The sequence below is a fragment of the Anopheles coustani genome, chromosome 2 (genome assembly GCF_943734705.1).
Source record: "Anopheles coustani chromosome 2, idAnoCousDA_361_x.2, whole genome shotgun sequence".
Lineage (NCBI taxonomy): Eukaryota > Metazoa > Arthropoda > Insecta > Diptera > Culicidae > Anopheles > Anopheles coustani.
This window is the reverse complement of record NC_071289.1, coordinates 7,710,485-7,923,801: the sequence shown is the minus strand read 5'-3', so window position 1 is coordinate 7,923,801 and position 213,317 is coordinate 7,710,485. Positions and strand designations below refer to the sequence as shown.

Here is a 213,317-nt window from a genome sequence, read left to right as displayed (position 1 = left end):
TTAATAATGAAACTGCTGCGCAGGAAATATTGTTCATGAACAGAAGTAATCTACAAAATGTGTTTGACACAACCTCGACAACCAAATCTTGGACTATTCTCGACGAACGTCAGGTTGATCGAAATGACTCAACCTATCTCCTGACCCAGTTGTGGGAAAGGGGATTTTCAACCGCTTTTATTCAAATTGAATTTCACAACACGTGCAACACTTAATTTTACACCTGCAGAAAAATGGATCGATTCGAAAAGCAAAGAAGGAACTAAAATAAGAGTCAACAACCACGACGCATGTTGATTTGTTTTTAATTTTTATTCATAAAAAATATTTGTTGAATCCTATCGTTTCGGTTGCGTGTAGTGTGTTCAATTATGGTGTGTCTGGCTGTGTTTGCTGTCTTCTTTTAACTTTCCATGCCCGTTTTGCATTCCGCTGTAGTTTGCTTCATTAACTTTTCCGGGGTTTGTCTTTAGCAAATATATAATGTGTTTGGTAATATAATGTTTTGCATCTCTCACTAACTTATGCCTTCCTACTAATCGGCTTGCGCTTAACTTTGTATCACTAGTTGTAAGTAGTTTTCTGTTTGGTTTTTGTGTGTGGCTTTTATTCTTTCTGTTTATCTTGGAACGTGCTTTTAGCATTTTACTGTTTTAAACAACCCTTCCCATACCTTTCGGCGGCACGATAAATAAAAGGGTTTGCCATTATGTGTGCCATTTCGCAGCGGATTTCTTTTAACTCTCCATGCGCGAAACTCTAAACCTATAGCATTCTACTTTGTAAAACTGTGTTTTGCTTGTTTTTACTTATCACCCAACGGGTTTACCGGTGTTTGTAACTCATTTTTGGGGAGAGAGAACCACGGACTATCGCTTTACAAACGATTTCAAACTGTTCGAAAGTAATAAACATCAGGCAATGGGAACTAAAACAATCCAGCCGGCATTAACAAATTCGCCAGACGTCCGTTCTGATAAGGATTCAGAATCCTTCCGAGGTGAACAGTTTGATTGGGGGTTTTTGTTTTGTTCGCAAAGATATACATTTTGCGAGTGAAATGGATAATTTCCAAGAAACAAATTAAAACTTTCGATAGAGATTGAACAAAGCTTTCCTCTACAATGCAAAATCTGAAAACTTCTACACTATTGGTGCATTAGATTTCCCATCACGGACAGTGCTCTAAAAAGGCTTTTCTCGATTTTTCCTTCCGATGCGAGAGGGGTTTTGGAAAATGGAGCGATTGGAGGGTGGGCCAAAAAACATGCTACGCTATAGTATCGTACTCTATTTTCCTTCGCTCTACGTCGCTCTAATATGCGCAGCAAGAATTGTGAATCTCTCTTATTGTTCTATGGTTTGTTGTATGATTTCTACTCCTCTATGTGTAGTGTAATCGTCGATTATCGTCTTTCATCTCTATTGAGTTTTGATCACACCAAAACCGTATTGTTGAAGATTTACTTTAAATATCTTTTTGTTTTTCTTTTTCTTTCTATATTTACAATTTAAGGCATTCGTGCAAAAATTGAAGCATTTTTTCATTTGTTTGAAAATTTGTGAGATTCCTATACGATTTTGACTCCCATCGTTTTTTTTTAATGTGTCGTGAAAGTAACCATTTTTGACCATTTTCCACGTGCTCCTCGCAACTAGAATCAACGGAAAAGTGTGGCAAGATTTTGAAAATCCCGCTCATCTACAATCTGATTTGTTTTCGATTTTGCTTTGCTCTGATATTATTGTATAAATATAATACGATTCGCTTCCGATAGTTAGCTTCTTCTCTTCCTCTGTTTAACCCCTCTCCTTCCGCCTCATCAATACCGTTTAAGTTGCTTAGCAGATTAATATAATTTGTAATTTTAAAAATATCAATAACCCTACGCTATCTCTATATCTTACCTCCCACTTCCTGTACCATATGTCCTTAAGAGCAAGTAGTTGTGTGATTGTTTAATTTTCTCAAAGATGCACCAGGGGCCCCGCCGTATCCTTCCCTCCCCCTTCGTGTTTCGCACCGTTTTCACTGCCTTCGTGGTGAGACCGGGAGTGGTGTTTCGGGTCCATCCCCTAGGCGGAATGGGCCAGGTTTTGTTTGCCGGTTGGTCGGTCGCCCGGCCTCTTCATCAATCAGTCAATCGCAAAAGCCGCTTGGATCACATGTTTAATTTCTTTTCTTTTTTCTCTTATTCTCCTGTAGCTTCAACTGCAGGCTAAAAACAAAATGTTTCCAATGTTTTCAATTTTCATAAACACGAAGAAAAATCATAAAAGCACTTTAACAACAGTTATTGAAACAACTTTTCACAAAAAAAAACAACCAAGGAAAAGCTTCTTTTAACTTAAGTTAAAACAGAAAAAAAAACACGCACAGATATAAAGACAAAACAAAATAAAACAATATGCTTCAATTAAAAACTTGTTTATATTTTTTGCAAAAAATACTTTTCTTACTAAAAACGATAAAAAATAATATTAATAAAATAATCCATAATAGTTACACTAACGAGTAAGTTCAGAAAGTAATAGTAAAGTAGTGAAGAATTATCGAAAGGATGGGCGAAACGAATCGCTTCTGGATGGGGATGGTTCGCGGGATGGTAGCATTAAGAATTAATGTTCTTACATTTTAAATCGTAACTTCCTCGTAGTAACGTGTCAATTCTTTGCTCGCATATGCTGCGAATGGATTCATTCGGGGTATTCCCAACCAGCCAATATCTCGCCTTTTTAAATCCTTCCGCTTGCCGTGTGTTGTTTCACTAATAATAGTACATCGTACGCTAAAAAGTTTGTTTGCGCCGCATCCTTACTGGATCAGGCCCGCCTGAAGCTGGCTCTTTACCGCTCGTTTTCCCGCTGACGGAGGACGACTGTTATGTACTGTTCATTTTCCCCACTTCTTTGTCATTTCCTAATGCAAAACTGTTCGAAACAATATACGTACAAAACTGAACAGCACGCGCACGTTAAAGATATAATTGCTTTGAGTATGTTTCGTGTCGGAGAGCGATTTTTTGAGTTTTGTTACAACGTATTTAACCTAGGCATCAATAATGGGTGTTTAAAAAAGTCATCACCACTTTAGCTATGCCTTTTTTGTTGTTTCCTTGCTTCCTATTGCTCTCAATGCGCCAACGATGGTGGGCTTTTATCTTGCCACCATGATTTAGCAGCAAAACGTCGACACGCCTTCGCTAGGGTTAGTTTAATACAGAGCGCTTGCGCTTACAAACAAAACTAAACGAAATCTGTCTTGCCGATTGCGTAGACGGCGCGTAAATCAAACTGCTGATGCTATAAACAAAAATCATGCTGCCTATGTTGCTGGTTTAGTAAAGCCTTAAAACCGATTCTAGTATTTGGGGAATACTTTACTACTTATGGTGCTAGTGGTTTAAAAACATAAATTCTGTTCCATTGGGCTCGTTACACATTTTCTTCGTTCCTTTCCTCCTTTTTTACAGAGTACGCCACACCACGTGTTCCAGGGAAATAGATTGAAACCAAAAACTGTGGCCGACAAACACCAGAAAATGGTATGCTGTGTGGAAGCGATGTAATCTCGCCACCTTTTCACGGGCTTCACTTAGGGAGGAAAAAGTAAAATAATGCCACCGTTATGGGAGAACTGGTACATTCCCGGTATGTTCCTAAACTTACATTAAAACGAGCGCGCTCCGCTCCATGGAAAACTCTTTTCCCCGGGGCCGCGATCGATGGGGGGGCGGTGTAATGGTGTCGGGTGGAAATGGTATGTGGTTTTAAAATATCTACGAATAAATACATGTACATGATCGCGCGCGCACGCGATCACCTCAGAACGTGAATGATGAAAAATGACGATGCAAAGGGGAAGCTATTACCGCTTACAATTACGCTTAAGATTAAATAAAAGTTACTGTTTCCTCCGGTCCATTTCTTTGAGGCCTAATCGAGCACGGAGTGATGACGATCAAAGAGACATAAAAATATCGTATATACAATAAAAAAGGTTAGAGTGGCTTAGTCATGCCTTAAAATCGTACAATCAAAATTTTACGCTGCACCGTTTCTACTGCTTTGAAAAATAACCGACTCTTTTGGGATTGTTTTCCATTGCCGATTACTTCGAAAGAGCGATGAAATTATAAATAACATACTTTCAATTCCTTGTAAAACTTTCAACACAAACTCGAACTGAAACGCATGAAACCTAGAGTTTGAAGAACTTGTTCTGCACACTGGCATATAAGTGAGTTTTGTTGGATTTATCTACTCCAATTCGTCCAATCTATGCTACACTCTTCTAAATAAATCATCTTACTCGAAGCTCCCTGTTTGAGTTTTCCTTGTCATTTTGTTTTGTTAAATAAGCATTAATGTGTTTTAAGTATGATGATGGTGGTGGTGGTGGTGAGTGTGGGACTTTTTTTTAAGCTCAAGCTCAAAGCAATACTGTCTTGTTACAAATTATCTTAATTGTTTGCATTTTTGCGCGACTATTTAAGGGTCTTGCAGGGTGACCCTTTGTGTCGAACTATCCAACGCTCGGAGCAAAAGCTCCGCACGTAACGATGTACGTAATAATTTAAAGGTGAAAAAGATTTTTTAAATGAAGTATTCAAATTGCGCCATGAGAAAAAAAAAACTATGAAATACGTTTCGATCGCAAAATAAAAATATTAAACTAAAATAATATGGGATGGACGAAGAAGGGGAAACGAATGAATGAATCGTGAAACCGTACGCGAAGAACGTGGAGATCTCTGGCGAATGTGGCATAAAACTGCTGACCCGGCACTGTGGCCCATTGTGGCCGGGTGGTGCAAACATTCCGGTGGCCAGTAAACAGTCTGTAGCAAGCGGTTGAGAGAGTGAGAGAGAGTCGGGAAAACTAATTACAATAGCTATCACGACATCCGAAATCGAAGGGGCCCTTTTGTCCTGCTTTATGATCACCGTTTGTTTAGTATTAGTGAACCAAATTTTCAAATTTCTGTTACATCCGATTTGCATACAAAGGACTGTAATAAAACCGATGCATTTTCCGGTCAACGGGAGCAAAATAAAAAATTACAATCAACTGCAAGAATAAAATTGAATGTTCAATAAAACACCTAAAAACTACACTCTTGCTTTCCCAGGAAAAGAATACGACACAACAACCGAAAGTACGAAGCAAGACTTCGGTTCCAACGACATCTAAACTACTTCGTAACACTAATGACACTCTTATGCAAATACGAGATGATCGCTGATCTCAACTTAAACGCTACATCCTATCAGCAAGTTCAGGAAATACAATATCGCATTAATAAAAAAAAAAAAAACTGGTAAACAACTGGTTATACGCATTCTTTACGGCATTTTCTTCCCATTCGATCGTTCATTTGGCGTGTCTCTGTTGCGTGTTTACATTAATCCGTAATCCAACCTCGCCCCAGCTTAGTTCGCTCATCAATGACCACATATCAACATGCTTGTAGTTGGGGTTTGTTTTTGGATCGGGTTCTAGTAACTGGCCCTTCGGTTTTGTCCTATGGTTTGTTCTACGATCGTTTGAGAGCATTGTATCGGTGCGTGTACTTAAGTGGTATGTTGCTGGCTGTTTGTCTGATTGAATTTATTCTAATGCTGCCTATATCTGTGCCATTGTACGCAGGAATCTACGTCACGTCACGTTCCTTGAACTCAATGCATAACTGTGTTAAAGCTAACGATTTATTACGGGGATTGTTTGCTCACTTGCGGGGGGAGATGATGGTTGAGTGAAACAAAAAAAAAAGTCTTTAAAATTAGCTGCCTTGGGTGTGTTTGTTGTGCGTACAGCCGATCCCATTCCAACTTATGTAAAATTATGTGTCTGACTAAATGTAAAGCTGAAGCGAAATGAAATGGATCTTAAGTATTGGTAACTATGGGTAAAACAAAAAAAAAAACTAAAAATGGCTTAACTGTTTGTTTGTAAGTTCACTCGCTTCTTAACGCCAGGGATTGTACAAAATTTTCTTCGCTCGAAGCCATATATAAGTACGCAACCGTGCGGGTTTGGATGTTTGTGGCAAAGTTGGAAAAATCTCAATTGATACGTCCTCGAAGGATGCCCGGAAACGGAAGGCACAAGCAACGTAACGCAACTGAACTGCATCATGCATTCTCTTCCTCGTCGGTCGCTCGCATCGTGAAATGGTTTGACTAGACTTTTCCGCGACAGCTAGAATCCTCATTGACACGGCTCTAGAATGAATGCACGGCGAGTAATGGTAGATGTAAAAACCTGGTGAACAACTTTTCAACAATCTATCTAGTTAAGTGATAACGTGCCAGCAAAAAGTTTATAATTAAAAAATACACGTGAGATTTCGAGCATGCGGACGGATCGTTGCCGTAAAGTGGCCGTGTTGGTGTTGGTGTTGAAAATTTATATTTGCTTTGATCCTTTTTTGCAAAAAATACTGATCTTCCTTTATCTTCTGGATGCGCTTCCTTCTGGGCCCCTTCAAGTACGGTAAGCGTTGGTGAAATTAAATTCCTAATGAAAGAGAATGGTACGTAAGCATTTCGCCACCATTTGTGTAATCTAAACGCTTGACGAAGAAGAGAAAACTAGAAATCTAATTAAGTCCATTGTTGTGCCCTACTCATTTGAATCGTAGAATCTTAAAAGCACAGAAGAAACATTATTAAAACTTCATAACCAAGCAAATAAACAAGAATTGTGGGTTCGATTTGAGATTCCTTGTGTCGTGTAATATCGTTTCAGTGTAATATCAAAATCTTGATTGCTTGTATGATTGATTTTATACGTTTTTTTTTGGAGAGAATCATTTTATGACTATCGATAACTGTGTTTTTTTTTTGTAGCTTTGGAAAAGCTATATTTCTACCCTCCTGTCTGTGTGTGTGTGTAATGCCATTGCGCGTAATTTACTGCTGAGCTTCTGTAATGCGCTCTTACTAAATTTTGATTTTTAGATACCTTCTCAACCCGGTCGCTCCGTTGCGCCAGGGATGTAAGTTTACATTTGCCTTCTTTCACTCTCTCTTTCTTTCTGCTCTATCTTTCCACGTCGCACAACAAGTATCGTATCACAATTGGTTTGCTTTTATTCGTTTGTTCCTTTCCCATTTGAAGTAAGGGTAAAATGGTACCGCGTGTTGGATTGCATTACGAGAAAATTTGAAAAAAAAGACGAGTTCTACGGGTATTCTCTCACGAAACAAATAAAGGGAAATAAGTGAAATTAAAACAATATGTTAAAATATTTTCAATCACGCACACTCCGATTCTCCCACTTTCGGTTTAACATTCTTTCTTTTCCATCTTCCTTGACGGAGACACTTTCCGATACTAAACTTCTCGACAAACTTTCCCCACTGCGTTTGCTTACACGCTAATGCCTAAAGTGAGGGCTTTAAAAAGGATGATAAAATGAAACTAATATCTAAATGTAATTATTTATCATGCAAATAGGATACCGGGTGTGCTTTGCAGCAGTACGCAATCGTTACAAATTATGTAAAAGAACTTACGCATCCTACAATCTTACGCATCTATACATGTGCTCGTTCGGGGGCGGAGACGAACCTCCGCCGCCGACGAGCGGATCAATTATTATTGCTTATATGATTCGATTTGTTTGCATCCCACCATGGGCGGAAGGGCGCTTCCATGGTCGCTTCGTTTCCGGCCGGAAGGAACGACCTGCACAACGTGTTTCCTTTTAGCAAAGCGGCACGTGAGCGAATGCATGCGGCTTTTTGTTTTACTGCTGCTGCTGCTGCTGCTTGTGAGTTAGTCTCTTTGTTATCGCGTGTAATTGCGCGTGTGTGTGTAAGTAGAAGTGATTCCTTCTCCAGCTCGATCCGTTAAGTTGTATCAATAATATTGTCCTCTGCTAGGATTTGTTTCATTAAAAGGTAATAAATACTGTCCTCTAGTGTAATAACTAGTGATCTCTGTTGAATCATCAATCCGTCCAATATCGTTTACCGTGCGGTTCGCCTTTTCTAATCATAAGGACGTCTCTAAATGGAGTATTACAGTTGCTTGCGTCGAATTTGTTCGCTCCCGTTTGTCCGGGATTGCTTTTCGCTTGTCATAAATTAAAAAAAAAAAAGATCAATCTCCGATTCACATCACACCATTCACGAGATTCATTGGCCCTGGATCCGGACCCTCCAGCACCGATCCTACTTTTCTGCTGCACAAGTGTGCTCGAGTATTAACGGATAATTTTGTTCTGTGTTACGATAGATTCTAGTAATTAAGTTCCTTGCATGTAAGTAGTATTAACGGGGTTTGCAAGTAGTGTAGATGATGTAATATAAGTGGCTGGTACTAGGATAGTGGATGCAGTAGTCGGCGTAAAAGAAACACGCCAAATTTGCGTTTCTTCCCGTCTCACTTTTTGGGCGCCCCGCCGCCTCGTACCCCCTTCTTGGTGGTGGACCCGTTCAGCCGCCGATGCAAGGATTTAGAATTTGTTTGGACGCACGTTTCCGACGGACGCTGCGCCACCGTCGAAGGCTTCCGTCAGTGCTGCGACGAATCGCTGCCGAGCTGCGTCGCTACCAGGTTCAGCGGTAGGTTGCACGAATCGAGATCGTTCTCGGGCCCACTGTCGTCGCCTGCGTCACCACCCACCAGCAGCTCCCCGCTGCCGTTCGGGTCGAAATTTTGCGCCGCACGTAGGTAGTTGTGGAAGGCCTAGAAGATATGGAAGGTGATTAGATGGTTTGTTCGTTGCAAACGTTAAGGGAATTACTTACAGGTACGGTAAAGTTGGTTGGTGTACCGCGGGATGCGTCACGAAGGGCTAATAGTTGCGTCTGCAACGCCTGCAGATCGACGGCCGTTTCGACACCATTGTCCACAATATCGGCACTGTCCTGCTTGACGGTTTCTGTAAAGACAAGGCACACAGCGTTAGTGGTTCGTCCATACTCTCCCTTCCTCCGGTCACTTACTCCTGCGCGTACTCTTATCCCCCTTCGGGCGTCGTCTTCGCGTGTGGATCGTATCACGACGCATCGTGTGCGGCCGGTTAACACCGTGCAGCTTGAAGTATAAACCGCACGCGTTGCACACCATTTCGCCGCGCATGTTCCGCCGCCAGATGGTGGTCGTCGTGGTACCACAGTTCGTGCAGGACATGTCCTTCTGCTGGGCGTTCTGCTGCTGCTGCTGCTGCTGCGCGGGAGCGGATTTTGGGAGTAATAGCCGTGGACTGCTGTTGCCCGACGCGGTACTGTTCGCTTCCGACTGGGCCGCATCACTCTGCTGGGCCGCCGTTGCCTTCGTTGTGGTGAACAACACGTTGCCGCCGGAAGAAACGCCCTTGCCTGTGGTATGCTTCAGCGCACTGATGCCACCGCCACCGCCGCCAGCTGGTCCGATACCATTGTTGTCCAGCGCAGCATTCGGCGAGTTGCCTTCCACTGGCGTCCGGCTCGGACACGACTGTTTCCGTCGGCCACTCTGACCGGTTTGATTGTGGCGACTGATGTCATTTTGCTATAAACAAAAACATTTGGAAGAGCATTAATAAAAAAGGACTTTCCAAAGGAAAAAGGTCTGGCGTTTCAAAGCTTTTTTTAAGCTTTCGATCAACACATTTTTTTTAAAGTTCCCTATTTTTCCCTGCTATGGCCTGTTCGTGCGTGCATTGTTAGCTCCGTTAGTTGCGTGCACCCATCCTTATTGCTGGTGCCGGAGTGTGAGGCAAACTTGACCACCAAAGATATATATCTACCTTGAGTAACGCTAATCCTGTACTAACCGGTAAGGACGGGGGAAACTGGATGCCGAGACTCCGGGCGTTGATCATCTTCCTCAGCAACGCCGTCGCCTCGTTTCCTTCACCATTCACAATGAGATCTAAAACAAAAGAGGGAAAATTGATAAGTGACGAGGGGTTCGTTTGTTACTAGTTGATCGAAAATCTTACTTGTATTTTGTGTCAACGCCTGCCACAGCTGCACCACCGCCGGATCCGCACCATCGCCCAGCCCACCGAAGGGCATCTGACGAACGGCAGCCGCAACTGCTGCGGCGGCCGCCACCTGCTGCTGCTGCTCCTCGATGGAGTTCATACTGTCCGGAGTTTCGCGCCCGAGATGATCCAACGATCCACTTCCCGGGTGTTGCTGCTGCTGGTGATGGTGGTGATGGGGGTGGTTGTGGTGGTGGTGGTTGTTGTTGTTATTGTTGAGGTGATGATGATGGTGGTGGATGCTATTCCGAAGCTTCAGCTCGTCGGCGGTACACTCCGAGTGTGCGTCCTGCGAGGATATGTCCATCTGGAGCCGGCCGGAATCGCTGCTGTCCACGCTGTCACTGTGTTGGCTCGCTTGGTCGTCGGCTACCGCCGCCGCCAGGTGCTCGATCGTTTCCCGCTTGATGAGGTTCTTCTTCACCAGCGTGGAGGCGGCCACCGTGGGCGAGAGGACCACGTGCGGCTCCACCTTGACGCGCTTCATCGTCAGATCCATCTCTTCGCTGCTCGGCGTACGTTTGAGATTGTTCAGAAGGTATTCGTGAGGCTGGCGAAAGGGAAGAGAGAGAGAGAGAGGGAAATGCCATTAGTTTACACTGCGTTTAGTACAAATTTAGTACAACAAATTAGTAATGAGAATAGCAACTCTTTGAAGAAATTCAGACAGAACGATCTCAGTTATAAGTCGCTTCAGGCATTATAATCCTTAACAGGGATTCAAATTCCAAACGAGTTGCTAGTCGCCACAGGGATGAATCCCGAGAAGTGATTCGAATCCCAAGTATAGATTTCAAGAGCAAATAAAAGAGTTACGAGCCGTCATAGATATTTGAATCTGTAAACAGGAGTGAATTTCCAACCAGATTGGGTTTCGATTCCTTGTACTCGATCAAATCTCTGTGGCGACTACTAACTCTTTTACTCACTCTTGGGATTCGAATCCTTTATTAAGGTTTTGAATGGCTGTGACAACGACCAAATTTTTTTTATGTTAAGGAGACGATTCAAATCACTCAATTCAACAGTAAGATTCTACTCACTCACTAATTCTACAACAAAACCCACCTTTATCACAGAAGATTTAATACTTTGCGGTTGCTGCTGCTTATTCTGATTGTTATTGTTAATTATTTGATACTGTTGCGATTGTTGCTGCTGCTGCTGCTGCTTCTGCTCGGCGAGCAGACTGGGCGACTGTGGGTTCGAGCTTGGCGGTGAGATGATGGCCTTCTTGCTGATGTCCATCAACACCGCGGCCGTCTCGAGATGCTCCTTCTGCAGCTGCGTTAGGTTGCGCACCTGAATCAGTGGCTGCCTCGGTTGGGTGCTACTCTGCTGCTGCTGCTGCTGCTGCTGCTGGAACCCAATCGGAACCGTGGGCGGTGGCTGCTGCTGTTGCTGTTGATGATGGATGATCGTCGTCGTTGTCGTGGTGGTCGCTGCTGTCGGCTGCTGGTGGCTGGTGTGCACGCCGGTGGAAGTAAGTTTCATACTCTCGATAGGGATCACAGATACGGCGTTCGCTTCCAGGTTTTGCAGGTGCGTTTTACTAAGTACTGAGGTAACTGATTTTGTATGATTGTTATTGTTGCGCAGGGCCTGCAGGGCTGCGATCGCGTCCTGCTCGGCCGACGCCTTCAGCGCGAGCGTCGCCGGCGACGATGCAATCAAGTTTTCCAACTTCTCGGAAGATTCTGTGAGTATATCCTGGGAGGGAGAAAGGGTAAAGAAAAGAAAGCTTAGTACCATGTACTCGGTTGCCTAAAAAACAGTTACGAAAGGGTATTGCTTATTAACTACACATGGATTGACATCGACAACGACGGTGATCTTAATTATTTTTCGTTAAGATCGCTCCTCCTAAACGGTGCTTGTCAGCGGATAAACACTGCCACGATTCAACGGTAATTATAATTATCTACTGCCTCATTATAAAATCCATTCATTACAACGATCTTACGGAGTTGTACGCCATTTCCGTACGCGGCGCGTGATCTTGCGCGTCCATTCATTCATTTCAACGAAACGCAGCTTGTCCTTTGAACTTTCCGCACTGCAAAAAGCCGTCTACCCATTTAGTCAAACGTCAACGTCGGCCGGCGAGTGGCGCTTCCCGAAAGGGACGATCTCGTTTGATCTTTTCCCGAAACTCCATTGCTTGTGCATCCTTTCCTCTGTCATCCGAAAACATCAAAGACAGTTCGGGGGTGGGGGAGAAACAAAACCGATTTTATTTTCCCTCCCTCTGGGGGTTGTGCATAAATGAATCACGCACCATAATCCCATGCCGACCGTCCCCCCATGCTCTAACCTTGGGTCGAAAATGAATGCACCGACCAAACCGGGTCTCGTGAAACACCATGCGCTTGTGGTTGCGGAATCAAACCCGGTGGTGGTGATGATGGTGGAACGTACATGTTTTGACAATCTCTCAATCAAAAACTCCCGGGCGGAAATATCTTCTCCCGATGCAGCGGAGAAAAATAGCAACCCCCGAATCCCTCCCTTCCGACGCGATCCGAGAAGGATGTCGAGAGTGCAGACCACATTAAAGTGTAGTGTCGTTCCGGACTTGAGACCCGATCGGCGAACGAGGCTGTTGAATGGATGAAAAATAATCAAATAAATAGAGAAGCGAACTCCCACCAGCCAGCCAGCCAGCCCCGGCGGGGATCGCTAGTTCCGTTTTTCCCGTTCGGCTTAATGAGCCGCACCGACGGCGAAGGATGTTATGCTATATAGATGTATTTTTTTAAGCTTTGAAAATCGGTTCTTCAGGAAGGAAAGAGAAAACCCCCGCCCTGCGCTTTCCTTCCGTAATTGATCGTAAAGCGGTAGAAAAACGGCAACACACGATTCCGATCCGGCACACGGAGTTCGCCCACTCTCGCTCGCCCAGACCGAATGCAATTAAATGTTTAATTAATGCAAATAATATTTACCAATAAATATGTTCGTTTCGTAAACAAGCCTCTTTAGCACTCGCCGGACGCCGGAGCGCAGAAAAGCGGCGTTCGAGAGGAAGCGAAGGAGATGACTACCAGCAAATCAGCAAAGAAAAGCCGATCCGTGTACATTACACTTTTATTATTAGGGCTAGTCCATAAGCGTTGATGAGACGCGTCTATGAGGTTCGGCCGGCTCGAAAGATTGGATCGAAACCGAAACCGGCGGGGGCTTAGGGGTCGATGGTTTTATGATTTCTTTTCTCTTTACCTCACTTATCAGTGTGTTGGATATGTTTTTCCTGTTTGTTTTTGCACGGCGATCGGGAAATGATCACTTCGGCACCTTCGTTTGGAGTTTATTTTTAATTCTCTGCTGCGTTGCTTTTGCACAACTCGGTTGCTGGATTTTTATTAGACACCCTTCTTTAGCGATGTATTGGTTAACATTATAACATGTGTTTATGTAGGGACTTTTGCCTTTTTTTTATTTTACTTCCAATCCATTTTTTTTACCGTCAGCCTTGTCCCATTGTTAATGTTTGCCTCCAGGGGATGGTTTGGTTATTTTTATTCATTGCCTTTTGTACCGAACTCCAAGACTTTGAGCCTGAGTTATTAGATTTTGTTTTCGAATGTGGCATAATGTTTACCCCCGACCAGTTTCTGACGCAATTGTATTTTTCATCAGATTTAGTTTTTTCTTTCCACGTGTGGATGAAATAGTTCGAATTCGAGCTCGCAGCGAAACGAGGAAATCATAAACACGTAAAGCACACGCCGCTCACAAGTCATCAAAGTTTATCGATTCGTCGCGTTTGTTGGAAAGGAAAAGTTGCATTTTTTTTCCCCCAACCAACTGCACGGAGGAAAACGTAATGAAACCCACGAGTGAGTTGTAGCGTAAGAGCGCCATTGGTCAAGCAAACTGGCGAAGGGTTTTCCATACCCAACCCAAACTCGACTGTCGATGTGAGCATAATCGATTGAATTTTCGAACCGACTCCGAGGTAGTTCGACGTCGTCATCGTCGTGGGTTGTAAAACCCGTGGTAATGGGAAGGAAAATGGCGATCAAAAACTGACGATAATCAGCTAATTAAGGCCGGGTTCGGACTCGCGTGGAGCGTTTTTCGATAGTGGCCCGGGCTGGGAACCCCCTCTGGCGGGCGATCCGGAACACCCGCTCTCCACCCGGTGGTGGTCGTGAAGGTGGGGGGGGGGGGGGGGGGGGGGGAGGCGAACTGTTAATTAACACGAACACGGTGATTGATGTGCAGCCGGCGGTGATTCGCCGTTCTGTACCTATTTTTTCTTCTCGTTTGTTCACTTTGGCTTTCTTAATTTCAAAAAAAATAAACGGGAGGTAATAGTTTGACTGCTAGAGAGCACCAGCCCTATCGAAACGGGCTGAATTTTGGCATAAAGATCACGTGATTACGGCGACTACTGCGAGCTCTATCGATCGATCATGTGCGGGTTGGGGGTGTGAGCTTGTGTGTGTGCGTGTACGTGTGCATGTACCACGATCGAGCATGAAACTTACATAAAAATAATGATTAATTCAGCACCGAACCCCCCCGAGAACCCGATCGACATTTCGAATGTGGGACGACGCTCGGTTGGAACGGGTTTAGTTTTTGTGTATGTGCTGCTGCTCACCCGTCTCACCACCAACTCCCCCCGTCCCTAAAGCTGGTACGAAATATCATATCCATCGCCATTCGATCGATTGGTTGGAATTTGAATTTTAAACTTTCAAAAAAATGTAATTGCCCGATGCCCGGATAGCATTCCGAGGGCGTTCGAGTTGCATGCTGCCAAGGAAAGGAAACAAGAATGTTCACCACTACCGGGTATGTTTAGGTTTGCCGATTCCAAACTCAACTGTGAACCCCATCGCCTCTTCCGTGGCAACAAATTCTGCAGCCCGCGGGGGTTAAAGGCCACCGAAAGCCACCCGCCGCGTTGGCATTACACAGGAACGTTGTGCAAAATGTCACCGCCGGTGTGGATGATTAATTCGGCATCGGAAAATAGACAAACAGGACGAAAGCGAACCGTTGCGAGGGTCTGACTGTTTTGACAGATCATGACATCGCAAACCGCGGGTGGTCGATCTTCCTCGAACAGCGAATGCAGCTGCAGTTGCAATCGAGATTGTCGTGATGTTGTCCCCTGAGGCTGGGAGTTGAGATAAGTAAACAGTGTCTCTAATCCTCATCTCGGTTGTTGGTGAATATTTTGGAAAAACCTTTGAAAGAGCATCAGTAGACGAAAACATTGGGCAATCCGGGTAGGGTAGGCATCAAAGGTAGGAGAAGTTAAAATTCGCAACAAAACCTTGAAATGAAAACAATTTCTACCGGTTTTTAACGAGGAAGAGGATGAATTAAGTGTAGCAGAAATACATTTGAATGTAGCACCATTGAATTGAATTTCCAATGAATGAATCCTGTTAAGTGAAGCAATCTCACACAGACTTCCAAGGAGAGCGAAAGTGGTATTAAGTTCTTTCATTCATTCATTTAGCCAATTCATTCATTCCGTGCAATCTAGGGAAAGAAAATTACGAAAACAGCAGAGGACCCACCGTTCGCCCGACTGCCTGCATAGGATGCATTTCTGAACGGTTATTCATCCGTGAGCATAAAAGAACGCCGGCATAAAGAAGTCAATGGAAATAAAAACCCCGCAAAACCCTTTTTGCATGAATCAACAACGGAATATGCTTCTCCGGCAGCAGCAGCGGAATGGGGGAAAATGGTGTTTTGAACGGAAATCTCCAAAGCAGCAAGCATGCAGAGCTCCTACCGCAGCACGACGGGAAGAACATGCTTGAAACGCGAGAAACTGCGGCGATAAAAACTCCGTTCGCGTGGAAACTCCAAGGCGTCTGGGGGCGGCTGTGGGCACCCGCAACAGCATAACGAATGACTAAACTATCGTCCGCCGTAGCCCGGGCCCCGGGCCAGCGCAACGGAAGTCCCGATGCTTAGGAGTGAGCATAAGAAACGGCCGCATGCTGGACGAAAATGATGAGAACGGTGCGATAGCGAGAAGGAGCGAATAAGAGAAGCGGAAAAGGAGTGGAAAAGCCTCCCCCCGCCCCCAAAGCAGCTGGGTCCGACCAGCGTGGGAAAAAGTGGTGAGCATAGGACTTTTGTTCCGTGTTTATGTTCGTCAAGTCGAGCGCTCGCCGCTTATCATCGATATGTTGACCATCGGATTGTGGACCGATGGCGTCACTTTTGTGCACAGTTTCAGTTCGTGCTGCCCATGGAAAAGTGGACTGCGCACCCGAGCGAGTTTTCACTTTTATTTTCCTTCACAAATTCCCCCGTACCCCCTCCCGAAAGGGAACAGGGACCGTCGAAGTTCTGCCGTCTTGGGCTGGGAAAATCGGTGGCGGCCAAATCGATTGCCAGCTTTTAAGGGCCCCGGGAACCGGCGGGCCGCTAACAAGGGCATTTGAATATTTGCCTATGATTTATGCTCCCACAGCTGGTGGGGGGCGCGATGGTGCGGGCACGATCGAACATAATATGCGTACGAGGTGAAAGGATTTCGGTTGCGTTGTAAAAAAACGCTGGCTCCCCCTGCGTGTCGCGTGATTATTATTTTCCGTGCCGTCGAAACACCATCGGAGCGTTTCGCAGGAGATGGTAGATGGTGTAAGTGCGTGTGAAGTGTACCGAACCGGCATCAATATGCATCGATGCAAAGAATTATATCAATTCTTATGCCATGCCACGCATGCTCATATTGTTAAAGGTAATGCACCCTCCGTAATGACAAATATTTTATCTTAAGGGAACCATCATATTACAAAATTAATGTAACAAATCGGTAACGATTAGTAACCTTTGTGTGCTTTGGATAAAACTACGAGATTATTTTTATCGAACTAATTCCAATAGTTCACCAGCACCAGGAAAAAGGCTAATGGGTGAAATAAAACATGACACATCCAAAATTAATGATAACACAATTGTCAAGCTTTCCCATTGTCCTTGCAAAAGCCCGAAAATACCTTCATCATCGTCGGTACCACCTCACAAATTATCCCAACCAACCTCTGTGCTGCAACAACGCCGACGAGAGAGGACGAGAGCTCTAAAGAAATAGAAACTAATGCACAACAATGCGCAGCATCAGTCTCCTATCAATCTCCTATCAATCCCGGAGGCCCACGGCGGATCCGAAAATAATCAACGAAATTCCTTCTCCCGGAAAATGAATGGTTGCTTTTCGGGTGGCGATGGCGACCGGAGCCGGACCTCAGGAAAAATCTCACGCCAACCAATTGGGACGATGCTAGCGAAAGGTGGTAAGGGAGATGAATCAATTAATCATGCCCGACGGAATTCACTTCCTGTGAAGGCCGGAGGCCCGAAAAAAAACGGACCCACACAAACACACATGGTAGGGCTTGGAGGCTGCCCCCTACCTTTGTTCCGTACACCTTGGCACATCGATGACCGTGTTGACAAGGAGAAAGAGAGACGTATTAAAAATCTGTCGACTCACCATCGACGGAACATCCCAGACCTAAGGGTCGGGAGACTATGTCGTCCCTCGGGTGGAAGCCTTTATTTATGTGCGGAGTTCGTCGCCTCGCGTCCGCCTGTTTTGTTTCCGGAGCATGGGACGGTGCGGAAGACAGGTTGAATCTAGAATTCCCAGCCATCCCAAGCCTCCCCAGCTTCCAACCACCCGGTGGATAAGATCTATCAGAATAAATCCTGACGCGCGGAAGGGATGGACAACAATTTGTCGCACAACGAACCCCCCGTGGGAGGGAGGCGAGCCGAAAAGTCCTCCTCCTGCTGCCTCTGGAGGAATCTGGAGTCGAGGCAGTTCGCAGACGAAAAACGGATGTTACTCTGCCACTATCATCGGTACGACTCCGCCGCAGCATTATTCACCATGATTAGGCATCTTCCGTTAACGAACGGAGTCGAGGGTCGCTAGCCCCGGGGATCGGGTGATTCTACATCCGACATACCAGAGCCTACGCCCGGGTTGTGTCTATGGGATGGTGGGCCTGGTTCCCCGAAACTGATGAGATAGCATGCGTAATTCTAGGTGCCCTCTTGGTTGGAATACCTTACAGAGCTTATCGAATATGGTGAGAGGGGAAGAGCGCACAAACAAAGAGGTGTATAACCCAACCCAACCCAGCTCGGATAAGAGGTGTAGCTCGTCGCATCCATCCGGATGCGGAAAGACGAATTGTCTGGATGGATTGGAGAACGTGATGCCGAGCCGCTCGAAACGCTTCCACGGCCACTTTTCAATCAGCTACGGCAATGATTGCTGCTATAGCTACTTATCTTCCAACTCCCAAATCGATAGCCCGATCGTTCGTTCTGAATGGGTATTTTCTGTACGTGTTCGGAAATTTGTCGACCATCGAGAAACCCTCCCGGGCTCGGGAGGCAATCCGTCAAGTCCACCACCGTCGTTGTCGTCTTCGATTCACCAGATTCAGGTGCAGCTCGAGTGGAACCGAATGCCTTCCGTCCCAAGTGGGCATACACCACTTTACGCACCGTATCTACCTGAACAACGGACGGACGGACGGACGGATGGCTTGAAAAATCGGGCCAAGACCTCTACGCACACGGACGAAACGCAGGAAGGATTGTGGCTGTTCCAGCAAAACGGGCCACCGAGATTGGGCCGAGTGGAACGAACGAGGGAAGCCTAATCTACATACAACGCAGCATCAAACCCATCTGTTTGTTGTGGTGGGTGATTTGTGGCTCGTCACTGTCGCTGGCATTCGATTTTCCATCCATCTACCTCTAGCTGAGCCTTCAAATCCGTGCGAGTCCAATTGTGGCGAATGGTGAGCTTTATCGTTAAGGAAGTATTACAACATGAAGCACGATAAGTAGATTATCGAACATTGGAGTTGGTGTTTCTATTTCATTGCGATTGTATTGTTCAGAGAGTTTCTTTCGATTATTCCAAAGTTCTTTGTTTTTCATCCAAGAGAAATAGAATAAACTAAACTTTGCAAATGTGTAATCATTAACGGAATAGTTTCATTTTTCCCGTTGAAAGATCATAAGGCTCGAAAAACGACGCTCGAAACCTCCAATTCGTGGGCTCGAAAAGCAGGAAATGAACGTTAAATGATAATGCGCACCGGATGAAAAAAGCGATCAAAAGTGAGAAGAACGAACGACGAATGGTCTCGATTTGATACGAAGCGATTCCGAAGCCATCTTCTGGAGGAGGAAACAAAGCAGGGGGGCTTAAAATATCGCCCGTCTGGTAAATGAATGAACTAAGAGAGCAAGACAAGAGAGCCCAAGCAACAAGTGTAAGAATTATAATGCACCATAGAACCGAAGGTAAACGAAGTGACTTAAAGGAAAAGCTTAGAGGGTAATGCTACTTTTCCGCTGGATTTGGCTGTTTCGACTTCGGCAAAAATGATCCTTGCGCTCCATCCTCCCCTGTTCGTCAATGATCAGGTGATCATCGTCCGGGAAGGGTTTTCTACAATTTGTGTACCCCCCTTCCTTTCCATCCCTTCCCTTTTCCCCCCATCGCTTCACGAACGAGATTTGGTTCGCTCGTTTTGATAAATGAGATTCAAGCCGTATGCGATGATAGAACCCTCCCCTCCGGGGGCTCGGGCTCCTCCATAAATCGGTATGATTTGGTTTCCAGCTTATTTTGCCTTCTCCCTCCTTCTTCCTCTCCTTCCCATCGTTCGGAGCAGGAAATGATCTTTGAATAGCCGCACCGCAGCTTAGGGACACGGAGCTGACCGGGAAGCGTAATGAGATATGCCTTGAAATGATGTGGTGTGTACACGCCGCGAACCGCTGATATCGCTGTGATGAGGATTTTTGGGGTGCCCGGCCATCGAGTAAACCCTTGCCGGCACAAATATGTATATGCTCATTAAATTCTGATTGAATCGGCAACGGAATGGTACCGACGGTCAAAAGAAGGTTGATCTTGGGAGAGGAAAAAGAAAATGGAACGAATGAGAATCCCAAACGCATCTGGATGTTTCAAATGGTCTTCTCTAACAGTTGTTGAACAATTATATATTTTAACACAAATTTAAAATGTCGTAACTTTCCCACATGGAAAGCATATGTTTTTTCGCACATCCCATTAACAGTTACTCAGCGAGCACAAAAAGAAACGCTAAATCAAACCCGATTGCGTCACAAACATTGAGATCAACATCTGCGCGCAACCATTAAAATGGCGTGGCACGGTGTAATTGTTGTTCTTCCATTTCGAACCGCGAGCCTTTAGAGGACTTAGTCTAGGGCGAAGCAACCGCGGTAGACAAAAAAGGCTTAACCCAGCCAAGCATGAATCGATGATGGGCCGGGGCTGATATATATTTCTAAAAGCCCTCCAATCCAACCAGAGCCAGCGCGTGGTGGTGACTGAAATAGTTACGCTTTGCAATAGCATATAATTAAAATCGATAAAAATAAGTGCCCTCCTTGGCCACGGCTGGGTCCGGAATGGTGGAACATTTCCCAACACACACGATTACGCGATTAGGATGGAATCGGGGCACACAATGTGCTTCGAAATGGGCGCGCGGAAAGGGTAGATTGTCCTGTATTTGGCAAAAGAAAGGTAAACCGAACATAAAACAATAAAGTCCTATGAAACGCAAGAAATTAAGGGCTACATCAAACCTTTCACGACCAAGGGAAACATTTAACCAAGGGAAACAAATAAAAGAAATTCCTATATCATAACTATACTTGTAATTTATTTACTTTTATGGTTCATAGGGAAAAAATATTTCCCAGGAAATTATAAAAAACCTACACAGACTGCTAGGTTTTTCTGGTGATATTCTCTTATTTTACACACCAAATAGCCAAAATTTATGTTGTATTGCCAATTTTAATCTTGAATAGCTTATGGTCCTGAAATGGTTAAGGTAGGATTACTTAAAGTTTTTATTCGCAATCATGCGTTCATATTTTGTTTACTCAAGAGAAAAACAAATCAACAGTATTTAAAAGCAAGTCCACTTTAATCTTTGCCATGATATCACACATTCTACCACGAACAAGATGCTCCCAAGTGTTTGGAAGAAACAGATACGTCGCAAACCAACGGTTGGTGGTATGCGCAAAACAAGGACAGAACCGCCGCGAATTAATTACCCATATAAATTGTTATCAAACCGAATCTTCCAACCACTAGCGTGAATCGACCGAGTTTGTTGCCGACGTTAGTTTTCCTCCCCCCTCCCGACTCGCGATGCGCCAATCTAAATCAAACTGCGTTCTTCCAGAGCAGAAGTGGCGTTACAAAATCCAGCGCCATTTTACATGGCATTTAGTTGTCTTGCAACACGCGTGTGTACACTCGCGAGCACTCGGGTGGTAAGATTTTATCGGTTTGTAGTTTGCAAAAAACACAACACACATATACACACGATAGAAAAAGCTTCCGTGTCGGAAAAGCTTAGGGTTTGGCGTTTGTTTACCTAACTCGCTTGTTTCACAGTCTGTTCCACCACTTACGCAAATGTTTTGAAATGTCCAACAGTGACGGGCAAGATTAGAACGAAATCAAATCGATTCGAGGGGACTAATCGAGAGGAGCAAATGAGTTATTTTTTTATGTTTTGGTTGTGTTGATGGATTTCACTCGATTAACATCAAGGATACCGGACACGCTTGAGCCATTAATCGCCACACTTAACCTTGGACGTTGTTATTATGTGTGTCAAAAATCAATAATTGCATGTTATTGTTTTTATTTCCTCGATTGTAATTACGTCTACTGTTAATTGATATAATTTTTCTAGAGAAGTTTTCTTCATCTCCTTGTAACTTGTTCTGATAACTTATCAAACCGACATCATTCTAACCTCATTCTTCTGTGCGCTCCGCTATCAGCTCCGGACAATCGGTTGCTATCCGCGCGTCGCCTTCTGGTCAACGACAAAACACAAAAACTGCAAAGCCACCCCCCCATCCGGATGCACATCCTCCACCCTCCAAGGGGGTGGGTTCTCGGTCGGTCGATGGACGTGCATCGAACAAACAGATAAACATCGGTCGCTGGCAAATGGGAAAAACTCGACTACGCCGCCGCGGGGACTTCAATGTCTACCAACTAAAGCGGAGGGTGGAACAGTGTGTGGGTGGTCAAATGGGGGTGAGGAAACCCTTTTCCAGCCCGTTGCTTCCCTCTCTGGTGGACGTTTTAACGTGCGGTAATGGCGTTGCCGGTTCGCTCCACAATGAGTGAAATAAACGACGTTCATCGGGATTCGCATTCGTGACACGGGCGAATGACTCATGACGCGCACGGTGTATGGGTGTTCCGAGGGGTGCATATGTGCACCTTAGATCCCCCTTTTTTCGCGTAGGAAGATGCAGGCCATCAAATGTAAGACAAAAACCCCCCGTTTACTTTCATCTCTCGGCTTTCCAAGAAACACCATCGCGAACTCACGCCTAGCCTCGCTTCTAATCTAATTACGATTTCAATAAACAACGAGGCGTCCGGTTCGAGGGTTTGCAGCAGTGCGCCATATCCCGTTTGAGGTTGTCCAATGCCGTCCAATCGGAATCGTTGCTCGGAGTAAGGAAGATAAATTGCACCTGGGGTTACTCATCATTCTCGAGGAGAGATCTTTCAGGTTCGGCTTTATTTATTTTCCTATGTGTGAAGTCCGCTTATGTGTGGCGAACATGTGTGTTGCTATGCCTGTTAGCGATTAACGCAAGCTCTGTCACAAATATAAAATACTTTAAAGTTTTCGCTAGTACTTACATTACTTTGCATAAATCATACAGAATCTGATTAAAATAACATCAAACTTCTCTTGTGCAGCGAAATTACATTCGGCGACCAAGCGAAACACTCCTCCCACGGCACACAAACGGCCCGAATTAGGCCACCGAAGCGATATAAATCATTCGCCATCGCCATCGTCGTCGTTTTGCTCGCTCGTGTCGCGTGTTGCAAAAGAATGCAATCCTGTGCAAATGACGATCCCGTTGCGCTCGTCTCCCCTCGTTCTTGCCGACCTTACAAGACGTCGCCGCTTCTGCTTCTGACCTCGTCCAAACAGTGCATAACCAAAATATTCTGATACACCAGCCCCTATCATCACCCTCCCTCTCACCTTCCTCCCTCCCGGTTGATCGTTTAACATATTTCGCCACCGGAATATTATATTCTACGCGACGAAAAGACAAAGAACCGTCCGGTGCAAAGGAATCTTGTCTTTGTTCGCCGGCAAACGCAAGCAAACCGGGCTAGTAACGCACCAGGGGAGGGTTTTATTTTTCTCATTTTCTCCAGGACGAATCCCGAGGGGGAGGGAAGAAAAAACTGCGACGCTGAGAAAAGCTGTGAGCCGGGGGTCTTAGCGTTGGAAGATTAATTGAAAGAGGTTATTTTTAGCCCACCCTCCGATCGTTCGTTCGGTCGCTCTCGCATGGTCCCCCGCCACTATGGAGGGAAATGAGTTTTCCTGCCGCCCGGGAAATGCATCCCCCCAAGGAGGAGCGGGCCCGTCGAGCAGCCGAGAGAATCGCCGGGACGATGATAAGTGCGTCTTGATGAAGGAGCAAATGGTAAGACATTACTTACGGGCGAAAAAGGGATTGTTGTAGCGAGCTGAGATGCTGCTTCTTTTTGGATGCGGAGAATTTCTCCGAGCAATCAAACAATGGAGGATGGTGTAGGGTGTTTGATCAATTTGTGTGTGTTTGGTTCGTTTTTCTCAAAAAGGTATCAGAAGATTATCCATGATTTTCCGATTGGAGTCAAGCAAATGCCTTCGAACAAAGAATACTTCACTGTCAGTCGAGCAAAAAGATGGATGGGATTCGCTGAGGATTGATTACAGACATTGACTTCACACTTCCTGACGTTGGAGAGAATAAATAAATTCTTGCGGATTGTGAACTTCTCACTACACGGCTTCGTTTTTGTAGGTATTTCTTTGCTTTTTAGACGTAATTTTTACCAGAGCCCAACTGTACCATATGTTCGAATTTCGACAACATCAGTACATTTTCTTCACACATTCGGGTTGAAGTCTCGCAGCATCTCACATTGTGCACTTATTCATAAATGTGTAAAACATTTTTTTCAAGCATACATGTACACTTTTCACTGTTTAAAAAAACTTCTCCCCTCACACACACACCCTATCTCGCTCACAAACCGATGCACAAGCACGTTGTTGCAGCTGCTAACGCTATCACTTCCGCTCGATGCACCTTTTCCGTGTTGCATTTCAGCATCCACGACCCGTCACCGCTGCTGCTGCCCGTTGTTTGAGTCGCTCTCGAGCGGACTCCGGAAACACTTTCAATCAATAAACGACCCAATTAAATGCACACAGCACAGACGAACGCACACAAAACCTGACAATCACAACGAACCGAGAGAAGATGGCGATGCATGCGAAGGTGATCTATCGGGAGATGGAAATTCGATCGCCGAACAGCGGAACGAGGGACGGGGGTGCACAGCGAGGGTGCGGCAGCCAACAATGGGAGCGGAAATGCACCGCCGGGGGGTGCTGCGCTGCGCTTTTACGCTGCTGGTGTTGGTGCGAGCGAGTTGGTGTGTGATTTGGAATCCGGCCCGGTCCCTTGGGTTTTCGTGACCGATTGGCTTTGTATTTTCCTGGCCTTTTTTTTTCCTCTTTTATACGCTTGCCATTTCCGGTGGAAATTGATGAAGCAAACATCACTCACACGCACACACTCGGGATGGAATTAGCACTGGATAGGCTGTCACCGTTTGGTGCGCCGGGTCGAGATGGGCGCAGTTGAATTTCGATAGGGTTTAAAGGAAGGAATGGGCCACCGACTGCTCCGACACCATCCGTCTTCCATCCCTCCTGGGCACTTTATTTTCTTCGAACTTTTGTTTAAAACAATCAAAACCAGCGAACTGCACTTCAGCACTGGAGGAGGCGAGTCCTTTTTAAATTCATTCCTTTTTTTCCCCCTTGCAAAGGGGCTTTTGCTTTTTATTGCCTTTCGGCAGAACGCTACACACTGCTGGAATGCTTAAAATTTTACCGACTTAGAACCCAAAGCAAACATATTTGCCTTCGTTTCGTGTTTACCTTTTTCCCTTGCTACAACAAAGAACGCATACGGAGGCGACGGGTCGCCGCCACTGGTATCGTAGGATGCAGCGACGTGATCGCGCTGCTAAACGAAACACTGGCACGCACTCTGGAAGATCCTCTTTGATCCGTTGCGCCTGCCCGGAAAAACTATGCAGAACAGGCAGAGGACAAAAGCCTCTTTTCCTCAGGCGGCTCACTCGCGCACAACGCGACCCGCAGGCAACAAACACCCACGAAGGGAGCAAAAACCAGACGTGTACAACGCGCAGGTACGGCACGGAACCAAATGCAACACGCCGCGCAACGATCGGACGTCGGGAACCCGCGGGTTTTGTGCCGCGTGCGATCGCGGCTCTCACACACTACACGGCCGGCACGGTGGCTGAAGTTTAACTGAAAGTTTAAAGAGTTCACACACAAAACATACACAAAACCGTGCGGGGCCGATCGCGTTCCGCCGTCGTCGCCGGTACCAGCGCCGCCATCGACAGGCACATGGACCACATGCGAGAATGAGCGAGAGTGAGCGGGCGAGATCGCGAAGCCGCCAGAGCGAGATCACCGTATGTCGATCGTGCGTTCTGGAAGGGGAATAGCGATCACCCCACAGCCAGCCTCCGACAATCGAGAGCGAGAAATGATTCGAGAGAGCGCGGTCAGAGAGAGAGCCTCAGTTGCGATTTCGTAGAAATGAACTCCTTCGCGAGGATCGAGTGCGATCGAGAAAATAGAGAGGGTAAAAGAGACAGCCGGTTGTGTCTTTCGATATCGCGAGAGAAGAAAGAAATGTGCATCAAATGAATTCATGAGATCGTTTCGCGGAAAATAAACAAACAAAGCGTGAAGCTGCGATTACTGAGAGTAAAACACGATCTTGTTGCGAGAGCAAGAGAAGCATACTCGCGCATCAGAGCGAAAGAAAGAATAAACCAGATTCTCTACTTCGAGCAAAGATTGATGACTAACGGAGGATGTATGGGCTGTTGATGTTTTCCTATCAGAATAAACGTAGTTTTTTTAAAGAACATACTGAAAAATGGCGCTTAAATGGCTGAAAAAAGAGTAGAGTGTACTGAAACAACGAAAATTAATTTAAATAAAAAAGCTGTGATAATTTAAAATTTAGAGAGCCTAGCGTGAAGGAGACAACTAGATGCACCTACAATACAACCGATTGTACTCGCCGTTCCGAAACGCCGGTCGAAATTCATTCAAACTTCGTCATTCATTGATCAGATTTTCTTGGTCTTTTTTCGTCGTTTTGATTTCGTTTAACGCAGCCTTTAGCACAAAGCATCACATAGTTGTTATATGGGACGTAGAAAAAAAAATTAAAAGTTTTGTTGAAAAATACTGAAATGCTTTTAAGTAGATTTGAAGAAATGAGAAAATAGTCTTGATAGTCTGGCTCTTCACAAGTAACAAAGTCAAAGTGTTGTCAAACGCTACAGATGAAAAGATCTGCAACATAAGAGATTGCATAGCGTCGACGAGGGAAAGGAAGAAAATCCATCATTCGAGATCGATCGAATACGCATGTCGAAACATGATCTCTGTGCCACGTTTTCATAATCGCACGAAACGCACGCACATACACGCCGTCAACGACGGCCGGGCGTCTGAAGTGAACGATTGCCCCCTGAAAAACATGCCCCTCGTCACACCCTCCTCTCTCTTTCGCTTGAAATCATTTGAATGAAGCCGATTGATGGCGACCGTGATTGAGTCATACTACACGTCAAAGTACAAATACACACCTCATCATCGAAGTGTCCGCGAGGGAACTTGCGAGGGGTTTCGCTGTTAAAGGTTTGTAGTTTTTGCTTTGTCTTCTACGGCACTATGATCAATCTTCAAACGGCGCTTACACGGCTACCTTGGGGTGGTTTGTTCTTTTTCCCCCCCTTGCCTTTCGTAACTTTAAACTCGCCTGAAGCAAATTTCAAACTACAACTCGCCAGCGAAAGGCAAGGCATCAACAAGTGTGGGTGGACATGGGTCAAAAGATGTGAATCGAGGTAGGACACACAAAAAGGAACTCCACTGTAGGCCACGGCACATCACACTACCGTGACGCGCAAATACGCTAAGAATATGCGAAATGTGTGTGGTTAGTTGCTCAAAAACCGATCCCCCACAATCCACAAATCCGTTGTGGAAAGGCGTTGGAAGATTGATTGAATGGATCCCTCGGCGAAGAAATGATAGATTCCGATTCGGATACCCGAAGGATATACCCGGGCCTTCCTTTTAAGAAGCGCTCCTACCCTATCGTCTCGGGACGGATTGTAAGTTTTTTTTTTAACTGTCTTTTCTGGTAGATGCCAAAAACTAAAATCATACGAATGGGCGGACGGCCGCTGACCTACATGTGCGTTTTCGGGAAAGAAATAAAAAGGCATCGAAGTGAAGAAAAAGGGTGTGTGTGCGTTTGAATGCGACAGTAATACGTGTGGCCCAACCCGTCAGAGTACTTGTACTGACCAACACTTTATCCTACATGGCCAGATGTAAACACCAGGCGTAGGTGGAGATGGCGATGGTCACCATTCAATGGCGTTCTTTGTTCACCAAAAATGTCCTTTACAACGAGTATTCCGTTGATGAATTACGTGACTAAATTTGTAGTACCAATGACATAGTTTTAGAGGCTACTACCAAAATAATTTCGGTTTATAGATCGAAAGAAAACTAGTCCTAATTACCTATAGTTTCCTCAAAGTATTTCCCAACAAAATCCGGTTATTGAACTGACGAGTTAATTGACACAGAAATATAAAAAAAATCACGCCTAAACGGTACAACCACAGAGGCTCGTTTGTCTGCTCGTTATCAGGTTGTACAACAGCGCGCGAGGAAAAGCTGTTATGGCCGCACGATGCACGCCTCACTAACCGCTCATTTTCATATCCGACCGGGGAGGCTCGCGCTCACTTTGGCCACTAAGAGGTTTCGGTAAAGGAAGGAAAACCCCTCCACTTAAGCCGCCGCACTAAAACAACGCGAAAACATGGTACGCAATCGAGTGGGTTTGGTAAATTATATGTTTGCCGCCCGAGAGTGGAGTTGTACTTTTTTTTTTTAAATAATAAACGAGTAGAATATGAGAGTATGATAAAAAAAAAAACAGCGCCAAACAGGAGTAGAATGTTTGATGATTAGAAAACTAGAACGAACCATCGGACGCTAATGAAACAAACGAGGAAAAGAAGCCATTAACCCTTCGCAAAGCAAAGTTGCAGACCGCAGAGCATTCCACGAAGGTAATGCGATCGGTGGTACGGTTCTATCAGACTGACCCCCGGTCGCTTCAAATCCTATCATTACTTCGCTGAGAGGCTTTGCCCCTTGGTAGGAATGGCCCGAGCGCAGTAAAGCACCCTTTTTACCTCATTAATGCTCTTTCTTTTCCGGACCGCGCACGCATATGCTACACCGAGCATTAGATGCCCCGTTAATTTCGGGACTGATCGCTTCGGGGGAATTAAATTTCGAGCATTAACATGCTCCTATGGTATGGTAGATCGTTGAATTCGTTGTCCGATCAACCGTGGTTTTGCGCCATCGCCGGGGCCTTTACTGACAGCACGAATGAGGTTAATCCTTATGTAAACCAGGAAAATAAAGCAAGGATTACCGCTGCTAAGAGAACCCCGCAGATGTCAAGCGAAAATGCGCGACCGTTGTGAACTATGACAAGAAGAAACATGAACACGATGAATCTGTATGATGATAGATTTACTTTCCTGTAAATTAATCTACTTTTGCATACCATCCACCCTTTTGCCGAACGTGTACGAACGATCGAAAGAAATTGCTCGAAACGAGAGAAGGAGAAACGTAGTAGCTTCAAAATCAAAAGACTCTTTCGTTTGAGCATCAAGCGACGAACCCGCGCGCATCGAACTTTGCTGACCTCTCCAAATCGAACCCCATTGCCCCACATTGGGCACCATGTTCACACTCGTTTCGAGCACCCAAACCGTCTGGCCACATTGCTACATCCATTGAACCTTCACCTATCTTTTCCCATCGTTTTCCCTCCCCTCCGCACCCCAAGGTAATAGTTTTCAATTACTTAAATCGCTTATTATGTATATTTAAAGCAGTATTAAAAATTATGAGCACTTAAAAGCTCAACGAACTCCTGCTGCTGCTTGCAAGGGACTATATGCTGCAGCGAAACATGAAGCTTCCTTGGTTGTCTGTCCATCTCGTAAAAGACCCATTACCATCGCCTCCTTCGTAACCAGCATCACATATCGCTGCCATGGCTCCGGCCTTTTCTTTTGCGCCCCTGTTTCGAGAGCAGCAATGAAAAGTGAACCACCGACACGGTGTTTTTCGTCAGATCGATTGCGGCACGATAAAGATTCGGTTCGATTTTGCGAACGGTCTGAGGGGATCGTTGCTGGCAAATGGGATCGACCGGCGTGCATAATGAGCAATATGAGCAATAAGCAAGCAATATGTAGTTTCAGACGAATGATTGGTGTATCTGTCGGTTTTCTTTGGAGGCAAAGGTGGCCTTCGAAAATTGTGACATTTTTTGCTCATTAGAAATTTTTGATTTTGCAAAATAGGAAGTTTATTTGAAACTTAAATTAGCTCATAAGCAGTAAGAAATATATAAGAAACATAAGAAATACAATAAAATATTCCTGGAAAACCACTTCGTCTACATGTAAAGTTGAAAAACAGGAAGCTCGCCTTCCGGTGACCGATTATTGTAAACACCGCCACTAACGGGCACGGCACTATTGGCCCATAAAAGAGGGTCCAGCCCTCGAAAACGCGTATATTATGACAAGAGACTACCGCCCGGCTACTGGTGGCACGAGCAGCATAATTTGCGCGGCACAACAAGCCTCAATGAAACCGCGTCCCGGGGCTTGAATGAAAAAGGGAATCGAACGAGCAAATGCGCGCAAGAAGAAGCGCAAGCACCCGACCCGAGCATCATCTTCTTGAATGGAACAGCGTCTCCAGCGCGTTCCCCCCTCCTGCCCAGTGTGCGCCATTCTTCGCGGGCTGAATCTCTCCACCCATCATCGCACGGTACCATTCACTTCTTACACATCCCATTTCGGCCGGGCATCCGCGCGTGATCTTTTACGTTTGGGTGCGCGTTTTTCGCTACGTTAACAGCCGTCTTAAGTGATCGATGGGTCATAACGAGTCGCATCCGGGGTTCGGGTCGAGACGCGATGCGTGCCGAAGAAAGCGTGTGGATGATGATGGTGAGCCCTTCCCGTCGTCCAATAAAAGCAAATTTTAATGAACGGTTTGTGGAATAAAATAACGTTCAAACTTAAATGAAACTTTAAAATAAGCATCAAACACAGTTTGTAAAAAAAACATACGGAAAAGAATGGACTAATTTAAGGCAACAATCAAAACCTAAATATTGTATCATATCAACTGTTTCTTTTCTCAACACTTTTCAACCCACCTTCAGATCGGCACACAAGCGTCCATTTGTCTGCGCTACAAAGTGTGGGGGAAAAGACTCTTAATGAATTTCTTCTCCAACCATCGAACGCAGGCTAATCCCGGTGAAGGAAGCATACCTTTCGTTGGTGCGATCGATTGGAAATCGACTTTCCGAAACATTGCAATTATCAGCACTCTTTGCACTTCGGCTTCGGGTCATACGGAGTGTACGGTGCGGTAGGAAATCATATTATAGCATTTCTTTTCTTCAAACGGCCAGGCCAGTTCAATTTTGTTTTGTTTCAAAAGTCTACCGCCCTTTTTTCCGTGGCCCGCTCGTTTCCATTTCCAACATTTTTCCCCGAAACAAGCTCCCAAAACGGATGTATCCTGTTATGGCAAAGATCGCGGAGAAAACCAATCAGCACGGGCTACGATGCTTTGCGTGTGTTTGTGTACTAAAAAGGGGGTAAGAAAGAAGCCCCTGAAGAGATGAGACCCTCTCCTTTTGCCCGAAAAACCAGGATGCAAGCAGAGCAGCCCCCCCTAGGTTTATGGTGATGGGATTTTTCGGACGATCGATTTCGCGCGGCAATGCTTAAAATGTTTCCGGTGCCGATCGATCGATCGCTCGTGTAGCTCATCAGTGTGCGATGGCGAGCGAGATGGTCCGACCATATTGGACATCGAAAATGGACCCATCCTAGTGCTAAACGGTTTGGACAACGCAGGGCGCGCTGCGTTACATTTTACGCCAATGGGAATGCAAGTGCCCGGCTGGAAACGACGATTCACCTCATCACGGGCGATTAATTGAAGGCGTTTCTGGTAATGACGAAATGGAGCGGACAGAGGAAGCAAAAGGGAGGAAGGAGATGAAGCCAAAGGGTGCCAAAATAGTTATGGATGCAATTTTCCGCACGGGAAACGCACCGGATTCCGGGTGATCGATCGATAAACTTGCCATTCGAACGTTATGGAAGTTTGTGGATGAAGTATAAAGAATAGTTAAAAAAGCGAACGAATCGAAGAAACATGGTTTTCTTTAAAAAAAACACACACATTTGAGAAATAAAATATAACACGAACAGAAAAAAACAATTCAACCAGTTCGGGAAGGATGCACGAAAGTAAAAACTTCCATTGCAAAGTGCGATAAAACAGGCTGTAACACATTGAAACGAATCCCTCCCCCTTAATTGCCATTGTCACGAGGAGTAAAGCGAAACACTCAACGCAAACAGCGTTATCTCTTTTACCAAAAAAAAATGCACCAACAAACAAACATTACCATCCAGCTTCAGCCGGAATTATTTTTTGGCCACCAAAGTTTAACAAAGGGTTACCGCCTGCAAACAACCCTCTTTGCGCCGTTTCCATTTCCGTGGTGTAAGGGGTGTAAAGTGGATAAGAATTAAATGAATACACGCGGCGAAGCACTGGGCAAAGTTAAATTAAAAGTCGATAGCGAAAACGTTGGCGGAACATGCAAACGTTTAAACACATCGGGAGGGGGTGGTATCGCACACGGAACGATGTACAGCCGGTTTCTGCACGATAGCGGAGGAAGTATGCAAATAAAATACACGCTGCTTTTCGCCGCGCTTCATTTGAGGAGCTGGGTTGGTGTTGGAGATAAATGGAGCTTCCGCTACTTGTATTTTTTTTGTTATTATTTTATTCGCAAGTTTCTCGTTTCATTGAACCGCATGCAACTAGTACAACATGAAATTCAACCTCTTTTCCATTTTCGATTCCGTTTTCAATTGAAATAATTGAAATTGCTTTCAACGGAATTCAACCGGGATGTTTGTTCGCCTGATAAAAAAAAGGCGTTTCCAAAACGAAACAAAAGCATCCATGTGGACTTGCGTTACGGGAAAAACAAATCGTTTAAATTTGACGTGTGGAAAACATCCGCCAAAAGGATCGCAAAGGATAGACATCTGCCCCAAGCAGCACGAAATAAACAAAAATAACGTGAGATTGTCATCGGTTGGAGTTAATTTTCGTACGCTCCAGGTTTCATTAGTACCAGCACAACTTCTTAACACACTGTTTGTTTGCGGCCCGGTGTACAATCGTGTTACAAGTGAAGTCATTTCGATCGAGAGTGTTTTATTTGAGTTTCAAGCCGGCCGACCCCCGCCCGTTCGAGATACCACAAATGAAGGATAATTAACTTTCCTCATTTGTCAAGCACGCGAGAGAGGCGCTAGACAACAAAGACGTTTGGGTCGCGTCTTCATCCTCGCGTTGTTGACGCTGCTGTCGCTCAAACATTGCGCTCAAGAGAGAGACATGGAGATTTCAATTCCGATAGAATTGTTTTAACGCCAAGGGGTGTCCCAAGGGGTGCCAAACTTACCTACCAACACACACAGACGCATCCACATCTAAAAGGTAGAAAAGCTGTCGATTGTGAAATTGAACCGCGAACCGTTGAAATCTGGCGTCATTTTCATTACAACAGTTTGATCGAATGTGCAACGCGGCACCAAATCGTATGTCGGTTGAGGTTGAAATCAACTAAAAAAACAAAGCGGACGTTTTCATTTGCGTATAATGCCGGCCTGCGGGGGGGAAGAGAGGGGGGTTGAGAGGGAAAACAATCGCATGCGACGACGAAACGCAATTGTAGAAAAGTTGAAGTGTGATGGCTCAGTTCAGTGCCGCAAAGAAAAGCGATAAAAAGACGATTTGTTTGCAGCATTCCGTGAGGAAAGCTCATTTCTCAGCTTGCCTTCCAAGGTGTATTTGTGTGTGGATGATTATTTGACACTTGCATCGTACCGGGCAGGTAACTCTTATGAGCTAAATTGTAATTACGCTACGGTAAATACTGTACTGGAAGGTTACTGTCTTCGAGCGGATGATGAAGTGATTATCTTCGGCCTGAAGGCAATTGGTATTTTCCTATTTAATTTGTTCAAGCCTTGTTCCTCCGGTTCGTACAAGTTGCACAACACAAATCGGTCGGTAATATCCAAAGATACAACTCAGCTTATTGCATCACTTAGATAGAGGAATTAGACGAGTGCTATCGACAAAAAATAGGGCTCCGACACCTCTAACGACAGGATCGTTTGCGACGGAAATGGAATTCTTGAGAATGTCTTTGCCCTAATGCTTCTACAATTATCGCCCCATCAAACGCTTCTGGACATGATGCTCGAGCCTTCGTGTACGGTGTGTGTGTAAAACGTCGAGCAAATGATCCTCACTAATGAATTCCAATTTCGGCCCGAAACTGAACAGGTTCAGATTATTACTCCACCTCCCGCCCGATGGTGGTAGATTAGAAAAAAGCACTTGTACCCCAATTTTCGCCTTCGGACCCCAAACCCCAAAAGCGACATTACCGATGGATTAGGCTTTCCGTCGTACGGACATATATCCGCTTCACTCGGGCGCCGATCCGAAATCAGAAACATACTCCGCGCAGCAATTGGAAGGTATTTTATACAGTTACATGCACACGAAAGTGATTGCGTTTGATGTAAGTGTAATCCAACTCGAGGATTGAACGCTGGCGGCGATTGGGATCGGTTGCGGGAAAATTAGGAAACAAATTTGATGCCATTTTTCTTGTCCGCTCCTCCACGAGAAGCTAATCAAAACAGTTACACAAATCAACGTTTGTCGAAGGTTTTCGGTGGTGTTTTTCCACTTCTCCTCTACACCGCACACTCTCTCCCGAATGCAACACTTATTATCTTTCTGCTGATGATGGGTGTACTTGATGCGTCAGGTGTGGATGGATTGATCCGATTATTTGAGATTTGCTCGAAAGTTAAAATTACCTCTAGCTTCTTACACTTGAGCCTTTTTTCGTTTGTGAACAGTTGATGAAATTTGAAGTAAGGCGGCTGCAACAGCGGGGTATTACATGAACTCACTCGATGAAATGGACTCACCTGGAATGAGAAAAAGAAAAAGAGAGAAATTTCAGTAAAAAGGTATTTCTGATAGATTAGTTTTTTGGTATTTATATTAGATTGATTAACATATTTTTAATACACTTACTAAACTAGATTGATTACAAACTAGAAGCGTAGAATTCACAAAAGAAAACTGGTAAATCTTGTAGAAATAAGAGAAAACTGAACAAAGTATATTTCTCTTTGGAGAAAAAAACCTCCAGGCGACTTTAAACCTAATAGCTGAGTGGTGAAATATTGCTAAAATTAATGATCACCCGAAGCGCGATCGTTTTGTCAAAGGAACAGTAGTATTCCTTGGGGTGTTATACACGTTATGTACCTCCTTGCGTTAAAACATCAGCTGAACAGCTAAACGAAATAGAGAAAGTGAAAACATCGGCCGGGGGGGAAAAACACATTCAAAATCCTTTCAATTGGTTTACATGCCCCACGAAACACCTGAGGTTGTAAGCGGGCGGTCAGCAGCATCAGCAGCATGGGTGCCTTTTTTTACGAGAAATGGTTCAAATGTAATGAAAGGCTAACGTAACTGGAAGCGTTTGTATCAGGTTTCAGCAAAACCCGCACCAGAAGTAGAAGCAGATCAATATGTTCACAAGAAGCTTAAAGCACCCTAAGCTGAACCTCCAGGAGCCTGGGAACCGATGCATATCCCGTGGGGATTTTCACATCGTCAGCGTCGTCGTCACAGCCTTAAAAACCTTTGGCAAAAATCGACATCTGTGATCCACGATCAGCTCACGAGAGCTGCGGGTGGTTTGGGGGACGTGCTGACGAGGCGAGCTACGAGTCCGAAAACGGACGACACCACAATGTGACAGGCGGCGGCGGCGGCGTCGGCAAGATAGTTTATGCCTTTCGTACGAACGTATCACGTACACATCAACCGAAGGTTCGGCTGCTTAGTGCGCTAATTGCCAACAGCTCTTGGTTACGTTATTCGGTGTGAATTTTGCAGCTGCATGCACCCGGCGTGGGTTCACGCTTGGACATTTTCGAGGTGGGAAAATCTAGCGAGAGGTCCTCGAATCTCTTGGAAAACGTGGAGACGTGGGTTCCATTTTTGGGAAAGCAACGTTCTAACGCTGGGAAGTTGAACCACTCCTCGAAGCGCAACAGACAGAAAAGATTTATTGACTTTCGTTTGCAGATCCGTTGCGGTCTAATTTCAATGGACATAGACGGGAGACTTAGAAAAGGAACCACCTTCGTGGGAAGGTGATAGTACATGCGACAGCATAGAACCCGATAAAAAGGATGACTACGTTTACCGACGTCACTTTTCTTTCTCCGCCTTCATTAACTAACGTGCTCAAATGTGGCGCTCTGGTTAATCCACTTTCCACAACACAAAAACCCTAAAGTTGACGAAGACGATAATTAATCGTGAGGATAAAGGGTCGAAAATCCCACCAAGGGACCGACGATGTCATCCGACGTCTTTACGATCTGCCATTTTTCCTTGACGTCTTTTTAGTGGAGGCAGGAGAAAACTTTGGAACGATTCAATGGGCATCCGTCCATCTTCCTCCCGGAGGAATCAGCAATTAGACACGGATGGGAACCGTGGCGCGCGCTGCTCACGGTTCATAATTGAGCCTAGTTAATTCCCACACGGAGACGTTCCCTTTTGCCGACAGGCGCCCTTTTCCAAAAACAATTTCCTACCAAGCCAGCATCTTCACTAGCGACAGCAGAGGAAGATGCTTAGACGTGCCTGCCTGCCTGCATGCTGACATCGACTTCTTGGATAGATAATTGAGCTATATTTTGCATATTCTGATTTCCAGCGAAACAAGCAAGACGGATAAAAACGGAAAAGAACCCGACACACTTTACGAGCAATTGAAAATAAAAACCCAACCTCTCCGGAATGGCGCTGGCACCGCCAGCGTTCGGGACTATGGAATCTGAAAAGCCCAACCTCATAGAAGCCTACCCATCTCCCCCGGTGGGGGGGGGGGGGGGGGGGGGGAGGACTCCAATCAAGCGCGAATCGAACGCGTCGTCACACCGCCACAGGCCACTTCTTTATTGGCCCATTATGATCCGCTGACAGTGGCATAAAATTGCAATAATATTATTGTTTGCTCCGGCAGATCGGTGCAAAACGGTGTCATTTGGTAGCGCTGATGGTACGGAGGGATTGTTTTTACAATTTTTCCTCTCGTTTGTAGCATCTTACGGGAAAGGGAAAAATTAAACAAGCATCCAATTGAGCCTGGGAATGGATTGGTTGAAAGGTTTTGTTTTTATTTGATAGGGATGATGAAGGAGGAAAAAAACTCTTGAGCTGCAGCTCATATATTGAAGTGAACGGTTTCCGATTTGCTAATGAACTTGTCGTACAAGCAAGATGGAGGATATATGAATCGAGGATGAGTAAAAAATGGCTCATCTTGTATCCGAAACAGATCGTTGTAAAATTACTCTCTTTGTTCGACACCGAGCAAGCAACGTATCACTTTCGTTTTTATTGAATTTCCAAGACAGTTTTTCCCTTCAACCCGAAGAAAATTCAATAAACACGCAAAATGGTCCGTGGCGAATGGCGAAAAACAAAATACAGTTTAGAGGATTAGCCCTCACCAGCATCCTTCTCCATCTGGTCTGTTATTCCCGGAACATCAACGCACCAAAGCCGGCCGGGGCGCATAAACAAACCGTCAATCATTTTTGAACCCCGCCTCGCTGGCAGGTTCTTTCCGTTTCCATCATCGGGCGGAGGCGAGAAATTCGCACTCCTCATTTCCGGACAGTCTAGAGAATCCCCGATTAGCGCAAAAAAAACCTCGTTTCCTTTGTGCAGTTATGAATATTTTAAAGCGCACAACCTTTGCGATCGGCGCGTTGAAAGGGTTTTCACACAGAAAGGGACTGCATACAAGACGGGTTCTTGTTTTGAGGACGCGAGGGAAACTGATTGCATCCGTCGTTCAATAAGACACGATGGAATTGCTTTCGATAGTGTTTACGTGATTGACATCAATTATGAACTTGGAAATGGGCAAAACAAATTTAATGCATCTTCCAAACAGGCTACATTTTGCGAGATGAGAGCAACGGCTAAGGGCAAAATAGATTGCTAAACATACAGACATAAATACACAGACACACGGGAAATGCGTCAACCGAAAGCAACAAAACACAATGGTATTGACGTAAACGCTACAAGACGGAAAAGCTACGCTGGCGCTAGTTGGCCCAATGTTTACGCGGGAGAAACTTTATTAATTTTCGGCGGAGAAAATACGACTTTCCTTTCGTTTGATTGATCCTAATCAATTAGCGCATCTGCGTGCGCTACCCACCGTGAGGCATTTCCTTTCAATCGATCAGAAACGTCGGGAAGTGCTGACCATGCGAAAAGGGTAATTAAATGCGTAAGATCGTTAAGAACACGATGAAGCTACGCATTTATTAGTTCAAAGGCGGAAAACAATTCCATACGTTCATATTTTGATTTCACTTTTCTAGTGTAACATTTAAAAGTGAATTTCGCGTAAATTTGATTTTTGTATATCACGATCGATTTAATAATCAGATTAGAACTGTAATTAACCCACTCAATGTTGCAGCACCAATGCATCTTGAGATGAGCTTCCCAATCCGAAACGTTACGCCGAAAAAGATCAAATTCCAATGCCAGCTGACAAGACAAGGTTAAAAACACACACACACAGTGTCGATATCGAGCATATGTTCAAACAAGATGGAAAAGAAATCAATCCACATCGCCGACTTTCGGTTTCGGATCACCTTCTGCCGCTGATTTGCAATCGTTGCCTTTTAATCGGAAAATTGTTTCGATCCCAAAAGCGTGATCATCATTAGCAAGAAGATGAGGATGTTTTTCCTTTTTTTCTTTTTTTTTCTTTTTGCTTTACTCAATCCCTCGTCAGCCATATCTTTCTGTTTTCCACTTGGCATGCAAAGAGCGGTAGCGTGTGCGGGCTGTATTTATCATGCATCGCATTTTCCCCTTCTTTTCCAACGCTCAATATCCCATCAGCCAAAGAAACAAATTTTCGGTGGCACGTGCAATGTGTTAATCAGTGTGGAAAAAATCACACACACACACACACACACTATCGATCTCATCTCGTTTTCAATATGTTTGCATAATTCTGACAAATTATCCATCACTGCAACGTGTGTGCGCGCGCGCGCGCGGTCTGGAGATCGATCATTGAAGAAAATGGCAACACCTCACGTGTTTGGCATTTTTCGGTATTTTTTCCTTCATGGCGGAGTTAATTTGCAACGCTTTTGCATTTTTCACAACCACAGAATTCAGGCAGCAATAAATGGATGAAGAAGAGGGAGAAAAATCCGACCTTGGCGTCCGCGGGTTGGATGAGGCGTGAACCCATTTGCCACTACGCAGCCCGATGGCCTTATTTACGACGGTCAAACCAACGGCGGACTCTGCATCACATCCCACCGCTCGCGCACACACACACGCGCTCATTCGGAGGAGCAAAAATCAACGGCCAAAAGTGGGAGGAAAAAAAACCGGGAACACGAAAAGGGAAACGCGAGGCAGGATGATGCGCGGGAAGTCAAACAGCATACATTTGCAAAACGCCATTTGTTTGCGCGCGCTTACTCAATGGCCCTTTGCCCCGTCCTGCCGGAAGGGGGACCCCCTTCGGGATGGGAAAGCGGGAAAAATAATTTCCCGCCATTGCAAATTTAATGATATTTAAACAAATCGATTCCCGGCACCACCAAACCGACGCCAGCTCGCCAGCCGAAGGCTTGACCCTTTCCCACGTGACCTCTAACCCTTGAAAAGGTATATATATATATGTGTTGATGAACACCCGAGAGAGCTTTCGCTGCGGAAGCGAGCGGTCCATGTTGAAACGGTGAAACATAAATATTCCACACGCCAGAGGAGCCAACCCTCGGCCGTTTCCGTTGGCAATAAAACCGCTGGACCAAAAGGACAGTGTAAGCCAGAGGACGTGGGAGAGCAGGTGTGACCACGGGAAATAGGCGGGGGGGAGAACCTTACGAAGAGGGAGCGCAAAAGGACCACCAGATTGTCGGTGTGTTCGGGTTCGGTGTCGCTTTTCAAACCAGGTGCAAAATTTATGTAGCTTAATGGAAATAAGGTGTTAATTAGTAATTAATTATACTAGTTACACACATCGCGCAAACAAACGCGAACACAACCTACATATATACGCACACACACACGCACACAGATCATGTAGTGCATGTGACGATGAGAAAAGGGGGAAACAACAATCGAAGAAGCAGTTCACGATGACGACGACGAAAACAAACGCGTAAAGCGTGGACCGGAGGAAGCAATCGGCGATGAAAACCCTCCCCAACCTCGCGAATACGTGGAGAACGCACGATCGCAGCATAAGACGGTGATGACGATGATGGTACGACTCGCGGGATGCAAGCCTACACAAGACACACGCGCTCTCGGGCAAAACGTGCGAAAATGAAGCGAACACGATATCCTGCGGCGGCTCTGGAGACCTCTTGCTCCGGGCCGCTCGGGAAGGATAATGTTTTATTATTACTCTTATTGCCAAGCGCAAGCAATATGAGAAGGACAACCGAAGACTTCTGTTCGAAAGGAGCTGTTGAAAAGTGAACAAACAAAAGTGATAAATGACGCCCGGACGTTGTTGTTGAGGTTTGCGATGTTGCAGACAAAACAACAAAACGGCGCGGAAGAGATGGGGTGGGGAAGTAAAATCATCGAACGGCTTCGATAAGGGGTACGGAGGGAGGATGAAGAGGATAAATCGAAGTGCGACACCGACATCCACCAGCATCACCAGGCTCCATTAAAGAGCAAAAAAAGGAGCTAAGTGCGAAGGAAAAATCTTTGCAGAAAACCGAACCCACAACACAACAATGTCGCCCCCTAAACCCGGGCGGTAACGTGGTGCATTTTGTATCGCGGTTTTTCTTGTCCGTAGTTGTGTCGGTTGTGGAGGATGTAAAGCTGCTTATTTGCTGCTTTGAGAAACGGATAAAGCCAGATAAACGGTCGCGATGCAAACGAAGGCGGGAGGAAGGCAAGTAGAAAAACGCGATCCGTACAATGTATTGGGATTGGGGAGGGGTGTGGGGGAGGAAGCGGGGGGCCACAATGTTGCGCGAAACCACGGACTCTGGTCACTTCTCGGGATTCTCGCGCCGGATCGTCTGTGGGCCGGGCGAGAAACGAGAGCAGATGTTGCATTGTTTATTTATATGATCCGGGACGAGGAAAAGCAAAGTTTCCCGCCTGATCTGATAAAAGCTGCTGCTGGGGATGTGCTGTTTTTTTCGCTGGAAGCCGGAAAGCTCAGAGACCACATGTTGACCGGAGAGAAAAGCTGGACTGTGTTCGGTAATTTGCAACGTTTTGATTTCAGCTTAGAGATATGATGCCCGTTTGCTTATGAGGCTATTTTTTCTTACGACTTTTTTTTGATAAGAAATTTTTATGTTGCATTCAATCTGAACATGCATGTTTTCGCTAACGCTCTGATATCACAAAATCGATAAGTGGTGGAACGGAATCTGTCCTATAATGGACTCTAACGCTATTCAATAGTCTAACGCTCTCTAATATTGCCTCATTTGTCCACAAAGTTGTTCGTATTTTCATTTTTCTTTAATCCCTTGTAAGAAAAACTTTGATCCTGTACTGTTCGAGTTCTTGGCAGCGCTTTTAAGCAACCTGCCCTTAATCCAACAGCTGTTCCCCGTGTTCTCGACCGGACAGGAACCTCCCTCTTTTTCCTCTCTTATCTTCCCAAGAAGTTGAACCATGATTAACGCACTCGCAGGAGGGAGTTCTTCGTGCATTTCGGATTGTACTCTGCTCGAAAAGTTCCTATCCTTCCACTCTGCATGTCTTCAATCACACAACGCGCACACGCGAACAAAACACTGGTAAACATAAGCCAGCACTTAGTAAGCGTTAAGGTTATGTTGTAAACGCGTCGGTGTGAACGCGTACGCATGGAAAAGTGTAAGGAAAAAGAAAGGGGTATATCGGTTGAAAATAAAACATCGCGTAAACCCACACGCGAGGAGGAGGAGGAGGGGCGCATCCTGCGACACACATGAAAAGCGGGGGGGTTTTTAATGCTACGATATGGTACGATGAGTTTCTCTTTGTTTCCAAATTTGCCTTCCCTCCGTGGAGTCCCCCCCAACGTGCACCCTCCCGAGACAGGTTGATGAGCTTCCTACGACGAATCTCTTCCTTTGCGATACGTTTCGAAACGAACGAGGCTGCATATGTCGCACCGGGGCTTGTTAAACTCCAGTGCGGCGAAAGGAAAGAAAGAACATCGAGATCGATAGAGTGGAAAAGAGGAGAACAGAGGACGATACTCTGCCGCCGCAGACTCTCCTCGTAATCTACCAACTCCGCGGTGCCATACGGGGAACGAAATGAATCGCGCCGTTGGTAATTCCCCCGCTATGCAAACAAATCTTCGACAAAATTGTTGTACAACGGGTTCGGGTTCTGCCAGCATTTGTAGGAGCATTTGTTTCCTCTCTCCCTCCGGGTGTACGGGATGGTGGAGTTGGATGGTGGAGTTGTTGATGTTAAAGGTGCATACACGCTAGTGCAGTCTGTGTCTAGATGGCAAGGAACCTCTGGCAGATGGGCCTGCAGAGCACTCGGCACGTAAAAGCCACGACCGTCGCAGAGCACGATTGGAGTTGGTGTCTGGAGTACTTCTTCCTGTGCTGGCGAAGGAATTGTTTTGTGCACCGGTAAAGACACACGCTCTCGTTATCAGACATTTAGCTAGAGTTGCGGCTGGAGGAGGCGGTAGACAACAACCACGAAATGCAGATGCACATTTGTAAGGCCATTTAGGCCGTCGTGGCCACGTGGAACTCCTCCGCCAAGGGTACAAGTGCGAAACCGAAACGCGTTCAAACCAGCTGCCGTTGTTGCGGCGGTTTGGAAGATTGTGTTATGAGATCTTTTCGATTTGTTCTTTGTTCTTCTCTCAAAAGGGGGGGGGGGGGGGGGGGGGGGGGGGGAGGGGGGCGGGAAAACGAACGCTTGTACGCGACCCGGGCCACTTTTCCTGCGGGACATCTGCACAACGGCGTGTACAGCGTACTCCGGCGAGTAGGAGGGAGGGAGGGAGCGAGTATAAAGCGCAGCATGAATCCAGAACACCGTGACGCACTCGCGAGCTTGGAAAACTTCGATGCGGGTGGCAGAAAACCGTAGCACCACGAAGACACAACCACGCAATGCACTTTGCACAAACCTGCAGGGGACAAGCGTGGCTTACATTAGCGTGTCTGATATCTCAATGGGAAGCCGAACGTTGAGTGCTGAAATTTCCTTCCCCCACTCCAACAAAATGGAATATGGCAGACTCTTTTTTTATGCAGAGTCTTCTTGGGTTCCGTTTAACCCCCAGGCCTAACCAGAACGTCGCAGGTGTTCGCACGGAACGGCAACCAGAACAGAACACAAACTGCTCACGTTTCCAGCCAGCCAAATGGAAAAGCGACGAAAAGTTTCGTAATCCCTGACGGTGTTCACGCTGGTTTGAAGCGCAACGAAGGGAAGCAAGTGAGGCTCTTAATAAAAAACCAACCCGAATGAGATTTAAACAAGCCCTTACCGAGAAGCACACAATATGCTGGTTATTAGTGAGACTGCGTTCGGTTGGAAGGGTTTGACACATCGGGTATCCCTCTCCCAAATACGAGCTCCCCCGTCCCTGCTTTTCCTCATGGTGGAAACTGCACCTGCAGCTAACAGCATTAAATTATTTTTCCCAACAAAACCCCAACCAGCGTTTGTCGTTTGACAGATGTGTATTTTTGCAGAACACATTAAAAGGAAAACAACCCACAGTGAACTCACTTTTTGGACCCGTATTGTTTTACACGCAACGCAGGTTTTTTTGATCTGATTTATTTATGAACCCTCCAACTACTTTTACATTCAAATAAATATAAATATCGTAAGAAATGAATGCCAAAAAACAAAATGATGACACAAATCGAACCTCCTTTTCTGCTTTCCTTCACGACTAGAGTTGTGTAAATCGGAATGAAATTCATGAATCTGAATGAATCTCTGCCTTATAAGCGATTCTTGAATCCTGAAGACACACCAACTGATGAAAAGCCACCAGCCAAAAATGGGTTGAGGGACCCCTTTTTTTGTCGCATTATCCACGCCTATGAAAGAATCTGGGAGATTCATGAAGATTCATTAAGTTTTCGAAAGATTAATTAAGCTTTGAAGATTCGAATACGCAAAGATTCATGAATCCATCGGAATGAATCTTAGGTGAAAGATTCATATGAATGAATCTCGCCAAAAGATTCATTAAGCACAACACTATTTAGGACACAATCCTGTTCTCGCAAGATCGTTTACGAGAGACCGACATTCAACCGATCATTAGCACTACTAATGTCACTGATAATTACCATCGTAACCAGCTGAGCAACACAAAAGAACCGTAGCTATGCTCTGGTGCATACAAAGGTTTCGGTTTCGGTTTTGCCCTGAGCTGATAGCAACATATTTCCCAAAAATAGCAACCCTCACCCATTCGGTCGCCGGTTTTTTGCTTTGAAGTTCAGACTGTTTAAAGCAGTTCGAGGGAAAACCGACTCAACATCGGGCGGTTTCCCTTTTAAATTTTTCTGCCGCCCCACCGCAACACAGGACTAAAAAAATAAACCGCCTGGTCGGTTCTGCCGGTCGGTTGCCTTATTACATTGCAGCATCCACCGTCGGGTCCCGGGTTTTCCAACCGCCAACGCCCAGTTCTCTGCCAGTTTTCTACGATAAATGCCGTACCGACCGATCTTCTTCTGGTCCCCGACCCCTCCATCCTTTAGCGGGATCTCGTTAATTTGGTGCTTGAGAGCAAAAACGAAACGACAACTCTGCTAGCTGACTACTGCCCCCCTCCCACCATTCCCCGAAAGTCACGCCGCGTAGAGCAAGAAGCATGTACCATTAATTATAATTAAAACCGAAAATGAGTTGCGACGATGACAACAAACGTTCGGTTGGTCGGTTTTTGGGGGGGAAAGCCGGCAACATACGCGCCTACGTTCCACGGGGGAAAACCGTCCCCCACAGTCGCGGTTGGTCCGGGAAAATTCACTTGCCGGGACCGAAAATATCATATCATCAGGCGGGAGCGGTGCGATGCGATAAAAACGAGAACACGAAGGAGAGTGTAACGTTTATTATCGTTTTCTTCGTCAGCCAGAGTGTGTGTGTGTGTGTCGGGAAGAACTGCAGTAAACGAAAGTCTTTCATGTGTGACGCCGCGACAAAGAAAGATGCGTCTAAATAAAGCACGCCACTGCCATTTGTGGTGGTCCCAAGGGCAGAGACACTTGGTTTGCCTTTTGCCTCGCGAACGAACTGATCGGTCTCTCGGTTTGGGACTCGCGATGTCCTCGTTTTGAGATAAGAATATCGTAAGCGCGCTAAACATGCTCTAAATGCCGAACCACAACCAGCCGGGGGAAGAAGAAAATATGTTTTCCAACACGAGCTCACGAGAGATAAGATGTGGGTAAACGCCGAACGACTCTTCCACACCTCGCTCGCGGAACCATATTTATCCGGAAAATGGACGCCACCCTCTGTTCAGGTGGGGCGATGAACATAATTCCAATTTACGGTGGCCCAGTCAAGTGGGCTATCCAGAAGACGCGGGAGCAAAGCAAGATTAATGATGTATCTATTTTCGAACCTTGCCTCCCGCCTCTGTGTGCGTTGTTGGTGTGAGTCCCACAAGACATCCAGACGACGCTTCAAGCAGCCACGAAAATCCGAGCAAAAGTCTTCTTCGATTGCCCTTCGGACACATGACTCTCGGGCCGGGCGTTGGGGGGAGGGTTGCGGGAGGGATGGTAGGTTGGTTAATTAATTTTCAAACCTCCGCTTCCTTGCGCTAACAAACCTCGGGCGACGGGAACGGAGAAAAGCGTTCCCTGGGCGGCTTTTCGACAGCCGCCGAATCTGACGGACGGTTTTATCAGGCAGGAATTAAGGCAATTTACTCGTACCATTTATCAGCCGGGCAGGGGTAGCAACAGTGTGTGTCTCGACCCTTGGCGGTATCATCGGTTCCTACATTTTCCGCCACGACCCATTTTCCCACACCACAGCGAGAAACCGATCGAGTGCGATCAAGGAGTCGAAACGTCTTCCACCAAAGGCAGCAAGTAACAAAACGTAAAAATAATCAAATCACAAGACCGACAGCTAATTAGCACATAATACCCCGTGTGTGTCTGTGTGTATGAAGCCCGATTTACGCTGTGCATCCCTTCCTTACCGTGTGCGTGTGCCAGTGCTTCTAAGAAAAACTCATCAGGTTGGAAACGCCGGCGGGGAAAATTGCCATCCGAAATCCTTAATTAATATTTACACGAGGGTGGATTTTGTTGGATTTCGTTCATTAGTGTCTCAGTGTTGCAACACTGGGTGTGTGTTGCTGTGGGGCACATCAATTTAGGGAACATTGATGTCCGAAGACCCCACGACTGGTTGACTTATTATTATTGGGAAGCCCCGATTCCACTAACTAAGCCTGGGATGGCTTTCGAATGAAAAGGCCGGTTGATTTAATTTCAGTTTTGTCCATCAATTCAACGACAAGTCAGTGGGTTTGAATGAATGTTTTGATGTCAATTAGCGCTCTTTTATCTAAAACTTTTGCTGTCGAAATGTTTTCGGTATTGAGGTACGTTGAAGCTGAGCTAAGGTTCGTTTATTTATGCCATTAAAAATGATTCTGTTTTGATTTGTCTGTGCAAACGCTTCCTGAGATTATCGGTAACCCCGGTTCAAGGTTCAAGAAAGGTTAATCTAAGGTGACAGAAGCAACAACCATTCAGGCAAGCACAGCATCTCGTCGGTGAGTGTAGCGAAAATAGGAGCGATGCCGCTTGCATTGATTGCATCCTATACAAGATACGAGCCAGAGTAGGAAAGGCTGCGAAAAGATTATGCAATTATCGTAAATGCGTCAATATTGTGCCTCGCTTCTAATTATGCAAATTAGCTCTCGCCGCTAATCATACACATTATCGGAAAGTGTGGCAAAACGAGCATGAAACAAGAACTAGCGAGAGAGAGAGGGGTAGAGAGCAAGAGAAGTAATGAAAGTCGTGGTGAAAGATCGAAAGAAAATCAAGGTGATCATCGGAGAACAACAACCGCTGCAAGGTGTGTGCCGTAAGACACACACACACATCTCACCTCGGTTGTACTTCTCTGGCCCCATCGTGAGGTGTGTGCCCCACCTCCTCTCCCCCACACCCCCTGCTGTGTTCGCGACCGATCACTTTAATGCCAATCAACGATGTTGCATTTCGCGACTCGGCGTTGACGAGTGGCGAGTGCATTTGAGTGCATTCGGTGCACACACCTTTTCTGCATACGAGCGCCGAACAACGCAATGAATTATCAAGCCGACGAAGAGGATGATGATGATGATGATGGGGAAAAACAAGCGGAATACTGACACACACACACAAACTGTCCGGCGAAACGTGAAGCGAGAGACCAAAAGAACGGGATGATGCATCTTAAGAACCTCCGACTGACAAGCCGGTCGGTTGGCAAGGGGGGCGGTACGATGTAGGGTCGTGTGAAAGACCGTGTAACGACGTGTTGAATCGCAAATGACCGGTGGTCGGGGCAAAAATGGGGGGAACAACGGGGGGAGGGCGGATGTTTGAACGACGCGATTCCCGCGAAGACGCAGCTGACTGATCGGAGCCGGGTGGTGGTGAAACTGCTAACAGAATTGAATTTAATGGGTTCATTAAGTTGTTGTTAGCTGAAGGTCCGAGCGACAAGGGAGCGAAAAATTGATTCATTGTATTTTATCCAACCCCTAAAGGTTTATTTTCCGTGGTCTATATTTTTTCTTCACACAATTTAAAAATCAGAAATTGTGATACAATTTTCCAACGATTTGCGTGTAATATTTTCATAAAATTTACTACGCCTTGTTGTGTTTGTTAATCTCGTTTACATGTAACGTATAACCCATTACTTCATCTGTTCATGACGCTATTTGTTAATTTAGAACGCAAAATAAACCTCGTGTCGAAAGGCAAATAATATTAACGCTATTTACCCTCGCCCGACGACTTGTTTGCTGCGAACGAAACGAACAACTCTGCCGCACGTGTGGAATGTGGAAAATGGTGCAACAAAGAGGCTATAATCGGTCCATTCCTGCCGAATCCCGGCCAATCGTCCGTTCGGCACGTAGCGATAATATTCCAAGGACCCCCAAACGGGAGAGGAACGAGCGAGCGAGCGAGGATTCCAATTTCCAAATAGCAACTCCCACTTCCAAGGTTCCCCAACAGTCCTTCGCCACCCCAGGACGGGGTGTAAAATTTCCCACAGCTTTCCTCCGGCCTCCGGTGGCCTTCGCACGAGAACGAGTCCCGTGAGCTGGGGGGGTGAAGGCGGAACTTGCAAATCTGTGAGAAAATGCACTTTCCTCCTGCAGCGGCGATTGCGATACTTGATGCTATGATGCTGCCTCAAACTGGATCAACTGGAGGGGGAGGAGGGAAAAGGACGGCGGGTGGGGAATCGGTCTTCCCATAGAATCGGTGAACTATTGAAGGTTCCGGTTGCGGTACCGTTTGCCAGGGCGTAAACGTTTTTCCCAACCCCGTGCTTCGGATATCCGAAACCGACTGAATGCCAATTTGTACCAGGCTCAGAGCCCGAGAACCGATCAAAAGGGCCAATATTTGGAAAATTGAGACACATTCAGGCCCTTGGGTAAGGGCCATCCTTTTTGCCGAACTGGACAAGGAGGGGGGGAAGCGGAAGCGGTACATAAATTATCTCGATCGAGGAATTCTTCCGCCTCTTTCAGGACCGGGTTCGTTCCCGAGCGGTCACCAGCTGGTCCGGAGCTGGATCCCACGAGAAACGACGATGCCTATGCCCGAATGCCAGCCTACAGACGTGAGATGGACCATGAGGCTCCATCTCCTCCCTCCCATCGGCCAGACCCTCCCCCATCCAGCCGTCTGTTTACTTTCGATTCTAGAGATTTGCTTCCTCCCGGGAGATGTTTTGTATTCGCTTCCCTTTCACCACCAACACGACCTGTACCTCACCCTCCCGGGGGTATAGGGTGGACTTTGCTGAAAGTTCTGGTCACGTCCAGCGGGGGGCGATCAACTTTCCTCCAGACACACTTGATTGTGGGGCGTTTTTTTCTTTTCCCTTTGTTTTGGCCACACGAGTCCTGCCGGCTGTGTGGATGCTATATAATTTTTCTTCTCCCCTTTTTTTTTGATCCCGATAGAAATGTGTGTGCCATCACCATCCGGGTCGACACCACCGGGTTGAGGTTGTTTTTGTTTTTCGACACCAGATGTTGCTGTTTGGATGTAACTCGCCGTATCTGATTTCCGTTTGGTTAAAGTGTTTTTGTCTTCCCTGGAGCTCGGACTTATTTTCGAACGAACGGAAGCTCATATTATTTACTGGAGCACTGCACCAATCGGCCTTCAGAGTAACATCTTGGGTGAAAGAAAACACCCAGCAACGGAAAGGCAACCGGTCAGCAACAACAACAACAAAAACGAACGGTTGCAGATAATTTGATTAAAGAACCAATGGACTGGAAAACAAAGTGAGCAACAAATCGAACATGTGGTTGATGGGTGTTTAAGAGGGAAAAAAAAGGTTGTACTAAAGTTAGAAGTGGACAACCGACTCGCAGAAAGTTTGGTATGAAAAGGATATTTTGAGCTATTTTTGATAGTTTTTGTGTTCAGCTAACAGTTGTTTAACAATGGTATAATCTAGTGTTGTGCTTAATTAATCTTTTGGCGAGATTCATTCATAGGAATCTTTCACCTAAGATTCATTCACATGGATTCACGAATCTTTGCGGATTCGAATCTTCAAAGCTTAATGAATCTTTCGAAACCTTAATGAATCTTCATGAACCTCCCCGATTCTTTCATAGACCCCATTTTTGGCTGGTGACTTTTCGTCATTCGGTGTGTCTTTGAGATTAATGAATCTCTCGACGAAAGATTCATAAATCCCTAATAAGGCAGAGATTCATTCAGATTCATGAATCTGAACCAGATTTACACAACTCTAGTATAATCGTATTGGATTTTCAAATATTTATGCTTCAAACGAGGAATGTAATCCGATATCATGTTTAATTTTACTCTCTCTCTATAAATTGATTTCAATATCATATTTATTGCCCATGCAGCACCACCAAATGGTACAGCAAATGCCAGGGTTGGGCTAATAATTTATCGTTGTGCCATCAAACGTTATCAAAAGGGACTCCCGTGTGTGATATGTACCTTTTCCGAGCCATTAAATTAAACCCCCTTCCAAGTGCTATTAATGAATCAATAAACCAAACCACCCGAATGCTGAGCAGCTGAGGTTATCGGGTGATCGGCTTATGACGGCACTTTCCGGGGGACTAGAGCGCATAGTCGGCAATTTTACTAATCACTAAACCGAATCGCACAAAACCGCACAACCCGCAACTCACACTCCTTCTTCTGCTGCCATTTTCCATCGCTCACACGCTCCACAAGCAGATACTAGTCGTAAAAAATACTTGGGTGTGTGTATCCACCCGGAGGGATCTGCTTTCGGGTATTAGTGGTCGACTATCGCGTAATCAAATAAATTTCACTCCCAAGCAGCTTCAAACCCTCGGCGGGCGTTACATCGATTACCGCAAAACCGTTGTCATGCTGCGATCCGCCGCCCGCCGAGATGGGATTTGCTTGCTTGCCGCCCTTCCTTTCGCCGCCAAATCAAATTACTTCGAAATCGGTTTCAGAAACCCCACCGACTCGACGGAAAGGGGCTGCCGAAATTAAAGCTCTGCAATTCCGGCATCGGACACCCCTTCGCGTGTCTCGGATTGGTTCGCTTCGATCGATTCCACCGACAGATTCGGCTGATAATGCGATATGTCGGACCGGTGGTGGTGCTGCTGCTGGGAGAGCCATGAAACCGTGTGTACACTGAGGAGATTTCATAATCTAATTACCGACCGTGCGATAGATGAAACCTCCGATTTCCACTCTTCTGGCGTTTCGAGAGGCAACATTGACCAACTGAACACCGACGGTAGCCTTAACATACAGTAGCTGGCCGGGTGTTACTGGCAGCACCGACGGTAATCTCCCGTCTTGGCCAAATTACCGCCCGACACCTCTCCAGAGTACCTGGGTTTGAGGGGGGTTCATCCGAGCGCTCTTCTCGAGAGTAATCTGGCCAATGGCCAATTTCGTGCAGCTTCGGTTTGTTTCGACAGTGCTCGTTGACGGTGGTGTTGTGTCCGTCGGTGACCGCAACCCCCAGGTGAATTACCGTGGGTAGTCGAAAAGAAAAAAATGAGAAACCAACGTCACACCAACACCTACAGACCTACTCAAGGTATAATCCACTTCGAAGATGAGCTTGGACGCGATTCAGGCGTCGATCGATTGTTTATTGCACCGAAGATGCTGCGGTCGACATACGACTACACTAATGCAATTTCGGGGGATGAATTTCCCTACCCCTGACATACACACACACACACACGGTTGCTACCGGATAATCGGCCACCCGATTTTGGGGAGGCCTCCGAGCGAATAAAGCGTTCGTGGTGGTTGGGTGTTGCATCTGGCACATCGTCTCGGTGTTGCCACCGCCGCCAATGACCCAGTATCGATGGACAGGGTCTACACAACCGTATCATGTGCAAACGATTGGATAACGCTTCGCCTCGGTGCAGGAAAATTACAAGATTACGCAAACCAATCGGGGCGAAATGATATGGAAATGTAATTGTGCACCGGACAAGGTTACAAATTGCCCGCAAAACGATTTGATTAAGCACTTTCTCGTTGGCATGGTTTGGCCAATTTTCACTTCACCAATTCGTTCGCATTCGACTTCTTGACTTGCAAAACACGGTTTGAAGAGTTTCACCGCGTGCGGTGGGAAATCATAAAGCAATTTATTTTATCTTTCGAAAATGAATGAGAGTGGATCGGAGCGCACACCTCCGCCGAACACCGTAATCCGTTTGTAATTGAATCACATTTAATCTCCTACTCTAGAAAAGGGAGGAAATATTGCGAACAACAGTGAACTTGTTCGTAATCCTCGCAATATCTTTTTAATACCATTTTATCCTGCCTCCCTCGGAAAGGGCCGAGTGGGTATAAACGGCGTGCGTTAAATTGATTCCCTCAAGTAGGTCATTTCACCGGAATGTCTAACAGCACCGGGAGCACACTCCATTAAATCCTGCCCATTGACCACACGATCGGCCCTCCGGACCAATAAACTTGGGAGACTCCGGAGGGCCCCCGAACGGTTGACAGAAGTTCTCCATTAGCAACGCAATTTGATAGCGGACAAACACTTACTCTCCCACTTCGCTCCCCAACACCTTTCTCCGCGGGACTTGGCTCCCGAAGCGGGTATCAGAACAACAACGTGGCGAGCGGGCTATCAAAAAACTTTACAGCCGATTTTACAACCTGTCAAAAAACTGCAAATCCCGAGAAAACTAATTAACAGTAAAACGAAGGGAAAAAGAAATGAAAATGCGTCGTTGTCGCGGGGACAAAAACCCGGGGCGGACACAATCATCTCCAGCTCACTAAACAGAGAGATCGCGGGAGGGTATAAAACAGTGTGTTCGCATTCGGTGCCGGCGCATAGCCCGCCTCGTGCTACTGTTTTACACCACCGAACAAATGGATGGCGAATATAACTTCGCCCTTGTTTTGGTTCAAGGCAAAACCGTACGACAACCGGGCGGTCAGTTCATTCGTATCAGCGCAGCAGCCGAGCATGGGCTCCACGCCGACCGGCGCGCGTTAAGAATGATGAAGAAGGCCATCCTCAATCAGCACGAGAAGCAGATTAAATAAAAACACACCACACGATGTTAATAAAATGAGTTTTATTAAAATGAGACCTCCACGACCGGGGGAAAACGCACCGAGTGAAGTCGCGTTTGGCGCAAAAACCGGCTCGTGTACGCGAGGAGGAGGAGGAGGAGAAAGAGAGTTGGCGAGGCGCAGGTGTACTATATTTAGACACTTAACATTCATTATTAAGTTAATAATCCGACCAAACGGTTTTCTGCCGGGCGAAAAACTATTTCACCGCCCGTCGGGACCGGCCGTTAATTCCTTTTTATCTACTCTTTGTTTTGCTCTTGTTTTTCGGGGGGAAGGAGGGGAGGCGGGGAAGGCTTTTTGGAAGACGAGAAGCTGTTGATGAGGTCGTTAATTTTCGCAATGTCTCGAGCCACCACGGTGAACGCGCGCGAGGCGGTGTGTTGCATTAATCCAATGGCTAATCTTTCGGGAACTGATTGGGTGGAAAAACACGGTTCAAGACAGGTTGTATGTTTTTCACCCTCCTCTTCTATTCTGGGAGGTGAACAAACGGTGTGCACAAGTTGCAGTTCGATGCATCGTTCCGTTGCCATTGGGATTCGAATTTTATCTGTGCCAGTTGTTCTATCTTCATCGCCTGTCAACGTTGTGGCCTGTCAGGAGTGTCATAAGCAAGGGTGCTGCAAGACCCCGGTGCTGACAGTTTGGCGACCATCTTTAGCACGCCAATGGCGACAACAATATTGTTCGTCTATGATGAACGACGTACCGTGTTAGGATGGTGTGCCCCCGTTACAAAACGCAATCAGTTTCCGATAGGTAACATGCCAAGCGTTCCCGAAAAGGGAGAAGGTGGATGCTACTAATGACTTGCTACATTGCAACGTTTCCCCGGACGAAAAGATTTTTACACGTGCGTGCTTTTCCCACGATGATTCTCGCAGGTCCATCTGTTTGTGTGCTCCGTGAAAATCCGGTAGCTCACGCCAAACAGCCCCAGTGGCAGCTGCTCTGGAAGCGTTTTACCATAAGCGCTAACCATCGCCAAACTGAGAAAACAATGGAAAGACAACGCGCTACAAAGTTGGCTCGACTGTCCTTCTGCACCCCGATGGAGGGAAAACATAGGAAAACCGAAATAATGTAACGCACAACGGCGAGCTGGCTCACGATCGGATTTGAAGATCGGCACCGCATTTTTCCCGCTCGTCGTCGACGAATGGTAGGTCTATTGTTTCTATTTGCATATCGGCGAGCCACTGCGACAGCTGCGCCTTTGCCCTCGAGTACTAGTCCACAGGTTCCGGCGGAGTTTTAATGCTGGGAAAAAAGAGATCCACTTTACCGACCAGCGCGTTTTGTTTTACCGTGTTCCCCCAATTTCGTGCCCACACCATGTCGGTGGACAACGACTACACACAACCGTTTTTGGCGAGTAGCGGAGATTTGGAATCGCGGAGTACTCCAACTCTATAGGCCGCGTCCACAACGAACGGTGAGCATCGACGAGGGCGAATCAGCCTAATTCCATCATCTTGCGAAACGGTGGCACAGACCTCCTCTCCCGCCAAACGAGTCATCGCTGGAACCTAGCAAAGTACGTTCTCATAATGGAACTTTAAATATGTTTTTCGTTATGCCCTACCGTTTCTGCATTTCATCCAATTCCACCCCGAGCAACGGGAAGTAAATCCACGCAACGGATGTGGCACCGGTGGGAGTGGAAGAAAGAAAACAAAAACGCGGTGGACCAAAGTAAAAGCCTACGAAAAGCGTAACACAACAGCTGAGTCGAGACGGGCCGACCAGCAGAGTCCATAATTCACTTTGTGACGCTCCGGAGCTTTAGGAAAACTGTTGGTCTGGTCCGCAAACGTGCCCGCTAAATCCGATCCGGCACGTTGGTCCGCCCGAGACCCTGGTTGGCTGCATGCAAGCTGGCTTTTTTAATGCCTCCGAGCTGTTACTGTTACTGAACGCACCGAGACGGCTTAAACCTTCCATATTTATTCTTCCAACACAAGTGCCCGGTGTGTAAGTAGTCGCGGTTACAGCCGGTAATGGAGCATTTTCCCAGAGCCAGGCCAGGTGGAGAGGCCACGGCGATGAATCAAGTTTCCATTTTATTTCCCTTTTCCAGATTTACATCGTCCCGGGGTAGCCTCTGGCACCGTCAAGAGAAGCGTGCAAAGATTACATATTAATTTCTCTCTTAAGCGCAAAAGCGCCAAATAAATAGACGAGAAACCAGAATGCATATGTTCGCTAGCACGTTGGATTCGCCGGATTAGGATTTGATGGAGAAAAGAAGGTGTACATTAAGGACAGATTAAGACGAGGATGATTGCGAAGAGCATCATCGAGTAGAAATAATATAAATTTGAATAAGGTAGGAAAACCCGTATACTATAAATATTAAAAAGGTGTCCAAAGCGGGTAATACAAATAAGCACAACAACCGCTGAGCCTATGTTAGCTATCCACAACGACTAAAAGAAGATTAAAAATGTTAATCCATGTTCCAAGTAATCACCAAGCGGGAATGATTGCGGTCATTTGATAGTGCAGTTGAAATGGATTGAAAAATATTCAGGAAAAAAGCATCACGATACACTGTGCCACTGCAGATTTGAATCACTTCCTTAAGTTAGCCCTGTGTGCTTATGTGGCGGCATTTTATGATGCAGATAAATTTCCTCCCGCCCGTTATTTGCACCGATCTGCAAAGCGGATCGAATCGAATCGAAACGGTTAGATCTGGACGATATCCGTAACGAGTCCGTCCGCAACCCCGGCAGCGATGTTTGTTCAATATTTTGAAATAAACTGAACGGAATGTGTCGCAACTCCGGGTCTCGATCGGCTTAGGCTATAAATATAATGTTGGATAAAACTGGGTAATCCTAGGGGTGGGTTAAGGCTCGTAAAAACTATGAATACACCCAGCACACGGGTGCAATTGCACTGATCTAGGGCAAACGTGAAATAAAACCTAATACCGGAGACGCATAACAACGAGAGCAATAATATAGCGAAACACAAAAAAGAGATAGGCGGTTGGGAAAGAATTAAATTGCCATCGGCCATATTAGAGGTATGCAGCAAAAAGATTGCTTTTTATACAACAAACATCGAAAAAGACAACAAAAAAACCCAGCCGGTCCCTTACATAGTTCATAAGCAGCATCCGCTCATTTGCTAAAATAAATGACAACAATAAATTCTAAAGCTTCCCGGCACGCGGCACACGCGGCCGGAGACCGGATCCGGTAGCTCCAGCTGTAAAGCTGGATAAATGTAGACCATTAGCAGGGTACAACACACACCACACGCCAACCGCACTCAAAACCAGTAGCCACCACCGTAAGCCACTGTCGTCTGGTCGGTCAAACACGAAATGGGTTTATTCGGAGTGTATTTCTTTTTTCGCCATCGCGAAACATTGCGCGAAATGAGGCAATAAATTTTTCCTGCACCGGCACTTTTTTCTAACCCTTTTTTTCTTCAGATCCGATAGATGTTGTTCTAGTAGCAATACTGGAAGTCAAAAGGAACAGGACCACACACTGTATGGCGAGGTAAAGTCAAATCACGATCGTCAATCAAGCCACATAAAAAAGCATAAAGTCAGTATTGATCTCCGATTGCTCTGAATTTGCTCGCTCTTGCAGTCAAATGCAGTCCTTCTCCTCGGCTACTGACAAGATGCAAATCGAGCATCGGGGGTTGCACACCTCCGCAGCTAATAGACACAACCTGTGCCTCACACTCTGGGTGGCCGGTCGGTAGCCAAACGGAGGTCGGTTGGCGCCCGCCCCCCCATTTGATGGATCGATCCGAGCGTCCATTTTGAAAAGCGCTCGTACCTCCGGGGTGCGAGGTTTCGGGGTTTTCTACCTTCGAAACGAATGGTTCTTGCATTAAACCGACTCTCGCAGGTGATTCCGCACAGATCGTGCGGTGTGGTAGAATCATTTTTCATTTTTTCCTACCATGTTTGTTTTATGCTTCACTCCCCGGAACCGAGACCGCGAACCACCCGGAGTGGGGTTGGCAATCACTTGAAACCGTAGGGCCATCGACGGTAGCCGATTTTAATATTCCTTGATTTATTTGCTCGAGGTTCATTAGGCCTTCGAACTCCGAAGGATTTATCGACATCTCTAGAGAGTCCTTATCGATCGGAGCGTCAGTCAGATTGCATTGTAAATTAATGGCACTAGCATACATTAAGCGTGGGTAGTCTAATTACACATCTCATACATGTGGAACTCAGCTAAATCAAAGAGGTGCAAATGTTTTGATAAAAAGTTGAACCGTCCCCAAACTCAACGATGGAGGCGGCTGGTGGTTTGTAGATTATCGCACCGTTCGGTCTCCATAATAATCAGAAAAGGAACATCAGAAACAGACACCGACGCAGATCTGGTCACTTTTTCCGAAAGGACTGTACTTATTTTTATCCCCCGAGCTCATCATGCTAGGCAAATCCTTGGCAAATGCTGGCGGGCAGCAAAATTTGGACCCGGACGAGCGTATCAGCCCCGGCACATCTAATCACTGCGGCGCTAATCTGGGCCACGGAGGGGGGAAACCGATGTGGGCCCGAAAATATCACCCAGCGGAATGTCACCGTTTGACATTTGCAGGCCCGCAGTCCGAAATGGCCAACACCGGGGAGGATGATGCTGGTTGAAGAAATAAAAATGACTACGCGGCCGGGTCCGAATTGAGCGAGCGAGTGAGGAATGAAAAAAGGTGCTCCCGACGAGCTCGCCATAATCAGGTGACACCGACTGGCGTAGCGTGATGAAAATTTGCAAGATTAACCATGATGGAGACGTACACCGCGCGAAGTGTCGCCGTGGCTGACACTAACCCACTTATGATCCATACACGCCGTCGGAAACCTCCCGGCTGGCAATTGGCAATAACTACGATATGATGGCTACGGTTTTGTCTAATTGCAGCCGCTTTGAACCGACGGCAGGTGGTTCTAATGGCCCGGGATTACGTTTGCATGTGTGTGTCGACTCAAGTGTACGTTACATTTATCCGGATCCGGTTGAATGACGGCCGAAAATCCGAAGGCAAGCACCGGATTAGTGATAGCTTGCCTCGCTGACCGTTATAAAGTGGAAAATTATTCATCACCAGCCGGTGTGCAAGGTGTTATTCGGCTTGGAATGTTCAACACCGCCAAACCAAGAAGGACAAACTTTGAATTCCACCAGAGGCCACGATTGAGAAGTTGTTGTGAGTCAAGCCTTTGGAAAGTTATTTCCACGTTAAATTCTTTTCTTTGTTCAAAAGTATTGAAAAGTTTTAAATAGTCCGACTGGTGAGTCCGAACGATAAACATCACAAGACATCCAAAAATGTCGCTCGTTAAACGCCCGTGACGGAGAAGCTCGTCGTAAAGAAAATTCCCAACCATCATTGACACATTTGAATAATTCAATAACCATTAAACTAACTTTTACAATCTGCTACGAGCGTCAGAGTAGCGTTTTAACAACCCTTCTTCTGCACAACCGTCTTTGACATCCAATTTCGCACAGACTGTATCTCCGATGGTCCGATACTAATGTCGACAAAAATAGCTCACTAATCCGGAGACAAGGGAAGAAATAGAAAACCACTAGGGATCGAGGTTCCAAAAACGGGGATGTTAAAGTTATCCCCATTCGAGTGACAGTGTATGTGTTCGGTGGTGTACCCAAAGGCATATACACTTACATTCACAAAGGACAAAGGAACGGTCCTTAACCCGACCCCGGCGCACGATCGCACAAGCGGAACCGGAAGCCTCGTCAATTATTCATGGCCATTCATGAATTCCGGCGAGTGGGGGTTCCGGCAGGTTCCGGTTCGTTGCAGTTTTGCAAGATTGTAAAAGTCCATTTCCCAGCCCTTTTGCCCGGGCTCACCATTCTCGGGATCGATCGTGGTAGCAAAATTTAAAATCTCATCTGTCCCCTGCATCCTTTGTAGCTCCGAAGCCCCGCTTTTGGGGACGAAAGAAGTGTCTTTTGGGACGGAGAAAAAAAAACCAACCCATACACCAAGAACCCATCACAAGCATTCCCATTAGTACATCAAAGGATTCAATCTGTATCGGCAAGCGGAGGAAACTTTGTCCCATCCCGCGCAGGGGAAGGAAAAAGTAATCGAACCGCGAAATAGACAACAAAGTCGTTGCCATTTTACATGCGCCATTTATGTGGCGTATAATTTCGCAACGAGGGAAAGCTGGGGGGGAAGAACCGAGGGACGAATCAATCAATCGTAAAAATGCTAGCATCTTGTAACTTTGTTCGGGTAGCGAAATGGCATTTCTTCCAACGTTCCCCACACCGTAAAAAGAACGTCTTCATACGGGGGCCCCAAAAAGGAAAAACAAACGACCTCCTACTTCGTGTCATGACAAAATCATTTCCAGTCCAAAATGAAACCATTTCCCAATCGATGCATGATAAGACACACATGCACGCACACGGGAAAAAGGGAAAAAAACCGGACGTGCCAGCCAAGTCATCATCATATTCATTTTCGGCGAAGGCAAAAGGAAATGACAGAACGGAACGAAACGGAATTCAACGAGGAACGAACGAAAAAACAGGGAAATGATACATTTCCATCGCGGGTTACTAATACCCATCCAGTAAAAACCCGTTAGGAAGGAACATCGAACGCGTCGTTCTTGCACCGTCGATGACTGCAATGACTTCAACGACCATCCAATCAGACCGAAAATTTAAATCGTCTAGACGTCGTAAAACGTGGACGGCGTGAACGTGGGGCGGAGTGGAGCTCGCAACACTCGCACCGAGCCCCGAAGGATACGGAAACGAATCACCCTTCGAGCGTTGGTGAACATGGCGGGCACACAGTTGGATGTCCTTTTTTGCTCCGAGCGCCAACGTTACACGGATACGCTCAACCGAATGAAAGTGCTAACCAAGCGAGCAACGAGTGCTAGCCTAGGCCGAAAAAGTAGAGGGAAAACCCGGGCAAAAACGTGCCCAACTTCAATGTGTGTCCACTCGAAAAAGGGAAACAACCGAGTACGATGCGAGTGCGATGGAAAATGTCGTGACAAATTTTGGTTGGGAAAGGTTCGGATAGAGTATCTCCGAACGCCACACATCCTCCTCATCGTCTAGATCCACGACAAACTTATTTATTATCACCCTGGGCCGGGTTTTTGCTTCTCACTGCTTCCGGATGTTAGCATGGAGTGGGGATCTCCGTTCCGAAAAGAGTTCTATCGTCATATGCGTGTTGGAGAATGTTTGCATAGCGAAACAATCTGCTGCGTAAGCGAAGGACATTTCGAAAAGGATTGCGTAAAACCTTTCAACCCTTTTCAAGTACATCAAATTGGTTGAAGTGAGGGAATTTAGTAGGAAAAAAGTCTGCATGTACATAAATTACATGAAATACTAAGGGGTAAAAATATAACATGAAAAGTGTCTTACTCTAATAACACTTTATGTTGAACTGTACTGTTTACGCTATTTAGAGCCATCAAACTTCTCCACTTTTTCTAATCACCACCCGTTAAATAAAAGTGAAAAGCTAACTTACAGTGAGAACCCAAATCGAAATGCAAAGGAAAAGTTTGATGTTGCCATAGCACAAATCCTCGTTGGGAAAAGTTTGCCAAACCGCAAACAAGGAAAAGTTTATTCGTTTTCCAACCCGATGCCCGATGCACAGAGTCTCTTTCTCTCTCCCACTCAATGAAATTTTGGATCCAAATTGTGCGGTTCTTGCGACGACCGAAGTTCTCTCCCCATGAGGTGAGTGATTAGTGTTAGGCACAAACTACCCCGTCGATCCCACCCTTTTCCCCCCTGGCGAGAGGAAAAAAAACATACAAAAGAAAAAAAACATGATAAGTAACTAAACATCCCAAGCATTCAATCCTTATCTGCTAATGAAACGTGTTTTTCGTACCCCCCGGACCATCGTCCGTTAGCCTTGGGCTGGTGGTGGTGTTAGCTGGCACGTTGCCCTAATGGTCAAAGAGGGCAGGACCTTACAAGGTGTCGTTCCCTGGTGTCCCTGTTATTTATGGAGCTGGGGATATGAAAACAACGCTTGCGGTTTTGGGTTCTAGCGATGGTTAGAAGTAAGCGCTCGAAGGATTCCTAATTCGCCCCGCCCCCCGAAGTGTTTGGAGAGGTTAAGCAAAGATCATCGTAATGTGTGTTTGTCTCTCTACGGATTTTGGCCTAACCTTTTTTATATTGAATGGATCGAGCAATTCTGGCACGATAAATGAGGCTTAACATTATTCCACGGAACGACGTACGGAATAACCGGGGTACTATCAGATTTAGTGATGATGATGGTTCTAACAGACACACCCGGGTACCGCCATACCCGCCGACCCCCCTTTGCGCAATTAATAAACATCAAACGTCCCAATCGACAACAGGGCGAGCGATGATGACGAATCCAACTATCGGAAGTGAGCGGGCCGTCGGTGGTTATTATCTTTTCCCCGAGATCCGCAGCCACTTTGGATAAATAAACTATCGGCCAATGGACACGGGTGGAATCAAGATGGTGTGTGGTGTGTAAGCACACACACATACAAGCACGCACACCGCGAACCCACCGCCAACGGTGAAGAGAGGCAGCCTCTGACATCAGACGTGGCTCCGGCACTTTCTGGGAATTGATAATCGCTTTTGCGAGTGGAATATAAATTAATGAATATTTATAACCTCACTGATATGACGGTGGACTCCCATCCCACCCTTGCCATTCTCCCTGGGGGACGCTTGGGCGCGAGAGTCCGTGAAACGGATTCAGCAGAAGCACCGGGAAACGACGCCCCATCCAGAGTCACTTGCCTCCTGGATCCTGGAGAGTTCTGGGGAGGTTCGATTGCACTACCGAAAGAGGCTTTAATCGAGCATCGGCAGCACTCATGACAGCACACTTACAGGCCGGTGTTTCGACCCCAAGACCGGTGGCAATGTCTTCTGGGAATGGCTAGAAACTCGGACCAATGTTTCAGTGAGGGTTGAGGGTGGTCATATTCCGTCCGTCGGCAGTTCCGTTCCGTTGCAGCTCGAGTTACAAACTCCCTCATCAGATATCTGCTGCTGCCACCCTGGAGGCCGCAATAGATTGATGGGGAGTAAATATGGAAAATCGGATAGCAGCAGCCAGGGATGTATGCCGTATGCATGTTTGTATTATCTCTCGCCGGGTCAAACCCGGGATCCTGTTCGTTCACCTATGGGTAGAGGCGGGAACTACATGAATACTGCCCGCTTTTCCCTTCCAGAACAACAACGCTAGGACTGAAAACTCTATAAATAAAAACCTCCCGTATGTTCTAGAAATCAGATAAACCACCTCACCTCCCTTCCGCTCTGCTCTCTCTGACTTCCTCTTGCATCCCGTATTTCAATTTCTCTATCGCATGTTTGCAGATTGCTTCCAATCGCTCCTCACATCACAACGCGTCGGAGAGCGGCCGTGGATTTTATCTTTCCATTTTCCATTTTGCAAACCGTAACCAAATGCCGAACTCGCTGTGTCTCGACTCCTCCTACCTTCTATTTTCCCCTTCCGATGGTGGTCGGGTCAGTGGCGCTGCCCGTTGACAGAGTGCGCTTTCAAATGCATCTCATTTGTGCAACTGCGTGCACGGCGCAGAAAACCCCGCTACAATTGACCTCTCTTAATCCCGAACCGAGGAGTTGTGTGTCGACGATGGACGTGGCGTGCGGTGCGGTTACCAGGCCAATCGAGAGTTTGCGGTTCCTGCGAACGTGTTCGGAGTGGCATATGTGTCCTGCATTCGGTGTGTATTTGTCTGTTTAATTTGTAGCATTTTGCTTCATAAATCAGATTTCTTTTTTTCTCTCTAAAGGATCTCGGCGGCGCGAACAATCGCGTTTAGACAGGGAGTAGTATTTTTACACTCTTAGTCGCATTTATCGTCGCACACAGCTCTTATCATATGAGACATAAATTAAGAGAACAGACGGTGGTCCAAAATTCTGGACTAATTAAAAAACATCCATAAAAGTGTTGCAACGCACAGAACCTCCTTAGGACCATTTAACGCGCGATGTATTGCTTCATTTTTCACCGACAACTTCCGTTCCTGACTGGAACCAGCAGATTGCAATAACTCACACCGGCGTCAGTCACGCCCTGTTGCAGCAGCAAACTTACATCCATTTCGAGCTGAGAAGAGCTCAGTATGGCAAAAAAGTACCGGCTTCAGTTGACTCACCTGCGAAAGAAACAAAGAGAAAAATGAGCATCTGATTAGCGAGGGATCTAAAAGAGGAGATTTGTGTTTTGATCTTTACAGGTTTCTAATTTTACAACAACACGCGCCCTTCCTCTCTCCCTCTGGGGAGCTGGAAAACCCCCAAACATACACTCCAAACTCCAAATCTGACAGCTAAACGACACCTGAGACATCGAGAGCCAAAGGAAAGGTATTAGGATCAACGAAACGAAGATCCAGGGAGAGAAAACAAAAAAGGTGGGAAACACAAAATTGGACCCAAAACACAAAAAAAAGGAAAAAAAAACTGCGAAACCTCTTCAGAAGCTAACCTTACAATCATCCACACACCATATACGCGGGCGAACGACATCATAAAACTCGACTCATGAAATTTAATGCTTCCTCGCAAGGCGGGAAACGGACGGGAAACCGGGCCTTCCTAGTGGCGAAGTGACTTCTGCTGTTTCGTTAAATGTGCACGCGTGTGTATGTATGTGTGTATGTTGTTTCAACACTTCCCTCCTCGTCACAGATTTTTCCGGCAACTCAATAGAGCACCGATGAGCTAAAGTAAGACATTTGTTTGATCGAAGGAAGGAAGGCAGAAAAAAGAAACAAACCACAAATCAACCAGGTCCAGGTGAGGGGAGACACACGGCGGAACGGCGGGATTGAAGATTTGTTGATGGCCAAAAAAACGACGGAAGCTTATGATCGATGCACCTGTCGCTGTAGAGAGGGGTTTTTTATTTCGTGTTTGATAAAAGCAAAAACAAAAAGTCAGCCACTAGCCGCAACATGTTTTTCGGAGGTTAAGAGAATAAAAACCTCAATTCGATCCGTCTCAAAGAGGCAGAACACTGGGCAGACCACAAGCAGAACTAATCGGGGGCCGAGGGTTGATCCGATCCGAACCGAACGCCCCCCATCGCGTCGTCCCGGATCACGACTCGGAGTATCGAATGCTGGAAAAACTTGCAGCGTTGCACACATCTGCGCGGTTTTGGTGTTTTGGGTTTTCCTTTGCCCCATTTCGGGTTCTGAAGGGCCTCACGGTGTACACAAAGTAGTCCACCTGCCACACAGAATTCAATGTTCCGGCCATTCGGGCAACAAGATCTGCACGGTAGCCCTTTTCTTTCGGAACAATAAAAGACCTTCGCCAGGAGTTTCGATTGCGTCGCTCGGTGGTCCCGAAAAAGTTCCGTCAATGACGAAAATCGAATGGATTGGTTATCGACGACAGGAGGACGAGGAGCAAAAGAGAACCCACCAAGAACTTGCCGTTCCCCCCGGGTGACTAACAGAACTCAACAGCTTGCTAGCGGCCAGGTTGCACATTATGCCGGGAAGTTAATCGAATGGAACCGACTCGAACCGCGGCCTCCTCCTCCTCCTTCGCCTTCATGAGGGTTTTATCAGGTGCAAAACGGAACATGGCCAACCGTGGCGGCCGTTGCATTGGTTCCGGAGCTCTCAAAAAGCCATCGAACCCCTCCTATAGCGCTCCGGACGGTTACGCTGGTATTTGGAGGCGCCTGTCAAACTTTGGCGTTGTAACTTGAGCAATCGAAAAAAAGCCAGGACAAGGAATAACGAAGCACAACATGATAATCTACCACGGTGGATTGTTTTCTGGTCATTGTACCGTATTTTGTGTTTTTCTTCACTTTTTTTTCCTCCTTCAGATAACTTTTTGATGCGTTTTTCACAGCCGTGAAGCAGCATTTACCTTCTGCTGTTTTTTTTCTTCTTCTCCCGTGTTGTGTTTGGGGAAGGTTTACCTTTTTGTTTTAGCTTACACGCTTATAAATATCCAAACAGAAGCGGATTTACTACACTGGAATAAAAAAAAAACCAAGCACCAAATGGGGGGCACAAAAACTGGGACTTCGAAAGGGAATGGCTGGCTGGCTGGCTGGCAGCTGCGGACCGGCGTGAGGAATTGTCTCCACCACGTTCCCCCGCCACCGCCACCGGGCGTAAAAGGAAAATGCGGTGGAAACGGCAACCGACGACCGTGTAGGCCCAAAACGGTTAATCTATATTTAAATCAGCACCGGATCCCCATAAATCATTGATTTTTATGAATATATTAACCGTGGCGCATTATTATGTCCCTACACTATCCTCCTCCACCTTGCCGCCCCCTTTTCATCGACTTTTCCATCGCTGATTTTCCGCCTCGGGAATGAGAAAAAGGCTGCAGCCGATGGAACGATTCTCATGGGTTGTTCCACGGCAAATTCAGGCTCAGTGAAATGTGTCGAAGGTAAATTGAACTATTGTTTTTGAACAACGCTCGGTTGTTTCGGCAAATCGCTCCAAGGGATCAGCTTAGGTTAGATATTTCTATTTTTTTTTTTTTTTGCGTTCGGTGTGGAAAATTTTAACACGAACAGAATCGATACGATACGAGTAGCGGGCGGTGGGAGATAAAAGACAGTGAAAAAGATAACAAAAAAGGAAACAACTCAACCAGCCTCTGGTGTCCATGAATGGTCAACAAGACCAAGGTTTTCGACGGCTTAAGCGCTTTGGTCGCGGCGCAGGTCTCGTTCGTTTGACCGATTTCTAGCGAATCGGAGGGAGCGCCTTTAGTTTATGTGTTTTTTTTCGCACAAATTTATCTTACGAGAAGTATAAAACAAAGAAAAAAAACTTCTCACGGATCGGTAACTATGTTATAGACTTCGATACTTTGGCGTATCGAAAGGAGGTAAATCAATTGGTCAATGGGAAACTATACCTAACTCGGGCGAATTGGTGATAGATCTGTTGAGAACATTTTCTCATAAGCCAACCAAAGAACGGTAATCTTTGTTGAACTCCACTCTTTAGATATAGTACTCGATTGTTCTTGTTTCGGTAAAATGGCACTGAAAGCAGTAACTTAAAGGTACAATGTTTACGACTCAGATGAACGCTTGATACTAGCAGAAGCCTTTTAGACTCTAGTATCCTTGCACTAAATCCCTTCCGGAAAGTGGCATGAACATAAATGGCTTTCCTTCATGCTAAGGAGAGTGTTTCCGTAATACTTTATCCACACATCATGTGTGTGCAAAGAAAGCTACCTTAAGCAAAACAGCTACCGTGCCGTGCCGTGTCCTGTGTTGGTAAAAGGTGGTAGCATCTAAAATGTACAACCGCACAAAAAAACGAAGGAAAAGAGAAAAGAAACGACAACAAGACACCGTGTCGCAATCTGCTCTTTAACATCAAATTAAATTAAATGAAGCTTCAGCAAACGGAACAACACGGCGCACCGAAACGCGGCCGGGAGAAAAGGACGACTATGATCGGGTCGGCAGGCAGCATAAGACGCGACGGGCTCGATCACGGCCGATTCTCACCGAGTGTGACATGATTTGACGGTAAAAAGGAGCATGTTTTCTCGCCTGCATCATAATCTGATAAGCTTTTATGTCACCTTGCTTCGTACACTGCCGGAGCACATACATACTTCTCTCGGTCGCTTCGCTGCCAGAACCGCGCGCGGGACCTCCGGGAGATTCTAAGGCCGCCCAGCGCACACACAAACATAAACACACCCACACCCACACATCCTCCCGGGGAGGACCCACTTTTTCCGGTCGGAACTACGAACGGCGCGTGGTTGTTTTCGGCTCGATATCTTTCGACGGCGGTGCACAAAATGAAGAGAAGGCAGCACCGGCAGGAGGAAAAATAAAACCTCCAACGTCTTTCCGACATTGCACGCTTGCAGAAAAAAAAACGGTTCGTTGGCGTTGGCTCGGAGGATGATTTACGACATTTCTTAATCTGCCCATCGACCGTCGCCGCCGTTTGCCTTGTTTTTCACGTTTTTCGCTTTCCGTTTTGTCGCTATCGACCACGAGGTCTGTGTATGTGTATGCACAGATCGAAAACGGTTTCATTCCTTTGCAACAGATTTTCATTCCTTTGCAGCCCAACCTCGGGGTTTATTCCTCTGTGTAGCAATAAAAGAAAAATGAATCTGCACAGAAAAGTGCAACTCCTACAACACCTACACGCATTCTCGCGGCACGAACGGGCCTGTGTGTCTTTGTGTATGTGTTTGCCAATACGTATGAAGGATATTTTTATGACTGCATTCGAAACGCACGTCGTTGTCTTGCAGCACCCACCCCGAATGGTAGGCATGATGGGGGAAAGATTATCAACCCCTGATGGCATTCCGGAAACGGCGAAAGAACCCGAAAGGGGAGGCTCCGTACGTCGGGGCGGGATAATATAAAAGCCAGCTTCTCGTCACCCCCATCTTTTCCTCCTCACAAGCCACCGGGGCTGAGGGGAGATCGATCAACCATCAGACTGACGGAATGCACACTCAGACACGCAGTCGTAGACGTAAACAATTTCTTGCCATGCCAAGATTCTGTCGAGAGCACGCGACCGCCCCGGGGTCGTACTGGGTGTCTCGACGCGTCTTGGAGCGAACTCAGGAGGTTATTGTTTATCTTTATCTCGGTCTGTGCGTTAAAAGAAAGGCATGTTCTGACCTCACATGCTCTCGCGGTGGTGTTTGCGAGCGGTGAGGGGTATGCTAATAAAAATATGAAATTTGTAAATATGCATTTATTTTCCATTATTCTGACGGAGGAATCGCTTTTGAAACATCGTTGATTCTTGCGTTAGAAATCGGAAACAACTAACTGGGAATACCAGAAGGTGGATTTACAAAGTTATTACTCATGTAAACTCACGGACATAATTAGTCAGGATAAACAGAAGATTCAAGAAAATACAGTTTATAGCTGACATTCATTGGTTGTTTCAACCTGAACCGAATCACCTGAAGTCTATCCTGGATTCAACCTTCTTTGGTATCTCTTGCTAAAGGTCCAAAGATATCTTTGCATATTAAAATAAAGAAATAGATGGCGAATGATCGGTGGATGATTATCCGCGAACTGAAGGCTGAAGGAATCGTGCTATCTGAGCAATATTGCCGATGATGATGATGGTGTTTTGCATATCGACGCAATTCAGCAGAAACCCCTAACGCCACACGAACACACCGACAACGGTTCGGTCAATCACCGCGAGTATAAAACTCATCCTGTCACTCACTCCATCGCATTAGCCGCGAGTTGATGGTACTCCTTAGGGCGGTTGGAGACGCGAGAGCGGAGTGCCTGTTAACGCCTGCATACATCGGTAAGGTGCCATAGACGCCACAAGAATCGTTCAACCGACTCCGCAAAAGCCGCATAAGCATAGCATACGGTTCCGGTGGAATACAACCCCGGACCGCAATAAACCGCGTGGCAGAAGAAGAAGCAGAGAAGAACACACCGCGCTGATGATGACTGGCCGGGAATGATAAGTGGTGATTGTGTGATAATATGGTAAAGACGTGTACGCATATCGGGGAAGCAACGCACCCGGAGGAGACAGGCGGGGCCGCTCGCGATCGGTCGGTGAAGATAAAATGCCAACCGAATGATGCAAGACGCAAATACTGACACGCAAATGGCGAACCGAGGACGATTCTGGCGTTCGTTCTGAACGTCGTGACGAGATCTCCACCGCAGCGAGAGGAATCGATTCGCGTTGGACTGAGGAACCACAATCAGGGATTGGTTAATGTCCGGCAACAGAGAGTGAGAGAGGAAGACTTATATGAACTCTGTTTAACGGTGTTTTGTAAATTTATATGGTTCGCACACGATCTCTTAGTTGGCATTGTCTTTGCGATATCATAAAGCGTTTATCAAATATCAATGAACCATACTTGGTAGGCTATCGGAGTCAAACCCGATGGGGAGCTCTTAGTGAGGAGGACGAGAAGAACGTATTAAGTATCCACTTTAAGATTTTTATTACCAATAACTCATTCGTCACCGCGTGCACGTTCTGTTCCCACGCAAGTTTCTGCTGCGATCGACAACAGTAACACCACCGGAACGTTGTTCAAAATCCGCACGGACCAACGGAGGAACCCGGCCGAAGACAAACAAACAACAATCCCATGTTCAGCCGAACACGCGTACGCGAAGTACCGGTACATATGGTGTCATTTCTCTACACCTCTCGTCCTCAGCACGGTGACCTCAGGATCTCTTCCCTATCAAATGACCGCCCAACCCAACACCCCCCTCAACAGGACTGTCCCTCCCGTCCAAGGGGCGGAACCAACGATCAATTTTTGTGCGAGGCGATGTTCGTTCCCTTCCCTTTGCACCGGACCATGTCGCGAGGCGAGACGAGATGTTCCACACCCAAACCCGGGGCCGTCCATAAATGGGGCCCGTGTAGTGAATGAATAATTTTTCTCAGGTACATACAACCACCATCGCGCCGGGACCTTGTGAGTCGCCCCCCTCCCCGCGCGGGTGCGTCCTACTCCTTCCTTTTGTGTGCCTTGACCATGGTATCGCGGATTTTGTACACGGGTGTCGGAGCAAATCCTGGTATCACACCTCGTGTTGTCGATGGCGTGCCCGGTCGAGCAAAGACCCCCATGAGCCATTGCGCCAATATTGTGTCATTTTCGAGTCCATACGAATACGGTACGGTACGACGAGAACCGTCCGCTTGCGAGGACGCTTACGTGAACCAATAATACACGAGCGGATAGTGTGCATGTACCACCATGTACTTGTCATTCCCTCAATTCTCTCGTCACAGCGCCCTCTGTCGATGCTATAAGGTAACTACATTTCTCGTAGAGCATTGGCCATGACGCCCTTTCTAGCTCGTTTCATCTCCATCGTACAAGTGCAGACGGCGCCCGAGTGAGTGAGTCATTTGATAAATATTTCAGCAAGCTGCGCTACTCAACCGGCACCGGATATTAATTTTATATTTTCAGCGCCTCCGTTGGGACTCCTTGTGGACCTCCTTGGGCCTAATCAAAAACAGGTCCGCTCAAAGTAGTGTGTTATTGACGGAAATACCTCCGCACGAGGGTACGCGTCGACACTTGTCTTTCTCCGATTTTCTGTTTCCAGGAATGAGCCTAACAACCCTTCGTTACTTCTACGTTGCGTAAGATGTTCTTTATGGAACTGAACGCTAGAGCCGAAGATATCCAAGCCTCAGGTCTCGACTGCGACCATCTGCTGCCGCACGGTAGCAACACCGTAGTGCTAATGACTGACAAGCGTAATAGCGTGGCATAAGACTATGGTGTATGTGTGCCTACCGTTCATGTAAGTGCTTCCCAAAACTGAAGATTATCGTTAACACGTATCACGATGCCGCGCTTCCCGTGCACCTGCGCGCCTTCCGCTTCCTTCTGCGGTACAATCGAGTCAGCATTTTGTCGGGCCCATCTCCCGCTTCGGGAGCGGAGAGATATTTTTAATCTACGTCCCTTGTTGTATATGCCCCGTGGCATGTCGGATTCCATATCCCGCCACTCCGGCAGATGATACCGCTGCGCAATGCATTTTCCGCTACCGGATGTGCTTGACACACGGGTGTGTTTTCAACCTCTGATCTTAACGGATGCACTTTACTTCGAAAGGGAGTGACTAAAACCGAACGGGCGTAAACGGTTGGGGAATGCTTGAACCATTCTTGAGGTGCAGGAAGCAAAAGCGTGGTAGACGAGGAGGCACGGTAGACTCGCTTCAGCTTGAACGCAGTGCATAACGAGTGTGGCAAGATATGCAGCAGGTACCACCATCGGCATGACGCCACGGACCGACGGCTTCCATATTTTTCGCGTTCGCCTCGAGCTCCCGCATCCGCTGCTGCAACCTGATTCTGCTGATAATACCTCCCCGGGAGCCGACGCTCGCTGGCGGTGGGGGCCAGACCACCAAGAATGGTCGGATATGACAAGCACGGGATGCGATGCATCGCGTTGCACGCCTTGCCCCCCATCGTCCCCCCGTTGGCTCTTTCACGTGCGTGAAAGGAAGTGAAATAAAATATTCTTTAAATAGATTAAAAACATCTGGATTGCAATTTATCAGCCCGGGTTCGGTGGACGGTTTATACTCCGCGTCCCCGGAGCGCCGGGCGGGAAAGAGACCAAAACCTTTGCCGTCCCGCGACGTATGGCGCGGCGTCTTATGCGTCAACCGATTACGATCACCCGCCGCTTCGTGCACAAATACGTTCCCGTGGTGGTGGTTGGAAGAAAATCTGGCTTGCGGGCACGGATCGGTGGAAGCAAATGAGATTTGGACCGTTTGATAATGAACACATTACGGATCGGAACGGCGTGTTCCCTTGAAGAAGCCCCCGGTGCCGACGTTCGTCGAATCGGAGATAATAATTTCAACGGAACGCCATGGCGAACAGGCGAAAAGAACGTTTCGAATTTTAACTCGCACTCGACAGAGGGAAATTAATTAACATACGAAAGCCCGGGTCTAATGTAATAAATAATTGCGATGCAATGAGATTGTTTATTTTTAAATTTGACTCGTTTGACAATCATCAAAGACTGGGAGATTTATGGCCATCATCTGTTTGAATGTTTGGATGAATTTTAGGAAAACCCCTAGCACTTGTACAAGATTTAGACCACAGAAAGCTTCCATACTGAACTTAAAGTTTATCTCTAAGCCGGTTAGTTCTTCAAAAAAGCATTGCTATATTTTCCCACAGATATTTAGACACAAACGATACAAAACTCCCCCGAAATGTGGGTCATCGTCTTATGTCGGCATGGATGCAGCAATGCTCGAGAGATACGAGGTTTCGCCTTTTAATGCTTATCAAACGAGATCGGGTCGAGGTCAACCCCCCAATTGGTTCGAATCGATTGCCGGCCGTGCTGCAATTGACAGTGCACCACCGTATTGGCCCCTCCCGCAACGAAAGAAGAGCGTAAAAGAGCTGCGGCAAGCAGAAGCAAATTGCCGCAAATGCTGCTGCACTCCCGTCGTCGTTGTTCGAGCGGGCAAAAAGAAACCTCGCACTCAGAATCGAGCGCAACGGAGCCGGCAAACATTGTGTCGCATTAGCAGCAGCGGATGCACAAATATAAGTGCGCTGCAGATCTTCTCGGTAAGGCCATTAGACACACTGCTGCTGCTGCAGCCGTGGCATTCGGGGCCCCGGCCGACACGTTACGGATGATAAAGACGCAGCGAGAGCGATGATTTTATCTCGTCGGGGAAGCAGCAGGCAGATGGAAAAAGATGGGCGGCAAAAAAAAAGCAGCAGATGATATCGGCAAGGAAGAAGGAGCCAGGAAAAACTTGACCAAGCAGCGGGCGCTCGGCGGATGAACTTTGCCTTCGGTGCAGCGGGCAAAAAGGGACGCCACCATCTGCTTCTCTTCCTAGCAGCTTAAAGGGAGGTTAAAAATAGTTGCACTTCGTGCACTATCAGCACCGAAAAGGAAGGCGATTTGATGCACTGCAGAGCCAAAACGCCGAACGTGCTGCATGATGATGCGACGGACGTGTGTGAGGGCGGAAACCGTCGAATGTGACATCGATTTATTGCCACCGTTGGTCCGTCGGTTGGGCGAGTTTCGAGACTAATCCGCTTCGGTGTGCTGGCTGTTATCGATAAGCTAATTTGGTGCAGCGGGTTGCAATGAAAATAGCCTTCATTTTCACACTATCGACCGATTCGCGAGGCGAGATCTAGGATGCACGTCGGAATGGCAGGGCGTGCGCCAGATTTTGTCACTTGACCGAACGAGCGTTGGCCCTAATCGAAAGACGTCGAAGAAACCAACTGCATGCGATGGTGGGTGTCATAGATAAGGATGCAGGTTGCTAACAATAGACGAACGCATTCCTTCTGGTACTTTGTTGATACAGAACAGACTAATCCGAAGCCAACATCTGTTTTATAGAAAAACAAATAACTTAAGACACAAATAAACAAAATAAACAAAGCTCCATCGATTTGGAGAACCGATTTTGAGATGATAAGAACTTGTACTTAGTCAAAATAAGATCAGATTTTGAAATGTATCCATTAAAAGTAAACATTTTGAGGCTGATTTTTAAGTCAAAACTGATTTACTTAAAAGGTTAAATTATAGTAATGTATTCTTCAGTCAATTTTACAGTCTACATGTACTCTTGATAAACCAGCAAATGATATGCATGTGTAAATGCCCTTCCTGCCAGACAATGACCTCACCTTTTCCCTCACAAGAGACCATCAACCGTGACTCATTGTAAATGAAACATTTTCAAGTATCTCTGATAGCGAAGGAATTACACGGTGTGGCCAACGTCGCACACCATCATCATCCCTTCGCACGCACCGACGCAAACACAAAACAAAACCCAAAACCCCCAAAGGGGGCGAAAACGTGCAGTGATTTCTTGTTTATATGCAAATACGGTTAATTTATCGTTCAGAACGTCGGTGCACGATCGCAAACAACTCGCACTCGGTGAGGGGATTAGGGCGAAAACGGTGTCTGGGTTTTGGAGTTTGGGCGGTGGAGGGACTGCAGCAGCTCCAACTTCAAAACCCTTCAAGGAAGCCAACCACAAACCCTGGAGATGATCATGCAAATGTGGTACTGCTGCCCGGTATGCGGTCCGCCGCTATCGCCGTGATTGGATTGCCGTGAAAAATCGTCCTAGATCTCGACGGCTCCGATAAGCCGGCTGCGTTGGCCGTAGCTGTACGCAAAAGCAGCCTCACGTGTATCGCGCTGCGTCTCTTCCTGTGCTGTACCGTTCCGCCATTTCGTCATTTCCATAAATTCGCCCGCCCAACCACCCCCGGGGGTCTACACCGGGTTCCTCCAGAGATTCCCCCAGAATATGGGCTGGATAAGACAAAGTTCCACAAAAGTGGAGGTACGAAAGAGATTAATCCAAAGTCTCTCGGAAAAGGTCTGCCAATGGTTGACCGGGAAAAATGCGGGAGTGTCAAGCGCCACTGATACGCGCCGAGGGCCGGTACGGTGTGGTGTGTTGTGGCGACAACTCGCATACATTCGCGTCGCCATCGCAAACCGCCCACGCAAACAAAACTGTAGACGCAGCAGCGTGAGTTCCCCATAACTGCCAACACTGGGGTTCGTTCTTCGAATGGGGAGCTGGGCAGAAGGATCCAGGAACGAGGTCTCCGTTTCGAGAACTCGTGGAGCGCCTGTGTATGAATGTGTACAAATAAGGTTTCCAGTAATTGCACTTATGGGAAAACCCATCGGGAGAGCGAAACCCTACGCTCGGGGACCCCCGGCGCAATTGGTTTGGAGATTTGCACCGAGTGCAGCGACGTTTTGCAGACTCCGAAGCGCATTTTGCACGACTTCATTGCCTTCCTCTCCACGCTCATGTTGGCGCGGGTCAGAAATGGCGATCCCAACTGGCGGCAGACACGCGAGAATCGGACATGAGGAAGGTGGCGCTGGCGGGTACGATATCGGCGGATGCCATGCTGCCGTTTCTGGAGAAAAAGAGGTCGGCGTCAGCTTAAAAATGACTGAAGCGATAAAAACATATGAATTAGTGCCAATTAGAGTGCCAATAAATTGTGATAAACGCGTAGTCGCACTGTGCCGGCTCTCTTAGTGGCACATGAATGTTTGTATATGTGTGTACACGCGGTGGGCGATATATCCCACCGAGTCTCTCGGGTGCAGTGCACCACCGACCCGGTCCACCCGTCTACCAACAGCAAACTAACCCATTCGGTACCAAAGTGCACCCTACCGTTAGGAGTTACACATGCGATTTAGAACATCCCGAAAGATTTGCGAGGGAGTTGGTGTGTAACCGTTAGGGGGAACGGAAAGGCAGAGACTCTCGGGTGACATTCGGGATACGGCGAGGATAACATCATCTCTCCCGTGGGGAAAGGCAGTCGCAGATTTCGAGACAGTCGTAGACACCGAGAACGAGGACCGTTTGCTCGACGCCATCCGCACCTCGATGATGCTCTAGGGAGGTAAGGTAGTCCTCACAAATTCGCATTCGCCGTACGACGATTGGCGATCGGATTAAGGAAATCTCGACGACGACGACGCAGAACAACTGCCGCGATGGCGATGGCTTTTCGCAACTTGCGGAGGTTTATCAGCAGGAGACTGCAAGTCGATCTCAATTTATGCACAATGCGATAGAGTCGCTGCATGAGCCGGTCGGGAGCACGGATCTTGAGCCTCTAGCCCGTGGAACGGAGGTGACTGTTGGCTGGTAAAGCCGTACGTACGGGTTCATTAGCAGACTATAATTAAAATAGCAGCAGTTCAACGCGGGGAATCAATTACTTCGCCCACAGCATAGACACTTTCAAGACAACGAGATAATCGATAAGTGTACGATATACGTGGAGCTAAATCTCAAAACACAATAAATTGGTAGTATTTTGTGTGTCTTATGGTACTAGAGAATAACAATAACAGCATCCAAGAGGATTGACTCTTAATGTTTGAAACCCAATTCTGAACTTTACTCTCAATGTATGAATCTAATGAAAAAGTTACTACTTTCAATCCAACTTCTCTTTCCGATGAACAAATATCTTGCCGATAAACTCTCTACCCAACTTATCCCAATTACAGCTAAAGTTAAGCGACAGCTCCACATACTTCCATTGCTTACCACAAATCTTTCCCAGAATTCATCAAATTTGTTGTGATTTCTAGAACCTCGACCCACGTGGCAAAACCTGGCGTCAGACAATGTTTCGTCGTGATCAACACCGACGTCGAGAGAGATATTCCGTCGTTCCGTCGTTAGTCGATTACGGCACACACACTTCGCCCATCATTAGAGGTTGGAGCGGCGCGCGGAGCCAACTAATCAAATAAACTTTCCGGGTGTTCCGCAGAACTCGGAATTGTGTTAGAAAACGGCACAAAGAAATGGTTTACACTACATCGACGCGATCTCTGCGAGCGAGCTGTGTCTCAGCGGTTTTATTTCTTTTCTTACGCTGCTCAAAACGACGACGAGGATGATGATGATGATGGATTCTTCCTTGAAGCATCGTGTGGGCGGACGGAAAGACACGTCATATTTACAGCCTCTGCTCGGACCGTTCCCTTTCCCGTGACCAAAGGGCCAGAGTATGAGGTTTTTTCTGCCCGAAACGGTGAGACGACTTTGCAGCCATACGAGTATCACGTGAACGGAAAACATGATAAATCGCCGTTTGGCCCAGGCGGATATACGATACCGTGGACTATATGGATCAAACAGTGATTGATTGTTAATAGAAATCGGATTCTTCCCGACGCAAGTCCGCCATTCCGCCTCCGGTTATGTTTCCATCCTGCTTGCGCTACGTGTAAGCGTGGGTTTATGAAATAGATTTTTTTTTTTTGGTGTGTTGGAGCTCAATCAACTCCAGCACTAAAATTGTTCCACATTCGATGGCTGCCTGTTTCCAGTTCATTCTTTTCCTTTCCGTAGAATTTGAGTCGACAAAATAAACCATTACTTCATAGGCCGCGTGTCCCACCTTCGATGTTTGGCGAAGACGATGGCAAGGAAGATGGTCATCGCGTATAACCCGTCCCCCCCTCCGTCTTTTGCCGTCTCTGTTGCAATGGTATGAAAAATTACCATTTCGATAGACGCACTGAATCATTTCGTCGTCTTAGGCCAGCTCCAAACGTGGCCGGACACATAGCTCATGCGGTGTGGTCTAAGAGCTAATGTCCCACCCAGAGATTGGCGTGGATGGGCGCATTATGGAAGATCCGGACATTGGAGTGGATCATTTATTTTCGGTCGCACGCGACACCCTTGCGCACACTCTCGTATATCAAACTAAGTTGTGACAGTTGGGAAATTAAATGTCCCTGCGCTTCGGCGCTTTAAAATGGTCTCCGGGTGAGAATCGGAGAACGAAGTCACCTAAAGTCGCCCCCAAGTATGTAGTACTCCGCAGCCTGGGAGCGCAAGCGATCGATTTTAAAATAACCCCGCCACCGGGAGAGTGTTTGGCGCGAATCCGGAACGATCGATGGCCCTAATATAGCCGGTCGTGACAGCGTTCATATTTATCTATGATGGACGCATTTTGGATGGAGGCATTCGGCTCGGGTGGGGACGATCGGCGGAGGGAATGGCGCGCAACACACTTAATGAATCGAGGGCAATTAATTAAGTCTGGCTCTGGTCTGATCCCACACGGGGAGATTGCTGCCAGGGCACTCTCGCACGCGGTTCGAGAGCCCTGGTATCAGCCCGGGTAACGCTTGGTAACGACCATGGATGATCTTCGCATGTTATGGACTATCCAAAATGCACGATTTCGACGAGCTTGCGCAACCGGCTGACGAAGTTCTTATCTCCTTCGGGCCGCGTAAAATAAACGTATCTATTTCGATGCAAAAGCTGAAAACGAAAACGTGACAAGTCGTCTCACCCCCGCCGTTGTTGTGTCGGAGAGCGTCAACGGTTTTATCAAAAAAAGCGTGACAAGTCCCGAAACTTTAAGTACCACTTGAATATTCGGTCCAGAGGAGAGGAACAAAAAACCTACACACGACCCCCTCGAATGGTTTAACCTGAAACGATCCTCCATGTTGAACATCGGTCGTGAGGGACTAAGCGAAAATTTGAATGTAAACCTTCCACCGCCCCTTTCCCATTGTTCACGGTGAGAGATCGGTCATCAAACATCATTCTCCATTACTCGTCCATTTTTCCTCGCTCTCCCCCCCCTCGCTATCTTTTTCCGTTCATTGTGATAACACACCACAACCACCAACCGTCACTTTGTAGCCCTCACGCCAAGAGCCGCCATTTCGTCGTTTTGGTTGTAATTTTAATTAAATTTGATGACCGAACGCATGGCGAAACCTTTTCTCGCATTCGCGTTCCGGTCATCTCCCGTCCCTTCCCTCGACATCGACAACACTTTTCCGCCTTCACTGATCACGTGGTAGATCAAAAAACCCACCTTTTCCCTTTCGCCGTCGTGCAGGGCTGTGCTTTCCCCCCCTCCCTTACACCTTTTCGTTTCTCGATCGCTCGCAGTAGATATTTTGAAATCGAGCCGAAAACCCATGAAAAGGATCAGCGAACTGCGACGATTTTTCTATCTGAAGCTAGGAGGGAACCTCCAAAAGCTGCGTGCGTCTCTCTTTCCTCCGAGCGCTCCTAGAGAGGTTTATTCATGTCTCAGAGGTTGTAATGATTTCGTTTCATTATTTTTTTTTCGTTCGCTTCCCAAAGTCGTCTGCTGGGGAGGGGGTTTCTTGATTATTTTTTATGCTTGGTCATGTTCCGGACGGCTGATAGTCGGTCGATGGAACCCGTGAATAATCGAGCCAAAACCATCATCTGGCGGCGATCTGGGTTTGGGATTGAGTGAGTTAATTCGAAGCTTAGAAAACTTTATTTTAATCCATCGATTTGATGGTCGCAAACATCTGCCAATCGAGTCCGAGAGTGGTAAGTCTTTTGCTTGAGACGGTGGATTTTTATCATATGAAGTTTACATCATTCTAAAACGAAGAAATAATTGTTTTAGTCTGGCCATCATCATTCTATTGATCATTCTATTGAACTGCAGTAGTACACAGATAAAATTTAAAATAATTTAAAGCAAAAGCACATGGAAATTCCCCATATTTACTCCAACATCCGGCCAGGCCGGGGACAGATGATCACGGGGACTTAACAAATTCGGACCACGGTCGCGAAAAAGGGGTTCACGAGAATCGTGTTTGCGTATCCATTATCGTCGGTGCGCATCACCGGCCAATAGCCACCCGGGAGAGCTTAGGTCTCGCTGGGCCGCCACCACCACCAAGCGCAGAGACCGGTGGTGAATTTTCAATTAATATGCAAATCGAAGCGACTCCCGGCCACGCATACAACCCGGACACCCATCCTCCCTGACAAAATGAAAATAAAAGAAAAACAAACGATCGGCTCAGAATCCGGTCGGCCATTGGCATTTTGCCGTGACGCCATCGTCCACCCTGTGGGGGGCTGGGAAACAGAAAAACCGGAAGGCGATGATGCTAAATAGATAATGGGTTGTAGGTGCGTTAGGGGGTGGGGTGCACAGGGATGGCTAGAGCTCGAGGCGACACACAACGCGAGTACATGCTCGTTCGTGTGAAAACTAAATGAACTTCAGAAAGGTACAAGAATCCCCCAACTCTCGGAATTGTCCTTCTGGAATTATCCTTTATCGACTTGAATATCCTAAAGTATCCGGTTATCCGGAAGTTTATTGAAATGTTATGACTCGTTTTTATGGAAACTTTCAAGCATCACTCCAAGGCATCATCTAACATCCACAAATGAACAATCTGTAGGTCTTCTTTTCTTTCATGAAACAGGACGAATCAGCCAAAATCCAGTACGTTAACGGATCATTAAACGAGAGTCGCTCGGACTACGGATCAAAATAAAATGACAATTGATGACCGAGTTCAAACCAACGAGCATGGAGGAAGGGGGAGGACGCATAAAATCCCCTAGATGAAAACCTTTTCCACTCGATTGAAGACTTCGCGATTTCGCGCGAGAACCCAACCGCCGTTCGAGCGAAACGAATCGAAAAATAGAGAAGGATCGATCGTACTGCTCTCCTATCGATCGAAACCCATTTTGAGACATCGACGACGAAAACAAAAATAACAGAAAAAAACATTGGATTATGATTAATGGTGTGCCATTTGTGCCGCAGTTCCCGTTTTCCACGCTTCCCCATACCGCCGGACGGACGATTTGCTTGGCTCGATTGATTTTGAAAACATTCTGAGAAATGTCACACCCACTTGCGACCGACGGTGATTACACCCGACGATCCAGTGGAAAATAAGTCCGTTGATCGGACTATTTTTTTGCCTCCAACCTTCTTTTCGCCACCTTCATCCGGAAGGCGAAAAGGAGGGGATTGATTTTAAAGCTGAGAAAAGACGAGTTTGTTCGTTAAACTCGGTTTGGATTGAAGATGTTTATGATGGCATTTTTTTCCGGTACCTTCGTGTGGACAACAAATTAAGAGGAACATGTTGGTGTTTAAAAACGAACGATATACTTTTTCAGCTGCCACCGGCTAGAGAGAACGAGCTCGAAATAATCTGAGTGTGGGAAAGGATAAAAACATCACAGTTCGTCATGTTTCAACTAGATGCTATACGGTTATTTACATTCTTTCAAAGTTTTGGAGTTAGAAGGAATTCCTCATTATTTAAATTGTATTAGAAATAAAACTACACTTAACAGTAAGTACAGCCTAACAACATTTGGTATTTTGTTTAACTCAATAAATATCCACATTTTAAATCGAACTCAATATTTTTTAAACTTCTTGCAATAAACTCTAGCAGACAAGGGATTGATAAAGTAAAGTTCTGTTGGGGTAGGGACGCAAACGCACAAGAACGTCCAGGCCGTTTTCTCTAAGGCGTTAGCAAACATTTGTGCAATATATTCACCGTGCATGCATGCATCGTTTGCAATGCAAAGTGCATTCACCAAGTGCAGGCACCGTCACGAAGCAAGCGCGATTTCATAGTTTTCTGCGGTTCAAGATGCACATCCGCGAGAACTTCGAGGTCCGATTCTCCATCAGGTTCGTTCCATGCGGTCCTTTTTCCTTGCCTGTAACAACCGATGCCGACGCCACGATCGTTGAACCTCGACACATCACATAAACAAACGTCAATGTTGCTCAATATTTGAAGAAGTGTCGTATGCATTCTCTCGTTCTCTTTCACTCCCACATTCTTCGTCATCGGCACGGATAAAATCAGATGCACTCTACGATAGCACGTGCAGGGCTACGGAAAGGTGGACATGGGAGGCAACTGCCAACACAAGAAACCAGCGGCTTTCGTCGCATGCCGGTGTTCTTTTTTTGTGTTTTACTAAGCCCATAAAATGTGCCAGAAACAAATCATCTCCGCGTGAGACAAAGACAAAGAACCGGCATTTAACGAAACGTTCAAGAACCTCCCAGCGGGAAGACGATGCATCGAGGAACGTGCGCTGAACGAAGGGAAAGACGAACGAAAGTATGATATTCAAATGATGCACATTTACATGTTGTTTGTATTTATATATCACTTCTGCAACGCGTTACACACACGCACACACATACACATGACGAGCAGTAGGATGGTGTCGTATCAGGAAAAATAAAGTTGCATTATCGAGGTCCCAAACGGTTAGTCGCCTGCCACCGCCAACTCTTGCTGCGAAGACATTTATTTATTTATTTATTTACGTTCTAGCGTTCGTTGCGCTCGCGAAACATGCGCGAGTGTGCGATTCGTGCGTTTGCTTTGTTTGCCACCCCACGGAATGCATTTTTGCATCTTTCCTGTTTACTGAACGGGGTTTCAGTAAGCAGTTTTCTAGTCGATGGAACACGTGTGTGTTAGGAATCAAAAAATCAATTATTTATTATTTTATACATGATTAGAACGAGCTGCATTCGATTTGTAAATGCTTTGATTTCAAAAGATGGTCCCTTCGACGCCTTCATGGAGTGATAGTGATATAGTTTTACAACCTCCATGCGATCAGCCAAACCCCAGAGTACAGTAAATTCTAACCTCTGCAATATACACATCATCAATCAATCTAAGGACATCGATTCCCCATTGCCGCAGCAAGAACTCACGAACGAGGTCACCAAAGGAACCGTTTGGCTCACACAATCCCACAAATAAATCGCGGAACAAAGAGAAGTAGAGCAGCTGTAAGCTATTATTATCAAAACTATCGCTAGCAAAAGCTACCTGCGTCTGCTGTTTCGTCCTTTCAGCCGCTATATAGCAATGTTACACCATTTGCAACACGCGAACGCAATTTACCTCTGATCGAGTTTAGTCGATAATCGGCAGTCCTGATATGTATTGCAGGGTCGGCACGTTCAGACTGAGGCGAATAAAATGTTGCGGGCTTTATTTATTCCCTTCGGCGGCGAAAACTGCTACATTGTGCCGATGATAAGTTGAGGCTCATTATTTGTAACAATCGAGAAAATGTTACCGATACCAAATGGTCACATTCGGTCAATCGGACGTAGGTAAAGTTTTGCCCATGTCTCTTAGGTTACCTACTAGCAAAATAGGCTAAATAAACAATATAACTAAATTGTCAACCGTGCTATTTCAATCACCGAACAACGTCCGTCTTAATTTATAGCCATTCATCACACGTCCCGGGGGCTCGAGGTTCTCTTCCAACGTCCAAAAGATCGAAGATAAAACCACCACCAACAAAGTCCCCGGACAAACCAATCCTTCCGGAATGGATCCAAGAAAACCCAACCGGTTAATCGAGACAACGAAGACGACGGCGATGACGGCGGATGACGCTGTTTACTTTAGGTCCGTTTGCTTAAGACCACAATCTGTGGAGGAGACTGTGTGGGATACTGGGCACGGTGGTTTACCGATGAGTTGCAAGCCAGGGAGCCTTTACTTTAGTAACGTCTAAATCACCCGAAAATGACCGGTAGAGTGAGCCGATATCTAAGCCGTTGATATCTCGGTTAGTTCCCCCAAAAAATTTGATGACGACGAAAATGATGCTTGAAGGTTCCTTTAAAAGATCCAGGACCTTCAAAACATGTGTTTTTAATGCTTACCTGTTTACTTCCGCTAAGTTCGGCCGCATAGCTGAGGTAACTCTGCAGGGATTTCTGTGTCCTGTGGGCCACCCGGCGGAACCGATGGCAGGATTCGAGCTGATCGCGACAGGAACTACACACCACCGTCGGCAGGCCATCCTCCGGTGCAATCTGTGGAACAAAATAAGACAAATAGAAGAGAATAAACATGGTGTTCACCAAAGTGGACTAGCATGTAAGCAAAACGTCTCTAAAGATGAATTGAATTTGAAGGTTGAAATGGACAGAGAGGGAGAGAGATGGAGAGAACTCTTCACCGTCGATCCAAAGGGAAGAATTCAGTCTATGAAGATGTTCAGAGATTTACTCTTAATCGCGGCACATTCTTCACCGACGCCTTGCTCCTAACGTGATACGACCGTCCGAGGCTGTACCGACTCTGTCCGAGCTTCCGGCTGATGTCTTTCACACCCATTCAATCCTCGGGCCGGTCAGAACCAACCAGCAAACGGTGAACGAGTTAATCAGAGGCAAGAGAGAACACGCTCGAACCAAAACTGGTTTTTCTTTTCCCGGTGCGGTGGTAAAGTTTGTTCTTCCTAAACCAACAACAACGGACCATGGGCTGGTGCATTCCGGTTTGTGGATAAACGCAAGGTGTTAAGAACGAACTGGAAGAGCATAGAACCAACAGTGAGCGCACGAGGTCTCAAGAATCACTCGAGCGTTTGGTCAATCAATGCAGCGCGAGAAAATGCACCGAACATCCATCGCGGGTGGAAAGCAAAGGGGTTACGAAGAAGATACGCTCGAAAAAACGGGTTTCTCTTCTACGTAAAAAAGCGATTCCCGATGGGCATGGGAAAAGTGTAGGAAAAAAAATCTCCCAACCGAAGGAAAGGAAACGGGGAGTCGAAAATGAGATAAACTACTCCAACGGCGTACAAATTGAATAATGGCAATAATTTTAATCGAGTTAATCGGAAAATGAAACAAAATCACCTTTCGGGGCGCACGCTTCTCCACACCATCCGTTCGTTTCCATTCCGCACGTTCCTTTTTCGCTTATGCCGTCGGTGTTGATGCAATGCCTGGACCAAAGCAACAAACAGGAGGAGCAAAAAGAAGTACCCCAACACAAAAACAGTGCGCAAGCAAATGTTGGGAAAAACCCATCAAATTCAGTTTTTCTCCACCCCCCGGTGTGGGGTTGGGGGAGGGTAAAATAATCGGGAAAGTGAGAGTGTGAAGAAAAATTGGACAAAACTGCGCAATTACGCACGCTCGCGCGCCGAAAGAGGCAGTGGAATGGAAACGCCCGGTCGTTGTTGTTGGTGCGAAAAGGCCTGGTTTTTATTCGAGCAATAGGGAAAGGAGCGGTTTTAATTGCGTAATGTTTGATTATTTGATTTGTTTGATCCGAAGTATGTTTTTTCAGATACTGAAGAGGTTTTTTGGGGGTGCCCATGGCGCAGCGGTAGCGCGAGGAAACACCACACCACAGGTGTGGGAACGAATCTCGAGTCTGGCACCCTCCGGTATTACGAACGGCTGACCACCGATCTATAATATACCGTCTTTCGGTCACACAAACTCTCTTCGGAGAGAGGCCTTGTCCCACTAGGGGATGTCGTGCCACATAAAAAAAGAGGTTTTAGGTTGGTTACCAATCCAGGGTGGATTTAATCAGACAAAATAAAACGTTTCACAAAATAAACGTTGTTTTGTTTTAATTTCTTGAGAAAAAAGAGCTCACAAGTATTTTTACTTGTTACCACACCTTTTTTTTAGATCCTTTGTCAACCTTTCCAACAATCTCACACCTTCTGACCGTTGAACAAAGTGCAAGAGTCGGTTACCATCCCTGTAAACCACCTCGGTTCAAACTGATTGATTGTAGATCCGCGCTGGAAAAGGTCAATTCTGCAAAAGTCGTACTGTCGTAAAAAGTCGTAAAGCCGTCATCATAATCATCATCATCATCGACAAGCTTCCCTTCCACCTCCGGACCGGACGAAAGTAGCGACGACGGAAAAAAGGTTTCGACCGTGAGTCATTTCCAATCGTTCCATATCGGACGTGACGCAGATTTGGCGCCCGAATCGAATCGAGCGCGACTCCCACCTGGATCGGGTCTCGGACCAACCCGTTAATCCCTGACGGAAACGAAGGTTCTTGTTTCTTTATTCGCAGAAATGCACTTTTTTCCTCTAAAGTTTCTTCCAAAGGTACGGTAAGGAGGTCAGCGTGCTGGAATCGGACCTCTTTTACGATGGTAACCTCTGATACCACGGTTTTCAGTCTCTCGTTAGACTGTTGAATGAAAAATTGGACTTTTATGGACACCATTTTAGAGGGCTCCTAGCTTATCAAAGATTTAAATGTTGCCAGTGGAAGATAATCGACCAACAACATGACATACTTTAGGAGTAACAACACTTCACTCGAGGTCGAGAGTTTACCCTCGATCCGACCTCAAATAAATAAAAGGCACAATTTCTCCAACTCTGCACGAGAAGAAATACGCTTCAATAGAAATAGAAATCACACGACTGCATTTCATCGGAATCGATTTCGAACCCCTTGGAAGTTGATCACGAGATCAAACTCGCGAAAAGACAAATTCCCCACCGAACGACGGCGGCACACAAACACGGCGAGCAGTTGAGATTATTATTATTTAACTCCACTTTCTTTCCGCGGCGGGTGTGTCCTCTTGTTCGACCGAGCTCGAGAGAAATCAATTTAAAATGGCAAAAGATTGAATGTCAGGCAAAAGGAACGCCGATCCGTGGGTCGACCTGGAATCAGTGAGCGAGAAAGATCAACCGCCACCGAGAGCAACAGGCACAACCACGCCGCGTGCAGCAGGATATGCAGCCTAAGAAGTAGCGCCAGCAGCTTACCACGGTGAGGTCATAAATCTTCCATCGATTAATTGATAACTACGGAGGTGAAATAATAGCACACCGATGCCGAAGCCAAGCGGAACGTGGTTTAAAGAGTCGTCGAGGCGAAGTACTATGCAGCTCGATGGAAGTGATTTTCCGGCGATAGTGAAGCTACGCTTACGAAAGACATTTGCCAACTGATGTTTCCCACATCGTGGAGTTTGCGACTAGAATACTCCTCGAAGGGAAACAGTTTGTGTCGATAAAGACGACGAACGTTTACTATTTGTGACAGAGAAGAGATGAAAGCAGTATCGATGAGAAAGTATCGTGACATAGCGAATTAATTACCAAAGTGGAACAATAATGTTGAGCAGGACTTCCATTTTCAACTCAAGTTTGATTCCTTCCTAATATTCTCCTGTGCATTACCGAACGAATGGTCGAGATCGAGAGGATAATTATGGATTTCATAATGCAATTGTGAAGTTAAAGATGTTCATAAAACATAAAATATCCACCGAACATTCGTGACCCACGTTCAAGCGACCGAACGCGTGAGGCATTGGTGAGTCAGATCATCTAACATCGGATTGATTGACCCTTTGCTTCGTGATCCGGGCACCAATGAAGCTAATTGACAGCAAACATGAGCGAATGCTCTTGCCCACAGGGAACTAACGCTGTCCCGAGAGGTGCCCGAAGAGGATCCGACGATGACGATGTGAAATTAAACGGGAAAAAGGCTCCATATAATGTTTTAAGTTTTTTAAAAAACTTTTAGGAAAAGAAAAGAAAGCTATAAAACATTTTTTAACCGAGCTAGTTTTTGACAAGAAATATTTCAACCAAAAATGCACGTATAATTCGTTAAGAGCTATCAAATAAATTCGAAAAAATAAGCTTTTGAACAAGTCGTGCCAGTACTAATCCGATTTCAATTATTCACTGTAAACCTAAGTCCTTAATCACCACGCTAATTAATTAGATTTCGCGCAAAAGCAATCGAAGGGAAGCGCCACATCAGAGGCGGATTCGCACAGAGCCCGAAATTTCCGGCGGCGCCCAGGTAAACATAAACATTAGTTATGTAAATAACGGATAATTTAGAACGGAAGCTCGGATTTATCGGAGCTGCATCGTCCGGCAGCCCGGAGGCCGGCCATTCTCCGGTTGCAAATGCACACACAAACACGCATGCGGTCGCGTGCGAGTCCCTTCGGCCGCATCGGTGCGCGATAATTTAATGGTTGCCAACATAATTGAACTGGCAACCGGTCTTGGGGCTGGCTGGCTGGGAGACTCCGATGCGTCAATCAGAGTAATTCACAAACAAGCCCATCAACCCCTTCGGTGCCCTGCGCGCCGTCGAACCCGAGCTTCCGGGTGATTTGACCCAAATTATTCTACCACCAGCTCCCCCTCCCCCTGTTTGGGAATGCGCCCTTCTGATACCGACAGCGCCAGACAGCTATTGGATGCCTGCACATCGATTACCGCCACCTCTGACGCAGGTCAATCATGTTCCACACCATTTCCCGCGTGGGCCATCAGCATCAAGCGAGTTAGGCGCGCGTACGTCAAAACCACGGCGCACCGGAAGGATATGGTTGCCAACGCCTGCCCTCCTTCCGAAGAGAGAAAGAGAGAGAGAGAGAGAGCAGCAAAGTTGGGCCCATCACGGCGGGCGCCCATGTTTATGTTGATTGTCGGTTTTTCGGATACTAATGGATGCATGGAGCATTCTTCCACTCGGTGTCCAAAGTAGCTTAAAATTGGATCGACCGTGAGTGGAGATGAAGGATGCTCCTGACGCCTAGTGTGGTGGTATCAATTCCGATGGCTTCCATTCCGAACCGATCAGGCCAAATTTCAAACAAATGCTCTCTAACTAACCACACACACCGACACAAACACACCTCCGTAAGCACGCGCTCGTGCCTCCAAACAACGAAAACAACATCGACGATGGCCGACCGGAACTGGCAGCACAGAAAACACAACATGGGCTGATCCAGTTTGATATATTTGCTACCGTACCCGTAGCCAAACTCCGTGGCCTCCGAAATTCGGAAAGGCAACCCATGTTTCCCCCACCAGCCACCCCGCCGCCGCTCGGTTTTCCCGTGACGACAAACCCCATCGGTACGCGCGCTTTTTGGACCAATCCATCTTCGCTACAAAACGGCTCACGATTTTCCACCGCCACCGCCATATGTGAGTGTATTTCCGGTGTCGGGAGAAAACAAGGCCCCAACGGCCCTGGCTGACCTCCCGGTACCTCCCCATTAGGCCAGCTTCCCCAATCGATCCCCAAGTCGGTTTGAACCGGGCTGAACACGACCGATTCGATCGGATGATCAACTTCCGAGGAAAAATGGTAAATTCCGAACCCCCACCCACCCACCGCGGGACTGCTTTATTAATAAAACGATGGCGCTGCTAAATGGCGGCTACAAGACATTATGATACGGGAGGAAAACGAGAAAGAGGGGAGCGGCAAGGAAAACCCCCATCACCGGAGCCAGGAAGTTGTCGCGAGCATTCGGTGCAGGAAATCAATAAAGCTCGAACGGGGTGAAGATGAAATCACGGTATAGTAAAAAAAAAAAAATACTTAAATACAGTTCCACTCATCAGCCGCCGCACAAACACTCTCGCGCACAACAATCCATAAGTCATCATCCATTTGAAATTGGCTGATAGAATTGTTTGTGCCGTCCGTGTGTTGCCACACCAGCTTTTTTGTTTTAGTTTTATCGTCAAGCAGGAAACCTCTTCCCGTTTGTGTCCGACATTTTTTGACTTTTCTTTTTTGGTCTTCCGAAAAAAAAGGAAACCTTAAAATTATGCTCATTCGCCCAGAGGAACTCACTCATTTGGAACGGCCAACATTGATTTGCCCATTCGGACGGGAGGAGGTTTGTGCCGTTTTTTTTCCCCCGTTTGTTTTTCCTCCTCTTTTTCCCGATATCGACCGGCGATTGGGTGCATTAATGTTTCAATATGGTTGGAGGCGCCCACCATTCCCGCCATAATTCCGGAAGTACCCGCTTTGTGGCTGGCCAATTTCCTTCCGAGACAAAGTGGGGTGGCGTTCGATAAAAACAGGCATTTCTAAATTGATATATTTATGCCCTCCACCGCGGTTGGCTTTCCGCCCACCATTATCGAACGGTTCAGCTAAAGGGTTTTCCTTTTTTTTGCTTTTGTTCTTTTCTTTCTCGCACATATGTAAACAACCAAACACTCCATCAGGAAAAGGGCCTGAAAAGAGGGCCTTTTTACGTGCAGTTGTTAAACACCGCTTGGGTCGCTCCTGCTCAGAGGCTACTCCACGTGATAGCTAATGGACACCACCAACCCTCGGGGGGCAAACCGTCGCGCGTTTGCTTTTCCTTTTCTTTTCCCGCCTTTAAGCCAGCCCCTTTAAACTCCCACGAGATAGGACCGGCTTCAGATGAAGCGTGAGAAAGTATCAGAAAGAAGTCGCCGACACAACGCCGAGGGGTGCTGTGAATTTTCCTTCGCTCCGAACGATCGATCTCGTCGCCGATCGATTGCAGTCTGCTCTGGTCGCAAACGAGCAAAGTATCCCCGGGTTCGCGATCTAGATCACGCTGCCGGGCGGTGAAGGTGAGTCCACGGCACGATTAACGCGATCCTGAGTGTGGGTGGTGTGGAGGACCAGCGGTCCCAGCGATTACGACGTCGCCCGCCGTCGATAGTAAGCCGTTGCACCTGAATGGCCCCGTTTTTCACACAAACTTTACTTTATCGATCGCTCCGGCGCTTTTACCGAAGCCTGGTTTGATGGTTGGAAGAAGAAAAACAAACCCACCTCTGCTAGAGAGACACTATGTTGCAGCGCGGATACTACGAGCAACGCTAGATTGTGGAAGGAAATAAAAACAAAACGATCGTCTTGGGCGACGACTTCGCAACACACACACACATAAAGACACGAAGACGCAAACGGTTGAACAAGATCTCCCAAGATTACTCTAGCTCCACGCGAAAACGGGGCAAACCGGGGCTGGTGGCAGAGTTTGCAAGTTAGTGATTTTGCAATTTAAATTTAATTAATAGATTTCTCATCGTAAATTATGAAAATTAATTAATGCTCTCCACACAGCACACACACACGCACACGCAAGGCTTGTGAGGCTGCGTTGCTTGCGTTCTCTGGGACTTTTTTTCTCCAGCCGTTATGATCACTTCTTTCTAGCGGCGAGATTTCACGGCTTTTAATCCACACGGATTACTTTCAAAGGTTTGAACGAAAACGTAAACACCATCTACCGTGTGGCGCGAAAGAGAGACAGCGCTAGATTGTAGGGAAACGATCGAGAATAATTTACGGGAGCACTTAAGGACTGCATAATAAATGGGTGCATCGAAGATAAATATTGACAATATTTTGTCTTTTTATTTCTTGCCTTCGACGTTTGCGAAGTCGGGGAGAGTCGGTCTTTTCTTTCTCCCTCTCGATTGATTTACCAAACCATTAATGTCACATAAAGAGAATTAAATATGGATCAGATTAAGGAACATGTCGAACGGGAATGTTTTGTCCGAATGTAACCATAATTTTTAACTCAATTAAAAACCAACTAAGAACAAAGTGTTTTTGGTGTGTAAAAATAACGGAAAGCTAAGCGAGCTAACGATGATGGTACACACCGTCTTAGGGCTTGTACTGGCGGCCCCGCGAAGGTACGAGACTTCAACATCATGCTGCCACCGCATGCACGAGACCGCAGTTAAGCACTGGGAGTTGCCGTTGCCACACCTTCGATCATTTTCCCCCCCTGCGTTTGCGAACCGATCATTAAGTTAATAAATTATAAATTAATAATCGCACATCACCAAATTATAGCACAACGCAGGGCGCTGGGTGCGTGTTGCGCGACGGGAAGAGCAAACAGATACGGCGAACTTACTCCACACTCCACGTTCGCGTTTACGCTTTCACGCAACGTGTGCGAAGAAGCATGAGAGTCCATGCCCGTGGCGAGGACTCGAAGACTCGTCCGCCAGAGCGTACGGGGTTCGTGCACTTGGTCATTCTCTGCCCGGTTTGCTACACGCCACCCCGTTGATGCATCGCCCGGTGCAGATGCAGTAGCATGCGTTGAAAAACATGAATGATTTACGCCATTTTTCACAATCTGGTATATTTTTCTCCGGCCCAAAGAGCGATGGAGAAAAATATTACAGGATCATTTTTAAAGGGCGAGAATGGAGACGTTTAAAAATAAAATAAACATGCTGGAAATATCCAAGCACAAGGTCAATGGGTAAAATTGTAGCACAAGTTTAAAGTGCATCACACCAAGCACTAGCGAAAGGAGGAAAATGTTTGCTTTCGTGGACGATATTTCAATTTCAATAAGAAAAATATCGTAAAGAATCTGAATCCAAATACAAGGGCGGTGACACCGTCTTTCACCCATTCCGTACGGACCACCAACGGCGATGAAGAAGAGCGCCAGACTGGAACAACGATGCAGAGGAGTACACATTTTGGGGTGGAAGATTTTATGCCGGCTTTTCCGCCCTCTCTCGAAGGCGTCGCCTGCGTTTCCGCGTTTCGGACCAACCTCCCGAACCCGGGTGGTGGTTACGGGAAAAGCAATAAAACTGCACTCGCTTGGCCTCGGTCGCTCGTTGCCGCATCCGAAAAAAAAGTGGAACAACCCTTAAACCATCTCCGCTGCGGCCAACGATGTGTTTCACCTCGTGCTAGTCGTTTTTTGGACGGCAATTAACGATGCTTGCCAAAAGCAAAACTACCACACGGAAAAAGGTATGGTGGTGGTAATAACATTAATGTACACAATAAATTAGAGGCATTTTAACGATCGACGGCGAAACAATGTAAACAATGCCTTGGATGGAAAGATGCTTGAGGTAGGGCGGTCCAAAAATGGTCAAAATATGACACAAATATTCGTTTTGAGTATGATCAAATGGAAAAGGAAAACTTTTAAAGAGCTCTCTACTTTAAAACTATGTTGGATTCAACTGTTGCAGGTCATCTATTATGCACACAGAACACGAAATTACATCAATTTGTAATGAAATTCATGGAAAACACATGCCGTTGACACCTCGTGCCCATCCACAGCCTGGCCAACATAGCCCGTCACCCACCTTTCACTCCCAATTAACACATCATTTTTGCATATCAAACACCAATGAGGTGCGCCCGTGCCCATAAGCGTCGCGTTACGGACGGCCAAAACATAAGCGCACACACACATACACACCCCCTGCAGCATAATGATGTGCTCGGGCGAAGGAGCGTGCGCGCGCGTAACAGTTTGCCGCGGTAGCGGCGTAACTAAATTATCCAACATCGATGCTGCTGTCGCCTTATTTTCTTCTCCCCCCCGAAAAACCGGAGCTCTTCCACCGGGCTTAAAATCAATCGAAACGAGGAAAGGAGAGGAAAAAAACAGTCATGCAAGACACCAAAGCACCACTTTCGGGGAGCCCTCAGTCCGTCGAGGAAAGAACGAAACTTCGAAGAAAAGACGCTGCTGGAGACGACGACGACTGAAGACGCGTGGTGTTGTAAAAACCCGTTTCCAAAATTGGACACCGTGGGCAAAAGGGGGGCCCACAACAGGGTGAAGGGAAATGGTCAAGATCGGCGACCTGGCCAGGCTGGGCGGGACGAGTGTTAGTGCGGCTTTGAAAAGAGGAAGACACAACCAAATTTACATTTTAACATCGCTTCTGTGCGACTCGACACGCAGCATCGAAGCGCCACCTTTTTTTTCGGGCGTCTTATGCTCGGGCTCAAGGAGCCTCATTTATGCTTTGAATAATGGCGATTGAATAAATCGTCGCTTGTCGAGCGGAAGGCGAGAGGCAAAGCATACAGAGCACACGTCAGCGGTGATTTTGTCTCGCATCACTTATTAAAGGGAAGCCAAAATGAAGCTTATTAACATATCATCAATGGGGAAAGATGAAAAAAAAAGGAAAGAAAAGAAAATAGAACTTTGAGAAGGACGTTACAAACGTTTGGTTTTAAGACATATGGAGAAAACGAACCCAGAGATAAGTAATAATGAGTAAAACTTTTAGAAAGATAAACTTTTATAAGTCTTTAATTAATTTAAGTAAAACACTTTTGCATTGTTTTGAAAACACTCTTATCTCTGCAATATCGGAAGCTATAAACTTCTCTTCGCGTAAGTACACACAAAGAAGGTTCCAATTTAACCCGATTATGAACTCAACATTCCAATCCCCTGGGAGGAATTTGATACTAAGTACTTAGTAATATTCCTTGAAACAACTTCTGCATCCTTCTGCCTGGGAAGGAGAAGGAAGTCTTTTCCCAAAATAGCAACCGAACATTCTTTGAGAGCTACCAAATCCATTCCCCGAAGCCGCCTCCCAGAAGTGAACGAATATCCTCCGGCAAAACTTCGTCAACACGCTCTCTTCCAAACTGTCAATACTCTTTCCTTACTGTCCTTCATCAATATACTTTGCATTTTTTTTTGCAAAGAAGGAAAAAAAGTGCAGGATTAAGCAGTAAGTAAATATTTTAAAATATAAATATAGTCCTCGGGCGGGACGACGAAAGCTTCCGCTGGTCGCTTGCAGCTGTTTGTTTCCCAATTGTTGTTGTTTTTCTTCGACCCGAAGTTGGGACCAATTTTCATTCATTCCGTTATCCACCCGATCATCCGTCGATAAGCCCTTTTTCGAAGAGCCCTTACAACGTCCGCGAGGGATGATGGTGCTTGCGGTGGTGGTGGAACCATATCCCGGGAAAAACGAAACAAACATCCATTGACGATAGTTTATCACCGCCCGATAGCAATCATTTCCCGCGATGGATCATTTCCGGCGACCGCCGACGACGGACGGGACACACGGTGGGACCTCCCCGAAAACAGCGCTCATCCGCCACCAATTTGCTTGCCGGCGCGGTTCCGGGCACGGCGCAAGGCGGAAGAAGAATCTCGAATCGAATCTCATCTCGGAACGTGGAGATAACCCTTCGGGGCATTATTTTGGCACGTAAAAAGCGCGGCGACCGTTTTTCGCGTTTTTCGCAAAATAAGACCGGGCACGACGGAGCAGCAGCTGCCTTTCGGGAAGGGATTCATTATACCATTTCGGTAAGAGGGGAAGGAAGAGGAAAGGGACGCGAGAGAAGGCGGTTCGGCGAACTCAGCAAAACCCGGTACGGTTTGCCAGAGAAGACGTTATCAGTTGGGAAAGATTTTCGTCGAAAGGAAGGCCCCTGCGTAAAATATTTCCACCGGATGCTGCCATTTCGGAAATCTTTAATTTTCTTCCGTGAAGCTTCCTGCCTTTGGGGTGATTTATAAAAAAAAACCAGGAGATTTTCCTTTTATGCCTCTCTTTGACAAAGTGAAATATTTTGCCGATGATTATTCTACACAAGGTACACAATTTATGAACCTTGAATAACTCTGGTTCGTTGATAATATCGCTTTTAAAACCCAAATTACATTGTAAAGTGAATTTAAAATTATTAAACTTTCCCTTATCAGCCAAATCGAAGCCCATTGTGCCTTCGAAGGTCGTTAGAATATTATGTTGATAAGAAAAGGTTCTTAAGTGCGTCTTACCAAACGAGCTGCCAATAACAGAGGCCCATCTTTTCTCACGGATATTAATCGGAATGCCTCTCTCAGCTCCACTTTCGCCCTAACGATCCTATTTACCGGAGCAAATGTCACCCGGCAGGGTTCCGAAAATCATAGTAAAGGATCTGGTAAAAATGGTAATTTCCCGACCGTTTCCAACCACTTTTCCACTTCCTTCCACAGGCCCAAGCTCCAGCGAAGGCGCAAGCAATGAGGCGCGACTTTCAATGAAGCTTCAATTCCCAATCGGACAACTATGGCGCATGGAGTCCGCGGGCGACTGTCAAGCGCTTTGTTTCCTTTCTTCAATTCGTTCTCATCTCCTTCGCAATATCAGGGCAACAATAACCGAACCCGGTCACAACAGCACGGGCCCAACACCGGTAGCAGAAGAGAGGGACCACCATCAAGGGAGGTATTGTGGGAAGCAGCTCGAGTCCATCGTAAGACGCACGAAGACACACACTTTTCTCGTCAGACCTTCCTTTGTTCTGTGGAGTTTGTGTCGTTTTTTTCCCCCCGGCCACTTCGTCAACAGGATTTGCCTGACGCGAGATCTTACGGGTCGATTTTGCAATTTCGCGTAGGCCAGCAGTTTCTGACGTTCTGATTTTCGTCCTCCTCCTCCGTTCGAGGACGGCGACGGCGAACACAACTCCATGAAGATATGAACTTTACGAGAGGCTGCCGGCAATAATTACACGTGCCAAAAATGAAATAATCATAACAATAACAATAAAAAACGGAACACCGACCTCTCCTCGGGCCGCGCTGACCGATTCTTCCGAATTCAGTTGGAAGGAACACCCGTTGCCTTTCTCGCTGGCCATTGTGGAACTAAACATCCACACGCAGCAGCAGCAGCAGACAGGCCTTCGATAATATCGGGTAACCACTCGCCTTACCGTCATGTGCGCGTGGGAGTACGGCTGGCGAGTACCTCGGCGTATCTTTTGGCCTCCACATTTAGAGGCACGTCCATAATTGCAATCACAATTCCCACGAGCCCATCTCCCAGACACGGAACGCGGGCGGAACTGGCCACGCCAGCTCGTCGCTGTATTACGCCATTTTTGGGAAAAAGATCTTGTCGGAGTCCAAACGGCGCGCAATGAACAAATCTACGCCGACACATCTTGACGAGGAATTATTTTCCATTCCACCTCCTCAGTGACGACCGTCGGAGATTCGGAGGTTCCTACGAGTATTTTTTGGAGGGAGCGCCTTTGACCCGCGTTCACATGATTCACCTTCTCGGATCGGATCAGGCTTCGATATTTCATCGACGCTCGGGTTCTGCAATTGTTCCTCGCATGGCGCTGACTCAATTGCGACGTTGTTGTGGTGTGTGGTGTGCTGTCATTATCCGGACCAAGGTAACGCACCTCCCGAGAGGACGCCCCCGGAAAAAAAGGAGGTTCACGTTCGCTTCGGGCAATGGCGCAGTCGCCGGTTGTGTACGCTGTCATAGCCAAGCCCATTAGAATGCCATTGTTTGATTGATTTGGGAATGAATTTCGACGAATATATTTACGGTCCCGTCCCGCGTTCGATTTATATGTCGAGGTCACCGTTTGTCGATCGGTTTGGTATTATTTGCAGAAAAGATCGATGATGATGTCGTCGCCTCCATGGCGAGTACTCCGTAGGCAGTGCATAAGATACTAAAGCGACACATGGATGCCTTCTAAGGCGAAGGTCGTCAGACTCCTTGCGAAAGCAAAAGTGATACCTCACTCTGACCACCTTACAACCCGGTTGCTTGTTATAGCAAAACTGAGCAGTCCCTACACCAGGATAAATGGGATAAATGGCTGACGCATTACTCAAACCGTACTCTCCCCTTCGTGCAAGCTCCATCCTACTCGGAACCCGTTCAATGTGTTTCAACATAATAAAACGATGTCTCTTGGCCTTTTTATTAAACACCAAGATTAAACTGCTGTCAATATCCGTGCAAGGTAACAACGTGATAGCAAACTGCGCACCCAGTTGAGGGTTGCCATTTTATATTTGCATAATAAAATGAGAGCAAAAAACTTTGTTTAAGAGAAAAACTCCTTCGTCTTAACGCAGAATAGGTACTCGGGCAGAAAAAAATCTTAACAAATCTATGATCAGCTTTCCCAAGCCACCAGAGTCACTTTACCGCCCAGGGAGTGGGCAAGAAGAGTGTGAGGCAATGGCTATTTCACAACCAATCGAAGATAGATCGCCGGTGGAAGAGAGATATAAAAAGCGAAGTAGAAGAAAAAAAAGCCAAACGAACAAATCACACAAAGGACAACTATGAAGAGGTAAAGAGATCTTAAATTAACTCTTAATCAACATGTTACCGGCTCGACGGTATGAGGTACTTTGCGGCCACCGTCGTGCTGCTACTACTCGATGCCACCATTCGGTCCATCTGGCGCCGGCTCCTCGGTGAAAACGTTGAACCGATCGAGAGTCGAGATCAAGGCAACGGGACCTGGGCACTGCCGTAAAGCCGTGACTCCTATCCCTCAACCTCGGCGAGCCCAAATGGACGCCCCATGGGGAGAAAAGTCAGCCGTGCCGTGGCTGCAATGGTAATGGTTGGCGCGCAAATGAACAATGTTATCCGACAATCAGTTTCACTTTCTTCAAACCGGCGCAAGGGGTTTAATGCTTCAGCACAGAAGGAGGAAGCGAGGCGGAAAAAGGAGTGTGAAAGAAGGCGACCGGCTAGGGCGCCACCGGGAGATCGCAGCCCGCAGGCAGACAGCATTAGAGGGCCGCATTTGCCATTATGTTCATTGCTTGTGTTTAACCCTCCGCGTTGCGCAACATAAATGTCTTACGAGTGCGCGCGCGCGCTCGCCCTCCCATCAGGACGGACGAGCCCTCGCGCGCGCAAATTGTCGACCGCAGCGTGTTCGTGTCTGCGCTGGTCATCTTAGATTGTTGTTGTTTTTATTTTTGTTTTTCCAACACTCCTCTATATACTTGCGGGGACATACATGGCCGGTGTTGTGTCTACCAGCTTAAACTTCTTTCGGCTGTTTGTCGTGTTTTTCAACAAGGAAAATAACAGTAGAAAAAACAAAATACAACAGAACTGGTACCGTCCGTTAGGGTAAGATAATCGCGACCATTTTTTTGTTGTTTTCCTCTTCTTCGTTTCTCACAACTGTCCGGGAAACCCATTTGCCAAAGGGTCACAGGCATAAATCTGGCACGAAAGGGAGCGTTGAAAGTGCACATCAAGATCAACAGCCATGGACGATAGCACCCGGAGGGCGCGGGAAGCTAATAAACAGATGGCAGTAGAAAATAGAAATAGAAAAATACAATCTGATCGAAAAACCATTTATAAAACAATTGTTCAAAGGAAGAAGATCATTGAAATAAAAATAAACAAAACAAAAACTATAAATTATTGCAAAAAGAAACCAACAAACAGAAATGACTCACAACAACCAACAACTCTGAAAGAAATGAAAAACAATCACTACTCAGCATAATAATTGCGAATTCTTTGCCAAACAAACAAACTAACTGAAAAAGAAAAAAAAAACGCGAAAACAAAATCATCGTTTCCACTCCTTTGTGTCTGACAAATTGAATTCGCCAAGACGGGGTGTTTTGGAGCGGCAGGACAAGCTTTTACACCTTCGGGCACGAAAACCGGAGCGATAAGGCCGAAAAGTTTGTCCGCACGTAATAAAACCCCGCATCAAAGGCGAAACAGGCTCAAAGGTCGTCCCTTTTGTGGAAGGAACGGGAGAATTTCGAAAAATATGACCTATCTCATATCATCAACTGCCATGCCCACACTCACTCGGCACTCGAACGGTGGGCTCGTTCTGCGGCCCGTTCCTCAGCCGGGGGCGACGGTCGGGAAAAGGGTCAGCGCGAGCACCCGTGCGTCAACAGTTCGACGTGGGTCCGGTGAGTCGCTTCCTTTAGAGAAACTGAAGAGAACTGGCGGTTGGTGTTTGCCCAAAAGCAAATAAGAGCCGATCCGAATCCCGTCGACGACAACGGAGTCGCAGCGCAAATGGGTACACACAAACACACACAAACAGAGGCCGAGACCGAGGGGCATGCAAATTTAATTGAGGAAAAACATGAAACTAAAACGGTCGGACTCTCCAAACAAGCAAAGCGTCGCGCGAATGATGACGGTGAACCTACGGTGGATGGCAATCTTTTCGCAAAGTCTCGGTATTTCTTTACCTAAAACCCCATCGCTTCCCCTCCCCCTCGACAACCCGTTATCCGTGCCAGGTAGGAGTCACAAACATTAAATAGTCCTTAGGCATGCAATGCGAACCTCCAGTGATGCCTCCCGTCGTCGTGTGGAGTGTTCGAAATAACTTCGAACTTTTTTTTTGTGTGCCAACGGAAAAGAAAAACAAACCGACGCCGGGGGAAGGAGCGGTGACGGGCGGGAAAATCAACCCTCCCGGCGACACGTTTGGCGAGTTTGGTGCCTTCGCTCGGAGACGAGAAATTCATCGATCTGACCTTTCGGGCTAATCGAAATTGAGCAATTAGTACGCAGGCAGGAAAACCAGGCACGGGTGTGTGCTGGCAGGCAAAAGTGTAGATGATGTTGATGATGATGATGACGATGGTGATGCCGATGGGGACGGTGGTTGAGTGATGATGAGGTGCTCGATTATCGGAAGGTAGATGAGTGAGATTTGAAAGGTGAAAATGGGGTGGAAAATATTGCCACTTTTATCACCAAACGGCTGGGAGGAATGGATAATTTGTGCATAAAAGTCCCATTAGGGACCAGTAATGACTTTAAGTTATGACAAAGGATAAAGAAGGGTACCTAGAAGCGAAGGAACAACATCGAAAAACTTTCGAACCCACAAAATGAACTTCTGTCATCCATTTCGATGGCATTAAAGAAAACCGTCATCCACCCAAGTACAATTTTTATAACTCAAACAATTCGAATGTCATGCAGTTTGACAATCAGGATTTCCGTCCCAGGATCGGTAGAAAATCCATAAAATGTCACCGGATTGCAAGGCGGAATGCAATCGAATCAAAAAGCGGTATTAAAATTGGGTCAAACAAGCAAAAGGGTCAAGCGGACCGCACAAAGATTGATCGCGGCCGGCGGTTTTTGGGATCCGATTTTCGGAACACACACGTACGCAAATAAAATTCCAAACCGTGCAGAGCATTTCGATGCTGGTGCACCCCCCTCCCTACGACCTGCTTGTCCTCCCCGCCCGAGACAACGGATGCACTCAAATATTGATTCAATCCCGGAAAAACGCCCGGATGGTCGTCGTATTCCGCGGGGATGCACCATAAAACCTCAAATCTGGCTAGCATCGGACAGATACCGGGAAGGCCAGGGGGGAGGGGGGGAACCGACAACCACATCACATTTTCGCGAGCACTTTCCGGGAATGACACGTCCGTTTATTGACGGTCCCATGATGATGGCGGCGGCACCCCCAAGCGCAAGCTTCCGGTCGATTTCGCTAGCGGAACTTTATGTACGCCTGGGAGGGAAAAGCGAACATCATCGAAAAGTGTTCTCGAGTGACGTACAAATTATTCAATTTATGTGAAGTTATTTATATTTCCGATTTGGTGAAGTGCAGTTACGTTTCAAGTGGTTGTTTTAACATTCCAACCTCGAGATGCAATTTATTTCGAGCGAAAAAGTTCTCTGTGTTCCTAAACAAAAAAGGCCCGTTCGATGTAACTACCTTTACAGGTTTATAATGTTCCTCTCGTAGCGGTCTCATAACCCTTTTTAGTTCTCATGTTGATTTCCCGTGCAAATATGTTGCATATCAATTGCGGCGCATGGCCCTGACCTGGAGCACCAGAAAGAAATAAAAAAAAACAAACGAGGTACATCGAACTACTCCTGCAACCATCCCCACTTGAGTTATGCGCGGAGCTAAGAGCCATACCAAAGTGCAGCGTATGCACACTTACCGTGGATATGCAAATGGGACTACGGGGGCACAAAAAATGCTAATCGGCCACTTTACGGTTCCGTGCGCCCTCAACCGAATGCTGTTTGGTAAAAAAAAAACGAGGTTGAATGACGAAGAGCGAAAAAAACTGCGAGCAAACGAGAACGGTTCTGCGACGACATCTTGCCGAAGAGATAGGGAGATAATGCACATTCGCCACGTTAGACGCGTACGCTTAGAGAGAGGCGGCATCAAAACTGCCTGCCGTAGAACATAAAAAGATTAGATTTATCACATTCTCGTGTCGAAGAAAAAAGTGGTGCCTCATACACGCATCGATTTTATATAGCGGGTCGCAGCACATGGCGCACGTAGGTTCACGCTCGGATTCGAATCGATCCAGTTTGGTTGGGGCGGGGGATGGGAAGGCAGTGTTAGCCTTTTGCATTGCAGACTCCACAACACTCCAACTCTAAGGAACGGTTCGACTCGAGTTCAACGAGCTCCGAGCGATCCCGGACACGCCGCTTAGAGAACGAGCGATTATTGCTCAATCGCCAATTGCACCGAAGTCGCATACAAATAGGTAGAGTTCCGTGCCCACGCGCCTGTTTTCCCGCTGCCTCCCGCTGGTGGCGCAAACGTTTATGCTTATGAATAATTGGCACAACGAACACCTACGCAAGGGTGTCCTGGTGTTGGACGAGTGCGGGAAATAAGTTAGAGAAGCAAACGCTACGAGCAGCAAACAAATAAACTCAATCGCGCTCGATGGTAGCGCGCAAATTCACTGCTTCATCCGCTGTCATCGATGCAGTTTTCCAGTTACGTTAACGAGTCGAACGAACCTTCCAAATGACGACTTCATACACGCTCGCCGGGGACAGGATAACGCGACGCGGTGAACCGGTTCCCAGGGTAACCGTCGTCGTTGGCAAATACATCGGACACTGATTTCCTAACGCCAGCGCATACGCCAACCCGATAAATGTCACCATTATCAGAACGCTGGCAGGAACGCCGGGCCCAAAATGGACGTGTGAGCACCGGGATCGGTTATGACGACGACATTCCTGCGTTATCGTAAGCCGCAGTATGATTTGTCCAGCCAAACGCGCCCACGAACGTATTTACGATCGATGTATGATGGAAAAGGAGAGTAATAAGGTACCATGCCTAAAGCCTTTTCAACTAGGAGGATAAAAGTCAATCCAACTCAAGGTGATATGAGCGTCTACCGTATCTCCTTGGAAGATAAATAAGTGGATGAAGCGTTAATGAATTTGAGAATAACTTATGTTCTCTTTAAGAAGGTCATTTTTTTACATGTTTTTTATCGCTGTCTGTTTATAAACGACACATAATGTTCTAAAACAAGACTACAACATTGCCCAAAATAATGTATCTATTCGTCTCGAAAACATTGCAATAAAATCAAATGTAAGAGGATATTAGAAACGAAATTCAAGAACCCTTGAAAAATACGAAAATTGATCTTTTTCGTATTTTTTCAGATGCTTGTAGCAGCAGTAAAATCCAAGGAAAAACTTTGTGAAAGAGACCAAACTAACACACTAATCAAACAAGTTGTGGTTTCAAGTTGAAAAAAGATGAAATAATGAAACATTTTACTATGTTATGCATTGTTTGATGTTCTACAAACGATCAAGAATAAATGTTAAGCGTAAGTTGCCTTCTTCAAAATCAGCATTGATATTAACACGTTGCGTACCAAGCACAATTTTTAGTACAATTTTTCAAATTGCAATTTGTTTATAATTTTTGTTAAACCGATTGTTTTCGAAGGCCATGCTAAAAATTAGCTTCCCAAAAATTTATATAAAATATTTTTATGTTGAATTTTCATTTATTTATGGGTCAAAAACTTTTTAGAACTAGAACTGCTGTCACCCATATTTGGGTGACGCGGTACGGAACGTGTTAAAATACAACAAAACAAGAATACTCATGCTGTAGAACACGGAACTTCACTTTTCATATTATTACAAGGCTCACCAAGCTGAGCTCATTATGATAAATGTGAAGTCACTTTTAAAATTGCCAACTTCTTAAAGTCCCTGTTCTCATGAGTCAGCCGAACCGGACTTTGAAAATGTATGTATAAACAACCCAACCATACGGCCAAGCAGACGGTCCACACGTATAGGAAAAGGCTAAACTTAAACTTTATTGCCCCCCATCGAGCGAAACGATAGCAACAGCGATCCCGACGAGGACAACGTCGTCGACGACGACGACGAAGTTGTTGCTGATAGGTACCGCAACCGATTATGGTCATTCCATTGCTTCTGCTGTTGGTGCCGCTGCCATAACCTATAAATAAGTCCTCTAATAACCCGCCCGGGATCGATGGATGGATGGCGGGCGACGTTTCAAAAAGTCACAGCAAGCTGGCCGATCCCACAGAAGGTTCCCCTCCGTCCCTCTCCGTCCGTGTCCGTCGTCGTTAGGCACACCGTCGTTGTCGTCGTCGTCGATGGTGACCCACAGCGGGGGAGCCTTTGGGGTTGAAATAAGTCGCATCGAATCAATATCAATATCCCCAGGCGATTGCATTCGATCCGATAGCGAAAACGGACCAACCAGCGACGGCGGAGTTCTGCGGGTCGACGAGGTGAGGAGCTGGGGTCACAAGTCGGTTGTGGAGTTGAGTGATTTTTTCTCCCTCCCTCCCTCTCTCTCTCTTCCCTGTTGCTCCGATGCCCTTTAACCGATTGTGACAGATGCCCTGCAATCGCCGGCAGTCAGGGCCGATAGCGTTCGTGCCACCCACCCAGCAATGGAGCGGTAGGAAAAAGTGTTGCATAGCAATGTTTTTAGGATATGCCGGGTACTGATTTATCCGACACAGAGTCGTAGATTTATTGAGCGGTCCTTATCCAAACAGGAAATGTCGCTAGCGGTAGGTTCTCCGATAAATAATACCAAAGTAAAACAGACACATTTCCTTGTCATTTGAAAGTCAGTGAAACACATCCAAAAGAATAGAAAACCAATTCAAAAATCCATCCTACAAATCCGCAAATACTCCAAAAAGAGATCCCCCAAAGGCTCACGCTTTAAAGCCCCAGTCGAACTCATTCTCTTTCCCTGGGGGAGTGAGTTCAAAACCTTGACAAACATGTAAATGTACTTTGGTTTTTTCCACACAAACACAATTTTTTCTGCAGCATCATTCGCCAGGTTTTTGTGGGGCCACGACGGCGTGGCTTTTAACATCGCAGGAGTTCATTCGCACGACCCACAACAAGGCGGAGGGGGCAAACGAAAAAATAAAGAAAACAAGAAATTGAAAACGAAAACTGTAGCAAAACACCGAATACATTATCGATCAAAGAAAGGCATACCTTCGGAGCATAATACCAGGCCACACAAATTTGATGGTTTAGGAGCATAAAACATTTAACCTTCTTTCGCGCGAACTTCCCTCGAGGGAGTTGCGTCGTGGAGAAGGCTTGTGCGGGTGGGGCTTTGTGTGCCTCTTGCCTTTCCCCCTCCTGCCCCACCAACCGTTTTTGATCATCACTGAAAATCGCTTAAACCGGACGACGATTATAAAAAGGAAAACATTTCCAGTACCGTCTTCGTCGAACTGGGCAAAACCGAGCCCTACGTGGATCGCCCGCGGGGGAAAATGTGGGTGACCGGTGGGTGCTGGGAAGCCACTAAAAGGAAGAAAGCGCACTCAACCGCGAGAGCCGTCCTTCCTCCCCCGGGAGGATGAAAATGACTCATTAACTTCTCTCATTACACACACTTCAGCCCATTTGTGTGCCGCCTCCTTCGCGCAAGACGCGAAGAAAAGCTTTAAACAAACGAAAACGGTAACATCGGCGGACGACGACATCGATGGCTTCATTTTCGTTGGGTGAACCATTTTCACGCACGACGCGCTCGATTCGTGCTTCCTCCCCTGTCCCCGTTTGACGATGGCGTGCGTGGATAACGAGAATGAGGAAATTTAGCAGACGATTGAACGCTGGATTCTCTCTCTCCCATCGGAGGCAGCAACATCAAAGGCTTGCGAGGTATTCGAGGCGGCCAAGGGCCCCGGTGCGCAGAAGCGTCTACAATGTTTCACCTTTTGACCGTGGATTTATTGCCGAAGGGAGCAGACTCCGGGTGGACTACTGACCGCACAGCCGGAAAATAGGTTAAAAGCATTTATTACTGCACAACGCGGGGTGGGGGAGAAGGCGAAAGGGCTCACACCACCAACACCAACACCACCACCACCACCTCCACCCCGGGATTGTATGGGAAGTGATTTCGTTCGAGGCAGAAATTTTAGTCAGTACTAAACTAATAACAACCCTTTTAAGATCAAATTAATCGACGTATGTTTATCTCGCATCAAGGATTGATCGAGTGAATACGAAAAAACAGAGAGCCTCCACTTTTTCGGGCTGCATAATGGTGGGAAAGTAAAGCAAAGCCCCCAAAGCCCAGCCCGCTGGAGGGCACGCTAAAAGGGATACCACACTCTCTCGCCGCACGACGAATCACGACGACGGCGGCGACCGCTGGGTACGAAGATTTAAATTCGTGAACTCGTGATCGGCCTCCTACGGATGCCTCAGATCTTTCGGTGGAGCTTTCACTTCTCACGAAGCGGGGCAAAATCTCAGTGGGAATATGATTGCCCGAGTAGGGAAGGGTTCGCGTTGAGAAGAAGCAGGAAAAAATTAAAGCAGCGTGTTGTAAATGGTTCGGTTTAGATAAGAAATCATCCATCTCAGGAAATATCAGAAACGCTTGTACGGTTGTTGTTTAAGGAAGGTTTACACGATGGTTCCATTTCAAACGCATTTAAAAAAAATAAATAACAACAGATACCGTCATAACATGTCTAATTTTCGTACCAATAGAAGAGGCTTACAAATTGGAACATAAAATCGTCTAACAGCGACACCATAGGAGATATTTTAATTTCCTCCATTGGATAAGTGACGGTTAAAAAAAACCTGTCGATAATTGGAATGGAGGCATGCACATCGGAGTGGTACAAAAATCAACAAAATCACATCATCTTTTTACGACTAAAATGTTTCAAAGCAAAACCCTACAACCAATCGAGCAAGAAGGAAGGATGAAAACATAATGGCACACACCGAGAATAGTTGCATAAAATTTGCCACAATGAGCTCATTAGGGAAGTGAAAAGCAAATGAAATGATGCAAGAAACAAAACGACGAAGAAGAAAAAAAACACACATGGCAACCACTTCTCTAAGTCAACTCAACCTTTTTTGCATCCCGAGCCACGGTGTGGAGCTGCGTGTGTGTTAACGGGAAAAGTGCATTCGGTTCGTTGTGCTTCTCTATGCAAAAATCTGCAGCGCCCATCAAAACGCGCGCGCGCGCTCTTTAAAAGTCCGCGCCGGTAAACGGATGATCGAGAGGTGAGCGAAAGAAGCGGGAAAAACCTCAACCCCCAGTGGTGTGCAGGAAGTAGGGCAAGCGAGGGGCAAACTCATATTCATACACGGTTGAACAGCTGGGCAAAAATAATTAAACCCATAAAAGGCGTAAAACCGTTGATTGGACACACAGCGGCAAAATGGCGCTGCGAACCGCGTTGGATCTCGTTCGTTTGCGGTTGGTGCGCATGCAGATTTTCAAACTACCGAGGGATGAAGGGCTTGGGAGACGGGGGGAAAATGTAATCGTGGAAGACCCGGACCTGAGACCGGTGGACGAAAGAATCGATCGTTCGATGACAGATCGATCGATCTTCGGGTGTCGATGGCGTAAAGCATGCGCCCGGTTGTTGGAAAGGAGGGAGCACCAGCTTACAGGCTTCCGAACGGGAGTCGGTTTCTTCTCCCAAGAAAGAGATGAAACATGTCATTTTTCTACTTCTTGATTTTTTCCACTGGAACCTCCTTTCGTGTCCGAGACCCGTTGGAAGGAAATTTGAATATTTCCGACTCCCGGTGGATTTTCTCAGCTGCACACGAGACCAAGTGTTCATTCAGTTCGCCAATTTGGTTGCCGAAACTCTGATCCCATGCCGCCGACGTCAGGTGAACGCCACACGACCAACCTGCACTACCTGGCCCGGAGCGAAAGGATGACGTTTAACGTCAAAAACGTAGGAACGTTCCTTTGATTTTGTACCGCCGGTCCGAAGTGAGCGTGGTTCGGTTCTCGGGGCGACTCACGACTTGGCCAGGAGTTGGCGCTCGAAAAAGGTAAAAATTGGCAAAATGCAACGAACCGCGCAGGCAAGTCCTACTCACGCCGTGGCGGCTTCGATAGGACGCTAATCGGGTGAACGCAAAACCAATTTAAATGATTCCATTTGAAGGCGTTTCCTAGTTTGGGCATAGAAACCTAATTCACCGAATGTTGGATATTAATGAGTTAGGGAGTCATGAAACGAGTACAAACAATGTTGGTCAATATTACTAAACCTTTTATACAGAATATCAGTTATCAATTCTTAAAACAATATTCAAGAATTCAATGTCACCTTAACTCTAAGATATCCCTCTGCGAATTCTAGTTCAGCAAACCCTGTAGACAAGTTCTCTCATGAAATAAACCAACTACTAACTGCACGACGATTTATTGCATCCACCGCTGATGTACAATCCCACTGTCGGTGCCCTGACAAAACTGTCACCAACTCACGCAGTTCACGAGTCACGCAGCAGGTTTCTCCTAACGAGATGGTCCTCCTGGCTCCAGTACTAAACGAATCCGTGATGGTGTCCGTTCTGTCCGGCCATTAGTTAACCCGTTTCCCATCGGGTTTTAGCGCGTCCGGGTGAAACAATAAATCGCGCACCGGACCTTAATCGATTTCTTATACCCCCGGAGAGGACGGTTGGATTGATTGGTTACGGACGACGCCCGTTCGCCTTCAGCATAATAGACGTTTGGAAATGGGTGTTCTAGATGTTCCTTCTCGTTTAAAATCCCCCAGGATGGTTGGACATGATGTTTGCACACCGTTTTCCAAATGCCCACTAACAAACAAAGCATTGCGGCGCCGGGATCTTAATGTTCCGGAAGAAATTACACCCAATATCCCAGCGGAGCGAACCTGCCGACCTTTGCGGAATTGCAAAAACCCGTTCGCAAAATATTGATATGCATCCATTTGGGACCCGACGCCATTTATGGACATGACGTCGGTCCAATGGAGTGGACTGATAAAAACCCGATCACGGACGGCAGCGGAACGTCACAGGAGTTCCCCAGCGGACGGCGATGCCATCTAGTCCCGTAGAGGGACGTGAAGCGGTGATGATAATGAAAATAACGTAAATCACGGTGGCCATAACCGTTAACGGACCCCTCCTTCCATCCATTGGCGATATGCATGGTCGTCCACCATTGCTCCGTCCCATCGTGATATTGTGCGATCATTCACCCTGGCCAGGAGTTGACCAACGGCATACGGATCCGACGAGGCGAAACCATGGAAAGGCGTACCACGATGACGAGTCCTCTCTTTTTCTGCGTTGTCCACACACATCGAGCCTCACCGCCGTATCGGATTGCTTCCCACCACGGACACCTCCAGCAAATGCCGGAGGAGCGCGGTCAGGTTAGCAAGCGCTGATGCCCCATGAATGTTTTTTTTCCGCCACCGGATCTTATCGGCGTGCAATCCGAGTGGGAAACCGATTGTACCGAGTTTCAGTGCGAAGTGCTATGCTAAACCCACTGCTTTCCCTGGCGATGGGGTGGGGTGACGGGGTGGTTTAAAGAGGCATTATCGTTCATCGCACTGTGGGGTCCATAAATGGACACAAATGGATGTATTTTAATCCAGGTTCCGAAAGCACAACAGTCATATGTTGTATCCAGAAATTTTACAAGTGACGAATTTGCATTTAAGATATCACCTTGAAGTTCTCGCGAATTTGAACGATGTGTAGAGATGATTTCTATCACATCGTTTGTTTTTTTTTTCGAAAGTCCACCATGCAGTTGCAAAGGCGATTTTAAAAAGCAGCTGCAAATGACTTCGAATTCTTATCCTTCCAAGCCATCCACGAAGAATGGCAAGATACTATCCCACTCGTGAAGCTTTTTTACCCCCAAGCTAGAGCTACACTCCTTTTTTCTTTGATATCCGTGTACCGATACGCTTTCCGCACAGCTGACATTACTATATTTGCCATAGTTTATCGCCACCGAGACGGGGCTCCAGGGGTTCGTCGTGGGTCTTATCTCGCTCCACGTAGAGGAGTCCGAGTCTATCTGCATGCTCCAGAGTAGGAGGAGGAGGCGCAGTTTTCGTTATCTGGCTACGACGTGTTACCTCAACGAGGGTGTAGAAGCGTGGGCGTGGTCGAAACTCGAACTCGGCCCCTCTCACGATAGGAGGACGGAACCTCCTTAACAACCGTACGGTCAAACCGCCACAATTAACGATAAAAATGATAAAAGTTCAACTGCTGCCTCCGTAACGCTGTATCGGGATGGCCGCTTGAAAAAATGAAAAAAAACTCGGAAAAAAGGGGAACCTCCACAGCGATCGTTCGCAAGAACGTGTGGTTTAAAGTCCGGTAAACGAGAATGTTTCCTGCGCGAAGCGTCCGAAACAAAGGTGAGTTCCTGCTGCTCGCGAGGAACGTGAGGAAAACACGCGCGAGAGAAGTCGAGCGCGGAAAACTCATTTGAATGCGGTTGGAATGTTCGTCGCCGTATCGTACGGGAACGATCGTCCGCAGAGGAGGTGACCGGCGGCAAGCGGAAGCAACGAACGATGGTGGTAGCATATTTCTTTTCGTTGTCGGACCTAAAATTTTATTAGGGCAAGCCAATGGCAACGCACGGTTGGAAATCTCCATTTGCATCGCACGGGTAGAGGAGGGAATTTGTGACAGGAAAAACCACCACACAAAGCCGACAAAGGAAAAGGGATGGCCAAACGTGCCATCTGATTTCAATGATTTCACTGAAAATAAAGCGAAAACTAGAAAAACAAAAACACACACAAATACACAGGAAAACAATAAAATATGTTCCCACTCGCTGGCGGAAAGCGGCGGAAAAATGCACGTGTGCATTGTGATACCCTCCTAGATCGGATAAAAATGGCTCCAGAGGGAGTGGCTGAGGCGGTGTGGGGATGTTCATCCGACGATATGATAACAACAAGCTTCACAGGAAAAAATAACACGACCAAGCCAAACATGCAACGAACAAATAAAGGTAAACCAGCGAAAAAAAGAAGGTTTTCATTTTGCTTCGTTTCAGCAACTGACCGAGCCCGGGACGGGGGAAGGGAGGGGGTGCAAATCCGAGGGAGAACAAAACCCCAGCATCGTGTGTCCGTCCGCAAATAACCCCCGAAAAACTATTTCCATCAACTGTAAATAAATAACAGCACACTACGCGGCGCATGAAGGAATGGGCAAACACAATGCCAGCTCCACAACGCCGGGCTTGTGCCGCCATTTTTCCAGACGACGAACGTTCAGGAATTAGCGAACAGTTCACAAAGCACATTCCTCTCGCATCGATGTTTCGCACATTCTAACGTTTTGCCGCCGCTCGGTTATTTGCTACCGTTTTCCACTGCACCATTCTAGGTAGGAAGGAAAATTTATCCTCCGACTTCGCAATAATCGGAGAAGGTAAAATACTTGCTCGTCGGTGCGGTACGGTGGATCGCTAATTTTCTACCAAATTTCCTCCTCCATTCAGGTAACTCTGGCGAAAACTTGAAGAGGTAGTTCAACGATCCGCATACGCGTACCAACTCGCATGGAAATACATTTTACAGTACGGTTGCCTGAACTGTCGCCTAACATTTTCCACCAAACTCGGCCGCGATGATGGGCGTAATATGTGCAGGTTGGTTAACCTCGTGCCATACCTGAAACGAAATTTTAATAAAAATAGAATTAATCTAGCTGTTCGGGGTTGGGTGAGTGAAAATTTTAAATTAAACAAAAACCGCCACGTCCCATTACTTGTGCGTCAATTAGAGGCAAATAATTAAACCATTCGAATTCAATGGTCTGGAAAATGGAACTATCGCGACATTCAGAGTATGAGATATGGATAGCGAGGATACTTTGAAGGTAAAAGAGAAATGGTACGAATAATCATACGATTTGTGTGCAACTAAAACATGGCAATGGTGCTGAAAATTTTCTATTTAAACTCAAACTCTCAACAAATAGTTTGTGTTGCGTGAAATAAAGAGACCGTCAAACGATCGCAACAGATAAACCCCTTCTCAGCTTCATCGCATAACCCGCGGCTAATCTCGCGCCTCTAATCAAAAAAGGGAGGAAAATGTTGCTTTACCCCCTGCCGAAAGGTGTAAAAAGAAGGAGTAGGTAAGAAAAGGAACCCGCGGGCGAGAAAAAATGTGTTGTTACTGATCGCTGCTCCGGCAACATGATCGCGCACGTTTCGCACGATCGAAGCAGCAGTCCCTTGCGGACCTTCCAGTCGCAAGACGAACAGATCGCACCGATCTCCGCATGTTTCAGGCATTACGCAACACCGTCTCATGGCAGCAGCCATGCGTAGATGTGAATCTAAACCGAACATTATGCTCCGAGAGGGCCTTCTAGTGATACCGCGAAGAAAAAAAAGGTGCTGAACCAACCACCGATCGTGCCTCAATTTGGCCCCCTCCTGATGTGATCCCCTTCCTCGACCTCTATTCTCCTCTTTCGCCTCGCCTCGAAAGGCTGTCCGATCATCGCAGACATTGCGTCGATCGCACATACCGACCACCGTCGATTCGATTGATCGATTCATCGGATCAGATCGAGTTATCATTAGTGGCCGCGATTGGTGGTATAATGAAGGCAAAAGGCTAAATCTTTTTTTTCCCCCCCGTCTCGCTATCCATTCCTTCTACATCCAAAACCCATGACGCACAGCAGTAGCAACAGTGGTTGGGCAAGGGCATGCACGCCATGCTGCGAGAGCCCGCATTCGCCGTCAACTGGGTGTTTCGAGTAAAAAACCACTTCGATTCGAGTACGAAAACGGTGGCGCGAAAATCGGCGCACTGACCGGGTTTGCCGGTGCAATTGATGGGCCAGGCCACTACACACCACGTCGCCCTAAGTGTGGACAAGGTAAAATCGGGAAGGGGTGCAACATTTACACCCCAAAACTACCATCGGAACGGGGTGGTGACTGGAAAGTACGGCTGCGCTTCAATGTAAGCCACCGTCACACATTGATTAATGAAGTGCAGTCTTCGTTTCTATTTCACTCTCTCTCTTTTTCCTTCTGGTAATATGATTGATAAATATGTTGACCAGATTCGAAATTCAAGTTTACTCCCATCAACTAGATATCAAATGTTGTCGGAGAGGAAAACAAATCGTTTCCGTTCATAGATTTATCATTGGTGGCTCAGGTGTAAATTGAAAATGAAAGATTTTTTCAATAAAAACGAGACTGTACAAGTTTTTTTTAAAGAAAATTATAGTTAATATCAACATCTCTCATATTCTTACTGACCGATTGAAACATTCAAAATACCAAGAACAGTTTACCTTTTTTTCTGGAATCTCAAGAAATGATATGTTCACTCGTTTTAGGGTCCGAATCTTAGGAATTATATCTTAGAGATGACCAATAGTTCATTTTCCATGAGTCAAACAGATTCAGCTCAACATTTCAAATTTTCAGTCTGATTCAAAGTTGCTATTTACTATTATTTGGGAAATGATCGTTGCTTTAAAATAGAGGATAAGACAAAAGAAACTGTATAACTCCTGAATAACATACTATAATAATTAAATAAATATAAGGTCAACTCTAAAAAAACCTAGTTCCACTCTTATAAACACCTTTTAACTTTCGCTTCCACCACTATCGCCGTGGGACGACAAATGAAATATTTCTCTCATTTAAATCACGGCCACCGGTCGGCGTATCGGTCCTTCGGGGCGCCATCGAGACTGGAATTTGTCACGAAAATTTACGACCGCGATTGGGCAGCCGAAGTCGCGAAGGAGGACGAGATAGTCCACTTTACCAAAGCCCACTTTCTCCGGCGCGTAATGAGCAGACATTTCATATTTCATATCATATCGACACGGCCCGAGACGGCAACACCGAAGTCTTTGGGGTTTCTCACGCAATAACACATCAGAACCTGCCCGACGCCTTTTGGCAGCGACGCCCGCATCAATTATTATGAAAAGGCGCCTCACGTGTGTGTGTGTGCTTTGCCGAGTTTGCAAGTACGTTTTTCCTCCCTACAACTCCCTGGTTCGCCAGTGCGTACACACCGAACACTTATCATCGATGAAACCGTCAATTTTGGACTGATTTAATTTTCGATTTGTAATTTGCGAGCCGCCGGACCGTGGCGTACTTGGTGGCATTCTGCGTGGCGCAACTGGCGCACCATCGGGTGGGAAAAAAACACCAATTCCACACCTCACCAGCAGCTTCGATGCAGCGGTTAGAAGAAGAAGAAAAAAGCGGGCAAGGTAAGGTAAGAGAAATTAAAATTTCCCAACATGCAACTGTACCAATCCCAAACGATCGGATCAATTTAACGCTATTGCGATTGACGACCGGCCACGATAAGGGAAAAAGGGAAAGAGTGGAAGAAGAAAAAACAACCAAACCGCACCAACCGAATAGCGACGGCCATTTTTCTTCATCACGATTAGCCCCCGAGATGGAGGATGAAATCGAATCGAAAGATCGCCCAGTTTTCATCTAATCTCGATGAAGAGATAAGCAGCATGGCTGCACAAAGGCAATGCCGGAGCTAAGAAGAGAAGAAAAAAGCGAACAGAAAAAATTATCCTAGTTCACGTCTGGCCATCTTCAATATTTCCCCCCACGGGCAGCGAAGAAGCAAACAGATGGTCGAGACGGTTGTTACATAAAGTTGGACGTGCGAGCGAAAAAAGGAAAACCTGCCAAGAGTGTGGCAAGAAAAAGTAATATTCAGCCGAAAGAAATCCGGTAAGATCAAGTCGGTTTGGTCGAAAATTAAATTGGAAAATGCTACCAAAAAGGCGGGATACGCTTCGCCACCGAAAGTGCGATAACGTCGTTCGACCACATTCGCATCCACATTCTTTCTTTTAGTTCTAAGAGAGAGCGAGATGAGGGGAAAAAACCGTTCAACCATGACTACACCGGGGAAAAGTTTATCTTCAATTCATGATTACGCCCGGGACCGGGCCCGGGAAAAACCACGTCGTTACACGGAGATTCGCTGTAATTGTAAGCGGCAAGAATTTTCCCGCACCCCCGAGGGACGTTGGAGGCGACGTTTGGTTCCCGGGGCCTTAATAATCACGTCCCGTACACTTTTGGTAGAATTTGAACAAACGAGACCATGTGGCGAAGGAGCCGCCAAAAGGTACAAAGCCATGCCGTACGTCAGAAAATGGAGTTCCGGTTTGGGATCCACTTCACTAGCACGAGGAGGAATATTTTATGATGAACGTTCTTCCAGGAACGGTTTTGCGCTGATGGAAGCAAGAATTAAATTATTCAGCAAACCGACAGTGCATCGATTGAGCACTAATGATTACCGAGAATGGGGAAAAATTCGCCTTATTCCCGAAATAAAGCGATGGCGAAATGATTATAATGTAGGTCAGTCTCCGCTTTCCACCGTACCATCGTTCAAAACTACATCATCTTTAAGCCTGTATGCAATAAATTGGTAGAAAACCTCATTTAAGATCATAATCCCATGCTCGTAAATAACACAGATTTGCATGGTTTAGAAAAATAGGGAAAAAATAGTCGGTCGTAAGGAAGCCGCTAAGTAGTCCCTCTATTTAAAAACCGCTCGTGGGAGGGTTGGCGCTTCGTGCATCGATCGGGGATCGGTCGTAAATGTCGCACTATATCATGTAAACGTAAAATTAAATCCCTTCGTTTCGATGAGACAAGAGTAAAAAAAACAAGTGGGACTCAAAACTCACACACATCTATCGATTTGCATGTTGGGAGCGTCGCCCGAAGCAGCGAATAGCATAAATCAATCTTTTTTTGCGAATACGATTGGAGATCTACACATTGGCCATTAATATCGCTGAAATCCAGCGCCTGCACCAGGGAGGGATATCAACAAATGGTTTATCTTACCCTCCGTTCGGGTGTTTGGGAGAAGTTTTCCAATGGAGTGTTTATGTAAAACATGTCAGTTTCGGAGGACTTTCCGTTGGCAAAACACTTTCTGGATGAATTGCTTCACCGCTTCTGATGGAGGCGCATGCGGGAAAGGGAGGCAAGGGGAGTTCAACGGAGCACTAGAAAACTTACTAACCCACAACAGTAGACGTTTGGCCATGGGAGCATATGTGTTGGTGCGCGAAATGACTCACGGCGTCGAGAGCTAATCCCATCGAAAGACACTTCTTGCTGGCGAGGGTTCCATTCCACACCCCGTATGTGTGTCAGCTGAGGGCAGTATGTGTGCGTCGGTCGGTAATCAGTCGAATGGATGGATGTGTGCAAGATTGATCCCGCATTAAGGCCCCCGCCGGCCTGGCACATCATATGCGCCGTTCCGATCGTCTGCGGAGGCGTCTCCCCTTTCGAGACATCGATCACTGGCGGACTAAGCTGAGGGGGGGATGAGGGGACCCGATGCTTTTCGCCTCCTAATTGAACGCGCCCGTTGCGAGTCGAGTGTCATTCGGCGTGGGCGACAACGACCGCGCGGCTTAAGACGGTTGTGTTGTGTGTTCCGTTTCTAAGTTGTTGCCTCATCCCTTCGGGCAACTCGTAGGTGCTCGATCGAGGCGAAAGACGTACGACCGGCAGGGTTACCAGTTGCGGAGTTGCGCGAACTTGTACACATGATGGAGCAGCACTCGTCAAGATCAGGCCGAGAGTTGATAGAGGCGTGAAAAACGGGAAGGAGGTTCGCCGGTTTCGCGAATACGTTCGGAGGAAAGTGGATGAGTTCGGCAACGGAAAGGAGGATCGCTGTAGCCGATGAGGTCGGCGCATGCTCGTGAATATAGTTTTATCGCACAAATGACATCAGACCACGGTTCGCGGAGGTCGTTCATCTCTTCGTCAACATCATCTCGCCCCGCGGTGAAGGTAACCCTTGCATGAAGAGATAAACCTACTTCAAAACTTTTGAAACATTTCGATGGATTTGGGCTTTGGCAAGTACCTTGACCGATAACTTAACTGAACCATCGTTATTCAGATACTAACCCCCAACAACAACTGTCCCTCCAGAGGTTAACGATTGCGCGGAACGCGAGATTGATTGACAAAAAAGGCCGTTTGATGGATGTTTGGGTTGAACCAGGTCCGACGGAACGCCGATGGATGATAAAAATATTTTAATGCATGTCTGTGCGCGTGTTTTATTATTGGGATCCCCTCCCCCCCCTCCCTTGTTCGCCCCTCGCAAACCTTCCACTGGTAACATCATTATCCCTGTGTAGGAGTAGTGTTGTTGTTGTGGTACGTCGTGGGCGGAACGGCATCGAGAAATCGGTATTAAAATCGATTAAAACTGCGAGGGAAAAGAAGTAAACATTTATTGGAGTTGGTGAACAAAGAGTAAGTGGGAAAAAATGGGAAGGATTGAACGGATGCAGCAATATCGCTCTTGCGTGGAGAATTCCGCGGAGGAGAATAAATTATTCATTCCGAAGTGATTAAAACAACGATTTTATTTTCAAGGTTTGGTTTTAAAACCCGTCCCGAAATCGGAATCGATTGGATAAATTTGTTTCCTGCCGGCTCGTTTGTGGTGGAAAACATTCTAACGTTGCGCAATAGTCAAGTCGAAATTTGTACTGATTAGCGAACAAGCGGGAAAATAATCGTACTCCCAGGGAAATAATAGGCTCACCAAAAAACGGGCAAACCGAACAAAAGCCCCCACACGACGGACAGGACGATCGGTTACTCTGCGGCATTTTCCGACCCGCGTGTAATCATCGTCCTCGCATTTCAATTCCGACCGCTGCACAAAACCCCATTATCAAACGTCCAATGCAAGTCAAGGCGAATCTTCGGGGAAGGAGAGGAAGAAACGAGCGAAAGGAGAACATGTGCATCCACAGAACTGGCTGCCCGAACACCGGCGAACACGTCCGTCTGTCCTGCCGCTAATGATGATTATGCGGTAAGCTCATCAACATCATCATCAGCATCATGCTGATGCACACACAACCGTTCGGTTGTGGTCCCCTCACCGCCAAGAACACCGTACACAACTCGTCCGTCAGCTGTTGTTGCCAACCTAACCGAGATAATGTGCAGACGACGCACCAGAACCACCCTTGGATGATAAACCGGCACTCGGAAAACGACGAACCGCACCAGAATACTGCGCCGCATCCGTTGTTGGATAATGATTGCCCCGGGTTTGAGGGGTTGAGTGTCATATTGCTTAATTTTGCAACATTATTACAATTGCGATGTTTACTTTGTGTGCTTTCGCTGGCTCGCCGTTACGTTCTCCGGTGCACAAATGCAATGTTGCAAAACGGTTTGCTTGTGCGAGGGAAAGAAAAAGGTCAGTTATTCTTCGGGATAGCGTTTCCGTGCTATCACACAAAACCCTCTCCGATAGCGCAAATCGACGCACAAAACAGCAAATGCTGCAATCCCGGCTTACCAATTGCTTATTGCAGCATAAACAATCGAGCCTTTTCGGTAGCGCGCGCACGTTTTAGCTTGACTTCCCCCCAAGGCAAGTATGTTGATCGATTGACCTACATTTTTATCGAACGAATTACTTCCTACCCTAACCGTTCACGGCGTTCGGGGCGTCACAGAAATCAAAACACTTCCCACACGAGAACGCATACCAAGTTGAGGGGGGGGAAGTATTGGCTGACATGTGGTGATATGATTATTTCAAGCTCACGGGCTGTTTTTTCCCTGCTGGCAATGTACTACACTAACCCACCCACCCTGTCCCAACCGCTGAGGGAGGGCGCTAATGAGGGCAAGAAAACGTGAACATAAACACAAATAAAGCAACTCCGAAAAATATGGTTCAAAACTGAAAAACCATTTGGAAACCAAACACAAACACACTCCGAAGCCAGCAGTAGCGCAATCACTTTACAAACCGTTTAACTCAACAAATCGACCGATGGGTTCTTGGGGAGGGTGAAACAAACGTTTTCCATTTCGCCATCCTGACACATGCAAACGATGTAATCTTCCGTTGGTGTGCGGTGGAAATGGTGCAGAAAATTTGATGCCCCCCCAGGCACCGAGGACCTCTCTCCGACAATAACCTTCGAACGGCACTGGAAAAGCATGCTTCTATCGATCAAACAAGGGCCAAATTTTCCTTACATTGGCGTGGGTGCACAAGTTGGGCGAGGGCGCTTTTTACTTCCTCCGACATGCTATCATTTAGACTCGTGTTTCTATAGCATTTTTCGCTCCAGCCTTACAATGTTCGGAGCAGCACTGCGGTGGCATTTATCTCCTTCCTTGGCTCCAGCGTCATTTATGGCGGGTACCATATAAAACCGATATCAATTATTTAGGACTCTGAACTTTATCCATTCGCGGGACATTATTTTGTACAGCAGCGTCATTATCAGACGACTTTTTTTGAGCTGTGAGAGACGCACATGAACAAGAACGTAATGGGGACAGAAACGATAACGACCCATAACTTCGCTGCAATCGCAACCAGACCAATGTCATCGCACGGGCAGCAGCGACAAAGCCGCGAGGAAAGGTGAGGACTGTCGAAAAACGGTCCGCGACGATCGTTGTCCCAGACGGAGTTGGTCCCAAGGCCAACGTTACGATTCGATTTCACGCGCGCGCTCGCGGAACAGAATCGGTTCCATGTTTTCCTTTACTTAATTATTTTGGCAATGCACCAGTGGTTCTGCGGGCCGAAAAATCGGTCGCGACCAATTTTTGGAGGCTTTTTGATGCTGGTGTTGGCGCGCCCGTCATCACCCGTAAGACATTTGACGGAGACGCAAACCACGTTTGGAAACAACCCAATTCGAGGACCTTGGGCCGCTCGTTCTGTTACTTCGTTGAATAATGGCGACGAGCGATAGATAATGATAAACATGGAGCGGTAGAGTTTTCGATTTCGGTGCTGCAATCAAAAATCTAAATTACAACCTGCAAACACAAACACACACACACACAGCGAGCGTGTTCTATTTCCTATGCTTTTTTATGCGTCCTTCCCATCGGAATCTGGTCGCATAAAGTAGCCACAAAATAGAATCCAGCGACAAAACTATCGCAAACGAATAAAACCCTCGCTTGGGGGGGAAGTAATAAAATCCACACACACACACATAGCGAAAAAAAAATGTTACGCCAGGGAAGTTTACACGGGGCAGGTTTACGCTATCTGCATCGCATCGGAACGGATTTCCTTACCCCAGATTTTGTCTGGTTGCGCCCCCTACGTATAAAAAAAACGAACGAACTCAAACACAACGCAAACAATGAACCATAAATTCGAACTCAATCTCGTGCAGTTAATAACCTTTTTTGTGATTTTTTGGGAAATGCCAAAGACAAAACAAACGTTTCGTTGGGTTGGAAACCGTGAAAAAGATGGAAATTTAAAATGGTGCCATGGGGTAGCGTCAGGAAACGCGATCTTCCTCGCTACCTTCCCCACCCCTCCTCCCCCTGTTAGCCACCCACTACAAGCGTCAGGTTTGGTTCATTCACAAAAATTTGGTTGCCAAACGCGCAAAGGACGAAGCGAACCGGCGGAGCATGATTATTACATAAAACCGTAATAAATTACTCATTGTGTTCTCCAGTGGATGGGACTACCCGGAGAGGTGGGGGATCCAGTGCATGGATCAAACGTGCACCCAAACACACACACACACACACACACAGAACTAAACGTGTCGACACGCAAATCGGAATTGTTTGCGCCCCCTCTGCGAACGCCAAAAACTCGAACTGGCTTCGAAAAGCGAAAAGAAACCTTCCACCGGACCAAATCCAGATAACATTGATACCGTTGTCTTTTTCTCCTCGTTTCTCCCCCACGCGCTGGCGGCCGTGGACACGGTCGGGCTGCGCGGACGGCCGAAATCGAGTTAAGCTGAAAGCCGGCGACGGCCACGGCTGGGAAGTGAACGATGAGAAAACATAAAACTACAACGGGCCGGCGGGGCTGGTCGTCGCAGCCGCCGTCGCCGTCGATGCTGCTGCTTATCAAGGTCCACGGTCCGTCTGGGGGGAAGCTCAAGTCGCGCCGATCTTTCGTGCCGATGGCTTCGCTCCGGTCTCGCCGTAAGCGTAAGATGATTGCAGCGATTTGCTTTCGCTCTGCCCGATTCCGTTCCGCCCGGTAATTGTCTGTGCGCACTCAACCGTTCCGTCCTCCCTTCAGCTGGCGGAAGGGGGAGCAGGGGGCTCTGATGGCTTCTGATCTCAGGTTCGAACCGCTCTTGGTGGTGGAGACGGGTTTTGGCTTTCCGTTGCGCCTCCAGGGAAAAGGGGCTTTATCTTGTTGCTTGGGTTTGGGGGACAGCGGATGGCGGCGAAGAGCAACGGGGAGTGCAATACTCCCGTGCGGGCTCCACCGGAAATGACACTCACCTGAAAACGAAACAAAACGAGAGAGAGAGAAAAAGCGAAACGGTTAGTGACGGTGTCTTATGTTTTCTTTGTTTTCTATTTAGTGAGACAGAACTAAATGTAGCAAACGAAAATAATCAATTCCGTTGGTTCTGCCAAGGCTAAACATTTTTTCAATTAAATTGAAACATTTTATCGTCAATGACAATTGTTCTTTTCAGAATAAAAATTATTCAAAAGAAAACTGAAAATTTGTATGTGTTTGATAAACAGGTAAACTTTGTATACTGCTTAAGCTAAGTGAAAAGCTAAATTGAACAAAGATACAAGAAAACAAAACGCGTCCATATCGAAACAATTCGTCATGGTGACAAACACAAAGAAAAACATTTCCATTTGACTCCATTTTCAATCCCATCTCGGAGACAAATCTTTACGCAACAGGAACATCGTTCACGGGCGCATCCCATCTGCTTGTTTATCTCCAGATCTTAACCCTTTTGAGGGAAAAAGAAAGAGTTATTTCCTACCCGAGGAAAAAAAAATACTTTATCCCTTCGTCAAACGTATCCGGGCGGTTGAAGTGGAAAAGGATAATTTATCAATTTCACCGTGCAAAACTCGACTTGACAAAATGGATAGCAAGGATCGCTCGGGCCTCCACCTCTAGTCGGAGTATGATTGCGTGTTAGTTCAGGTTGAGAAGCTCTCGCTTGCAACGCGTTTGAGAGACGATGCGTACTGACAACAGCAACAACACCTTTCGACAGCGACAGGGCCCTTAATCGATTCCGCAAGAACCGGCAGCCGTCGGGCCGCGGGTTGACAGCTCAATCAGCGCAACCGAACCTCGGGGGCACCCAAAGATGGGTATGTTCTCAACGACGACGTACGGAAAGCGCGGAGGGATAACAAAAGCGGGACTCGGGGCCCGACAGGAAAAGCAAACGAAGGAATGCCATCAGGTCGCCACCGATACGTCACCGTCCGGGAAGGTTGGTAGCGATGTAAAGCGATGACATCGCGGCGAGCAAAAGAAAATCCCTCCTTAACTTCACATCACAAAAGACGCAAATGGATCTATTCCCCCGGTGGGGGAAATCGTTCAGAAGCGCAGGATATGTTCAGGGTGATTTGCAACGAAAACATAACACGATTTTTTAATTTCTCTTGACATAATACCTTACGAACGCACCTTACACTTGCCCAACCCCAGGAGGATTCGAGGATCTCCGTTCTTCTACCCAATGTCACATGTTCTGTCATGACAGCGAACGCTATATACAGCAGCCGACAAAAGGGGACACCCAGCTGTTGCTATCAGTCAGCGGCTTGTTGCTGAGGAAAGCTGACGTTCAACAGCGGAAACTAACACGCCGTTAGTGGGAGCTGTAGAACATGAGAAACCCGCGATCTTTCTCTATCCCTCATCCACCAGAGCTTGTTTGAATGTATTTAAGATCAACATGAAGAAAGAAAAAAAACACGATACGAGAAGATTTTGGAAAATTTCGAAATACGACATCACACGATGAAGCGATTGAGTCAACCGGCCTCTGTCGTCACTTCACGAGTGTTGACGGCTTACATCAGCACTTTTTGTTTAAAGTTCTGACGCACAACATCGCGTGGATATCAGCGTGATAGATTGCATCAGTGTGAAATCGAAAAAGATATTTAATCAACCACAAATACTTTGGAGAGGCGTATAAAAAAAGCATCGAAGGATTTCTTAAAGTAACAGAAGTTTTCAGTGAATACATAATTTTAAAATTTTAACAACAAAACAGAATCATTTAAATTCACTCATATAACGTTGTGTTTTCAGTAGCGCCGCATGACTCATGAACCTCAAAGGGATAGGCTAGAACTCGTACTGGAACATTACGCCATCTTACATCACACGCAGCCCGTATCGAAGTTGCAGTACTTTATCAACATCCATGAATGTCATGAACTTCCAGTCTCGCATCCACTACCAATGTACTCAAATCCCAATAGCAAAGTCTTTGGAGGAGTGGATCTCTTCCCAGAAAATAACCAAATCAACGCGAGCAACGACACACACATCAGCTGAACCTCGGTTAGTAGAGGTACGATTTCCATATTCCACGGGCCGAACCTTAACAAATCCACCACTCCGGGACTCTCCCAAAAAAGGCAAGATTTAACTCCGGAGACAGCGGACACCCCGTCAGAATCTGGTCGCCGTGTGCTTGAAAGATCTCGGCTACGAGAAATATAGCATATGGTGGTGGCTGGGAGTTCCTACTCCGCTCTAGAAAGGGGGGCCCATGGTGGCGAGACAAGAGACAAGACAAACGACTTGGCAATGGGTTTACAACGACCAAAGCCAAAGTCGTCGTCAGACCTACAATCATGTGTTTCTGTGCGCTCGCGGCTCCCTCTCGTCGTCGTGTGAAAAATCGTGTGACCCGAGGGGGGAGGCAGGCAAGGGGGGGGGGGGGGGGGGGGGGTGAGTGAAGGAGCGAGCTTGGATGCCATCATACGCTTACGCTTCTCGAGCCGGTCTCGTCTGATAGGGGCCACACTTTACCGCGCACGAGATAGAGATAATTCGCGAATGACGCGCACTCTGGCTGTACCTAAAAATAATCTCCGTATCCGAGACTCGCGGAGGCTGACGCGTCTTGGGGCCTTACGAAATCTCCATAAAGAGCACTCCAAATCTGCGTTACAAAGCGGTTTCACTTGGATACCCGTCATGTCCCACCCGTCCCTGCCCATTAGCCGTCTGCACACGCTTGGGCAGCCGCGGGTGATTGCTACTCCTGACCGAAAAGGTAATCAACGGTGCGCTCCCATACAGTAAACCTTTGTTGCTTTACGAGGACAGGCCAGATTTTGGCTTGTTTGGCGGAGAGTAGAGGTACGATGGAGGGAGGCGGGGGCAACGCGAGTATATCGTGGGTTTTTCTTTCAAAGTCCACATAATCTGTAGGTACCCAGTAGATCAGAGTCGTGGTGAATGAGTGTGTACCCTTTGAAGTCGGAGACTGTGGACTGATGACTGGTAACGAACTCCAGTATATTCACCGTACCGGATCATATACCCCCCTTACGCATCGCCATCGGGTCGCGCAAGTGTGAGATAAAACGCGATGACAACTAACGTCTCTCTGGCACGCACAAAAGGCGTGAGGGGTTTAAACTCTAACTTAACCCCAGCAACAGCTACCGTCCATAGACAGTCCAGTGCAAACAAAACCTACCGGTGCAATTCAACAACCGGCTGCTAAGCGAATGGGGCAATGCATCCCAAGACCTAATTTCTCCTGACACCCCCGCCACAAACCACCCTCCCGTTCTCCGTGGCTATAAAACTTGAAAGCTTGATAGGGGGACGTATATCCAGAGGTCGAGACCAGACACTATAATGCACCATACCGGTTCGTACTCGACCCGGTCCATTCGATGTCTCATGGTTCAAAAGTTCTTCTACAAACAACACTTTCTTCCGCATCTCTACCTCTCTCTCACTGGAATAAACAGGTAAAGGTGGGACACGGCGATGGTGGACGCCAATATCACAATCGAGTACTTACTCGCCTTTTAAAGGCGCGTCGTAAACTCACCTTCCAGGCCGCGTATGTTCCCTTGTACGTGCCAGGGTCTAAGACGGTGTGATAAATGCAGGAATAAATATCACTGGCAAAACAACGCGTGGGACGAAGAACATGGCAGCACAACAGCGGGCATTTATATCGCCATCTTAATCTCGGAGATGCAGTTCCACCATGGGGTCATGGCTACATATAGATTACATTTTTGAATGCATATTGTGCAGAATGGAGGAAACGGACTCTGTTGGGGCTCGGTATTGATTTAAAAGAATAATCAAAAATAAGCAAAACACCTAAATTATTCATTTTCTTTCACATTTTATCAATAAGATAAAAGATTCAAGAATCAAGATTAGCTAAGATGTAGCTGAAGAAATTTGGAAATTCTGCAGCAAATTAATCTAGGGAAACCTTTAGCAACCCTCTTTTGAATAAGCTTTGTTGATAAATAAATTACCTACTACATTTTGAGCTTGTGCATCTTTCTTTTTACAACCCATTACGCAAATCAAATAGCATTTCAAATAAGCCACCTCCCAAAACTACTTCCAATGATTCAATGCTTCTTCGGAATGAAAATCCAACCCTTGTGCCGCCCGAAGACAAACCGAAACCGATAAAAACCGATGAAAATCTACCCACAATAGTCGAAATTCAATGTACATAAATCCTACAAATCTCATAAATCTCACATGTCCATCCAGGACTTTTCCATCAGCCGTCGAGTGTGGCGGCGTTCCTGCACTTCCATTCCTTCCCCCCGTTCCCGAGACCTAAACAAACTCCAAATCTCCTCGGGTCTTTGCGCGCCCGAGTAGAGGGAAAGTCAACAACATCGCTCACCGACATCACACCGAAATCCCCAATGTCGGTGTACCGCCCCCCTGTCCGTTCCAATGTGGATATGGATCAGTTCCATTTCCAACCCGCTACTACAACTCCGAAACCTCACTCAGGTTCGATCAGGTAAACACTAGTTGGATTTTCTGACCTTCCTCCTCACGCCATAGTCAGCGCGGCCCATCAGTCAAACTGGAGTGGTCCGTATTTCGGGCTGTATTTAGTTGGAATTCTTTCCACTCCCCGAAACCGACGTAAGTGTTTGACGAAAAGAAAGGATCGACGTAAAGCGCAATAGGAAAGCGGAAGACGAGCGAAGGTCCTTTCCTTTCCGTCTTCATTTGGAACGGATTTGTTTTTTCAGGACAATTCAGTCAACTTCCTCGTTCGCCGCCGTCCAATGATGGTGGTTGTACCGAGGAGTTGGAGGCGAAAGGAAGAGAGTGTGGAAAGATAAATCGACCAAATATTTATCAGGATGCCGGAGGACTCAACTCGACTGCGTGTAAAGGCAGAGTGGCATACAGGGGCAGATGTACAAAACATAAAAATCAACCACCAAGCCGAACCAGGGTTCTTCGACCCAGGGTTCGGCAGGATGCAACGCTCTACCAGGAGAGGACGGAGGCGTACTGAAAGCAAATAAGACATCGTTTGCTCTTTTCACTGCGGCAGTGTAGATTTTTTTATTCCCGCTTTCCTTGGGGTTTCCACTTGCTAACGCAGCGACGAGCTCGAAACGAAACCTTGCCACTTGTGCCACGTTTCAAAAACGGACCACACGGCCTATGCCTGGTATATGCCTGCAGGACAAAAAAAAGAAACGAACTCCCGAATTCTTGTTGGTAAATATTTGAATAAAAATTTTCGATTGCGCTCCAGGAAACCGGAAGACCGGACCACTCTCCGTCAGGTCCCAAAAAAACTGACCTTCAAATAAATCCCACTCACGCCGTTCGTCGAGCGCGCACCGGCTCTAACAACATCATCCTCTGGACGGACGTTGGACTAGAAATGTCCCCGTTTGGTTTTTTTTCCTCTCAACAGTTCGTTTTCAGGGACTCTGCGATTTGGTTTTTTTTCTCGATGAACTTCCTCCTTCTCCTCATCCTGAAGGCAAACAAAATATACCCCCGGAGGGCATGATAAATGATCCGTCGTTGCGGATGTTCTGGATGTGCCCCCCAAAATAGCCCCGAGTCAGCGAAGGATATTATTTTATCTTATGCCTTCCTGGTTCCACGGTTCAGAGCTCGAGGACCCGGCTCCGGTTGCTGACGGTGTATGTCCCTGCCGGACACGACACCACTTCGGTTTCCCCTCGGCACCTGACACCGGCCACCGGTCAGCCTCCTATACCGATGGACGGGATGGAAAAACATTTGCGCACACTTGAACCTCCTCCTGACCCGAAGAACACCGGGTAAGGAGCCCGATTGTCGAGTGGGAAATTCCTTTTCAACGATCCACACAGGTTCAACAACATCGTCCGTCGGGGTCGTTGAAGGGACCTTTACTTTTAATGACTTCCTCCGGGTGATGCGACATTTGCCAGTGAGGCTGGTCGATATGCGGCATGATGTAAAGGATTGCCCTTTTTTTCTCTGCTACTGCCTTCGCCTGCCTACACCAGCTTGGAAAATTCTAAAATTGTGAACTCATCCTTGAAAATTTGACTGGCCACCGTAAAGCGAGAGGGGGAAAATAAACCATGGTGATGCAGTTTAATGACTTGTAGCGTAATAAAAAAAAAGTACCCTCCGGGAATCCTTTTCGACTAAAGTACCCTTTGCCACAAGGCATTCCACGATCCCCCTCCTTTCCGTTAAGATACTTTTTGAGAAACGGTTTCAATGTAAATTTTACATCGATTTAGTGGACTCTTTAAACACTCGCCCCCCTCCCCACTCCATAAACGAGGCAAATAAAACGCAAAAGACGATCAAAACGAGTTGGACGCTGCCATCATTAAAAACGAATCTAGCATGAAACATCTTGGAAGAACCCTATTGTTCACCCAGGTTCTTTTCTTCCTGTTTTTTCGTAGAAGAAAATCAAGCTACAACAATTCATTCACATTTATTTATTTTACTCTACCACCTCTCTTCCAACGGAGACCACACAAACACACACACAAGAACCAGTAACGTCTTTGGCTGCTTACAAAATTGAAACCGGCGAAATCGCATCAAAAGCGATACGATTGAAATGCTCCACAATCCACTTGACTGCCTTCGAAAAGGCAGACACACTTCTGCACCGTTGAAAAGACATTGCAGAAAAACCTTCCAAGCGGGGGAAAAACAGCCGCAGTCCCATTGCACCAACCATTGGTGGAGGGAGGAAAACACAGGGGAGGTTTTGAGTGGGACACATCGTCCTCCTCCTCCTAAGGACACGCTGCGGCGCAAAGCCAACCAAAGTTGATGCAATTTCTCATCCGTTCAAAATTCAATCTCATCTTTCCACGGGCCCGAGAGCGTGGGGAGTGGCAGCGGTTGTGTGCAGCGTCGCTACAAAGTGCAACTGCATCGTTACTGCAGCTCTAACTGCAACGCGTGCAGTCGGAAATAGCCGGGCGCTCAACAACATTCGCTTTCGTATCGTAACGATCAAAGCGCGGAACTGAAAACTTCCCGGTTTGGAATGGCCAACGACGTGGACAAGGGCGGAGAGGAGAGGAGAGGTGCGCAGGAGGGTCGTTGCTTTTCCACCCCCCCCCCCCCCCCCCCCCACTTCTGGCCGGTGGCGTTCTGCAACTTTTAAAGTAATCCTACACAACATTTACAACTTCATGCACCAACCGTTTACGTCTGGGGCAGTGTTTCACTGTGAAGGAAGACGAATGAATGGCAGTCGCAGGCAGGGATGGGGGGGAAACGGAGTGCTGGCAGAACGGCGGAAGCGGAAAAACCCCTACGGATGCATTGGATGGATGGTCATTTCCAGCCAAGAAGAACGTCTTTGGCCAGCACCAGGGCTTCCCTTTTCCTTTTCCCTTTTTTCACCAAAGAAACCCTCCGTTTTACACTTTTCCACCCGGCTGGGCTGCAAGCGAAAAACCAATTTCTGTTCGCCTCTAAGTGACTGGTTTATTGCTGGCAATTTCCTCGACCTTTTATCTAGAGCCGGGAAACGGTTTCGGCTGCTGCTCCGTTTCTCTCGGCATTTGCTCACGCGTTTGCGCTCGGCAAAGTGTGGGGCTGCCGAACACCCCGTTTCGCTGACCAAGACGACTCAATGATCTTGGCGTTTGCTGGACTTCTCCCCCCCCCGAACCCCGCCCCTCCTGCCCCTGGTGGACGCAAATAATATGACACCACCCATTTTTTCCGTTCCCTTTTTTATTTTTTCAGAAGGTCTGCACTTCGGTTTTGGCACGTCTTTGGCAGCGAGACTATAAGTAAACCTCGTACTAACCACCGCGTCTTGAGGTTTGACGCTAGTTTGTAAAGCGACGAAGCAACGTGAAGGAAAGCTGCAGCACGAACCAAGCGCAAAGAAACGGGCCTGGTGCTGGGCCGATCATTTAGCAGACTAATGACGGAAACGCTTGCAAGAGCTCCTTGGCTCTGATTACGGCCCTTTCGGTCGCGACTACGTTTGATAAACAGTTCTAGAGAAAGTCTCTAAGGGGAAGGAGAAAAGTTAACGATTTTTTAAAATGGAATACTTGTACAAGAAACTGACATGTTCTGTCAAAAAGAAATAAAATGTAACAAATACATTGCAATAGAAAACATTCATATATTAATAAATTCTGTAGGAAAAAAAGTACTACTTGAACAAAGAACAAAGCCACGTCAATTTTGATTGCCACTTTTACCATTGCCAGGATGTTTTTCAAATCAACATACAAATCATGCCTCCTCCGGGCATTCCAAGAAAAACACGAGAGTGGCACAAATTCAATAGAATCGGAAGCCGCCAGCGACTCGAGATAGGAAATATGATAAAGTCATACAGTGGAAACGTCCTTTACGCGTTCCCATTGGCAAACAACTCGGTTTTGTTCAAAGAAGACAAACAAAAAAAAAAGTGTCCTCTGACATGCACAAATTTAGCTGATACAATCAACATATTTTGTTCTTCCCGTCGCGACCTCTCCACCACCCTTTTTCGTGGCCCAGCCCGGTTTATCCCGGTGTTGAGTGAAAAAACAAAATCACAAAACCATCCTCTCCAAGACACGTACCTTAAATGCGATAACATGTCCAACGGAAACCTGGGAGGCCCTGGGAGTTCGTGAACGGTTTGTAGTGCGCGCGGTAGGAGGGAAACCAAATGAAATAAATATCCTAGCACGAAAATAACGCATCCCACACACCAAGCCACGGACGCGAAGCACGAAACCAACGCGACGCCCGGTGCCGGAGTTGTTTTTCGGTTCGTGTGTGCCTTCATCCAGGAGGAGCGCGCGCGCGTGCATTCCCATCACGAAAACCCCGCATGAAAACCCCCGACGCACGTATCCTATATCTTGACGGGGCGAAGAGAAAGGGACCAGGGAGGAAGGGGGGAAAGTTGTCGTGATTCGTGATATCACACACGCCAAACGACGTTACGCTCGGTTACGCTTTTCGGCGGTACCCCATCAGTTCCGATCTGCGCTGTCGTTGAAAACTTTTTCCGTGCGTACCAAAAGGCGAAAACTTACATAAATCCCACCTATCGCCATCTTTCTTCATCTCTGTGATTAATTATACCCTCTTCTTCTGCTCGCCGTTCCCATTCTATCTACACCCTTCGATCTGACCACACGTGAGAAGGTCTCGGTCTACTCCCGATGCGTTCTCCCACATGTAAACAAACCTTAATTCGTCTGCATCGACCGAAAGAAAAAAAAACCTTCCCAGTCACCGAGAAGAACCTCGACGTTGTTGGTGGTCACACCATTACCCTTCGAAAGTCATATCGTGGTTGGGCCGAAACGAATAATGCTTGTGCTTGCCTCATGATGTCGTGTTAATAACATTATGAAACACTACGAGCCCTCGCAATCGGACGAAAACTCTATTTGTAATTTTACCGTAATTTATTTCTCTTGCTTATAACTATGGTCTTGTGTTACCCACCAAAGAATCTTGTGTTTTATATATCTATTATATAAAAGTAACCGTTGTTGTTATTAAATACAGGGATTTTCAGATGATATCATAACAGTAGCAGCATTTATTCTAACTGCAGCACATGATATTCCAACAGCATCAGTTTTTATTATAACTTCAACAGCATCAGATTTCATAACGCAATCATCTTTATAATATCTACAGCTACAATTCTGAGTTCAACTGACACAGTTATAATAAACATGGTTGCGTTATAAAAACAACTGATGCTGTTGGAATATCATGTGCTGCAGTTGGAATAAATGCTGCTACTGTTATAATATCATCTGAAAATCTCTGTATTAAACGATTAGATAGGATAGGAAAACAAGTTCAAATTCCAAAATGTAATCTGATAAACAATTCGAAACATGCTCCATTAGTTCCTGATAAAGAACAATGTGTTCAAAACACACACTTCCAACTAACCGATTTGTGTGAGATAAATTCAATCCACAATTCCCGGACAACAACTCGATAGGCCAGTCGTTCACAGAACTCTCGAAACCGCACGGAGTTCCGCACCCAGATCTTTCTACAACGATACCATGCATTTTCAACATCGAACCTACGCCTGCAATTGCACCACACCTTCGTCGGCCGACGGGTTTGTGGTCGACAGGCTGGAAGTAATTTTCTATTATTTCCACGCCGACAACCACCACATATCGGAGGCGGTGTAGCGTGTGCATCATCAAAGAGAGCACGCCGCCCGCCCGCTGAATCGAAGTGGAACACGATTCCCGTCGTCCGTTCCCGTCTCGGATTTATTGATTCGCGGGGGGTTTTCCCTGCCGTCAGTTGTGAAAACTGTCGCCACGGGAACGTTTATTGGGAACCGTACCGTACCCCGGGCGAGAATTGGAGTAAACGCGTGCACTTTCACCGTGGCAAATAAAAGTATACGCGGCGCGAAGGGAATTAGAGACTTCATCAATCACACCGCTATCATTACACCTTAACAGTGTTCCATTGTCTTTGCGAGACTTGCGAAAAAAGGTAAGGTGCGGGAGTGGAAAACAATTTAAAGCGTACTTAAAACCAGATCAAACGAAAACCAAACACACAAACCGGTGATTGCGGCGTTCCACTTTGTAGTAATACCTTCACGCAGTTCCCCAAAAGGGAAGATTATCAAAGGCCATCCTTTCGTACCACCAACACCCTAGGTGATGACATCGGGTTCTCGGGTCGGCCACATTAAAAAAAGCCGTGCCAACTCCCCAAAGCCAAGCCAACACGCGCTTCGCTGGACATCCGCGCGAAAAGCAGGTGAGATAAAGATATGGATCAGATTTTGTAGTCATTAATCAAATTACGCGTAAAGAATTAAATAACTGCCACAAACCGTGAAGGTTTCGGCCGCTTTGTTTCTCTTTTTTATGACACACTACCACAACCGCTCGGGGTGGGAAAATGGTCAAAAACCGTCCGGGGAAAAAAAGACACCAAACGAAAAGAGCGTCAAGTAAATCACCGACCCCCCGAAAGGGAGCGCGAATCGCATTCGGCGTGTTGTGGGGCGGCCTTCGCAATGTACGCCGTCATTTGGGCGTATTTCGGCTCGGTCGGGTGAACCTAATCGGACATTCCATCACACTCCGTCCGGGTCTTGTCGGGCTGGGAGTGACAGTGTGTCCCCCGCTACCGAGCAGAAAGTGTCAATCATTTCTGGTTTGAAGACGCAGACAGAACGATCCTCTTCAAGCCGCGTGGCGTGTGGCAGATGGCACCGGAAGTAGAGAACATGGACCTCGGAGCTCGGGGGAAACCGACCGTTTCCTATCAATTACGTTGAGACGAGACCGACAGCAGGGGGTTGGGGAAGCCGTTAGGGTGGAGGGATGGTAAACAATTAAATTGCGATTAACTTCTTTGGCAGTTTGGAAAAGCAAATGTTATATTTGAAAACAATCTAGTAAATTCTAAATCGAAAATGAGAACAGTTAATTTAAGTAAAGTGGTGGTTAATCGTTGAAAGATACATTTTCCCTAAAACAGTCCAATTTAACAATCTTAAAACGCAAACGCAATGGCTAAGCTCTTCCAAAGCTCTTAAATTTAACGCACTAGCTGGACATTGTTTTGTCTGCCCTTGGTTTCGTTTAATTTTCAAAGAAAAAAAAAATAAGCGCAATAAAATGAAACCCTCCTTCCGTTACAGAACCCCAAAAAATAAACCAACACACACACACACTCTGGACCTGCCAACAAAACCGACTCCAATCCGAAGCCGATTCACCCAACGTTGGACGGTCATATCATAAAAATTTTATTTTTCAATTTTGAAATCAAATCGCAACTGAAATATTCACCCGACCCGTAGGACGGAAGGAAATGAACCCTCGCACGGACGATATAGCGAAACGATTCAAGTACTCGTAAAAACACACAAACTCCGCCCGGAAAGCGTGCTAGATAAAGTAGATTTAAATTACCTCTTGTGAAAACCGTGCAGAAATAAAAATGGAAAAGACTACCCTTTGCCACAAGCAAAGGTAACGTAATCTTTTGCAAAACCAAAGCGAACGTCTAGCGAACCGGTTTAGAAAGATAAAAAAAGTAAAGATGGTTGCCCACCTTGTAAGTGACTTTTCGCTCAATCAGAGACTAATTAGAAAACAAGCTTCCCCACGCCGGGCCAAAGGGTTCTTGAAACCGGCCGGTGTGTTACCCCGTGACAAAACGGATAATGTACAATTATTTGCAAACCTACCAACCGATACGGAAGGCAATTATCTCCCACACAGCACAGCAAGACAAGAGGAGGACATGCCTTTTCAGGAAAGTGGTTCGACGGCTGATCCTCCAATCTCTGATACGTACCGGGGTGGCTCAATGGGTGGCGAGATACGTACTAACTCATTAAACAGGGCTTACAAAGCTGATGCATTCGCGAGTTGAAAATGCGGATAAATAATCCATTTTGAATAGTTGATTATTTTGGAGATAAGCTAGGAGATTGCGAGGTCGAAAACGAAGAAAAACGAAAGAAGAATTTAGAACGAGCTTTGAAATGCTCAGCTTCTTTAAATATTTTCCCTTCGCCTAATTAACGCACAATAAAAACAAAAATCAGACACTCATCATGGAGATTGATGCAAGAGGCTTGAAAACGACCGTTCCGGATGAATGGATTCTCCCACGCGGTCGAAAACCGAAAACCTCAAGATCATCTCGTGCGCAATTTAGTTAATGCTACTTCTGTGTCAACTTTCGGATGCACATCGTCTTTCCCCTTCTAACTAGTTTAAAAGTCCGATTTGTGTCACACGCGAATCGGCGAAGTAGCGAGGCCCGTGCGTCTCTGGGCAACGGGAAAACGTGATCTTAGACACCCCCTGAAAGGGAACGGGGGGGAGAAGAAGGTAACACACTGTATGATGGCAAAAATAAAATAAAGTAAACAGACCCTGCCCGTGTGTGACAACGTACGAGGATGGAACGCGCTGCTCTTTCGCCGGCTGTGTTATATTATTTAGCGACACCAATAAAACGGTTCCATTTTCCAACGTGCATGCGTGTATCTGATTGTGTGTGAGTGTGGTCATAAGGGTGCCAATGAAGAGGAGAAGGGATGAGGACGGACCATGATGGTAGGAGCACACATCGGACACATTATTAGCAGAACGAGGCAGAGAACGATGAAAAATGGTCACTCCGGTCGTGATGCATCACGACGATAGGAGCAGCGCCAAAACCGAGCCGTGGTCGTGCCAATCCGAGAGGCGATCCTGAGTCCGAACGGGGGCGGTGGGAAGGGGGAACGAACGTTGACGCTGTCCGTAAATAGGTCACCGGTGCAGTTAAATCCGCTGATGACGACGACGACGTCGGTGCCGAATGCAAATGCAACTGCATGCGGCGACGAAAGGATTTACTGCCAACCCCGTTGCTGGCGGCATGCACAACAATCGTACGCAGCGGCGACGTACGCCATCTTGGGGGTGATCTTGATGTGGACCACACGATGCACACACCAACCATCTCGCTGCGTTCAGAGATTGCACACAGAGCAGACACAACACACGTCCGTAAATGGAGCAACTGAACTCACCACTTGGACCTAAACAACAACTGAGGTGTTAGTTACAGAACTTCATGCCCCAAAACAACGTACACAAAAGCGCATACACCCCTGTCGTATGCACTTTCGATGCGACTGCTTGCCTCACACGAACGCGAAAGATCGTCGTATGGCCACCACTTTGCGGCGGGTGTGGATCGAAATATTGTGACATGTTTGTGAATTAGAAAACGGCCTGTTGACGCCGTTATTGGCCTCAGATGCACTGCCGTGCTGTCAGTTCTACCTTGGACTATGTGTGTGTATTGGTGATGTTCAAAATTAGAACTTCATATTAAGGGAATGGCTTTGTGGACGATGTTCCCAACCGAGCAGCATTTATGAAGCGAGAAAATTATGATGCCATTTCCCAATCCCAACGAGTAAGCTGCTTAAGTACTAAAGTACAGCGAGTTTCTACGAATATCCATCTCGATCTTGTCTATGACGAAAGGTTGGCCTGATTTCACCAGATTAACACCAGCAAGTTTAGTTCTAGTTCAGTATGAGTTTATTGATGGAATTGGCTTGTTCGAACTGCGAAAAGGTTAAGTCCATGAACTTCAAACATCAAGGTATTCTAGAAGATCGCCCATTAGCTAAGACCAGAAACAGGGAACTTTGTTCAACGAACTTGCGCTCGAATTAGTGAATTCCAAGTTCCACCACTCCAAGACTCCCTTTTGACCGCTCGCTGTGATTCTTAATCGCCTGCAAACACTGCTCGAACAACTCCTTCATCATCATAATATTCCATTTTCCGGTTAGTTGAGCCTGTGTGCGCTCTAACGTAGTTATTTAAATCTTCCCCAGTTTCGGAGATCCTGGCGGCAGCAAACGGCGCTACCACTTGGTAACGGATCCCTGCTCAGCGCGCTCGCCAGTGGATCAACATGCTCCAAAGAACTCCAAATACCCCACACGCACTTCCAAGCGTCCCCGTTGCCTTAAAGTTGATCAAAGAGAAGTGAAACTTTCCTCCAAACCTACCCATCTGGCACGCTGAACTCATTCCCTCTGCTCAGTTAGTTCCTTCAAGGACAGCTGAAAGTGGATCGAGTTCAGAGAGGACGCTCTTACTTCGTCAGCGGGAAAGTTTTTCCGGAACACAAATGGAATTGCAGTGTGGAAAACTTTTCCCAGCACGTGGAGCACAATCGTTGGAAGCAGGTGGAGCAGATCGAAGGCGCCGAAGAGCAAGCCCTACGCCGAACGCGAGGTGCCAAGATTTAATTCGAGGTAAAACTTTGGTCCCTTCCAGAAATAGTTCCGCATAACCTTCGTAACGTGATGAAACTATTCATCAGACATTTACGCACCCGCTATTTGTGTGAGAAGGGCTGTTTCTCGGATGGGCCACGACCAAAAAGGGACAAGGAGATTCGTGATGTCGCTGAACTTTGCGACGAAATAATGTAACGGAAATTGCCGAAACTTCTCGCTAGCACCGAAAAGGTGCCTTAATATTTCGTTTGATTTTCGGCGCCTTCCACGGAACTTTGTTCACGGAGAAAAAAGATCATCCATGAAGAAAGAGAAAGAAATACCCACACACACACATCAGAAGTAAGCGAGGTAGCAGTATGATAAAAAAGGAAAATACTTTACAATGGAGGAAAAGTTTATGGCAACAATTTCGGTGGAAAATATTACACCACACAAAACGCCCCATCATGTAGTCGACGCCCTGCCTACCCATTTTCACCCCAACCCTCCCTCGGTGGAAAAGCTCCCTCGTCGAGCTCGAGATCAGTCAAGTGGGGAGGGAGAACAAAAGGAAGATAAAAAAAAAACACCGGCCAGGCCTCGACAAGGACTCATCGTCGTTCGCGTTCTCGCTTCCCGGACGCGCAAGTCAATTTAAAGTTCGTCCCATAAAGTACATTACCCGCGCCCGCTCGTTACTCTCGCGGTGTCGTGTGGTTTCATTACATTTTCATGTTCGCCATTCCGCCACTTTTCGAGTGGGGACTCGTTCCAATTTTTTTCAAAGGTTATTTTCCACCATCGAAATGTATTTTTCCTTGCCTTTTTTTCATAATTCTCGTTCCAAAGGGGGGAAAAACCCCAACCGACCAACGTCCGGAAAGTGGTGCAATATTTCGGCGAGAGCCAGCGTCCACATTAGACTAATTTTCCGGTCATGGGGGGAGATCAAAAAAACAAAGACCACCCCCTCAAAAACTGGTGACAAACACCCGGGGCGGCTTTAGTTTTTCCACCGAAGTTGAGGTCAAAGGGCGGATGTGGTGTGGCCTGCAATAACCGAATAAATGAGGTGTTACTTTCGGCCAACACGTTTTACTCAACACCCCGCGCGCACCATAACCATATCCGATTACAGAATGAAAAAAGGGCAATGAAATGAGAACGGCGCACCGCAAAAATATGTATATGGTTAAAACGAGCAAACCGACATTTGCTGCTGCATCATCCCCGCTTCCCACCCCCGTTTTCCATCTTTCCTGATGTAGCAAAAATGGCGAACGTGGTCACCAAATTGTGAACATACTCACATCCAGGTACTGATGAGACTGAATGAAGAAAAAAACCGTTGTAGATTTTCCAACACCTAGCCAAACACAACAACATTTCCCCACCATGGTTCGGGTGACATCGAAATGGAAAAGTTTACCAGATTCACCAGAAGCTGACGGTGGTAGCCGAGCCGGAAGGTGTCGGACGGGTAAAAAACAAATTAAATTTACCACAGCATAAATAGCATCGCTTACCAATAACAAACAACGGCCTGGAACGGGAAAAGGCTAACGCTTGCGAGATGGAGTTGTGTTGTTCCGCACAAAAGCCCAGGTGGGGGGTGAAAAAAAAACTCCCCATACCAAGGGTGCGATATGGGGCGGGCAAATGACCGGTCAACGCTAAACAGCGAACACTGTCGCTAATTGCATTGTCTGCATTTGCATATTTTACCATCTGAATAGTTCTAGGCAGCGGACCTGCGCGCCTTCCCTTTGCGGTCTCGGTGGCGTAAGCCTCCGGTAAGCCAACGAGGTTACCTGCTACCGTACCGTGGTGTTTTGGTACAGCCTCCTGGGCAATAGTTGAATGGCCGTTCGATACGTTCACCCACGCCGAGCGGGAGCCATCCCTAATGCATATCGTGCTCCGAAATAACCGGACCACGTTCCCGTTTCTGCGCACACTGCAAAGTGACACTATCAGGTCCGGGTGATCAGCATACAAAATCCACCCGCAACGGGCAGATATAGGAGAACCACCTCTACAGCGAATGGCGGAGTTCGGGGGGACACGCACTATTTCACCGCAACTCCGAAGGTAATGTTGATGTTGATGATGAAATTGAATGGGACCAAAGTTCTGGGACAATGGTTCCCACACACGAACGCACACACACACACACATACACACGCTGCTCCCGAAGAGTTCGCTAACTCTTGCATGCTGGTCGGAGCCAACTCCAAAACCGACCATCCATCCCTCCCCTCCCCCTCTATGGGCCAATATCTCCATCGCATCGCGTCACCCATCATGTCCAAATAGGTGAAATTTAATTACGTCGTTTTAGCTCCACGGGAACTCCGCTCCCTCGCCCCCTCTGCCTCGTATCCCCAAAATCCGAGCGGGGTGTCTGTTTGGCCTGGAAGAGCACCACCACTCGGTAGCGTCGTGTACGCCAACGTTAGTGACAGGACGGGAGCGCTTCGCAAATAACGCTGAAGACCGCGAGGATTCATCAATATGTTCACCGTTTTTTCCTTCCTTCGGCTTCTTTTCCCGGGCCATAGCCCGATCCATCTCCCTTTCGAAGGAGGGGGGCTAGAAGTGGAAAGGAGCGCAACCCCGTTGGGGTAACAAGAGCCACCGCGAACAGGACAGGTCACGACTTCGACAAAAATCATTGACAACCCCGTCTTCTTCTTGTTCGGTCCAGTTACAGAAACACAAACACACACACAAACTGCGTCCGTTACGCTGGAAGAGGGCAGTGTGGAGTGAGAGCAGGGGGTGGAAACGCTGCCAACGGGAATCACACGGAATGCATTCAATAAATCTTTCTGACGCGCCTGGTCGCCGCAAGCTGCAGATGGAGCTCTTCTCCGGAGTCCGGGGAAAGGGATGGTCAGCAGACGAAAGGGGAAGCATGTGAACCTATTTTCTTCGGGCGAAGGCTTTTAGCGAAAGCAAAACGAAACGGCCAGGCGTTGGTGGGAAAATCTTTACGACGTAGAACGCTTCCCGAAGGCACCGATCGATAGATTGTTTTGAAAGTGCACCTTGTACTGGCTCTGATATACCTTGGGTATGCTGTGAAAACTTTAAAACTCTATGACTCTTAGTTGAAAGTTTGTAAATAAGGGAGATCTCAGAAAATTTTAACTCTAAGTAGCTCTTAAGTCAGTAGAGCTTATAATCAAACTCGACCGTTAGAGCATTTCCAACTCAATCGACACATTTGCATTATGTCTCATCTTCGAGTTTCTGTTCAACAAGCAATCTGCCAATAATACGGGAAAAATTACATAAAATTTCTCAAACCGGAGCTACGGAAAATGCCAAACAGTTCCATTGATGTGACCACCAATAGTGAATTCCAATACCTAAAATACATTCAATGTAAAATCAATCGTTTACACAATACGCAGGCATAATTTAGCTTTAAATTTTAGAACTCGAAAGTTTAGACACACCAGTTTTATAGCTGTGCTTGGAGAAAAAAACGACGAAACTTTTATCGACTCCGAAAAGTGATGATAACGCGGGTTTCTCTAACGCTGTAACGTAATAGGGCAAAAAAAATTTGAAATGGCGAAGTTCCAAGTCAGTAAAGATGTAAGTATATTATGACATCGGCTAAATTACAAAACTATAGAAAATCTAAAAGAAGCAAATGCTCAGAAATCTTAAAATCATACTAAAATGTTCAAGTTCGACAACAAACACCACACTTTCTTAATAAATTCATTTCGAATGAACTGAGTAATGAATGAGTTCTAATTAAACAATTTTATATTAAAAAGCTACTCATTTGCATTTGCATTTCCGACCCGCACGATGATAACATAATGTACAAAGAAAAGAAAAAAAAACTCCTCCTCAACCGTGCTGAAACATAGATTCTATGTTTTTACTTCCATTTCCCTCGGTTTTATATTCTTTTACCTTCAAACACTTTCTCTTGTGCCGCAGACTTCCGCTCCAAAGCGTGCCGGCCGTATGGCGGATTCCACTCGAATGTGCACAAATTTTATGCTAACCAACGATCCATAAGAAACCACCGAACATCATCCTCCTTCCCCCCACCCCGCGCACTTTAAGTTGCCATGCCAACGGGGGCTTCCGGTATGGCAGCAATTACAACACTGCCATCGACAACGCCACATGACCATAAACCAAAAGGGGAAGGGGAGGAGACAGGGGAGCGAGGAGAAGGCTCCACCTCTCAGCATCCGTTGCGCGATCCAGCACGAAAGCAGGCAACGCATGCACGCGAATCTCGCGTTGAAAGTGAAACCATAATAATGCGAACCGAAACGGAACGTACGTACGACGCGCGCACGAAGGAACAACATAAAAACCACATACAACCACACACACACGCAAACACACGTGGACCCCACAGGAAGGAATGGGAGAGGGAGAGTGTGTGTGTGGAGTGAGGATGGAAAAGCGAGTGCAAATTTTCATTTTCATTCTACACTTTTCCCGTTTTGTTCGCCTTTTTTTTCAACCGAGTCCGTCCTGGCGTCGTCGTCGTCGTCGACGGAAATCAGGCCAACGACGTACACACACAAGGTGGGACCGAGCATATGTAGCATGCCGGTGGAACCCTGGCCGCGACGCACGGTCTACGGACTGCAGAACTGGCCCCCGAGGCGGTTGCGATGGGGAGGAAAGAAAGAAAAACGAAGGAAAACCCGACGGCAGAGCATAAACGCGCGCGAACGTTCCTATATAAAACTGGGAGGCAGAGCTAATGAGGGTTGGGAACCCTCGGGAGCCCAAAACACACGCCGAGGAAGGAAACAGAAGACCCAATTCTTGCGCTAAAAGCGCCGGTCGAGAGAAAATGCACTCGAGTCGAGATGCACACACTTCTCTAATTAACTTCTCACCGTCGTAAAACGATGTTTGTGCTGGGCTACATTATTAATTTGCGAGGTGCTTCACGGTGTCGTTCTTGGTTGTTCGCAAGAAGAGGTCTTTGCAAATTTATTATCAGCATTAACGTTGTGTTTTGCAAGAAATTTTGTTAATTTAATATAACTTAACGATGATTGATGCTCCTGGTGGAAAGACTTTTTTGTGTATCCAGCGAAGATCAGCAAATCACGTTTGACTGACATGATAGAGTATCTTTCTGCAACAATGAGCTTTCCAACATCCAACGCTCTTTTCACGAAATAGCTACGAAAAGAAACCAATCTCGACAAAACACACACACACAAAAACAAAAGCAACGGGTTACGTAAATTGTTCGCTTAGAATTGCAATTTTCTTCTCCGACGAAAGAATGTTTGCACAACAATGATGTTCACAATCTATCTATTCCTTCTTATGCCGCAAACCGCTCGGTCATGATGGTTTTCACTTTCCTGCATCCCCTCCCCGCGCTCGATGGGGAAAACAAAAGCTCCCCACCGCTTTGATGAAAGAACGGAGAGGATGGATCATCATTCTTTTTTTTGTTTGCTCGTCCATTGTTTCTACTTAACCTCTCCAGCCACTCCGGGAAGCACAAAGGCAGCATCCTGAGGGAAGAACCGGGCCGAAAACGGAGGGAAAGCATGATGATAATATTTCCCTTGGCCTCGACCTGCCGCACAATCCTTGAAGCCTTTCGGGGTGGATGGAAGGGGAGAGATTTATGCTACCGATGCTTCCTAGCCATGCGTTTTGTGTTATGTGTTGAGGTGGGGTGAGGCATGTGGAGGTGTACCACGTACTTACCCCACGGTGGTGGTTATGGTTGTTATCCCTCCACGAGGTTATGATTCATAAAAAAGGTGGCCCAACCTCACACCAACCTCCAACCACGGGCTCGGATTTCTTTAAAGATTTCGGGGAAACGGGAGGGAGGGAGAGATGTGAGTGTGCTTCAAAGGCTAGCCTGCGTTTCGCTAAACATAAAATGGCAACGAGTTGAAGCTGGCCACATGTTATCATCGAGGCATCGTGGCCAGATTTAGCAGAGGGCCAACATAGCAGAAGGAGAAGAAAAAAACCCAACTCATTCTCATACACTCACCGGGCAAAGGGTCAAGGGTTCACTGGATTAGAGAGAGAGAGAGAGAGAGGGAGAGGGAGAGAGAGAGAGAGAGAGAGAGAGAGAGAGAGAGAGAGAGAAGAGTGCGGCACTGAGTGGGTTTTATTTGCGCAAACGAAGCATAAATTCGTCCGCTTCTACTTCGCGGGCGCTTTGACGCTCTCGGGACTAAGCTTTGCAAAATCATGCCACCAGGTACCCTTCCCCCCATTCCCCTCGCCCACATTGTCATTCATGTCCAACCTGATAACTAACACGACTCCCGACGACCGACGGCCGATGCCGTGCAGCTGTTCGGGCAGTGGTATCGCTGTTTAAAAGCCGCCACATCACCTTTAGCAACAACATCTAGAAGGAGGAGGAGGAGGAGGGCAAAAAAAAGCTTTAAATAAACTAACCCCAAGCCTCAACCCAAACCCCAAGGTAGCTTAGGGGCTCGAAAAAGTTAATGATTAAAATTGACATTTTAATAGCGCCCTCAGATGTATACATTCGTGGCTCAAGAACGCCTCGAAACGAGCCGGATAAGGGCAAAAGGTAAGCCGCGTGCGAACGGGAAGCAGTAGTGGTTGATGTAGTAGTAGTTGTAGTAATGCTTGCTACATTTGGTTTCACCAAATCGCCCCCAAGAAAAAGGTAAACCTCCCTTCTCTGCCTCGTTGGGCCTGCTATATCTTTCGCGCGCCAATTCATATGCTCTTGCGTCTCGACTCGGCGAATTCTCGAGTCTTATCGCACACGAGCTGTCCATCCAAACCGACCGGCGTACCAACGTAGGCACGTTAGTGCCCTAACGTTAATGTCACAGTGAACTTCACTCGGGCCAGCTCACTTAGCCAGGGTCGGAAAGCTTGAGCTAATATTTTGCTAGCGTTAACTGGGCGACTACTGCCTACAGGACTTAAAAGGGGTGGCTTCAAAAAGAATTGAGTTTTTGTTGGGTTCCGACCAGCGACAGCGTACAGCTTCATCTGGTGCACAAGAAATTAGTTAACACGCGGGCACGATAGCATACGTACGACGGCTTTGGAGGGGCCATTTTAAATTCAACAAGGGGCTCGCGAGAGCAAACAAATTTATTGCTCACACCCCAAAAACCACCCACCCACCCCTGTGATGAATGCGGGGTAGTTGGTTGCCTTTATTAAACCAACATTATTTGCCTTCTGCCTTTGAGCCACTTTTTATCGAATGACGCCAGTTCTTGAGCGGCAGTACAAACTTATCACGCGAACCTTTCAGCGAAACTATCCTTATACATACATTCGGGGCTGAGGTTCGGATGGGGGAAGCAATTTGGCGAGCGCGCAAAAACCAGACACCGAGCGCCCGAAACCGATTTCAAATCTGAGCGAATGATTAGCCAAATGCCAAACTCGTGCACGGTGATCAGTGATTAGTCCGAGGGAGCAAGGCACAGAAGAAGCGATGGTGCAGAGAGGCGAAAAACATGACCAAGAAGGCCTAACGCTTGAGGGAATATCCGTTGGTCGACGCTGTGGCGATATAAATATTTACATCGTGTTGCTTGGTATCTGGTATAGCATTCCAATGTGACAGATAAATGTACTTGGAGCTAAGGGAAGTCATCATTCCTTTAATTCGTCAAACGGCCCATGGACATGGTCCATATGAAGTCCTAACATGAAGTTCTAGCACTAACATGGTTCATTATAAAACTATTCCGAGCATCGCATTCCCTTCAAAAGATCAACGTCTACTTCTTCTTCACCGCATATTGCTCAGATTTGCTACAAAGTTGTCCTAATGCCTGAGTCTGTCTTATTTCACAGTGTAATGAGATCCCCTGCGCCCTCCCTCGCCTCCAATCCTGCGCCGTCGCCTGTCGTGAGCTAATTAATCGATGCCGATCGAGGCCGGTGCCAGAAGCAGGAACTCTCCATCCATATTGGCCCAGTCTGCCCGAGAGGCGACTGCGATCGATCAGATCTTAAGACAAAATAAAAACGCCAGCAATCTTGTCGGAGGGTGCTCCCGACTCTTGTTTTCGATGGTTCCGCAGGCAAAATCAAAACGAAACCCATCGCTTAATGGGGACAACACTCTTCTAATAGGAGTCTAACTTGTTGCATTGTCTCGTTAATTGCATTTTTGTCCCCTCTCTCCGGCATTTCCCAATGCCTTCATCATTCACGTTGGCCAGTCGGTATGGTTTTTTTGTTGTTATTACTTTTTTTTTCATACAACCTGTGTTTCTCCATTGCATTCCAGCGAGCATCGGGCCTAACAAGCACCGGTGGACCGGACCAATCAGTACGAGATACATCTCGATCGGACCCCCGGGCGAACGGAGTGCACGTGATGATGATGATGAAATTGCAAACGCCGATCGCTTGCTGACGTCTGACAACCCTCGGGCCTTATTGCTCCGGTGCAACATGTTTGAACTTTTCCGAGTTCTTAAGCGCTTTACCGCTCGGCCCGTTGGCCCAATCCATTATTGATCCGGTCGAAGCTTTGCAAATGTCCATTGGTCTGCTTTCCGGCGATGCTGAACCCCAGGTGACACTTCAACTCACCGAGATCCTAATCCGATTGTTGAATGGACGTCTGGTGTGTTTTGTGTTTTCTTGCATCACAAAATGACAAGTGCCCACCACATGTTCTAGAATATGTATTTCGAAATCATACCTGGAAAAGACAAAAGAAAAACAAAGAAAATTAATACATTTGCTTAACAATGGGAAATTTTAGTTAAAATACAACACAGTAAAATAAATATTTAAATAATCAAACAAACTTCCACCGCGTAGATGAAACATTGCCATCATCAAAACCCCTATCGTTACGCTCGCTGGAGCACATTATACAACGTTAACCTATACCAAAATCAACAATTGCTCCCCACGGACCCCCTATCACACGCAGAAATGAGTTTGGGTAACATTTCATCCGTTGGGCCCCCTCTCAAAGGCTCGCAGCAATCTTCAGCCACTCGGACGCGGACAGCCAATTTGAATACTACACATTCCAAAAGCAGAATCCCAACCAAAAAAAAAGTGTAAAAAGAAACCCCTCGTCTAACAAGGCAGATCTCCTCCGAAAACGATTTACCGAAATACAATAAAATGATGAATGCGCCGGCGGAAAACCGAGAACGAACCGAGCAAGAGGGAAATTGAATGATAAAACCACCCTCGAAATAATAGAAGAAAGCGAAAAAAAACCCTCCAAAGTAAACCTAAGCGAAATAAAACAAAGCTTTCCGAAACGTCGAGGAAAAAACATCGTTAAAAGTAACGTAGGTAAATAATAGTTTAGCAGAAGGGTGAAGAAAAACCAAACCGCCCGACGCTATCACAAGCGAAAGGGGTTGAAAGCTAGGAAGGAGTAAGAGTAAAACACAAATTCGTTTCCCTTTCGCACGGTGGAAAACTTTGCTCCCGCGAGCTTTATCCAGCGGACCAAACCCGTGTGGGTGGCTGTAAATGAATAAACGGTGTTTCGGATCGTTTTACCTTCATTTTTATATGTTCCTTCGAGTGTTTTTTTCTCTTTTTTGGTTCATGTTTCTTCGGATTTTTATCAGGTAAATCAACCTCGATAAAAAAGCGAAAAGAAAAACGGTGTGACCGGTTGGGCAGTATCTGTTTTTGCCTCCCGATGCAATCTAATAGCTTTCCTTCTCTACCGAACGAACCGCCCGAGTTCGTTAGCATAACTCTATTTTCCCTTTTCCTGATTGTGCTTGTGGCTGTTCTCCTCTCGCCATTCATCTCCATCATATCATGGTGCCGCTGTTTTGTTGATCTTTCCCATTCAATGCTTTATCGCTTTGCGCCGCTGCTGCTATAAAGCGTTCGCGGGCGGGTTTATGTATCTTATTTTCTTTTCCCCATTTTATTATTGGTACGCACAGGTAATGTTAATGCTCATTATTACTGCGTTTATGGAATCGTTTATGCCGATAATAAGTAGGTAAGCCGCCGGTTTCGGGATTTGCTCTCACTCTAATAGCCACCCACGCGCGCAATCACGATCTGGCCACCGCTTAATGCTAATGCCTTTCGTTTGTTTAGTGTGTTCCCCCTCCCTTTCCAGCTCCGGTCGCGTATCCTCTTCCTTGAAACCCCCAAACCCCTGTGCTTGTTGAAAATTATTCAAAAATCGACCCTCTCCTTTTCTCGCGTGTCCGATTAGGAACGCCCGGGCTGGGAATCTATGTTGTGCTGAGTGATTCGTAGAAATCTACATCTTTAACTCATTCTCCCGAAAGGCGCGAGTACATTTCCCCGCCAGCTCAACGAACATTGACTCCATTGGCTGATAAACAGCGGGTTCCAGGGCGGGCGAAATACTCTTCCTTCTCCATATGTACCACAGGCCACCTTCAACCGGGCAGCAACATCATCAGCAGCAGGAAGCCGATAGGAAAGGAAATAAAACACGCTTTTTGCCGCGACTACGTGTTTATGCTCCACTCCATCGTTCAATTCCAGCGTTTGAACCTTCCATCCCCCGGTCTCCGAAAAAAACCCTCCCAATTCCAGCATCATTCCTACGGGGGCAAAACGGAACCCATTCCTATTTATTTGAAAGCGCGGCAGTAAAACACCCAACATAACCTCCAGAGAAGAGATCGATCGGAAGGACCCGGTTGGGGTGGAGAGTGTAACGGATTGCCGCGCGCGCCTCGAACTTATCCATTGCGTAAAACGCTATTTTCGACTGCGAACACTTTTGCCACTGGCCTCCCACCCGCCCACTTTGCAATTCCCGCGCGATAGATGGAAAAAGAACCAAATAAAGACTTGCACATACACGTGCGCCCACTTAAGGGCCACAGAGAGACCATCGTGGCAGCTTCCCCCCTCCTTGAGCATCTTGAGCGTCTTCTGAGGTAGGGCAGGCAAGAAAACTGATACTCAAGCCTTCCAGCAATCGTCGATGGGGAGGGCGAGAAGGAGGAGTGCGAAAGGGGGGCCTCTGGCATCGATCCAATTTTCAATGCAGGGATTTTAATCACCACCTTCGAAGGGTAAAATTACGCGACCATTAGGTTACGTTTGAGCTCGTAGGAAAATTGTTATGAATCAGCTGCTAATGGACCGGAGCGGGTGAGAGTTCGTTGTTCGACGCGCTCGTTGATGATAACCAGGAACTTCCGTGTGTGTGTATTTGTGTGTTTGTGTGCAGCGATGCTAAATCAGGAGGAAGAGCGATACGTACAAAGTGTTGGACGAGTGTTCCAATTTGCCGTTAGGCATTGCGGAATTGTAATGGATTAAAATTTAAAACTCATTTTCTGGGCAGATTACAACCAAATAAGACAAACCACAAACGAAATTAAACAGAGATTCCCATAGACTTTTTTATGTTTTAGTTTGAATGATTCAAAGAAGGGAAAGATTGCCCTCACCTCATGGAAAGTAAAAAAACTTAAGAACAAATCTCTACTTTGAAATAATAGATTATTTAAGAGAACCTCAAAACAGATGATATTAACACATCTGAAAATTTATCAGACAAAGAGTTTCAAAGGATGAAAATAAATACCCGTAAAATATTAGACCCTTGAATCTGATACAAATAAAGATCAAACAAGACGATACGGCTGTGTGCGGGCGAAACCGTCAAACGTAGGCCGAGATCACGAGATTGTCCTTGGAGATAATTCTTTCATAATTTTCATCCTCATCCCTTGCAAAACCGGATAATACTACGCGACAGCATAAAGCCACCGCACTTCTAAATGCTAATTAGTTATAAGCTAAATCCTCACGCCACAGATCATAACCGCCAATGGAAAGTGTACTCGCATTAAACGCGAATGTCACTCAACGGATGTCATCAGCATCATCTCTCATCGTTTCCCGGGCAAACAACGGAGACGAGTGGAAAGGGAGTGGGAGGATAAGAACAACCTTCACCGAAACCGAACGAAAAAAGACTCTAGCAGCGCAAAGCGAAATAATGAAAACACGGCACGGGGAAAAACAATTTTTCCACTTCGTTCGTGGGCTGGCGGCGTCACGGCGACGGCATTCCTTCAAACTGTCAGCAGCGCGAGCTCCTCGCGAGCCGGAAACTGACACCATCCATCCATGTCGTGGAGTGTTTTGCTGTCCTCCTCCCCGTCGCACTTCCCCAACGCGTCAGTTCTTATCTGCCCTCCCCGGGGTCTCGGTACGCGCTTATCTTCTCTTTGCTCGCCGAGTGAGGGAAATGTTATCGAGACGGAAAAGGGAGGCAACCGGCCAAACAACGGTGGTCCGTCAGAACCGGTAGCAGAACCGAGCTGCTAGGGGTGCAGAGAGCATCCGAGAACAACCATACCGAGTCTCTGCTGGGGCGTCGGACGTCGTTTTCTTTCCCCGCCCCTCCGAAACGATATTTCCCGCCATGAGAAATGTTAACGATGAAAATGATGATATGTGATATGAAACATTTTCTCTTGCAACACACCTCCACTCGCACTTCACAGCAGGTCCCTCCCCCTCTCCTTACGCAAGCTGTAGGAACCTGAACGATGCTCCGAAAATAGCTGCCACCGGGTGTCGCCTTTCGACTGCGCGATGGCGTGCGATATAGAGTGCGGTTTTATGATGGATCGTGCTTTCACACAACTACAAGCGTTGCTGCCCCAACCGAGCGGGGCCAAACTGAAGCCAGATCAACACGTCGGAAAGGCGCGGGAAAAATGGGAAACCCAGGGGGGGAGTGTAGTAGTTGACAAAGAACATCGTGCAGTTATCCGAAGGCCATCATTGCCACGAGATATGTACGCAAAGGAAGCGAGTGAATCGCAGAGAAAGTTAAATTAAAACTGGTCGATAGTTAATAAAAAAGAACTCTTAACTATCTAGATCCGAGAAATCTGATCCTAGTTCTATGAAATATCAAAGCTATTACAGGGTTTGCCACCTATCTTCAGCTCTAACCCACCGATGATTGGAATAGCTCATCAAGTGTTGTCTCTAAAGCAAATGGTATTGAAATAGCTCATCGACTGTTGCTTCAAACTACTCTCATTTTGTCTCTAACTCATCTGACTTTGTCTCTAACGCATCTGGGTTTGTCTCAAGCCAAAAACTAAGGAATAAACAAAGTAATTGTAGTTATGATACATTGTAAAACTCCAAGAACAACCAACATTATTTCCTGTTTGTATATTCCCTGTTTTCGGTTTGAGACAACTCAGATGCGTTAGAGACAAAGTGAGATGAGTTAGAGACAACAGTCGATGAGTTATTTCAAAATAAAGTGCGTTGGAGAAAAAATCACCCGATTTCGAGGCAAAGTTGGCTGGCAACGCCTGTGTAACGAAGTTCCAATAGATTTGGTAACCGTTAAACTAGAATACATCAGAGATGTTAAATTCATCCTAATCGTAAAACAGCTCATCTCCGGTTACCGGAAACAGCGTATTACGTATTTCTCCAACGATGGTGCACGGTTTCAAAGAAGGTCCCCATTAGGAAATGTCTACTAAAAGGCTGTTGCAGGTGAGTTGGGTGCCTCGGAAACGATCGGTGATGACATCATAAATCATGGAGCGTGGCTGCACCGGAAGCCAATTGAATCGTAAAATGGGCCAACATTAGGGCAATGATGCTTATGTCACGCATTTTTCTTAATGATTTATGTAAGGGCCACCTTCCCGTTCTAGCGTTCCCGTCTTCCACGAAGTATTGCACGTTTCGTAGGGTACATAGACAGGCAAAGCAGACAACAGGTTATCAAATTCCGCTGCGAATATTGTCCCACCAGCGATTCGCACAAACTGGGTCAATTCAAATGCGAACAAATTTCAACGAATTTTGCCATATTTCTCCCCAAGCCAGCAAAGCGAGAAACTAATTCATTACAAATGTCATTATTATTCATCCGTCAAAAAGACCTTTCACCAGGTCCTATAGCGCAACCTTCCTTCCTTCCCACTTGGGTGGTGGCGGTGGTTAAGAGGACCCTCAGCACAAATAAAACGCTCGACCGGTCGTCGGAACGGCCCCGGGTTCGGGTCCTCCCGCGCAAATCGATCACTTCCCAAGGCTGTTTTATGTCGACCTGCCTCTCAGGCAGGCACTCCACGTAAGGCTCCCCAAACGCGTCGAACGACGCAATGAAACCGACGGTTTCCCTGCACGACAACGAACCGGGGGCCCACAAAAACCTACGCTACTACGATGGCTCACTTCCGTCCGCGCTTCGGATTGTGGTCGGCGTCGGTTTTTCGGGAGAATGAATTATTTATTTCCGTGCACATTATCCTCACCAGCTCGCAGCCTCTTTCCAACACATTCTCCCCCCGGTCGCGTTGGAAAGCGTCCTTTTATGCGATAATGTGGCCCGGGGAACGGGGAACTCATACTGAACCCACGAGAAGGCAGTCGAAAATCCTAACGACGACCAACTCGTCTCGCCTGGCTTTAGGCCGGGAGTGGATACGCGAAAAGTGCTTTTTCGTGGAGGGTCCGAACCATACGCGAAAATTTGGCCTATTTTGAATAATGATGATGAATGCGCGAGACCGAGCGAACTTCGCCTACCAGCCCCCGCCCCCCTGCAAGCCAACCATCCAGGAAGAGTGAGTACATTAAAATATCTCATTTTTAATGTGGTCATTTGGCATGTGCCGGGGTCCGGTCTGGCACTCCGATTTGGGCATGGAAACTGGGGACGACCATGGCGAACCCATGAAGAGAGATGATTCACGCTTGTAAAGCCCTCCGTTGGCCGATTGTTCCGTTTGATCCGCCACAGTTAATTGCACAGCACCACGAGTTATCAAAAGTTGGACGCGCGGTTGGAATGTGGGCGTTTGTGCTGTTTGAGTTTTCATAATTTATTACCCAGAATGCGGATGATAAATGTAATTAAGAAATATTTCCCTTTTCTCTGAAAAATAAAAATCCTAGGGAGGTGAATATTACATCATCAGATCTGGACCAATTGATTATTTGGAGCAATTTAAAGATACTTTTTCATGAAGATTTTTTCAATATGTTTAAAGGAAATATGTCAAATGCAATACATCTTCCCATACCATCCACCATCCAATAATAAACCATAGAGAATGGAAAAGAAAACGTTCACGGTCATAAACAATGGCGCCAACAAACTACACAAAAAACCATCCAAAAAGAGGAAGACACTAGACACACATACACACACACTGGAGCAAAACCATCCCGAACACGACGCATCTTATCAATCCAAACTCGTAATAAAATCGCGCCAACCATTCGCCACACAATACGTGACGTAATTACGCCGTGTTGCCCACTCGAACTCAAACCGAACGGAAGAAGATCTGGAACGCCACCCCTTCGTTGCGACGCAGTTTAAATTGCCGGAAGACCGGGGTTTTCTTCCCTCAATTTCGGAGCCCCTTTGTGTTTTCAGACACGGACCGAAACAAGTCCGGGAATGAGGGGACGAAAAGAAAAAAGAAAAGTTGTCCATCGGAGCGAAACCAACTTTCCTCGGGAGACGATGCCCGGACACCCCGAGAAAGAAAGGTACGACCGGGGTTTGGCTTCTGCGTGCCGTGCTGCGTAGTCTATGATACGCATTGGCGAACATATCAATTGCGTGCGACCGGAACGCTCGTATCGTATCGAGCGGAGGGAGAACGGTTGAGACGCAGAAGTTCAGCAGTTAACTGTAGTTCTGGGGAAGGAAGTGGCTAGAAGGTAGATCCCGTTCTATCGGAAACCCCTCCCGGTTTGGGAGTTTGGAACTACGTCTTGTCTGCCGTACGGAAAATCGAGCACGGAAGTAATTCATCAAATCAATAACAGTTCAAGGACAACGCCAGACAAAGAGAAAACAGGATCGAATGGGGTGCGAGTCTTATTGAGTAGAAAAACGCAAGGTCCCCCCAAAGAAGAAAATTTGCCAACGACTCAAGACGCCATCGATTTTGGTAAACTGATCGACTTATATATTACTCTAAAACATAAATAAACAAACCATTATACTGAGTAAAAGTAACCACCCCACGAAAAAGGAACAAAACATTTTCCATTCCGGATAACAACATGACATAAATTTTAGAATAATTCCAAAAATTCTTATCGACAAAACATGACAAATGTCAAATCGCACTTGATTGGAACGTCGAAAAAAAGGGGTAACCACCGCAGTAGACATGAGTCACCCACAGGGTTAGAAGCTTCCCGAGCTCAGGCACGATTCCACCGTGGGTAGTAACGGGGAATGATGCAAGAATCTGCTTTGAATACAATATGGCACGAAGCGGCATCCTACCTCGGTGGTGCCGACCGCATAAACATCTTGAATTCAATTTGATGCCTCTTTGGCTGTGCCTTTGCCTAACCACATCCCAGTAGAATGTGCTGCAAATATGGCACAAATTACGCCATCCCCCAAAAAGTTGCCCCCGAGAATAGCTTTATGACAAACGCCTGGCGAAGGCGAAAGCCCATGTATTTCTTCGAAGGTACACGAAGAAAAAAGAGCTGGAACATCACAACCAAAGCCGAGGACAAGGGTTTTGCAGGATGTAGGATGGTGGCTCAGAACTCCCACTCCCGACACTGGCTGTCGTTGCTGTGCGAGCTTCAGGAGGCTCCAGTGGAGAATGGAACTCGTCCCAGTACAGCGTTATGTCTGGCCTGTTGTAGCAGAGGCAGCAAATTTTGGGCCCCATTAATACTCATGTCATCTGTCGACGAGAACAAAGCAAAACAGAAAACAGATTTTGCATAGCCAATGAGCATATCGGTCGAGTGGTATCTTCCTCCACCCTCCGACTCAGTCTCTCTACAGGGATGACTGTTGTCCAGGGTTTTGGGGAGGGACACAAAACCAACGAGCCGCAACAACGAAACACTATCAATAAGCCACCAAACCAGCAAGGCCGCTCTGGTTCACCAATCAGCCCCATCCGGTCTAGCTCTTGCAGTATCCGTGCACAGACTTTGCCAATCGACAGACGTTCTGCTGCTGGACACAAACTTGCCGCCTCCGACTGGGGACGCTTTTTTGACTGTAGGCAAAACCGTGAGTTTCTCAGACGGTGAGGCTGAGAAAGGCACATCAACTCACACTGCCCGTACACGGGAGTGGATGGGAGGTTTAAGACGATTAAAAACGTCACAAGAAACGGACGTGAACTCGGGAACCGTTTCCCAGGAGACATTGGAACGAACTGGGACAGGTGGGATGAGGAGCCGGCAGGACGACGGGCGACACACTAAAGACGATAAAAGTGTGGTTAAAAGGTACCGAGTGGCGAGCCCGAGCATGCCGTCCGGACTTGCTGGCATGAGCTTCTTGCCCGCCACAATGTTCATTCGCATGGCTCATTGGACCAATAAACCACCACCGCCAGCTCTCTTCCCCGACGCAACGCGCAAGGACCGAAGGTACAACGACATCGCCGACCGAAGGTGTCGTAATCCCCTTGAGGAACTCCATCTGTCAGTGCTGGTTCCGAAACGGTTGTTGTTGCTGTTGGCGTCTCCTTCTAGCTCCTTCTTGTTTGTTTCCCCGGTCTGCTCGCACGGTCAACCACCATTTGTGGTTCCTTGTGCCCTGACCCATCTGACCAACCATTTCCCACCACCAGATAACCTACAACCGGGTAGTACACGCTCGCAGGGTCCGATCTACACGGCGATACACGATGCAGGCACGCAAACATCCACACATCCAAACCGACGCCGAACCTACGCTGCTGATGAGAATGAATGAGGTGAAGAAATAATATAATACACCTTGATACCGGCGCACGGCTATATATAGTCATCACACAAGTCTCCGGCGGAGAACTCGCACCCCCTTCATCCCACCTAAGACAGGGTGGTTGCGTTGGCCGCTGAGAAGAAACTTCTTCTGACGAGGGAAGGCGATAATAGGCAAAAGAACGGATGTACACACACATACCGCAGTGACGACGCTCGGTCGATGGCATAAAGGAGTGTGCTCCAGGCATGTCAGTTCCGTCGCTCCATCTGCATGCGGACTGTGAGGAAATCTTACCTAACGAAGAGGACATAACGAAAAACGGCAACAGAAAAATACAACAACATCCAGTACCAACCAATGAAGTGAAGCAAATGAAGCGACACTGTAGGGATTAAGGGTGAAGGAGGAGTCGTTAAATAAGTCAGACTGTAAGCCACATTACCTCTGCTTGCACACACTGCACCACCAGGCAGCAGGAAACTTCTTGTCAAGTCTCAAGAGTGTGAAGCAAAGAACTCCCAAGGGCGATTAAATGCTTGTACAGCCTTGGAGTTGCGAGTCATTTCAAGTTATGTGAGATTAAGACGGCACAGAAGAACACCAAATGCTCGCATTCTCCAGCGTTACATAATTGCCAACTTTAGACACCAACTAGTCGGAAGCCCAGTGGTTGGAGGTCACACAGGGTAACAAGCTGAACTAGTTTTGAAGTAGTCCTACAACAAGCCACTTCCAAGTCGGTGAGTCCCTCTGAAGCTTGGTGCGCAAAATATCATATTTCACCATTCATAACCCTTGTGAAGTTTTTAATAGGTCTGTCGGTAAATCTGTTTTATTGAACCATTAAACAACTGACAACACACCAAGCAGGAACTCCACAGGAACGTCCGGCAACCCTGTTGTACAAAGTGTTTGTATCTCTCCTGCACTTTATACTCCCTCCATCTGATAGGTTGAGTAAAAATAAGAAACAACCTCAATTTTGGCAATTATTTGTTTTAAGCTGTCCTAATTAGACACACGCCAACGAGAACGGTCCTCCCGAACCGATAAAAACCGGTATCGGATATCGGGGTTCAAATATGGTTGCCCTAAAATACTATGCCGACTTGCTTACCAAACTGCGACACAAGTTCAAACGGTTACTCACGGTATCCGGAAGAGGAAACCTTAATCCTTTGCTTCCCCCCAACCAACCGAAACCCGGCTGTTGCTTTGGCCGAGCAGCGATTTTAGCGACGCGAAACGGAAGAGGCCACAGCACCGGAGCCGGACGACGAAGCCAAACGAAAAGGTTAAACTTTTTAATGAAGGTTATGAAATTTGATAACAGCCGAAAAATCGTGCACGGTCCAGACCACTGGTGGGGCCAACAAAACCAAAGGAAACAAAAATGGCTGACCTCAGAACTGGCTACAGTTACACCTGGAGGCTTGTGCGGAAAAGGCAGGTAGTTAAGGTAATTTTATGGCCAAACCAGATGTCGCTCATCATAAAAAATAAACTTTCGGCCTGAACCTGACCGAAGGTGCTCGTTGTAGCATAATATTTTTCAGTTCTTACTCACCACCTGGGTGAGGAAAGATGGCGGCGGTTGAAAAAAGACGGACGGTCGATGGTCGATAAGGTTGTGCAGTTTCATAAGAAAAATCTCGGACGTGACACAACGTGGTCCATAGTGGGTTCGGCTCCCGGGAGGTATTGTCGCTCCGAAGTACAATATAAATGTTACCATTTGGAACTCGCCACAATTTATATCAAAGAAAAACTACTTCACGAGGAAAATGTCCTGACAATGTATTTGTTTTACAACATATGCACCACGCAGTGTCATAATGTTGTTCTCCATAGCGGTAGCGTTCGGTATGTTTGACATCCAATTAAAAAAGAACACCACAATGATAGATTTACTACCTCTCTGTAAAAGCGGTCTGAAGGACGATGGAACTTAGAGCGTGGGCGACTGTTTGAGTGAACAAGCAAACGAACTTAAAGCTTCATTTTATATATCTAAAGCAAAGGATCTGCTTATTTGTCTAAGCAGACTTAAAGGTCATATTTCAATAATCAAGTTAAGTAAAAGAAAGTTCTACCCTTTTCGATTCAATTTTAAAAATAAATCCTTCTGAAAAATGATCTTGCTGAAGTAAAGAAACACCTGCGGGAAATGTCGTAGAAACAAGAGCTCCACCAATTTGGACGTAAACGAAAGCCAACAACGGGGTGCCCCTTTTTGCCTCTGTTCGACTCTAACAGCAGTTGCAACATGCACTTCGTCATGGGAGCAGTTAAAAGCACCTCGGCCAAACCCACCCTCGAGGGGGAAAGAAACTATGAGGAAAAAGCTTCTGTTCTATGTTGATGTACGTTGCATTTCCACCGTTCACACTTTTTTGTGTTTTGTCTTCTCAATTTTCCAAGTGTTCCGCAACCGATCCAAGGCGCAGGCGGCGAAAAAGGGGAAGCAAAGCACCCAGTGCAGTTTCCCATTCTCGTCCCCAGGTCGCGGGGTACGCTGACATTACGCCTCACCCCGCGCAATGGCGGCGAACAAATCGGTGTGCTGCGTCTGCACACCGCCGATGGAGGAAATGACACATCACGTTTTCACGTAGCTGTTCCAGTTTCTGTTCCTGCATTTTACATTACCCGGAGGCCCTCCCCAGGGGGCGAACGTTGGCGCGGTCGTTGGACCCAACGTCGAGCTATGTGCCGGTGTGTGTATGGGTGTGTGGCGGTAATTACATTTATGATTATTGTAAGGAGCCTTTGCGGAACGCTCATCTTACATAAGTGCCGTCACTCGGTGTGGAGTGGGCGCCCGTCCACCCCCCAAATGGGTTCCTCCGATGAAGGAAACGTTGGACACCGTGGGTGCTTTAATTCGGATTAACAGTTTCCTCGAGGACATTTTCTCAATTTTCGTTGTATCATTTTAAATCAAATCAGGCACTTTTCATTCGACAAAATTACAATCGAATATTCTGAAAGCGTGTAAAATATGCGTAGGAAAACGCACCTGGAGACAGCTGACATCTTTTTCCCGACATCGAAATTAAATCAATTTGTGAACCGGACACAAAAACCTCTAATTAATAAAATCCCTGCTGACACTCGCGAGTGGTCACGTTCGGTTCGATTTAATCCGCTTCACTTGCGACCACGTCGCTTGGAACGGTCGTGTTGATGAAACAAACCCACACATACACACACGCAGTTGGACACTTCCGCAGTTGACACTGCAGCATAACAAAAAGGAAAAAAAACCCAACTCCACTTGGAAATCAAACTGAATATCATAAGCCCCTATCGCGCCTGCATTAGATTACGAGGCGTACTGAAATTTAATCTTTTTTTTAACACCCTACCCTACTCCAACCAAACGATCGATCCGGGTGCTAACTCCGCTTCTGGAACAGCGGCAGGGTGTTTGGAAACTCGCTGACTCGAATGTTGCGAAATTGAAACATATAATGAAAAAGTGTAATCAGTTTTACTACCGCATTCCGTTTGGATATGCGCTTTCTGGGCGCGCGATAAACGATATCGGTCTGGGTTCGGTGTTGAGGGCAGATCTGTGTTTTTCGCTTCTACACCCTTCTTTTTTTACACCCCTCCCCAACTGCATCCGAATGCACCGGTGGCAGACACTCTAGCACAAGCTGCAACAGCGCGCGGCGGAGCGTCCAATTTCACACCTTTCCGTTACGGTGTTGCACCGCCTCGCCAGGGCCTTTGCACTAAACCCGGTCCCGTTTGAAATCGAGAGTGTTGTTAGCACCGTTGTACATGTGGTGCCCTGTTGCGGGACGTTGGTCGTGGTCGTGTGGAGCTCGCTACACCACCAGGCAGTTGCAGTTGCAGTTAGAGCAGCAGTATGCACCACCGCTCTTTATCGCATCGAATTGATTGGAAACGTTTCGGATGAAAGGATGGAGGAAAGCGAATTAAAAAAAACAACAAAAAAAAAACCCCGTCGAAGCGATCGTGGGTGGGCTTTACACCCCCAACGAACCTCTCTCCTCCCACGGCTGCCCTTTTCCCGTAGCCCGGCATTTGATTTGTTGCGTTATCGAGACTTTCCACTTTCGGTTTCATTTGTGCAAATTATAGCGTAAATAAACCATCCCGGTGGAAAAAACAGTAATGCACCCCGTTTGACCAACTCATTCGTTAACAGGCTGTTGCAAAAGGCTTCCCTTTTTATGCTCAGTGAACATTGCGTCCACGGTGCATCGAATGTTCGCGCAGCAATCGTAAGTATTTTTTCTATCAGAAACAAAAACTGCTGCCAGATAAACCAGAACTTTCCGGATGTAATTGAAAGCTTCATAAATCACAAACAAGTCTAAATTAATCTGTTGAACTCTTGAGTTATAAGAATGAGTTTGTCAGAAATTCAGTAAGCATAACAAAAACAAAACGTATTCAAATCCAATGATAAGCAAAGTTATAAAAATTTTCATCAGTTGTTGCAAAGAATCTGAGCTGAATAAAATCGTTAAAATATTGGAGATTTGATTGAAAAACGGTTCAACGGTGATAAAGTCCCACACGCGCATGAACCATTAGTGGACGATCGCTAACGTACGCCAAATGGTTAGCCAAAAGCTTCAAATTGGGAGCACGAATGAACGTGAGAAACGGAAAACAACCCCAACAGCATGAGTTGACTCCGGTGACTGAAATGCACCTATCTTCGTTGAGTTTTCCGTTTTTTCCCAAGAGTGTTCCACCCGCACGAAACGGAACACACTCTTCCCGGCACGCAGCATCGGAAAGCAGTTCCACTTCCACCAGAAGCCGGTGGAATTAAAGCGCAGCAAAGAAGGAAGGTAGGAAGGTAGGAAGGAAGGAAGGAAGAAAACCGCCCCGCCGGTGGTGCATTTTGATTAACAAAATGTTTAATCATAGACCGGCGGCGCCGGTTCGTGTGCGTTGCGTTTGTGTTGCTGTGGAATGTGTTAGATGAAATGGAAGGAAAGTGGTAAACACGTTATAAGCAATTGTTTGGCGAGCGGATGGGGAGGGGTGGAGGTGGGATGGAAGGTTTGAGCCACCCATTATCACACACGCCAAGTTCGGATGGGAGCTACAACTGCTACGAGGCGATTAGCTGATAGCTGCTAAACGTGTACCTCGCCTTATTGGAAAGGCCGGTTATGGGAGAAAAAGTTGTTCGGACCAAAGACGCTTTATCTCTCACCAAACCCCCGAGGACAAGCTTGGCTGATGGTGGAGATTAACATTTTCCTGCAAAGCTCTGTATCTTATCATCAATATTGAATTGTTCCTTGCCTCACGAAATTCATTCATATGCTCTCGACTTATGCACAAGAGCTACTCGTCGAAGGTTTGGTGAAATCATTTGGTGAAGTCCCGATTTAACGAAAGCATTCATCAATCACATTTGCATATCGTCCTATCTTGGGAGTCCTGCCTATAAAGTCCCACGGGCTGGATGGTGGAGCCCAAGTTCATTACAATTCAGTGTCGAAGTCGGTTCCGAAGCCGCCGAAGTTTGACTACCGACGCCACTCGTCAACGACGCCATCTTGGAGCTTAGAGGACGGGGGTTGAAATGGGAGTAATCATTTCTACCTCCTGGGGGGTTTGCGTTGAGTTGCTTCAAAAAGTACTTGAAGGCAACGTGGGCTGCCGCTAGGTTTAGGTCTTGCGCTTATCGGCCGGAGAATCGAAAGGCGAGAGTACGGCGTGATACGAAATGCAAGCCTCAGCTGAAGGAGTGCTGATGGTTTGAGTTTGAGCAGTAGGAACTCAAGTGCGCAGCCGTCGCCGCCGCCGACGCCAACAACGATGACTGCTGCTACATCACCAGTGTAACACCATCAGATGTCAAAAACGTCAGCCCCGTTTTCGACACGACACTTCAGCTGTTTCCCCCCTGGTCGTTGTCAGTTTGTTTCATTTCATTTTTATACACACACACACACACAAAAACCAGGTCAAGAAGTGGCCGTAAGCAAACCCGGCCGGACCTCGAAGCTGGTTCGCAGGAGGGGTGAGTGGACCGATTGCTCCATCCGCGTGGTCTGCCCCCGCGCCCGGACGCGGACTTCAAAGCGAGTCCACGAGACCGAGAACTTCGAGACATGCCTTTGCCGCGATCGCAAAAATTAATCACCACTTCGTCGCCGGCGGCTGACCCGGAGCCGGCACATTATCTCATCGAACTCCGCGGCCTATCTCGGGGGAGGCCCAGCGTGGGAGGCATCTTGAGCCCGTGGTGAGATATACCAAGGAGTCGCGGTTTCCGAACGAACAAAAACAAGTCCCCATCGAAGGGCAACCCGGTGGACGCCCGCGCACAGTTTTTTTTTTGCCTGTGGGTGTCGTGATAAACAACGACCGACCGAAGTGGGGCAGGCAGCGGGCTGGGGGGGAGGAAGGAGCTTTCTGCTAAATGACCCCCACTGTTAAGCGATAATGCGCGTTTTGATGTCGTCCGGCGCTCTCTATCTCCCTCTCTAGTCTGATTATGTAAAGAGGCAAACTTTTCCAGCATCGCAGCCAGATCCTCTCGACAGGCCAGAAGATACCCGGGAAAGGTGACGCCCGCTTGGTCGCCGGCACCGAAACCTTTGCCCTTGTGTGTGCGCTCATCACACGCTCACAAAGCCGGACGCCATTGATAAGTACCGCGCGCGTGTGGCACATTTGAAGCCAACTGTGGCAGAAACCTTAAAGACAACTTTTTCGAAACTTCCACTCAAAGACATTGCATTCATTCGGCCCACAATCAGGCGGCGTATTGACCAACGCGGTCGAGTGGTCTGTGTGTGTGTGTGTGTGCCCAACCCGCTGGGTCGTTAGCGGAGCAAGTTCTTCACGCCATTTGCAATGGGTTTGTGAATGAGGTGGCGAATTGGCGCCCTGGGTCTCGTGGAAGAAAGAAGTCGTCTGTGGGCGGCGTGGCGACTTAACTCAATTCATGTCAAAGTTAACGTCACTATCGGAGTTGTTTGCATAGGACCTTGGGGCCTACTACTACTTACAGGCGGCTGGTACAAGTACCAGCAATTGTAGCAAAGACGCCGCTGGAATACAACCATCCTTAAATAGCGCTCGTTAGAACAAACTTTAATTTGCCGAAAAACGGAACATTACCGTTGGGTTGTATCGATTCAGCACCCAAGCCCGAACTACCTCCGCTGGGGTACGCTCTTCGTTGGGAAACTTTATCTCCTTCTCACCAAACGAAAATCAAGCGGCAATTAAGAAACAATTACGCGCTAAGTATCACGAGATCAGCTCCAGCTGGGCTGCAGTAACTTCTTCAAGAGTCCAATTACGGCCTGTTTGGAGAGCTTGGCTTGGCTACCTTGAACCATTTCGGCGTGATGGTGGAACCACCACACTACTCCATCAAGATATTGCCCCCCCGGACTACATCCGCAAAAACAGAACTCCGGTAAAATGGCTCAGCCCTCCCTTCTGGGATGCTTTGTTCGTTGGTTTAAGACTTTTCCAGTCCACCGGTCGGCCATTACTCATGCACTCGAGACAAACAAATTTGCGTCGTTTCGGAACCACCAGCTGCGAGGGTGGATGGGGATGTTGTTGTTTCCTGCCGGTGCACCAGCAGCTCGGGAATGTGATAAAGTAAATGGAAAAAGGTGCATTCGGAATTGCATGCCCTTATGTAAATAGCTCCACTCCGGGTGGAAGAGTAGTCGACCCCCATGGACGGAGAACGCAAAACTCGGGGGCAGCAAATAATAATACATAATAGCCGACTTTGAAGTGAGAAACTCGTTTGCACAACGACCCCGAAGCGTTGCGGAAGGCCGCAGACAGGACCAACCACCAAGTCTTGGCCGGCGGTGGCAGAACAAAGAAAACCTTTTTCCGAGAAGCTACAGAGAATGGGCTTCCCGGGAAGTCTGCTCCTTTCGTTGTAGAAATTTCCACCATAAAATGTAGAACACAAATGCGCTGCGGCTCTCGACGGACGGGGGGCGTCAAACTGTCTGGCGTGCTGATAAGAACCAGCGGTCGGCTTTCCCCGAGCACGATAAGAAGCCACCCGACTGACGAAAGCGGTAAGAGACTCTGCTGGACGAGCCCTTTCTTATCTTAGCGCCACCCGGATGAATTTCCCGCGCGTCTCGTCGCTTGGAATGGTGCCACCCTACTATCCCTCTCTGGCACGGTTTTCCCACGACCAGCCCAAACAAACCGTGCACCCGGGCTGTGGTGTCGGCTTATCAGCGGAACGGAGCAAATATAATATACTTGCCACGCGCGCCTCGAATACGCCACCATTCATATCAGCAAACCGTGGGAGTTTGGTGGTTGAAAAGGACGGAAGACACAGCACCATACACACTCGGTAAATATTGATACAAATGTTTGACTAGGTTGGGGAGGTCGAGAACAACCAGTGGTGGTTCAGTTGCTGAACTACCTATTGATAAGCTTCCCGTCGGTGGTCGGGGCTGTCTGCGCGCAGGTGAACACACACACAAGCCGTCACGACCTTAGGGTAAGATGACAGTTATCAGACCGGGTGTGTAACTAGAGCACAAAAGTTATTGACTGGAACTAGCGCAAGGCGCTGAAGCGAACAGTAAAACATTTGACTTCTGTCAACAAACCGTGTTTGACGGGTGAATATATTTATCAACAAATAGAGGGTAATGATTTTTCGGGACATGTTTACCTGAACTCCCTGAAAGTCTGTTAGACAGGTGTCTACGGCTGAACAACAAAGTTGATTGTCCCTTTTGGTTCGTTTGATTTGATATTTCTACACTAAAGAGGATTTGAAGATAAACGTCGCACAAAAGTCTTGGATTTCCCATGCCTCACAGAAGAGAGAGAAAGAGCTGTGCAACACCTACACACAGGAAACAAAATTAATCACCAGATTGAAACCATTTCTATAACCTCATTTTCACAGCGGTACATCCCCATCGGAGCCACGCAGGAAAAGGTTGGATTAATAATATTGATTAATGACGTAGAGATATAAGTTCCAGTTCCACGAAGCAAAGATGCGAACCGATGGGAAAGATTTCCTCCACGCCGTGGTCTACCACCATTACCATGTGGCGGCGGCGTTCGTAGCCAGTGCGTGGCCAATCCCTTTCACTTCCGGGCAGCCAGACAACACACCGGGGGCTGTTGGGTAATCCGGTGATTTGATACGGAAAAACTGTATTTGTTTTCTCCCACGAGGCACGAGGAGAGGGACGACCATGGCGAACGGGTGGGATGATGTGGGAGGATCGGTTTTTTCGAGGCGAGGCGTTTCATACCATCTCCATCCTACTAACTCCTAGCCTACGAGCCTAGAGTCGCATCGGTAAGCGAACTGCGGAAAACAAATCGTCACTAACTCGGACGGTCGGATACTTTCCTATTTCTTCGCGGCCGAGGTAGAGTGCTGTCAGGCTCTCGATAGTTTGACGCAGGCAGCCGCAGCTCGTTAGGGAAACTAACTTGCCGCACTCGCACTCAACGTACGTACGATTTCGATCTGGTTTCGAAATGTTGGACGCAGAAGAAGAAAAAAACGTCACGGACCCTGAGACATAGAAGGCACCAGAGTACTACGCGTCGTAGTCGACGTCAATTCTTAGGCAGAACTCACCACGTTCCACCTTTTTGCCTAACGACACTTGCTACGCTCCCCGGGTATGATCAAGCGTGGTAGCGATGCCAGATTTCGAAACTTTCCCAGCAATCAACGTTCACGGAGGCGAACGAGCGAACGAACGAACGAACGAACGGTGACCAGAAAATGAGCCATTCTAATCGATCGCCCATGTCGATGCCGGAGTACTGATGTCTGAGGCTGAGCTCGCTCGTACCGCCGACCAGCGAAAACCAACCGGTAGCTCCAAACCAGCACAAATCATATGGGGTTTATCTGGTAAAACAGCGAGCAACGGCAGAAACCGATGGATCCAAGTGAACAAGAGCCCCTAATCCTCGCGCCCAACAGTTGCGGATCATTAGAGGCCCGATCTACGGGGCAAACACCATGAGGAGACAACCACTGGTTGCACCAACCGATCTTCGCCGACAAGAACGGACCGTTTTTCTTTAATTAAATAATAATGAATCATTTTTCATCACCGCGGATTCGCGTTGGGGGGACTAAGCCTAAGGCGGTCCCGCCACATGCTACCGATCATCGTATAGGAAATCGATACTCTGATCTTCCACGCCTTCCACGGTGTGTCCCGAGCCGATCGAGAGCCAATGATACCTTCACACTCTGGCCCCTTCGCTATAGCTCAGTAGTCGTAGATCCTCCTGAAGGAGAAATTCAAAACCTAATCGGCGATCCTTTTCCAGCGCAAACCGGCATTTAGCCAGAGTAGTGATCCTCAGATATGCGGAATCCGTGGCTCTAACTTTGCCATTTGGATTGGCCAATGAATCTCAAACATTTTCCCAAGATTCACACCACGCCATTATAACTGAAATAGGTCTCCTAATATCGGATTTTGCGTACGGCAGTGAAATGTGTTACGTACAATGTCGTTATATTGACGCGATGATGCAGATTTCCCATAGCTGATGCAAAATATTCCTTCTCACAGATGGACAGGGCACGATTTCCTCCGACATTCCTGGGAATCACAACATCAGGGAGTTTCCCCCCCATCGCTTGTATACATCGTGTAGCACATCTTCCGGAACTGTGACGGTATATGGACGTTCACGGGAAGTAATCGGGCAGCGTACGTCAATCGTGCCGTTGTTAAACCTTTCTCCATCAAACGAGTTAGCAGTACGTAGGCACACAAAACACCCTCGAAAAACAGATCCATCGTCCGTATCAGCAATCTTCTAATCAAAAAGCCTACCGCCGGAAGTCATTTACTTATCAAACGCCCGGTTCGATATACCCTCTACCCATCATCGGTGTCGTGAGTCGGTTGCAAAACTCATTTCGGACGTTACGACGCCAGTGGAGTCATGTTACTTCGATCGGTAAGAAATGATTTCCAATCAGCGTCCCACCACTCTCCCAGGCCTCAGCCACACTGCATGGGGCATAAATCGCGGGTGTGTATATATCCACCAGGCGAAACTTAGTTTCGTGCCATAGAATAAGGTCCTTCGATAGCCGAAGGTTGGTTGAAAGGAGCATAATGGCCAGGCAGGGGAGCTGCCGGTGAGTACAATTCGATTAACGACATTGTTGAAACATTTTTACAATCCACCCGTTTGCAAGGGAGGCTCTTTCGGTACGGTACAGAACGTGGAACATAACCTGGCGGCGGTGCAACGCACACAAAATGTGATTACTGCCACCCTGAATCACGGGCACGGAGAACGATGGAGACGGATATACGAGTGATGTATTACACCGAGGCTGAAAACGAGAGCATAAGGGACCGGGGCATACACGCGAAATCAATACTAGAGCCTGCGGGGTTTCAGGGCGGAAGGTCGGGAAGGTTGGTGATCAAATATAGATCACGCGAATGGACAGGTAAAAGCCGCCCCATCTGACTGACATTTGCTAGAATTCTGGACCTAGAGAGCGAGAGGTTTGGATGGGCGGGCATGCATGGTGGTGGCGAAGGACAAGTTCTAGTAGCCGAGGCCGTAATGACGTAAGTGAGAGAGGTTTATCTCTGCCAAACGGAACGTAGTACTAAGTCAAACAAACCTTTTGCCTGACGGGTCGGTGCCCAGTTATCGATAAACTAGTTACCGGCGTCGGTGAGGCACGAATGGATGGATAGGTGTATTTGCTCACCCGGCGTCGACCCAACACTGGTTATATATCGGACAGTGTAGAGGGCATTAGGGAGGAAAAAATCTCACTCACCATCACCGCTCCGTAACCGGACCAGGGTGGCAACCAACCGCTGTGGAGTGTGATTACCACGTAACATGCCATCCACAGGAGTTCTGCTGATCTGCTGATAGCGTCTCGCGCGATTTTCGGTACGCCATCTGTCGTGCGCATCCAGCACCGCGGTGCGCTCCGTGCACGCCATTGCAGGAATTAGCATTTGAAAACCACTCACACCGTCCCCTGGCGAGTACCTTATGGCTTGAGGTTGGCTGGTATTGCACCATACACCGAACGGGGCGGGTGCACCGGCGTACATTCCCGCACGGAGAAGCGACGGTCGTTCGCTCGCTCGGTCGCTCGACCGGTGGAGTAATGAAGTTTGCGATAAGGTAAATTAAATCCAGTGGCCAGGTCTTACACGCTCTCGCAGATGATGTTGCGATGATAAAGAGGGAAAAGGTTCGCTGTTTGGTGTCTCAATGGAAAGGCGGAACGGTCGGAAGAGTTTCGTAGCCAATTCGCAAGGAAAGTAAAGAGTGCAATTAGTGTTGCCACTGTTTCACAACCGGTTTGCCAAATGACAATTAATCCCATGCTATAGTTGTAGAAACCTAAAAGATAAAGACGAGTTGTTAAATGTCATTCCTTATAGGTAAAAAGACAGAATTCTTTGTAGAACCTGGCATTTGTTACACAATAAAACACAGTGTACCTCTAGTGTGTACACCATATTGAAGAAAAATATAAAAAAACCCTCAACCATGCATGAAACATGTACCAACCAACGAAGCCGCATTGCGTTACGTTAACATTGCGCTCACTTTTATCTACAAATCTAATCCTATTCGAATTGCATCGTCGCATGTTTCGTTAACACGCCGGTGCAATGCGATCATCAGCAAGATTGGATTCAGTTTCTCCTCCACCCTTTCCCTCACCAACTTACAGCTACGGTACAATGTAAATAATCACCTCCTCTGGTTGTTTTTTTCTTTTCGTTCTTTCTTTTTTCGTTTTGATCCCTACGCTAGGTCTCACTTATTGGCTTCTCTCGTTTGTTTTATAATTGAAATTTAATCCCCAATCGTGCTACTAAGCCGCTTTTCGCTTTTCTCTTCCTCTTGGGAAAATCTCGCGAAGGTTGATTTCAGCCCTTCCGCTGGTGGTGGTGGTGAACGATAACAACAACTGTTACTCCCGAGAGTTACTTTTTTTCCCACTTCACCCCCCCGTATCATTACCATTTCATTACGAATTCCTTCCGCAGTGTCGCAGTTCGGAGTGGAATAAGATTGGCTTTGCTTTTTTCTTGTTTATTTTTGGTTCGTATCTTTTACCTCTCTCCGTTTCCTAGGGATATTCTTTTCCACGTAAATTCACTCCGGAAGCTTTCTTTCGGGAGAGAAAAGCCCGTCACGCAAAGCATAACAAGCCCGCGGGGAAGCAAAATCGAGCGCGCGCGCCTCATGATATGGAAATGAGCGATTGTCATACGGCGCCAGGTTTGCGGACTCTGGACGGGACGCCCTTTTTCGGGTGGGGGGGACGCAAAAACCGAATGCGGTGCAACACGACAATGTTGCAACACTGCAGACCAGAGACAAAGTTATGTTCACCCGCGGGAAAAGAAGTCCTTCCGCAAGCTACAAGCTGTCGTTCACTGATTGGCTGGCAGTCAATCATGCCAGTTGACAAACGGCGCTTCTCCTCGCGCGCCTTCCGTTCCGTTTTGGCAAACGCTTTTGGCAAAAAAAAAACAAAAACAAACAAACAAACGAGTAAGGCGAGGGAGCGCCAGCGGGGACAAGTGACCGATAAGTCGTCATCGTCCGTCGTTCGGATCGTATCGTCGTCGTCGTCTTGGCTGGCAGGCAGGCTAACGAGCGGCTCAATTTTTCCGGCTTTTCACCCCGAAGACAAATCTGTCATCGGAAGCTAAAGTATGTCGTCGGGTGCGGGCGAGATTCTGTCGCCGGCTGCCAAACGCGCCTTCGTTTGGGGGGTTTGCTGCGTCTCGCTTTGATTGATCGATTATCCGGCAGTGGAGTCGATGTCTTCCGTGCAATGCTTTGCATCTGAGGGTAACGGAGAGTACTGCTGTTCATCGAGTTTTCTTTTCAATTACCCAGAAGTTGGAGTGAAGTATTTCATAACCGCCAATAAAAGAGCAATTAGGATCAAATGTATGGTTCCCAAAACAAGGCATTTTCCACGAAAACGAAAGATAAAAGCACCAAAAGAATCTTATATTACCTTACATTCGATTGTTTTATCTCGCTTTTTCCGCTTACCTGAAAATAAAAAAAAAGAATCTCATTAGTTTCAATGCTATTTAATTAACAATTTCATAAGATGGCTTCGAGTACACCTCCATCCTCACACAAACACACAAAGGACTATTAATGAAGTATTTATGGGTTGGCTAATCCGAAAACATTATCCACCCCAGTATACAGCAAGGATCGCACCAACATGAAAACAACAACCCACCATTCATTAATGTCATTAAAACACACACTCGACTCGACACAAAACACACCGGCGAAAAACAGGGAACCAACACGATTCCCTCACGCGTTCGGAGCTGGAGTTTCGAAAACTGGTTCGATATAACTAAAGTAATTATCAAAACAAACCGTTTTTCCACACACACACACGCCCCCGGCGACTGGTAGCAAACTAATTTTCGTAATAACTACCCACTCGCCTGGGGGTGAAAAAAGACCACCGGGAGGGGGGGTGGAAAGGGCCCCCTACATCAAACTGGGCATAACTTTTGTGCAAAGAGCCGGGAAAACCCGGTTTTGGCACATTGTTTCGGGATGATTCCCGGCTTCTTAATCACAGGATAAACGTACCGACGAAGTGCCGAATGCGGGCCTTGCCCGTCCTAGACACACAAATTGTATTATTTTCGTCCTCTGGCGTTCTCTCTCTCTCTCGCTCTAGCACAGACTAACACATACAAGATTACTGCAATCAGCGCCACATAAATACTAATCCTTTTTCCCAAAAGCACCCCCTTTTTCCAACAGCACTCTACTATTTTATAGCTCTCATTTCCCTCCCATGAACAAGGGGACGGCGGAGGGGGGCGGATGTACCCTCGGCTGGTGAAAACAGCACTTCCCCGGAAAACCTACCGAACCGGGCCATTTATTCTTCCACCAGGCCGAATTTTCACGTCCAGCGTGCGAAGGTGGACGACGGCCGTACAAAACGGCGAAACCGGCGAAAGATTCCTCTTCAGGCTTCGGCTCGGAAAACTGCGCTCCAGCCATCCAGGCCGTGGCGCGTTCGTTGATTCATTAGTGGATCGATTTTCCCACCCACCCTTTCCGCCGAAAACCGTTTAGCGGGTGACGTTATTTATGGCATCACTTTTCCCGGGGCCCGGGCCCTATCGGTGCGCCATTCGCCAAAAAACCCCGGCCCGGCTCGTATCGCGTGCGCCAAAAGACTGCGGAGCGAAGGATAAAAATTATTTACAGATACAGACAACAATATTAAGATAAATAATGTTTCCATTACGGCAGCAGTGGCAGAAAAAAAAGAGAACTAAATCGATTCCTCGCAAACGCGACCAATTAAAATCGAAATTAACGACATTTCTAACGACTTTCCTACTTTGACATCAGAAAGATAAGTTGGCAACAGAGTAAGCGACTTTTGAAACACAATTTATTCTTCGTCAAACGAAGAAATGATGAATTAAAAGTTTTTAACTTTCAACACAAAAACACGTTATACATTTTCGAAAAAAGTTGTCTGAACCCTTCTCTAAAAACATAAGTAATATGATACACAGGATTCTTCTTTATTCCAAATAAGCTAGGCTAAGTCGTACAAATTTCCCCAAAAAAAAACAAACACTCCTAGTGCAAAAACCGCACCACTTAACCCTCGTCTAATCGCTGCGACAACCAAAGAAGCGGAAAAATAAACACGGGCCTCCTACTTTTTCGGCAGCCGGCAGCTGAGTCCTGAATCCTCTCCGGTTTCCTACACATTTTCGGTACACATACACATCACAAGCACATGCCAACGCAGACTAACTACAAGTTTGGCCGAACGCCGGAAAAACCCGGATAACTGGGAAGCAAGTCGATAGACAGTTTTTCTCCAGCAAAACATTCGCCAGCCAGAAGTCGATTTTCGTCCTGTTTCGGTTTTGGAAAGGAGGATCACAAAAACAGACACAAACATACTCAACGACGGATGCCATGTATGCGTGGCATTCCAAAGCCGCGTGCAGTGGATGCCGTTGCAACGTGGAAAATGCCCCCTATCTTCCCCCTTTTTTCCTAAGCAAAACAAAAAAACAAAATACGAGGTAAGGATTCGCCCACTGTCTGGTGGATCAATAACCGTAAATCACACGCCCGCCATTCGTTACATACCTATCCCTATATCCCGATCGGTTACCTCGACACACACACAGGGTAAGTGTAGTCATCCATCCATGTATCGTCGGTAGCAGCCCAACCTCCGCAACCGTAAGTTTTTTAGGGGGGATGAAAAATGGCCCCCGTTATTTTGGGAGGCTTTTGCATGCAACGTGTTTTTCCGTCTCCCGAGTTGGTCATATTTTAAACTTCAAAGGCCAATAAACCAACCTCCCGTTAAAGGGTAATAAGCAAATAGAGTGAGCGCTCGCGTAATGGATTCTTGGGGTGGTGAAAATGGCAACCGGAAGGGGGCACATTTTGCTCCTGTTTTTACTTTTTTTAAACCAAACAAATCATCCACAAAAATACCTTTCGCCAACGAAATGAAATAACACTATACAAAACTTAAATTTAAATAAAGTATTTCCTTTATAAATAAAATATTTCATTCCCCGTTGGTAACTTCAAAAATCTCATTTCACTCTGGCATTGTAAAATAAATGAAATATGAAATATGAAATATTTACCGGGAGCTATTTTGCGTAACCGGGTAAAGCTTGCCGAGGAAAAAAAGGAGGACAAAGGCAAAAAGGTAAGTCTTCCGGATTTCCGCCATCGAACGAAACGTAAACCTACACCACACCACGCGCGCCGGTTCAATTTTCTTTCTCCCACAACAGGAAAACACACAAAAAACCCCGACAGTTTCGCAGCTGGTCTTTACCGATTGATTGATAACACTTATCGTCGGAACGACCGGGCGCACTGGCATGGCGAACGATAGTGGTTTATTATTATTTAGTATCGACCACCGGACCTGCACGTTCCGGTGTGGAGGAAAAACCCCCGGTAAAACCCGCCGCCAACGCCGGGCGATGTTAACTTTCCACCCTCTCGGCTAGCTTCCGGATTGTGTGTAATATACCCAAACATAACGTCCGGCCTGTTTCGACGAGTGACCAGCGGGATGGAGGAATCGATCCGAAGAGGGGTGCATAAAATATATAGACAACCCGATGCGCCCACAATCATGGCGTGGCCCAAACACACCTTCACGACCAAGCGAGCGAATGGAGTGATATGGGTTTGTTTGCCCGAAGGTTCGGGTTCGACAACGGAAATATTGTATGCACTTTTTGCTTAATGTGGCCAGCCAAAGCGGTTTGTTTTCCCGGATGACGAAAACTTGTGCTTCGGAGCGGAACACGTCGTCCACACGACAATTGTGAACCGCACGCCCGATGAAGCGAAACGCCCTGTGGCTCGCCTGGCGCAGAGAGAGAGAGAGATGTGAAAGTTAGATTAATCATAGCGTAATGGTATGACCACATCATGTACTCCAACTCGTGGGGAGAGGGAGTGGGGTGGGAGGTGCAGTGGTCCATAACTCTGTGTGTCTGTGGACCATATCGGAGAGGGAGATTTCCCGAAAACAAATTGGCAACCGTGTGCCGCGTGCCCGAAAGCGAGGCTTTTTCTTTATCAGCCCGGATGAATCTTCCCCACCAATGGTTATCTCCGTCGCGTCTGGGAAAAAGCTTCGCCGAAGCAAAAAGATGATAATCTTCGATCCAGCCGCTCCGGTTGGACCGCTTTCATGGGGGACGAACACCGTTTTCTCGGCCGCACTCGTTCCCTTTCTCTCACTCGAGGTGCGTGTGTACTTCGAGGAACATTTTTTAAATTCAAACCAACCCGTCTTATGTCCCATGCGACTGTATCCCACGGTCTCCCATCCTCACCAAGCAGCGCATCGATCGGAGATCATCGATAAACGCAACAATCCCTCCTGCACCCTCCCTTCGGCACCACCTTTTCCTCACATGAACAAACTTAATTCGCCGCAATTAGAGCCCGTGATAAATGGCACTTGACTTGAGCTCTCGATCGATTCGTTCGATCAACCACAAGTGGCTCCACCGGGGTGGCGTTTTCTCATATTTTTCCATTTCCCGTTTTGTTTTATTTTGTTGCTCTATCAAGCAGGGCCACTTTCCACAGGCGACATTCACTGACCACACAGAATTTTAATAGTTATTTTTGGAATAAAAATGTTTTCGTCGTTTTTCATACATAAGAAAACAAGTTTCAATCAACTTCACCTGAAAATTATTAAAACCACAAATTTATTTACCTCGCGTCATACTTTCAAGAACAAAGAAAATTTCACGTCTGAACAACTTTGAAACTCCAACTTCGTTGAATAAACAAAGTTACCGAACAAAGTTAGCAACCTAAACACATCCTACATGCGGTCAATCTTGGCAGATCCATCGCAGATCATCGCTGCTGGGGGTTTTGCAGCCAAACACCACCACAATCTCGCGAACATAAAATGCTGTCCGTGACGGACACCACCCAACACTCACGCTGCGGTTGACGGCGATGACGACGGCGCGAGGACGACGGTATGATTATTCAATTGCACTCCCAACTCAGCCCGTCCCCAGCGTTTACAACAGCAAGGGCAAGTGAAAACAAAGGTTTCCCAGGTCCTTCGCCGGACCGCCGGGTGCGGTCCGAGGGAGGTAAAGTATGTTCATGCAAATCTGGCCGAAGCATCTTCTGCAGACGTTCCAGCGCGAGCGCTGGCCTCGAAAGTCTCTTGAGAACACCCCGAGAGAACACTCACCGTCTCCACCGTTGTCGCGGGCAACAAAAAGCTTTAAACCTTCGCTAAAAACCAACAGGAAGGGGGGTGACCGGGCGGACCACCAGATGTGAGATAAGCGGATGGTGGCTGGAAGCGGTGTGATTCGAAACTGCGGGCGCGAATTTTCAGCTACCCTGAAGAAGAGCGTCATAAAAAGCGCTCCTTTTTGCTTGCCGAACGCCGACCACAAACTGATGAGCATTGTGCGACGGACGGTGGAGCACGATCTCCCGATACCGGGGGATTTTCCACTCGGGCAACATTGTGGGCGAACGACGAAATTATCAGAACAACCACTACAAGGTCGGTAATCGTTGTGTAACCGTGGGATGTAATTAAAAATTATATCCTGTAACCTCGGCCTCGGTGGAAAAAGGGTGAAATCGAGGAGATAATGGGCACAAAGTAGTGGAAGAAAATAATAAAACAAAAAAAAGATTAAATAGAATAAATTGAGAGCCATGTTTTCCGTTTAGTTTAAAAGAATCGACAAGACATAAAAATGATCACAAATAAACAAGATCAATTATTTTAAACGCGCTCATCAACAGAAATAGTTCACAACAATTTCCAGAAGTTGCATATGAAGGAATTTACCATATTCATTCGCCACTCGGGAATTCCCAGGCTGGTAATCGAAAACACAAAGGTAGGTGGAAATAGGATTAAATATCTCTTTTCGGGGAAAGCTGGCGTTGAATGGGGGTTGAAAAATAAAAACCCTTCCACGATCAAACGTGATTCCCTACCGACGCGGGATGCAGCCCGGCAACGACGGACAACAATCGCTGCAATTAAGCCCATCGCACCTAAAAGCCTGCCCTTTCAAACCATTGGGGAGAGAGGTAGGAAGGGAGGGAGGAGGAAGGGGGCCTTCGGTCACTGCCAATTTTACCCGCAATCGAAATTGTTCAATGAATTGGATCGTTATGTAAAATTCGTCGGGAAAACCCAGACGAAGAGTGCGCACAGCGCGTGGAAAAGGCGATTATATGGTAGAACTAACGAACGTGAACATGAGAAGAGCCCGGGGCAGGGAATGCTGGAGGTGGTGGGGGAGATTTTTTTTACCATCGATGCGCTGTAACTGAATACGCGTAACGTACGCATCGTGGAACATTGCACATTTTTTCCCCCCGAAATCATATCGAACGTGAACACTTTCAGATTTTTAATCACGAAAATGTAACATTATTGATCGTAAAATAAAATTTAAAAAAAACATGAAAATGATGTTCCATAATGCAAAACATATGAAAGGAGGATTTCAATGCAATAACTTTACAAGAAAAATAGTGAAATTGCTATACATTCAATAAAAGTCGAATTTACAGCTGCATTCAATTTACAACAAACGTTACAACTTTTGGCAAGATTAAAACAAAGGTGAAAATGGCTTCCACCGTCCAATAACGTGAAACTCATTTCACTACTAACTCTATTTCTAAATGTTTGTTATCCCGACGAGCGGCAAATATTTGGCCCCAAAGCTGACCACAACCCACCCGATCCGCCCGACGGCGAGCGACCAGGGAAAATGGGTGTGAGGAACTTTGCTCGTTTTCCGTTTGATTAAACGATGTTTACAGACCGATCCTTTGAAGCTCGCCAATGTCCACACGTTATGAGCGACGTTACGCTCCATTTCGCGACCACGCCGGACATGCAGACCCCGACCGACCGACCGACAGACAGGCAAAGCCAACCCGCGATGGCAAAACCATAGCCGAAGCAGCGTCATCGGTGGCGGCATTTGCATTTACATAATCCTTTGATCAAGCTGCTGCATCTCGGGCTGCATCTATTTTGCCAGCTGCGTGCATGCAACTGAGGATCAAAAGTAGGGCCAAGGAAAATTTGAAAAAAAGTAAATACTCTCTCTCTGTTTCGACCACCGACCACGTGCAACAAACAAAGCGCATTGGTGGAAACATAAAAACAAACGACCAAACCCGGCTAATCTAAGCAACCCGGCGCTCCGATGCGGTCAAGAGCGCGGTGTGGTTTGTTTAACGAGCGCAAGATGTATCATCAAACTCACATGCACACGGAAATATGCAACACCACACACATGCACATGAAAGCTGGACTCACTCAGTGCTTTCGTTTATTTTTATTAATTTTTGATAAACACAAATAACCATCCGAGTGGTCTTCTCTGAAGCGCTTGTTAGCGAAGCTGCAAAATCGAAACCTTCCATCGCGCAAATATTGATCGCGAAATCGAAATCTCTCTTTCATTTTGCAATCTTTGATAAAACTTTTAACGATTACGACGACGACGACTTCGGTCGTGATCGCGATTTCGAGCAATAAGCAAGCAATCCATACCAGCCGATTGCATTCGATAGACTTTATTTGAATGTCTCTCTTTTGCTTCGTTTTGTTGCAGTTTCCAACTTTGGTCTCTGTTGCTTTCACAATGTGCACAATCGTTGAAGGTAACGCTAATCGGCAAACAGGCCACGATTACGACAAACTCCCACTGCTGGAGGAGGCGAAAACCCACAGAAAACAAGAAGCCAGGAAGCGAAAGATCGCGCCGTGCGCCATAAAACCCTTCCGGAGGACAACCATCTTTCGGCTGGCGAAGAGCATCATCATCGCTGACCCACTTCGGACCGCATGAACAAACATCAAAAGGCCATCGAGGACCAATCGTGAAGCGGAATGGAAATGCAATATTGACAATTTCCGGTTGCCAATCGGACTGATTTTCACGATCTCAATCAATCCCAGGCCGTCCTCTGGTCGTTGAATGAAGAGCAACAGTTTCATCGCTTCGCTTTGAGGTTCGATCTTCAATCGAGATGATCTAACTTTTTCTATATTGGTACAAAGCAACAAGGTCTGGTTATGGTGAACGATTTGTTTGATCTTTGCCAAAGGCGTCTAACAGAGGGACTTGTGTTGAGAAATATTATTTTATCAAGTGACGTCAAATATAAATAATGTTACTCGTTCTTGTCTTCATTTCCAGAGCATCTCGAATTTTGGTAGGTTTCATTAAAATATTCCTGAAATAGTTCTGTCTTCTAGATTTCCCTCTTTTACAACAGCATTGAACCATTTAACGCCATCTTCAGGCCGGAAATTCACATTCGATACTACATTTCCTTGTAGTTAACATGTTCATTCTTGAGCATAATTATATCAAAAAAGGGCTACATCTCTCGCTAACCAACCTGGTACGACGGCGCACCGTACCGGTTCCAATCCAGGAAGTAATCCACAGATTGCCCTCATCGTTGTTCCGTCCGGTGATCGTCGGTTTGATGATCAAATTAACGTTCGGTCTGGTGCGCGCAGCTTAAAAACCATCGCTTCCCATCGATGCTAGGGTTTCTTCCGACCGTTGCTTGTCGCTCGCACAGTACACGCATCGAACACCCCGGGGGAATCGGTCCGCTCTCCAGATGGTTGACGAAAAAACACGCAGCCCAATCGGTCGCTGGTGTGTAGCAAGTGTGGCAGCTGGAAGCTATGCCCGAAAATCGTTTGAGGCCGAATTTGGTGGGGAGGGAACTTCCTGCGGGGATCGAGAACCTGAGACGCGCGACTTATCCGCGGTGCGTTAACTCGTCCAGAGTATGTTGCGCCTCGGAGAAGAAATGGTACGAAGCATTAAGAGTAGCGGGACGGAAGAAAACAACCACCGTAAGTACCTTAAGCAACCAAAAATTTACCCATAACCGATTAAGCTACACGTCGTCGTCGTCGTCGATTTTCGTTGGGAGAACCTAAAGCACACGTGCTCTGGTGAAACACGAAAAAAGGAATGAAACAAAATAAAATGGAACACAGAAGAACATGCTGCAAAAGTCCCGCAAGTTCTCGCAACTACCCAGCTGGTAGTTTAGGCCCCCTCCCTGTGCTGCCAACACCCGTTAGCAGTGGAGAAGTTTAATTAAATTAACGTAATTACAGCCTCAAGAATGCTCATTGATACCCGCGAAGAGACTTCGGACATTTCCGTCGGGCCGCCAAAAAAACCGTGAGTATCGAGAAGGAGTGAACCCTTCGGCAGGACAAACGCCACGCCACAACAACAACCTGCCGTCGGAATATGTGTGCCCCGTAGCCCCCCTGCGCCTCTGTTGCGCTCTTTAATTTGTTAAGCAAACTTCCTTGGAATCTTAACCCGGACCGCTCCTGGACTTAAGCGCGTAAGCGATACCGAACGCTCCGAAAGGGATGTTTTGTCAAAGAGGAAGGTTGAAAATAAACCCCGAAAAAGATCAAAAAAAAACACTCACACACAAACACACGCCGGAGGGACGAAAAGCTCATGAATTTCATTCGACTCATTATCGTCATTATCGGCCATACCCCGACCGCGCGCGCACATCCTGGCGGCATTAAAAGGATGTGGCGGTGGAAAATGGGAGGAAAAACAAAATAACGCTCAATCAGCTTTGCCGACCGATGGCGAATTAAAAAAGAAGAAGAAAAACACTCCACCGTGGTTCTTGGGCGGCATTTTCGAACTCAATGAATGTTCAAACAAAAATGCTCTCCAGCGGTATCAGAAGAGCGCTTGTCGTGGTGCTTCAGTTATGCAACAGCATAATTTGGTCCCTTAATGCACCCTCATTTCCGTGGTAGGGTTGATGCACCGAACACATGCTTCGATTATAAAATATGTTTGTACCGGGCTCGTTTTCATCTCGCATCAATTTTCAATTTTTTACAAACCACCGACGAAGTGCCAAAACATCTGAGAAAGATGAATTGTTGAAATAATTGCTTCCTATCAAATGCAATTTATCTTCATCGAAACAAAACAATCAATTTGACAAAATAAGTGAAACACATACTACATGCTTTTAAAAAATGAGTATATGACAAAATAGAAAAAAAAAACAATAAACAAACCAGAGATGTTGATGAAATTCAACGAAAAGCATACATTTTTCTAGTAAAGAATTCCTATCTTTTATTATCACAGACCGGTCATTGTGTAGACCGCTCCAAGAAACCGCAAAAATATGCTTTTATTTAAACCACCACTGTAACACTTCCCCGTTATCGTATCATATCTTTCATCCACTTGACCGAACTCTCGACACCTCATGAAGGACGTCATCGTTGGGCGTGTTTTTGCCCAACCGAAAGTCCTTCCGATCTGCCAACATCACTTTCGTACGGCTTCTGACGTGTGACCTGACACGTTGTCTTGCGCATCCGGTGGCCGGCGTTGATCAGAAGCGGAATTTTAAAGCGGAAGATAAATAGTTCATGCTTTTAATGCCATCCCTTCGTCATTTACGTCATAAAGTTTTTTTAAATGAACGAAAATTCACCAAAGAAAACATCATCAATCAGACCCGAACCCAATAACATCAGAAGGTTGTAATTATATTTACCAAAATTATACACATTCCATTTCATATACGCTTGATAATACACACCTGCAAGTAAAAGAGAAGAAAATACATTAATAATTTGATGATAATGTTTCACGAAGGTCATAAACATAGGAAAAACTTTTTTGTATATAGAAAAACATAAGTTCCCTATTATCTTCTCGTGTTCTTGATGTAGACGACAAGCGATAACTTTCGTTCAGTAAAAAAAACAGCACAAATCAAGCTCCGAAAGGCTAAAAATAGAACATAAACAGAAAACCGATAAACTTCAACCGGATACACGAGCTCACCAACCCATCACCAACACACCCAAAACCAAAGGCACCAATGCACCACAAACATGTCAACCCGGGAGTACCACGACCTAAAGAAACATTAATCATACCAGCGCAGACAGCTTTTTTCTTATTTAGCCTTCCTTTTTTTATGAACATCAAAACCGTCCGGTGAAGGAGAACAAAATCAACTCCGATCCTCTGATGGATTCCTCGTGTGTAATGTAAAACTTTTTGGGACGGTTTTTCGTAAGCAGCAGCAAGGAGTTGGCTGATGCAGTAGGAGATTATTGGATGATGCCGGGAAGGGAAAAGACTACCAGATGAAGAACGTCGTATTAGTCTTTATCGGAGCGAGCGAGTGAGTGAAGGAAGAAATCAAATCCATTCTTTGATTTCCATTGAGAATAGGAGCGCTGCAAGAGGACATAAAATGTGTACAATCGTTCGAACTCGGGAAGGTTGTTTTGTCATAAAAGTGTCCAGGTCCATGAAGTAATCCCCAAGACTTCATCAAACGAACTTTCCCAGTATTGGTGGTGCTCTTTACTCTTGCGTGCGTGAGTTGATTATGACGAATTCGATTGAATACCTTTTCCGAAGCCGGTGCTTCGCTTCGCTTCTCGCCAGCTTTATCCTCCGATTGTTTGACTTTTTTAGTATCTTCCCGTCGTTCCTCACATTAACCTGAGAGGAATGGGACCTTTACCTTCCCGCACAGACCTATGGGAGCGTTGTGTTGATGAAGCAAACTTATCAAACCCGAGGTCCCCGGTATCTCCCGCGCGATACCGCGCGGGCACACCAAAAACCAATGCATCATCATCTCAATCTTCATCATCATCGTCACGGGCTTGAAAACCTTTTCTATACCCCTGCCCGAAAAAAAAGCACACCATCAAACATCGGGAACGCTGAAGTAGGCAGTAGGGAATCACACAATCTAAACCCCGATTACGATCCGCTTCCCGATCCGTTAATGATAAGTAATTTAATGTTGATGATTTTTTTTCTCCCCTTCGATTCCGGCCCGTGCATCGGCATCGCAGGATGATTTTAAGACGTTTACTCCGTTTGCGGGTCTGTGTTCTCACTACCGGATTTGAGCCGAACGCGCTGGCGGACGCTATTGGTAATGGTCAAATGATTAAAGTCTAGATCCTAAACCGAGCCCAACAAAATTAAAAATAAACCTTGCCCCGACCAGGCAGGTGATGATAATGGGTTCCGATGGAGGCTGTTTCGGTCAGGTGGGGTGGAGGGAGGGGGGGGGGGGGGGGGGGGGATTTCCACAAATCCGACGAAGCATTATCAAAATTGATTATTTGAAGGGCATTCAAGCGTGACTCCTTTTTTCCAAGCCATTACCGCAAGAAAACGGCCAACACTAAGCAAACTAAATCTTTAATAACTCTTAAAAAAATTAAAAATGAAGGGATAGAAAACAACTGGTATGAAAGTTAAAGAAAAATACTTTATAAAACATTTAACATGGTTTAAAATTTTACAAAACCATGCTCAACAGAAGAAATAAGTAAAACACATGATAATAAAACAGGAAAGGTCGAACAGTAGCATAAAATTCCACGAAACGGATTTTCTTTAACTTCTAAATACCACCAATTGATACCAAATTGGATCAAATTAAACCGAGATATAAAACTGGCCGGGGCCAGTGAGTGTAGGCGGAATTCAATTGCACATTTAATACGCCCTCGCGTCAAACCTTTCGAACTTCGGATCAGTGATTCGACGCGAGGAGAATATTTTATCGGGTTACACACAAAAAGGTGAAACACAAAATTGACGTTCCCAACTCTCGATTCGTGCCGGGGGTTTTTGGGGGGTTGAAAATAAAACAGGACACCCCTCTTGCCACCAATACCAATAAAAAGGCTGCCTCCCTTGGGGCAGATGTGATACCGTTCGTGATACTTCAACTTCAGACCACGCGGCGGGCTCCGAATGGCGAGCGATTACATTTTAAGCTTAATCCCGTCCAGCAAACGTCCGGAACGGTGGGAAATAGGGTAGGGGCGGGGGAGAGCTGACGCAGAATTTAATCACGTTAATCACGATGAAACCGAGCTCCGGCACAGATCCGCGTATATCGCGCATATATCGGCGGAGGCCACGCAAGGGTTCAAGGTAAGAGAGGCGTTGTTCCTCGCACACCGAGCAGGGAGGGAGGGAGTTCCTTTTCTTGCGAGGCGAACCTATTTTGCTACAACATCGTGCAATCGTGTGGCCTTCTGCTGCCGCTCACCCTGCACTCCTCCTCCGCCTCTCGCTGCGGAGGAAGTTTTCGGGAGTTTGCCTTTTCTAGAACACCGGCGTTCGCGCCGAGTGACGTCAGCGAGTCTTGTCTGCGAGCCAACTCGCTCAAAACAACTCCCAAAACCGTTGTCCACCCCGTCTGGCAGGCGGCCGGACTATCAGTAGCATTATATCACTTCCATCACACTCGCTCGCACAGCGTGGAGTTGGGTTTCTTGCTTAATTTTTGCTTAACTCGCGAGTCTCACAGTCCCGCCGCCAGACGTCTTCGACAGAGTGACTCAATGTATGCTTTATCCTCCGATTGTTTGACTTTTTTAGTATCTTCCCGTCGTTCCTCACATTAACCTGAGAGGAATGGGACCTTTACCTTCCCGCACAGACCTATGGGAGCGTTGTGTTGATGAAGCAAACTTATCAAACCCGAGGTCCCCGGTATCTCCCGCGCGATAATGTTTCACGAAGGTCATAAACATAGGAAAAACTTTTTTGTATATAGAAAAACATAAGTTCCCTATTATCTTCTCGTGTTCTTGATGTAGACGACAAGCGATAACTTTCGTTCAGTAAAAAAAACAGCACAAATCAAGCTCCGAAAGGCTAAAAATAGAACATAAACAGAAAACCGATAAACTTCAACCGGATACACGAGCTCACCAACCCATCACCAACACACCCAAAACCAAAGGCACCAATGCACCACAAACATGTCAACCCGGGAGTACCACGACCTAAAGAAACATTAATCATACCAGCGCAGACAGCTTTTTTCTTATTTAGCCTTCCTTTTTTTATGAACATCAAAACCGTCCGGTGAAGGAGAACAAAATCAACTCCGATCCTCTGATGGATTCCTCGTGTGTAATGTAAAACTTTTTGGGACGGTTTTTCGTAAGCAGCAGCAAGGAGTTGGCTGATGCAGTAGGAGATTATTGGATGATGCCGGGAAGGGAAAAGACTACCAGATGAAGAACGTCGTATTAGTCTTTATCGGAGCGAGCGAGTGAGTGAAGGAAGAAATCAAATCCATTCTTTGATTTCCATTGAGAATAGGAGCGCTGCAAGAGGACATAAAATGTGTACAATCGTTCGAACTCGGGAAGGTTGTTTTGTCATAAAAGTGTCCAGGTCCATGAAGTAATCCCCAAGACTTCATCAAACGAACTTTCCCAGTATTGGTGGTGCTCTTTACTCTTGCGTGCGTGAGTTGATTATGACGAATTCGATTGAATACCTTTTCCGAAGCCGGTGCTTCGCTTCGCTTCTCGCCAGCTTTATCCTCCGATTGTTTGACTTTTTTAGTATCTTCCCGTCGTTCCTCACATTAACCTGAGAGGAATGGGACCTTTACCTTCCCGCACAGACCTATGGGAGCGTTGTGTTGATGAAGCAAACTTATCAAACCCGAGGTCCCCGGTATCTCCCGCGCGATACCGCGCGGGCACACCAAAAACCAATGCATCATCATCTCAATCTTCATCATCATCGTCACGGGCTTGAAAACCTTTTCTATACCCCTGCCCGAAAAAAAAGCACACCATCAAACATCGGGAACGCTGAAGTAGGCAGTAGGGAATCACACAATCTAAACCCCGATTACGATCCGCTTCCCGATCCGTTAATGATAAGTAATTTAATGTTGATGATTTTTTTTCTCCCCTTCGATTCCGGCCCGTGCATCGGCATCGCAGGATGATTTTAAGACGTTTACTCCGTTTGCGGGTCTGTGTTCTCACTACCGGATTTGAGCCGAACGCGCTGGCGGACGCTATTGGTAATGGTCAAATGATTAAAGTCTAGATCCTAAACCGAGCCCAACAAAATTAAAAATAAACCTTGCCCCGACCAGGCAGGTGATGATAATGGGTTCCGATGGAGGCTGTTTCGGTCAGGTGGGGTGGAGGGAGGGGGGGGGGGGGGGGGGGATTTCCACAAATCCGACGAAGCATTATCAAAATTGATTATTTGAAGGGCATTCAAGCGTGACTCCTTTTTTCCAAGCCATTACCGCAAGAAAACGGCCAACACTAAGCAAACTAAATCTTTAATAACTCTTAAAAAAATTAAAAATGAAGGGATAGAAAACAACTGGTATGAAAGTTAAAGAAAAATACTTTATAAAACATTTAACATGGTTTAAAATTTTACAAAACCATGCTCAACAGAAGAAATAAGTAAAACACATGATAATAAAACAGGAAAGGTCGAACAGTAGCATAAAATTCCACGAAACGGATTTTCTTTAACTTCTAAATACCACCAATTGATACCAAATTGGATCAAATTAAACCGAGATATAAAACTGGCCGGGGCCAGTGAGTGTAGGCGGAATTCAATTGCACATTTAATACGCCCTCGCGTCAAACCTTTCGAACTTCGGATCAGTGATTCGACGCGAGGAGAATATTTTATCGGGTTACACACAAAAAGGTGAAACACAAAATTGACGTTCCCAACTCTCGATTCGTGCCGGGGGTTTTTGGGGGGTTGAAAATAAAACAGGACACCCCTCTTGCCACCAATACCAATAAAAAGGCTGCCTCCCTTGGGGCAGATGTGATACCGTTCGTGATACTTCAACTTCAGACCACGCGGCGGGCTCCGAATGGCGAGCGATTACATTTTAAGCTTAATCCCGTCCAGCAAACGTCCGGAACGGTGGGAAATAGGGTAGGGGCGGGGGAGAGCTGACGCAGAATTTAATCACGTTAATCACGATGAAACCGAGCTCCGGCACAGATCCGCGTATATCGCGCATATATCGGCGGAGGCCACGCAAGGGTTCAAGGTAAGAGAGGCGTTGTTCCTCGCACACCGAGCAGGGAGGGAGGGAGTTCCTTTTCTTGCGAGGCGAACCTATTTTGCTACAACATCGTGCAATCGTGTGGCCTTCTGCTGCCGCTCACCCTGCACTCCTCCTCCGCCTCTCGCTGCGGAGGAAGTTTTCGGGAGTTTGCCTTTTCTAGAACACCGGCGTTCGCGCCGAGTGACGTCAGCGAGTCTTGTCTGCGAGCCAACTCGCTCAAAACAACTCCCAAAACCGTTGTCCACCCCGTCTGGCAGGCGGCCGGACTATCAGTAGCATTATATCACTTCCATCACACTCGCTCGCACAGCGTGGAGTTGGGTTTCTTGCTTAATTTTTGCTTAACTCGCGAGTCTCACAGTCCCGCCGCCAGACGTCTTCGACAGAGTGACTCAATGTATGCGTGGTGGTGGTGGTGGTGGTTGGTGAGCACTGTTTAACATTCAGTCATGATTTTAAGACAGGCTCCCCGTTCCACCTCCCTTCCATGAAAGTGCGCCCGTAAAGTTCGAACGAAAATAAAACAGTTCTTCAAGCGAAAGATAAATGAAAAGATACAGCAGCGAAAAACTCCACTCCACTTTAATGTTTCCCCTATCAGGCCGTGGGTCTGTGATAGTGGTCGCGCGTTGTTGGTCTCTTGTGGCTTCAAATTATGGCCAGTATTGCTGCTGCTGCTGTTGCTTTGACTTTGTAGTGCTGCGGCCCCCATGACTCACGAAAAGAAGGCGACGAAGACGATTTCCTCCGACAGAGACAGAGTCGATGGGAAGAGGATCCGTCGAGGTAGCAACGCAAACGGACGGTCCCGGACCGAAAAAGTCGTGAGAACTGTTTTCATGCATTCACATCATGCCCACCCCTAGGTTTTCGTTAGGTTTTTTTTTTGTTTTCGTCTCTTCCTGCGGCCGGAATAGATAAAAATTTAAGACATCCTCTAGCATCGGCGCGATGATACGGGAACCCGCGAACTCCACACTATCAACCTTGACTCGCAGCCGGATGATGATTGCGTTTTTTGTTTCCTTCGTCTTGTTCTTTTCTTCCCTCCCTCCCTCCCCCCGCAGGAGGTACAACAAGCAATTTCGAAATTGCCCATCGCGCATCAAGATTACTATCAGGTCGGTGTTCTAGGCCGACTCTAATGAAGCGATTCATCGGGGGGGCAATCGTTTTATCTGGCCACGATCGTAGGATCGTTCTGTCTCGCATGCGGTTTTTGCGCTCCATATCCGCTTCGGGAGTGACTGAGAAATTGATATTTTATCTAACAAAATTGTGTGTGAATTTTACTTTGAATATTCAAGGTTATTATTTACGCAATATATCTGCGCGCCGAAAGTCGAACAGAAAAAGCTCTAAATTAAAAGCACACCCCAAAAGGCCCCTTTAACCATGTTGGGCACATATTGGACCACATTATTCATGATGCTGTTGCCACCCGCTCGGGGGGCTTTTTCGGGGCCTTCCTGGAGCACCCACTTTCGAACGCCATTGCGTCCACTCCGCATTCGAGTCAGCTGTCCTTAACGATCGCCTAAGGAGATGGAGGCCCAAGTAGATAAAGAGTAGAAAAAAAAACTCATACGCAACGACCATAAGATAACCCCCCTCATCTGATAGCATTAGGCACCCCCTTCACCCGAAAAGGGGGAGGGTTGGCTGCCACCATCAATCGCCCCTCCCGAAATACCCCGAACTTCACCCATAAATAATCGTAATCACAAATCTCGTCCTCGATCGAACTGTAACCCAGCCTCAACCTCAAACGGTTCCCTCCTCCTCCTCCGATTCACCCACTTATGGCCAAAGTTATGGCCAAATGGTCGGCAGTTTTCGGTTGGCAGAATGGAAACCGGCAGCAACAAGCAGCCATCGTCGCGCCACGTGGAAGTAATGTGCGGCCGCGTCATAAGTTTCACTGCGAGTTCGAAGGTTGCTCCGGGCAAGCGGGGTAGGCATACCGCGCAGTCCGATTCGAATTCGACCTCTTGGCGGCCGATCACAATAAATCTGACTAATGGCACTCGAACAAATCAAAATATACTTACTGGAGATGGAGCGCTCGCTGAGTCTTGTGGCCAAAACGGAGAACGCCGACACTTCGGGCGACCCAAATATAACTCCATCGAACAATCGAACGAACTGTGCGGAATGTAGATCGCTGGAGAGTGTTTCAATCGAAAGCTTTCTATAGCGATAAAATGTGGTTAAAGTTTTTCAACTCCGTAATCAAGACCAAAACATCCGAAATGAGTTGGTAATTTAATCCTTACAACAGTTGGATCAACCCAAGAGGATGAAGTATGCATTAGAAATAATCGAATGTGTTCCACCGAATTCAGATTTGGCAACAAACTTTCAACCACCGACCTGTATAATGTCGATATCATACGCAATGTATTTTTTTTCGTCCCTCTTTGCCTCTATCTATTTCATCAATGTTCACCACCGAATGGAGCAACATATTTTCGTTTCCAACACCCCAAAAATAACCAAAATCGTTGAAGATTTCGTGAGCAAGAAAGGAAAAGAAACACCAGCCTCACACACGCGCGGGAGGGGGGCAGGGAAATAAGCACCAAGACCCGCGCGAAACGAAATTAAGCTGCAGCGCAATGAACCATTATCCAGATTATCAACGTGAGTGCGATTATCATTAAGGCCAACCGCACGTAGACGGGACGGTTATTTCTTGCCCGTTCGCGCACAAACTCCCTTCGTGTGCCACTTTGCTGCAACAAGCAAGCGAGCGAGCATTACACACGAAAATGAACGAAAAAAAAACAACTTATGTCCACTAACCACCAAAGAAAAAATCCATCTACACTCACACGACAGTAAAGAGGCACCACCGCAACCTCGCGCGGCCCATTCTTCAACCTCGGAAGACGAAAACCGACCGACCAAAAAGCCACCTAAAATGTCTTGTGCGGTTTCACCGCTGGAGATGCTGATGATGATTGTGTGCGGTGGCAGGGGGGGGGGCATTGAACGGGGGCCCTAAAACGCGATTACGCACATAAAGGGGGTGGGGGGAGAGGGTGTACGAGGGTACGAGCAATTATCTACGCCACACTAACGACGAATTCGGGTGAATGCTCGGGAAAAAGGCAAATAATACATGGTCCCCAAACCAGGGACGAAGAGATGTAATTGTTTGGGACAGCAAACACACACACCCAAACGCACAAGTAGGGAAATCAAAATTACATACTTTCGAAAAAACGAAGAAAAAACTTAAACGCAACTCGTTATCGCGTAATATCTAAGAAAACATGTCAAACATAAAAAAAGAAAAGCATAAAACTAAGGAAAACGATAACAAATGCAAGAAACATCGTTTTCGATACCGATTCAATTGGATTTAAGCGAGTTAAGAAGATGACGAAATTAATCCTTGCTATTTTATTTTATTCTACCATAAAAGAAAGCAAGAAGCAATCCCCTAAGGCCATCTCGGAAACAACGCGAACCGGTAGCTGCCCAACACCAAATAAAACCGGAACTGCCGCAAACTACGTGCTGTAATCAATCGGATGACGACGATCATAACAATCAACTCCCGCGCGAATCTCTCCGGAGGGCAATAGGTGCCAACGTCCAAGATCGGATGCAGGAGAAAATATATCGCCGAGTGAGGTGATAGCGCGAGAAGGAGAGAAAGAAAACAACGAGGTTTATTCAATATCCAACCAACGGCCATTCCCGGGACCTTTCTAATGTGCACATTTTTCCCTATTAGCCGATAATCAATATAATCACTTTCTGCCCGCGAACCCACCCGTGTCTCCTCCTGTCCCTTTTTGCTCACTTCTGCAACCGTTTTTCCTTATGGCCGTACAGACCCCGTGGAGGAGTTAAATAAAAGTGACGATAGAATTTTCTCAGCAAAACCATTTCGAGAGTTCGGCTGTTGACGAGGCCGGCAGCTACCGTTTGCGGGGAGGCTGGAGCCGAGTGAGGCCTCCTAGACGTGCGAAAAATATCGCCTCCCGGAAGAAAACCATCGACGCGAGCGCTAACCGAAAGCGATTACCTTTTCTCGCGCGCGCGCGCACCCAACTAACGATCTCGAGAGGCATCCGGAGGGGGAAGTAACATAAAGCGGGCGAAGAAAAAGTAAAAGCATTTTACCGTAGGAAAAAAAACGGAACCATATCAAATCGGTCATCCCAAACACTTTGGAAAGGTGGAATGGTACGGGGGGAAGAGGGAGGAGGGGATGGTCGGAAAGAGTAGAAAAAATTGCCTAATCTAACTAATCGCCCAATTTCGGACCAAATCGAATCGCGTACTCTCACTGCGTTCGTTTACCGACGTCTCGTTTTTATTTATTTTTTGCGTCTCATATGGTGAGTCTCAGTTTGCCTTTCTGATATAACCTAACAATAGCACAATAGGTGGCTTGTGGCGGCTTTTTGCAATTTTTTTACAGAAAAAAATTAAAGAAAGTTCCTTTAATCATCGAACAAGACGCTAGTGAACATCATTTATCATCTTATTTAAGCTCATCTTTCTAATAGCATCAAACGGATATGTATATTTATTTCTTTTGAGTACAGAACTGGCCGTACTCGCATATCAGTCCCATTTGACTTTTCATTGCTTTTGAGTTAGCCCTATGACTAATGTTCATTTTCAATATATTTTCATAAAAATATCTCAAAGTGGCCATAAAGTGCATGCAAATGTGAAAAAATTGAAAGTACCCGCATAACAGTCCCATGTATGATTTCTTTGCTTATATTCACCAAAAGTCATAGTTATTGAAACTTGAACAATTTTGTAACGTAAAGTAATTTAAAAAATCAACAAATGGTTGTAATTTAAGTGTTTTTAACGAATTAGACAATGTTAAAGGGCAAACATCCGTATGGAATGAAAACCCGAACATCTATGATTTGACGTGCAAGGTAAACAAAGGATAGTGACGGTTATGCGAGTACTTTTGCTTTCGCCTTTGAAAGTACCAGCATGTCGTGTCCCGTATGGTGTATTTTCACCATTTTATAATCAAAAACATGTTTTTAATATAAAATGTCGTTCTCAACGAAATGTTTATGTTATAGAACAAAAGTTGTGATCAACCAATCATAGATTTTGTGTTTTTGATTTTGTAATATGATGATTTTGCAAATGGGGATCATATGCGAGTAAAGGTAGATAAAAAAGTTTATACATACTCCATCAATTAAAGCAACATAATAACCGCAGTAACTTTAACTCATAGCATTACCTAACACAACGAACTGGGTGAAGTGGTTCAGTACAGATCTCCACGATGCAGTTGAATGGATCCAAACAATCATCCGAAAATTTATGACGCAACGAAAAATCTCGAGCCTGCACAACTCCAACCAACTCCGCAATTGAATGCGATGGAAATGAACAGCGCAAAAGTATCTCGCATTTGAGTGCGCCAAACTGGATTAAGATAGCTTTGCATACAGTGTGTGTAAGAGCAGATTGCCTGAAGGTTATCGGTACACATTCACAAGCGCTTCAAACGATTCGAGACGAGGCGACCTGGCAAAGCGAAGGGGTGTACAAGCAAGATAAACAAGCGGCCAGGGGAAAAAAAACCCACTGTCGACCCACTGAACGATACAGAAAATAATGAGACGATTTCATTTGATAGAGGCCCACAGCGGTCTGGCCTACACAATTCAGTTCAAGGACACGAGCCGCGAACAAATTCGAGGCTCGGCGGAGGGTGGAGAGTCGGAGAGGTGGAGAGAGAGTGGAGAAGAGGAGGAGGGTGGGAAACTGCACCCAAGATGAAATGAATAATTTCGATGATTAATTTCGACCCCGCGCACATTTCGGTTGCATTCTCCTCGTGCCTTTTGGCCAAACCCTCTCTTCTCGCCGACTCTTCTCGACGGCTTCCACATTTCGCCAGCGTCATCGCGCCTATTATCATTATCATTAGTCCGCTGAAGATCACCGAAAATCGAACCCATCAAAACCCCAACCCACCCATCGCTCTATCTTCATCATCATCATCAAAAGTCATTACCGCGTCTCTCTCACTCACTCTCCCTCGTGGCAGGGCAAAAATTGCGCCGCGGAGAGATTGGTTACGGATTTCGTCAAACGTACCGTTCGATTATCCTCCACGCGGACGAGGAGATTTTTCGATTGCGATCGATTGCTTCACACGAAGGGGGGGGGGGGGGGGGGGGGGGGGGGGGGTTTACGTGGTGGTGATTTCGTAAGGAAATTCGCGTTCCGACCCGACCTTTGCCGAGTGCGTGATTGCACACGTGCAGAATCGAAAGAAAAATTACCGAGCCTAAAAATAGAATCCAAGAGAAGGAAGGTTGAGCAGCTGACATTGAACCAAAAAAGATTGATTGTTAGGAGCAGCGAGATTGACGGCGAGGCTTTAGTTCAGTGGAAAACAGATTAATTTATTGCGAAATTAACATTAGGAATGAATTTTAAAAATGAATCATTTGTGTTTTTAATTAAGAACGAAATAAAAGTTGATAAAAATAACCTAAATTGGGAGAAATCGTAATAAACAATACACTCTAACTAACTCCCAAACACCATCACCTCGTTTGAATTCCACCGGATAAAGGTAAACGGCGTTAGACGTTGCATTTTACGAGCTGGTAACACGATCTATCCGCCCGATGGCCATATTGCCCCCCTAAGCCCTAGCCAAGCCATGGTACATTATTTATCTGGCCCACCAGCAGGAAGGATAAAAAGTAAAATAAATATATACACACAGCCCCCGATCCCGTACTTGATGCAAATGCTCGCGAGCCCACAAAGAGCAAACTAATAAAGTTGACTTTATTATTCCGCCACATTGCGATATAGTCGCGCTTTTTCGCGAGATAAGCCGTCGACGGTCGGACAGCAAAAATATGCTAGCGTGATAGAGGGGAAAGGATGCTCGCCGGAGTAAAAGGGGTGTACGCCATTTTGGTTAGGACGGTTCACGAGGGGGTGAATGAAAAATATTTTACTTCACTTTATCCATGTGTACGAACAGCGCGCGACAGGCACGACACTCCGATAAGGATCAGGCGGGTGACCGAAAAAAATGCAAAACCCAACCCCATAAACCACCAATCGAAACACCTCCCCCCTTCACTCCTCCCTCACCACCACCAAGATGGATGCCGATGTGGTTAAAAATCAATTTCCGCTCCATCGGCACCCGATGATAATCGCTTGTGGCGGGCCGATACGCAAATGTATACGCCGGGTTTAGTTCGGGCTGAAAAATCTTCTCTTTTTTCGCTCGCCACTCTTCCAAAAGTGTCCGTTAAGCTTACCCCACACCTACCCTTCGGACCGGATGTTTCTCAAGGCTCGATTTCGAGCTTCATCCGGCGGAAAATTGAATGTCGCAAACGGCAAGAGGAAAAAAAACCCCACCGAACAGAGTGAAGGAAGGAAGGCCGTTTTAAAATCTTCAAAACACGTTTCAACCAGAACGCACTGTGTATGGAGATATAAATGTATTTTAGTAAGGGCTGCAGATGGAAACCGGATAATGCTGGTAATGATTATTACGAAACACTGCTTTTAACAATCATTTCCCTTAAGCAATGAACCAGAAAGTTGCAGATAAGACGTCTGTTTCTGCCGTTACTAGCTCTGATTCCCCGATGGGTAAGTAATGTGCATCCATTCGAGTGCGTTTGTCGGGCATAAAAATATCAATGCCATAACCATCAATAAAATACTGATTATATTTACCCGCAACTTTTAAAACTGATGAGAGCACCAAATAAAGATGCAAACTTTACGTATATCCCAACATTAAAGATCACGGCGAGGAGATAATTTCCTGTTGCTGTTGTAAGCTTTTACCCCCATCCTTGAGGAAGGCTTTACGTACGCCAGCATCCGGGTAATGCACCGTATTCGATTCTGTTTTCCTTCGCTCCCACGATAAAGTGGAACTCGAGTACGTTTTCTTCTACTTGCTAATCGACGAGAACCTCGCGCGGCATGTCGCATAAAATGCACCACCAACGTCAACACAATGGACTCGGCGACGCAATCGAAGCGGATCGATCCGCCGGATTAATTGCACCCGCTAAGTGCATTTCTCTGTACCCAACCGACCAAGGTATGCACCGGCTGCCGCCAACTATTTCCGCGATTTCCCTGACCCGAACGAAACATGTCGTTACGTTCATACAAACCGTCGCAGTTTCTTGCAACCCCCCGCCGTCGGGAGAAAATTAACCGTAACATAGTGCAGCTCCGGGAAACTCCAGTGGTGTTCGGGGGGGGATGGTGCTGAGTTAGAAGTACACTATGTTAAGGTTTTCCATCCACGACCTTTGGAGTGGAGGAAACAAAACACTTGATGGCATGAAACGTGAAAACTAAACGTAGGGCAAGTATGGCTCCGGTTTCAGCAGAAGGAAAACAAAGCCATTTTCTTGCACCCTTTTGCCTAAACGAAATCGTGTGAACGGCAAGAAACAAATGTTACGATTAAACGATCATTTAGATTAACAATTGCAAAGAGTTTTGTGATTAAAAAATTATAAGAAAAGAATTAAAATAAGATTCGATTTAAAGACAAATTGTCACCAAGCATATTAACCCATTTGGTATAAATTAAAAGTATTAACACCATTTCCCTTCACCGTCGCAATTGTTTATGTAACAAGCAATCCATTTCAATTGCTCAGTGCGGTTATTTTGTTCCACATCAGTGGAAAACGGCATCGGATTGGGGTCCACCAGGAAATAAAGGAACGTTGACAAGCCATCGTCATCCTTCACCGATAATTGCTACCGATCGATCATTTTCCTCCCGTCCGAAGCTGACAAGTTCCAATCATAACTTCTCCCCGAAGATAGACCATTTATAAATGGTCACGAATTGGCGACCAATCGATCCCGAGGCAGCGAGGAAAGGAAAAAATAGTGACCGCAACACAATTGCACCGTCGTGCATTCTTCCGCGCACGTCAGCGTGGGTTAATGTTTCTTGCTTGCGCTTTTTATCGGCGTTCAGATTGTACGTCCCAATCGAAAGGGGGTTCGGACCCTCGAGAGTGGACAAGTAAAGCATGCGACACAAGTTTGCACGAGCTCGGAAAAAGACTTTCACTGCGCTAAAGTGCAACCCGAGGAAGAGTTATCTTTTTCCCCCCGCTTTTCGCAAATGGTTTAGACGTTGTTTCCATTTTGCAAGCGATCTTGAGAGGACGAGAAAAACTCAATCAAATCGAATCGTGCTCGGGGTTCGCGCTCATTGTTCGTGGGAGGAAAGTTTAAAATGTCAAAGGGTTTCAAATGCTTTACGATCGTTAAACGGAGAAAAATGATCCTCGGGGAATTGAGGTAGTTTTTGCAATGTGCATTAAAAACATAAAACATTAGAAAACGGCTATCATTTTCAAGAATTCTCTTAAAAAAGAAAGCGCAAAAAAGTAGAAGCACAAAACGGACCAACCTACTTCAGGGCAAATAAAGTTGAACATGTCTTCAAACTCGAACTAAACTTTTCTTTACTACCGTTGTGAAATAACACCCCTCGTAACGTTCCTCCTCCCTTTCATTATCTCCAAACGAAAGTATGTACATGTGCTTCCCTTTGGCCAGTTTACAACATGCTCGGTTTTTATAACATTCGATTCGCTGCCTCGCGGATGCCTGAGGAAAGCTGGCGGGCGGATCCGGGAGAAGAATTACAACGACACTTTTTTATGATCCACCGGATAACTAGACGGGACGGTAAGGGGCCTTCGTGTTTCGGCTGCATTCGAATCCATTTTCTAGTTCTGCCCCCGAAGCCTGCGTAGCAGGAAAATGGAACATGGAACCCCGGGATGTTTGGCCGTGTCCTCCTCGGTTTTCGCACTGCAGAAAACATGAACGGTTACAAGACGAACCGATGTTGTGCTCGTGTTTGTTTGAGTGTTTTACCGTTGTGCCTTTCGGTGCAGTATGTTGACGGCGACCGCATTACGATGATGTCCACCGGTGGTTTTGGTGTAATTCGAGAAGTTTAGCTGTAAATTTAATTGAAGCCTCTAAACTGCATTTTTCATGATTCAAACTAACAATAAAATACCAATGCGAGAAATATAATAAAAATTCGATGGAACAAGATAACCAGGTCAAAAAAGATAATCTTCATAATAACAGGAAGATGTAAAACTCGACCATTCAAACGAACAATAAGTCTGTCAGAAACGAACAAATTACCACATTTTTTTAGGGAAAAAAAACAAATCTTCAACCGCAACACAAACAAACCCGGCAAACAACGAACGTTGGTAACCGTATCATCCAATCGCCACCGAAGTGGTGTTCCGAAAACAAAAGGCCAAAAAATCCCACGGACTAATCATCGCGCCTGTCGTGGCAACAACGCCGGAAGTACCAAAGTAAAAAAAAAACAAGCTTTTTGGCAGAAGAGTGGTCCCATTTTGCGTCACGCTGGCCGACACACTATCTCGCGTCCATCGAGACGAAGGTCTCGTGCCAGCGTTACGTTTCAGACGTTCAGTTTAAAACGACGTCGGAAGGTCATTACAGAAGTTTTTGGTTAAATTATCGGTTGGCACAATGTTTGGAAAGACAAAACGATGTACAACGGGACGCCAAGAGTTTATCCAAAAGTGAACGGAGATCAAGAAGGAAAAAAATGTGTCTTTTTTCAGGGTGAAAGAGCAACATTGTTATCCTAAATGTTTTTCGGACAAACGAACAAAATTAGATCCAATGAAATTATTGAACATTTCCAATCACATTGTTGGAACAGTAGGAGCTGAAAACACCGATTACATGGGAAAGTTTTTCCCGAACTGTACGTGATAAAATCTTCTGACTATCGAAATTCTACTACATTTTCCGATTCCGACTTGCCGGAAACGTCATCGCCCATCGGAAAAGAGGAAAGGGGCAACATAATTTGTCAAAAAATCTGTAACAAAAATCTACTTCCCACCAGTGGAAGCCACCAACCCTGGCGTAGGGGAAGGAAAGAAAAATGGCAGCGGGAGGAAAAAAGCTGTCGACAAGCAAACAATACGCATCAACGAACACAGTTGTCCAGCCAGGGCCAGCCGGTCCGATCAACGGCAGAAGATTGATGAAGAAAATCCCAAGCCATTGCGACGGGCAGAAGGCACGGGGAGGGCACTTTTCGTTCAGTTGCAGCGACACATGGTACACGCTTTTCCTCATCACATTGCGCCAGACGGAGCGCAATTCACCACCACACCAAGATGCTGCCTTTGGAACACGAGCGACAAGAAAACTTTTTGGGGGTAAGAAAAGAGCCAAAGAGTATCTAAAAAATCATGCGAACCATGTGGCGAAGGAGAAACAAAAACAATCTTATCTATCGATTCCGATGGAGGTTTGGTGGAAAAACCGAGTGACGCAAACAGCTGGCGCGACTCGGACTTGTGAATGGGGTTTGGTGTGAGTGTTCGTTCGTATTTCGGGATGGCCAGGGGCAGCTCTTTTCTTTGCCCAAAAAAAAACCGAAACGAAATCCCCAACAAAAGATGTGGCCAACACCATCGCAGACAGCGATTATAAAGCAATCGCGGTTTAAAAACGGAACGGAACGACAATGAAAAAATGTAAACTCCGGACGCAAACTTTCAGCACATAACGATACAAACTTTAACATTGTAAAAAAAAGGAAAGGCAATCTGTGGAGGAAAAAAGCGGGGAGCGAGTAAAATGAGCGAAAGAATGAGTCTGATTCGTGTGATGCAAAAGGGGTAGCAAAGCATAACACCGCCCAGCCCAAAGACAAAGACCGGACCGCGTACCGAAAACGAAACCGAAACGCGCGGTCAAAGCGCAGAATCGAAAGACAGCAACGAGCGGTATGGCGACGAACCCCACAAATTCTGCCTGCCATTTTTCTCTCTCTCTCTCTCTTTTTCTCGTTTTCAATTCGCTCCCTCTGACTTTTGGTAACAAAGAAAAAAATCACAACATTTTCTACCCACCCCCCCCCCCCCACCTCCTTCCCAAAGGTTTCGCCGGGCGATTTTTATCATCCTTCTGCGTTGCTCCAACGCCGGTTTTTGTATGTTAGTAGTAGTGGCGACTCCAGCCAGCAAACGGGGTGGACAAAAACTATGAGGGTCGAAACGAGCGTCGGAACTGGTCGGAGGAAAAGCGGATAACAACCCCCACCCCGTCCTTCCACCCCGTGGGGCGGTGGTGGTAGCAGCCCGAGTGCATCCGGTCGAGACGGTTTTGTTGTCCGTCGCGGACTTCCTTTTCCACCCGGCGTTGGAGGGGGGTGTGTGTCACGCCTCCCCGCAACACACAATCAATGAACCCCGAGGGTTCGCGCGGTGAATGAGAGTTCTGTGAAGCAAAACACACTGATGCGCGAGATATTGCGCCAGGCTTGCAAGGGGGTTGGATGATGTACGACCCTGGGAAGGGGGGGGAGGCACTCGTAAACAAAAAGGAAACAAGACTTTCGACTCGTTTTCCTTGTGGCAAAAACACAAGAGAAATACATCATACTGTACCAATTATTTGCCCCAGTGCAAAAAGTAGGTTATCACGTCTAAAATCTTTACCCAATCCAATATTTAAAATTAATTGTTCCACATTAAAACGAAAAAAATAAAATTAAAATTTTAATTACATTAATTTAACAAACATTTGTTTCACAATAGTGGTAAATATCACACAACTTAGCTCCGGTTCTGTTGTCACCCCTTTGTTTTTTGGGGGCACCTTATCGCAGCATCCAAAACGAGTCCACGTTATGTCTCTCGTCGTCTAGACAGACCCCGCGATAGGATAACGTTGACAAGCGCGAGCAAAAACATCGCGAGCAGGAAACGAGGCAGAAAACAGCAGAAGTCCCCCAAACCCCAACCCCCTGTGGAGCTTTCGAGATCGAGATCGGATCGGATTGGTCTCAAACATTTCGATTCGGCTTATCGACTTTATTGGTTTCGGTTTCGGGGCGTGGGACTTTTTCAAACCTAACCTTTATCGGGCGTCCGTTTGTTTTCGTTTTCGTTTTTTTTTTCCTCCTGGTGCGTTGGTGAGTCCGCGCCGGAACCGTTTTTATCTTCCGAGAAGAGTCCGGCAGACGCATACTGCGAAACTGACTCACCATATGGTGACAGGGACACAGGGTGGTAATTTTATTCAACATACAACAGGGAAAAAAGAACGTATCAGTCGGCGAAGAGACAAAATTGACCATTCTGACCGGTTTCGGAGAAAACTGATAGTTTATTCAACCGGTGAGTCACGTAGAAAGGATTTTTCCTTTCCACAAAATATGATTTGTGATCTGTTCCATTCATCAACATTTGCTATGCTTAATATATTTTTTGCAAAATGTTTCGTATTTCCAAAAAAAAATCAAAGGTAAGAAATCAATTTACTAAACGTTAATGGTCTGCCTTCGCAAAATGATATTTTCATTCCAGAAAGCTAACGAGTTTTTGCGCACCGAAGGGAAAACCGCTGAAACGTATCATTCGAGCACACACAGGCACACCTACAGATATACACACGTCCAATCAATTCCCTATCAAACCGTTGTTCCGGCTTCGAGAGCGAATTCCGCTTCACGTCGGCGGAAATGATTGAATTCTTAAAACTCCCAATCAAATCATGTCTAATCAAATTAAACTCGGTGACTCGTTCGTTGTTGGCCGGTTCGTTCGTTCGTTCGTTCATTCGTTCGTTCGAGTGTTCAGGCGCATGTGAGTGGAAAACGTGAGGTATATTTTTCTCTCCCCTCCCACTTTCCATCCAACGCTAAGCGGGGCTCATGTGCTTCGCAAGACCGTAAGGAAAAACCCTTGCGTATGTATTCCATCAGTGTGTGTGTGTGTGGCTCTAATCAACACGCGGTTCTCTCGATTGCTGTTTGCGCGTGTTTTACCTGCCGTGTGGCATGCTGGGCAACCCAGGCCCAGGCGTGTAGCACTCTCGCTCCGGTAGAGACATTTCCGAAACGAGTGTTTGAAGCGCTTCGCAAGTGTTTTCCGGTGTTGCACCGGAGTGTTTCCACGCGTCGTAGGATTTGCGGGCTTCGGAAAGCGACAGAACAATTTATTATGTTTCCAACAGACCAACACCACGACGATGGAGAGGGGAAAAAAGGGAACCAAAGTAAACACAAAGCGTTGGCGTTAAATCCGCACAGTAAGGAGGAGGTTGACAAGCTCGAACGGAGAAACCTTCAACTACGGAGGCCCTTCTTTAAAGATGCCTCCTTTTAGAAGCGCTTTTCAAAAGAAGCCTCCTTCTTTTTCCTCCTTCTTCCGGCTGTTGCTCCATTGAACCAGTAATCGAAGATGGAGCAAACAAGTTCAACCCAAAGTTCGACACATGATACACTTTTGCGATGAATTATGCTCGTGAATTACCGTCGCTTTTCTGTGGCTTCTATTCGTACGCTGGTTCGATGGATGGGAGATTCATCAGCATCGAGCATCGAGATTAGCATGTAAATAAAATCATCATTAATAACCATTGCGCCACCATCAATAAGGCGGGCGGGAGGCGATAATACTTTCTGGCCGTAACGAGGCTTTTGCATCAAGGATGTTTATCACTTGGGGAAGTATTTTTCCAGCTTCCTGTTCGACTCCAACCTAAACGGATAAATAATGAACCATATTTCATTACTAGATGCTGGGTTTGTGATACGTGCGAGGAATTACCCAATCAAAGAGGACTTCACACTCGACCCCAGGGACTATCGGGTATCAATCAGTCCGTGAAGTAGTCACTCCATTCGCTGAGAACGAGTTGATATTCTCATCCTTCATCCATGCCATCCGGGGCGAATGTCCGCCGGTCGACGCTCAAATGAACTCGCACAGCATCGCAGTGAATAACGCGGTGACCTCGCGTCAAACCGTTAACTCCTACGCTGGTCCGGCTGCGACGCTCTTTCGCCACGCCGATGGCCTTTACAGCGACGCACCCAGTTCGGGAGTGGCGCAGACACCGATTTCCACAACCCCCTTTCGCCACCGTCAACCACCCCAGGTCCAGCCATTTGCAATTTGCGCCCTCGAGAGATAATTCATCTCGTATTTGCGAATCGACCGCGTTCGTTCGTCCGCGAGTGTTGTGTGTGTGTGCTTTTATGCTGGCGGCGACACGCACCCAAACCCCCCCCCCCCCCACACACACACACACACACACGCTGTTGGTGCTACGCGTGTTTCATTTCCAGCCCAGTCTCGTATCTTCTCGTGCGGACACACAAGGAAGCGATCGTATCGTACAGTCATCGTGCATTTACGCGTCAATACCATACACAAGGTGAGTTAATCACTTTTTATGCGCCACCAGCAGCCTCCCAACCCCCTTCTCTCTCCTTCGCCACCGAACCTCGCACAACCGATGTCGATGATAGTGTCAATCAAAACCGTGTGTCGTGCCGGACCGCGGAGTTGTGGGGGGACGGGCATGATGTTATTATGAAATCTCACTCGCTGAGAATCACGCTCGAGGAAAAGGCTAGCTTGGTGTGTTAGAGAGAGAGTGTTGGCATTCATCTAACACGGCTTCCCGGCGGTTCAACCCGATAACAGGCGAGATTGGAACAGGGAACAACGTAAATCCTTAGGTGGTAACTGGAATTGAAATGGAAGGATTATGTACACGTTTGTACACTAACAATCCATGGAGATGTATAGGTTCTTCATGATTTAACACACGTGGCGTTCAGGCCTTTATCCATACGACATTCCAAGAATATCATCGGAAATTAATATTATTTGTACATATTTGTACTTCAAAGAAAACCCCCACTCTGTGCCAAGATGTAAGCAAACATCAAAGGTGTTTTCGAGTTTTACGAACAATTTCCAACGTTTACATTTATGTGGGAAAACATCAATTAATCGAAGAGACCGGAAAGAGAAGGACCTGATCAACGGGAAGGTGCTGCTTGTTTGATAAACTTTAAAATTTTTGTACAACCTGCATCCATCTCTCAGTAGTGACGTCTTGCTATTAAAGACACCCACATTCCCTTCGGAAGCTGAGATCCGAGTTGGTCGCACCACATTTTCCTAGATGCTCCCACCGTGCACGCAGATAAATCACGCAAAACCGGTTCCGGCACCCGTCCGTGGACGCTGGTGATTGTAATCAATAATAATAATCGATAATTATCGAACACCACGCGCGGTGTTGGGAAATGGGTTTTTAAAAACAAAGTATAATAGCTGTTAAACGGTTCGCTAAATGATGGAGTTTTTTTTTAACGGTTTGGGAAATACTGGGCGATGTTTAACGATCGATTTCCGCCAAAAGATTGTTCGATTTTAAAAGGAACTTGTAAGAAACTTCAGACAGATTTAAAGACAGATTTTAATTGAGTTATGTAAATCGACATGAAGCACAGAACAATCATTACCAACACACGGTCAAAGTGGATAACCACTTGAAACAGCACTACGTAAAAAACTTAGTCAGCGTAAGCCTAAAAAGTAGGGTAAACCATCAAGAAAGCAAGAAAACCAGGAAATTATTTTAAAAACATAACCACAGCCTCACGCTTCCAGATAACGAACTCCGGAAGGAGCGGAAAATTTTTGAAACGAAAATAAAAAGAAAAAAATTAAGGCGAAATACATAAAACCCTTCACAATGAGGAAAAGAAGCTTGAAAATCAGCAAATGTACAAATGCCGGGCAGCAGCAGTTAAAGGCTCCGCAAAATTGGTATCTGTGTGTGGTTCGCGCATTTGCTCCAATCTTTGGCAAAGCCGCTCGCTGGAACGGCCGTTAAAACCGTTTCGGCAGGAAGTTTGCCATTTATCATACGTTTACTTATCAGTTTTTGACATTTACGAGCGTTGCGGGCAGCGTTCGCTTCATGCACCTTTCTTTTGCGTTGCCTCCCAACCGATTCCTGGATGATGGTGGCGGGCTTAAGTCGGCTACTCCTGACGGTCAGACGAACCCGCTACCCGAAAATGCAAACAACCTCCACCCGGGGGCCTTTCTGGACAATGTAGGACGGACGTGCCTTCACTAGCTCGACTCGCTCTGTGTCCAACAAATCAACTTAAATCCATCGAATACTGCCACTGCGTGATTGAGGATTCATAAAAACATGCGATAATAAAGCGACCGAAACGAACGAAAGGAAGCACATATATTATCCCGGTCGGCGCGGGAACCCTTCGATGCACAACGAAATTCGATCTTTTAACGACAAAGGACCCGAGTGTGCGTACGTGTGTGTGTTTGAGCGGGAGACCACCAACGTACGCGAAGGGTCAACTTTGACGACCGACGGGGCTTCAGGTAGAGTTTGCCAAAATGGTCAAAACGCTCAACACGCCAAAGTAGCCGATCCTGATTTCCAGTTTCCAATGGAGGAATAACACCAAGCCAAAGAAAAAAGGAAAACGGTGCGCAAATCCTTCCACTAAAGATCGACCATTAAAAGCGCTCAGCGCTTGAGGTTGAGCCTTTCAGATTGGAATCAGGCTTTACGAGGTGTGCGTGTGTGGGTATGTGTTAGCGGTGCTACCTGCGAAAATGGTGCCGAAACTTGTAGTCCAAACGAATTTCACGGAAGGATTGAAAACCTCGAAAGCATGCGAGCGGCACAGAAAGACCCACGTGAATACCTCTGATGGCAGATATCCTTTCAGCTGTTCCAACAATCCGTAGCCATCTACGAGGCGGTTCTAAAAGAGTTAACATGCGACCATTTGCCGACGACCCAAAAACTCTACCTGCGCCAAAACCCAATCCAAGGCTCATCTAAGGTTTTACACAGCTAGCCAACAAAGCTCCGAAGTCTGCCCAATCCAATCGCGAAAAGGTTGTAGAACGGTTGAGAGCCGCCACAACCGGGTCTCCAAGCAAACTACCAAAATAACCGGTTGTAAGTGGTGATAATGGTTGCCTGTTGTTCTGTCCACGGCATTTTTCGGGCGTCAAATTGTAGGCTTTTAAAGGTCAGCGTGTATCTCCCGAACGGCGCGCAAAGCGTGCTGATAAAGGCGCGTGTTGGCTGCAGCACGATCGCGGATCGCACTTACTGCAGCCTGCAGAGCACAACCGATTGATCGATCGATCAGCGGTGGACAAATTATGCTCATTAAATGGGGATGGTTCATGTTCTCCAAAGGAAAATAACTACAAGCAAGCAGCGAGAATTTCCAAAGTGGCCTCCAAAAGTAATTGGGATGCGTCATTATCATATTTCGATAACAGCTTCCGTCTTCAGTCTGATGATTGATTGCTGCAAATTACTTCACCTGGAGGAGCTATAATCGATCTTCACAGTTTTCTTGTGTTGGCAACTTGATCACCTTAGTGAACAGTTCAGATACTCAGGAAAATCAAATAGAAAGCTCAATTTGCAAAATCTACCCCAAATGGAATGGGCAACAGGAGACCCCGGTTAAACTGTGTGACGTTCCCAAGTGGTAGTCCTAAATCAAAATTCACAAACCCAAACCGCTGGGTTCCGTTAACTCTCCAGTTCAGAACTCGATCGGTATCGATCGTGCAGAGAAATGGGACCTAAAGCCTGGCGGGGCAAATTATTTCCCATCCATCCCAATCGCACGGCATCGATTTCGTTTGGTCTGGTCAAACCCCTCCAAGTCGCTTCTTCCCACCGCAGCGACTCCACAAATAACCGCACACAAGCACGCGAAAGGGTAAATCCCAAATAAAAAAAAGGCGAACCGCTCTGCCACTATCGACAACGAGAACCCGCAGCAACAAAGCACACGATCCCCGTCGGTTAATGGTTCGCTGCTCAAAGGCACAAATCGACCACCACCATCGCCGCCATAAGGGGCGGTCGTGCCGCCTCACCAGTCATGCTTTGGTAATTTGTAATAGTTTTCAGTGCTAATTTCCAATCCAGCTCTTTTTTATTTCCTCCCATTTTGCTCCACAGAAGATTGACGACCCTCAGCGATCAGGCCTCACTCGACTAGGGTCTAGCTGGGGACAAACAAATCCGAAGCGGAGTACACCCGTGAGGACCGAACGGTCGTGTCGCGCGAAACCGAAACTAACCTCAATCAACCATCACAACGTCTCCAGAAGCGATTTGTCTCCTACCGTGGAGTCGACTTTGTTTGGGCCCGATGTCTTAACTGGAGCCACACAAGAAAGGGCATGCTATGAGTCATACGCCATCGCGCGGTTCAAGTAGGCATCGATCCACGACATCTGAGTACTCCCCCACCCAGAGCTCGAGGCGGTAGAGTTCGCCTAATTACTAGACTCACACGCCGGAGGACCGGTTTTCCTCGGAAGTGCGACGCCTAGGCATACTCGGTACCGCTTCCTGAAGCTCAGAAGTAATTTGCCTTCGCCTTCGGATGTGAAGTTACGCGCTGGGTTCGGTTTACCGCGTGGGAGCCGAAAATAAACCCGCAACGTCCATAAAACACGCTGCAACTGCAACACGCGGGGTGAAATCTCTCACCGAACGCCACCCCTGGCCACTGCGGCCAAACCCTTGAGAAGAGTGTGCGTCTCAAGTGGGCGCAGGAAGTAAATCGTACGCTAACGGCGAAACCCTAACCTCAACCTTCACGCTTCGTACCGTCGTCGAGGTAAAGTAGCGCTGCACAACGCTCTCGGCCATTACTATCACGCGACCGGAGTCCAAGCGAGTCCCCCGGCTGGAAGTATATCAAGCGGAGTGTCGCGGAGCACGTACGCAGAAAAGTAGCGTCTACGACGGCGAAGCTGCAGTATGTGCAAATATACATACACACACCCGGACCCGCCGTCGCCGCCACCACACGTTGGCAAATAAATTACACACTCGAGAAGTGAAATGAAATTAGAAGATTTATACTAGCGGTCCTTCTCCCGTTCCATTCCGGAGCGGCCATGACAGTCCACGCGGGGCTGGTGAACGTAACGGCAATACGCCGCCAAATAGGAGCGAGCGTGAGTGCGCCAGACTATTTGTGATCGTAATTGATTAGAAAAGTTTCCACTGGAGGAGAAGGACCGTATACCGCATTTCACTTGGGCTATGCCAGTAGTGCCCCGAGTACACAGGGGCTAGAGTTCCGGAAATCACAGATCTCAGGAGTCGGAGGAGGCGACACGAAAACCAAAGTTTTCGCGGAAACTCGCAGAAGCGAATTAGTGCAACAGGATGTTAGCAAGGCGGCGGAGGATGATACTCCAAACAACACAAACTGTCTGTTTGCGCTGCCGCTCTTCAAATGTGCCAACCCACACAAGAGGGAACAGCGAGCGGAGGGCGATAAGTTGTTTTGCTTCCGACAAAACGTGGTAGACGTGCGGCGCTGAATGGCGGAGTTAATGTTGACTCAGGTCTCCAGTCTGTTCCTTTACTGTCTCGGGGTGGATGGTGGGGCAGGAAAAAAAAAGGCGAAACGATTCCATACCCGAAAGTAAGCACACATACACACACACACACGGGCAACATATTAGCTACGCTATTTCATCAGTCGCGCAAATAGTATCGGGAGAAAGTCCTGACATGCTTCCGACGCGGAACCGACCAGAACGTTGACTGACAGGCAGCTTATTATTGCGTACACAGCCGTAAAGTGAGCAGTTTACCGTGTCCCGGACGAGGGGATGGGGGGGGTGTCCCATCTTCTCCGCCCCCCCTCCCATCCCACTAAGAGCCACCGAATTCGAACAGAGTGAAGCAGAGATTAAGAGAGACTGAATAAGTCAAGAAAGTTGTGGAGACAACAAACGCCGCAGGGCCCCTGCCATTACTGTCTGTCACCTCACTGGCGGCCAGAAAACCCACAAAGAACACACACACACACGCACGGAAGCGGACCCATTTGTCTTATGTGACTTTTGGCGTTCGCGTAATCGGTTTTTCTGCACCCAAAGCCGACCAATGAAACATCCATCCTTCAATCGACGGGCCACAGCGTGATTTTGCGCGTCGAAATCGAAAATAATAACCCCCCCGGGGGGAGGTGGTTAAGAGCCACCATCGGCCAGAAGTCCAGGCCAATGGACAAACTTTGTAGTAATTCATACAGATTTGTTATGTGGGTGGGATGTATTAATAGGTCGACGTGGTTATCGCAAAGAAGTTCGCCAGAAATCAGAGACATTCGATTGAGGCTTTTGCTTCTCCACGTCGTTCGAAGTGGAATCGTCAGCGAACTTTTCCCATTGATAAGATCGAGAAAACTTTGGACATTCCATTGGACCCGTGAAGCAAATATTAATAAAATGCATCCCCTGCTGGTTCTCAGCGTCGCAAGTCTGAGAAGTTCACAGCTGGCGAAGGGATAAAACTGTATTCACGAGCACTTTGCCTTTTCCTCGGGGGCGTGCTATATGGATTTTTCCCGATGGTCTATTTCTGTAGCGAACGGAGCAACGGAAACGTCCAAACTAATCAACCAACAAGTCAATCGTTAGAGGCAGCCGTCGGTTTCTTCCTTCCTCCTTTCGATTGCTCAAATAGTTGCCAACTATGGGATGTCCTTCATCCCGCTGCCCATGTGTTTGCGTTCTAGCGTGTGATTTTAGTTGGACGAACTGCATAATGGTATCTCTCAGCCTTGAGAACTCCGAGCTGCTGCTGCTTCAGGAGAACCAACGGGTCAATATGTGGCAAACATTCCCTGGCAAACCCCGGGATTGGCAGGAACCCGGCTGACCTGGTTTCATTCGCTCGCCATTGAAGTGACCAGCCTGACGTCCGTTACGTCAATGTCGGCAACTGCGAGATCCACTTACCCACCCACTACATTGGACCATTTAGCTACACATATCCCGGAAATCCAAAAGCCAAACGGCTCGTTGCAAGATGCAAGGGATGCCAACTGTTGTTGGCACTATCCGCTCTCGTCCGTTTCGGGGTTCGCTCGGGATGAGGCCGCAATTCGCGATAATCGTACCACGATGGACTCGTTTGCGCTTCAAAGTAGCATGCGGAAGCATGCATCCCATGCAACCCTGTGCAAGAGCGCCGCCGGATTTGCCGTTTAAAAAAGTGCACCATGCGGCTGAAGTTGACTGACGGAAAAGGATTGACTTCACCAATTGGGCCTCTGGTAGTTCATCCCGCAAACGGTACTTTTTTGGTGCATGCCGTTGCAGTGGAAAGCAAAAACTGAGGGAAAAAAGGACCGACACCTGCACAAGCTGAATCTGCATCGATAGTTTGCGTTCGCATCCGTACGATAATGCAGTAACGGAACCGTGCACTTCCAGAGGGAACGTTACGGCGCAACTTTTGGCGTTGGAAAAAAGTTATTCCTTTCGAAGTACGGAACGGCAAACCCCAAACAACGGCCCGGTTCTACGCCAGAATGTGTATAAAGCCGGTGTAAGAATAGCGCATCGGTCTCACCGAAGCATGCATGCAATCCTTGATACATCGAAAAACCCCGCCAGCTCTGGCAACCGTGTGTTTCATTTGCGTTACACCGGTTACGCCAGGCATAAATCCTCTCTTTCCCTTCCCATCCCGCGGGGATGATTTCCACACCAGGGAACGCTAAAATGCCGGCAGATATTTCCCTGCACCATGTGCGCGATACGAAAAACTAGGCCATAAAAAGCGCTAACAACGCGTTGGAAATATTCGCTCCGGAGCGCAGAAAAAGTGTTTGCAAATGTCCAATTTTTACACGAACGACCGCCAGCACAACCGTGCCGGGCGAACCGTTTCCATGTGACAACTCGACTATGTTTTACACCTACTTGCCACGAACAAACGATCGATCCCTGGGCTACTCCAGTTTTTTTTGTAGGTTCCTTTACTGCCTGCCCACCTCACTTGTTTGTCCTGTCAGTCAGGAGACTGACTTCCTCCGGTGGAATCAGAAAAGGCCGTGTTCTACGGCTCGTGTGCACATGTGTGCATCTGCAGGTTGTTACGGTTTACTGCGTTGCGCAGGTTCTGCCGATGCCGTTAACGATGCGGCGGAACGTTCAGTTTGAGGGCAGTTACCATTTTTTTATCGCCTGTCCCCTTCCCTCACTCATCGAACATCCTTTGCAAGGGCCATTTTCATCAATCACTGCCGCACGATGCTTCACCCGCGATGCAAAGTTGCATGCATGTGAAGTTGGCACGGGTTCACTGCTGGGTAGAACTACGTGTAGCGCTGCACCTTCCTATAGGATCGGTGGAAGAGTTACATCGCTGAAAGGATGCCTTCCAAACATACCGATGGTCCCATCAATCATGAACCAGATGGGAACGGTCTGGTCCGTTTAGCAGGACTATGTGTCTAACCGTCCAATATTGTCATTCGATACAAGTTCAGGGTTCAGTTAAGAGAAATTTTATATTCACACACCATCTTCTGAATCAACTCCTTAAATTCTTAAAGCTCAGCGAATTTTAGAACACCCCTAGCTAGTTTGAGGTAAGAGTGTCCTCGAATCTCAACAACATTTGAGAAGGCACAAATATGAAATTCTATTGAAACTTTTCTCAGTCCTATAGTCCCAACTCCAGGAAGATTCCTGAAAACTCCGGATATATCCTAGACTATATCCAACAACCTCAGACATACCCAACCTAGGTTGAAGACATGGTCCCGTCGAATCTCATCTTTGTTATCATTTAATGAAGAATACAATTCTATTGAAATTGTATTTGGAAGTCCTATAGTCCCAACTCCAGGAAGATACCAAACAACTTCTGATATGTCTGGGGAAACCATTTTTTTTAAATCATGTAATCACCTACCTTAATTGAAAGACAGGTCCATATCCGCTTCGGAAGATCGGGGCACATGTTGCCGGCACTGAAAACATCATCATCATCGTAATCCTCGTCGTCTTCGCCGGCCTCGGCGATTCCGTTCACCGGAAGGGCACTTGCTTGATCGTTCTTGCTTTCGCAATCACCCATCATCATCTGACCATCATCGTCCATTTCGATGTCACCGCCACCATCGCCGCCACCGCCGCCGCCATCGCCACCATCACCACCACCACCGCCGCCACCGGTGTCACTTTCTGTGTTAGCCGGAGGTACCACTACCCCGGCATCGTCATCGGTGCAGATAATCTCCACGTTGCACTCGACGATCGGAAGGTGCTGATCCTGGTGCTGGATCTCGGTGGTCTGTTGCTGCAGGTGGCCATTGTGGCGTTGCGGACGGTGGTGGCGGACGCTGGGATCCGACTGCTCGCGGAAGTTCACCGTCGACTCCGGCAGATCGCAGTCCCGGATCGTGGTCAGGCACAGGCGGCACAGGGTGTAGAACTTTGGCGGTACATTACACATGTTGGCGGACACACTTCTCCTCACGCTTGCCTGTTGTATGATGGGTGTATGTGTATGTGTGGTGTGTGTATGTCGTGTAGGTGTTGTAGGTGGATTCCACCTTGCTGGATCGGCACTCTCCCTTTCCGTTCACTCACATCCACTTGCCACCTGGCGGTGTTAACACTATCCTTTACGCTGCCAGTTGGGCCACAATCGGGGGGTAAGTGTGAGCACACTGCTGTTACATTGGCCGTTTCCGCTACCGGCTGCGAACGCAAGGCGCCGTTGCGTGGACCGACACATGCGTGGAACCAACACACCAAATTCTGGACTTCGAATAACTTCGATTATATTTTTATTTCATAAAACCTCCGGTAAGGATTCGGACGATCAGACACTCAAGGGCGACACACACACGCACTTTGCTGGACGAATGAACTGAACGAAAAATAAAACACTCGACACGCGGGACAAACATCGGACGCACACACACACTTTAACACGCTACTAAGAACACTTGCTTCCGGTACAACACACTGTTTTCCACCTCATCGGCACTGAGTAGCGGCGGCCTAGTAGAGCCTTTTTCCGTGTACGTGTAAATTCAAGTATTTCTCTGTAAAGGTGTAAAAAGTGTGAACATTACTATCCTGATAGCTGCCTTCATCCACCCAACTTTTCAGCTCTACGACGCGTGAAAATGTACACAATTGTGACGATAAAAGCCAATGCGTCGTTCGATATCCAATTGCCAATTGGAAAACTTTTCCACACCAAACGGGCGCACGAACAAAACGATCAGATCGTGTCAACAATTGCATCACAAGGACATAAAACACGAAGTAATCATTCCAAAACTACTACCCAAAAGGCGGCACATCACCACTGTTTCATAGGAGATAAATCTTTCCGTGCCAATCATTTTAAACCACACACTTTCGCCCCGAACATCCAACTCCCGCCTCCCCACTCCCCATTTTCCATACGAGAAAAGCGGTATCAAACGGAGCCGCTTTTCCACGTGCTCACCACTTTCATTTGGGCTCAAAGGCATCAACAAGAGATGAAACCGATATCCTTGTGTCGAACTTGTGGCGGGGGTCGGGCTTGTTTGTGTGTGTGTGTGTGTGTGTGTGTGTGTGTGTGTGTGTGTGTGTGTGTGTGTGTATCTGTGTGAAAGTAAAGTTTGCACAAACGGGTGGATTTAATTAAATTTGCTACATCTCGTAAAACTAAACAATTGAGGCCTGTGGCACACTGCGAGAGAGCGGGCGTGGAAATGGGAAAGCAACCCGTTGCGGGAGGGAAAGGCACTGGTATCTTGATATCCTGGTTTGGTCCTTGTGTTTGTTGTCCTCCCGACCACCAACGGGGCGCTGCCGTTGATGGCGGTTTTGCTGGTTGTGTTCGTGTCGTCTGCCCAACTTTAGATGATGAGACCACAACAGGGGGTTGGGGTATGATCTGTGGAAAAAAAGAGGAATGAAAGAAAGGGCAATTAGTTTGTTGAAGGATTTGACTTAATTAATCTTGCTAACACCATTTGTAAGTCATTTAAAAGAATCTTTCACGAATGACTTACTTTTTTCTCTCTACTTTGACTTTCTATTATTAGATTATCAAATCAGAATGCTCGAAGTTACTTGTTTTGGTTCGAATCGTTTCCATATTTTAAAACAACAACTATTAAATTAGAATACAAACAACCAATGGGGTTCGCGCTTTGTTGTTCTTGAATCAATTATCCTTTCCCCACGTTTTTTTCTATGCTACGAAAGAGGCAGGTTAAATTTAATTCAACATATGATTCTTTTCCCGTCTTTAACCTCTCTTCGACGATACAACAACATGCGTCCCGGTTCTCGAAGGTGTCCGTGAGCACGGAGCGTTTATTTTATTGTTATTATATACATTTACACGTCCGCTTCGTTTCGTTGCCCTACGCGAAGGGCTTCGCAGCATTTAAAAATCCAATCCATGAATTGCTGTCTCATGGCCTCTCGAGATTTTTTTTTCTCTTCTTCCACCTTCCGATGTTTCGTTTTGTTGTTTCCTCCACATACGATTCCGGCATTCTTTCCCCCGCATTCGAGCATACCAAGAAGTGCCACCCGTACCTTCACCCGAACCCTAAAGACGGTCCCCCCAACCAACATTGGATCAAACATACCCCTCCTCCTCTGCTTTCAACCCCACTATCTTGTCCTCATTCGTCGTCGTATGCACGACGGGTTTGCATGTGTGTACGTGAAGCATTACTAAAGCGTTTTATTTTCTCTTCATTTGTTGTTATCTTAAGCGATGCTGCTCGCGGTCTCCCTCCATTTAGGGAAACCCCCGTCCGACCTTCCATTCTTTCAACGCACCACACAAACCAATTCCCAAACCAAACGATGTGGATGGTGGTGGGGGGGAGGGAAAACAAAAAAAAAGGGAAAAATGGAAAAACAATCCCGGAATGATACGGGACGATTTGTGTTCGTATTGCGTTTCATTACGGAACAATTGGTATCCGCCACGGATTACCTTTTGTTGGTCGTGTTTTTTTTTCTTTCTCTTTTGTTTTGTTTCCTTTATGTTGTTTTCTTTTTTTCTTCTCTGTCGTCAGTTTTGCTTTCACATAATGCATTCGCGGGTAATGAAGGAAAGACAGGCAGCTTCCCCCTTTTTTCGCCGCGCCTCAGACAGATGACGTAAATTCTTAAGGAACGACGTCAACAACAACAACAACAAGCGGCAAGCAAAAATAAAAGGAAAAACACCCACAGGAAGAATCACCCAGCCGAGCCTTGACGGTGGAGTATGTTGTTTCGATTACATTGACATTCGGGGGGGGGTTTATTTTTTGACTCATTCATGAACCGGAGAAAGATGGAAGAAACTTCCCCCGACTACATGGCTCGTCCGGTACATGGACGTGGGAAGGAAGTGATAAACTCAATCGAAAAGGAGTTTTGTGCTGAAACAATGTCTGGTATGTAAATGAGTAACAATATTTGTCAGTGGTTAAAGTTTGTTCGCGAAACGCCGCATTGATTGTAATATTTCGGCAATTCACCAGGGTTTAAAGTGAGCGAAAAATTATACACCGTTTCTTGACTTTTTGTTTTCACCGCCAAGAAATAAACTTGATCGTTGCATATTTAAAACGATTGCCGAAAGAAAGTAAACTCCGAACGAATTACACTGGAAGGGTGCAATGAGTTTGAAATTTGCGCCCGAAATGGGCGCAAATATAAAATTTTATCGCCGCTCATTCTCTCCACCTAAAGATAAATAAAAACTCTTCCCCTTGTGTTTGGCAAAACGTCGCAGGCAAACGGTTCCGTCCGAAACCGGCCCATCGACGTTACTTACCTCTCTACCCTTAAACAACAACAATTTCGCATCGCTCCGTTTCGGCCGAAACGGAATGGTTTCGTCCTTGAAAACAAACGTCAAGAAACGAAGAAAAAAAAAAGGAAGAGCAACAGGAAAAGCAGCCCCTTTATCGCCGGGGAGGAAACACGAACGAACGAAGAAGAACCACAGAGGAGTAAAGAAAATAAAAACACAACTAATGCCCATTCTTATCAACCGATCACGCTGTGGCACACACAAACGGTACCAACATCAAGAAACGTACAGGGCATAGGGAGACAAAGAGAGACCCCGATCCGAAGAGGGCTATGTGGTGTTGCCGTTCGGAAATGCTTCTCCAGGTACACCATAATATCACGAGCACGAGGGGGAAAAAAAAGGTGAACTAATTCCCCGTCTTATGCTACCTACCGTTCCCCTTGCCCCTGCCTCTCCCTCTCCCTCTTTCTCGCTCGCACTCCCTTCGATCGTGGTCGTGCCGTCCGGACCTCGTGTCCTTTTGCCCACCAAGACCGCCCCGTTCTGCCTAGTCTCTTCTCGCTGGCCGATGATTCCCAAGGGCTGCCATGCCGTGCGGTGTGTGTGGTGTGGACTCGTTTTCCATTTTTATTGTACGCCACGTTCCTCCACTGTGCCTTTTCCGGATTTCTTTCCTTGGCACGACCGTCGACGACGACGACCAAGACGATGACGATGGCCACGACTGCCTGCCGATGCTGATTTCGAATGTTTCGATTCCGGAGGGGAGCAGACCGGAGCGGCGGCTCGAGAGCCTATGGCTTCCTGCTTATCGTTGTTGCCCCCTTAACGAAGGACCCTCGACATTGTTTTCTTGCCACTGCCGCGCGGTTGTGTGCGTGCGCCGGTATGTGATTCCTTTTTCGGGTGCCTTTCGTTACTTTCCTTGTGCACCTCAAGCACATGCTTAAGAAGGATTGAAGGCTCGTTATCCTGACAATACACGCACGCACACACACTCGCACACACGCAACTGGCCGCACACGTTTACAATCACCGACTGATCCATCGCCACAATCGGGTGTCCCCGGCTTATTGGCTTATTCTTTTCCTTTATCGAGCGAAAATACGCCGTAATTTCGAAAGCAAAACGTGTGTGTGTGGTGGAAAATCAATTGATCGATGAAAGGGAAACTAATCACCATAAGCAATGTTAAACACAGTTAATTGTAGCCGAAGACATTGATAAGAAAAAACGCTTTAAAAACACACCTTACGACTCGTCCCCTTATGAACTCGCTTACAGGCTTCCTCTAGAATGCTGTTCCGAAGCCGCACGCCCTACCAACCAACGTACGTTCATTATCACTGCACAACAATCACTGCTCCGGGGACGGATGCACCGTGTTTGATAATTCCCACTTCATCGATGATTGCATTCATCTCGCGTACCTCTCCGAATTCACTGGTATCAGTCTGCTCGCTGTTTATTTCTGTTTATTTCAATTCAAAACACAGCGTTAGGGCAATCTCCGCGGAAGGATGACGTTCGGAAACAACACCAACACGCATCGAAACAATGGAAAGGTGGTATACGGAAGAACAGTAAAAGAGAAAAAAAAAACAGCAGGAGCCAATCTGTCAAACGAATAATCCGCGAACGAACGAACCGAACGAAACACCAACACCACCGGGCGACCGGTTTCGAGGAACTGACAGTGCGCCACTCGGTATCTCGATATCAGAGCGAAAAAGGTTTGTTGTGTAGCAGCAGCAGCAGCAGCAGCAGCCGGCAAACACACATACACAAGGAGAGCAGCAACCCTCTCAGAGGGTGCTACGGGGATGAAGGGAGTTAAGGGCACACAGACGATCGGCCCCAACACAAGCGCCACCAGACACGACACAATCCGAGAGAGAGCAAGAGAGAGACGAGAAAAAGCGCTATCGTCGCGATATCGTAATCCGCGGTCCTTCTACCCCCCGGGGGGTTGTGCCTAGTGAGTGCGAGCAGGATAGGGACAGCGTGGACCGCTTGCCTTCGCCTTCGCGTTTCCTACACCCGCAACAAACCCTCGCGGCGCGGATTGGGATTCGGTTTTGGGATTCGGATTCGAACGGCGCGCACATGGCGCAGAAGGTATATAGACACACCAACAAAGCCGCCATCCGTCATCTCGTCATCCGAGAGACCGCCTGCTTGCCTGCCTGCCTGCCTGCCTGCCCTGTACGTTTGTTGTTGTTCGCTTGCTTCACTCTCCGCACCCTACCCAACCATCCCTCTACCCGACAAAACCCAAATCGGTCGTCGTTGTTCACCTTTGCCGCCGCCGCCGCCGTTCATCCAAAAAAACCGTGCGGCCATCTCCGGCGTGGGTTCATTCCGTTCATGCGGATGCTGCGTGCCGGTGTCGTTCGCTCGCTCTCTAAAAATATCCGAACACGGATCGTTATCGGTCCACATAGTGCCGACCGGTTGGGAGAGCTCGCAGACCCGAGGCCCCCTTACCGCACGTTTGCTCTCACTTTCATATCTCAACCACCAACCCCGCACCAACCCGGAAAGGGCCTTTGGATCACCGTTTTGGGGGCAACGTGCAATCCATCCACCGTGCGCGGGACAACAACTAAGCGAACCGAAGAACCCATGCCCACACGATGCTGCCGATTGCGAAAACGAAACGCGAGACGACGCTATTGGGTACCGAAGGGTCCACACACTAACAACAACAACAACGCACCAGCGTAGCCGTGTGGGGCATCATGCTGTTTTGATTTCTTTCTTGCCCATTAGCTTCTAGCAAGATAAATAAACGCCAACGCAAACTCCGACCCGACTACACCGTGGCTAGATAAGGGAGATGCTGGAAAACAGAACTGAGAAACTGATCCGATATGCAACACTGTTTACGTAGCAACGCTCTTCGAACGCAACGAAACGGTTTCGCATCGTCTCAACGTCGACGTGCAATCTCAGCATGTTTTTAATGTTTCCAGCATCGGTGCATACACACCTCGAACTGTGTGTGGTGCTCAACCCCCACCGGAGTGTGAGGTGCAATGCAACTGCATCTCATTCCTTTTAGTGGATAAAAATAAAGAACGAACACAGACAACGCGATGATGCACACAAACAAAGTGGGTTTTGTTTTATCAAAAAGGAAATAAAGAAGATCTCGATTGACAAACACCGAAACGGAGAGACATAAAACCTACGGTTCGCAGAAGGCCAAGACGGGTGTCTTCAGCATCGAACGCAAACACACACACAAACACGGCTACTGAACTCTTCCCTCCCTTCCAGTACTGTGGATGAGATTTCCTGCCTGCTCCCGTCTTTACCTACGCCTACGCAACATTAAAAGGAGAACCCGGTGGAAAGCAGAACCGCTGCTACTATTAAGAAAGACAACAAGGAAAAAAAAACACACCCAACAAGAACTCCTCGGTGGTGTGCCGATGATGCAGCACGATGCAGTAAAGCGCATCGGAAACAGGGCCGAGGAAGGGGAGAGAGGACGAACGTAAGGCGAGAAAAGGGAACAAAAAATCTTCTCTTCAACACGTTTCTTTTTCCAGCTGTAGCTGTTCTCAGGGGAACTGCACTGCTAAGTTTCGGTGCTTCCTGTCTCTTTTACAAACGTACACAAACCGGCACACAGACACAGACGGAGACGCATGCAAGAGGGTAGGGCAGTGCGGTTTGGAGCAGATAAAATTATCCACACGGCAGGGATGCGCCGTATAAGCCGGTTAGTAGCATAAACTTCTTTATTCTTTGGTATACCATTGAAAATGGATTAGATTTCTTGAGCACTCCAAACAATCTTCATTTCAATTAAAAGTTAACAGAAAGCAATTCAGACTAATGTTATTTGAAGTCAAAAGCATGTAAAATGTAAAAAAACAACAGCAATGAATTTGTACATGCTAGTCAACTCCCACACAAGGTTGTTGAATGATAGCAACGATGCAATGTCGGTTACCATGTGGAAATGAAATTCTGCCAATATAGAGAAAACCCTGCAGAACACGAGAGAGTAACGTGGTTTATCGTGGAGCAGAAGGTCATCGGGATAAAATAAGATGCTACGGCCTCTTCCAACATTCCTACAAACGGGTGGCAGGAGCCAAAGTGCTCTGACTAATAGTAAAAGATGAGACGAGGCATCATCATAAGAGGATAACCTGCCCTTTGGTTTTCTTTTGCAATTTAAATTGTTGGAAAAACAAATTCTTCGGAAAACACTCGACACGTGTCCGTGACCCAAAGCATACTTGCGAATAAGGTCATGCCCATATTTGAGCAGGAAAGAAGTTCACCATAGCTATTGATTTTAATTCCATTCAATCATAAATCATTTGTGAATCTTTCCAAATTTCTAAGGTTCACAAAAAACAGAAGAGTTAATTTGATAAGGAAAAAATAAATATGAAATGGAAGAAATAACAAAGAAATTAAGTTAATCCAGATGTAAAAACAAATTACAGTTCCCTAAGCGAACCATTTTTGCTCATAAAAGTATGCACTACTAAAACCAACCAAACGCCACACATAATATATTCAAAAGGCACAACACGACCGACCAGAATGGAAAGTAATTCAATCGAAAAATAGAATCACATCGTCGGGAACGGGAATTTGAATGAAGGTGGAGTAGTCCAGGGTTCGGGATAAACTTCACAGCACTGT

At 46.7% G+C, this 213,317-nt stretch overlaps 1 protein-coding gene across 2 annotated transcripts; it reads right to left on the bottom strand.

Annotated features, from left to right (window-relative positions):
• Positions 1 to 7,077: 7,077 nt before the first annotated feature.
• Positions 7,078 to 204,979, bottom strand: LOC131265677 (uncharacterized). 2 transcript variants are annotated; one of them, XM_058267969.1, is made up of 8 exons: positions 204,782 to 204,979; positions 82,088 to 82,240; positions 11,052 to 11,693; positions 9,939 to 10,533; positions 9,744 to 9,868; positions 8,959 to 9,505; positions 8,761 to 8,894; positions 7,078 to 8,698 (listed from the first exon to the last, which is right to left on the bottom strand). In XM_058267969.1, exons 1-8 carry the CDS (start codon positions 204,968 to 204,970, stop codon positions 8,525 to 8,527), a joined length of 2,559 nt encoding a protein of 852 aa, XP_058123952.1. In that variant the 5' UTR covers positions 204,971 to 204,979; the 3' UTR covers positions 7,078 to 8,524. The 2 variants fall into 2 exon arrangements, with proteins under 2 accessions (XP_058123952.1, XP_058123953.1); XM_058267970.1 differs by having other exon boundaries at positions 9,771 to 9,868.
• Between the last annotated feature and the right edge of the window lie 8,338 nt (positions 204,980 to 213,317).

Excerpts from the sequence above, each read along its gene's own strand:
- LOC131265677 (XM_058267969.1), bottom strand. The coding sequence starts at position 204,970 with ATGGACGATGATGGTCAGATGATGATGGGTGATTGCGAAAGCAAGAAC. Across the intron at positions 82,241-204,781 it reads GGACCTGTCTTTCAATTAAG|ATTGCACCGGAGGATGGCCT; the intron begins GTAGGTGATTAC and ends TTTGTTCCACAG. Across the intron at positions 8,895-8,958 it reads GGATAAGAGTACGCGCAGGA|AAACCGTCAAGCAGGACAGT; the intron begins GTAAGTGACCGG and ends TTGTCTTTACAG.